The 260,655-nt window shown below is 35.3% G+C and overlaps 1 protein-coding gene and 1 long non-coding RNA gene across 7 annotated transcripts; one reads left to right on the forward strand and one right to left on the reverse strand.

The window, feature by feature from the left end:
* Positions 1-9,335: 9,335 nt before the first annotated feature.
* JAKMIP2 (janus kinase and microtubule interacting protein 2) lies at positions 9,336-224,369 on the forward strand. Of its 6 annotated transcripts, XR_004232163.1 has the most exons (24): positions 9,336-9,633; positions 137,064-137,363; positions 142,974-143,471; positions 155,495-155,704; positions 156,926-157,024; positions 161,606-161,752; positions 163,009-163,149; positions 167,129-167,185; positions 168,091-168,210; positions 170,839-170,967; positions 175,218-175,301; positions 175,994-176,056; positions 187,131-187,229; positions 188,463-188,561; positions 191,953-192,006; positions 193,414-193,479; positions 198,115-198,183; positions 199,082-199,159; positions 202,329-202,532; positions 207,522-207,587; positions 211,661-211,731; positions 219,505-219,606; positions 221,095-221,188; positions 222,148-224,369. XR_004232163.1 is itself a non-coding variant. In XM_031953682.1 (22 exons), the coding sequence occupies exons 2-21, from the start codon at positions 137,235-137,237 to the stop codon at positions 211,709-211,711; spliced, it is 2,463 nt and encodes an 820-aa protein (XP_031809542.1). In that variant the 5' UTR covers positions 9,336-9,633; positions 137,064-137,234; the 3' UTR covers positions 211,712-211,731; positions 215,136-216,398. The 6 variants fall into 6 exon arrangements, 3 of the variants coding, with proteins under 3 accessions (XP_031809542.1, XP_031809543.1, XP_031809541.1); XR_004232166.1 differs by lacking the exon at positions 221,095-221,188; XR_004232165.1 differs by lacking the exon at positions 219,505-219,606.
* Positions 53,469-63,852, reverse strand: LOC116421678. The gene is made up of 3 exons (XR_004232167.1): positions 63,757-63,852; positions 62,861-62,977; positions 53,469-53,715 (listed from the first exon to the last, which is right to left on the reverse strand). It is a non-coding gene; the product is annotated as an uncharacterized LOC116421678 (long non-coding RNA).
* Positions 224,370-260,655: the final 36,286 nt, after the last annotated feature.

Consider the following 260,655-nt stretch of genomic DNA (forward strand, 5'->3'; position numbering starts at 1 on the left):
ATGGTTCAAAACATGGTAAAAAAACAAACATGAAATATGGGATATTAGCAAAAATTTTACAATGAAATCTTTTCACGATGAAATGACTATACTTAGACAGTGATGTAACAAGTCTCTAATGTGCCAGGTAAAGGAGAAGAAATGGCAGTAAAGAAAACAATGCTGAATACAACAAGTGGACTAGAAAAATAAACAGTGGATATTTGGTGAAGGTGACACAATTTCTAAGATATGGAGAAATTTTTCTCAAAATATTTCAAAGAGGAGTGACTATCAAAAATGTACACTCTATGGAATTTGTCTATCAATATATGTATATTAGACAGACCCTATATTGGGGTGAATCTAACAGCAGCACTTTATTAGTTCAGGTTCAATTTTGGGATGAAGTGAAGCATTCATAAGTCATTGAACTAAAGGTTTTCTTTGCCCAAATGCAGCAAGGATATATAATAAGGACATAGTGACACAGCTTCTATAGATACAACCCTCTCATTTCTATATGGGAATTCAGGGTGAATGTAAAAAAAAATCTTGGACACTACTATGTCCCCCCAAAAGGCAATCAAAATTATCAATAATAATCAAGTCATATGCCTCCCTTCTCATTTGTATAAATTTTTTTTTATGAGAATAATATAAACAAGCATCAAGGATACCTTTAGTAGTGGTATGAGAAGGGGACAGGTAGGCTTTTTGCCAAAGATATTTTAAAAGATATTTTTACAGTCACAAAACTAACTGAAAAAATATAGAAATTATACACTACTGTGCTTATATTAGTTAACTATTAAAAATAGTTTTCATTTGTAGAACAAAACACTTTATTAAAGAATTATTTTCAATTATCTTTTCCTTTTGCATATGTTAAAATGAAAGGTCTGCACAAGGACATGCAACAAGAATAAAGTGACACAGTATTTATACACACAGCTCCCTCATCTCCATATGGGAATATAGAGCAGGTATAGTGAATCAAATGATATTCAGATATCCATCAGGTCAGAGGGTCCCTGACTTCACATGAATGGGATTTTAATTCCTCTAGGTGATCAAAAATCAGTGTTAAGATAGATAAGAGCCAATCAGGTGTTGAAGCTTGGTTTGTCACCTTTTAGGGAAAGCTAATTCCTCTTATGGGTAACTGACTTCATCACATTAATTAAGCCTAGAATTGAACATCAGCAGAATGGGTTAGATTGCTTTAGGGAAATTATACAGTTTTTTAATGACCTCAAGCTTTACTTTGGGAAAAAAGGTTCTTTTTAAAAAAAATACAAATGTAAGTAAAGCACTTTGTGCATCTTAAAGCACATTGGAAAGAATAGTAATTTGCAATAGGCAGAGCCAAAATGGTGATGAGTAGATAGGATATTATGTGAGCTCTCCTCAGCTTTCCTCAGAATCAACATTAGATCAAGCCTCTGAATGGATTTTGGAGTGACAGAACTCATCAACACTCAGAATGTAATAATTTTCCAGTTTAAAACATCTTGGAAGTACTTCAGGAAACATCTGTCTCAATTAGGCAAGGGGAACAAGACCCAGCATATGCATGGAGAGACCCAGAATGGGGAGGCACAACTCAGGAAAACTAGTAAGAGGCTCCTAGCCAAAGTACAGCAGCCATGACTATTCTATTCTGGTTCAGAAAGTTAGTGGATCAGCAAACCAGCTGTGAGACATCCAACACATCCAGGGAAGGCAAATTGTGAGCCCTCAAAGCCTAGCATAAGAGGTGGGAGTTGGCCAGGCCCACCCAGTGCAGTGGGAAAGTGTATAGAACCACGAGACCTAGTGTAGTCAATGAGAAGCACCCGTACCCTTCCAAAAGAAGCTTGGGACAAATTTCTCCTGTGCCCTAGAAGCAGAGCTCAACTTTTAAAAATGAACAAAAATGCAAAATGAAATGTGACTATAGAAAGTTACTATGAAAGTATACAAACCCAGAAGAGAACAGCAAATGCAAAATGCCTTCAAGTGAAACCTCAAAGGTATAATCTGATCTCAAGCTCAAAAGGTTCTCTTAGAAAAGTTCAAAAACCATCTTAAAAGAGAAATAAAAGAAAAATGGGGAAAGGAAAAGGAAATGGGAGTTATGCAAAGGTATGAAAATTTGAGGGAAAAAACCAACAGTTTGGAAAAAGAAACACAGAAATTGACTAAAGAAAACAATTCCTTAAAAATAGAATTGTCAAAAATCCTCTAAATCACTATTGATTAGAAAAATGAAAATTGAGACAGCTCTGAAGAGCATTTCATACCTCTCAGCTAAGATGACAGGAAAAATAATGTGTTGCAGAGGATAAGGGAAAACTGCATTGCATTGTTGGTGAAGTTGTGAATTGATCCAATTATTCTGAAGAGCAATGCCCATAGGGCTATCAAACATAATCTTTGATTCAGAAATGTCTTTTCTGGGTCTGTATCCCAAAGAGATCACAAAAAAGGGGAAAAGACCCACATGTGGAAAAATGTTTGTAGCAGCCCTTTTTGTAGTGGCAAGGAACTGGAAATTGAGTGGTATGTGAATGTAATAGAATATTATTGTTCTATAAGAAATGATGAGTGGGCTGATTTTAGAAAAGTCTGCAAAGATTTACTTGAAGTGATGCTAAGTGAAATGAGCAGAACAAAGAAAATATTGCACACAGTAACAAAATTATGTGATGATCATCTGTGATGGATTTGGCTCTTTTCAACAATGAGGTGATTCAAGGCAATTCAGATAACTTTGAGATGGAAAAAACCATCTGAGTCCAGAGAGAGAATTATGGAGAATGAATTGGGTTCAAAGCATAATGTTTTTACCTTTTTTTTTTTTTTTTTGCTTGCTTGTTGTTGTTTTTCTTTATCATGTTTTCCCCACCTTTTGCTTTGCTTTTTCTTGCAGAAATTCAGAAATGTGTTTAGAAGAATTGCACATACTTAACCTTTGTCGGATTGCTTTCTGTCTTAGGAAGGGGGGAGGTAAGAGAAGGAGAGAGAAAAATTTGGAACACAAAGTTTTACAAAGATGAATGCTGAAAACTATCTTTACATGTATTTGGAAAAATAAAATACTATTTTAAAAAGAATAAAAATATTTTTAAAAAGAATAGTAATTCACACTCATATACTATTCTATAAAAGGATTGATATTATATATATGTATATATAAATAAATCTCATTAGATCTTCACAATAACTTGATGAGTTAAGCAGCAGAATCAAATTATCCTGATGAAAGGATAGTGACATTCATTAAGGATATGTGATTCACCTAAGACCACATAACTAAGAAATAGAAAGCTGGATCTTTTTTTTTTTTTTTTCTGAGGCAATTGTTGTTAAGTTAGGGTACCACAGCTAGGTTAAGTGTCTGAGTTCAAATTTGAATTCAGATCCTTCTGACTTCAGGATTAGTGCTGTATCCACTATGGTACCTAGCTGCCCTGAGCTGGATCTTTTTAAAAAAAATATATTTTATTTCCAATTCATGGAACAAAACAAGCATCTCCATAACAAAATACAATAGAAAAAGATGATAGCACATGAAACTGAAAATTTACCATGTACAGCCTGCTATTCCCTTCAAATAAACAACAAAGTTGTCATGTAATTTTTTTTTCCTTTTTTCTTCCCTCTCCCCCATATTGAGATGGCTCCATTAGATATATATATATATATATATGCAAAATTATTCTATATATACTTCTATTTATCAGTTCTTTCTTTTGGTGCAGATAGCATTCTTCTTCATATATCCTTTATAGTTAATTTGGATGTTTATAATAGTCAAAATGACTTAGTCACCCAAAGTCATTCTTAAAACAATATTGCTGTTATTGTATACACAATGTTCTCTTGGTTCTTCTCACTTCATTCTTCATCATTTTGTGCAAGCCTTTCCATGTATTTCTAAGATCGAGCTCATCATTTTTTATAGCAGAGTAGTACTCTATCACAATCATATACCAAAACCTGTTCAACCATTAACAAATTGATGGGGATCCCTACCATTTCTAGCTCTTTACCACTGCAAAGGAAGCTGCTATAAACATTCATTTCATATTCAAAGATATAATTACTATATGTTAATTTCCTTTCAACTTATTTTTATTGCAATTTTCTTTCTCAGCCTTTCTTTTTATCCTATCCTTTTTACCTTATTGTTTCTCTCCACCTTCCCCCTGTCCACTTCACCCATCCTTTCAAGAATCTCTCAGTCTCCTCCCTCCCCCACTATTTTCAGTTCACAGTGGATATTAAACCAGAGTTCTTGGATTTTTAATCCAGTATCTTTGCCACTATATATTAAATTATAAGTATCAACTGCTCTTGTTGGTATTGTTTTGATAGAATAATTCTAAGACAACCTGACAGAATAGAAGAGTGAATTCTTAAGAGACAGGGAAAAGTCACTATGGAAATTCATTAATCAATGAAGGCTTCCTAGGAGAGATTTCATCTGATTTTAATTTCATTTTATAAACATTTATTAAGTACCTATTATGTGCCAAAAACTGTGCTAGGTATTAGGTATACAAAGACAAAAATACCAATACAAAAAAAAAAATTAGTCTTTTGCCTTAAAGATGTTCTATTGGGGGAGAGTAGCATGTATGTAGAAAATTGAATTCAAAGTAGAAACAAAATATTTTCTCTGGTGGAAGATAGTTTCATAGATCTACAATATGATAAGAAATTTATCATCAATAGAACAAGGTTGCAAAGAGCACAATTAAGAGTTATGGGACTCATATGAATGAGTATGAGTGAGCCCAAAATGGTGGCCAACAAAAGGAGCAGAAACCCAGGCAAAAAACTCTGAGAGGAGCCACGGGGCAGAAAAGATAATCAGCCATTCGCAGAAGCAATCATAATGTTGATTTCAAAATGCAAAGAAGAGGTTGAAGGTTTAGGGATGGTAGCTGGAAGGGTAGATTTCAAGTATCCAGATGATTATCTAAGTAGGGTGGGTGTTTCCTGTGCTAGAAGGGTGTTGTAGAAGGTTGATACATTTTTGAAGTACTCACCTTCTAAGGAATGAGAGAATACATTTGGATCTTAAAGTTCACATATGACTTGGATTTTAGAGAAAGAATATAGAAAGTATACTTTTGTCAGAGGTATAATGGACTGAAAACTCAGAAAAAATGTTTACTAAAAAGGATTTTAGAGTCTAACCCCATTTCCCTTTTTGGAGCTAGGGAAATGGAGTCTATTGATAAGATCTGTCCAACGTAATGCAGAAATCATCAGAGATAATGTCCAAACTTTATTTCCCACCTAAGACTCCTTCTATTAAGGAAATGGAGTTCATAGTGTAGGGATGATTTGCCTAAGACATAGGCAAGACCAAACCAGAGAGGTTATGCATTTCCTCCTATTACACAGTTCATTCCTTATAGGGCAAATTCTCAGTTTCCCAAGTATTAGCCTTGTGTCCTTCTCCCTATTCCCCTACCCACTCCCCCTACACTTTAGGTCTTATAGCACCATTGCTTTCTAAAACAGAGGAGAGCATATCTATTAGAATAAACTCCATGAGTGTAGAAACTTTCTCTCTTTTGGATTCGCATCCCTAACACTTTAGCACAGTAGTAGTTACTTTATAAAGGCTTCTTTATTCATTCATTCAACAGCTCTCCCTTGCCCCCCCCCCCAAAAAAAAATGTTAAAAGTCACATGAAGAGTCCCTGTAGGATAAAAATGACAAGTAATCCAGAATAGATAAAATCAAATATCCAATCCTCTTCCCAAGGGAGTCCAGCCTCAGGGGGCTCTGTAGGTCTTTTACATGGGTAGAATATTGAATTTATGTCAGAACTTAAAAGACAAAACTCCAGGGTAACTATTTTGGGAAAGCAAGGAAACCTTTTGGTCTTTAAGGTGTTCCTTGAAACTTTTGATCATTTCTGAATTACTTCTTGGGGGAAAAAATGGGGGGTTCAGATATATAAGGGATTTCCCTTTCACCCCAAATCACAGAATTTGAGAGTTGGAAAAGATATTTGCCTAATGATCTAATCTATACCATACATGAAAGGAATCCTTCCTATGACATACTAGAGAAGTTATGGTCCAACCTCTGTTTGAAGACAACCAAGGAGGAAGAATCCACCATCTCTTAAGACATTTTATAATGTTCTCGATTATAATTCTAGACAATTCTAGATAATTTTATCCTGATATCAAGCCAGGGGTGTGCTGGAGCAAGCTGCTTAGGGTAAGGAGAGCTGATTGTTAAATTGTTAGAATGAGCATTTGTGACTTGGAAAATGGCAAATAGTATAAATCAAGGCTTGATTTAGTATTATCAGTTTTCTAAAATTAAATACTGATGAACCTAAAGTTATAAAAAATCAGGTAAAATTTAAACATGTGTTGTGGGATTTTGAGAGCTGCTTGTTAAATCATTTATCAGCATACCACACCACCAAGTCTAAATTAATCTCGTTGCAACTTCCTTTTATTCCCAGTTCTCCCTGGAGCCAAACAGAATGAAAGCTATCACGAGAAGCCATATGGTGCAATCCATAGAATACTGGGCCTGGAATCAAGAAAGCTCCTCTTCCTGAGTTCAAATCCAGTTCAAATCAGACATTCCTAGTTGTGTGACCTAGACAAGTCATTCAACCCTATTTGCCTCAGTTTCTTCATTTATACAATAAGCTGGAGAAGGAAATGGCAAATCATTTCAAGATCTTTGCCAAGAAAACTCCAAATGGAGTCTCAGAATCAGAAAAAAAACGACTGAAAAAAATCATGAGTGTTCCCAACAGAAACTTTTCCAAGTATCAATTCTTCAACAGCTCTGATCAAATTACTAAGTGTTGAGTTTGTCTACATTTTATACATACTTATATAGAGATATGTTGCTTTCCAAGATAACATGCATGCATATTGATAGCAAGCTTTTTTTTTTAAAATTCCCAGCACTTAGTACAGAGCCTAGTGCATATTAAGCACATAATAAATATTTGTGAATGGATATGTTAATAGATTTGAGATCTTATCAATGGTTGCTCTTTCTCCACTAATAAAGACTTTCACCTCTCTATTTCCTCCCACATTGTGTGATTTTAATTTTTTTTTCTTTTTATAAAGGATCAATTGAATTGTACAATGGATGTCTTTTTCTGATTCCTTTAATATTTTATGAATATCAGTTTAATCACCATCTTTTACCTCATTCTCATTGCATATGTAAGCCTAAATCCTTACCTAGCCATATATATACTTGATGTCTTTCCTACTATCTTTTTAGATAAGCTTCAGTCTTCATATATCCAACAGGCATCATTTCATTTCCTTTTGAAGTCCCTGTGGTTTGTATTTTTCTGAAACCATGATATTCTAAGATTTGCTTCCATATATACTTATTAAGAGAATATTGGATTTAAAAAAAGATAAACTTTTGTGGTAGCCCAGAATTTAGAACTGTTGAAAGCAACTTGCAAGTTATGCAACAAGGTACAAATGCCATCATTTACTCCTACCAGATTCTAGGTCTCTCTATGTGCAGGGCCTCTTCAAAGCATTTATACACTTACTCAATGAACAGTCTGTAACCACATACTCTGGGGGACCAAAACTCTTGCAGACTTTAAAAGTAGAATGTAAACTCCCTGAGAACAGGAAATATTTTATTTTTATCTTTATATAGTATTTGTAAGGCAACCAGGTGGTACAGTGTATAGAATGCCCAATCTGGAGTCAGGAAAACTCATCTTTCTGAGTTCAAATTTGACCTCAGACACTTACTAGTTAGGCAAGTCACTTAACCCTGTTTGCCTTGGTTCTTCATCTGTAAAATGGCAAACCATACCAGTATCTTTGCCAAGAAAATTCTGCAAGGGTCATGAAGAGTTGGACATGACTGAAACAACTGGACAACAACAGAAGTATCTTTAACAAAAAGCAGACTGCTTTGCAGTACTTCATAACTACATAATTGTATTGAGTAAAAAAAATCTATGTAGAGATACCATCCATCTATCTGACTAGAAGGCATGTCCCAGATACTATAGAATTAGAACTTTAAAGCTGGAAAAGACCTGCGACCATCTAGCCCAATCCCTTCATCTTTATAGTTGAGTCCATGGGAAGCAAGTGAGGAGGCTAAAGTCTCTGGCATATCCAAGTCCTTGATTTCTATCAGTCATAGAGGATTGGTGCTAGAAGCAACTTAGAAATCATCAGTTCAAAGGACTGAAACCCAGAAGGAGCCTCAGAGATCAACCAAATCCTATTATTTTATGAGGTTAGGGAAACTGAGGTAGATAAAATGAGGGATTTTGCCAGTCAAAACTGACCAAGGAATTATTGAAAGAGCTGAGACTAGATCCCAAATCTGCAAGACTCCTTATCCACTTTGCTTTTTTTCTTTGCCACACACTGCATCTTAGATTCCAAATGGGAAACTCAGACTCAATTCTTGGCATTTAAAAATGTAGCTTTAAGCATTTTTATTTTTATTTTTGAGGGATATGGATAAGGGATGGGGAACTCCTAGATGATAGAACTCCCTCTACCAAAGTAATTAGTCACCTCTCTTCAGTGCAAAGGCTAAGAAAGTTACCTAGAATCCTGAAAGCTATTTATTGTCTTATGCAGTGTCAAAAGCCAATATTTGAAAGGCATTTTTTGTTAGTTTTTTGAAAATCAGCAGTTTGGGTGTTTTGTTTCTCATTCTTTACTGTGAAAAACATGTGCAGTATGAGTACTACAGACTGATCTTTGAAGACTCATCTAGCACCAAGATCCTGCTGTTTGGTCATGCTTAACTGTTTAAAGCTACATTTTATGTCACTATCAATTGACATTACCTCACTTTGGAATTAAACCTCAAAATCTTGCTGTGCTACTGTGTGACCTTGGATAAGTTATTACCCTTCTCTGAGTCACATTGATAAAATGAGCATAGCAATATCTGCCCTGTCTGCTTCACTCAGGTGAGAATATAGGTAGAGTTTTAGAGATATCAGCCATATAATTCCCATTTTCGTGATGAGTAGACTGAGGCCCAGAGCAATAATTTTCGTTAGATTTCACTGCTGGTAAATGGCAGAACTGAGATTTCAATCCAGTTTCTCTGACTCTTCACTTTAACTGGCTGCCTCTTAGCAGCTAGATTGGATGTCCTGAGGGCCTCCCAGAGGACAGCATGGATTGATCTCCAGCTCAATTTGCCCCCAGCCTCTCTCCTTGGCTCATCTTCCCTGCTCCCTTCTTGTGGCCGTTGTCATGACAACCAGCTGCTGCCGCTGCTGCCTCTTCCTTTCCGCAGCAGGGGTGGAGCTGGCAGGAGGGAGGGGGAGGGATGGAGAGGAGGAGTCCGGAAGAGGCAGGCGCGGTGCCCGCTGCAAGTTCCAGGCGCTCTCTCTCTCTGAGCTCATCCCATCCTCCTCCAAGAGGGAGGAGGCCAGGGCCGCTGATTGTTGCTACTGCTGCTATTACTCTGGCTGGGAGGGTGGTTCCACTTCTCAACATCACCGCCGGGGGAAAGTAGGGTGGGGAGGGGAGGACCTCCTTCGAGCATCCGCTGCTGATGCTGGACTCTGCAGCATCCTCCTCCTCAGTCCCAGGGAAGATGGATTCGCTTGGTACCTCTCCCCCTTTGAAGCAGCTTCTCCTGGTCTGCGCGGGGTAAGTAGCGGCTACTGGAACTGGTATATATTTTTGCTTGGGTGGCTTTCCCATCAATAGTGTAATTCAGGCATGTCAATTTTTTCTGTAGCCTGGGCTGGAACAATACAATGAATGCTCTCCCTGAGGCTGGCAAGAGGGAGAGCCAGGGAGACAGAGGTTGGGGGAGAGACATAGAAGGGGGAGGGAGAATGAAGGTGGAGCAAAGAGAGGAAGAGAAGGAGGAAGAGGGAGATCTTAGAGAAGGGGGGGGGAACAAATAGGGAGACATATAGAGGAGAGATTGAGGCAGACAGAGAAAGGAGGATAGGGAAAGGAAGCAAGGAGGATGAAGGGAGGAGGATGAACCCTCTTGTTTCAAAAATGTGTCCCAATTTTTATCTTAAGGAGCCTGAGACTGTATTTCCTTTTGCCCACCATTTGTTCTAGAGTGGGGTGTGGAGTTAAGAAAACGTACATGAAGAATTGTGTTCTGATCAGGGAGTGCTTCCACTCGATTCTTATCTCTATGGCTGAACCTTCTCAAAATAATATTAAGTGTCTTGAGGTGGTGGTAGTGGTAGTGGTGGTGGTGGTAGGTGCCTTATTGTTTATATCTGCTAGAAATATCTAGCCCCAGATCGTTGAATCACATCTTCTCACCTAAGTGACTTCTCCCCCTTATTCCCTCCTCCCCGCACAGTGATTAGGGAAAGGTTTGGCCTATTTGACCAAGACCTCCAGTCTTTCCTGCAGTGTACACATTGTGTGCATGGCAATGAGCATTTATGCATAAAAACATATTTGTAGATATGCATTTACATGTGTGCAATGTGTCAACCAGGAGTACTGTGAGACTCTAGCTTCTCTCCATGTAATACACACAAATGTGAGCTTTATTACCCAACGTTTACACTGCATTTCTTTCTGCAAAGTGCTACATAATCATTTTTTATTGGTAATAAATATAAACCCATGCTGGAGGTTGGGAGCTAATTTTTTTTTTAAACATGTGCCTCTCTTTTTGTGCATCATATGTGATTTATTCTTATTATTACTCCCCTGTTTCATTGTGACCAATTAGGACAGATGCCTATCATTTGATCTATATCTTGGGAACTAAATTCGACTTCACAGCTTGTCTCTTTTCATGCATGTTTTGGTGGGGGGAAGGGATGATTAGGGCTTGGGTGAGGAATTCTGGAACACTGGATTCACAGGGATGGGAAGCTTGTGTGGTGTTTTCACATCAAGCTTTTCTCCAAAATGAATAGATTACCCAAAGCACTCAACCTAAAATCCTGTACTGGGCCTTGCCTTGTGTGCCAGGCTGTCCCCCTCTGGGCAGCACCATTGTACTATATGGTATAATGAATTTACTTTGTCCAATCCCACCATGCCCTGTTCATTCCTTCAGTTTCCAGGCACCATTTTACAATCAGTTCAGATTAGATATCTCGTGTGTGTGTGTGTGTGTGTGTGTGTGTGTGTGTGTGTGTGTGTCTCCTTACTGGATCTGGGTTTTTTGGATCCAGGTGTCCACAGTAAGCTATCTATTTCCCAATTAGCTTATTTATACAAAGAAACTAAGCAGGAGGCTGAGGGAAGCCTTGCCAACAAATGTGAAGAAACATGACTGAGATGGCAAGCTATTGTAGTTTTTAAATGCATGCTGGGCTCTGCCTGGCCTTTTATTACTATCAAGGGTTTAAGATAGCTCAAGAGACTAAGGAAACCAGGGATGGGTACAACACAGGCCTACATTATTGCCCAGGATAATGGAGCTCACTGAATTAAAGCCAGAAAACCCTTTTAAGTTGTATCGTGTGTTAAATGTAATCCCCATTTTAAGGGCTATGTTTCTCCAACCAGCTCCCACTTTCTTCAGTGCCAATAATCCCAAATACTCTAAAAACAATGTTGTTCTTTGTTATTTAAAAAAATAGCCATCTATATCTTATTTTCTACATCACAATCTTTATTTATACAATTATAATCTATTTAGATTATGTCTGTTATTTTCCCAGACAGTCATTATCTTGGTTAGGACTGTTTTAAAAAATGATATTTGGAGATTTAAAGGAAGAACTAGTTATATAGATACATACATTTATGACTTCATGTCTTCTATAGGCTAAGTTTATTATCCTACAAATCATTGTACCACCAATGTAGTCTAGATAAAAAAAAGCTGGACTTGGAAGTGGGGGAGTGGAGTTTTAATTCTGTTTTATATGCTCTTTATTATAATAATAATAACAATAATAGCTAATATTTATGTCTTCCTGACTGTAGGCCTTATATTGTATCCATTATACCATCCAGCTATTCTTCTATAAGATCAGACAACCTACATGATCTCTCTGGTTCCTTTTAATTAAAAATCCCATGTACCTGGGTAAATCATGCCATTTCTCTGATGCTCAGTTTCTTCATTTTAAAAGTGTGGATCACAAGAATTGTACTACTTGTCCCATAGGATTGCTATAAGGAAAAGACCTTAAAGTGTTATAGGAATAGGCATTAATGTTATTAAGTTGCCCTGTGTTGTAGTGGGCAAGGTGAAGAAAAGGGGACCTTGGCTCCTGTATTATATCAAAATATTTAATTTGGATTTAAATACTTTAGTAATTTAACAGCTGGACATGAGGTGACACAGGGGAAGTTCTGGACCTGGAGTCAGGAAGATGAGTTCAAATATTTAAAATCCAGCCTCAGACACAAGTTATGTGACCCTAGGCAATTCACTTAAGCTTGTTTGCCTGTTTCCTCATCTATAAAATGACCTGGAGAAGAAACTGTCAAACCATTCCATGTCAAGAAAACCCCAAATGGCATCATAAAAAGTTGAATACTATTAAAAAATGACTTAAATATAATTTCCCTGCCAACAGATCTAATGTCTAAGACAAATAGTTACTAAGTATTTGGTATAGTCCTATACATGATGCCATAGTGGGACTGAGGGTAGAAAAGAATCTGTAAGTTTATCAGAAATTTACACACTACTTCCTTGTCTTTTATTTCCTCTGAAATGAGTTTTCTTGGACTACTTATTTTAAAAGGGATATTCTATATTTTGATTAGGCTTCTGTCAACTGATACTAGTATAGATTGCATTTCTCTGGTCAGACCCTGAACAGAGGCCTGGATCTAATTTTTAGTCCTGTAACCAAATAAGATTATTGAGAACTTCAAGAGAGTTCTGAGAACAGTAGGACTGATTAATAGCTTTGACATTCAGAATTCTTGGGAAAGTTAAGAGAACTAAGATTATTTCTATTAAGAAGAGGAACTTAGGAACCTTAAAGTGAATGAAAATTTCATCTAAAGATATTTTTATTTAAGTAAAAGTTGAATTTGATAATAAAATAAATGAATAAATGAACAAACATTTATTAATCACTATGTGCCATGAATGTGCTAAGCACTGTAGATACAAATGAAAAAAATGAGCCATTCCCTAAACAGGAGTGTGAGCTCAGATTGGAGGGAAAATACATAAAAGTCAGTTAAATTGCAAGTTCAATAGAGAAGCCTTCAGTCTGAATTTATGGTAAGATGGCTAGCAAGGATGATAGTGGCAAGAACACTGACTTTGGAGTCATAAAGTATAGGTTTCAATATTGGATCTGGTAATGACTACCTGAGAGGCAGAAAAGTGGCATAGTAGTTAGAGTTTTATATTTGGAGTCAAAGGGTCTGATTTCAAATCTCACTTCAGAAATCATTAAAAGCATACCATGGAAATTCTAAGATCTTCAATTTCATGACATTGAAGACAATAATAACATTTATCCTACCTACCTTACAGCATTGTTGTAAGGGAAGAAGTTTACAAAATTTCTCACTTTTTGTCTCTCTCTTTTTCCCTCTTTCATTCTCTACCCCACTTTCTGTCTCTCTTTTTTGTTCCGTGTGTTTCTATCTTTGTCTCATTCTGTTTCTGTCTCTGCCTCTCTTTTGTTCTCAGTGTCTCTATGTTTCTGTCCCTGTCTATTTGTCTTTCTATCTTCCTCCACATAGATGATATTCCAAAAGTCTTAGTACAGTTGAAAATCTTAATAGTTTACTAGCATAAACATATATGTATGTTGCATATGTATATTTATGTATGTATAATATATGATTTTATTTTTACCTATGCTCCCTTGAATAAGTTACTTAACTCATAGTCTTCATTTTCTTCAACTATAAATGAGGAGGTTGAACTAGAAGGTTTCTGAAGTTCTGTCTAGTTTTGTCTCTCTGTGATCAGTTAATTACCTCTGAGTTCCCTCTTGCCTATGTGACTTTGGGTAAGGAATTGATCTCACTCTTCTCGGATATAAAATAAAAACGTTACATTGGATAATCTCTGATGATTCCATGATCCTCTAAGGAAAAACTGGACAAGAATGTTATAGGAAAAATGAAAGTAAGAGGGAAGGCAAAATTTTCTAATGCTATATTTGATGAAGGGGCAGACCAAGTTACCTAAGTAAGCCCCATTCTTTTTTTTTTTTTTTTTTTTTTTTTTTTTTGACACTTCAAAAACTAGACTTGGGCACATTCCTCCTGCTCTACAATTAATGCCCAATGATTTCAGATTGTAATCCTTGAAGGCAGAAGGATGCACAGGACAATCCCTCAGGAACTCAGAGCCTTTCAAAACAGAGACTAGCCTATTTAAAAATAAGCCCTTTGAAAGAAATACAGGGCAATTTTATATTGGATCTTTTTTAGATATATCACAAGGTGATTCAACACTGCAATGGAATCAGGTCACTAAATCTGGAACTTTTTAAAGAGCAGGTTTACAATCATTTCTCTGGAATGGCTTTAATGAGATACTGCCTGGAGTTGGAGAACTAAACTATTTGACCTTCTGAAGTTTCATTTATTATTGCAATATTTTGAAACTAAGTGACCCTGAGCAGAGCATCTACGTAAAAAGTAGCATCTCCTCCTTTATGGTTATCTGGAGACAATGAAATGTTATTTTAAAAATCTAAAAATAGGTGCTGGGTTCCAAAACAATACTAATTTGTATACTTCTGGAAGCTACATTTTTGGGAAGGATGTTGATAAGGTGAGGTACATCCAGAGGAGGATGATCAGGATAAGAGATGAGATATTAAACTAAGAATTAGTTTCAAGGAACTGGAGATATTTAGACTGGACAAGAGAAAACTTAGGAGTCATTATAATTGTCTTCAACAGCGTGTGAAGTTGTCATGGAGAAGAAATAATGGATTCATAGGAACATTAATTTATGGCTGGAAAGGTTCTTAGAAACTTTCTAGCTCAACCCCTTTATTTTATTGTGAAAACTGAGGCCTGAATAGGTTAAGTGATTCATTTAAGGTCTGTTCATTTAAGGCTAGTTTTCTGCTTGACCCAAGAGGGTAGAATTAAGAGTAATGAGTGGAAGTTTGGAGAAAAAGTTAATTGTTTCTTGAGGTAAAGGGGGGGACTGACTAAACTTTTTAATAATAAATTCAGAGATCTGGGGAGTCCACAAACTTAAGAAAATATAATAAATAATAATAAAAATAATAAATATATTTTATGTAATTAATATACTTTGCCATCCCAATTGCAATGAGATTTTATTTTATGTATTTAAAAACATTATTCTGAAAGAGGTCCATAAACTTTACCAGACTGCCAGATACAACCAGGGTTAATTTAAGCTCCCCTGAGAGTGAATTGGAGTATCTTGAAAAGTAGTCAGTCCCCTCTCATTCTAGGTCAATTTAAGTGGAGGGATGTTTAAATGGACTCCTTTCTCATTCATGTACATGCTGAACTAGAGCAATCCTTGGTTCTTCCAGCTGCAGGATTATTTGAGTCTGCAAGTAGCATCTATTGCAGAAAAGGCAGATTCTACGAAGGCTATATTCAAATTCTTGTCTTGCCTTGCCATTTACCAACCCAGCTATTTTTCACTAATTACTCTCAGATCCAAATTACTTTCTTAGAAATGTCAGGCTCATCAGAAAAGTTAAAATTAAATATTTTGACTGAAGTTAAATCTTCATCAGGATTGGGATGAATTGGGTAAAAATACACTTTATGCTGCATCTTCCACCTGGCATGACCTGCTGCACCTTCACTTTTCAAGGGAATGAGAATACTATAAGGACAATTTATATGCTGGGTTTTGTTTCTCTCTCTTTACTGGGGACACCAGCAGGAGAAAGGTCAGAAGCAAATGAGTTTACTTCATTTCTCAGGGACTTTGAAGACAAGACTGTGCTGTCTGTTTTTATAGCCTGGGCCCAAGGAGCATGTCTCATTGTCTCATTTGTAATAGGAGTCTTCAATGAGAACAGAGAGAAATCAGCTTTTCTGTACCAAGATTGATATTAAAGAGCTACATTCTTATTGCAGGTTAATGGGGAAGGTCAGTTACTTCTCACCCTATTGGCCTGACCTAGCAAGTAGTAGAATGATAGAATCTCAGAAGAGGAAGGAATCTCAGGGCATATAGTCTTTGAACAGAGAACTCCTCTGTAGTTTGCTCAAATAGCCCACTGAGTCTCTGCTTGATGATCTCCACCAATGGGAAAGCCACAACTTTGTGAGGGGTCCCATTCCCTAGGTAGCTCTATTCATCCTACATTTGCCTCTTGACAATCTCCACATATTATTTCTAGTTCTGACCTTTGGGGCCAATGAGAACAAATCTTATTTCTCTTCCATATGACTATCCATCAAAAGCTTGAAAATAGATCATGTTCCCTACTCCCACCCTCAATTTTCTTTTCTCTGGGTTAAGTATTCCCTTTTCTTTCAGGCAGACCACATATGATAATCTTATCTCCAGTCTTCTCATCAGTGCCTGAGGCTTGTCTGTTTCTTAACATTTATTGAAAATATTGGTCTTGCTCTCAAGAGGCTTACAATCTATTTGTGGTAGGAATGGGAGAACAAGACATGAGACACTGAGAGTTAAATATATGAATCATTTGCATTAATTTCATTCTTGAATTGAAATCTTAAGAAGGTCAATATGCAACATACATACAGTTGTATGTGTAGTCAAATGTAATGCTCCTAAATAGAATTATAGCACATAGGAAAAACCTGACAGGACAATTAGTCTGTAATTGATCTATTCATCTGATCATACAATACTAAAACCAGAATACAATCATACTGAATGAGTACCTACTTTTTATCAAACAAAATTAAATTTGAATCATTGAGTACACCTTTTCAATCCTAATGCAATTAACATTTACATCTGGCAGTTTTATCCTTTCCCTTTAAAATTCGTATTAATCTACAGGTAGAACCTCCTTGATTTATAGCAGCTGGGACTCCTTTTTTTTTTTTTTTTTTTAAACAATGGAAATACCAGCTCCTGTTACCCTGACCTCCCATTGCATCTCACAGTGGGGATTCAATTAATCCGTGTGTTTGAGTGACTATAATGAATGAATATTCACACCCAAATCAATGAGATGGTAGTTTGATTCCAAGGCTTTTTAGGCCTATACACTTACAATCACAGATGAATAAAAAGCCCTTCCTTAATTATATCTGTCTTTCCCTTTTTGTGTTGCTATTATTATGAGACAGCATGGTGTAGTGGAAAGAGCCCTAATTTAAGAATCAAAACCAATGGACTCAAATCTAAGCACTGTTATTCATTACTTATATGACCCTGGATGGGTCATTTTCTTTCTTTTTTATTATTAAAGCTTTTTATTTTCAAAACATAAGCATAGATAATTTTCATCATTCACTCTTGCAAAACCTTGTGTTCCAATTATTTTTCCTTCTCTTCTCCTCATCTCCTCTCCTACATGGAAAGTAATCTAATACATGTTAAACATGTGCATTTCTTCTATACATATTTCCATAATTATCATGCTGCACATGAAAAATCAGATCAAAAAGGAAAAAAGTGAGAAGAAAACAAAATGCAAGCAAACTGCAACAAAAAGTGAAAATACTATATTGTGAATCACACTCCCACAATCCTCTCTTTGGGTGCAGATGGCTCTCTTCATAACACCCTTGAAACTGGCCTGAATCATCTCATTGTTGAAAAGAGCCACTGGAAGGGTAATTTTCACCTCAGAGGTGTCCCAAATGGAAAATGAGGGAATTAAATTCAATCATCTTTTCCTAGCAGAACAGATTGAGCATCAGGAGGACCTTAGAGGACATCATATCAAACTCCCTTATTTTATAGATGAGGATACTGAGTCCAAGTGATGTCCTAATGGTCATAAAGACACCAGAAGTGGTGCCTCAATGCCCAAGTAGTAGATGGGAAAATTGAAGCAAGAAGAGCCTATGTAGTCCATAGCCATATGATTAATAATTATGGAAAGTGAAATTCAAATCCAAGTCTTTGTGTTTCTAAATCCAACCACATCCAGCCATTGGCTATATTGCCTATTCAGTACTAATTCTCTTAATGTTCACAGACCTTCAGTTCTCTCAAAAGTGAGATGGGGACAGAGAGAATTGTTTCAGTGCCAGAGGCTGGTGGAGATACTTGATAAGTATATTTTCCTGTCCCTGTCTGTAACTTTGCTTAAAACAACCATTAAGAACCGAGGCTAATATTTTCTTTCTTTCTTTTTTTTTTTTTTTTTTTTGAGAGATGGGAAAATGGCCATTGATAGATTTTTATTTTATATTAGTCATTTCTAAACATATCATTTTCCTCTCCCTCTGATCCCTACTGAACTTTTTATTGTAACAAAGAAAAACAGTTAAGTTAAATTTAATCTAACAACAGAGCAGCATTTTACCCCCATAGTTACCTACCTCTAATAAAAGGAAGGTGGTATTTTTTTAAATCTCTTATCCTGGATCAATGTTAGTCATTAAAATGTTGTTACTAAACCATCAATTTAATGCTCTTTTTCATTTTTATTATTATAGTTGTATATAACACTTCCAAAATGATATTTTCATAGCTGCTCAGTTTAATAAAATATTTTTCAGGCCAGCCAAAATCACTTTGTCCCAACCTAAAGTTTCATTAATTCATAATTTATTTTGAATTCATTATGAATGAATTTTCATAAATTACAGGAAAACTCTTTGAAAATTCAAATTGTAATTCATGACAATCATAACAGATTCAGAAATAACAGGAATATTTGGCCTAGATTACACAGACTCAGGATTTGAACCCAAGTTTCCTGACTCTAAGCCCTATGCTCTTTTAGCTATATCAGGCCAACTCAAGGACCTATGACAAATAGGATCAAAGGAATAGTCCAACCATATCTAATTCAGCTGCTATTGTATTTTTGTTGCTTGTGACTGAGGGAGAAACTGTCATTTACCCCCCACTGAGCCTCAGTTTCCCTATCTACAAAATCACTGGAGTGGACTAAATAATCTTTAAAACCTCTTCCAGGTCTAATAATCTCTGCTGTATTGAGAGAGACAGAAAGAGACAGAGACATACAGAGAGATTCCTTTGGGCTCTAACATACTATATTCTTTCTTCTAAAATTTCTTTCAGTTCTAACATTATATCTTTTATACAAAGTGTCCCAAAAGTCTTTGTGCAGTTTTATGCTATTTAAAGCACTGAAGTTTAAAACTACATTAATACTTTTGAATATCCACTATCCTAAGTCTCCCTCTAACTCTAAATTCTAATATCCTATAATTCTTTCAACATCTACATTGTCAGATGTAGTAGTTGTAAACAAACAATTGGCTCTTTTCATGTTATTTCTGGAACAGAACCAAAGAGCGGGTAGAATACACCAGTCCTTCATATGGCTAGAGTCAAAGAGCATGCTTTCTAGGGAACTACTTTCACAGTAAGTGTAAGGCAGGAGAAATGCGATTCCTGCCCGCCTATCCCGGAACCCAGCAGCTCAGTTGATGTCACAGGATTTATAAAGGTGGCTTGAAACAAAAGGCATTTGTACCCCTTCTGAGAAATGGTCTGTTCTCTTTGGTAATCCAGAGTTCCAAGAGTACTAACTAAGCTTCTAGTATGGCTAATGATAATGACTTGGAGACCTTGGTTGAAGTCCCCTTGCTGACACTTCTTAGCTAAGTAGTTTGATACAAATCACTTTCCAAGCCTCAACTTCCTTCTCTGTAAAATGGGGATAGTGATACGGATACTCCCTTTCTCTCAGTATTGCTGGGAAGATAGTGCTTTGTAACCTACAGAATAACAGCTTCATTGTGTTTTACAACTCACAGATGATTTTCTTCATGACAAACCTGTACATTAGGTAAGAAAAAAAATTATGAAATGGCAAAACTGATATTTAAATTCAATTCTTCCAACTCTAAATTTTGCCATTTACTAGTCGTATGGCCTTAGCCAGGTCTTAACCTTGTCTACTTTTTTCCTTTCTGGAAATATCTTATTTCCATATTTTCCTTTCTGAAAAATTTCCATTTTTTCCTTTCTGGAAATTTCTTATTTCCATATTTTGTTATTTCCTTATTTTCCATAGGAACTTAATATGTAGATTAAAATCGCATTAAGACTTTGGGGACATGCTATAATTTTTTTTCTTACCTAGTGTACTCATGGAACTCTGGATTGCCAAGGAGAACAGGCCATTTCTCAGAAGTGGGTACAAATGCTTATAATGCACTGCTTTCCTTCAAGATCCTTTTCTTGCCTAGTGAAATCCTTTCCACTTTTCAAGATTCAGGTCAAATCTACTTCCTCCATAAATACCTCTTCTTTTCTTATCCCCACTCCCAAATTTCAATTGTGGAATCTTCTTGTCATCTCTCACAAATTAACATCTTTTTATTGTTAAGTGGCCCAGTGGGCAGAGCACTGGACTTGAAATGAGGAAGACTAGAATTCAAATCTGGTCTCAGACACTACCTGTGTGACCCTGGGGAAATTTAAACCTCTATCTGTTGCAATTTCCTTAACTTTAAAATAGAGAGGATAATAATAGTACCTCTATCTCAGAATTCTTCAAAAACTCACATAAGATAATATTTATAAAGTATTTAGCAAAGTAATTGGCACATAGAAGACACTTAATCAATGCATATTTCTTCCTTTCCTTTATGATCACACCCACCCATCCTCTACTCACCTGCCATATTGATAATCCTAAAGCTCAGTTCTGATCATCTCTCTCTCTCTCTCTCTCTCAACACACCCACATACACACACATCCTGTAAATAAATATGAGTAGATCTTTTGTCTCTAGAATAAAAGGTGACCGCCTATGTTGACACTTAAAATTCTTCATAAGTTGGTTTTAATATCTTTCTGGGACAGTTACACATTGCTCCCCCTACTTATTCTTAGCTCTAGGCAAACTGTCCCTACTCTTTTTGTGTACAGTATTTCTCTCCTCTCTGCCTTTGGCCAGGTTGTGCTGCACCCCTACAACATCATTCTATTCTCTTTCATCTCTTAAAACTTCTAACCCCAGAAATGACAGAATCTTGGACCCAAAAGGATCATCAAAGAACATTTAGTCCAATTTACATATGAATGGAAAAGATAAATGTCCATTTTGCGCCTGAACAAAGGTCTCTAGTGATAGGGAATTCATACCTACTGAATGAAGATCACTGAATGCAGTTTAAACACTGGGTATAAAGTGTTAGGAAGTTTTTCCTCACACTGAGATTAAATTTATCTCTTCAAAACGTCTTTCCATTGATTTGAATTATTTCAAACAGAACAAGTCTAATCTCTTTTCTAAACTTTAAATATTTGTGGAAAGCTAGTAGGATCTCCTTAAGTATTGTCTTCTCTAGGATAAACATCTCTATATCTCTCAACTAGGCATTTCCTGGTTTAATTTACAGATTCTTAGACCTTGTCCTACTCTCTCTTTCTGTGTCAGTCTGTCTCTGTCTGTCTCTGCTTCTTTCTCTTTCTCTATCTGTCTATCCGTCTCTGTCTGTTTCCAATTGAGGGAAAGGGAGTAGGATTGAAAAAGTCCTGTCCTATAATCTCATCTGCATAAGAAATTTTCAATGTGGAAGTCCATTCCATCAAAAAAAGATGAGCAAATTGACACTTGGAGTTTGAAAGTTGTTTAGAATATACTGAGATATTCTGTGACTCACCCTTGGTCATACAGATTGTGCATATCAGACTCTTAAGTTTTCCTGATTCCAAGGACAACTCTCTATCCATAATCCTTCTAATTTATCGTTATCTTTCTAAGAGATTGAATATTAAATTTGGCACAATTTTACAAATGAGAATTGAACTTCTGTCAATTCAGAAGACAGAAAGACAATCCCAGGCTTCTATTACTATAGTCTAAGGACTGGGTAGGCAGGGAGGTGGTGCAGTAGATAAAGGGCTAGACCTGGAGTCTCAGATACTTACTAGCTGTGTGACCTTAGGCAAGTGACTTAACCCTGTTTGCCTCAGTTTTTTCCTCTGCAAAATGAGCTGAAGAAGGAAATGGCAAACCACGCCAGTATCTTGAAAAGAAAACCCCAAATGGGGTCATAAAGAGTTGAACATGATGGAAAAATGACTGAACTCCCAAAAGACTTGGTTAACTTTTCTTAGGGGTAGATGAGGGAAGGAGGAGAGGACAGGGTAGTATATCATACTGTCCACTCAGTTTAAACTAATAGTCCACCAGAACCCTCAAATCACATTCAAAGAAACTGCTTTCTAAACATACCTCCCCCCATAGTAGCTCTTATATGTCTCTATCTACCAGATAAATCATTTCCTAATATTCTGCTATGGTTGTTCAGACTTGAAAGAAAGAGCTACCACAGAGTTTCAGTTATGCTATCCTTGGTATATAGGACAAGATTTGAATTGTAAAATATTAGAAATGGAAGGGACCTTAGAATACAAAATATACTATAGACATATAGAACTAGAACCTTAGAATACAGAATACTAAATCAGGAAAAATTAAACGTGAAAAGGATCCAAGACATCTATTCCGAGCTCTGTATTTTACAAATAGATAAACCAAAAGTCAGAGGGGAAACATGATTTGTCCAATGACACACAGTAAATTTATTTCAGAGGTAGAGCTGTAATCCAGGCCAGTAGACCAATCAAATAGTATTATGCTATTTAACATTAAATTGAATTTCACAGTTTGAAGTTTTTTGTTTGTTTTGTTTTTTAGACGTAAACAGGGTTAAGTGATTTGTGCCACTACCCCACTTGGCTGCTCCACATAGCTTGAGTTTGTTTTGTTTTGATTTTTAAAGAGCTTCATTGTTTGTTTGCCTTCTTTTTTAAAATAGAGAAATGATCTCTGAAATCAGTTCCCTATTCTTAAAATAATCACTTAATTAAAGAGTCTTGGAAAATTGATAAGGTAAATGTTCTTCGAATTTTCCCTGTCTGTTGACTTTTTCTCTACTGCCTCCAAATGTGTCTGTTTCCCTCAACCTCAAAAACTTTCACTTATGGGGTAGCTAGGTGGCATAGTGAATAGTGGAGTCAGGAGGACATGAATTCAAATCCAGCCTCAGACATTAGCAGCATGACCTTAGACAAGTTACCTTCACTTAACCCCAATGGCCTCAGAACAACAATAACAGAAAAACAAACAAATCTCTCACTTAATCCATCACTGTTAGCAATTATCTTAAATCTCTCCTCACTTTCACAGCTGTTATTTCTTTTATTTTTTTCTTTTCTTTTATTTATTTATACTTAATAGCCTTTTATTTACAGGTTATATGTATGGGTAACTTTACAGCATTGACAATTGCCAAACTTCTTGTTCCAATTTTCCCCTCTTTCCCCCCACCCCCTCCCCCAGATAGCAGGATTACCAGTAGATGTTAAATATATTAAAATATAAATTAGATACACAATAAGTATACATGACCAAACTGTTATTTTGCTGTACAAAAAGAATCAGATTCTGAAAATTGTACAATTAGCCTGTGAAGGAAATAAAAAATGCAGGTGGGCAAAAATATAGGGATTGGGAATTCAATGTAATGATTTTTAATCATCTCCCAGAGTTCTTTCGCTGGGCATAGCTGGTTTCAGTTCATTACTGCTCCATTGGAAATGATTTGGTTGATCTCATTGCTGAGGATGGCCAAGTCCATCAGAATTGGCCATCATATAGTATTGTTGTTGAAGTATATAATGATCTCTTGGCCCTGCTCGTTTCACTCAGCATCAGTTCATGTAAGTCTCTCCAGGCCTTTCTGAAATCATCCTGTTGGTCATTTCTTACAGAACAATAATATTCCATAATATTCATATATCACAATTTATTCAGCCATTCTCCAATTGATGGGCATCCACTCAATTTACAGTTTCTAGCCACTACAAAGAGGGCTGCCACAAACATTTGTGCACATACAGGTCCCTTTCCCTTCTTTATGATCTCTTTGGGATATAAGCCCATTAGTAACACTGCACAGCTGTTATTTCTTAAGAAGAATTTCAGTTCTTCCATTTCCTTTCTTCTTAACTTTCTGCAGTCTAGCTTTCAACCTCATCATTCACCTGAAATTTCTCCTTCCAAAGTTATCAGTGATCTCTTAATTACCAAATCCAAAGATTTTTTTTCTACCCTCATCCTTCCTGACCTCTCTACAGCCTTTGACAGTCTATTCCAAGATTTCAATTCTGTTCTGTTTGGTTCAGCTCTACAGTATCTTCTCCTTGAACATTTTGCTCTCATTAGTTCATCATATTGTTTTTCCAGGATCTACTCAGATCTTCCTATCATTCCTTCTCATTTTCCTAGCTGAATCTTCATCTAGGTAATGTCTTCTAACCATGGATGCCTCCCTCCCTCCCAGGGCTCTGTCGTTAATTCTTTTCTCTTTTCCCTGTTTACTGTTTCTTTTTATGGTAGCCTTATTTCCCATGGATTTAATTATTATCTCTATACTGATTATCTTTAATTCAGGCCTAATGTCTCTCCTAATCTCTAGGCTCACATCTCTGCCTATTGGCCATCACAAACTCAATGGCCTATATATATCATTAAATAAACTGAACTCATTATCTTTTACCCAGATCCTCCCTTCTTCCAAATTCCTATGTTATTGTCATGGACCAAGCTATCTTCCCAGTCATCATGGGCCATCTCCATACTATCTCTGACCTCTATATTCAATCTGAATAATTCTATCTTTGCATTATTTTTCAAAAACATTCCCATTTTCTCCTGTAACACTAATACCAGCCTACTGCAGGCCTTTATCATCTTATACTTAACTATTACTTTAGCTTTCTGGTTGTTCTTCTTACCTCAAGTTTCTCCCCACTACAATTCACTAACCCCTCAAATTAATCTTCCTAAAGCAAAGCTCTGACTGTATAACTCCTTTCTTAAATGCTAATGTATCCTATTACCTTTAGGATTTATTAAATATAAAATCCTTTGACTCTTAAAGCTTTTCATAATCTGGTCACTACCTATCTTTTCTGTCTTTTTTTATCTTCCCTACCAATCTTCCTTAATGCTTGTGCATTTCTTTTGTTGTTTATCTACAATTTTACTTGTCTGTTATTTAATTTTGTATACAGTCATGTGCATGTTGTCTTCCCTCTTAGAATGTGAGCTTCTTGACTATTTTGGGAAGAGAGAAGGGGGAATGTATTTTTTTTTTTTTTTTTTTTTGTATCCTTAGCAGATAGCACAATACTTTGCACATAGTAATGGAGAAACAACTCCATTGGACTTAGGAAGGATGAAGCTGTCTTTAATTACACAACTGCAGAAGTAGTTATTCTAGAGAATAGAAACACTTACCATCAATAGATCTGTCTTTTTTTATACCTGAAACACAAACATCTCCCCTGATTCCCTATTGGCTGAGTACTATAAAAGTTTCCACTTACTTGGATAGTTTAACTTCCTTACATGAATCTCCATCCTTAATTACATTGTTATTTCTTCCCCCCCCTCAACAAAGTTTCTTATTCTAAATTCCCACCTTTGATTACATTTCCCCTCATTTTCAAGTCTGAATCCCCTACCCCTGATTACATTTTCCTTTTATTAAGTTTTGTTTCCTTGTTCTTTGTCCTAGCCTCCATTTCTTAGATTTCAATTTTATTTTAAGTTTCATAACTATTTGGAAAGAAAACCCTCATCTAATTCTTACCTTAATTTTTTTTTTTTTTAAAAATGCTTGTTGGCTTGACAACTAACTTGAGGCTAAATTTAAAAAATTTTTAGCTTACTAAACCATCAAAAGCTAGAACATCCACAATGAAATAACAATGTAATTATTTTTTTCTATGAGAATATACACATAGGGAATGATTCTGAGGAAAGCACTATACCTTGAGTCAGGAGACCTAAGCTGAAATACTAGCTCCCACAATAACTGTGTGACTTTGTTATGAATTATTGCCCCTCCCTAATTCACAGTTTCATCATCTGTAGAATCTGAATAATAATCCTTACACTATAGCTACTTCCCAGTCTGCTATGAGGAAAACATTTTTTAAACCTAATGTACTATGAGGAGCTGTTTTACTATTTATAGTTGTTGGACTCAATTTGACCCATGCAGAGGAGATCCCAGAGATCTTCAGTCTTCTCTAAACTTTGGAGGAAAGAGAGGAAGGGAGTAGGAGTCCTTCTTTGAATAGTAATATTCTGGTACTGGCAGAGATGTATTTTCTCATCAACACTCCTTTAATAAGCACCTACTATGTACAAGCCTTTGTGTTAGTAATTAAGAATACAAAGACAAGTTTGATACAGAGCATGGAGTCCTCAAGAAATGGTGACCCCTTTGTTGAGCTTTGAGGGAAGTTAAGTATTTAGAAAGTCCAAGGTTGGAGTCAAGTATTCCAATCACTGGGGATGGTGTACTAAAAATCCCTCATAGATCTATAAGGAAGACAAAATTTGGAAGGACCGACCTGATTTGGATCTCAGGTGCTTATTACATACTCATTTGACTCTTGGCAACTTTCTTCCCCTCTCCTGGACTGTTTTCTCATCTATAAAATGAAGAAGTTGGATTAATTAATCTAAGGTTTTGTCCTTCTTGATCCTATGATTTTGTGATCTCTGGATGATTGGTGAATGCAGCTTTGCATAGTGGAAAGAGCAAGAGGTTTCAATCAGAAAAAGTTTGCTTTAAATTTCAACCCTGCTACTTACTCTATAACTAATCTCACTGGTTCTGAACTTCCTCACCCATTTGGGCTCAATTTGTAATCTCTCTCTCTCTCTCTCTCTCTCTCTCTCTCTCTCTCTCTCTCTCTCTCTCTGGCTGAGGCAATTGGGGTTAAGCGACTTGCCCATGAGCTAGGAAGTGTTGTGTTTGAGGCTAGATTTGAACTGGGGTCCTGCTGACTTCAGGGCTGGTGCTCTATCCACTGTGCCACTTAACTGCCCCCATTTCTAAAATTTCTTTAGATATAATGGACTAAAATTCTTTATTTTATAGGTGATGAAACTGAAAGCAAGGAACATTATTTCCTCGATTAAGATTTTACAATATTAAAGTTGTTTCAGAAATAGGACTACTTCTGTAGCTTCATAGGATTATAAAGAGTAGAAAGAGACCCTGGAGTTCCTTGTACCTGACTCATTTATTTTATAGATAAAGAAACAATGAAATATGAACACCTTGATCAAAGTAATAATTGGCAGACGTGATTTGAAGTCAGATCCTCTGTCTCCCACCCAGTGCTCTTTTCACTGCACCACCAACTTTTAATGATGTCAGATTTAAATTTTATTTAAAGAACTAAATAGTTTTGATAGCATTATCTTACTCTCAAATATTGATCTCTTTCTATAGCAACAATCATAGGAAGGCAAAATCCATCACTCCATAATTCACTCTGTACTATCACTTAGAACAGACGATGTTATACTAGTGTATGCTCACCATCAGTGCTCTCAGTGGCTAAGTAATGTGCTTAGCTCACTCTTGGTGAATAGCTGATGAGGAAGATTGCAGAGTGTTTTTACTTTTTAGGAGACAGTTTCTCAACAAGCAGATAGATGGTTTGCCCCGTGAGCTGATATGGAACTCTTCCCAGACACGATGCTGATTCATCATCTCTAGTTTTTAAGAGAAATGAAAACTTCAGCAGGTAACATTTTTGTCTTAGCATTAAACTGGTAACAAATGGAGCCTTTTTATCCTAATAATCAATGAAATCCACCCCCAGGGTCTTTCACAATACCTCTTTGTATTATGTAGGTAACCCTGGGTTCTCCAAAACAATGGAAATGGGACAAAAACTTTGACAGGGCATACCAAGTTTGATCTGACAAAACTTGAAGGAAAGTCTATACTTAGTCTAGAACTAGGTGGTACAGTAGATAAGAGTGCCAAGTCTGAAGTCAGAGTTCAAATTCGACCTCAGACACTTACTAGTTATTTGACTCTAGGAAAGTCACTTAATCCTGTTTGAAGCAGTTTCATCATCTGTAAAATGATCTGGAGAAGAAAATGGAGAGCCACTACAGGATTTTTGCCAAGAAAACTCCAAATGGGGTCACAAAGATATGGACATGACTGAAAAATGACTAACGACATTTCATTGTCTGGTGCTAGCCTCCTGATAAAAAGACCCTTTCTGAACTTTTCTAAGTTTGTCAATAGAAACACAGTCCTTTGTGGGACTAATATCTGAGGTCTTTCCAAACTGTTAGAAACGTGCCAGAACCCATGCTTTGCTGACTTCACAATCATATCAATGAGGTTTACAAGGAGTTTCTTCTGAGGCTTCACTAGTTAGTCAGGAAAAAAAAATTAGAACAAATTACTTTTTTTTGGCCAAATTTACCCCATGGGGGGGAAAGAACCATGGTCAAACTTGATTTATTCTGAAACATTTCTAGCTATTTGTCCTTACAATGTGTGCTCTATAAAGGTGATCATCATAGACCAACCTGCCAAGATGGCCTTCCAACCCAAAGTGGAACTTCTTCTATTAGCTAGATGTAGAGGGGCATGAATTTGGGTATGACTGATCAGAATGTGGTATATGGATGCAGTGGAATAAGATTTACTATAAGAAATGAATACTATGCAGAATCTAGAGAAATTTGGGTAGTCTTATATAAACTGACATAGGACAAAAGCAGACAGAACTAAAAGAACACAGTTGATCAGAATAATGCAATGGAAACCATGCAGAAAAATTTCTGAACCCTCCTTAATGAAGTGAATAGTTGTGACTTTGAAAGCCTGATGATAAAGCATGTCTCCAATCTCTGTTTCTCTTTGTGTGTGTCTTTGTCTGTCTGTCTGCCTCTCTCTCTCCCTTTCCTTTTTTTTTTAATCTTGCCCTCTATTATGCTCCCATTTCCCCTTCCCCCTTCCTTTCTTCTTCTCTCCTCTCTTCTACTTTCTTCCTCTCTCCTCTCTCCTCCTCTCCTTTCCTCTCTTCTTCTCACCTCACTGTTCCTCACCTTACTTCTCCTTTTCCCTTCTCCTCTTCTCATCTTTCCTCTCCTCTGTTTTCTCTTTCTCTCATTTTTTTGCATTACAAATACTTTCAGATTACACCTACTTTGTGATCCAGAAAGGTAGTTGACATACAGAATTAGAATAATTCTCAGGCCTGCCTGGCTAATGTGAAGATTCATTTTTTTCCCTCCTAACTGTAACTTTTGGTTAAAGGGAAGATTATAATTGGGAGAAAGGAGAAAATTGGAAAGTGACAGTCAAATAAAAAAGGACATCCCTCAAAAAATTTCATATTAAATGGAATGTAACACTTACTTGTAGCAGGATCTGCATTTTGTATTCATCAAATTAGGCAATGTAGTAAAGCAAAATGAACATTAGTCCTGTAGTCAGAAGACCTGACATTTAAATCCCCACTCTGAAACTTACTAGTCAGGTAAGCTTGGGAAAATAACTTTACTTTTCTAAGTTTGTTTCCTCATCTGTAAAATGGGAATTTTAATACCTACCTCTACACTTAACCTGTTTAAATACCCATATGTTACTAAGACAAAAAAGAATTATCAGTCAATGAAGGGAAAGTATTTGGTAAGGTGCTAAAGAAATGTGAGAAGGAATCCTCTGCTTTCAATATAGTAATCTTTCTATTACATGCTAGATAGACACATCTGCCTGAAAAACCTTTTTCTTTCTAAGTAGGCTCTTACTACTTCTCACTAATGGGCTTAAATTCTGAAACCAAAATATTGATGAGAAAGGTTTTAAAACTTCACTCAGAGTCATCTTCCCTCACAAATATCTCTCTTCCCACTATATGCATTGATGAGAAAAATGCATATTTTATTTGCACCATTAAATAAAATTAACCAAATTGGCCCATCTATTCTCTGGACTAAGTTCAGATCAATGAGGCACACATCTATGGGGACAAAATCTACCTTAGCTATGGTGTGATTGGTCCCTCCAGCATAGCAAGGCTGTGATCCAGGAAGGACCTTAGGTTTAATTCCCTATTTTACTGACTTCAATGTGCATCTAAAGATAGACAGTATAATTAAGGGAAATGGAGAAGCAAAACATCATTTTACTTAGTGATATTATTTTATGAATCACCGTGGTTAGACTTCATCATCTAGTTGTTAAAGTGCTAGTGATATAATTCTCTAAGCAGGAGACAGCTACCACATTTGGCCTCCAGGTCTATGGTCAGAGCTTTTCTAGCTTGGCAGAAGCTGTCAAATCTTGAGCCTCATTGGTGTGATCTTCAAGAACCCTACTTATTTCCATGCTCCACTGAGTCCTAGGAGTAAGATTATTTTTATTGCTGAACATTAATTGAATGTCTAGACCTTTGCTAGGGGATAGAAATAAACCTATTAAGACAGGAGGAAAGTCTATAATACAATCATAATTATATAACTAATTATGTGGAAAGTAAGCAGAACATTGCCAGGGAGTCACAGCAAATTCCAGTTATTATTATGGTACCCACAATCTATGTTTTCTCTCTATATATCTTATTTACCTCATTTATAAAAGGAAGGTTGGGAGGGGGTGGTGTCAATAGACAGTCAGCTACTTATTATCTGTGTGACCTTGGGCAGTTAGCCTCTCTGAGTATTAGTTTCCCTCATCAGTAAAGCAGGGGAAATAATAGTACTTGCTTCACAAGGCTATTATGAGTATCAGATGAGTTATTATATGTAAAGAACTTTTCAAATCTTAAAAATCTTTATAACTATGGGCTATAATTATGATCATTGGATGATTTATAATATCCTTTCCAACTCTAAAATTCATGGAATCATAAAATGGGCTGCAAGAGGCCTTGAACTGATGATCCAGTCCAATTCCCTCGTCATACAGAAGAGGGAACTGTGAGACCCAGAGAGATGAAGTGACTTGTAACACTAGTAGTGAGTAGCTGAGAAAGGATATGTATGAACTTAGGGCTCTTAAACTTAGTCCTTTTCTCTTATACCATATGCTTGGGATTTATGATTTGTAGTGATTTGATGGGCAGAAGCAAAGACACTAAGGACTTATACCTACCCCACCCCTCCCCCAGACACACACATCTTAGACAATTAGGCTCACAGATTGATTAAGTGTATCGTATTGACAATGTTCATCTGTCATGTTTCTTATCACAGTATGATCTCAGGTTCTTTAAATATTTATCACCAAACTTTTCCCCATATAGAATTTTTCTTCATATTATTTAAACAAAAAACATTTGTGTGAAAAGGAAAATGTATTTTTAAAGGTACTGTAAATAAAGGATTTTTTTCCCCTCTCTTTCTTCCCCAACAGATTCAGACTGCTCTTGTAGGGTAATTTCATTGTTGGTAAATCCCCAATTGCAAATTTGGCTAAAGCTCTGAGATTTTGATGCTAAACTTGATGCTTCCATGGCCCTGATAGTTTCCATGACATTAAATGTATCTAAGACGATTTTTATTCATATTTTAAATGTATAGTCAATGGCAACCATCTTGGTGCAGACCTGGCCATTGGCAGCGGTTGAAAGGGTGGAAAGAAAGTAGGGAAGAGCTGGGAAAGGATGTCTTTTGAATTTTTTGTTGTTGTTGTCATCATCTACCTGTGAATCTTTAAAAGACTTGTCTTCAAAATAGCATAATTTATAGCCACCATAATTCTGAGAAATGATTTTGATTCCATAAATATTAAATGCCTCTTATGGAAAAGCAAGAAGCTATTACTAACTTGAGTTTTCTGTAACAATAAATAGCTATATTGAAAATAGAAAGAGCCTCTTGAATACAGAAACACATTGTTCAACTTGCAATCTCAACTCCCATTGAGAATGAGAAAGTAAGCAAGAAGGGTGTCCAAGTAGGCAAATATGGCTAAAAAATTCCAATGCCCTAAAGTTTATGTCCTTGAATTGTAGACAATTCCTGCAGGTTCTCCTCATAGTCTATTTCATTACTTTACACAAAATTTTACCTTTCTGTTGGCCTTGTTTCCCAGCCCTTAGCAGAAAGAAAAGTTAGTGAATAAATTATAAGTTAGAGTCTAGAAGTTATCATATAATATCATATCATAATAAAAGAGAGTATAGTGTAAAAATTAATAAATTATAAGAGTGAGAAAGAAGTTGAAAGACCAGCATCCTCCTAGGAACCCAGGACTAAAACCAGATATTATCCTTGGCTCCTTACTCTCTCATATCCTCTTATCTAATCTGTTGTCAAGTCTTGTCAGTTCTATTCCTTGTAACATCTCTCTTATACACCCTCTTTTCTACTCTGACATTGCCATCATCATCCTTGGCCCCTTCCATCCAGATTACTACAACAGCCTGCTCATTGGTCTCTACCCCAAATTTCTCCCCATTCCATTTCATCTTCCATTTGGCTGTCAAATTGATCTTCATAAAGCAAAGATATGACTGTATCACCCTTCATTTAATAAATTCTAATGGCCTATTAACTCCTGAATCAAATATAAAATCCTCTCTTTGACTTTATAAGCCCTTCATAACTTTATACCTTCTTGGTCTTGTCATATTTTAACCTCCCTTCCCTACCTATCCTCCACAACACCCTTCATCCCACCTTATACTCTGAAATCCAATACCTCTGGCTTTATTCCTGTTTCTTCCAGAAGACAATTTGTCTCCTGACAATTCATTTTTACTGGTTGCCATTCATGCTTCCAATACTTACTATCCTCACCTCAAACTTCTAACTCCCTTGAAAGAAGTCTTAAAGACTCACCTAAAATCCTACCTTCAGAAAATTCTTTCCCAGTGTCCCTTAATACTAATTATGATTTCTATTTTTTTGATTGTTTCCATTTTGTCCTGTATATATCTTATTTATATATAGTTGTTTCGGTGTGTTTTCCTGATTAGACTGAGTTCATTAAAAGTAGGGGCTGTGTGTGTGTGTGTATGTGTGTGTGTGTCATTCTTAGTAACTCCAGCTCTTAGTACAGTGCTTGGCACATTATAGAAATGTAAATATTTGGTCACTCAGTTTGTTGACTGTCTACTATAGGCAGCCTTAGAAAGTGGATAGTCTGACATTAAGGAAAGAGAGAAAAGGAACAAAACTATTGAAAACAAATAAGTATTCAACCAGTACTCTTGCCCAGGTGAAAGTGATCTCTTTCACCTCTGATTTCTTATGTTATCTAGCCTAGTTCTTTCCTTTTTGTTTATTTTAGTCTCCACTACGTCATAGTTAATTGTGTAGATGTTGTCATCCCATACTCTCATTACCTTTTAAGTCCCCTTGAGAGTGGGATCTATGATGTGCTTACCATTATATCCTTATAATTTGGCATATAGATGGTGTTTAATAAATATTTGTCAATGATGTCTTTCTTTTAAAAAAAGATTTTAAAAGTTTATTTATTATTTTTGGCTTTTATTTTAAAAATAAATGCAGTTTTCAACATTCACCTTTGCAAAATCTTTTCTTCCAAATTTTTTCTCCCTACTTTCCCTCACCCCCTTCATATGGCAGGTAATTCTTTTTTTTTTTTTTTTTAAATTTAATAGCCTTTTATTTACAGGATATATACATGGGTAACTTTACAGGATTAACAATTGCCAAACCTCTTGTTCCAATTTTTCACCTCTTACCCCTCCCACCCCCTCCCCTAGATGGCAGGATGACCAGTAGATGTTAAATATATTAAAATATAACTTAGATACACAATAAGTATACATGACCAAAACATTATTTTGCTGTACAAAAAGAATCAGACTCTGAATTATTGTACAATTAGCTTGTGAAGGAAATCAAAAATGCATGTGTGCATAAATATAGGGATTGGGAATTCAATGTAATGGTTTTTAGTCATCTCCCAGAGTTCTTTTTCTGGGCATAGCTAGTTCAGTTCATTACTGCTCCATTAGAAATGATTTGGTTGATCTCGTTGCTGAGGATGGCCTGATCCATCAGAACTGGTCATCATCTAGTATTGTTGTTGAAGTATATAATGATCTCCTGGTCCTGCTCATTTCACTCAGCATTAGTTCGTGTAAGTCTCTCCAGGCCTTTCTGGCAGGTAATTCAATATATGTTAAATATGTGCAATTCTTCTATACATATTTCTATAATTATCAGGCAGCACAAGAAATATCAAATCAAAAAGGAAAAAAAATGAGAAAGAAAACAAAAAGCAAGCAACCAACAACAAAGAGATGAAAATGTCATGTTATAATCCACATTCAGTCCCCATAGTCTTCTTTCTGGATGCAGATGGCTCTTTCCATCACAAATCTAATGGAATTGGACTTGAATCACCTCATTGTTGAAAAGAGCCATATCCATAAGAATCAATCATCACATAATCTTGTTGTTGCTGTGTACAATGTTCTCTTGGTTCTACTCACTTCACTTAGTATCAGTTCATGTAAGTCTTTCCAGGCCCTTCTGAAATTATGCAGCTGATCATTTCTCATAGAACAGTAATATTCAATAACATTCATATACCATAACTTATTCAGGTATTCCCCAACTGATGGGCATCCATTCAGTTTCCAGTTCTTTGACACTACAAAAAGGGCAACTACAAACATTTTTGTACATGTGGGTACCTTTCCCTTTTTATGATCTCTTTGGAACACAGGTCCAGTACAGACATTGCTGGATCAAAGGGTATACACAGTTTGAGTGCCCTTTGGGATGTAAGTATATATAAATTTTTACATCTCATTAATTTCCAGATATATCATTCCTTTCCTCCATACCTGCCCCTTCCCCCCCCCCCCCCAAGACTTCCCATGAAATAAAGCCTAGGACACCTTCAATGAATGGAGACACACATACACATGTACTCTGCAATAAGAGACTCTAAAGCAATATCAAACATCCACCCCCCCCCCCCCCCCCCCCCCCCCCAAGACTTCCCATGAAATAAAGCCTAGGACACCTTCAATGAATGGAGACACACATACACATGTACTCTGCAATAAGAGACTCTAAAGCAATATCAAACAGCCATTCCTACCTCAGTTTTCTAGGTTGGGAGCCACCTTCTTGACCCTTTTCCTTTCAATCAACTCTCCCTCCTCAGATTTCTCCTAGTACTTTGCCTTTGCTGTTTGAATGATGAATCTAGACCTGGAAGCAAACTGAAAAAGGATCTATTCCAACATTTTCTTTTCCAAATGAGAAAGATGAAGTCTGGGGTTGTTTCTTGTTTAAGGCTGCATAGAAAAAGCAAGCATTAGATTGAAGATTTAAACTTGGATCCTCTTATTCCCCAACAGTGCTTCTTCCACTTTACCACTGACGTTCTAGCTTTTATTCTTCTTGTTTATATATACTTACATATATATATTTATTTCTTCTATTAGATTAGATGTTTCTTGAAGGAAGAGAGTAATTCTTCATCTTTTTTGTAGCATCACTTTGAATCTTACTCTTATTTCACTCATGTCAGAAAGCCAGTTCATCCAAGTTGCCATATACTTGACTGGAATGCCTCAAAGAATGAGGAGGAAGAAAATGAACACACACACATATAATATGTATATATGTGTATATATATAATAATGTATATATATATGTAAATATATACATATACATAAACATACACACATGCATATATAAGAAATATAAAATATAATATATGCATAATGTGTATTTATAGATGTGTATTTCACTATGTTAAAGTTTTGTGATTTCATTGATGGGGAACCTTTTCCATGTATACAGATTTCAACCTATCTATAATTTAGGAGTGTTATTTTAGAGTCACTGGAGGCCCAGAGAGGTTAAAAGATCTGTTTATAGTTGTCACTCTGACCAAGTATCAGAATCTACATCTCAACTCCAAGATTTCTCACTTCAGGTGCCACGTTCTATCCATAATACCACCCTGCCTTTTCAACACCTTATACAAGGAAGATGCTTAATCAGTGTTTGCTAAGTAGAGTTGAAGAGCCCACCAAAAGTATCAATGAATCATGGCATTTACAAATCTTCATAAAAAGAAATTCTGTGATTCAATGGAAAGAATATTATGTTTGAATTCAGAAGATCTGGATTCAAATCCTGATCTGTTACTGAATGTGAATTTGGGGAAGTGACTTTGCTCAAAGAAGGAACAAGGGAATAAAAATTTATTATCTATTTTGTGCCAGGCACTGTGCCTTATAAGCACTTTACAAAGATAACCAACATTCAGCATCCTTGCACATAGTAGACAATTTTAATTGAAATATAAGAACAATTAACAACTTGATGTTTCCAGTTGTTGCCAATGTTAAGTATTTAATTATGTCATTTGAACTAATAATGATAATTCAAACTTACATATAGGGAAAGGCAACATAATAATATTATATTATTATAATAGAAAGAGCTAGAAATTGGCATTAGTTAGACTAAGTTTAACTTCAATTCTGCTGCTTCCTTAAAGTCTCTCAGCCTCACTTTTCTCCCTACAAAATGAAGGGATTCAATCTTAACCTCTGGCTCTAAATTTTAACCTGAATACCTTAAAGTTTCTTCTCCATATCAGTGGAGAAGACATGCCTGGCATGCCAACAATGCTCTTCTGGGTACAAAATCAGTTGAACTCATTCCTAACATCACAATTAGTTCTTTGACCAGGATTAAGTCATTGTCTACTAATGAATAATCATACTAATTTCCACAGCAATATTTCAATCATTTTTTGCATTACAGAAACAAGGACCTACCCTCAATCAATAATTTCCCCTACTAACCAAGTTGTAGGGTCTTTTTAAAGGGAATCTAATAATACATTTTTGTTAATTATAATATAATTACAAAGAGTATGCTTTTCAATAGCTCTGTTAATGACTTTCCCATTCCTAGACCTCAGAAGCTACCTTTGAATAGCACCAATCTGAAGGTCAGCCCTGCATTGGGTCCCCAGTAGGATATGTAGCAACATTGTAACTCACATCTCTGTTGAGAGTCTTACAAATTACTTCCCTCACAATAACCTTGATGAAGAAATCACAAATACAATTATTCTCATTTTACAAATGAGGAAACCATAGCTAAGAAAGGTGAGGGGACTTATTAGCATCACACACTGATATGAACCTAAAATGTTGGTAAGAACCCGGGAAGACTCCTGACTCCAGGTTTAGTGTTCTGAAGAGTCAGATAGTACAGTGGTTAGAGTGCAGAATTTGGAATTAAGAAGATTTGCGTTTGAATCTTGCTTGAGACATGGGCAAGTCACAAACTTCTATATGCCTCAGTTAAAAGGCAGCAACATAGCAAAGTAGTTAGAGTGCTGGGTTTGAAGTCAGGAAAACTTCATCTTCCTGAGTTCAAATCTGGCCTTAGATACTTATTATGTGATCCTAAGCAAGAAGCTTAATCCAATTTGCCTCAGTTTTCTCATTTGTGAGGTTGTTGTTTATCCTTCATCCTTGAAGAGGACCATGACATCAAGGAGGTGATGCCATGACATGCAAAGGAATTGGATTTAAGTGAGAGAGGGCTGTGCAAGGTCACCTGCCTCACTTTCCCTTCTAGAGCCCTCTAGGTCCAGATGTGAATCAGGACTACTGAAGATGGCCCTGAATGCAATGAGAGACCTTGGCTTTTAAAGCTAAGGTCTTCAACAGGTTTCAGTATGAAGGAGGTCACACCCATTCAATGAATAAATCGAGGCAGCAATTGAGGCAAAGATTCTCCTCTTTCATTTAGTTCCCCCCCCAAAAAAAAAAACATTTAAAGAAATAAGTAAATTAATCTGGGAGGGAAAGACCCTCAAGGTTTTTGCCCAAAACAGAAATAATTGCTATTTATATTCCATCTGAGTCAACTAAGATCCAAACAACAACTAAATAGGGATTGGTGTAGAACCTATTGGTGGCCAATGAGAATCAGATTTGTCTTTGATTTAAGTCCTGGAACATAAGAAAGAAATCTAGCCAGTAAAGATAGTGCAAAGATAGTGCAAGATAGTGCAAAGATGCAAAAGAAAGAAAAAAATATTTTAAGACCATCTGTGGACAAAGGGAGGAAAGGGAAAGAGGGAAAGAGAGAAGGAAGAAGGGAAGAAGGGAAAAAGAATGAAAAGGCAAATCACATTAGGATCTTTGTCAAGAAAACTCCAATAGATCATGAAGAGGTAGACATTACTGAAATGACTAATAGCAATAAACTCCTCAGTTTCCTCATCTGTAAAATGGGGATAACAATAGCACCAACCTCACATTGTTGTGAGGATAAAATGAGTTAACATCTATAAAGTGCTTTTCCAGTAATGCTATTATTACTACGATGATGATATTCAGTGACATCTTTTCTCTTATGGATCCTTGTGAGGGGCTGAATCAGATGATCTCTAGAGCCTTATCTAACTCTCTGATCATTAGATTTTGTTTTGGTTTATTTTGTTTTGTTTTTAAAGTAGAACACAAGCCAAATTGAAGTTAGGGACAAAGACAAGGACTGTGCCTATGACTTTACTGGCATAGGGAATTTGATCCATACAGGTCAGCATCTCTATAATTTATAGTCTTAGAGCAGAGAGGCAAAACATTTGGACCTGTGACCTTACCACATTCCCTACAAGAACCAGATTAAAATGTAACTGAGAAATATTTTATAATACCAAATAAAAATACAAAAAAATAGATAATGATTTTTACATTATCAGCCTGTAGGGATGCTTATGATGGTTTAGTGGGTCTCATTTTTATTTGAGTGTGAGACCATGGGAGAATTACCTAGGGCACTAAGAAGTTAAATGACTTGCCCAGATAGGGTCACACAGAAAAGGTTTATTTAAACCCACATTTTCTTTGCTCAAGGATCAACTTTCTCTCAATGACTCTATCTACTCCCTCTTTAGTATCTTATACGATATGAGAAAGAAATACATATGTTTATGAAAATTTTTAACTTGAACCATAACATTTTAAATAGTCCCAATAAAAAAGCCACTATCTGAAAACCTCAAATTATGTAGCAACAACATATTGTTGAGAGTCTACTGGGAAGAGAAGGATCATGATATATATCAAATAGCATCAAAAATCTTCAAGTTACAATGAGATTTGAAGTTGGAGACAGAATTCTGTATTCACACAAATTGAACTCATTCATGCTTAAGGTAAAAGAACCTTAATTTTAATTTAGTAAGCTTCCATCTGTAAGGAAACAAAACTAAGGCATTATGACATAAATCTTGATGGGGCATCAAAAGATCTAGGTTTAAATCCCTTTTCCTTCCTTCCTTCCTTCCTTCCTTCCTTCCTTCCTTCCTTCCTTCCTTCCTTCCTTCCTTCCTTCCTTCCTTCCTTCCTTCCTTCCTTCCTTCCTTCCCTCCTTTTCTGCCATTTATACACTCATTTTAATACTTTATTCTCATACTATTATTCTTCAGTGATTCTTCAATAATTCAAATTCTCCACCTATCCAGGTTGTAGACCTTTATGGATTTCCTAATTTCTAAATTTTTTTATGTCATCTTCTGGTCTTTGCACAAAATCTGAAATTTCCACAAAACTACCCAAAATCTTCCATTTAATTTCTTATACCAATGGGCAATATATTGAAACCATGAAGGGGAAAGGACTTTCACATCAATAAAAACCTTTACTTTAAAACTATTGAAACTATCCCCAAGATTTGATTCGCTTAAGTGACTTTGGACTTGATTGGTGTCCCAAAGCTATTTGAGTCACCATGTTTTGCATGGGCAAGTCATCTATTTCTGTATCCATCAAGTGGAAATCCTAAAACAAACTATGAGCTTAAAATAGTTCAGAAATGTTGGAAACCTTGCAAGATAGTTGTGAAGATGGAGTTTTATAAGTGTTGTTATTATTATAACCACTATCATCATTATTGAGCAATACTGAATAAACAGTGGGAAAGATATCCAAATATACTGATTACAGTTTTTATTATGAGACTTTCTCATTTTTTGTTTCTATTTGAGGAGGATGAGAGGGGGAAGTTGCCTGGAAAATGAGAAGAAGCTTAAATCTGAAGGAAAAAAAAATGGCATTGAGCATTTAATGAGAATATTGATTCATGGGAATCTGCTATCACTTCTGTTGGGTTTTTCTCTCCTCCAGCTATAGATCACCACTATTATAATTTCTTTATTGATCAATTCTAGATTTTTTTTCCTAGACTTCAGTAATACCTAACAAGATGCCAATAATAGAGATATCTGAGGTAATCCCAGCTTTTTCCTTCATCCCTTGGCCACGTACGTAGCAAATATTGTAAAAAGCGCTTTCGCTCTGTATGTCTCTGTCTCTCTCTGTCAATGTCTCTCTGTCTCTCTGACTCTTGTATTTATATATATATACATATATATATTTTTCCCTCTCTGTCTCTATCTGTGTGTCTCTCTTCCTTCAAATAACCTTAGTCCCTCTGTTTTCTATACAAAACATCTCCCACACACTTTGGATGATTTCCTTATGCTAACATGCTGTAATAGTGTCACCCTAAATCTTTCCCTTACATTGGTCCCCCTAGTTCTTGAAGGCTGGGTCAAAGAGCTCCTCTGAAGCTGTAAAGACTTTGAGTACAGGTCCTCAAGCAACTGTGACTTACCTAAGGACTAGTTCTTAAGGTTTACAGAGACATATCACCAGGGACTTGTTATTAGATTAAATTTTTTTAACATCAGTGAAATAAGCAGGATAGAAACCTGGCAAGAGTGTCAGAAGTGAGAACCTAGGTTTGAACCTTAGATCTGGTACTTACTACCCTGAATAAACCAGAATGGCTTAATGGAGCATCTGTAGAACTGAAGAGAAAGGAAGCTGTTATTTCAGATTCTACTAAGAGACCATGGGCAAATCATTTAACCACTCTGGGCTCTATCTATCTATCTCTCAGTCTGTCTGTCTGTCTATGTCTGTCCATTTGTTTATCAAAAATCTATTTATCTGTCCATCTGTCTGTCCATCTGTCAGTTTGTCCATCTGTCTATGTATCTATATGTCTATCTGTCTATATATCTATCTGTCATATCCATACATCCATGCGTGTGTGTTCATGTTGTTAGTAAGTTGTTTTTCAGTCATATCTGATTCTTAGTGACCCGATTTGGAATTTTCTTGGCAAAGATACTAAAGTGGTTTGTCATTTCTATTTACAGCTATTTTTACATTTTAGGAAACTGAGGCAAGCAGGGTTAACTTATTTACTCAAGGTCACACAGCTAGTAAGTGTCTGAGGCCATATTTGAACTCAGGTCTTCCTGACTTCAGGTCTCAAACTTTTTTTATTGTGCCAACATGTATATAAATATATAATTAAACATATTTTATATACATATATGTGTCCATATACAAATATATATTTATATATACACACATGTATATTTGTAGTATTTTCCTTATAGACACTCAGTGTTAATCTGTGGCAATTAAAGTAGACAACTTTCTCTGAACATACATATTACCCTGGCCATGGTTGGAGGAGGGGAGACGAAGATAGATATACCTAATTATTGAGATAAAAAGACTCACCTGGAGTGGGGGGCATGATTATGTTGTTTATTTTGATCAAATCGCTGAGTAATTATCTAATCACCACATTCTTAGGCAAGTATACCAATATAATTAGGTGCAGTCCTCAGAGTTGGGCAGTGATAAGAGAAAGCCAGGGCAATTCTTCTTCTTGGTCTTTGGACTTAAGGGCAGCTTAGTATTAAAGAACTTACATTTTGACCATCTTTATTACAAACTTAATACTGTGCATATTATTTTCTCTTCTGCACTTCTCCAGCAAAAGTAGTCTTTCCTTTGCTTCCTAGCACAAATATTCCATTTCCCACACCTCCAGGCTTTGCCATATATTTCCCAAGAGTAGAAGACTTTTCCTATTCCCTCTGACTGTTGGAACTCCCTGCTCCCTTCAAGTCACAGCTGAAATACCACCTCCATTCAAGAGACCTTGTCTGATTAACCAAACTATTAGTGCCCTATCTTTAAATTATTTTTTGTTCTGTATAGTTCTTATATTTACTTACATGAAAATATGTTATACCTTTCCAAACCCCTATTAGAAAACAACATTTCTTGAGGGTGGGAACTGTTTCACTTTGATATTTCTATGCCTGGGACAGCTAGATGTCACAGTAGATAGAGCACTGGCCCTGGAATCAGGAGGACTTGAGTTTAAATTCAGCCTCAGACACTTAACACCTCCTAGCTGTATGACTCTGGACAAATCACTTAATGCCAAATGCCTCATACCTACACACATACACATACACACACAAAGAAAGAAAATGGTATTTCTATTCCTAATACTTATTAAACACATAGTGTTTAATGCATATATATTTATGTCTCTACATAATACATATACACATATTTATGTGTAAATACTAACAAATATATTTGCATATACCTGTATATATATATATATATATATATATATATATATATATATATATATATGAACTGGATGACTGATTAATCACAGAACAAACCTCAAATGAAGCTGAGCTCAAAACTTTCCTAAATAAGAAAAGAAGAATGATTGGATCCCATTTCTGAAGGTCTTATTCTAAATGGAAGTATTGCCTCAGTGGACCTATCATCTCACTGTGGGTGCTCCTTGAGGTAGAATTTAAAACTAGATTTTCTTGTCTTCAAGCTCATTATTCTTCTTGATATAATACTCTTTGTAGCTGATGAGGCTACAGTGGCTTAAAGCTAGCAAGCAAACATTTTTCTTCCTCTGACACTTATGAGTCCAATTTTTGATGTGTCAGGGCTTTGAGCAAAGATTTAAAATCCCAATCCCATTTACTAATACCTGAATCTTCATTAAACTGATCATGGGATGGGTTAGCATAAAGTGGATTAATTATGGTTGTTTTACCTAAATAGAGTCTATGAGAAATTGCCTTTCAATAGAGAAAGTCAAACAACAAAATTTCGGTGACCCATGAGATGCTTTGTGCATTCATTTTAATGTTCACTTGATCCTGCTTTCATTGAAAGATGAGTTAATCAATGCTGGTACTTGGAGCATGCAACAATTGTAGCATTTGCTGATTATAATAAATCATATAATTCTCAAATATCACATCAATTGTCTTTCTGTCACATACAAAAAATTACATAGAATAAAATGAACAGTAGGGATGGATTAAGTTTTGAGTGCCAGAATGAAATAATTCTAGCACAGCAGGCCATTATCATACTTGGAAAAGAAATATTAGCTAAAATCAAAGGATTTCAGAACTATAAGGGACTTCAGAGGTCATCTAAGTCCAATCTGCACCTGAGCAAGAATATCCTCTGCAGTGACAGGTAGATATCAGGACTTTGCTCAAAAACCTACTGTAATAGGGAACTTATTACATCACAAAAAAGTTCATTTTCTATTTGGACAACTCTGATTGTCTGAAACTTGTTTTTTCTTATATCAAGCTGAAAAAATGCCTACAGTTTTCCTCACAGGTCTTGGTTCCTCTTCTGGGAGCAAAAGAAATTAGCCTAATTCTTTTGAATGATAGCTATTAAAATACTCAAAGGTTTACTTACATATAGTATATTTCTTATCCAATGGGCAAGAACTATATGATCTTTAACACAATTTGGGATTTGTGAAAATACTACTTTATATGACTGAATAAATCATTTCCCTTATCAGAGCTCAATTTCATCTTTTATAAATGGAAAGAGTTAGATTACGTGATCTCCAATATCTTTCAGTTCTAACATTTTATGACACAATGATGCTATAATTTTCAACCAAAATGTCATGCCACAGTGAAGAATTAAGGTATTATCCCAATCTTTGCCAATATATTTATTATTTCTCTAAGTCTCTTCTTTTCAAGTAGCATCTGTTTTGTGTATAGTATTGTATAATCTGGCTCTTTCGTAGCAAAAACATCCTTAGTGAATTGAATGTTTTCATAGTTAATAGATGAGGCAACTTTTATTCTCCCTTTTACTCCCCTTTGAATCTTCCACTATTCTCTCCTTTGATTAGGGATATTCAGTAATTAAGTTCCTTATTTATTTAATATATATTTTCCATTTACTTGTCTGTGTGTGTGTGTGTGTGTGTGTATGTGTGTATGTGTGTGTGTGTGCAGTTTCCCATAATAGAAGGCATAAAATGTAAGCTTCCTGAGAGTAGGGCCTATTAAATTGTAGTCTTTGTATCTCACTTAGGTCCTCACTTAGCACTTGTCCTTAACAAATATTTATTGATTGATTGATTTATAAAATAGAGTATATAATGCCTCTCTTTTCAGTAACTCAAACAAAAAAAAATAAATGATATAATGAGGTAAAAATGTTCATAATTAGGTGCATCTGTAATTTGTAATTTTATTATTGGTGGATATTCCCTTTAGAAATGCAGATAATAACACCACCCCACTTTGATAGATGGGTTTTAATGAATTGCTGTGGTCAAATAATTTGCTACCTAGAGGCTGGCTGTTTTGATAATGAGCTTTTTGGAATTAAGCTAAAGTGGTCTTTGAATTCCAAGTACACAGTTCATCACCAGGCCATTCCTTAGTCTAACAGATCCTGCCAGATATTAGACTCGATTGGCATAGGTTTCAAAAAGAAACTAGGATCACTAATATGTCACTATGTGACCTCAGCAGTATTTTTAAATATAGGATAATATTTTATAAAAATTATAAATATGGATTGTAAAGGGCTGAAACTCTGAGCAGATGCACTTGGACAACCGAGCACTTAAGGCTAATTACTTGTTGGACAATACTCTATTAGCATATTCTTGGAAAATGGCTCACCCCACTATTCTGTGCTGGCTCGATCTGTTGGTGTATACAGAGAATTGTAGGAGAGATTAGAGGGTGGAGCAAGACAAGTCAGAGTTACTTTTTGGGGGGAGAAGAAGAGAAAGAAGGTGTGGAGACTGCTGTGTCCATTCCTTTCAATTATACCCCTAAGACCAAGAGTAAAGACCAAGGACTTTTGCTTATCCTAACTCATCTTTTGCTTATCCTGACTCCGGCTGATTCTAAGGCATCCAGGGTGCTAACTCGGCCTTCACAATGGATGTTGATTCCTGCTCTCACTAAGGATTCTATATCTATAAAATAGTAGGTGACCTGGCACAGTGTAAGACATTCACTTAAATTTGACCAATTGGTCTGAAAGAGTTAATGTATTGTCAGACACTTGACTAACCAGCAGGAAAATACTTTGCTACTGAGAAAAATGTGCCTTCTATATTTAAATATAATTGTGAAGTTCTGTATATATGTAATCATTGTCTATTTTTGACTTTGTAGTTGAACTTTTAAAATCACATTCAATCTCAGTAATATTTTTTACAAGCCTTATCCTAATTCATCCAAGTATTCAAAAATATTAAGTGTCTACTTTGTAGTCACCTTGCTAGATAATGAAGATATAACAATCAAACCAAATAGTTTGCTCAAAGAATTTGTATTTTATTGGGGAGAAAAATAAATATATAATGTATTATCTTGTTGGGGAGGGCGGAATCTAGATGCAGAGAATAGAGCACTGGTGCTTGGAGTTAGGAAAACTCATCTTGATGAGTTCAAATCTGGCCTCAGATATTTACTAGCTGTGACCCTGAAAAATCATGTAATCTTATTTGCCTCAGTTTCCTTATCTGTAAAATGAGCTGGAGAAGGAAATGAAAAACTACTCCAGTGTCTTTGCCAAGAAAATCCCAAATGGAGTCATGGACAGTTGAATAAAACTGAACAATTACCACCAAAAAACTCATTGCAAGGAGGGTACTAGCATTGAAGGTAGGGAGGGGGAGGGAATCAAGATAGGCTTCCTGGAAGATGTGACTAATGTTTCATCTTTACAAAATTAATGTGCAATGGAACCATCCTTATTTTACACAGCTTCCAAGCATCAAATCCATCAAGGAAAATTTAATTTTTCTTAAAGCATTTCATTATCTGAAAGGAAGGAATAGAACTCTTGATGACTGTAATGGCAGTCATTGGAATAGTAATTTGAGTTTTTATCATTGATTACATTGAAAGGATCACAAAAATTCATCAGACTTCCCAGACAATAGGGTTTGAGGTTTTACTCTGGACTCCAGTCAGATGGTCAAAATGGCCATAAGGTTCCAAGAAAGGAAAAGAGGTATGAGTGCTGCTGCTGAGTATATATTTTGAAAATTGTTTATCTCAGAGATCTGGTGTAAAAGACTTCCAGACTTGGACCCTAGAGGCACTGGGTCAAATTCTAGTTCTGTTGCTTAATGGTCATATAATTTTAGGCAAATTTCTTGACCACTCTAGGATTTAATTTGCTCCTTTCTAAAATGGAACTGATAATTAATGTCAATCTTATAAGGTTCTGAAAATCAAATAAGGTGATGCATTTGAAGCATTTTGTAATAACAAATAAAAAACTTGCAAAACATATTACCATTTTAGAAAAGGAACTTCATGTAGATAGAATTAGTTTTAAGAGCTCACTCTGAAACATATTGGCTGTTTGACCATAGACATTCCCCTCACCACTTAAGGTGAGGACCATACCCCTCACCACCTTTCTCATATTTATTCTACATATCCAATCTTTTGGTGAGTTTTTGTCATTTCTACCTTTATAACTTCTCTTCTATGTGTTCCCTTCTCTCCACTCACTCAACCACCACTTGACTCAGACCTTCATCTTTGCCTAGACTATTGCAATAGTCTTCTGTTTGATTTATATACCTCAAGTATTTTCCAATTCTAGGCCCATTCTCTATTCAGTTGCCAATGTGATATTTGTAAAGTGCAGGCCTGACCTTGTCACTCTCTGACTAAATAAATTCTCGCCTTCCTATTTCTTCCAGCTTCGAATACAAAATCTTGCTTTCTTTTTTTTTTAATCTCTTCATAATCTAGACCTTTTTGACCTTTCTAGTCTTCTTATTCTTTATTCCCCTCTTTGAAACTTTATCTGCCCTAAAGGAATTGTGTCCATTCAGGAGAAGGAACAGAGTACCACAGCATCATAGACATAGATCTGAAAGATCCACTTCTACTTTTCAGAATTTTTAGTTTCCTTCAAAGTTCAGTTTAGATGGCTTTTCCTGATTTCCTCCCTACTTTCCAACAGTTTTTGTCCAATTAACTTTTGTTCATTCTGGTTTCTTTTTTTTTAGTTCATTAACAGGCTGGTCTGGCAAAGGAGTAAAGTTGCTGAATTTATTCAGTAACATTGATCTTCTTGCTGATGCTTAAACATGACTTTCCATCATTGTATTCCATGCCTTTTCATTATCTGTCCCTCATATCTCTTCTTTTCCCACCTTCCTTACCTCTGCCTTCTGGTTTCCCTACTTTCTTTCAGGATTCAGATCAAATTTCACTTCCTTCAAGAGACCTTTCTTCACCTTCCATCCCCATCACCAGCACTTTTCTTTTGAAGTTACTTTCCATTTGTATTATTTAATCTTATATGTATGGACAATTTGGGGGATGTATATTGTCTTCCTGTTAGAATATATGACTCAAGAATTTTTTTTTACTTTCCTTTATATTCCTACCACTTAGTACAGTGACTGGCATATAATAAAAGCATAATAGATGCTTTTTGAATGGCTGACCTAATCAGTCACAAATATTTTACAAATCCCTGTTATAGAAAGGATGGTGATCTGTGTCACTGATGAACCTGATCCTTAATAATTGAAATAACAACAAACAGCACATCGCTGACCTCCTTGAGCTTTATTTCAACCCTGAGAATCCATGATTTCATTTTTCAATTTAACTCCACTATTGAGTTTATATATTGAGTGATTTAAGATAAAGAAAAGTCCTATATGTATCTTAAGTTATGTTTTTGAAAGGCACAACCCCAAGATCCATTAGGGTTTTTATATTCATAGTATAAACAGTTAGCCTTAGCTATACTTAAAAATTCACTGAAGGATGAGGTGAAAAGAACATTGTCTAATTGTAGGAAGAATCTAACTAGGAGACGAGGCAGAAATTCTGATCTAATTCCCTTAAGAGGTTGGGAAAAGTATAAGACCCCCAAAATAAAGTCACTATGAAGGTAGGGTCCTGGCAAAGAAGTTTAGGTGTGGCTGTGCCATAGTCATACTACAAGGTAAGGAGCAGAGTTGGTCTAGTTCAAGTTGCCCTATGCTATTTAGGGTATTGATCACTGCAATTTTCCATGAAGGTAACCTAAAATGGCTACCCTATCAAAGAAGACTTTTATATTTTCCCTTCTTAAAGGACTGAGCATTACAGTACTAAAGTTCTTAGTTGGTTCTCCTCCTTCAATTAGTCAACATGTTAATTTACCAGATACTATCGTAGGTACTGAGGATTCAAAGAAAAAAAAATATTCCATGAAAAAAAAACAAATATTTCTTCATCTCAAATTTCTTTCCTCTCAAATTCATGTCACACAACATGATTACATAAAACATTAAGTCTGATTGTGTTATTCTTCTACTTAAAAAGCAACAGAAATTCTCTATCATCTGTGGTATCAAATACACACTCCTCTTTTTGGCATTTAAAGGCCTTTATAACCTGGTTCCAAGCTACCCTTTCAACCTGTTTATTCTTCTTACGTTCTACACTCCAGACATTTTAGCCTTACTTATCATTCTCAAACTTGACATTCTACTTCCTATGTCTATGACTTATAAAAACCTATCCCCTATAATTGCAATGCATTCCCTTTTCAGCTGTCTTGACCATAATTTTATTTCCTTCAAATCCCAGCTAAGGCACTATCTCCTACATGAATCATTTCCTTTCAGGACTAGTGCCTCTTCCTCCACTGCCTCAGAGTAACTTGGATTTACTTTGAACATATTATGTACATAATTATTATTATTTGTGAACATGATAGTTCCCTTGATAGAATGTAAACTACTTGAGAACAAGAAATTTTTTTTTTTTGCCTTCATGTCTCCAGTATATGGAGTGATTAATAAATGTTTGTTGATTGATTGAGTCCTCTGCTAGGAATATAAGCCTTTCTTCTGAAGACTTGTAGGTACAATTAATTAAGAACAACTTGACTTCCTTCAATGCTCTTTAACTTAATCATTAACCATCCAAAGGAAAAACTGGTCTCAATCCCCTTGAAAATCTCAAATTTAATATGCTAGAGCATCTTTATCTCCTTTTGCCTTCAAAAACAAATGAGATTTGTATCGAGTCATTTCCAAGGTCTCAGAAATCTCAGAAATACCTTTTATTCATTTCCTAAATGTATAAAACAGTTTCCATTCTGTAGCTTATGGGAAGTCATCATCAGAACATATACCAATTGAGTAATAAAAAGCCTAGCTTTGCTAATTATCTACAACATTTTCTTACGCCTTTCTCAAAGCTGCACTGGGTTTAGAACCTCCCATACCAGTACTAGCTATGCCCAATGTTGTAGCTTTTCTCCTTAACTTCTATAAATTGCCCTTGAGACAATCCTTGCTTGGATAGAATGACTGTTATTTTCAGAGATTTGACTTATAATGAAACATTGATTTGCTTTCCATCTGTCTTGAACTAAACATAAACATGAGCCCACCTTTATGTGAGATCCCTCCCTAATTATAATCAGAACTCCTTGAGAGCAATGCCTATCTTGCTTTCTATTTATATCTCCAGCACTTAATATAGTGCTTTACTTATAATAAGTGCTTAATAAATGTTTCCATTCCATCCCATTCATATCTTCCATTTCTAGCCTTTCTAAGTAAGAATCAAAAAAATTATATAATAGAACCAAAAAATCTTAGCCTGTGACATAGATATTTGATTGGAATGGAAAGAGCAATAAACTTGGACTCAGGGGAAACTTGGGTAATTCTAATTCTGACCTGTGGTAGTTATATGTTGGGCAAATCAATTAACCTCTCTGAACTTCAAGTTCTTCATGGGTAAAATGTGATTATTAAGAATCATGGTACCTATTTCACAGGGGTGTTGTGACTATCAAACAAAATAATGCTATCCTTATATCAGTGTGTAAAGGTCAGTTATTTTTATTTTGGTTATTGTTCTAATTGCTACCTCTCGTGCAGGAAGCCATTTTACAATATCTTTGGCAGGTAGGTATCTGGATTCTACGTAGACACTTTCTGTGTTTGTTTGACTCCATTACTTGCTATGCAATAGTATAGGCATGTCATTTTACTCTACTCAGTTTTCTACAGACAACGCAACTGCCTCTTAGTCAGGGGAGGGAGCAGTCAGAGAACATCACCTGCCCCTCAGTTTCCTTGTATTATCACCATCATCATCCACTCAACATGAAAGGATCCACTCTGCTGGTCTGAGTGGATCCCCAGTAGCCACTAGAAGGTGACTCCCGTATCACAATAGGATAATAATATTAATTACAACCTACATTGTATGACTGTTAGCAGTTAATCAGGCAGAATTTATAAGGCACTTCCTATGTACCCAGTACTTTCTTCCAAACTCCAGAAATATAAAAAAGGCAGAAACAGGGTCCCTGCCTCTGGGAGATCATAGTCCAATGAGCAAAGATAAAACAAAAATCATTATGTCTACAAGGTATGTTTCTTGCTAAAGAAGAAAAGTTTTTGTAAATCTAGAGAGCTATAGGAAATGAATGTTATTTCAGTCCATATCTAAATAGCAAAATACAGCTGGAATCATATGTCTATTGGAAAGATAGAGCAATGATTAGAGAGCCTTTCCCAGAGATGGAGGGGAGAATGAGTGGGATTCTATCATGCTAATTATAGAAATAATTTCATTTAACATTTTCATTCTATTCTCTACACCATTCGTCTTGAGTACACTCATTAATTTTCTAGTGACACTAGGCTGGGAGACAAAACCAATATAGAAATGGGTTGACAAGGAAGTATCTGTACAAAAAAGAAAAATTTAAGACATTCATTGGAGAATTGGTGCCTGTCAGGGCACTTCAACGAAGCACAATTCTCCTCCATAAATTCTGTTTCTGAGCTTTATAAATGTGGCAGATAGCTACTGTATTAGATTCTAAAAGTAACAAAGTATTTTAACTCAGTTTAATATTATGTGTGTGTGTGTGGGGGGGGGTCTATTCAATTACTTAAGTTACTTTTCAGATAACTTAAGTGGTGACAATTTTCATTCTTGTGGCAATTAGAGAATCAATGTGATTTAGGATCTGTTCTGAATACTGGAAAGAACAGTTGAATTTAAAGTCATAAGACCTGAGTCTGATTTTTGGGATCAATCATTTAATTTTTCTGTGCTTTGGTTTCTTACTTTAGAAACTAATGGAAATTGTATTAGGGGAGAGGAATTGGTCCTGTGATGGCATTGATGCAGGGAACTCTTAGATGATAAATTCTACCAATGCAAGCTTTTCAAAGCAATGTATAGCTTAGAGAATTGTTGAGAGAACTGATTCATCATTTTGTCTCAGAGCAGGGACTTGACCCTAGGTCTTCCAAGCTCCCAGGCTGACTCTCTATCCATTATGTCATGTTGTCTTTCAATTCTGACATTCTATGGGACAGATGTTCAAGCTATGGAAAATAGCTGGGTTGTTCCAAGAATAGAAAGGCCTGGGCTCAGTCATTAGCTTTTATAAATAATTATGGAGAAATACCTTTTTGTGAAATATACAGCATAATAAACCTTAATGGATGTAGTATTTAGTTTAAATAATTATGAATAGCTTGAGCAATAGAAGTGAGGGAACACAACTTGAGTCATACCTACAGGTAGCTGCTACTCTGCCTATATATCTACCCAGACTGGTTCGAAGTATGATGATGATGATAATAATAATGATACTCTTGTTTCCAGAGCTGATGAAACTGGGAATGTGGATCATTTCAATTTAATTCAACAATTCAAAAGCATTTATTGAGAAGTATGCTAGGCATTAGGAATACAAAGGCCAAAAAAATTCCTGATCCTAAGTAGTTTTAGATTCTATTAGGATGATGTCAAGCACTTGCACATACATAAACAAGTAAATACAAGGTAATTTAAGGAGGGAAAGGACTTTAACAGAATGAAAGAGGGATCAAGGAAGGCTTCATGAAAGATATGGTTCCTAAACTGAGTCTTTGCTAAAGAAAGGGACTTAAATTCTAAATGAGTGAGAATCTTGGAGTGTCCGGAAATGGAAAGTACTTTAGAATCTAATCCAGTCCTTTATTTAACAGAAGTATTTTGCCCAGGTTTGCACAACTAATAAGTAGTAGAGTTGATCTTTGAGTATAGACCTTCAAAATGTCCTAATCCATCTATACTATGAAATTTTCATTAAATGATATATTTGAAGAACATTTTCTCATGAATATATGCTTAGGAAAAGTAATTGACAAAAATATTTGATGGTTCTCTTGGCAGATGAGCTCTATGTTCCCCTTTACATACTACTGTTTTTTCTTATTTCTCATTTTTTTCATATCCATGAGTAAAATAAGTAGGTTTTTTCTTAGGAGAATAATGTAGGGCTACTCTTAGAATTGAACAGCTTCTATGCAACAGGCAAGGAAATCCCCCATACCTTTGCTGCTAAGGCCATGCTTTTGAGAGAAGCAGTAAAAGCATGCTTCTTTCTTTTAGATAAAATGGAAAAAAATACAGTTCTTCTATTCCTCCCACCCATACATACTCCAAATATATTATGGTAGTGCCTGTTTTGGCAATAATGTTTTATGAAGAGACCTTCAAGATATCTAATCCAGCAAGCACAGATCAGGAAACTGACCCACAAGAGTTGTAATTGACCCAAATTCACAAGTTAGCAAGCGAATAGAACTAGAATCATCATAAGGGTTACTATGATAGAATAGAAAAAGCACTGGCTCTTATACCAGAGGCTCTTGATTTAGATTTCACCTCTGATATCATTTATATGATCTTGGGCAAATTAGTCAGCCTGACTAGACTTAGTTACCTTATCTGTAAAATCATCCTATATTTTTATTTATTCCTTCTTCCCTTGTTACTTACCCTGTAGAATGGTAATTAGTAAACTGGCTCTATATTGTATCTTAAAGCACAAAAGAAATGTGAGTTATTTCAGACCATTTTGTAGCATTATATACATAGTAAGCACCCCCAAAAAGTTATTAATTTACACCTTTTAAAAAATGTTTATCAGTGACTATCTAAGAACCCAAATATATCCATGATGATCAAGAGATGATTTGGCTTTATGTGATGATCAACTATGAGGAACTTGGCTCTTTTCAACAATGAAATGATTCAGGCCAATTCCAATAGACTTGTGATGGAGAGAGCCTTCTGCAACCAGAGAGAGATCTATCAGGTCAGAATGTGGATCACAGCATAGTATTTTCATATTTTAGCTGTTGTTTGCTTACTTGTTTTTTTTTTCTTTTTCATTTTCTTCCTTTTGATCTGATTTTTCTTGTGCAGCATGATAAATGTGGAATTATGTTTAGAAGAACTGCACATATTTAGCCTATATTGGATCACTTGCTGTCTAGGGGAGGAGAGTAGGAAAGAGGAAGGGAAAAATTTTGGAACACAAGATTTTGCAATGGTGAATGTTGAAAATTATCTTTGCATGTATTTTGAAGAATAAAAAGCTATTATGATATAAAAAAGAAATTATTTGTCTTTTCATTTCCCTACCATTGTCTCCAGTTGTCTTTCTATCTATCTGTCTCTCTTTCCCTCAAGAGATCTCAGTGTCTCCAGTCCTCTTCCTATCTCTATGTTTCCCCAATATTTTTCAGTTCAGAGAATTATGGGAGAATATTAAACTTGGCATTATAGGTCCTGTGTTATAAAAGCTTCTGGCTGCCCCTGGGAATCAAGCCAATTGGCTCTTTTCATTCTGATTCCATTTGTCTTTTTCTCTGCAAAAAAAAAAAAATAATAATGAGACATTTTAATAATAACATACCTAGAGCCACAGCACAAAAACTAGAATACTGATTCAAATGCTAATTCAAATTCAGAACTGGAATACTGATTCAAATGCTAATTCTGCCACTTTTTAATGTCTTATAATCTTGGTTAAATCTTTAACTGCTTACTTAGTTTCCTCATCTGTAAAATGAAGGAGAGGCTTCAACTTCATGATCTTTAATGTCACCTCAAGATGTAAACCATTGATCTCTTCTGATTCTGATAAAGGAATATGTCTTCCAGTGACTATTTCTGAAACATCAGCATCCACCCTTTAGAAAAACTTTACCAATTAATTGACTAATACTTTCAATTTTCCAGATGCAATTGAATGAGTGCTCATTGGGCCATCTAACAGGGGATCTTAAAGAGAATCAAATGAGAGCCTTTTGGCTTGAAAACAACAGAAGTCTTTTTGTGGATTTCACATAAACCTGTGTATGTTGGCTTGAAACATACATGGAGAAACAGAAGTATAAGGTTGCACCAGCCTCAAGGAAATTTGACTAGTATTGCTAAGTAGTTTGAGGACTATGCTATTTTTTTCTGAGGGGGAAAGAGACATATTTAAAGAGCCAGGAAAAAGAACTGAATATATCAAGAGTGGTAGATCTCACACAAAGAATTTATAGAAAGATAGAGAATTATTGCAGTAAAAGAAAGAGAATGGATTGAGTAAGGTTTGGGGAGGCATATTCAGGTGGATAAGATGATCACTCATTAAATTATTAAAACCAAAGAAAGGAAGATACAGTAATAGATGCCTCTGCTTCCGTCCTTTCCCACCCTATTCTACAAGTAATTTTATAAGAGAAGGTCAGTCAACTGGAATTTGTTAAGTTGTTATTAAGTGTCAAGGCACTGTGCTAAGTATTATGGATACAAAAAAGAAAACTAAAGAAAACAAAACAAAAGTCTTTACTCTCAAGGAGTTTGTGGTTTAATGAAAAATGACAAGATGTAGCAACTATATCCACATGATATATATATCTAAATGTATCCCATTTGCTGTATACATTTGTTGTAATCTCAGAGAGAAGGAATTAAAATTAAGGAGATCTGGGAAAAACTTGCATAACAGTGAGTTTTGGAAGAAATCAGGAGGCAGAGATAAGGAAAAAGAACATTCCAGGCACAAGGGACATATAGTGAACATATTCACAGTTGGAAAATGGAATCTGATATTAGAGGAACAGCCAACTGGCCAGTGTAACAAGTCAGAGATTAGCACTTAAAGAGGGAGTAAGGTTATTAGAAAACTGAACTGGAAAGATAGAAGGGAGCCAGGCTATGAAGGATTTTAAGTCAAACAAAGAAATTTATTCCTGATCTTCGAGGAAATAATCATTGAAGTTTGTTGAATGGTGGGGGAGAAGTACAGCATGATAAAGTCAGATCTTCATTTTAGCAAGAGATCAGTTTGATAGGTGAGTAAATAATGGTTTAGAATGAAGAGAAATCTGAGACAAGTTTGTATAAACAGGTCCCCCTAAGTGTCACTCCCTGAAAGCTCTGTTCTGTAAAGCATCAAAAGTGTATTTATTTGATACTTAGAATCTCAGAATTAGAACCATGACATTGGAAGGGATCTCAAATGATGTTTAGTACAACCTTCTATCTCTAAGACAAACCCTTCTTTTCCATTTTACAGATAAGGTTGGAAAAATTAGTGCATTAGATAGAGTACTGAACTTGAAATCACTTTACAAATTCTAATCTAGCCTCAGACACTTACTAGTTGTCTGATCCTAGACAAGTCACTAATACCTGTTTGCCTCAGTTTCCTCATCCATGAAATAATCTGGAGAAGGAAATGGTAAGCCACTCTAGTATCTTCTCCAAGGAAACCCAAAATGGGGTCATGAAGAATCAGATAAAATTGAAAAATGACTGAACAACAAAACTAGCGAGGCCCACAAAAGTAAAGACATTTACTTACCTAATATCATTTAGCTTGTTAATAATAGAGAATAAGATTAAGATGTAGACACACACAATATGACATCTCCTGTGTCCTCAAAGAATGTTCTCAATTTCCTTTAAATTTCTTAAATAGGAAAATTTTAATTTCCTTAAAGTTTAAGTGGACATCTATGGGAATATCCTCCCAGAGATTAATGAGCCATTGAAGCAAACATCAATCGCTTTCACTAAAGTTCTCTTCCATTCCCTCATTATGGCATGGAGGCTACCCTAGAGTCTAGGTTCTTATTCGTTGTGGCAGCTCAAAACAAGCTTTGGAAAATCCTCTATAGCAGAATTTTGAATTGTACATGGGGATAATCTGTGCATCTGCTATGGAATGCCAACCTAAAAGAGTATGAAAAGGTTCTCACCAAAGTATTCGTTATTATGTGATGGTATTTTTGGAGGGAAGCACTGCAAAATAATGTCCATTCACTAGAATGCAGAGTGATTGCCATCTTCCTGGGTGGAAGGAGGACTTCCCTCAGCAATGAAATTGGAGTTCTTTCTCAGGGGTTCTAAACTGAGATCTGGATATAGAATTAGGAGTGATCTATACTAGGGCTTTTTAAACTTTTCAACTCATGACCTGTTTTTGCCTGAGAAATTTTTTATTCTGAATATATAGGTATATAAAAACATATATATATATACATATCAAATACAAATAATAAGTCATAAAGAAATTTACTTTAAAACAGTTCTTTGGTATACATCTAATTTCACCATTTATTAAAGATGAAATCAAATTTACATACTAATAATATAGACGTGCTTATTTATTTTTACATTAAAAAACTAAATCTTGGCAGAATATTTGATATCTTTTACTGTTGCAAAAATTTTCACAACCCCCACATTCAATTATGTGACCTCATGTGGGATCATGGTCCACACAGTTTAAGAAGTTTGATCTAATCCAACCTTTTCAAATTTACAGATGAGAAGATTGACTTCCACAGAGAAAGTAAAAAACAGTTTATTAAAAGCTTACTATTGTGTTAATTGCTATGCATATGAAAAAGATTAAAAAAAAACCAAAAAACAACAATCCCTAAATTAAAGGAGCTATCTTCTCCACAGATGTGAATTGACTTGGCCAAAGTCACACAGGCATTAAATTCCAGAGGCAGAATTTGAACTCTGGTCTTCTGAATTCCTTGCCATTGTATTATGCTTTGATATGTTAAAGTTATATCACTTGGGGGGGGGGGGAATGGGAGGAATGGTACAACTGTTACAAAATCAAAAGAATGTGTGCCATAAAATATTCTTTATTTCCTGCTTACTAGACAACTGGGGTTGTTGGTTTTGAAAGCTGTCATTTTGCTGGTGTTTTGTTTTTAAATGAAATCTCATTTCCACTTGGCACTTTCCATTTGACTGTCAGGAACACTGCGGTTTCCCTGGTTGTTAATGTTTAGATGAATTAGTGAAACAAATGGAGCCTGCTCAGCATTTCTGCTTACCTACTGTAAATATAGTATTGACCTATAATGCTGTTGATTCTAAATTCAGGGATTCTACTAGGGTAACAAATTCTTCAAGCACAATGCAAGGAGCTAAGCTCTTCCTGAAGTCAGAGCCCTACTTTGGGTATTCCTAAAGGAAAAAATTTTGTTTACTGTCTTAGTACTTTAAAATGCTATTGCTCCTCTAAACAATGAGCCCAGAGAAAAACATTATGATGGAAAAAATAATAGGTTTGGGAACTGAGTTTGAATTCTAACTTTGCTTCTTATTGAATAACATCAGGTAAGACAAACTCTGAGCCCTAATTTCCTCATTTTTTAAAAGATGACAGTATTGGTTGATATTATCTCTGTTGATCAAACTGAGAATCCCAAGTCTGTGAAAAGCCAAGATGAAAGATCCTTCTTTGTCATTGAATATCTGTTTTTATTTTTGATAGTCATTATCTGTCTATGAATGCCACAAAATCAATTAAAGTGGCAGTATGTATAATGGATATAGTGCAGACTTGGCATCAGGAAAATGTAGGATAAAATCATGCCTTAAAAATTTACTAGCTTTGTGACTCTGGGCAAGTCATTTACCAGTTTTCTTACGTGTAAAATGAGGAGATTAGAAAAGAAACAAGTGTTTATTAAGTTCCTATAACATGTCAGACATTCTTTTAAACACTTTATAAGTATCTCATGAAATCTTCCCAACAACCCTTTGGAAGAAGATGAGGTTATTAGTCTCATTTTCAGATGAGGTAGTTGAGGCAAACAGATTAAGTGACTTGCTAGGGTCAGAGAGTGTCCAATAAGGGAATGTCCAATAGAGTATGTTTTTGACAGATTATTTGTAAAGCAAATATTGGGGGGGAGGGTGTAGATTCTTTTTAGGAGAATCATTTTAAGTGTTTCTGTGAGGAGGATGGTCTTTAGAGGATGTCTGGGAGGAATACTCTGGCAAAATGCAGAAATTTGTTTGAAAAGCAAATCCTTATCCTTTTTGTTATTGGCTTTAAAATTCTGAATATTTTTTTCTCTCATTTCTCTATTATTTTTTGGTAAGGCAATTGGCGGGGGGGGGGGTGTCACATAGCTAGTAAGTGTTATATGACTGAGGTTGGCTTTAAACTCAGGTCCTCCTGATTTTAGGGCCAGTGCCCTAAACACTGTGCCATCCAACTGTTCCAATCTCATCTCTTTAAAAGCAATACATGCCTATCATTCATGTGAGGCTTAAATAGCCAGCTTTTGCTGTTTGTATTGCTGTATATATTTTCTGTGTGTATTGTATAAAGGTTCTGTCTCCACAGCCCAAAGCAAAGTAGAAAGATGAGCGATGATATAATGAATTTAAGATTTATACATTCTTAATTATCCCATACCTTCTTTAAATTCCTCCTTTGATGACTCATAGTGGTGTGGAGATGATTCTGGCAATGCCCGTGGAGCACAAATTCTGGTAATTTTTACCCATTTGGAAATTCACTTTGTCAGAAAAAGGTTTGGGAATTTAAGTGTACTATAAACTCAGCAGAGTAACATGTGAGCTAAAAAGGTTCACATAAACTTAGATTGCATTAAGAAAGACATTGTATCGAATATTAGAGAAGTAATAGTTCCACTGTACCAGATCTTTCTTTTTCATATCAGAACTGTAATATTATGTTCCATTCTAGAAGTTTCCTTTTAGAAAGGATTAAGGCTAGAAAGCCAGTTCATATCAATGTAGGAGAAGTAATTGTTAAATTTTTAGTGTACAGATTCATAAATCAGCAAATACAAGAGCAGTGTTCATAATCCAATAGAATCAGATCTCTGGGGTGGGCATATATTGACTTATAAAATTACAAATTAACATTATTAATATTCTTTTGTATTTTTATTTATTTTGTTGAACATTTCCCAATTATATTTTAATTTGGTTCCCAGAAGTTTGTTACTTCTGTACTACAAAGTATGGCTTACTTTACTGTTTCGTTAATTGTCTAAACTTAAGTAAGTGATGAAGAAAATGTTCTTGAGCCAGATTAAGTTTAAAAGTGTATGTAGGAATAGAGATGCAAATAATAACTATTTACCAGCACTTTTAAAGTGGAAAGGATGATGAGGGGCCTAGAATTGTTGCCATTTCAAAATCAGCAGAAGGGATTAGGGATTTTTCAACTTGGAGCTGAGAAAACTGAAACGTGGACAATAATCATCATAAAATGGAAGAAGGAATTGACAAGGTCTGCTGGATCTCAGAGGCCAGAAAAGTAAGAGCAATAAACTGACGTTACAGAGAGGCAAATTTAAGATTACCATGAGGAGGAAAACAAATTTCCTTATAATTTGAACTGTTTCAAAGTGGAACAAACACCAAGAAAGCCCATGGACTTCCCCCACATTGAAGATCTGCAAGCAAAGACTGCCTGACCATTTACCAGGCAAAGTTGCTGAGGAGATTTTGTTTCTGTTCGGTTTGATGCAGGTGGTCTCTAAGCTCTCTTCCAGTTCTAAGGTTCCACAAGGAAGTATGAGCCTGGCAACAGATTACATGGTTCTTTTGCTTAAACTGTTGTTTGTCCTTTGTTCTCAAAGAGGACCATGCTATCAGGGAGATGATGCCATGAAATGTAAGTGAATTTCAGTGAAGAAAAGATGTGCAAGATTATCTACCTCTTTCCCCTCCAGGAGCTTTCCACTGACCATCTGGGTCTCGTGGTCAGATATAGATTAGGACTACAAGAGATCTTGACCTGTTTAAACTAAAGTTCTCAACAGGTCTCAGTTTAATGGAAGCCTCATCCATTCTGTGATTAAGGCTAGGGAGAAATTGAGGCAAAGAATCTCCTCTTTCACCTATTAAAATTTTCCAATCAATCAATCAATAAATCTAGGACGGACCACTTTACAAATGAAACAACTGAGGCCGACTGAGATTAAATGACTTCCCTAGGGTCATTCAGCTAGTAAATAAGCTTGGAAAGACTTATCAACAGAGGAGTGATTTATTTTATAGCCATGGAAATTCATGTAGTTCATTCACTGAAGTTTGGAGGGACTATACACTTCATAGTTGGAGAAGGCATTCCTTACAATGCAATGATGGATCCTTTAAGTGTGGAAATAATTATGCCAAGGAGCTGGAAAGAGAATTTTCCAGTAATGTTCAATATATTGAATCTGTTGCCTCTCTGACCTTTAACCATGAATTTCCACAGTTGAATTTCTGCATAAGACCCATTTCTATACAACCTCTTGACTTTAAGAAGATGCCATATGAAACTATTTCCTTAACATTGAGCATCAGCATAGATATCAATAGGTAAACTGAGTATCTAAGTTATTCAAGAAAGATCCTACCTTTAATGACAATATGATTATAATTAGAGAAAGAATACATTTCTTGGATAGAATCTAGCATTGGCTATGACTGAATCATGTATATTGTTTGTGTCAATATAGCCAAAGCAAAAAGTCACTGAATATCTGTCATTAATTATATTCTTAGTAAAATATATACCTTAAAATTATGAATTTATACTAGCATTAAGTGCCTGTAAGAGTTTGGGAGTGAGAAAATAATTGGGACTCAGGAGAAACATCTCCAACCTTTAAGAGTCTCAAATCTCAAAATGTATGAGCACCACCTGAATTCAGAGCAATTAAAAATCCCAGAGCTGCTTATTAGTCTGTGTTTCTTCTCTGTTTTTCCTCAGCCTATGAGAACACTGTGCTCAATTCAAAAAAATTTTTTTTGTATTATTCTTGATTTATATTTCTAAAGGGTCAGTCAAGATAAAATCTGAGATCTCATTAAAAATGTAAAAGCAATTATTTATTTTGTTTCATTTTATTATTAGCTGTTTTGATAGACAGTATGGCAAAATGGAAAGAGCACTGAATTTGTATTCCTGAATACAAATTCTCAGTTGAAATTCCAGATTTGCTGCTTATGTGACCTTATGTTATGACCAAGTCATTTTATCTCTGAGTCTTAGTTTCCTCATCTGTAAAATAAAGGGTTTGGACCAGATGACCTCTGAGGTTCTTTCCAACATCTAAATCCATGATTATGTGATATGATAATCACATGATTTAGAGGGGAAAGGGATTGAAAATGATAATTCAGTTTATCTCAATGAACCTGAATCTCAGAGAAGTTATTTCCCAGGATCATACAGAGAATTAGTGAGGGGCAGAGTCAGGATTCCAATTTTCTTGTTTTTGGATTCCAAATACATATTCTTTCTCCTATATCAGAGCAGGTGTGTGTGTGTGTGTGTGTGTATGTGTGTGTGTGTGTGTGTGTGTGTGTGTGTGTGATATGTGTATATATATATATATATACACACATACATACACACATATATATTTGCTAATTTTTCTGTTTCTTTAATTATTATCTTTCTTTTTTGTTGTTGTTCTGACCTATAATTCCATCAGTGTAGACAGCACACGAGGAGGAAATTCTTTCTACTAAGATAGGCTGGCAACTGTTTGAAACTTAAAGCAGACTTGAAAAGTTAAGTGACTTGTCCTGAGTCACACAGCCATTTTATTATATGTCAGAAACAGGCATTGAATTTGGGTCTTCTGATTTGGGGGCCTGTTCTCTATCCATTAGTCTCATTATTCCTCAGAGTTTACATATTTTTTCTTCTTAGATCGTCAAAAATATATGAGTCAACTATGATTAATTTTCATGTGAAAAACTGAGACCTAGTTCAGTAAAGGATTTTTTTCCCATGGTGAAACAATTCAAACCATGTCTTCTATCTAAATCAAAGGTTTCAACTATAACGCTGCTTCTCTATATGCTCCTGAAATAGAAAATGTTTTTGTTTTCACCAGTCAATTGAGTGCCCCTTGAGGGTTTAATTATATATCAAGGAAGGAAGAATTCCCTACTTTGAAATATCTGCAAAATTTTACATCATAAATCTCATTCTATTTCTACATGTTTGTCTCTGTCTCTGTATGGCCCCTCTTCTTTCTCTCCTTCTCTAAATGAATTTGAAAGCTTTTGCATAAATAAGAAGTCCTTGTTAAACTCCAGTAACAGTAATAATGAATTTGATGTCTGAATTTGCACTTAGATCCTTAAAATGACTGAATAAATCATTCCCATACCTATGTAGTATGTCAATTAAAGGATGAATTAATGTCCAAGTACTCACCTGACTCCTTAACCTTCAAAGGCAGTACTAAGTAATTGAACTGTTCTACAATTTACTGCCGCAAAAACCCGAGTCTGCTGGGGAGCTAATATTCATTTTAAAAAAGGCAGAAGAATCACTTACCTGAATTGTCTCAGTGTTCAAATTAGAATGAACTGCTTATTGAACTTATATAGAGCTCTGCTTCACTGTAACCAGCTTCCCTGAAAAAGGGGCCTTCTCTCTGAAATATTGGTGCCATTATATTACACATGAAGAGCTGTCCATCTAATCCAGCAGAATTTCTCAAGGATATACTATATCCTTTATCAGCACATGCTGACTGCTGGAAAGATGATAACTAAAATGAAACTGTCTTTGCCCTCAAAGAGCTTACATTCTGGGGGGGCGGGGGGAAGAGAATACCATTCACATATATGTCAATAAAAATACAAATAAAATAAATACAACGTAGTTTGCAATATGGGGCAAGGAACTAACAACTGGAGAGAATTGAGAAATACCTTAGAAGGCACTGATTGAACTGAGCCTTGAAGTGAGCTAGACATTCCAAGAGATAGCACTGAGGAGAGAGAACATTCCAGAAGGAGACATGGAAGCAGGAGATGGACTGCTGCTGCCTATAGAGAACAATGAATAGGTTAGTTTGACTGAAATTCAAACTGTGTCAAGATGAGTAAAGTGAAATAAGTCTGGAAAGACAGGTTGGAATTAAAATAGGAAGGAAGAGTTTTCATTGCCAAATAAAGGAATTTTTCTTTTGTTGTAGAGGCAATTGGAAGTTAATGAAGCTTTTTGAGTGAGGTAGTAACATGATCAGACATGTACTTTAGGGATTTTAATTTGGCAGCTGTGCAAAAGGTAGATGGGGGGAAGAAGAGAGTTAATTTAGGAAGATCACTTAGAAGCAACATGGTGCAGTGGCAAGAGTACTAACTACGGCATTAGAGAACAAGGGTTCCAATTATGCCTTTGATCTTTTGTACATGTGTGTTCTCCTGCAAGCCATATAACCTTCCTTGGGCCTCAACTTCCTTATTTGCAAAATGAAGGCATTGCATTAGATGATCTTTGAGGTTTCTTTCAGCTCTAGGCCTACCATCTTAAGATAATTTGCCTTGAGGAACTAGCATGGTCCTTATACAAAATACTTATTTAGTCAGTGTTATTGGATCAAGTTGAATTATCCAAAGTGAGTTTAGACAAAGGAAGTTGATTTTTCATTACATCAAAAATCTGTTTCTACAAAAAGAAACATAAAGATATTTAATTTTCTTAAATAAAATGATGTTATTTTCCTCCTAAAATAATCCCAACAGATTAAAGTGTCTTAAATAATGTCAAATCCCATATATACATAGAGTGCCAAATACTAGTTAAAGCTTTTCAACATTCTTACCTTTGATCTGTTCTCATGCCCTGTGCTGAGGTTCTTTGTCATGGGTCAAAGGTTAGTTGGTACTCTTGAAATCCTTCTTCACACCATCTTTTACTAAAAATAAGACATGGAAAAAATTTCCTTTCTCTGTTATAAATTCTCCAGTGTCCTGATAATTTTACAACTGGGCATCCCTCTTTGGGAGATGCCAGTCAAGGCAGAGAAAGAATATTGATCAAATCCTTAATTAAGGATCATTGTGGTCAGAGCTGGTTAATAGAACAGAGCATTATGTGCCAGACATTTGAGATATGGTTTCTTCAAATTAGGCCAAGCCAATCAGGCAGGCCTAGAGAGGCAGATGTTCTTAGATATGGAATCTCACAAGAAAGTATTTAAGAAGGATCTTTTTCTCTCCATCTTTCCATGGTGTTCCATCAATATCCCTGAGTCAATGACAGCTATGATTGTATTAAAAGTCAATGACATACTGCATGTAGATACTTAAAAAAAACTATATTCTGCCTAAGGGAATCTCTTTGAGTATCTCAGAAGCTGGGAGCTTCCCCTTTTCTACATGTGCTCTCTAAATTTGTATCCTTTTTTTTTTTTTTTAAACAGACTTTTGGAGGCATTGTTTTGTCCCATTTGTTCTAACCTTTGTAAATGCCCCTTTCTAAAGCTACTGAAGGTTGGCTGACTAAATTCATAATTGACTCATAGTTATTACAGGAAACATGCCAGTAGTAGTTCTTGAATTATAGCATGAGATATACAGCCCTCAGCTCTCACAGATAACACGAGAGCCTCATGGGAACATAGTAGTGATGAGGTCCTGGGTAAATAAATGGGGTTGGCAGAGAAAGCCTGAAGTACTGATAAGATTACTTCCTGAGGAAAATGGGGAATGGCACTGTTGAGGATCAGCTCAATTTACAATTCCACCTCCTGTGGAGGTCTTGGGTAACCCCACCTTACTATATCCAATTAGAAAGTCAAGTTATGTTGTTAAACCCTTGGGGTTAAATTTCCCATATACATCTATAAATGGCCTATGCCACCTTTGCTGAATTCCCTTCATAGTGTTTTTCTTCCCATCTTCTCCCTCATGTCTCATGGTGTCTTTCTCCTTCTTTTTGCTAACTCTTTTAGGGGGCTAAACTCCTCTGTAGATTTAGCCAGCCAGTCAATGGCATGATCTTATTTCATGATGTATTGCCTTTCTCCTGGTTAGTTGTGAGTTCCACTTGTGAGAACTTGTCTTTTCCATTGTTAGCTGTTCCTTACTAACTATATGTTCTCTCAAATCTATTTCATTTTTACCATCCCTGGGTGTCTGTTTTACTTCTTCATTTTCTCTGTAACCTCTTCTCATAAATAAAAAAAATACCTTTAAGCCAAAGAGAAAGTCCATTTGTTACATCACTGAACACCCAATATTTGGTGCCAATTTCTCTCTTCAGTCTCATAATTTGGTGTCAGACTTCCATTTCTTCAGTAGTCATTTGCTAACCAAATAGTTTCAGTGGGAGTTAAGTTAGTCACTTCATGGATTTCTTTGACAAAGAGACCTAACTCAGTTTCAATTGATCAATGATGGACAGAAGCAGCTACACCCAAAGAAAGAACACTGGGAAATGAATGTAAATTGTCTGCATTTTTGTTTTTCTTCCCGGGTTATTTCTACCTTCTGAATCTAACTCTCCCTGTGCAACAAGAGAACTGTTCGGTTCTGCACATATATATTGTATCTAGGATATACTGTGACATATTCAACATATATAGGACTGCTTGCCATCTCAGAGAAGGGTGGAGGGAGAGAGGGGGAAAATCGGAACAGAAGTGAGTGCAAGGGTAATGTTGTAAAAAATTACACTGGCATGGTTTCTATCAATAAAAAGTTATTATAATAAAAATATATATAAAAAAGTTAGTCACTTCAGAGCATGTGCTTCAGTAGTATAGTATAATATCAGTCAGAACATATGGGGTTCAAATCCCGCTTTGGACAATAGTGGCTATGTAACCCTATAAAAGTCACTAAATCTCAGTGCTTCCCACTCCCCCAAAAAGAAAAAAACCTCTCTAAGACTCTCTAAGTGAATGAGATGTAAAATGGTTGTGGATCTGCCCTGGACAAGAAAATTTCCTTATTGGGAATTCCATATTCCATAAATCAATGAACTCACAGTTCTAGCCTCTTTTCCCTCCTCCCTCTCCCCAAAAATATTGCAGAAAAAACACAGAATTTGGAGTAGGAACCTATATGATTCTGGATAAATTATCTACCCCTTTTGAACTCAAATATTCTTTCTAAAATGTAGGGAGTCAGTAAGGATCCTTCTAGTTCTAAATCCTGTAATTTTTTGTGATAGTAATCACCAAAGCTAAACCAAAGCTAGAGAAATGTAGATGTCAAGAATCTTCCCCCAGGTGGAAGACCAGGAAAAAGAAGGGAAACAGGTTGAAATGCAAAGCACTAATCCTCTTTTTAGTTATTGTGAGGACTATATTGAGCCAATCATCTTTCCTTCAGGCATGACACTATAATGAGCTGCTAATCAACAAAACCATTTAGTGTGTCTAAAATATAAACTGTCCTGAGAATAATTGAGAGGCAATGTGGTGCCATAGGAAGATTGGATTTAGATTCAGAAAACTTCAATTTTGTCCTTTATTACCTGTACATCAGGGATATCTCTTTCACTCTCGATATTTCTTTACCTCTCCTCTTTCCCCCTAGCTCTCCCCCTCCCCCCATTTCCTCAGCAAATGATACAGGTGGCCTTTAAGATCCTCAGATCCTAGTTCACAAGCAAAAATTGAACTTTGTGCGTAACCATTTGGTGTTGCAAATAAGAACCCCTCCCAAACACTAATCCTAGACAATACAATCCTGAGCCAATTCTCTCCTCCCTCTCTCTCTCCCTCTCTGTCTCAGTCTCCCTCCCTCCCTCTCAACTTCCTCCCTCCTTCTGTCTCAATTTCCTCCCTCCCTCCCTCCCTTCCACCTCCCATTTCTTTCTCTGTCTCTCTATCTTGTCTCTGTCTCTCTGTCTGTCTGTGTCTCTCTGTCTCTGTCTATCTGTCTGTCTGTCTCTCTCTCTACCCCCCCCCTCCCTCTCTCACACACACACACACCAAGAAGAAATAGGTCATGCAGAGAGAATATAATATACCTAGGATCATATTTATCTTGCAATTACTTTGTGACATGAAGTTTAAATACCACAAACTTCTCCCAAGCATTCCAAGACTGCTGTAATAATGTTTTATATGCATAACACAGAGACCCTAATTGAAATTCTGACGAGTTTGTTGCTATGTGAGGTTTGAATTCTTGCTACCTCTCTTGAATACTAAGTGCTTAGAACAACACTGCAATACTGGCGTGTATGCAAATCAACAGGTTCTATCAGTTTTCTGCACTGATACAACAACAATTCATTTTTAAAATGCTTCCCAGCACCAGATGGTTTGCTATAAAATAGTTATGAAATCCAGGTGACCTAATTTTTTTTTTGCCTGAAAATAGTTGGATTTTTGCTTAAGGGAAAAGTTAATGATAGAAGGGGAACATTTACACACATGTCATCATTTTAACACGGGGACACAACTGATCCTGAAATGTGCCCCCCATCTTGAGAGAGCAGAACCAACACAAAGCTGTGGAAATACCAGGAGACTAGGAGCCATGAGAGTTAGTTGTGAATCTCAGCTCTAGCATATAATAGCTGTGTAATCCTGGGCAAGTTGTTATCCTGCCAATCTCAGTGCTATGTAAATGATGCTATTATTAATTTTCCTTCTTTTTTTCTTGTTAAAATATTTAATTTTGTTAACATTTTCTGTGTATACATTTTTTAAATTTTCAAATATTCATTTCAAATCCTATGGAACAAATTATCTCATAACCAAAGGGGAAAAATGTTTTTCTAAGACAACAAAAAAAAGCAGTTCAGCAAAACATAACATATTAATATATCAACCACCATATGAGGGATATCTCACATCTTTTAACTCTTATATCTCACCTTTAAGTATGATCATTATAATGATACAGCATTTTTTGTTCTTTCATATCTTCATTTTTTCCCTGCCTTTCTACAATTCTTATATTTTAGTACTCTCCTTATACTCTCAGACAGGACTTCTTAAACTTTTTCTGCTCATGACCCCTTTTTGCCCAAGAATTTTTTTACATCATCCCAGGTATTTAAAAACAGATATTTAAATAGGTATTTAAAATAGATATATACATAAAACATTTATTGGTAATAAATCATAATTTTATGACTCTATATTCTGTTATTAGAACCCATATGGGGTCGCAACCCACAGTTTAAGAAGCTGGATTCTAAAGCAGTTAGATGGCTAACAGTAGATAGAATGATGGGCCTAGAGAGGAAGATCTGAGTTCAAATGTGGCCTTCTACACGTTATAGCTGTTACCCTGAGCAAGTCACTTAACCCAATTTGCTTTAGTTTCCTTATTTGTAAAATGAACCAGAGAAAGAAATGGCAAAGAGTTCAGTGTCATTTGCCAAAAAACATTATGTTCTCTATTAGCATTTGATCCACAGGATCACAGAATATCAGATATGACAGAACAACCACTAATAGATTCTAAAATCCAGTAACATTAGTCTTTCTGTTCTTTCAGGAAAATTAAATCACCTCTCAAATCACCTTGAGGTTCTGCCACTTAAGACATATGTGACCATGGGCAAATCATTTGGCCTATCTGCACTTTAGTTTTCTCCTTTGTGAAACCAAACAATCTCCAGTTCCCTTCCAATTATAAACTTATAATTATCCTTCAATCAAATAGTTTAATGTGATTGAATATTGAGGTGTAATGGATTTTTTTTGGGGGGTAGGCAGGAGAAAGTTCTTTCCTTGGACTATCACCACAACTACGTTAAGACCGTATGTGCCATATTCTTCTCCTAGAATGAACAAGGATCATTGTTTTAATCTTTTGCCAATTTACCATTAATAATTAAATCATAGAATGTCAGAGCACAAAAATATAAAATATTAGAATTTGATGGCACTTTAGAATATAGTGTGTGTGTATGTATATGTGTGTTTATGTAATGGTAGCCATAGCTAGAATCTAATGGGAAGGAAAGAAAAAAAAGGGGAGAGGGAATTTACATGATAACTTTACTTAAAAGGAATAGCAAATGATACATAATGTATTTGAAGTTTTATGTATAATCATCTTTTTTTTTTGATTATACTATGTTAAGGAAATGCTTGTTTTATTCCATAAATTAAAAATTTTTTAAATGAAAATTAAAAAATAAAGAAGATAGAATGCAAAAGCTGGAAGGGCCATTTAAGCATAAAACATGACAGCAAAATAATGTTGTGGTCATGTATACTTATTGTGTATCTAAGTTATATTTTAATATATTTAACATCTACTGGTCATCCTGCCATTTAGGGGAGGGGGTGGGGGGGGGGTAAGAGGTGAAAAATTGGAACAAGAGGTTTGGCAATTGTTAATGCTGTAAAGTTACCCATGTATATATCCTGTAAATTAAAGGCTATTAAATAAAAAAAAAAAAAAAAAAAAAAAAAGCATAAAACATGGATGGTTAGAGCTAGAGAGAGATACAGAAATAGCCTTTTCATGTCATGACCTTCAACCCCACACTACAGATAAGAAAATAGAGGCCAGCAAAGCAAAATAATTATTTTCTATCTAAAAAATATGTAGTATGTACTTCTCAATGAAAAACCGATGATTCTTTATTTGAAATGGGAGGTTTCTACCTCTAGAGACTAAACTTTCCCTCACAAGTAAGTTTGCAAGTGCTCTGAAATTTTAATTTGAAAGAAGCTCCAGAGGCCATTTAGGCCTACTCTTTTTATAGGTCAAGAAATTTCATTTTAAGTCCAAGGGGCAAAACAAATTCTGCCCAAGGTCATCCCCAAATCCCTTGACTCCAGAATTAGGGCTTTTTCCACTGTACTATAACAAAATAGATCTTATCTATTCTTTGAAGAATATATTTATTCTAAAATAATTGAAGATTTAAATTATAAATAATTTCACATTTTATTAAAATTTAATTTTACTAAGATGTTAGATGCTTTACTTCTACAATATTCTCCTAGTATAGCATTTATTTCTAGAGCACCAACATATGTAGATCTTTTAAAATTTCTTTTGGGTTTCAACTCAAAATGAAAACTGATTTAAGGTGTCTGAGAGAATAGGAGAAGAGTAGATGGAGAGAGAGGAGGAAAAGAAGAAAAAAACTACTAGGGATAATTCCTGACTACTAATTTCAAATTTTGTGAAAAATCAGAGGATATTATTGAAGCCATCTCAGAGAGACAGAAAGACACCTGGATATACATACAAAATATTTATGAATAATGACAACTGTGGGCCATAAATCAGAAGACCAAACTTAACATCAATCATATACTTTATAGTTTCCTCTTCATTTACTGGCTAATGGAATCAGATAATATCACCCAGTCTTTGAGATTAACACTCTCCCTAAATTGTCCTTTTAGCTAGTGACTATTCCACTGGTACTGAACATATCTTTAAAAAACATCTTCAGTCAAAGCACTTCAAGTTCTGGAGATTCTTATTTATTAGTTTTGATTTACCCAAGAATTTAAAAAGGCCTTATCAGTGGTCGAAAAACTTTGGGACAAATAATTGGCATTGCTAGGTTAATGTAACAATACTGAATGTGAAGTTATGAAGTGTTTGCTCAAATCTTGCCTCTTAACTTTATTGTCCATTTGGTCTCTGGCAAATTCTGGATATCATTTTTTTTCTGCTATAAAATGAGGTAAGTAAATGAGATGATCTCTCAGATCTTTTCTTACTTTAAATCCTATAATCCTGGGAATCAATGAGACCTTGATTTAAGGTCTGCTGTTGACACATGCTACTATGTGATCTTTAGCAAGTCAGTTAACCTCTCATTGCCCCAAGAAACTCTTGAAGACTATACACTGCAGAGAAGTTGCTGGTCTATATCAGTGTAGTGAATACAGTGGAATTCATTTCACCAATGAGATTAAGGTCCAGTTTTCCTCTTTCCCAGGCCCCATCACCAAAGCATTAGGTATTATACCGGGTATTGTATGCAAATACAAAAATGACAAGAGTCACTGCTCTCAAGGACCTTACATTTTATTGATAGAAAACAACATATACAAAGATGCTACATTTAAAATAATCAGAACCATGAAAATAATCCAGTTTAGCAGCATATCATTTGCTGGACAAGGAATAGTTAACTGAAGTGATAACAAGTAGGAGCTAAAAATACATTAATTATTCCTGCATAGGGTGAATGTGGATGATGGCATCTGTTTTTAACAAAATTCGTGTCTTTGATATAAACACACATGGATCATTTGGCAGATTTGACCTACTTCCCTACTCTTCCCAAAGCATACCCTTTTAGCAAGGTCTCTATTTTCAGGGCCTTCTTTCCCCTTAAGACAAAAACCTTGTGGGTTCTGAAGAATTAGCAAAAAGGGAAGCAGTTTAATATGAAGCTTGGTTTCTGGGGAGCATTTATTGAGATTTTTCACACCCTATATATCATTTCATACCCCTTGGCTAATGTAGAATTCCTTATTTAATTTTGTCATAAAGATTAAGAAGGAAAAAAACAAAAGACTTGGCTGTGGTTATACTTTATTAAACTTGATTCAATCTAATTTTTCCCCAACTAGAAGAAGGTCGAATTGGAGATTATTGTGCCTGAGTAGCATTAATTGGTATCATATGGTATATGACCTATCTTTTTCTCTTCTATTCAAATGACATCATCTTTGCTTGGGCTTTCTATTGATTTTTGAAAGGCCATCTGTCTTTTCATAGTGATCAATAAGAACTGGGCTAGTGCCCTCAACCATTTTGTTATTGAAGTTGGCAATACCAGATACATCTCCCAAAAGGGAAAGGATAGGGTTGTGTCACTATATCTAGACAGCTGGCCAACTGTACATAGCTGAGTCATTCAAAACAGTTATTTGGTTAAACCAGTGGCTCTGATCATTGTATGTGGGGCTGTACCAATTCCAGAACCCCATGCATTGAAGAATAAAATTGAATATTAGCTAGATCAGAGCTTTTTAAATTTTTTCCATTCATTACTCCTTTTTGCCCTAAATTTTTTTACATTACACCAAATATATAGATACATAAAATAAATATGTAAATAAAACATTTACTGATGATATGTCATAATTTTAAGACCCCCACATTCAGTTATACAGTCTACAGTTTAAAAAACTTTGATCTACATTATGGCATATGGTTAAAAATGGAAAAGACTTTGATATAGTCCCTAAATACATGTAAATTTTATAGGCACTGAAGATGAGCAGTAAGCTAGGCTCAGAACTGATTATAAGAAGAGGTAGGCCATGCCGTATAGATTTTAGGCAGCATAGTATAGATTTTATACTATGGCAGCATTTCAATTCTTTCAGTGATTAGAAGGTGCCCCAAATTGCAAACCCATTCTGTTTTATTATAATCGTCTCCCAGTAATGCTATATGACTCTTAATCATATGTCCCCATGTGACTCAAAGATAATGGAATGGAAGGACATTGGAAAGGGCAAGTCTTTTGAGAGGCAGTGTGTGTAGCATGTTGGATTGAGTCAGGAAGATCTGGGTGGGAATCTAACCTCAAATACTCTTTAGCTATGTAATCCCTAGTAAGCCATATAACTTCTTGTAAACCTCAGCTTCCTCTTCTGTAAAATGGGAATAATAATATCTGTAGTACTCATCTCATTGGCCTATTGGGAGGATCAAATAATCCAATATATTATGTAAATGACTATTATTATCCTGTCTGTTATAACACACTGAATAGAGAACGGCCCTCAAATTCAAAAAGACCGGAGTTTAAGGCCTTCCTCTAATACATAACTTACTAGACAATTCTGGGTAAGCCTTTCAGTGATTTCCAAGTAACTCTAAGACTATTAAATTGCATAAAAGTGATTGATTTGCATTGTTAGAAGGTGCTTCCTACATCAATGAATCATTGATCGAAACTTCCCCATCCCTTAATAAAGATGGTGGTGGTGGTGATAATGACAGTGGGTGTAAGTAGATCTATAAAATATTATAATGGGGGCAGCTAGATGGCATAGTGGATAGAGCACCTGGAGTTGTGAGGACCTGAGTTCAAATCTGGTCTTAGACACTTAATGTTTACTAGCTGTGTGACCCTGGGCAGGTCACTTAACCCCAATTGCCTCACCAAAAAAAAAAAATTAAATTCAAAAAATTTAACCCAATATCATGAGTGAATTGTATATAAGCAAAAGTTTGCATGATAACATTGAGAACCATTAGATTGACCAAGCACATCATAAGTGAGGGGTTGTCCAAGTATTGCACTGATATTTATATGCTACTAAAATAACTAGAGGAAGGTAATGAAGGTATTAGATGGATTATTTTGGGGAAAGACTTGACTGAGAAATGCACAGGACAAGATGTTAGAGGAGGTCACTGTTTCTACCAACAAATGGAGGATATTCTCTCTTTGAACTGGTCTGATTCCATTTTTCCCATACTATCTTGTATTATCTTTATTTGTACTTGAATATACTTTTATGCATACATCCTGTCTCTTCTTATAGAAGATAAGCTCGTTGGGGTTGATTTATTGATTGATTGATGTATAATGTACTATTGAGACAGGACTATGAAATCCTTGAGAAGCTTACATATCCAGCAATAGTAATTCCATTCAATTCAACAAATGTATTGAATTTCTGCTCTGTGTAGGGATCCTATACAGTCTAATTGGAGAAGGGGAGACATAAGTCATGAATGCAAATGAATATAATACAAGATAGAATGCAAAAAATCCATCAAAAACATTTTATAGATTATTAGAGAACCGGAAATGTACAATAGCCTACCCTAGATTACACAGCTAATAAATAGCAGTGCTGAGGTTTGAACGCAGTTGCTCTCATTCTCATTCCAATACTTATTCAATATCACCAGGTTAACTCTCATTTTTTATCTGTCCTTACTTCTCAAAGAAGACCAGTGACATCGCAGGGTGATATACTGACTTGTTTATGAATAATAAGAACAATTTATTACAATGGCCATGACTCTCTGTAAATATTTGTTTAATTAAGTTCTCATCACTAAATTATATTCCAGTACTTATAACAAGAACCCAAAATTTTCTCAATGTGAGCATTTTCTTGATGTTGATTATAATTCCTCCAGGCTTTAATAGACAGTTTAATAACATACTAAGACAAAAAGAATAAAAAAGTCCTCTTCAGGTGCCAGCCCACTTTCTTATGACAGGCATTAGCTAAGGCAATCCTCAAACCAAAAAGAGTACGTCACCAATCCTGGTTTTGAAGTCCTTGCAACTTGGAAAGACCTGCCAGAGTTTTAATTCTGCCAGTATTTAATGAAATTCAATACAATAAGCATTTACTAACTGCCTACTATGTGCTACACACTGTGCTAAGCACTAAGTATAAAAAGACAAAAACAAAACATCTTCTGACACACTTCTATATTAGAGACATAATCTATGGCATCATAGATGGAGAGTTAGACAGTACCTTAGAGATTACTGAGGTGAGCTCCTTCTTTATACGGGTGAGGGGGAAAAAAGGCCCAAGAAGCTAAACAACTTGTCTGGGTTCACATAGCTAATAAGGGTCTGAGAAAGTATTTCAACTCAGGCTTTCCTGACTCAAATCCAACACTAGCCATTGTACCAGTGGTGTCAAATTCAAATAAAAATGGACCGGCTTCACTTGACTTTTTTACAAGTCCATACAAATTAACATTATTTATGTTGGAAAATATTTATTACACATAATGTTTATGTGTATATGTACATGTGTGTATTTTGTATATGTATGTATTTTAATATTTTATATATGTATATATGTACTTTTATATTTTATATATGTATAGATATATATCTTTCCCAATCACATTTCAATCAGATTCAGGGAGTTTTGCCATTGCAAGTTTGCCATCTCTGCATTATACCACCTAACTGTGTTTAACTACAGATAAGTTAACTACAAAGTCAGTCAGAGTAGGAAGGGTTGACACTAACATTTGGGGCCTCTAGAAAGGCCTGCTCCAGGATCCTGGACTTAAACTGGGCTTTGAAAGAAGCTCAGGATAGCAAAAAAGGATATGAAGAGGGAGATCATTTCAGACTTGGTGAATCATCCTGCACCAAGGCAGGATAAAGAATAACAAGCAGGCTAGTTTTTCTGGAATATAAAATGCATGATGGGGAAGAGTATAAAATTAATCTGAAAGGACAGACTAAATGGTGAATGACTTTAAATGGTAAACTATCAGAAATCTAGGTCTGGACATCAAGAAGGGACTTTATTTAGATCATCATTCAAGTATTATATTAAAGTATGCCAATCATTAGTTTTTAAAACCATAGATATATGAATACAATAATGCAGTCTCTTGGAAGTAAGGGATTATTTTACTTTCATCTTGAAAATCCCAGTGTCTTGCATCTATTATGTGTTTAATAAATATGTCTTGAATAAAATTAAATTGAATTGAATAAAACTTCTGGAAGTCCAATCAATGTGAAAACACTCTCTATTTACTCTTTTCAAGAATTAGTCTTACTTTGTCCTCAGATTCAAGATGATCATCTACTGGAAGTTGTACTAAGTTTAACACTCACACTTCATGCAGTCAGCTCCTCTAGAAAATATATTGCTCACACCATGTTCTCTCTATTGTCTGGTAGTCTTAGTTTTCATTTGTGTGTACGTCTATGAATATTTATCTATGTATATGTAGTAGATATATGCATAAATATATATAGAAAGCTATCATGCAAAATAGGATGATATATACATACACACAAATGAATATATATTCATATATATATGAATATATGTATGCATATATATAATAAAATAGTATGATATATCTACATACATATCTACGTCTGTGTGTATGTATATATACTTAGTAAATATATATACCATATACAAGTGTTTGCATGTATATATGTATATGTATGCATATGTATAAATTCTATATATAATAAATACACATGTATATGTAATACATATATACATACAGTATTTGCATATGCAGGTACAGAATATGCAAACACAAATGTGTAGTGTGTACATACATGTACATGCAAACATATGTGTATAGTAATACGTTTACATGTATGTTTATATAATATATGTATATATGTAAAACAATAATTTACATTATAGTTTTCTAAACTTATATTTCAATTTTCTATTAGACTGTGTGCTTCATGAAGGCAGGGATTAAATATTATCTAAATTTGTATTTCCCCTTGAGTTGAGATCTATATGAAGTATATACTTAATAACTTTATTGTTTTTGTTATTTATTTCATGTTCTTTATCTTTTTCTATGGGGTAGTGAGATAAGTAGTCATTCTATTATTATTCTTTTATAGTTTATGTTATAAGAACTATTGCATAGATGGATAAAAATCATACTTTTTATAGCTGAAGAAAATTATTAAGATGTAAGATGATGTTTCATAGGCTCACTGAAAACATCTGTAGAACAACTCCAGTAGCAAACAGCACAATAGTTAAAATGTGTGTCTTGCCCACTTATTTTCATCTCTATTAGGTTTCTGTATTATAAAAGTTTTTTGTTTCTTTAACTTAGTGATCATTTGTATTTGTTATAATATTTAGTATAGACACATGTTGAAAAATTATTATTAAAGTTTTATGCATCATTGTTACATTTGAGTGGGTGTGGACCACAATAAGGTTTGTGAAAATGGTCTCATCCCAATACTGGTTATGAGGATTTATCATCTATCAGTACATTAAAGATAGTAAGTTTATGGTGTTTAATTCTAGCCACTAGGTTGCTAAATAGTGAATAGGTGATATATTTCATAGCCTACAATAATATGTTCCTTTTTATTATTTCCTTGCTTGATTTTCATTGATCATTAGTTCAGGATTCATTAAAGCCAATCCTTCCTCAATTTCAGGAGAACACTTATTTAGTCCTCAATTGCTATCTTAAATCCCTCCATTTCCACAAACAAATTCCCATAGTTCACCTATTCATTCAGTGTTTTTTGGCTCATTAGTTTTGGTTAAGTTATTGGCCCTGAAGGTTACTTTTTTTTTAGTTATATTTGACACATTGCCATGTACTCATTGAGGGTTTTCATATTACTTGGAAAAATAATGTTTGTTCCAAAAGCATTTCTATTTTTTTTACCCACTTATAATATGCCATAAAATTATAGCAATTCTTATTCCTTTGGAAGGTAGCAAGATGGGCCCTGTGTTTCATTCATAGATTTTTATTAGATAGTTTCCAAATATGTTATGATCTTCTTAAGTTTCCTATAGTGGACATTAAAACTAGTATTGAATAATTGTCAATTACTTTAAATGTATTCTTCCATTTATTTTTGATTTCAGGATTCCTTTAAATCTCTGAAGGTATTTAATCACAGACTTTTCTTTGATATCTTTATGATCAATATATCTTTTCTGGAGGAGACCAAAATATTCGTAGATATTGCCTTCATCCATTAGTTCAATATGACCTTTAGATTCAAGCTCAAAATTTTCAGTCCCTATTTTTATTTGATGTATTTTTAAAAAAAACTTTGTTGAATCTAAACAACATTTATATATCATTGGAGAAAAATTCCATGAGATGAAGGAGTTATTTAATATGTTTTTCAGTGTATTCATGTAGTGGAGCACATGTAGGGTACAGGTACAACACATACCCTAAGAAATCCACGTACACTAAGAAAATAATGTTTTAATTTAATTCTTCTTTAATTTGGAAGTCACATTTAATTCTCTTTAGGAGAAACAATAATTAATTTAAGGTTAGACAGAAATATATGGACTTTAATGATTTTCCTAAAAATGCCAGATTTTATAATAATTATACTTTATTTTTAAAGTGATGTATTTTAAATAGAGGAATGGTTTTCCATGGGGTCATCAAATACTCTAATGCTTTCTCTATACTTGGGTCTATTTTATATGTTGACAATACATGAATAAGTCATGAGATTGAAATTGAGTCAAGGCTTTGCAGTAATTTAAAATAGGTCATATAAATGTAGTAGCAGTTTGAAGTAGCTTGTTTAATAGTCACTGATTTGATATTAGGTTGCTACATACACTCTTGGGATTTTTTTTTTTTTGCTTCTTAGTCAATATATTATTTTCTTATAAGTGTTTATAGATTTTTTTAAATTAGTGAAACAAGCTGTGAATACTTTAGATAAAGTTCACAAGCATATATTTGGCCTATATTTGGAGATTAATGTTTGTAATTAATATGTAAACATGTTTTAAATGATTGTACATGTATAACCTATGTCTGATTGCATGCTGTCTTGAGAAGGAGGGGAGGTGAAGGAGGGAGGGAGTAAAAATTTGGAACACAAAATCTTACAAAAATGAAGGTTGAAAATTACATTTACATGTAATTGGAAAAATAAAATACTATTGAGAAAAAAAACTGGAAAAAAAAGATAATAAATATTTGATGTCTTTTGTTAAGAAAGGCAAAATCATACTTGTATCTGAGGGGAATTTGGTAAAGTCCTTTGCCAATACTTCATGAGCCATGGTGGAGCATTTGAGCTGATCATCATGGATCTTATTGGGCCCCAATGTTTCATGGCTTGGCAGGGAAGCTAGTTTCAGACACCTCTCTTGTTATCATTCTGTTATTCATGATATTAACAGTAGCCAAGTTTGCTGTTCCTCCTTCAATCCAATTTTCACTTTCTTTGACAGATTTCTAATCATAAATATGACTAAAGGTTTTCCGTATCCTTCTTTGTGGTTTCTCTCTTGCCATTGATTTCTTTATCTTTCAAAGCTGTGTAGTAAAGATATGTATTGATGTGGATTTGATTTTGTTTTTTGAACTGTTACTTTTTTTTAATGACCTTTACCGTTTTGCTTACCCATTTATTTCTTAAGAAAAACCAAGATCAGTGACTTGAATCTCAGAGTTCAACACTAATCCAATTCTTTCAATTTACAGATCGGGGAAGTAAAACCCAGAGAGAGAAGGTATAACTTGTATAAGGTCACACAAACTAGTAAACAGCAAGACCAGTATTTAAATATAGGTTCTCTGACTCCATATCAAGTATTCCTTCTTTTCTAAATTGAATTATCAACTATAATATCAATTCCTTAAGGACAGAGACCTAACCCAAGACAACTCTCTCCCAGGCTCAAAATCCAGAATCTCTCTATATGTTTTTACTTCATTTTCATTTTATCCCAGCTTTCTCCTACTGTCCACACTCTAGATGTATTGTTCTCCTTCTTAAGCTTCAATACTATTGGCTATTCCTTTTGCAATCTCCCCATTTTCTATTTTGGGAAACTTCTTGGGCAGGGCCCTGACTTTCCCAGTTAACATCAAGAAGTTGTTACATTAAGGCAATGCTCTTTTAAAGGAGGAAATAGTCAAGAAATTTTATGGTCCTAAACATAGCTTCTCAAAGATCACCTGCACCTCATACAACTGATTAATTACATCTATTCTCTTCTCTCATACTTGTAGTGGAGATCCTGCTGATTGAAATTCAGTTGCTCTGCCATGTGGATATGACTAACAATTTTTTTCACTCGAAATAAAAATTGAATGCCACACTAATGGGTGATTTATTAACACATATAAAGTCTTTTCCCAGAAGTATTTGAAGTGCAGTCATATGGAGGAGAACTTAAGCATGTTTTGCTAGCCCAAAATGGCAGCAGTAGGAAAAATGAATGACTTAAACTAAGTCACATCATACTTGCAAGGTCATGGTTTGGGGGACTTTAGAAGCTACTTAGGGCAACTACCCTCCCTTTTATTTTACAAATGGTGAAGCCCAGAGAGCTAATCAATTTCTGGTAGAATAAGGATTTGAACCCAGGTGCTCTGATTCTAAAGCCATCCTCCTTTGGTCATTTCCTTCGAAAAATGTCCAAAAATAAAAGTTTAGCTCAGAAGGTGGTGAAGTCCCCTTCATCAGAGACCTTCGAAGCAGAAATTAAATGACTATTTCTCAGAGACATTGCAGGTAGGATTTGGAGCAGATGACCTCTGGGCTCCTTTCCAACTCTGATATTTTGTAATGCTAAGAATAGAATAAGCCATGTACACAGACATGACCTTCTGATAAGGTTACAGAGAAAGTAAAGCAGAGAAAACAATTTCACTGCTGATTTCTGAAATCAAGAGGTTCTCTCTAATATATCTTACTCACATCCCACCTGGCCTTCATCAAGGGCCTCATCATCATCTTTGCTTCATTTTTCTCTTTTTTTGAAATGGGTACATATTTATATAGCTACTAAAGTAATGTTTCTACACAAACATGTACATGTCATTGTTGTATGTGTTATTCATTCAATGAATTATGTCTGATTCTTCATGATCCCATTTGAGATTATCTTGAAGAAATTGGAAATCCAGAAGGTAGAGGTGAGGAGGAAGAAAATTATAGATATGAAAGACAGCATGCAAAAAGTCATGGAGCTCGGCAATGGAATAATGTGTGAAAGTGACAATGAGAAAGTTAACATTAATAGATTATAGAGGGCAGGGAAGGGAATAAACATATGAAAATTGTATCAATAGAAAGGGATCAATTTGTGCTGGACCAAATAGAAAATTTATATTTGATCCTAGTAGTAATGGTGGGTCATTGGAGTTAATTGAGTTTGGGAGTGGGGGATGGGAGATGGAGAATGCCATGTTCAGATTACAAGTTCAAAGGACCATCGATAGAGAACTAAAAAGACCTTAAAGGTCATCCATTCAATATCCCTATTTTACAGATGAGTAAACAGAGACATAGAGAAGTTAAAATACTTGCCCAATGTCGTATAGCTTAGTTTCTGAAGCATTCTTCTGACTATAATCTATTATCTATATACATCTCTCTTCCTTACTACACGAGTCCTTTTGCCCTTCCCCTTAAAATAAAAACTATTCATTGGAATAGATTTTCATTTTTGCCTTCATATCCCCCAGTTCCTAGCAAAGTACTCAGGATATATTGGTGCTCAATAAATGTGCATTGATTGGGTCAACTGAGGCTTGTCTCCAGAGTACCAAATTTAAAGAATGATAGATTCATAAAGTATCAACAATACTTGTATTCCTTCAGTGGAGTGAAAACAAGATATATTAGCATCTAGTAAGTAAGAAAAATTAGTTTAAGCAGGAAACTACCAGATGATGAGCTAGGATGAGCTACTACCTGGCCACATCTTATCCCTGAAGCAGCTATTGTCTAAAATTATCTTATCTTCCATATCCAAAAAGAACCAGCCTATTGTCCTTCTGCTCTTTCAACTGAATATAAGCTTTGTACCAGTTGCATTGGGCTCAGTCCATAGTACTTGCTCCAGGATTCTAAAATTACTAATTCTCCAACTGCTGTGATGAAAAATGACACAAAATCCCAGTTATTCTATAGGAAGTTGCCAGCTTTCCAATCTGCCTTTTGTCCTTTCTCTCAAATCTATTCTTACCCCCTTTCTCCACCACATACTAATATCTCCAAATTCCATTCTCTCAAGGAGGAATACATAAATTCTGCTGGTTGTATGTACAAACTCAGATTTTGAAGACACCTCAGACTCTGGCTGCATCAAAGGTGTGCCTCCTGCACTTTCTGCTTCAGAAGTGCCTTGGAAGAAACCCATGTCTGAACCAAAGTGATACCCTTCTTTGGTATTGCAAGGGTTCTCAGAAAGAACAACACATCCTCTAAAGCCTTAGAGGAATAACTCTTTGCTCTGATTGTATAAATAAAGGTGGATGATGGAACCATATAGTAGAACATCCAATGCCTGTGTTTGAGAAAAACCTCACCCTAGTGCATGTATAGTTTCAGATGGGCAAAAACATTCAACAAAATATTGAAAGCTGCCAAAGTACAGTAAAGTGGTAGCATTGACGCTCTCTCCATTCTAGAAATCCTGTTGTTTACTCATTTCAGTCATGTTTAATTCTCCATAATCCTATTTGAGGTTTTCTTGACAGAAATGCAGGAATGGTTTGCCATTTCTTTCCTTAGTTGATTTTACACTTGAAAAAACTGAGGAAAACAGAGTTAAGTACCTTGCTCAGGGTCCCACAACTAAGAAGTGTCTGAGGCCAGATTTGAACTCGGAAAGATGATCCAAACCTGGCACTCTACTGTGCCACCTAGTTGCCTACCTGGTTTATCAACCTACCACTGAATGTTTTAATTATATCACTCTTGCACCTGGGACACTTTGAAGAAGTGCTAGAATAGCATTTTCTAGGTTTGTTTAGATAGTCATTATAGAACTAAGTAGAGTCAATTTTAGCTGTAACTTTTACCAGTAGGATTCAGGCATTTAGATAGGCATTGACTGCTTCTATCCAATTGTTACATAATCTCATAGTTAATATAGACACTAAAAGTTGGAAAAATCTTTTAAAATCTTCTTTAAAAATCATCTAGTCTGTCATGATGAAAAATGCTATCCACATCCAGAGGAAAAATCAAATGAAAATCAAAGAATACTATTTTTACTTCTTTTTGTTTTTGTTTTTTAACTTTTCTTTCTCTTGGATTTTCTCTTTTGGTCTGATTCTTCTTTCACACCATGATTATTTGGAAATATGCTTAAAATAAGGGAGGGAGAAAGATTTGGAACTCAAAATCTTACCAAAATATGAATGTTGAAAACTATCTTTTTATATAACTGGAAAAATAAAATTTTATTTTTAAAATCACCTAGTTTAATTTTTCCTGATCAGGAACCTCTGATCTATCTTTGCTTCAAGACCTCTAATTCTGGCAAACCTATCACTGTGTAAGCAGCTTATACCATTTTAAAAAGAGTTTTTGGACAAACTTGGACAGTACACATATTTGGATTAGCATTTGAATGTCTGTAGTTTTTTTAGAACTCAGGAATTCTGAAAGCCATCTAGTCTAACAACTTTTGTTTTTCAGAAGAGGAAATTCTACCAAAGAAAACAATAGGATCCAATACTTAGATCTAGATTAGAGATCATTCAGTTAACTGTTTAATTTTACAAATGAGGAAACAGAAGTCCAGTCAAGTGTATTGTCCACAGTTACACAAATAGTAAATAATGAATAGCATTTGAACCCAAGCCCTCTAATTCCCAAACCAGTCTTCTTTATAGCATAACATACTGACTCTCAGGAAACAGACGTGGGATTTCAAGCTGGACTTCTTTGGCTCTCAATTCAATTAATTCCAGCCCAAAGAAAGGGTTATATCTCTTGCTTGTAAAATGCAGAAGAGAACTTTCTCTTACCCTTCTTATGTGCTTTGCTGGAGAAGAAAATTACCGCCAACACAGAATCCCAGAATCTCAGAATTGGAAGGGACCTCAGACACCACCTAATACGACCCATATCCAAATAGAGATTTCTCAATCTTCAGTGTTTGACAAATTGATTTAAAGTTTCCCCATATTAAAAAGGAATAAATAGTACAAGATGATTACCTAAAATCCTATGTTCTATAGACTCTTTTTGGGCTGGATAATTTCAGTTTTAGTCAGCAGCAGCAATGTTCATTTTTGTACTGTAAAACCTATGAATTCAATTCAGTTCAATTTGATCAATTTTTTTAAGTACCTACCAAGTTTATAGTACTGTAAAAGGTGCTTGAGGCCACTCTATGCCCTTAGAAGCTTACATTCTTTTGGAGAAAAATTACATATACCCATATAAGTGGATATAAAAAATGCATGCTGAGTAAAATGTAAAGTCATCATTGTGATGGGTAATATTAGCAACAAAGAGGACTCAAGAAAGACTTGCTGGTGGAGGAAGCACCTAAAGTAGGTTTTGCAGGAAGCTATTAATTCTAGAAGGCAAAAGTGATAATTTAATACATCCTAGGCATAAAGTAGAGTCTCTGCAGATGAGTTATTATGTGTTAAGAGCAGTTAAGGAGGTCGGTTTAGATGGAACATAGAGTACATGAAGGGGATGATGTATGATCTACGTTAAGATAGACTAGAGCCAGATTGTAAAGGAATTTAATGCTGGCAGGAGTTTCTCATTTATTTTAGAAAGCCAGGGAAACATCTTGACCAGGGAAATGATATGGGCAGAACTGTACTTTAGGAATATTAATGTGAAAGATAAATTGGGTGTCAGAGGACCTGGGTTGGAATTCTAGATCTATTACTTGAGTCATAGTGGTGTGGTACAAAGAAGACTTGCTTTCTTTTCTATGCTTTCTCCTCCCTCAATTGATAGTATTTTGTTTTTTCCAAATACATGGAAAGATAGTTTTAAAGATTGATTTTTGTTAAGACTTAGTGTTCCAAATTTTTCTCCCACTTTCCCTCGTATCTTCCCTCCTCAACACAGGAAGCAATCTTATATAAGTTAAACATGTACAATCCTTTTATATGTATTTCCATATTTGTCATGTTTACCAAAAAACTCAGAACAAAAAAGTCATGAGAAACAAACAGACCAAAAGACAAAATTAGTATGCTTTGATCCACATTCATTCTCCATCGTTCCCTCTCTGGAAGTGAAAATACTATTTTCCATTCAAGTTTATTGGAATTGTGTTGAATTACCACATTGCTGAGAAGAGCTAAGTCCATCATAGTTGATCATCACATAATCTTGTCATTATTGTGTACAATGTTTTCTTGCTTCTGCTCAAGGAAGACTGACTTTCAATTCATAGGACCTGAATTCAAAATCTAGCTGACTATTAGTTAACCATGGGACAAGCACCTTTGGGCCTTTGCTTCCTCATCTGTAAAAATTAAAAGAAAAAAGAGATTAGAGGCAGTAGAACAATTAAGTTGTTTAATTATAGTCCATTAAGGATGGAGTATGATAGCTAGTCAGGGAGAAGACGATGAGAGTCTGAGCAAGGGTGGAGACTGTGAGAAGAGGAATAGAGGGAACAGATTTGAGGTTTGTGGAGACTTAATACAAGGGTTGACAACTGATTAGATTGGAGGAGGGTAAGGAAGGGTAGTAAAAAGTTGAGGATGATTCCAAGAATGCAAACTTGGATGAGTGAATGAAATGACAATGGTATTCTAGATAAAAATGGGGAATTTTGGAGGCGGAATAGACTCAACAAACTCCAGGTTTAACAGAAACTGAAACTGCCCTCTTTAGCAATTATCTTAACCCTGGTTTGACAGTTTCCTAGGAATGCAACCCAGCACCCTTTAAAACAAGCTTTACTTCCCTATGCCCTTTCAACTTAAGGAATGTCTCCCATTGACTATTTGTGGATCTTAAATATTTTTCTCAACTGGATTTTTATTAAAGCTTTTTATTTACAAAGCATTTGCATGGGTAATTTTTCCCTTGACCCTTGCATAACCTTTTGTTCCAAGTTTTCCCCTCCTTCCCCGCATCCCCTCTCCTAGTTGGCAGGTAGTCCAATACATGTTAAATATGTTGAAATACATGTTAAATCCAATATATGTATAATTTTATACAGTTATCCTGTTGTACAAGAAAAATTAGATCAAGAAAGAAAAAGAAAAACTGAAAATGAAAACAAAATTCAAACAAATAATAACAGAGAGAGTGAGAATGCTATGTTTTATTCCCCACTTTCTTCCCATGGTTCTCTTTCTGGGTATAGATGGTTCTCTTCATCACTGCACAAGTGGAACTGGTTTTAATCATCTCAATGCTGAAGAGAGCCATGTCCATTAGAATTAATCGCCGTATAGTCCTGTTGTTGCCGTGTATAATGATCTCCTGGTTCTTCTCATTTCACCTAGCATTAGTTCATGTAGGTCTCTCCAAGCCTCTCTGAAATCATCCTGCTGGTCATTTCTTTTTTTTTCTTTTATTTTATTTAATAGCCTTTTATTTACAGGTTATATGTATGGGTAACTTTACAGCATTAACAATTGCCAAACCTCTTGTTCCAATTTTTCACCTCTTACCCTCCACCCCCTCCCCCAGATGGCAGGATGACCAGTAGATGTTAAATATATTAAAATATAAATTAGATACACAATAAGTATACATGACCAAACCGTTATTTTGTTGTACAAAAAGAATCAGACTCTGAAATATTGTACAATTAGCTTGTGAAGGAAATCAAAAATGCAGGTGTGCAAAAATATAGGGATTGGGAATTCAATGTAATGGTTTTTAGTCATCTCCCAGAGTTCTTTCTCTGGGCGTCTGCTAGTCATTTCTTATAAAACAATAGTATTCCATAGCATTCATGTATCATAATTTATTTAGCCATTCTCTGATTGATGGGCATCCACTCAGTTGCCAGTTTCTTGCCACTACAAAGAGGGCTACCACAAACATTTTTGAACAACCTCCTTTAGGATCTCTTTGGGATATAATCCCAGGAGAAACACTGCTGGGTCAAAGGGTATGCATAGTTTGATAACTTTTTGAGCATAGTTCCAAATTGCTTCCAGAATGGTTGGATCCGTTCATAGTTCCACCAACAATGTATGTGTCCCAGTTTTCCACATCCCCTCCAATATTTATCATTATCTTTTCCTGTCATCTCAGCCAATTTGACAGGTGTGTAATGGTATCTCAGAGTTGTCTTAATTTGCATTTCTCTGATCAATAGTGATTTGGAACACCTTTTCATGTGGCTACAAATAGTTTCAATTTCCTCATCTGAAAATTGTCTGTTCATATCCTTTGACCATTTATCAATTGGAGAATGGCTTGAAGTCTTATAAATTTGAGTCAATTCTCTATCTATTTTAGAAATGAGGCCTTTATGATATCCTTTGGATGTAAAAAATGTTTTCTCAGTTTATTGCTTCCCTTCTAATCTTGTCTGCATTAGTTTTGTTTGTGCAAAAACTTTTTAACTTAATATAATCAAAATTATCGATTTTATGACCAATAATGATCCCTAGTTCTTCTTTGGTCACAAATTCCTCCTTCCACAAATCTGAGAGGTAAACTATCCTATGTTCTTCTAGTTTGTTTATAGTATCATTCTTTATGTCTAGATTATGAACCCATTTTGACCTTATCTTGGCATATGATGTTAGATGTGGGTCTATGCCTACTTTCTGCCATGCTAGTTTCCAAATTGCCCAGTAGTTTTTGTCAAATAGTGAATTTTATACCAAAAGGTGGGGCCTTTGGGTTTGTCAAATACTAGATTGTTTTAGTCATTGGCCATTTTGTTCTATGAACCTAACCTATTCCACTGATCAACTTCTCTATTTCTTAGCCAGTACTAAATGGTTTTGATGGCTACTTCTTTATATTATAGTTTTAGATCTGGTACAGCTAGGCCACCTTCATTTGCTTTTCTCTTCATTAATTCCTTTGAAATTCTTGACCTTTTGTTCTTCCAGATGAATTTTGTTACTATTTTTTCTAGGTCATTAAAATAGTTTCTTGGGAGTTTGATTGGTACAACACTAAACAAATAGATTTGTCTAGGGAGTATTGTCATTTTTATTATATTTGCTTGACCTATTCAAAAGCACTTGATATTTTTCCACTTGCTTAGATCTGACTTTATTTGTGTAGAAAGTGTTTTGTAGTTTTGCTTATGAATTTCCTGACTTTTCATTGACAGATAAATTCCCAAATATTTTATATTATCAACAGTTATTGTAAATGGAATTTCTTTTTGTATCTCTTGCTGTTGGATTTTGTTAGTGATGCATAAGAATGCTGATGATTTATGTGGATTTATTTTGTATCCTGCAACTTTGCTAAAGTTGTGGATTATTTCTAATAGCTTCTTAGTTGATTCTCTGGAGTTCTCTAAGTATACCATCATATCATCTGCAAAGAATGATAATTTGGTTTCCTCATTACCTACTCTAATTCCTTTAAACTCTTTTTCTTCACTTATGTCCAAGGCTAACATTTCTAATACAATATTGAATAGCATTGGTGATAATGGGCAACCTTGTTTCACCTCTGATCTTATTGGGAATGGTTCTAGTTTATCCCTATTACATATGATGCTTGCTCTCAACTGATTTTTTAAGCAAATTAACCCATCCTTGCTGCTCATTGAAGTTCAACAATCAGTATTATCCATTAACTTTGGAAAACAATATTATCTTTGCCATTATAGAAGGCAATTGCTTATACCTACTACACAGAATACGCTGTTCAATATCCTTGAAAAGTGACTAGCCAGCCTCCAGATGAAGATTTCCAATGATGAATTCACTATCAAGATACCTCACTTCACTTTTAAAGGAATGTAATTATGTGGGAGCCATAGAATCATAGATTATGTGCTGGAAAGCATATTAGAAAGAAATCTAGTCATATCCCCTTATTTACAGTTGAACAAACAATAGAATCACACTAAGATGGATGTTGAAACTTAGAGGCTACAAATACTTCAAATAGTGATTTTCAAAATTAAAATTTTGTTACATTTACATGTTGACCACACATGCCTCCCTTCATGATCACAGAAATAATAGAGTTTAGCATCTAGTAATCAAGAAATAGAAAGTTACCAGATGGTCCACATGGTTAATATCACCCATCTGTGAGTCACTGTAATAGTGTATTCCCTCTCCAGTTCAACTGAATTTGTCTTAATTACATTATGTACTGTTTTCATATAATTAATTACAAAGTTGATTTAATGGCTTACAGTTGTGCTGCTTGATCCAAGATCCAAAATGACTAGTTATGTCTTTGAAACTGACTTATAAAGAAATTAAGTGATTTTCCCAAAGTCATACAGCTAAAAGTTAGCAGGGCCAGAACTGAAATTCAGCTCCTTTGAATGCATGGCCCTTTCTACTTACACAGGTAGAAAGGAGCAGAAACAAGAATTGAACCCAATTTTTTAATTAAAGCTTTTTATTTTCAAAATATATACATGGATAATTTTTGACATTCTCCCCCACAAAACCCGATGTGCTAATTTTTCCCTTCCTTCCTCTATCCTTTCCCCCAGTCAGCAAGTGATCCAATATATGTTGAACATGTGCAGTTCCTCTATACGTATTTCCACAAATATGCTGCTCCAGAAAAATCTGATCAGAAAGGGAAAAAAAAATGAGAAAGAAAACAAAATGCAAGCAAACAACAAAAAGAGTGAAAATACTACGTCATGGTCCACATTCTGTTCCCATTGTTCTCTTTCTGAGTGCAGATGACTTTCTTCATCACAAAACCATTAGAACTAGTCTGAATCACCTCATTGTTGATAAGAGACATGCCCATTAGAATTGATCATTGTTTAATTTTGCTGTTGCCTTATATACTGATCTCCTGGTTCTGCTCATTTCATTTGTCATCAGTTCATGGAAGTCTCTCTAGGCCTCTCTGAAATCATCCTGCTGATCATTTCTTATAGAACAATAATATTCCATGACTTCATATTGCATGACTTGTTCAGCCATTCTCCAACTGATAGAACCTAATTTCTCTTATTCTAATTCCAGGATTTTTCCCATCATACCATGTTGCCAAGTTTATACTTATATTGAATCCCAAACTTACATTCCTTGGTCCTAATTCTGCCCTCTGAGACCAAGTAAAGCTGAGCAAACCTGACTTTTTGTGTTCAAGATTAAATTATATCTTTGTTCCACTCTCTCTAGACTTCCAGACCAAATTCTAATTCCAAAAGATCTTTTTCCTCTTGTTAGAATCTCCCTACTTTACCCCTGCCCAACATCCTTCCTCCTTCCACCTAATACACACAGTCATCACATTCAGTAGACTATTGGTCAATAATAATGATCTGCTGATAATTAGCATCTTCAAAAACCACAACCTTATATCACACAAAGATGATTAAGACACTTTTGTTGGGGGTGGGAAGAAATTGAAAAAGGGAGAAAAGGGAATCAACATCAGAAGGAAATATAATTACAATGCACATAAAAATTCAGGGATGGGCTTTTTCTCCTACAGCCCTAGAAAATGTTTGTGCATTCTGTCCATGGGTGATTTTTGCAGATTGTCTACTGACTCTTACAACAATTAATCAATACTTCACTACAATCAAGAATCTGTAACTTCATCAGTGTAGGTTGTTTATACACTTAGTAAATTAGAAGGGTTTTTTTTCAGTTGTAAAGTCTGAAAAATTCATCACCACGACAATGACAATCTCTAAATCTAGTTAGAGTGATCCTCTGACAACAGGCATAGAATTTATCATCATGGCCATGCCTTTAATGAACTAATCAGTCAATTAATCAATATTTATTGAGTGCTTATTAAGTCTTCTAATGTGTTGATATGTGCAGTTTTCACTATGGAGGAAACCTGAGATAAAAGGAACCTTGGGGGCATCCAGGAAAACCTATACCAGAATGGGAACGTCCTCTCTAATACTCAGGATAAATAGTCATTCAGTCTCTAATTGAAGACATCCAATGATGTAGAACTCAATATCTCAGAAGGAAAGGCAATGTGGGATAGTAAATGATGAATAGCTTCAAAGTAGAGGTTTGTTGGAGCCAATTCAAATAGGCTCACAAGAGCAATTGTTAAATTTTCAGTGTATCTCAGGAATCAGTGAATGCTACAAACTAGGGATTATATATTATTTTATTGATTGCCTAGACTTAAGAAAGTGATGTTTAAAAAAGTTAATAATCTGGATCAAACAAAATTGTGTCAATTTTTTTTTTTTTTTTAAGAGAGCTAGCTGTTAAACATTTACCAGCTTATTCCAGATTTGGAATCAGAAAGATCTACCCTCAGTTTCATTTGAGATACTTATTAGCTATGTGTCTCTGAACAAGTCATTTAACCTCTTTGTGCTTCACTTCAGTATCCCTATTTGTCAAATAATGGAGTTAAATTAAATGATCACTGATTGCTATTTTAAAAACTACAGTACTGTGTAGGAGACTATTATTCAATACTTCAAAAACTCCATGATTTCATTCATTAAATATTTTATCTCACAGTGAAATATATAACCCCCTCTTATTTTTGGAGACAATTTAATACAGCATACTGCTGTGATAAAAAATAAATCTTACTATGGATTTAATCTTCAAGTGGTTATCAATAGATAGATAATATGTAGACAGATATAGCTCTCTCTTTGTCTTTCTCTCTCTTACACACACACACACACATACACACACACACACACACACACACACACACTCCATTTAGAGTTTCTAGGCTTAAATCTTGTCTTGTCTTAATCCATATTCCTTATTTATTATCTATTTATTTTTATTATAACAAACCAATAGAGACAGATTTGTATAATGGATAGAGAATTGACCTCAAACTGAAGAAGACTAGAGTTCAAGTTTTACTCTGATATATATTGATTTCATGACTGTGGTCAAATTACTTAATCTCTCAATGTTCTAGGTAGCTTTGAAACTCTTCTCTGAAATCTCCAGTGATGATTTCCTCTCAAGCTTTTTTGAGATAAAATTCAAACCCATGAGTCTGTATTAAAGAGTTTCCTCAATCTAGTAGCACCATCCAAGTGGTAGTCCTAGGTACATTGTAATCAAACTGGATACTATGTTTCTCTAATGCCTGATATTTATTCTGACTGTTCTTTTGCTATTCTTATACATGAAATGTCATTCTTTTCTCTATATTGAATTCCTACCTATCTTTTAAAATCTACCTGAGTAGATTTTAAACTTCCTATAAAGTACAGTACAGTAAACTTCCTAATGGACATGGTCAGTAATAGCATTTTCCCCAGGATATGACAGAGTACTTTGCTTTTTTACCTGTCTTTGGGAGAAGGAAAAGAAGGCTAATGGGAAAGAGGTGAAGAGGAAAAAAAAACACATATTTTTCATTGTAGTCTCCTTTGCAAAGAAAAGTCTTATTAATCATTATATGAATAGAAAAAGGACAAAGTAGGAGGTAATCCTGAATCTAGCATGTCAACTGGAAATTATAACAAAGGCATAGTAAAAGACTAAAAGAGCCACAGCAGAAGATGGGCATATTCAACATAGAATTCCACTATGGATGGAAGGGGACTAAAATGTAGGTAAATAGAGATGTAGCCCTTTCTGAGAAGGCTTATGAATCCTAGAATCTCTAATATATATTGGACAAGGAATTAGATGATCTTGAAAACAGGTGGATATCATAAGATCAATTGGAAAAGAAACATAGACATACTTGCCAAGAAAAATCCAAGTTTCAAAGACTGATGAGATCAACAGAGAACAATATTCATAAGGGAAATGGTCCAGCAGAAAGCAGTGTGATGATGGCTTAAGTTTTTTTTCTTTCCTTTTTGTTTTGCGTGTGTGTGTGTGTGTGTGTGGCAATTGGGGTTAAGTGATTTGCTCAGGGTCACACAGCTAGTAAGTGTTTGAAACCAAATTTGAATTCAGGTCCTCCTGATTCCAGGGCCAGTGCTCTATCCACTGCACTATTTAGCTGCCCCTAGTCTCATGATTTCAATAGAAAACATCAGCAGCTTTCCAGTAATAAAGGCAAAAGTTATCCTTTAACATGTATCCTGTTCACCTTGTTCCCTGCATTGTGTCCCTGATTATACATATTCTCCATGTGTTCATTCTTAAATAATCTACTTTCCATCATTAAATGTGTAACTTCCATGAGTGAGCTCAAAATTCTGATGTAACTACTATTTCTTATTTAGTTAAATGTCTTTGTGGTGAATTATATTTTCAGACCAACTGATAAAAATAAACACATTGGTGGAGACTTAGAAACTATAATTGGAAGAGGATTCTTATCTACAAAGTACTTAGAAACTAGAATAACTAACTAATTGGGAGCTCATGGATAAGGAATACCCTCTATATTTCATTTATATTTTATATTTCTTTCAGGATTAGTATAGTGTTCTCTACACAATTTTTAATATATAATGGTTAAATTGAATTTGTCAGATGAGATGATTAATATTAGGTAGTAAAAATGCCATTATACCTGGCATAAATGAAATAGATTCCAAAAATCAGATTCTCTCTCTGTTTTCAGGACATCCCAAATTCATTCCATTCGTTTGCTGACTTGTACTAAGTATTTATTGTTGGCTAAGCACTGGGGAAGATAAAAAAGATATATATATATATATATATATATATATGTCTTTTTTTATCATGTCTTTATAGAAGATATAAACCTTGTCTTCCTAAAGGCCTTACCTTCCTGCCTTCATAATCTAATCAAGAAAAAGAGCTACAGGCTTGCAATACTTCCTAACTATTGCATTTAGAGAGGTTCATACAAAGTACCCTGTGAGCACAAGACAGATGCAGTCAGTGAGTGGTCTGGCAGGCTCCCATGAAGATGGCAGTCCTTTACATTGCTCTACCCATTCTGTTGTTGTTTATTCTGTCACCAGGCTGTTTTCTCACCATCATTCAATCCCATAAATTCTGTGCCCTTCAGAAAGTTAACAATGCCACTTAAGCTGTAACTGTTTTTTCCTGTGGACAAATTAAAGCAGATTGTCTCTAAGTCTGTGCTTCAAACTGAAATTAGACCTTGTGTTTGGGGGAGTTGTAATAATTCTCTGCAAAAAAAAAATTGTTGACCTGCACTGCAGATGGGTGCATATTTTCCACCCAATTCATTAACAGATGAGGAAGCTTGCTTTTCCTTTCCACCACTATTTCTATCTGTGACCCTCTGCTTGCCCAGATTTCCACATTCACAAGCTTAAAGTTATCTTCAACTCTTCTCTCTCCTTCTTTTCACATAGCCTATCAATTAGCCTGTTGATTCCATTTATCACAGCCATTTTCTCCTCTCTGTTCCTACTGACAAAAGTAAATCAGGCCCTTATAACAATATTAAAAATTTGTACAGTTAACACTTTAAGGTTTCCAAAGCAGAACTAGAGATCATTACTGATCACAAAATAGAAAATTTCGATTATACCAAACTGAAAAGTTTTTGTACAAACAAAACTAATGCAGACAAGATCAGAAGGGAAGCAATAAACTGGGAAAATATTTTTACAGTCAAAGGTTCTGATAAAGGCCTCATTTCCAAAATATATAGAGAATTAACTCTAATTTATAAAAAATCAAGCCATTCTCCAATTGAAAAATGGTCAAAGGATATGAACAGACAATTCTCAGATGAAGAAATTGAAACTATTTCTAGTCATATGAAAAGACACTCCAAGTCATTATTAATCAGAGAAATGCAAATTAAGACAACTCTAAGATACCACTACACACCTGTCAGATTGGCTAAGATGACAGGAAAAAATAATGATGAATGTTGGAGGGGATGTGGGAAAACTGGGACACTGATGCATTGTTGGTGGAGTTGTGAACGAATCCAACCATTCTGGAGAGTGGTTTGGAACTATGCTCAAAAAGTTATCAAACTGTGCATACCCTTTGATCCAGCAGTGTTACTACTGGGCTTATATCCCAAAGAGATACTAAAGAAGGGAAAGGGACCTGTATGTGCAGGAATGTTTGTGGCAGCCCTCTTTGTAGTGGCTAAAAACTGGAAACTGAATGGATGCCCATCAGTTGGAGAATGGCTGAATAAACTGTGGTATATGAATATTATGGAATATTATTGTTCTGTAAGAAATGACCAACAGGAATGATTTCAGAAAGGCCTGGAGAGACTTACACGAACTGATGCTGAGTGAAATGAGCAGGACCAGGAGATCATTATATACTTCAACAACAATACTATATGATGACCAGTTCTGATGGACCAGGCCATCCTCAGCAACGAGATCAACCAAATCATTTCTAATGGAGCAGTAATGAACTGAACTAGCTATGCCCAGAAAAAGAACTCTGGGAGATGACTAAAAACCATTACATTGAATTCCCAATCCCTATATTTATGCACACCTGCATTTTTGATTTCCTTCACAAGCTAATTGTACAATATTTCAGAGTCTGATTCTTTTTGTACAGCAAAATAACGTTTTGGTCATGTATACTTATTGTGTATCTAATTTATATTTTAATATATTTAACATCTACTGGTCATCCTGCCATCTAGGGGAGGGGGTGGGGGGGTAAGAGAAAATTGGAACAAGAGGTTTGGCAATTGTTAATGCTGTAAAGTTACCCATGTATATATCCTGTAAATAAAAGGCTATTAAAAAAAAAACCACTTTAAGGTTTCCAAATGTTTTTAAAATATTTCATTTTGGGGAGGATTCTGGGAAGATGACAGAATAGGTTGGTAAATTTCAAACTCTCCCAATTTCCCCCACAAATAGTACAAATTTGCACCTCAGAGAAAACATAGACTTGTGAAAAATCAAGAAGACTTGAGGCGAAACGGGATTCTCCAAAGACAGCGCAAGAAGATCTGCAGAAAGACTTGGGGCTGGGATTGACCCATGTAAAGTGCAATGCCTCCGGGCTAGCTCCATAGAAAGACCAAGTAGGGAGCCTTAGGACTGGAGCCTCAGCAGGAACCATAGAGATGTTCACTTCCTGAATTGCTTGTGAAATCTGGGTCTGAGTACAGGAAGACTGAGGGAACCTTGGTTCCAGGTCCAGCTGTGCAGCAGAACATATCCCTATGTGAGAAGGTACCAGCACATCTATGAGTGCAGAGACAGGGAGGAAGGGATACTACTGACCATGAATGAGCACTAGCTGGAGGTTCTTGATTTGGGATTCCTGGTCAGAGGGGAGAGCTAAAATGAAGCTAGAGACTCCACCCCCATTCCAGGATTAAAAATGCTTACACTAATACTTCTTACTTTAAAAAAAAAATGAACTGACAAAGAATATAGAAACATATGGGAATAGGGAAGTTCCCTGTTCCTCTGGAGTTCCTCTTCAGAGGAGGACATTGAAATAAAAAAAGCTGTTATCCCAAATGTGAAATGGCTCCCTGCCCAGAGAGAATTTATAGAAGAACTCAAAAAAAAAAAGATTTAAAACCAAATGAAAGATGTTGAGGAAAAACTTAAAAAAATAAAAAATAAAAACTATCCAAGAAAAACAAGAAAATTGTGGAAAAAAGTTAACCAACTAGAAAGGGAGATACAGAGTCTCAAAGATGAAAATAACTCTTTGAAAATTAGAATTGGGCAAGGATAAGCCAGTAAAGCTGTGAGAAACCAAAAAAAAAAAAAATAACAAAATGGATTATAAAGAATCAAAAAATAGAACAGAATGTGAAACATAAGAAAAAATGACAGATTTGGAAAACAGATTAAGAAGAGAAAATGTAGGAATAATTGGATTGTCTGAAAGTTGTGATCAAAAAAAGGACCTTCACATTATAATGCAAGAAATAATCAAAGAAAATTGTCCTGGAGTTATAGAACATGAGAGGAAAGTAGAAATAGAAAAAACCAACCCATCACCATCTCAATGAGATAATTTGTGGAAATTACATGGGAATGTTACTGCCAAATTCTGAAACCCCCCAGATCAAAGAGAACATTTTGCAAGAAACAAGGAAAAAAAAACAATTTAAATATGCTAAAGCTACAATTAGAATGGTACAGGACTTATCAGCAACCACAATAAAAGACTGCAGATCCTGAAATCATATCTGCTTATAATCTAAATAACTAGGCCTACAGTCAAAAATATCATATCCAGAAAAATTATCTATGCTATTGAATGAGAAAAATGGTTATTCAATGAATTTGCAGATTTTTAGGACTTTCTATTAAGCAAATCCAAACTTAATAGAAAATTTAACATAGAAGAGCCAATATCAAAGTTCAGTTTCAAGGAACTTGCTTATTTTTTTACATGGGAAATTTATAGCATATGTTTAAGATTGACATCAACAGTGTGACAGCTCAAAAGACAGATTGGGTCAGAGTTAAGGTAAAAATAATTAATTATGTCATACAAATGAGGTGCAGAGAAAACAGATACAGAGGCATTGGTGGGGAGGGGAGGAGAGCTCGTAGTTCTGAAAACCTACTTACAATTGAAAATGGTTTAAATAGGCAATGGGCAATACTACTTATATACTATGAAGGCTATAGCACCTTCCAAAATCTATAAAGAAATAAGGGGGGAGGGATGGGCAGACAAGGAAGCAAAGAGTGAGGGAAGAAGACAAGGGAGAGATCCATGAGTCGAGGAAGGTTAAGTAATAGCAAGGCAAGTTAGGAGCAGAATTAAAGCAAAAGGTTAGCAGGGATAGGAAAGATGTGTGTGTGTGTGTGTGTGTGTGTGTGTGTGTGTGTGTATTTATATATCCTTTTTAAATTAGCCTAGGCTTGCTGGGAGAGGATGAAAGGGGGAAAAAGAATAAAGTAAAAAAAATATGAAGCAGAGAACAAAAGAACAATTTACAAGGAATAAAGAAAAGATGGACACTCATGCATATAATTTCTTCTACATATGTAGAAGAAATTATATGCATATATATACTTTCTTGAACTGGTATTCATTGTTATATATTTTGAATCCTCCCTGATGTTCTACTGGGCACATGACAATGTTCTCTTTTGTTTTATTTCATTTTGTTTTGTATTCCTTTTCTGTTTTTCTTTTTTCTTATTCTGTTTGTTTAGATAAAATAAATTTGGAAAAGAAATTTCATTTTATCCTCACAATCACTCTCAGTTGTGGGTACTATTATTCTCTCTAGGGACCATATATCGCTCCACATTCTTAAAGCAACACTCTTTGCACACAGTAGGTGCAAACTGTTTGTGGTTGTAATTCTAGCTCTTAAAAAATGAGAATCCCAAAATCTCAAAAAAGATGATTCAATATAAAGAACAGTACAGAGGACCTGGATTCAAATTCTGGCTCTTAATGCTTTTGTCCCCTTGGACAAATAAATGACTTTTCTCTGGGTCACAGTTTCCTCATCCATAAAATGAGGACTTTGTATTATCAGGGCTTCTTAAACATTTTCTACTCAGATCCCTTTTTAACCAACAAAGTTTTACATGAACCCAGGGTATATAAATATATAAAATATATATACAAATCAAACATTTACTCATAATAAATCATAATTTTGTGAACCCTGCATTTAATTGACACCCCATAAGGGGTTGCAAACCACAGTTTTAAAATCTGGGTATTAAATAACCTCTAAGATCTTTTCCAGATCCATTATTATTGTCTCAGGCTAGGCCAACCCTAACTTACAAAGGGAATCTTCTCTATGACTTTCTTGACATGGGTTGATCAAACATTTGCCTGAAGACCTCCAGTAAGCCTTTCCAAGGAAGCCCATTCTTTTCTTCCATGCCATTGATCATTCCAAATTTTTTTTCTTTATTTAAAGCCTACAATAATAGATTTTGAGTCTAGAGACCTCAGCTCAAATATCACATCTACCTTTTATTATTTGTACAGACAAATCACTTTATCCTTCAGATTCTCCTATTTCCTCTTCTATGAAATGAAGTTATCAGTCTAGACATAATCTGTGGGTTCCTAAATTGGAGCCAGTGAACTTTTTTTTTTTTTTTACATTTTGGTAACTATATATTAATTTATATATATAATTGGCATTTTATCTTATATATTTTAAAATGTTATTCTAAGAAGGATCCAGAGGCCCAGTCCCATCTAACTCTGTGACCCCATTTGGAATTTTCTTAACAAAGGTAGTGTAGTGGTTTGCCAATTCCTTCTCCAACTCATTTTATAGATGAGGAAACTGACACAAACAAGATTAAGTGATTTGTCCAGGGTCACATATCTATTAAGTGTCTAAGGACTGATTTGAATTCAAGATAAGGAATCAGAAAGACCAGAGTTCAAATACTGCTTTAGACATACTCTAGCTGTGTGACAGTGGGCAAATCACTCTCAGTCACAGTTTCATCTACAAAATGAAAATTAATAAATAGCACCAATTTTATAGGATTCCTGTAAGGATCAAATGAGAACAAATATGGAAAGTATTTTGCAAATGCAACTAATATTTTATTTTCCCCCAATTACACATTAAATATATTTTTTTAACATTTTTTAAAGTTTTGAGTTCCAAAATCTATCCTTCTTTCCTTCCCCTGTTCCCTCCCTGAGATGGTAAGCAATCTTTACAGGTTATACATGTGTGATCATATAAAATATTTCCATATTTATCACTTTGTTCTTTTAAGCACCCTGTAATTGCTAGCTATGTTTATTATTATTATTTCTTACTGTTACCACATTGCCAAAAGGTTCTATAATTTAAAAAAGATTACAAACCTCTGGTAGATAACCTCTAAAGTCACTTTTCATTCTAAATTTCTCAATCTTATTTGTATTTCAGTATGCTTCAAAAGTCCTTTGGTGATCACTTATACTTAACAAGGGTCCAGGGTCTTTTTGGTATAGTTATTTCTTCCACTAATACATATCATGAGTCTCCATTTATCATTAGTATTCTATGGGTAGTCATAGCCACCAAAACTCATCCTGCATTGGTCAGCTCTCTGGAGTTAGATCTTACTACATTTAACTGTTGGTGCTTAGTCAGCACATACATAGTTTCTCATTAAGGTCAGAACTGTAATCTCTTTCAGTATGGTTTGTATGTCTTAGGCTCTTACTCAATAGCCATCTCACCACTGCTGCCTAGAAGAAAATAAGTTCCTTGGAGGGAGAGGCTGTTGTCCCTTTTTTTTTTCTTTGTATCCCTAGCACCTACCATATATTTAAACATATAATAGGTATCTAATAATATTTGTAATTCAATAATTAGCATTGAAGGAATAGTTTATTTGTTATTCAGTTGTTTCAGTCCAGTCCAACTATTTGTGAGGCCATTTGGGGTTTTCTTGACATATTGAAGTCATTTGCCATTTCCTTCTCCAGCTAATTTTAGAGAAGAGGAAACTGAGGCAAACAGGGATAAGTGATTTGTCCAAAGTCACAATCTAATAAATGTCTGAGGTTTGATTTGAATTCAACAAGTCTGAGTTATTTTTATAGACCTGGTACTTTATCTACTGTGCCATCTCCTTATTCTGTACGTACTTTATTAGAAGGATCCCATTAGCAGTTTTCAGCACATTTACATCTCTGAAGAAAAATTTTGCTCCAATTTAATATTGCTAGAAAAACCATAATATATCTTCCAGTTCTTTAGGAAAAGTCATTTCACTTTTGTCCTTTCAACAACAAGGATGATTCTTCTCTTAGGGATAAGAAAGAACTCAGCTAGGAAGAAAAAGTGTTATAGTAGAAAGAGGCTGAGACTTTTGGCTCTTCCGCTTGATACTTTTGTGTTCTTGTAATTGTTTAATCTTTTAAAATACCATTATAAGCTAGAAATTTATTGTTAAGAAGTTAATTTTCTCTTAAAAGAAGACAACATATAAGCTTAAAAGGGGGTGGGAAAAAGAAGCATAATGTGATTGAGGAGTGAGAAGCCTGATTTTGAACAAGATAAGTCAAAAGTTCACCTATTAAGGTAGACAATTGGGTCTAGATCCATAATTACAGGTTAGGGAAAGGTGAAGAGAGTGAGAGAGAGCATAATGATGGCCAGTATAGTATCAGCTTTTAATGGTCTAAATCTCTAAATCTATAATCCTAGCAACCCAAATATTCTAATTTCAAATCCAACCCTCTCTTCACTACATTGCACTATTTTTCCCTGTCCCAATCATCCTCTTTCCCAAATTCCCTTAGTTTTCTTTTATTGTCCAATGCAAAGCATAAAAAAATGGCAATTATAAGAGTAATAACACAGTAAGTCTTTGGAACATTTATGAATTTAGTAAATGAAAAAGGACTTATAGAGACTAATTTATATGCTTGTCAATTCAATTTAGTCTTTGACATGCTCTCTCTCTGTTACTTCCATTTATTTATTTATTTATTTATTTATTTACTATTTCACAAATCTAGCAGTTCTTAGAGAATGTCAAAGAAAGACAACCTAAGAAAATATTGGTCTTCCTTTTACTTTTCAGAGAAAGAAATGGAAGCCCAAATAGGAGAACTGCTTTTCCCACAGAAATAGAAACTCTAAATGATAAAGCTAGGATTTGAACTCACATTTTTTAGCTCCTACCCAGAGCTTTGGACACCATATCACACTGAAATAACATTTGGCAATTTACAAGTAAACTGGTTTAGGCCTGAATGACAGAATTGGATGGGATTATTTTTAGAAGGAAATCAATTTCTCAAAAGATAAGATTCTAGGACTGAGGGATCCTCACCTTAAAGTTTAAACTATACATCCTGAAAATTGAATTTTGTCAGCAGACTAAAGACAATCATGACAAAAATGACAAGCAGCAATTTTAACAAGCATAGGATTTTAATTTTGCTAGACTTAAGTACTCTCCCAAGGTCTTGTCTTGGAGTATAGATGACCTTAAGTCCTGAAAGGTTATACTTATGGAGTACAAGCCCTGGAAGATCCTAACAAGTAGTTAGAGGCTTCATATCTAGACACAGTGACTGATTCTATGTGCCACTTGAGTGGAAAGAGACCTGTCTGTGGGATCAGAGAAGTGGATTCAAATTGTACCTCTGACACTTACCATGTGAGTATTTCTGTTACCTATGTCTCCATTTTCTCACTTGTAAAATTTGGTGACTGGACTTCATATTCTCTAAGGCCACTTCCAGCTATAGATTTGTGATCCTAGAATTTCATCAGCATCAGTTTAATGCATAGAGAGTCATCATTACAATGCTTACTAACCCAGAGGGTGAACTTCTGAGCCATAGCAATTCATGAAATCTTCTAGGAGTTTAAGGAATGACATGGAACAATTGAAGTTTTCTTAGAGGGAATTACCCCTACCTTTGTAGTGATCGATTTTTGAAATACTGAAGAATCAATGGGAATGTTGAGAGGCAAAGTAGCATAATTAGAAAGTCTTTGAATCAGGAGGACCTGACTTTTAATCCCAATTCAGAAATCTAGCAGCTTTGGGACCCTGGAGTCATTTAACCACTATTAATTTCACATCCGTCATCTATAACATGGGGACAATCATAATGTTTCCATATAATGTTGTCCTCATAGGGCCGTTGAGAAAAATAAGTGAAATAATACATGTTTTAAAATGTTTCACAAACCTTAAAGACCTATATAAAGGATAGCTATTATTACATAGTATATGCATAGTGATTTCCATACTTTGTCTTGTTGATCCTCACAATAACCCCGTGAGGTGAGGTAGGCGCTGTTTTTATCCCTATTTTGCCAGTGAGGAAACCGAGAATAATGGAAGTTAAATGATTTGTCCAGGATCACACAGCCAGCACATATTGAGGCAAGTATTGAGCTTAGATGCTTCTTTTTTCCAAATTCAGCACTCCATTGCATTACTTAGATCCCTCATTTTTAAATTTTATCTCAATACTATTTTATTTTCTAAAATATATATAAAGATAGTTTTCAACATTAATTTTGTAAGGTTTTTGTAAGATATTTCAAATTTTTCTCTCCCCTCTCTTATCTCCTTTCTCAAGATAGCAAGCAATATGATATAGATTAAATATATTCAAGCCTTTTTTGTTTTTTTTCTTTTTTAATTTTATTAGAGCTTTTTATTTTATTTTCTTTCAAAAATTCATCATTTTATTTTTTGTTAAAGTTTTTTTTCAAAATATATGCATGGATAATTTTTCAATATTGACCCTTGCATAGCCTTGTGTTCCAAATTTTCCCTTCCTTCTCCCCTTCCCCTTCTCTATGTTATACATGTTAAATCCAATATATGTAAATATAGTTATACAATTATCTGTACAAGTCTTTTAAACATATATTGTATAACTATATTTACATATATTGGATTTAACATATATTTTAACATGTATAACACTTGTCAAATCAGTTCTGATGGTTGAGTTATAGCTCCCAAAATTGCAGTAAAAGTAACATTCATTACCAAGGAGTTCTACTGAGTTGCTATCTTACCTACAACTTCATCCCTAGCAGCCAAGAGGGGTTAACCTGATGTCCATGAACTTGCAGGTTTTTTCTTATTATTATTATTTATTGATAAAACCTGCTTAATAAAACACCTCCGGTCACTTCAAGACACCAATTCAAGGCTGCTGTTAGTGAGACCTCTGCTGGGAGGTGTTGAGTAAAGACGGCAAGTAATGACCAGTAGTTAGTTTCCTATTTCAACTAATTCTTTTTGCACCCTGGATACTAATTTTCTCTATGCTATTGAAGAACTTCAAGTGATGTCAGCCACTTCTAAATTTAGAGCCAGAGCCCCAGTGCCCTACTCTGGTGATAGCTATTGAAAGGAGACATGTCTAAATAGACTCAATCTTGAAGTTTTTTATACTAGTGAAACTGAATTTAAGGAAACAAAATTTGTAGTCTATATTTTTTGATATTCCCAGAAAAGTTTAATTTGAAATGGCTAAATGACAGAAGTGCAAAATGTAGAGCCTTAATAATAGCCCTAATAAAATTATAATGAACCTTAATGGCAACAGCTGTGGGTATTTTTTCGAAGTTGTGAGCCAACAGAAATGCTGTGTGCACAGCAAATTACCAAGACTGAGCATATATAAATAATTTATTCTTGCAATCAGATAAATAAAGTCAATCTGCTAACCCACCTCCACAGATATTATAGCATGGAGATGATCCTAAGTTCTGTAAAGTATTGCCAAGGGAGCGTAATTTCTAGTAGGCTGAAAATGTTTCCAGTGTGGGACCAGCAAAGAACAAATAGTCCAGATAAATAAAACAAATAATCCAGATTCCCACAGAACTGGAAAAATGTATACTATCTAGATTTCAATCCTGATTTACCTGGAATTTGGGGCCTCACTTCACTACTCTAAACCTCAGTATTCACATCTTTGAACAGAAACTTGTGTTACCAAGTCTGGAATTCAAATACCACCTTAGGTATTCCAGTTGTATGACCCTGAGCAAGTCACTTCATGTCTCTCAGGCCTTCAGTTTCCTCAGCTGTAAACTGAGTGAGTTTGTGATTCCTAAACAACCTTTCTAATGCTCAACTTGTGATCTGTGATATAGTCATCCTCTAGGCTCATCATGAGAATTCAAAAGGATAATCTGTGATGATGAGAAGAGAAGAATCCACCTCTTCAGTCAGCTGCTCCCAGAAAATAAGCTTTAAACAACTGCAAACAGAACTCATTTACCATCCCCAGCAGAATACTAGAATATCAAGGGTATCAAGGGGAAAGAGAGGAAGGGAAATAAAAATTTATTGAGGGAACTGGGAATTTAGCCCAGGAAAGAGAAAATTTTGGGAGGATATGATATTTGTCTTCAAGTATTAGAAAGGTTAGCATGATATCCATTCAATTCAACGTTTATTAAATGACAACTCTGTGCCAAGGGGGAATGGCAGCTATTATATAATGGGTAGAGAGCTAAAATCAAGGTTAGGGAGGCTTGATCATGGTGACACAGAGTAGTTGTCTAACTCTAGGCAAATTATACCTTTCGAGGTCCTAGGCAGCTCTCAAAGATGATAAATTGAAGAGCTGTTTTAGTAGAGGCAGTTTCCTCACTGGAATTTTTTCATAGTAATAAAATTGCAAATCTGTGTCTTTTGCAACCTACCTCCAATGTGCAAGTGATTATGTTAGGGGAAAGCCTATGGACTTTTCAGAATGTGTTTAAATACATAGGCAAATCCAAACATATATTTCTGAAGGAAACCAAATATATTGACATGTCATTGTCATCCCATTTAAGGTTTTTGTGGCAAAGATACTGGAGTAGTTTGCATTTCCTTCTCTAGCTCATTTTACAGATGAGGAAACTTAAGTAAACAGGGTTAAGTGAATTACGCAGGATCACAAAATCTGAGGACATATTTGAACTTAGGTTTTCCCGATTCCAAGCCTGACATTTTATCCACTGTGCCATGTAACTGTCCCAATCATATTGATATATACTTATCAAAATTGTGTGCATATGTATAAGGCAAGACTATATCTAAAAAGCTCTGCTCTAATTTATATAAGGATCCAATGTGTATTTTTTAAAAAGTATGACACAGAGTAGAAATGAACGGGGCAACAGAAAGCAAGGAAAAGTGTTATAAGAAATTGAAGGGAAAAGGAATTCCATTTCATTTGAGAAAAAGGGAAAAGAGAAGAGAAGACAGGGAAGTCTGGATGGAGACAATAGAAATATATATATTTTAATATATTTAAAAGAAGGGAAGGATTTCAATAGACCAGAGATAACAGGGAGTCTATTGGAAACAGAACATATGATGAATAAAGATGTTGAGATGGAATATGGCTGACAAGACGGCGGAACAGAAAGCAATACAGTTTAGCTGAAACATAGGGAGGGAAGGGAAATAATAGGAGACAAACCTGGGTATATAATTTGGAACGATATTGTAAAAGACTTTAAATATAAAGGTTAGGAATTTCCACTTTGCTCATTAGGCAATCCACAGTGACTGATAAAGTAGTACTGTAATCATAATAAAGAATTAGGATGATTGCTTGTATTCATGGGTAGAGAATAGCCTAAAGAGAGTGTAGTCTATAAATGTCTATCATAGGAATAGTAAAGAATACAGAATAGTGGGATTGTTTTTGTTATTATCAATGGGCTATTAGGTGTCTGCGCTAAATTTGGCATTAATATGGTAAGCCCTTAGCAATAGAAACCATCAGGTTGTTTATGGAAGGTCAGACCAATGGAGATCCAATAAATAGAGTGGATCCAAGCTTTTGTGTTGATCAGTATATGATTAGGCCTGTGAGAAATAGACTCTATACTTCCAACCTTGTTGAGATAGAAATACCAAAGCTGAAAAGAAAAAAAGGCAAAAAAAAAAAAAGGCAAAAAAAAAAAAAAAAAAAAAAGGATTGCTGAGTTTTAAGTTAAGGGATCCAAGTTAGATTCATATATAAAGGTATTCAAGTATAACAGAACCTCAGAGATATGAAAGAGAAATCTTAGGCATTAGTTTCCTTATGTATAATTCAAGGGAGGGGAGGTTTACCAGCTTGGATTTTCTATGGTTGAAGTATCTTTTAGCACTGACATTCTGTGCTTCTCTGATTTTCTACCAAAAGGATTCCCAGTGTGTGAAGAAGAGGAACAAGATATCAAAGCAGGGATTCATAGTACTGAAAAAAAGTTTTATCTGAATTTACAATTCTACTGAAAGTTTACATGCTGGCTATTAATCGAATATGCTCAAGGGGTCTCTAATGCTTTCTAAGATTGACAGGGTCATAGAACTAAAGCTGGGAGATCTAAAGCTGAGATTTAGTCCAATCCCCTCATTTTATAGATGAGAAAACTGGAACCCAGAAGTATACTGTCCATATTCTGAATAGTAGGACCCAATGATCTTTCCCTTGTGCCATGTTCCCAACTATTTAGAATTTTACCTAATCTGGAAGGATGAATTAATTCACTTAAAATATGATTTACCAATGAATCTCTAACTCTTTTTCCTCTCCATCTTCCTTTTCCTCTCCCTGTCCCTGCCCCTCCTTCTCCCTCTCCCTTCTCATCTTCCCCCCCTTTTCTCCCCCTCCCTTTTTTGTGAATAGACTACTAGACTTGAAGTAAAAAAGATCCAAGTTCAAATTCTGCCTTAGACATTTAGTTGCAAAGTGACTCTAGCCAAGACACTTAATTTTACTCAGTCTCAATTACCTTATCTATGTAATGGTGATAATAAGAGGGACTTTGACGTTGGGAAGTTATTGTGAAAATCAAATAAGAACCTACATAAATCACTCCACAAATCTTAAAGGACCATATAAATGATAATAATGATGATGAGGAGGAGGAGAAAGAAGTGCTGCAGACTCTAAACTTTGCAAAGGAGTTTTCTAAACTGGCTATCTCTCAACCCCAATTAACTTCCCCCAGCTTATCCTAACATTTTTATAGTAGATACAAATTAAATATTTGTTAAAATTAATTCAGTACTTGATACCTTGCACAGTTTTCTGAACACAACAGGCCTTTAGTCAATGTTAATTGAATGTGGGATCTAGAGATAAGAGTCTTATGTTTGGAATTAATAGACTAGGCATTAATTCTTAATATCTAATTATGACCTTAGGAGAGTCATATATAACTTCAGTTTCCTCATCTCTAAAAAGAGGGAGTTGAACTAGACAACCTTAAAGTCCCTTCTAACTCTAAATTCCCCCACTAAATAGATTTTGGTGCTTAATATGCTCATATAGTATCCTATACATCATAGACATTTTAAAAGTATTGTTTAATTGAATTGAATAAAACATACACACCATGTGTGACAATAACCCACTTTTCACCTGTAGCCCCAGACTCCAGTGAGTTCCCACCATTCTTATTTCATTTTATTGCCTATCTCTTGTGATGCTTTTGGACTTAGTAGTTTGTATTCTTGTGGGAGGGGTTGGGAGGACTCTTTTCCTAGACCCTATTGTGCTGAGTTGCATGCTGAGAAAAAAAATGTTAAGCTCCCTGAAAAACAGGATTTATAGTGGAAATACCCTAGAGCTTAGACTCAAGAGCTCTGGGAACATCACTGCTATTAAAGATGGAGCTACAGTCTTTCATTAAAGCAGAGGCTGCAAGCACTCCAAAGGAGAAATGGATTTCCTAAATCTTTACATACTGAACTCTTATAAAGAGAACTTGCTTTTAAGATTTCTGAGTCCTCGAAGCTGAGGAAGAATGGAAATAGAAAGAAGAGTTAGGCTCCTTTCTGTGATTCCACAGGCTCTCTGAAATGTCTGTCACTGACTACTTTATTGTGGAGAATTAGTCAGTGAAGCTGGCCTTGGGCTCCAATATGGATTCTGGACCCATTATCTGAGCTTCCTTACTTGTAGTTGTTTGATGACTTAAAAAAAACTTTTATTGGAATGCCTATCTTGACAGAAAAGTGTTACAAGAATTCTTACAAGCATGGAAGATGGCAGATGTGTCCATAATTAAAGTCAGGCCTCTTCGCTCTCCTAGTTATGGGCTTGGGCTGATTGTGGTTCATCAGGAAACTCATTTACAATACCTATTAGAATCATTGATATATGGAATATTAGAACTAAAGCATAGAATATCAGAAGGGGAGGCAGGGCAATATAGGGAGAACATTGACTTTAGATCTGAAGTCTCTTTTAATATTACCCATGTGATCTTCTTCTCTGACTTCTCCTCTTTCTTTTTTTCTTTTTTGTAAAATGAAAAGGTTGGGCTAGATGGTTTCTAAGGTCTCTCTATCTTCAAACCCACAAGAATATAATATTTGGAAGGGATCCTGGACCATAGAATATTGAACATCAGGGTTGAATAATCCCTAAAAAACATAGGTGTACATAGACATGTATGAGCAAGCATAGGACATAGACCATGGATGAAGGAACATTAAAAAATATCAAATAAAATATTAGTAGGCAAAGATCTTAGAACAAAAAATAAAAAATGTCAGTGCTCGAAAGGACCTTAATAATCATATCATTCAATCCCCTACTTTTACATAAATGACAGTTAAGGTCCAGTAAGAAAAAAAAAATTATTTGCCCAAAGTTACAAAACTAGTAAGAGGCAGAGCCAAGTCTGTTTTTTGTCTACTAGTATACTGTTCTTCCTACCCTTTCCCGCCTTTAGATAACTGAGAGTTTGAATGGATACAAACCCAGAAGTATCATAAGGATAGATTTCTGTGTATTTTCCACGGTAGGTAGAATTAATTTGATGGCAGATAGCCTTGTGTGAAAGGGAGGTAAGGGGTAAGCCCTATCAAAATAATCCAGTTCACAACTCTAGTAGATAATCTTTTTTCCCTGAATATTAGGCTTTGGTAGAGTCTACATATTATAAGTCCCCAAAGCTATAATAAATAGGATAGGATCCTTGAGATATTGCCACAGGACTATGACATAAAAGAGATGGATGTCGTTTTCTCTCTACTTCCACAAAGTCACTTTCTCCACAATTTATGATGCACTTGCCCTACCCACCAGGTTAGTTAATTTAGTTAATTTTCCTTCTGTACTGCAGCTTCCCCTCTATGACACAATTACCACCATCTCCACATAATAACATATAACAATAACAAGATTCAGAAGGCAATAGTAGAAAATAACTCAAAATAACTTTAAAAATGAACAAAATTTTGAAGTCAATGTACCGAGCACATCTGAGAAATGTATAGATATAATTACAAAATTCTCCTTAAAGAAATAAGATATTCAATTCTCACAAATGAGTTATTTCAATATAACTTAAATGTTGATATTACCTAAATTAATATATAGATATAATGGTATACCAATCAAACCACCAAGGTTATAATTGAGGTAGATAAAATAAAAATAACTATATTCATATGCAGAATCAAAAGACCTAGAAACTCAAAGGGAATGAGTGAAAAGTAAGTAGAAATGAAAGCTGAATAGCTTTCAGATTTCAAATTATACTAAAAAAAAAGCAGTAATCATCAAAATTGCTTGGTACTGAGTTAAAAAATTAGAAAATATATCAGTAGGATTGATTACATGAGTTAGAATCAGAAGCTCAATAGCCCAATGTTCAGTAAACTTAAAAACATAAGTTATTTGTGGAGAAATTCACTATTTCATAAGAATTGCTAGGAAAAATGAAAAGTAGTTTAGTAAAAATTAGGTTTAGAGCAACATCTCATATCATACATTGAAATAAACTCAAAATGAATGTGAGACCTGAATATTAAAGTTATTGGAAAAAAATAGAAAAGAACCAGATCAGGTTCCTTTCACAGCTATAGCTAGGAAGGAAAAAAAAAACTTAACCAAACAGGATTAAAAATAAATGCAAAAAAAGAGCACAGTTAATTTTAATTGAGAAAAATTGAATGGGTTTTCACAGCATTGACTGTATTCCCATTTAACTTGTCTGTTTTATGAACAAATAATAGAAGGATGTAGACTATAGGAGAAGAAAAGAAAAGCAATCATGCTTTATATGAGTAGTCTAATTGTTTGGGTGATCATAAAGTCCAAATTGGATAACAGAGAGAAATTAATGGAGGATCCTTAAATGCAGAGATTTGACATCTTTCATATAAAGAATGATTTTGTGGGAAAAACCTCTATTGAATTTCTTCTCTGATCCTTTATCTAGGTAGTTAAGTGACAGTGTGTTCTCAATGGCTATGTGGCAATTCACAAGTTTTGGTGAATCCTCCAAGTACAAAAAAAAATTTTGTTGTATAAAAGGAATAGTCTGTATGCTTGCCTTTGAGAATTAAAAAGAGCTTCAATCTGGGTGATGGGGAAGAGGGGCCATGAGATTTACTATTATTGTTATTTGTTATTACCTTAGCAACTTATGAAAATCATCCACTAAGAAATGTTAGTGGGTAAGGGATGATACATTTTTCATTGGTGGAAAAGGCACTTACACTAATGAAATCATAGATCCTTTGAGATTTGAAACATGTGGGAGGAAAAAAGTAAGAGTTAACAGGTGATCAATGTATTATAAATGAAAGCATTATGGGAAAGTCACCATTGTCAATATTTATAATATATGAGTTTGTACAGCTTACTAGGGAATTGAGACTACAGGAAAGCTAGCAGAAAATACTCATTCATGGAAAAAGATAACAATAAGAATGAGTAAAATCAGTCAGGAGAGAGGTTTGAATGTATGTGTGTGTTTGTGTGTGGTTTTAATTCAAAGTTATTTTCAATAGTTTCCAGAAAATGATGTATAAAAATTAAAAGAATATCATTAGAAAGAGGGAAAGGTTAAAAAAAACCAGTACTGGGGAAATAATGGATTATCTAAGTTGTATCAGTGTAAACATTTCTAAAATATTTCTTATTTCTTTGCCTTATAGTATATACATGTTCATGTATGTGTATATGTATGTATGTATGTATATATGCAAATATCAGTTTTATTCATACACATATTTAAGCAGTTATACATTTTATATGTACAGCTATATGAGTATACAGTATTGAGTATATATGAGAAATACAGCATGAGCGTCTTTTAAACAAAAATCCTGTGAGAATTAAAATAATAAAGTATTCATCATGATATGTTAGATAGTGAGATGGCCAATGAATAAGACATAGGTTCAAGTCTCATCTCTGATATGCTCTGGCTGTGTCACTCTGGGCAAGTTACTTAACTCCTCAGCGCTCCAACCAGTGTGAAGCCTGTAAGTTGTAGAATATTTGTTGATCTGAACTAATAGAATCCTGTCATGGGAAGCACCTTATACAGATGAAGAAATAAGAGAACAGTTTAAAAACATCAACCATGACAACTTGCAGTGACTATAAGTAGATAGAAAACAGAAAGAAAAAAATTAGATAATGTAAAATGTACTGCCCTTAAAGAGTTATAGACTTTATTCAGAAAAGACCTCCAAAGTCACATAGAAAAAAACAGTCCTGAACAATAATAATTCCCTCCACATCATACTTTGAGTAATTATCCAGTCTTTACTTGAAGATCTTTACTAAAGGAGAACTCAGTGATGTTGTGAGACAGGTCATTCCATTTTAGTACATTTCTATTTTTTTAAAAAACTTTTTTTTATGAGTGAAAATTTGACTTCTGAAATGTTTTTCTGCTCCAACTCAATCATTCCATTAGTGTCTAATATTTCAAGTCTAATATCTTCCTTCTATAGACTTTCAGATGCTTGACGATAGCACTCCAATAATACTTCTATTCTCTTGGTTATATAATTCCTTTAACTGATCTTCCTAAAAATACTCTATAATTCTCTGATTATTCTGGTCTCCCAACTTTGGACATGTTCCAGTTTGCCTTGTCCTTCCTAAAATATGTTGCCCAGAACTGAATTCACTATTCCAGATGAGGTCTAGTTAGGACAAGGGACAGTGCAACTTCTCCGTCTCCTGTCATAGCCATTAAATCTCTCTTAGGGCTACCTCAGATTGAACTGTCTTTTGCTAATGCTAAAAGAAGAGAGATGCCAAAGGTTCCTCATCTATACACAGTCATGCCAAGGCCATCAGTGAAAGAGTAAAAGGAATACAGGGACAGGAGGAAATATTTATTAAATATTATATGTACCAGACACTGTGGACTTTACAAATATTATCTCATTTGATTCTCAAACTCTGTAAGATTGGTGCTATTATTTTCCCATTTTGAAAAATGAGTGAGAAAAATGAGGTAGACAGGGGTTAACTGACTTGCCCAGAGTCCCTGGGCAAGTAATAACTAGTAAGTGTCTGAAACCAGGTTTGAATTTGGGTCTTCCTAACTCCAGGAGCTCCAGGAGCTGAGCTTAATACTCAGCTGCAAGAAAAACCCAAATGCAGTCACAAAGAATCAGTCATGACTGAAAACTTCACAACTTCCTGACTCCAAGCCCAGCACTCTAGCCACTGTACAGTGTACCACTCTAGCTTCTAAAAGAAAAGAGTCTTCAATGTTTTATATGCATTATTTCCATGTTAGTCATTTTGTATAGGAGGACTCAAAAAAAGAATGAAAGAAAGTGAAAAATAGCATGTTTCAGTTTGTATTCAAACAATATTAATTTCTTTGGAGGCAGGATAGTAAGCTTTAGTTCTTTAGCATTGTCTTGTGTTTTGCTGAAACAATATATATTATTGTGCCATTGTGTCATTTCTTATAGCACAACAATATTTCATCACAATCATATGCCATAACTTGTTAAGCCATTTCTCAACTGATGGAAATCCCTTCTGTTTCCAATTCCTAGCCACCACAAAACGAGTTGCTATAAATATTTTTGTACAAATAGATCCTTTCCCCCTGCCTTTATTTTGATGTCTTTGGTATGTAGCTCTAGCTTTGGTTATTGGACCAAAATGTATGTAACCCTATGAGCAAAGTTCCAAACTGCACTCCAGAGTGGTTGAATCAATTCACAACTTCACCAACAATGCATTACTGTCCCCATTTTCCCATATCCCTTCAACATTTATCATTTTCAGGAGTCTTCAGTTTTTAAAAATCTCTATATCCAGATACTTGTGGATGCAAAGAGAAACAAATTAAATTCATGGAAAGATTATGATAATGTATAGGAACAATATCAGCTCTGTTCTAGGCAAGAATATTGAGAGTTCAGCCATTCAAGTTTTGAAATCAGAAAATCTATTTGTTATACAAAGTCAGGCCAACTGCAAAAGTCAGTATTTGAGGCTAAGAGGAACTAGATTTGAAGGTTTTCTTATGGATTGGACATTTATGATCATGTTACACCTCATTTTTAATTTTATACTAGAAATTAGCAATTCCTTAGTTGTTTGTTGTTGTTGCTGTTTTTAAATATTCCAGAGGTAATACATCATGGAAAACTACTAAGAATCATTCATACTGCCAATATAAATAGCCACATTTTTAAAAAATCATACTTTTATAGACCCTTAGGTACCACTTGGTATGTGGCAGGGTCCCAAATGTGGAAAATAACATGAGCATTAGCTAAAAAATAAGCATTATAGCCTCTTTTTCCACTCTTGGTCCTGACTAATCAAAATAGGTACAATAAATGTGCTATTAAAGAGTTGTCATATTTGGGGGGTCTTGTATGTAAAAATACATGTAAAAACATGTGCAGATGTGATTTGCATTCTGACTCTATAGACAGCCAGTCCCCAAAGTGATTGCAGAGAATTGAGTAATTATTTTTTTTTCAGATCTAGTCTAAATTACTACAGGATACCCTAGTGACTTGAGAGTATACTTCCAACATGCAAAATAATAAAAATAACAATAATTAAAGGCAGTATAGAACAGTGGATAGAGGGCTTGCCCTGCTCAAGTGCCATCTCTGATGCTTTATATGTGACCCTGGGAAAATCACCTTAAGTTTCAAACCTCCAGTGAACTCTGTAAGACTCTAAAGTTGCCAAATAGCTAATGTACATAAGTAGAAGGAGCTCCCTATACAGATGAAATGACACAATCAGAAAATAGCAACAATAGTAATAATAACATCCTTGAGAACTTAATAAAAATAAACTGTACTGAAAGTGGAAAATTATCACAGATAAAATTGATACCCAGAATTTCTCAGATATAACAATGATCCATAAAATTTCAAAATACTCCTTTATATCTATACCAACACTAAAAGCTACTCAAAATGAAAAAGTTTTCAAAAATAGAGACAATAGGAAAAAAGTCAAAACCAAACTATTATCTGTCATCTTCATTGCCCTATCTGTTACTGGAATGTCCCAAAGATCTTTTCAGTGAGCCTACAGAAGAGCTTGCATTCCAATACTTTTATTAAATTGCAAAAAACAAATTTTGTCCAATTATGTACTACTGATGAAGGAACACCAACAGGACAGCAACTTATCCTGGAACCACTGCTATTTAGAGCCTAATGATGAGAAGAACGAGGTGAAAAATAACCATAATAACAAAAACAACAATTCTTATTTCCTTAAGAAACAACTCACATTTCAATGCACTTTAAGATTTATTCAGAATTTTGCTCATTAGTCTCTCCATCCAAGGTAGAGAATTCAAATCAGCTTTTCCTTATTTTATATGTACACTGACTGTCTTCTAGTCCACTTCCTGAGTTCAGGTATGCTACATTTCATTGTCCCCTAGGATTCTTCAGTGTGTTTAAGGGGATTTGAGGTTACTAGACTTTCTGTCAATGACTCCACCCCCACCTATCAAGGTGTACTGATATGTAAGGGAGTCTTCTGCACCACAATTTCATTGAAGTAGCTTATCCAAAGAAATATCTACTTCAAAAGGTATAATCATAAATATATAAATTTACCCCACAACTCATAGAAGGCATAATCCCCCTCCCCCTCCCCCCGTCCCTCACCTTTGCCCTCAGTCTCTGGAGAAGAAAAGAGATTAAGTTCATACCTTAGTTTGGGTCCTGTACAGCATAGTTTTTTAAACTTTGGGTTTATGACCCCATATGGGATTGTGTAACCAAATGTTGGAGTCATGAAATTATGACATTGTCAATAAATATTTGGTACCTATTTTATACCTGAGTTGTATAGACATTTCTTGGATGAAAAAGGGTCATGAGTGGGAAAAGTTTAAAAAGTTCTGCCATAGAGCACAGTACTATTTTCAAGACCAAAACTTCCTTGGGGCTCAGTTTCTAGATACACTGCTTCTCCTTTAGCTGCAACATCCTACCTATAATCCTAGCTTCAAGGTTTCCATAGTTCAAACCCCCATGTCTGGTTGGGATCACTCTCAGCTCCTAAAATTGAGAAAGATGAACAAACTGAACTGAAATACAAATATCCCCGAATCTATTTATCAATCAGGTTAAAATTGAGTGGTTCAGTTCATAATCATGATTCAGATTCAGCATTCTGAGTAAACTTCTAGAAGCAGCAGAAAAAATAGTGACTTCCTCTGTATGGTTAATTTTAAATACTTCACCTATTTCAGTTAAGCAGCCACTCAAAGGAGACTATATCTACTCATCATAGTAGGAAAATGAAATGTAGGGGACTTCTATGTTAATAATGGGTGATGCCCAAAGTATATTTTGTATATAGAAAAGAAAATGACGGTCCTAGAAATAAGGTGATTTGGCTATAGTCACACAAAAATAAATGTCAATTACTCTTGGAAATGGTTTGCTCCCCTCAAGCATAGCATCTGTCACTATTTAGGATTTCTGGGGGAACCAGACTTGTTATTTCTCATGTAAGAAACTATAGGAAGGAAACTCCCTTTACAAAGACAAGTTGATGATTGTCCTGAAACCTTGAGTTAGCTAGAAAACTAGAACATTGAGAAGTCTAAATGTGTTAGAGACAGGATTTGAATATCCATTTTTAGGGCCTAAAGACCTGCTCTCAGTCCCTAAAGTCATACTGTCTTTCATGCTCTCTATTAGGATTGGCTAACATTACAAAACTCAAGTTAAATGATATTTGAAATCAATCCCTATGTGTGCACATGCACCTCATTCTTACTTGACATGAGAAACAACATGAAAGAGTAGAAAGTGGAACTTGGAGTCAGGAAAATCTGGGTTCAGATCCCATCTAAAACACTAGTTGTGTAAGTCATTTAACAATTTTTTCATGCCTCAGTTTTTCTCACCTGTAAAATTAGGAAGTCTACGATCCTGTTCTGGTGCAAAATCTATGTTAACATGATAAATTAGCAAGTACTGTTCCACTGCCAATTACAATTTAATTTATTTAGAATCAAATCCTTATCCTTCTTACTAGCTGATTTCTGCTCAGAGCATTACCATTAGCAGTGATTTATGTTCAAAACTTGTGAGATATCTTCAGATCTTTTTTCTTCCTTCCCTTCCATACAGGTAGTTACCAAGGGAAACTAATACTTTCTTTACAATATTTCTTATATATGCCTCTTCCTTGCAATTCTGACTGATCACTACATTTAGTTAATACTAGGTTAACTATTAGAGTAGTCTCTTGACTGTGCCTTCTGCTTCTCAATCTCTCCCCACCCCTATCCCCACCTCCAATTCTAATGTGTACAACTTCCAGAATAGTTTCTTCCCCAGAATAACTGTTAAAAAGTTTACAGAAAATATAGTTCTTATTCTCACAGAACTTATAGTTTCATAGTCAAAAAGCATTTATTAAGGATCTATTATATACAAAACTCTATGGCAGGTATTAGTATTACAAAGCACTGATATGAAACTTATAATTCTCCTAGAGGAAAATAGATGAGCACACAGATACCTGTAATACAAGGGAAAGTGAGACAAGTTTAAAGGAGAAAGAAAAATGAGGGGGAGAAGAGTGATCCTGATCCTTTTATCCCTTTCTCACTACTAACTAAAAGTCATGTTCTTCCTTATCAACTTTCCCTCAGCACATTTAACCTTTATATCTCTCCAAGAATGAAGCACAGGACTCTGGACACAACAGGCTCTTATTTGTTTATTTATTCACCAACCATTTATTAAGCAGCATGTGTCCAGGTACTGTGCTAGAAGCGGGGGTAACAAAAAAAACCAAAATGTCTTCTGTCCTCAAGGAGCCTATATACTATTATTAAATCTAATTACTAAATATTCATCGTTAACATTTATTCTGAGAGAGTTGTGTCTTTGCCTGGTATTTACTGTTTAGCAGGTACAAGTTGTCATCATTTATATTTAGCTTTTTTGCTCCATGCTGACAATTTGCAATAGTGCCCCTACAGATTACTCATGCTAGTGGCAAGATCAGAAGCAAAAGGAATCATTCCAGTCATTCTCCATCCAATCATCCTGTAATAATAAACTCAGCCCTAACCTCCCTCAGTGCCTGTTCTCTGCCTCACCTTTACAGGGTGCCCTTTAGTATATTTCTCTAATGTTAACAAAGTCCCCTTTATTTTTTTCTTTTTCCCTCCCTTCCTCCCTTCACCTGTCTGTCTGTCTGTCTCTCTCTCTCTGTCTGTCTCTGTCTCTGGGTCTCTGGGTCTGTCTCTGTCTCTCTCTCCCTCTCTCTGTCTCTCTATCTCTGTCTCTGTTTCTCTTTCTCTCCCTCTCTCTCTCCATACATACACATATATACACACTCCTATTTTCTGGTTTTTGCTAAATACATATGTGTGTATACACACATGTATATAAAATATATTTATAAAAATATTATATATAAAATATATCTTTCTCCAGAAGATAATAGGTACCTTCTCCAAGACTATTTTTTTTCTCTCAGAAGAACTGGCATTCTCTGTTCTCCTAATGCCATTCATATCTTCTCTCAGCCATTCTATCTCAGTGACCGCTTTCCACATCTCATCATCTATGGAATTTCAAGTCACTTTCCTTCTTCCCCACTAAGTTCAATATCTGGTTCACAGTTTTCTCTTCTTCTTCAATCTATGCCTCCTTGTTTGCTGCAATTCCTCAGTTTTCTCAACTCTCATAACCTCTGTCTCCAGTTTACTTCATCTTCTCACATTCTCAACATCCTCTCACAGGAGTGCTCCTGCCTTCAAATCTCTTTCCTCTTTCTTGCCTAAACTCAATTATCTTTGCCCTAGGAATAGAAAATCCAAGTTACATCTTTGATCCTATTTTAGCCTCTGAGATTTCATTCTATAGTAAAGATGGCATTTTTACAGTTACACCATATTAAATTTTTCTTAATAATATTTTATTTTTCCAAATATATGTAAAATAGTTTTCAACATTCAATTTTGTAAAAATTTATGTTCCAATTTTTTTTCTACTTTCCTCCCTTTCCTCCTACCTCCTCAAGACAACAATCTTATATAGGTTAAATATGTGCTAAAAGATGGTATTTAGAAACAGAATTACATAATGCCAGTGCTAAAAGGAATGTTATCATATAGAAATGGATGTGGAATATTGAATGAATAAATAAAAAAAGAAACACTTATTGAGTGCTTACTATGTGCAAACTATTGTGCTAAAAACTAGAAATAAGTTGAAACAGCTCCTGCTCTCAAGAATTCATTTGATAAGGGAGGGAAGTAGCATATATAAAAAGTTTCAGCTATAAGTCAAGTGAAAAAGGACTAAGGTCCTGAGAATGCATCCACAAAACAAGTAACAATCCAACTTCTTTGATATCATTTTCACTTATACACCCATATTCATTTCTAGTATTGAACCATTTGACAATGCTAAGATTTTGGTGGAGAAAATTTTCTTTTCTGAGTCTTCAGCAGGTGAGGTGTTTTTGCTGAAAAAGTGGGGCCTGTGGCACCTCTCCATTAATGGTAAGAAGTCAATAACTGGAGATAATGATATCTTGCTGTAACACTGTTCTGGAATCTAAATCTCTCTCCTTGATTTGTCCTTAACAGACAGTGGACAGATATCAATACAGTGATATAGTCAATCAACTCTTTCATCCTTTTAAAAAAAATTTTAGTTATTTAACTTTTAATTTGTGGAATAAAACAAACATTTCCATAACAAAGTGTAATAAAAAGATGACCATGAAACTGGTCTAGTTTCTATTAGGAAAAACTTGCTATTCCTTTTAAATCTATAATTCAAGTATTATGTGATTTTTTTTCTTCCTTCTCTCCACCTTAGAGACAGCTGCCATTAGACACATATGTGCATATGTATGTATGTATGTGTGCAAAATCATTCTATTTATACTTCTATTAATCAATTCTTTCTCTGGATGCTTGATAGTACTTGCTCCCATTAACCTCTGTTTGCTTATGGGGTATTGTTTATGGGGTTTTCTTGGTAAAGATACTGGAATGATTTGCCATTTCTTTCTACAATGCATCACACTTTGTCAGAATTCTCCTTTATGACCTGTCTGTCTTAGGTAACCCTTTCATTGAGCTATGCAAGTTTTTTTAAATCACTTTATAGAATATCATAACTGAAAGGGGCTGTTGGATATAGATGCATCAAAGCTGAGAAGAACCTTTTAAATCTCAAAATTTTTTGAGGGACTCCCCTATGATAGTAGTTGCATTCAGGCTGCATATTTTATTGATGTTAATTTAAAAAAAACAAAACAGAAATATGTTTGTTGAGTAGATGAATTTTCATACTCCTAAAAGTATTCCTCTCCCCACAGTCCTCCAGTGGTCTAAAGCTCCTTAATTAGAAACTTCTGATGTAATCCATATCTCACTCATTTTACAGAAAGGGAATCTGAGATGCAAAAGAGAACACAGCGTTTCTAAGAACACAAAGGAGAGGCTTGGACTTTGTTACCTGTGTAACCTTGAGTAATCCATTTCCTCTCTCTGGGCTTTAGATTTGTTATCTATAGAATAATGATATTGGGCTAAATGGTCTCTAGGATCACTACCCATTTTAGATGTATAATCCTATGAATCCAGGCCTTTTGAATCTAACTGATATTCTTGGTTGACTACAACAGTGATACATGTGGAAAGCCTATGTGATTTAGGCAGAATCCTGAGGTTCACTTCTGGTTCTGTTGCCTTTTAAGCATGGCATAATTTTTAAATATATATTCTTTTATAATTCTCTCTACATGTAGTAGAGATGAAACTTTTCATAATACACCATCTGGGAAGGACTTTGGAGTCTTTAGCAAGAGACAGGGTGAACATAAAGTATTAAAGCCTTATTATGCTAACTTTGTCATGTGGGAAGTATCATAAATCCCTGACCACATAGTTCCATGCAAAATAAGTTACCAAGTGTTGGAACAAAGAAGAAAGCCCAGAAGCTCTTATAGAAAGAAGCTATAAATTGTGAAGTCTCTGTAAGCAGCTTAAACAAAAATTCTCACTCACATGACCTGCAGCAGAGTGTTTGGGATGCAAAACTAAATCATTATTCACTCCCTTTACTCCTCCCCCTGGCTCCAAGCCATTGCAAAGCTATGTCCCAGGTAGATCCTTGTTATACTGTCTTTGGAAGAAGTCAAAGCTCTAGTCCTCCAAATCTCTCAGAATTCTTTTTTTCCCAGGGTCTTGCTGAAAAAGAGAATTATAAATACCATTATTCATTATATCCAGCTGGTTGGCCAGGTATGATGAATTTTTTGACCATAGCAAATGCTGATCCTTTGTATTGAGATATGGAGAGGTCATCTTCTTTATTGGTAGTTAATGTTTGTTCTCCTTCAGGTATGTCAGGCACTTTGTGACCTCATTTGGAATTTTCCTGGCAATGATATTGGAATGATTTACCTTTTCCTTCTCCAGCTCATTTTACAGATGAGGAAACTGAGGCAAACAGAGATAAGTAACTTGACCAGGGTTACACAACTAATATTTGAACTCCAGAAAGTGTCTTCCTGAGGCTTCTGAACTACTCTGCTATTTAGCCACCTCTAGAGGTAGATAGAATAGCTATATTAATAAAATTCTTTTTGAAGTATTGAAGCAATAATAGAAACTATCAAGGATATCAATAATTAATTATCTACTCAAGTCTTTTTTCTGGTTTCATTGTAAAATAGTCCTTTTTAAGTCCATTACAGTAGATCACATATTGTGATGTTTGACCATCATGGAAAAGTTTTGAGGACACTCTTAACAATGAGGAATTTGTAAGCCCCAGACTAACCTTTCATACAGCAGAAAGCCTAATCATTGGAGGATTGAACACTAGAGGATAGATTATTTCATGAGTGTCTGTGGCCAGAAAAAATCTTTTTGAAACTGCTCTCCACAGTGTTGGAGGGAGACCTCCCACTGATAAAATTATAAAACTTTAAAGTATTAGAGAATAAGTATTAATAATTCACAACAGCCCATTTCTATAGTGTTCTTGCTATTTCTTTTTCTCACAGACTCTTAACATTCCTGATCTCATTTGGACTGTATTAAGAATTCATAATTGGTACTTTCAGATCACTTACAAGTTACATAAGACAGTTAACTCTTGGTCACATCACAAATGCCTCCAGGGTCTTGTCTTCTCTAATATGTTCAAGGGTGCCTTACTTTATATAAGCCTGGGACATGAAAATCTAGAGTTGCAGAAGGAATGAATTAAGGGGTAATTGTTTGCTTTAGAAAAGCTTATCTTGCTTTAAGACTGACCCCTTCAATAAATTGTAATTGGTTTAAATTACCAAAAAAAATAATTTATACAAAGGACTGAAGGTTTGGATTTTGATCTAAGCTTTTGGAATGGAATATGTATTTATTAAGCATATACTATGTACCAGGCACTGTGCTTAGCACATTATAAGTGCTAATTTGACTTAATTTCCATGACCACTTTGGGAAATAGGTGCTATTCTTATCCCCATTTTATAGTTGAGGAAATACAGGATTGTGTCTTGTGCTGAGGCACAGAATATAGTGTCTGAGGCAGGATAGAAGCTCAGGTTTTTCTGATTTCAAGCCAGCACTCTATCTACTTTGCCATGTAACTGCCTCTTGCCTATAACAAGTCACTTCTATTTTCTGAACTTAAATTTCTTAATCTTTATTTGATGTTGCTCCAAACTAATCTGGTAGTTTCCTAGTTTAACTAATTGTGTTTGCTAACTTGGAGCTAAATTCTGCTGTTTTCTATGTTGCTGAAGGACTAAGTATGACACCCTGAGGCAAAGCCTTATTTTCCTTACCATAATTTTGTCTCTGAGAAGGAATGAAAATGAGGTAAATGTAGCGTGATGGAAATAACACTGAATTTGGAATTAGAAACCTTAGTTTAAGCCCCAGTTTCGCCACTGATCTTGGATGTAAGTTTAGGTAAGTCATTTCATTTCTTTGGGCCTCAGTTTCCTCATCTGTGAAGTGAGTAGATTAGACTAGAAAAACTCACAAATTCATTTTGGCTCCAAACTCTATTATCTCATCCACAAAGGGGACCAGGTTCAGTTAAAGTGCTGATTTCAGTAACACCTGGAAACACTTATAAGAACTGATGCATAGTGAAGTGAACTAGAACTAGGAGAATATTGTACACAGTAATAGCAATATTGTTCGATAGAAGAACTGTGAATGGTTTAATTATTCTCAGCAATACAATGGTCCAAGACAATCTCAAAGGACTAATAATGAAGCATACTCTCTGCCTCCAGAGAAACAAATGATATTGATTGAATACAGGCTGAAGCATACCATTTTTCACTTTTTAAAATTCAAATCTTCTTATACAGAATGACTAATATGGAAATGTTTTATACAATTGCACATGTATTATTTCTATATCTGGTAGCTTACCATCTCAGAGAGGAGGGAGGAGAGTAAGGAAGGGAAGGATAGAATTTAGAACAATCAATTGACAAATTGACAAAAATGTAAATTAGTTTTAGGCCCATTAAAAATTCCTAGAAGAGCTCAAATAAAGGTTTTGAAAATTAAATAAGAGAGAGGTAAAGGATAAACTGGAAAAAGAAATGACAGTGATTCAAGGCAATCATAAAAAAGAGTCAACAGATTGGTAAAGAAGGCACAAAAAATACTGAAGAAAATAACATCTTAAAAACAGAATAGGCCAAAGGATAAAAGAGGTACAAAAATCCACTGAAGTAAAGAACTCTTTAAAAAGCAGAATTGGCCAAATGGAAAATGAGGTACAAAAGCTCACTGAAGAAAAGAATTCCTTAAAAGTTAGAATTGGACAAATGGAAACTAATGACTCCATAAAGAAAAAATAAAACAAAAGAAGAAAAAGTAGAAGAAAATGTGAAATATCTCATTAGAAAAGCAACTGACAATTTAAGAATAAGAACTTAGAATCATATTTCAAGCAATTATCAAGGAAACTGTTCTGATATCCTAGATTCAGAGAGCAAAATAGATATTAAAAGAATCCACTGATTGCCTCCTGAAAGAGATCCCAAAATAAAAACTTCTAGGCCAAATTCCAAAGCTCACAGATCAAAAAGAAAATATTACAAGCCTACAGAAGGATTGTGGAACCATAGTCAAAATAACACAAGATTTAGTGGCTTCTATATTAAAAAGATCAAAGGCCAGGGAATATGATATTCTGGAGAGCAAAGGAACTAAGATTACAATTAAGAATCATCTACTCAATATAATCTTATATAATGATTATAATCCTTTTTGGGGGGGAGGGGATGGATATTTAATAAAACAGTGGACTTTCAATTCCTGAAAAAAAGACCAGCGTCAAATAGAAAACTTGACTTCTTTTTTCCTTTGCTCAAGCAATTGAGGTTAAATGACTTGCCTAGGGTCATACAGCTAGGAAGTATTACGTGTCTAAGGTCAGATTTGAACTCAGGTCCTTCTGACTTCAGGACTGCTATCCACTGTACCATCTGGTTGCCCCAAAAATTTGACTTACAAATAGAATATTGGAGAGAAGCATAAAAATTAACAGAAAAAACAAATCTTAAAGGATTCAATAAGGTTAAACTATTTATATTCCTATATGGAAAGATAATTCTTAAAATTCCTAAGAACTTTATCATTATTAGTGGTATATAGGAGTACACATAGACAGAGGGCACATATCTGAGTGGACATATGATGGAATGATATCTAAAAATATTAAATTAATGGGTGGAAAAGAAGGAAGATTATGATGAGATGATAATTAAAAAATAACATTAAAGGGTGAGAGAAATACACTAGGAGAAAGAGGAAGGAAGAGGTAAAATGAGGTAAGCTGTTTCACACAAAAGAAACACAAAAGAACTTTTAAAATGGAAGGGAAGATAGGAGGAAAGGAACCTATATGTGCAAAAATATTTCTAGGAGCCCTTTTTGTTGTGTCAAAGATTTAAAAATTGAGAGGATGCCCATCAACTGGGAAATGACTGAACAAGCTGTGGTATAGTATTATGATAGAATTCTGTTGTGCCATAAGAAATGACAAAGGGAATGGTTTAATAAAAAAAATGGCAAAACATATGAACTGATTCAAAATGAAGTGAGCAGAGCCAGCAGTTCATTGTCCATAGTAATAGCAAAATTGTAATGATAATTAACTGCAAAACATTTGGCTATTCTGACCAATACAATGATTCAAGACAATTCCAAAAGACTCATGTTCGAAAATGCTATTCACCTTGAGAAAGAAACTGATGAAAGGAGCCCTATATTGTGCAGTCTGTAAAACTAAGACTTAATTCTGGCTCTTCAAAAAAGCAAATGAGTATATTTGCACCAACTGAACAACCTTTCTGGGAGTTAGTTTCCTATTCGGTAAAATGAGTTGAATGAAATAATCTCTCCAGTTCCCTCAAAAAAAGATAAAAATTGGCCCCACTATATTTTGGGTTGAAGGTGAGTTGTGAACTCTGTTATATTGTTTACATTTTTATGTCTATTCACAAATGGAGTGAATGTGAAAATAATAAAATAAACTGCATTTTCTAGAGTCTCAGACTGGAGTGGATAGAAAGTATGTATTGTCTGGAAAACCGCCTCAGTCTGGGAGAGGCTGTGGGCTCATAGCCATGTAGTAGATGTTTTAATATGTATTGTTTATTGCTCTTATTGATTCTATGCCAAGAGCCAACTGTCTACAGTTAGACATATTTTGTCTGTTCCCTCAAGGAAGCAACTGCATTATGTCAAGGTCATGTGACTAGAACCCAGTGAAATATAGCAAGTTTGGGATGGAAACAGGGTTTTGTAGTAAAATGGGTGCTCCAAGATAATTCTGATTGGACAATGCACATTAATTCATGCTGTCTAGAGAGTGTGTCAATGTAGCCATCCAAAAAATAGATTCAGCTAGAGAATAGAACTACTTCCTGAGGACTTCATAGTTTGGTATTCCTTCAGCATGCCTATTTAGTCAGATGAGATATAACCACCATGGGGAGCACAGAGTTAGCCTAGCTTTAGAACGAACATATTAAATAGGATCAGAGTAGTGATCAGCAATGCCACATGGTGGTTAAACATAAAAGTCATCACTATTTTTATTTTAGCATCACTGTCTACTCTGCTTAATAATTACTTACCTTGGGTCTTTGATCAACTTTATTTTTTATTTATTGCTTCAATTTATTTTGACACAATAGACCTTTCTCAACAAAACTTCTAAGAAATCTTACTAAATACAAGCCCTGAAATTTAGTCAGTTTTATAGAGGAGTATATAAAGTGGAAAGGAAGGTCGCTTGCTTTCAAATCCCCTCCCCACCTCATGTCAGAAATTACATGGTTAGTGTTATTTCTTTATATTCAACTCTGCTCTTTTCCTGTTAATTCTTTTAAAATTCAGATACTTCAGGGTTGAGTGAAATCTACCTGTTTGTCACCTCTTTTCATGCATTACTCTCCACAACCAGTTTCCTTTCTGCCTATCCATTCTGTTCCTAACCTGTTATCAGAGCAGACTGTCTCTTATTCCTGGAATGGACACTCTCATCTTCATCTTTTATGTCTCTCCTTTTTTTAAAAGCCACACTTAGATGTCAACCACTCCATTAAGCATTTCTTAATATTACTCCTCTTCTCAGATGAAATTCAACTCTTTCCTCAGATTTCCTTAAACTTTGCCTAGATCTCTCTGTCTTTCTGTGTGTCTCTGTCTCTGTCTCTCTCTTTCTGCCTTTGTCTCTGTTTCTGTTGTTCTCTGTTACTATCTGTTTCTCTCTGTCTCTTCTGCCTCTCTCTATCTCTTTGCTTGCTCTCTCTGTGTGTTTCTCTGTCTCTGTCATTGTCTCCGTCTTTGTCTCTATTTCTCTGTCTCTCTCTGTCTCTTCTGCCTCTCTCTATCTCTTTGTCTCACTCTCTGTGTGTGTTTCTCTGTTTCTGTAGTTGTCTCTGTCTCTGTCTCTATTTCTCTGTCTCTCTCTGTCTCTTTTGCCTCTCTCTCTCTCTCTCTCTTTCTCTCTCTGTCTGTTGTTGTCTTTGTCTCGATTTCTCTGTCTCTGTTTCTTCTGCCTCTCTCTGTCTCTCGTGTTTCTCTGTGTTGTTGTCTCTGTCTCTGTCTCTGTTTCTTCTGCCTCTCTGTCTCACTCTTTCTGTATCGTTCTCTGTCTCTGTTTTTCTATTTCTCTCTGTCTCTTCTGCCTCTTTCTGTCTCTCTGTCTCATCTCCTATGTGTCTTTCTGTCTCTGTCTCTATATCTGTATATATATATATATATATATATATATATATATATATATGTGTGTGTGTGTGTGTGTGTGTGTGTGTGTATATATATATATATATATTTATGTGTGTATATATATATATATATATATATATACACATACACACATATATATCTCAGTCCCTGGTGTGGTGCTTACTCATTACTCATGTACTCTATATTCATTTAACAAACATTTATTAAGAACTTAATGCTTGCAGAGATTTATGGTAATATAGCTAGCACACACACACAAGGGGAGAGAAAAACAGAGAGTCAGAGAGAGATAGAAACAGAGACAGATTGAGATTTAAGTTTATAAAGACATATGTTATCTCATTTGATCCTAACACCATTTCTCTGAGATAAGTATTGTAATTATCTCCAATTTGATGAAACTGAGACTGAGATAGATTAAATGACTTGCCCAGAAAGGATTTGAACTCAGATCTTCCTAACTCCAAGTCTAATTAGTGGCTTTGCTTGGCATTAGAGAAACAAAGTTCAACTAAAATAGTCTCTGAAATTTTAGAACTCATAGGGGAATAATAAATATAGATAATTATAACTAATGGGGCCACTACGTGTCTCAGCAGATAGAACACATGGCCTGGAGTTAGATAGACTTATCTTCCTGAGTTCAAATCCAACCTCAGATACTTACTAGCTTTTTGACCTTGGACAAGTCACTGTCCTCTGTTTGCCTCCGTTTCTTCATCTGTAAAATGAGCTTGAAAATGATATAGCAAATACCACCAGTAGCTTTGCCAATGAAACCCCAAATGGGGGTCATGAAGAGTCAGATATGACTGACAGCATTTGGACAGCAATAATTACAACTGACAGTATAAACATAAAAATATTAGATCCAAAACAGACTATTTTGTGGGCCCAGTGAGGGATATTGTTTCTAATTAGAGGGATTAGGAAGGTTTCTTTGAGACAAAATAAGAGATGTAATAAGATGGAAAAAATGATGACTAGTAATTCAACAAACTAAAGAACATTCCAAGCCTGAACTGAAGGGGATACCTGCCATGTTAGGGGATTAGAGAATACACTAGGCAATTTCAGAGAAATAATATCAGATAAAACTGGAGGTGTGAAGTAGCATCAGATTGTGAAGGCCTCAAATGCTTAGTAAAGAGATTTGAATTGTATCCAAGAGCCACTGAAAAGTTTAAAATCATAGGATCTATAAAATGGAAAGGAGCTCAAAGATTGACTTTTCCAAAGCATATTAGACCCACAATGACTTCATTGACAAATGGTCATTCAACTTATATTTGAAAGTTTCTAGCAGAAAAAGCCCACCTGCTCTAAAGTGACTCTGTCAAGTTTGGAGCAGCCCTAAACTGTTAGAAGTATTTCCTAAAGTTGAGCTAAAAATTACCTGCCTGAAACTTTGACCAGTTATTGTTATTTCTGTCCTTAAAGTCAAGCAGACCAAATCCAATGCCATTGCCATATAACAGTCTGTCTAGTACTCTTAGATTCTCTAAACAAAGGGACTGAGGAGGGCTCTTTTTTTCCCCTTGAGTGAGAGTAGAGCCCTATACATAAATTGTTATCATGTGACTTCTGAAAAGAGATATTAAGAAAAAAAAAGATTGGCATCTGGGGGTGCTAAAGGACTATTAGACTTTAATTAAATTGAAAGGTAGCTGCTAAGCTTCTAATACCTAATTTTACATGAGTTCATTAGTTCATTTTCCATTAAGAAGAGAAATCTGGTTGCCTGAAATGGAAAGGACAGCTTTTTCAGAGGAAGAAGGAAAAGTATGAGGGAAGAAAAGGAGGATAAGAACCATACAAAAAAACAATCATTCTCATAAATGTATGCTTTAAGATTTGAAAAGTACTTTGTTTTTGGCTCGTTTGAAACAATAAATTTGGGAGACAGGTATTATAGATTTATTATCCATATTTTATACATGCAGAACTAAAATATGAATAAATAAACCAACTCACTCCTAGTCACATAGCTATTAAGTGATGAAACTGAGGTTTTAGGTTTCTTTATTATAAGCTCTTATTTTCCCCTATACACATGATTGTGATTTTAGGGCACAGAATGGAAAACTGGAAAAATATTTCTTGTTTATGTTTTTACATTGTGAAAGTCCAACAAAGCTAAATAAGGTCTCTATCCCCTATTATATCCAATCTGTTATTTGCTCCCTTACAAAGAATTCTTTGGGTAATGTTTAAGCATTTCAACTGCCCTGTCATGATACATTCAATCATCATCCTTTATGTTCTTAGGCAGAAACACACCAAACTTTGGAGTTCTTGAAAACAAATATGTAAATCTTTCCTGGGCTGTTGCTTCCTTCTAAAAGCTAAACTAGGAAGCAGTTAAGGAAGTGTAACATGTTTGGGAAGAGGGGCTACTGCATCACCCCACTACCCTCTGTGGAGTTTTAAGACCATGAAGTCACTCCAAGTTAATAGAAGCTAGTCTCTAAAGACAGGGACAAAAGAGGGTTCAGTTTTTCCCTTTGCATGAAAAAGAGGATATATCCAGAAATATTGTTGTGTCAGGGAGTTCTGGTTCATAGTTGGTTTGAAAAAATTGAAAGAGATTCTTCTATAGTCACAAAAGATTTTATTAATGTAAAAATGAATGAATCAGACTGAATGAGTATGGTAATTAATAAAACTTTGGGAGAGTTATATATACTGAAATTTTGAACTTTAGTCAGGAGACTAATAGCCTATGTGCAAGAGGCAAGGTTGGTGAAATACAAAAGAGATAAGGAAGGAGTCAAAGTATAGTATCTTCCAGGTGGGTACAGAGCCAGGATACAGTTTACAAAAGACAAATAAGGACCAACAGATAGGACCTGGTTGTATTGCTCTACATTGCTTAACTAAATATGTGAGTAAACCCTGGGCTCTGACTTGTCAATATTGTAAAATCATTAGGCATCAAAAATTATTTAAAAGAACAAAATAATGGATCAAGTTTTGACAGAAAAGGAATTGGTGAAAGAAGAATGGAAGAAGATATGTTTTCTAAGTAGAGGAAATGGCAGCACAAGGAAGGGAAATGGAGGTGGGAAATAGGTCGTGTCAAGCCAAGAGATGCCAGAAGAATTCTCCACAGAAGTGTACTATCCTCCTGTACCATCTCTCCACAAAGTGTGAATCCTTGTTTTGGATCCTAATTGCCTCCCTGACTTGGCCTTTGTTTTGACAATGACTCAAATTCACAACTTAAAAGTTGAAGACTTAGCAGTGAGGATCACTGGCTTTGCAATTCAAGAATAAGGTTTTATATACTTGAGCTTCCCTACCAAAATGAAAAGTTTTTGTACAAACAAAACTAATGCAGACAAGATTAGAAGGGAAGCAATAAACTGGGAAAATATTTTTACAGTCAAAGGTTCTGATAAAGGCCTCATTTCCAAAATATATAGAGAATTAACTCTAATTTATAAAAAATCAAGCCATTCTCCAATTGAAAAATGGTCAAAGGATATGAACAGACAATTCTCAGATGAAGAAATTGAAACTATTTCTAGTCATATGAAAAGATGCTCCAAGTCATTATTAATCAGAGAAATGCAAATTAAGACAACTCTAAGATACCACTACACACCTGTCAGATTGGCTAAGATGACAGGAAAAAATAATGATGATTGTTGGAGGGGGTGTGGGAAAACTGGGACATTGATGCATTGTTGGTGGAGTTGTGAACGGGTCCAACCATTTTGGAGAGTAGTTTGGAACTATGCTCAAAAAGTTATCAAACTGTGCATACCCTTTGATCCAGCAGTGTTACTACTGGGATTATATCCCAAAGAGATTATAAAGAAGGGAAAGGGACCTGTATGTGCACGAATGTTTGTGGCAGCCCTTTTTGTAGTGGCTAAAAACTGGAAACTGAATGGATGTCCATCAGTTGGAGAATGGCTGAATAAATTGTGGTATATGAATATTATGGAATATTACTGTTCTGCCTTGGTCTTGAGTCCATAAAAGGAAAGGGAGAAAGGTAGGTTGTAGGAGAGTTACCAAAGAGGAGAGTTATTGAATAGATTATGGACTTGGAAAACAAGGTGAACATCCATGTGTCCCTTACAAGTTCATATACAGTGAGAAATAGAGCCAGACAGAAATTCAAAAGAAAATAAGAAGACTTGAAAAGAGTAGGAGTCAAGGGATTCATAGCTTGAATTAGAAAGTGAGATCAAATGGACTCAGGTTCAATGAGAAGAGATAGATTAAAAGCTGGGGAAAGAGCAATAGAAAAAGGTATTCAGATCCTTATAAAGAGAGGAGAGGAAAAAAGGAATTTTGAGCCTAGATCAAAGGAGATAGAAGAGGAGCTAGAGATGCCCATGTTCCCTTTGACCTTGAGAAAAGCTCATAGTCTGGACTATCTGTATGTAAGATTGTCACAGCAAGGAACTGTGTGAATCAAGGAGCAACCCAGATACTGCATAAATATGCCAAACTCAACATGCCTAAAATAGAATTTATTATTTACCCCAAATCCTCCCCTTTTCCAAACTCACCACCATCCTCCCAGTCACCAGTGCCTGAAACTTTGATGTCATTCTTGATTCCTTGCTTTCACTCCCCCAATATTAAAAAAAGTTTCCAAACAATATTCATAATATCTCCCTCTTCATTCATAAAGCCACCCTAGTAGAGAGCCTCATTATCTCTCACCTAGGCCTTTGAAATAGACTTCAAATAGTTTTCACTATCTTAAGTATTTCCCTACTCTAACACACCCATAATTTATCAGTTAAAGTGATTTTCCTAAAAAAAAAAATCTATCATCTTCCTACCAAAATAAACTACTGGCATCCAGTCAACACTAAAAACAAATAAACTCCTCTATTTGGCACTTAAGGTTTTTCATACTTTGGTCTTTTTGCAACTTTTCAATATTCTTATATGTTACTTCTCTTCACAAATGCTAAAACCCAACTACATTGGATCTTCAAATACAACACTTCATTCATCTTCTCCACCTTTGGAATGGTGGACACTCATGCCTAGAACACCCTGCTCCTTGCTTTCCACTTCTTTGTTTCTTTCAGAGGCCTTCCTTTCTTCCATTTACTTTGCATATAGCTGGTTATTTACATTTCATCTTTCACATTAGCATGTAACCTCCTTGAGTTCAGCGACTGGTTTGGAATTTTTTTCTTTTTTTCCTGCTTTTTTCTTTTTTGCCTTTTCTTGTATTCCCTGTGCTTAGCACAGTGCCTGACACAGAACAAATGCTTGTTCACTGATTTACTAACCCACTCTCCATTTTCTATTGAATGAAATAAAATCCATTCTATATTCAATGTGTTTTTACCTTAAGTGCTTTCAGGGTAGCTGAGAGCCTTTTGGAGAAGAAGCAAAATAAACTAGATGCTAGTATGCTCTGTTTTGTTTTGTTTTATTTTTTCTAATTGTAGGCATGTTTTGATTTGCCTTTTTTAATGTGTGTGTATGAGTGAGATAGAAAGTGTGTGAGAGATAGAAAGGGGAGGGAGGAAGGGAAGGAGTGAGGAAGAGAGAGAGAAAGAGAGAGAGAGAGAGAGAAACCTTGGATACTGATATTCTTCATGTTTCTCTGAGAGTAGGCATAAGCCAGGGTAATTTTGTGCAGCCCCCCCCCCAATTGTACCCAAATCATGCCAAAGGCTGCAATCCAATTGGCACATGTATTTGGGCAGCTGCAAGAAGAGCAGATTATATGGAATGTCAGTTTCATATATGGAAATAATGGGAACTATTTGATCAAATTTTGCTTACTTGTCATACCTCTACCTGGTTAAATGAGCTTAGCCAAGAACAAGAAGAATGCTCAAACTATTAATAGTATTTAATTTTAAAGTGTGAGCTTAACAATGAATTACATATGTATTGTTTGAGGATCAGCCTAAATAAGTACAGAGATGATGATCACCATGGTAACCATAGGGTGATGATTTTTTCCGCTGCAGTAACTCACTAAAAATATTTAAATGTAGGTGTGCTAAAGGGAGTGTTGGGGGGGTTGCAATCTGAAGCATTGGAGAGGGCACCCACACTGATCAAATTCTGGCTCCTTGGGCAACTAAAATATAATATCCTCAGTCATATTATATTAAATAGCATTCATACAAAAATATGATAAAAGTAGAAGAAGCTCTCACCTTACAATGTAAAAACACTCATATCTAAAGATAAAGGAATAAAGGAAATGGCCTGCTTTGCCAAAGGTTCTTAACGTGGCTCTGTGAATTTATTCTTTTTAACAGTTTGATAATTGTATTTTAATATGGTTTATTTCCTTGGAAACCCTATAAATTTTATCTTACACATTTAAGCCTTAACCCAATTTCTACAAGGGCCTATGAAACAAAAAGGATTATGAATCTCTACTCTAAGATTTGAGTCAAGCCTATGATATTATGATTTGGCAGCTTTTATAATCTGGACAATTCTGTGATCAAGCACAGTTTATCTTGAGATTGAGGCATACTGTGGGAAGGGAATGGAATTAGAGCAAGGAATCACTGCAACCCATTGCTGCCATGTACAGGTTGCACTAGCAGTGTCCTTCCTCCAGCCCCATCAAAGCACAAGCATCCTTGAAATATTTATGAAGATCTAGCAATTTGCTGGCCCCTTTGAGCAATCTTAGGATTCCTTGAAGTTTAATGAGAGTTTAAGGGAATTGTGGGGATAATAGATGTTTTATAGATATAGATAGTTTTAGAAGGGGACCTATTCCTGGGAGCTACCAAAAGTTCTATGCTCTTTATCTTATTTTGCTGAGAAATGGTGATTCCTCAGAGTTTGCTGGTTGTAAGCTGAATTCTATTTTCCCCTTGATTTAAATTTTAATCTGTAGTTTATGGTGGACTTGTCTTACCTCTTCTAGTAGATTGTAAATTATATGAGAGGCATGTAAATCACATATCTGTGTTCATATCTATCTTTCAAAATGCCTGGAACATAGTAGATGTTGTGATTAATATTTATTAAGTGAAAGGGCAAAAAAAAAGAATGAATGAATGGTATTGTTCCATATACAAATCCTTTGTTTTCCTTCAAAAAAGCTCCTAAGCTTTTCTCCTTATATCCTCAGCATCTAGCACATAGTCAGAATTTAATAGATGCTAGTTAAATGAAAATAATAACCCCTCAAATGAAGAAATTGAAGCTTAGAGAGATTGTGATTTTTACTACAGTTATAGTATTTATTTATGAACTACAGTTCATAAATAGATATCAGAGCCAGAACCCAAACTCAGGTCCCCTGAGGAAAAGTGTCTTTTTTCCACACAGCAAACTTTTCCTATCCAATAAACATTTATTAAGTTCTCCTACAGTGTGCCAGCTACTGTGCTAAGTGCTAGAAATACAGTTAATAAAAAGAGATATCTCTTTATTATAATCTTATAATCTCTATATATAATCTAATGGAGGGAAGAAACAACATGCAAAAGGAGGCAAGGCAAGTGGGGGCAAGGCTAAGGGATACCCAGTGTATCAGCATCTTGTTCAATGGAGTTGAGATCAGGAAGAGCAGCAGAACCAAAGTGGAATTAGGTAAGAGTCTAGTTTCTGCTTGGTACACTGTCCTCCAAACCTTTGATCAGAGGGGAAAAGTGTATAAAGAAGGTTGTATCAGTCAAGATTTGAGTTATCAGCCTGGTGGTGATTCCAGAGGTGGCGTCTTATTTAGTGGAGTTATAAACTGGCCAAGTGAGTCCTTCAACTGTTATACAATGCTGCCATAAATTCAACTTAAGAAAGATAGCGAACACATAAAACACGGTCTAGAAAATAGAGCCATTATCTCCTTTGTTTTTATAAAAACCCTAGGAAAAATGTTTTACTAGTCTCATTTTACAAGTGAGGAAATAGAATCAGTGAGATTGTTGATTTGCCCTATGATAGTACAGCTGGTGTCTGAGGACAGATTTAAATCCAGTTCTCTCCTGACTCTAAAGGTACTATTCTTTTCCCTGTATCACTAGTGTCTTAATAAATAAGTATTCAACAAGCAACTACTGTGTATTGAATACTATGCCAGACTTTGAGTTTAGTTCAGCCTTCAATGTCTCTACAATGTGCAGAGTCCAGTGTTCAGCTTTGAGATCTAAATTCAATTCACTCAAATATTTGTAAAGTTGGTATTATGTACAAAGTATGGTGCTTATTTTGAGTAAGATCCAAAATTTAGATGAGATAGGGACCCTGACCTTAAGAAGCTTTTCCCCCCAATGTCCATATTTTTAAAAATTCATCATAAAATATGTATAATGGAATAAAAGTCCAAGTTGAAAATGTAGCTGATATAAAGATAGAACTAGTTCAAATATATGTATATGAGCCCTCAACAGACTGCTTCAAAGAAATGACAGGACCAGCTGAGTTGTTAAAAACAAGTGTCAAAAATGTAGAAAGAAAAAACTTCCATAAATGTCATAATAAATTTACAGAAATATTACAAAATATAATAAACTATTTCAAGCATAATCATTTCAAGTTGCTCTTGCTGTTTCTTATTTTCATTTTTGTTTTTTTTAATTTTATATTGAATTGAAATAGAATGAAAAGTTTGGAAATAAGTTCTTGTTATAAGTTGCAAGGTTGTGGCAACTGACATGGAGGGGCCAGCTTTTGCTTTTTTTTTAAATAAGTGAAAAAAAAAGAGTACAATTTAGGTATTTGCCTTTTTATAGAAAACCATGGCAATTGGTTTTGCAAGCCTAACCTTTTGTTTTCTTTTTGTATGATATCTAAACAATTAAAATATCCAAATTGAAATCAATTCCCTCCTCTCTCATTTTCAATTGCCCCAAATCCCAGTTTCAGGGAATAGAAATTTTGCAAGGAGATTCTCTTTTCAAAAAATATTAGCGAATTTCAGAATATTAAAGAAAATGTTCATCATCACTTGGAGACGAATTCTAAATAATTTAGGTGAATACTTTTCTAAACTTTCTGCAAGATAGTTCCTACCTACCATCCACCCTAGATCTTTTTTTTTGGCAATTAAATCAGAGTTAAATAACATGTTACAAAGACAATAACAAATGACGTCCTCCTTACTTCAGAGTCAGTGCTCTATCCATTGTGCCACCTGACTGTCCCTTTGTTTGTTTGTTTTTTGTTTGTTTTTCACACTAAAACTTTTAAAAATTTTTTGCATTTTTCTTTTCTTCAGAGCTATGGAAGTTCCCCTTTTTATGTCCTTCCATCCCCAAGTTCTCTATACAAAAGTAGTTCCAATCTATCCAGCATGGAGCTAGAAGACAGGCAATAGTGACTACAACCAACAGTGGCCCTGATGAGTGCATATAAGGTGCAAAAAAGCATTAAATGTTTGAACCTGGGAGTGATTGTAGCTGTCAGTTCTATAGCTATTTGAAGTTGACAAAGCACTTTCCCAGATTATCCCTGCAAAGAGTTCAGAGTGGTATAGTAGAAACTGTGCTGGATTTGAAAACAGAAAGATGTGAATTCAAATCCTTCCTCTGTCCCTTACTGCCTGTCTTAGCTTGTGCAGGTCCTTTACCTTTTTGAATCTCAGTTCCTCATCCATAAAATGACTAGTAGGACTAAGTATTTGACATTTAAAGGCTCTTCTACCTCTAATTCTATGATCCCATAACTAGTTTTCTGCAGTAAAACTTTCTGTATTGTCTAAATGAAGATATATAAGTTCAGAAAGATTGACTTAATCAAACAACTTAATCAAATGTCACAGTTGTTAGAATCAGAATTTTTTTTTATTTAATAGGTTTTTATTTACAGGTTATATGTATGGGTAACTTTACAGCATTGACAATTGCCAAACTTCTTGTTCCAATTTTCCCCTCTTTCCCCCCACTCCCTCCCCCAGATGGCAGGATGACCAGTAGATGTAAAATATATTAAAATATAAATTAGATACACAATAAGTATACATGACCAAACCGTTATTTTGCTGTACAAAAAAGAATCAAACTCTGAAATATTGTACAATTAGCCTGTGAAGGAAATCCAAAATGCAGGTGGGCAAAAATATAGGGATTGGGAATTCAATGTAATGGTTTTTAGTCATCTCCCAGAGTTCTTTCTCTGGGCATAGCTGGTTCAGTTCATTACTGCTCCATTGGAAATGATTTGGTTGATCTCATTGCTGAGGATGGCCAGGTCCATCAGAACTGGTCATCATATAGTATTGTTGTTGAAGGATATAATGATCTCTTGGCCCTGCTCGTTTCACTCACCCTCAGTAGAATCGGAATTTGAAGTCAGGTCTTCTTACTTCAATTTCAGTGCACTTTCCACTATATCCTGGTGCCCATTGTGAAAGTCAAATAATCTTTTTTTTATATTTTGAATAAGTTGAATTTGCAACTACCAAATCTACTTTCTACTCACTAGTTTATCTCTTCTGTAAGTTTGGATTTTCCTTTTGTTTTTCCTTAAGATAAGATGATTTTGTGTTGAATTACTTCATGGGTGATATGCAGCAGGGATGTGCTGGTAAATGTTTAACAGAATACTGGAAACACACATCCCCTTAAAAAGGATGCAGGATATACTTTTTAAGTTTAATTTGAACCATTAGTATTTTCTCCACCACTTTCTTAAGTCTAGACAACCAACAAAGGTACAAATTAAGTTAAGTGGTACAGTGCATAGAGCAGTGAGCTTGAAATCAGAAAGACTCATTTTCACGAGTTCAAATCTGGCCTGAGAAACTTCTTATCCATGTTACTCTGAGCAGGTTACATAACCCTGTTTGCCTCAGTTCCTCATCTTTAAAATGATCTGGAGAAGAAAATGGCAAATTGCTCTAGTATCTTTATCAAAAAGTTACCAAATGGGGTTGTGAAGAATCAGGACACAACTGAAATAATTCAACAATAATTTTTAGTGTTTGCCGATTCCCAAGATTTCAATGCTTACACTGAAAACTTAACAACAGATTCTGTTGGAACTGATCCTACTTGTATACAACTCAGTTATTTTTCAAATGAAGTAAATAAGCCTCTTCTCTCATCTTCTCTTTTCTAGGGCATCCAGAGCAACTAATGAGGACACCTTACCAAGGAATGCTACACTGTAGGTGCTGAGAAGACTGGGACTAGAGGGGGGGAGGGGGGCAATAAATAAATGAATGAATGAAATGGCAGCACCTATTTGAAAGGCATTCAAACCCTCATAGACTCAATTCCACAAAGAACAATGTCCAAGAAAGGACGGAGTAAGGGCGAGAAGCCTGAGGCGCTGATTGTGGCTCTTCAGGCGGCCAATGAAGACCTCAGGACCAAGCTCACTGACATTCAAATAGAACTGCACCAGGAGAAGTCTAAGGTGAGTGGGAAAGGAGAATAAGATGGTCATCTGGAGGCCATTGGCCTTATTCCAGGCAGCACTAGGGGCTTTAACTCACAGTGATGTCAGATTGTCCCTGCCCCTTCTTAAAGGGTCATGGTATCAGACATGACCATAGGCCTTTCCCAGGTGGAGCATCATGGCACGTTGGGGAGAGAAGGGAATCGTGAACCAGGACACTTGGGTTTATTCCCTGACTCTGCCACTTAGTAATTATGGCATCGTGAGAAGAAAGCTGACCTTAACTAGCCAAATGCCTATGTCAACTCTAGGCTTTTTAGGCCTTGGTTTACACATAATCAGATTCTGTCTGTCTCTATTCCTCTGTCCTTCTCTGTGTCTCTCTTTGTATCTTTGTATGTATGTGAATCTTCTCTCTCTCTCTGTCAATATCTGTCTTTCTTTCTCTCTGTGTTTCCATCTGTCTCTCTCCAATTTGTTTCTGTCTCTCTGTCTCTCTTTGAGTCTCTGTATGTGTATGAATTTTCTCTCAATCTTTCTCTTTTTTTCTTTTCTCTTTGTCTCTCTGTCTCTTTATATGTCTCTATATATGTTTCTCTCTCTCTCTCTCTCTCTCTCTCTCTCTCTCTCTCTCTCTCTCTCTAATTTTCTGTCACTCTCTCCATCTGTTTCCCTTTGTCTCTCTGTCTTTTGCTGTTTCTCTTTGTCTCTTTCTCTGTCTCTGTCTCTGTATCTGTGTGTATGTCTTTTTCAATCTCAGTCTCTCTCTGTCCTCTTTCTCTCTCTTTTTCTTTTTCTTTGTTTCTTTCCTTTTTATGTCTCTGTTTTTCTGTCTTTCTCTCTATTGATCTCTGTTTCTCTATTTCTCTGTCTTTGTCTTTCTGTCTCTCTATGTGTCTCTGTCTCTTGTCTCTGTCTTCTCTCTCTCTATATATATATATTATCTATGTATATAATATGAAAATTACATATATGTATGTATATATAGATAAACATCTTGTCTTACTGTAATTATACTGCATCCATTTCCAACCTTTCTTTTATAGGCAAGGAACCAGAAACGAAGTGATTTATCTATTATCACAATATTTGTCATTTTGGTAAAGGTCCCATGCCTTTTGTCATTAAGTCTTTCCATGACACCATGCACCCTTCATAGGATAAACTGGATGCTCTCTCAGATTCAATTCTGCTTGAAAAATTTATATATAACAACTCTTTCTCCTCTTCCTCTCTTCCTATTTCTCTTTCTATCTACAGTTAAATAGTACTCAGGAAATGAATTTATATTTGACCTCAAATACTTACTTAACTGTGTCACCTTAGGCAAGTCACAATTATTTTTTGCCTCAGTTTCCTCATATGCTAAATGGAGACAATATTAACACCTTCTCACAGTTATCAGTATAAAATAAGATGATAATTGTACAATGTATTGTATATCTCAAAGTGCTATATAAATGCTAGCTACTTATAAATGATATTACTACTATCTACATGTATATAGTTCTTTTATTATTATTAAAGCTTTTTATTGACAGAACATATGCATGGGTAATTTTTCAACATTAACCCTTGCAAACACTTCTGTTCCAACTTTTCCCTTCCTTCCTTCCATCCCCTCCCCTAGATGGCAGGTAGTCTCATACATGTTAAACATGTTAAAGTATATTTTAATGCAATATTTATGTACATATTTATACAGTTCTCTTGTTGCACAAGAAAAATCAGATTTAGAAAGAAGGTAAAAATAACCTGGGAAGAAAAACAAAAATGCAAGCAAACAACAACAGAAAGAGTGTAAATGCTATGTTGTCATCCACACTCATTTCCCAGTGTTCTTTTACTGGGTGTAGCTGGTTCTGTTCATCACTGATCAACTGGAACTGAATTGGATCCTCTCATTGCCAAAGATAACTACTTCCATCAGAATTGATCCTCATATAGTATTGTTATTGAAGTGTACTATGATCTCCTGGTTCTGCTCATTTCACTTAGCATCAGTTCATGTAAGTCTCTCCAAACCTCTTTGTATTCATCCTACTGTTCATTTCTTATAGAACAATATGTATATAGTTCTTTAAGATTTACACTGTGTCTTTCATAACAACGTGATGCAGACAGCATAAGTTTTATTATTTCTATTTTCTAATTGAGGAAGCCTCAGATTAGCCATTTAACCTCTCTAGGACTCAATTTTTCCATCTAAAAATGAGAACATTGAAAAAGATTATTTCTAAAGTCCCTTCCAGATATAAGTCCTTGGATTCTATATTGGGGAGTTAAAATAAATTGCCCAAAGTCTCACACAGAAAAATATAGGAATTGAACCCATGTATACACATTGTAAATTTACTGAGTCTTTTACTATATTAAGAAGAACCTGTTGAAGGAAGGAAGGAAGGAAGGAAGGAAAGAAGGAAGGAAGGAAGGAAGGGATAGAAGGAGGGAGGGAGGAAGAGAGGGAGGAAGGGAGGAAAAAATTGTTTTTTTATTGTAAAAAAAAAACTTCTTAAAATATACACAAAAACCCCAAAAAACCATGTAGCTAAATCTATTGACTTTTGTTGTTGTTGCTGAGGCAGTTGGGGTTACCTAGGGTCACACAACTAGTAACTATAAGTGTGTGAGACTGGATTTGAACTCAGGTCCTCCTGACTTCAGGGCCAGTTCTCTATCCACTGACCCATCTAGCTGCCCCAATATATTTATATTTTTAAAAATAAAACAATATAAAGCTATTGCATAGCAAAAAGAACTAGAAATGTGGGGTTCAGAATTGAGGTTTGTGATAAGATTGGTTTAAGTCCCCTCTGAGGCCCTTTCTATTATAGAGATTTTATGATACTATGGACCCTGGCACTAATTATGTGACTTTTTCTGAGCCTCCATTTTACCATCTGAAAAATGATAAAAAATGGAATGGATGACATCTAAATTCTGTCCTGTTCTAGACTCCAGTATTTATACACCAATAATTTTTTACTTGTTTATGGGTGAGGGAGCAGAATCTAGATCTGGAAAAGACTTTAAAAATCATGTTGTTGAATCCCATCCTTTTACAGCCAAGAAAATAGAGAACTCAATTATCTTGCTCATATTCACAGAGGGAATAATTGGCAGTTCTGGAATTCAAAATCTGTTTCTAAGTCTACTCTTCTCACTCCACAACAGTGTGCTAAATGGGGGTATTCCTATCCTTTCCTTATCTCTAAAAGATGAGACATCAATTGCTACCCAGTTTTTAGCAAACTTGCTCCAAAAGAGATTGGAAAAATTGAATATCAAATAGCAAAGCTTGTCACATCTTGAATAGGATAAGTACTCCAGAGGACATCCAAATGTCCATCATCATATTTTGTTTTGTTTTTTAATCCATGCTTTTTCTAAAGAAGCCCTTATCTCTGATCCTTACCATGGTGGGAATGCTGAAATTTATCCTGACTTTCCACCTCCTTTTCCAAACTCCCACCCTTATAGATCAATAACAGTATTCTCCCTCTTATCTCACATAGTACTTAATTTTCCTTTCTTTAATGTGTTTATCACTGTATAGAACTTTGTCATCATCTGTGTTATATTTTATCTTAGTAGATTTAACTCATTGTTCTAGTTTGTTGAGATCTTTTTGGTTTTTTATGATCCACTATGCTTATAATATCTTCCTGTCCCATGTAATCTGTGAAAAGGAGAAGCCTGAAGTTCTACCTTCATTGGTATCATTGATAAAAGTCTTACAGTTTAGTGGTCCTTTTTCCATTCATTCTCTGTATTATACTATTTCCACCTCCCTACTTCATAACTCAGGTTAAAATTTTCTTCTGCTTTTCCATATCATTTGTCTTTGGTTTTCCTTTTAAAGCACTTTATCCATTCTTTAAAGTAACTCTTCCTAATAACCTGAAAAATTACAGGGCCATGCCTCTAGGTTCACAATGATTCATAAGTGACTGGTATTAGGGTCTAGTCATTCAACAAGTTCCAAACCTGTCTATCTTTACTCTCACCTATTGCATCTCTCTACTGTGTCAATCACCACAGCAAGCATATCTTTGCTGATCAAACATCTTACTGAAAGCCAGGCATATTAGATCTATAGCATTCCATTCAACTACCGAGCTATTAGCCTTGTTGAAAAACAAATTATTTTAGTCTGTCATGGCCTGTACTTGATGAATCTCTGTTGTATTTTAGTGGGCATTTCCTTTTTTAAAATATACACAAGTCATCTCATATGTTCTACCATTTTGCCAGGAATAAGAATCAGCCTAATTGGCTTTTAATGAAAATTGAGGCAAATGATAACCATCAGTCCTGTGATGCCATTTGTTTTCAAAGAGCTTTCAAAAATAAATGAGAGTCTCAGAACAACACATCCACAAATTCTTCTGGCATTTTGGGACATAGTTTTTTTGGTGATGGTGAGTTGAACTCATTGAGAACAGATAAAGCACTGTCTTAGAATCCTTTCCAATTATTTGGACTTTCAACTCTCTGTTAATTATCTTTTTCTATTCTTCTCAATCCACAGACATTATATTTTGGTTTAAAAAATAGCAGTCACAAAATAAAAGTTGAATAATACTGCTCCCTCTCAGTCAGTTCTTATAATTTCCCTATCTACCCCAAGCTGTGATTAAATTAGTTCTTTGATCTACCTTTTGTCTCTAGCACAGTTCTTTAAAAAATGTTTTGTGTTATCCTTAGTACTTATTGCCAAATGTACTGAAGTGGAAATCAGTCTAGCTTAAAATGAATGAAAAGGATAGAAAAGGAAAAAAGGAAAGAAGGAAGGAAGGAAGGAAGGGAGGGAGGAAGGGAGGGAGGGAGGAAGGAAGGAAGGAAGGGAGGAAGGAAGGAAGGAAGGAAGGAAGGAAGGAAGGAAGGAAGGAAGGAAAGAAGATATTTATTAAGCGTTTAGTTTGTGCTAAGAATTGTGCTAAACCCTGTGGATGCAAACAGAAAAAGCATGACAGTCCTTTCTGTCAAGTTGTTCATACTTTAACTAGACTAGTCAATATATATAAAAGAAAGTCTAGTTATATGATGAACATAAGGGCCTAGACATCCTAAAAGTTTTCCAGCTACTTGTGGGAGTCCTAAAGTCACATTAGTAAGTCAGATGATAGGGCATAGATGCAAGGTAATTGGTAGGATCTACCCCCTGAAGAATAATAGGGGGCAGAAGTGGGAGAATTGGTAAGTCTAATGGACTGCTGTTTTTGTGTAAGGAATTGGTGATACCTATCTTATCCTAACCATGTAAGTAGTCAAATAGCCCTTATAAGTTCTAGGTGACCTGGCACTGGGGAGAAGGACAAGGGATGAGGAAGTCAAGGGGGAGGGAAAGATTTCTAATTTCCCAGTCCTCTTAAATGAATTCTTAGTCTGAGGCCTGAGGGAGTGAAGCAAGAAGTCACTGGGGGAAGAAGATGGAAGAAGTCCAGCCTCAGACACTAAGAGCCTCAGTTTCCTTATCTCTAAAATGAGGATCATAATAGAGCCAGTCTCATGGTTTGCTGTGAAAATCAGATAAGATAAAGTTTATGAAAAAAAAATCTTGCACACCTTAAAAGTGTTCTATGAATGTATCGTCTCTTATTTTTTTTATTTCTTTTTGTGCTCTAGGTGGCAAAACTTGAAAGAGAAAAAACCCAAGAAACCAAACGAATCCGTGAACTGGAGCAGCGCAAACATACAGTCTTGGTCACAGAACTTAAGGCCAAACTCCATGAGGAAAAAATGAAGGAACTGCAGGCTGTCCGAGAGAACCTGATCAAGCAGCATGAGCAGGAAATGGCACGGACGGTCAAAGTACGTGATGGGGAGATCCAGAGGCTTAAGTCAGCCCTGTTTGCCCTCCGGGATGGCAGTAGTGACAAAGTAAGGACAGCATTGACCATTGAGGCCCGTGAGGAGGCCCGGAAACTCTTTGACTCAGAACGCCTCAAGCTTCTCCAGGAGATCACTGACCTTAAGTCAGCCAAAAAGCAGGTGGATGAGGCACTGAATAATATGATCCAGGCTGACAAAATCAAGGCTGGGGACCTGCGGAGTGAGCACCAGTCCCACCAGGAAGCCATCTCCAAGATCAAATGGGAATGTGAACGTGACATCCGGCGGCTGGTGAGTAGAACTGTGTGGAAGGAAATGATGGAATCCCATTACTCCTGCGAGTGCTTGTTCTGTGATATCATGGCCATTGGAAAATGTGTCCTTCTTATCATTGCTTTTATCACCTGATGAATTGATAGCCTTCCCTGAAAACACACAGGAATGGCATGAAATATATTGCTCCTCACCACCACCCTCTTATCCCCCATACACACCAGAATTGGATGCATGGAATTAAAGTCCTTTGATTTCACTTTTTTATCCTGGAAATTATGCTCTCTCAATGCTTAATTATACTAAGAGCTTACATTTCTATGATGCTTAAAGCTTTACAAAGGATAAAAATACCTGAGGACTTAAAGGCTTATAGTTATACTAAACAGAAATTGTAGCCATAATGTAAGAAAAAAATTAAAGACTGAGAGGCAAAAGATTTGCATTCAAATCTTGTTATTCAGTCATTTAAGTCATGCCCAAGTTTTTGTGCCCCTTGTCTGGGATTTACTTTTTTACTTAATATTTTCCTCAATTACTGTCCAAACAAAAAAATTTACATTTGTTTTTAAGATTTTTGAGTTCTAGGTCCTCTTCCTTATACCCACCCACAATTAAGAAACCACTTGTAAAATTATGTAAAAACATTTCCTTAAATGTCAGGTTGTGAAAGAAAACATAGATCTATCACTCTAATGAAAATAAAAACCCTCAAGAAAAATTAAATTAAAAAGAAAGAGAGAATGCTTCAATCTGTATTCAGACAGTTAGTTCCTTGTCTGGGTAAGGATAGAATTTTTCATCTTAAGTCCTTCAGAGTAGTCATAGCTGATTGTATTAGTGAGAATAGCAAAGGCATTTACAGCTGGTCATCCCTCAACATTGCTATTACTTTGTATACAGTACATTCCACTTTGCTTGAGTTCATGAAGGACTTTCCCGAATTGTTTGTTTGTTTTTTTTAGAGCATCCTGCTCATCATTTCCCATAGAGCAATAATATTCAATCATAAATATATGCCATAGTTTGAGCCATTTGGTGGGCATACCCTCAATTTTCTTTCTTTTTTTTTTTTTTTTTTTTTTTGCCCTGAGAAGAAAGCTGCTATGAATATTATTTGTATTATAGATCATTTTCCTCCCTTTTAAAAAAAATCTCTTTGGGTATTCATGCCTAGCATGATATTGTTAGGTAAAAAGATATACAAGAATTTATAGCCCAATGGGGACATATCTGGGGACATATCTTTTATTTATTAGAGAAACTTGCTTCAAAAAAAATTTTATAACTACTATTGCTAACTGTATTCCCCCCTCATTTATTCTCTCTCTCCTTTTACTCTGTCCCTCCTCAATATGCCCTCTCTTTTGTCATCCTCCCCCCTTTCCCATATCTCATTCCCTTCCTATTTTTCTACAGGGTAAAAGATTTCTGTATCCCTATTGAGTATGTATGTTACTTACTCTTTGTGCCAATTCTGATGAGAATTCACTAATCGTCTCCTCTTCCTTTCCCCTCCACTGTAAAAGCTTTTTCTTGCCATAGGCCATTTATGCTGACCTTTTAAGTTGCTTATGACTGGAAAATGTTCTACTCCATCTTTGTGGGGGTTTTGATGCTCTAAAATTTGTTTAGAGCCATTATTTAAAGGAATTTAGAGCGGTTTGAGGGAAAAGTTGGGCAAGTTACTGCCTTTACTCCACCATCTGGGCTCCACCTCCTGTCTGGGACTTTTCTTAACAAAGAGTGGTCTGCCATTTCCTGTCCAGTTCATTTTTACAAATTGGTGAGGCAAAGAGGGTTAAATGACTTGATCAAGTAAGTATTCAAGACTGGATTTTGACTCATGAAAATGAGTCTTCCTGACTCCAGATATGGTGCTCTATCCACTCTGCCACTTAATTGCCTATAAATTTAATATAATTCATTAATTTCATATTGGTCAACTCCCTTTCATTCAGGGTTTCAGTTTCCTATTCAATTAAAATGAGGTAGATAGCATATGGCAGAACTAGCTCCACAGTCAGATTTTAGTTCAGGGCTTATCTTTCAAAATTATTACTTCCGTGGTTTTCACAAATCATTTACCCTCCACAGGTCTCAGTTTCCTCATCTATAAAATGAGGGAGTTGAACTAGATGGCCCTTTTCTAGAACTATGACACCTACAGTCCTATGAATTCATGATCTTATAACTTTACCAACACATTATTATAAAGTGTTTAAGATTTATGATTTGTTGTCATCTACTCTGTGAGATATCTAGTGCAGAAATTATTATCCCCATTTTGAATATAAGGAAATCAAGATTTAGAAAAGTGAATTTAACTTTTTCAGTTACTCTGCTACTAAGTGGCTAAGCTAAAACTCCAACACAAGGTCTTCTGACTATCTAGCTCTATTTCCAATCTGCTATGATGCTTCTCATCAACTATTTTATATAAATATTTATAAATTGATTTCTTTTGTCCAAGATGTCTCTAAGTGGTTGTCTAAATAGAGCTATCCAAGAACACTGAACTTGGACTCAGAAGACATTAACTTGAATCCCAGACTTGACATTTATTAGAGTAAGTCACTACTTTTCTCTGGGCCTCAGTTTTCTGATCTGCAAAATACGGATAGTATCCATTTGTTATTACTAGTTACAGGATGCTGATATTTTTGTTACTAGCTCAAAAGGCTGCTGCAACAGCATGAAGTTTTATGTGTTTCTTTAAAATGCTGTAGAAATGGTAGCTATGAAAATAGCGTCTCTTCCCAAATCATTTTGTCTTTGTGAGTTTTTAGAGTTGTATTAAGGGTCATTGCTGTGACTTTCAAAATGCCACTGGAAGTGTCCCAAGTAGTTTTTCCTGGTCAGCTGTCCAGGAACTCACACTTAAAAGCAAAATACAAAAATACATGAACTCAAATCATTTAAAAATAGAAATTGCTTTCCCCAAAGAACATTTCTAAGATGGGGGCCATATTGAAAGCAAAAGAATCCATCTGGTAGTGTATTTTCTAGGTTTAGCTATATTCCTAAAGAGATGCTCTCTCTTGCTAATTTAATTCACCAAGAAAGACATATGTGGTTTGCTTACCCTTATTTGACAGTAGAGGCAATGTATACACCCTCTGGTGACCTTAATTTAACAGCTTTTTATTTACAGGTTATATGTATGGGTAACTTTACAGCATTGACAATTGCCAAACCTCTTGTTACAATTTTTCCCCTCTTTCCCCCCACTCCCTCCCCCAGATGGCAGGATGACCAGTAGATGTTAAATATATTAAAATATAAATTAGATACACAATAAGTATACATGACCAAACCGTTATTTTGCTGTACAAAAAAGAATCAAACTCTGAAATATTGTACAATTAGCCTGTGAAGGAAATCCAAAATGCAGGTGGGCAAAGATATAGGGATTGGGAATTCAATGTAATGGTTTTTAGTCATCTTCCAGAGTTCTTTCACTGGGCATAGCTAGTTCAGTTCATTACTGCTCCGTTGGAAATGATTTGGTTGACCTCGTTGCTGAGGATGGCCAGGTCCATCAGAACTGGTCATCATATAGTATTGTTGTTGAAGTATATAATGATCTCTTGGCGCTGCTCATTTCACTCAGCATCAGTTCGTGTAAGTCTCTCCAGGCCTTTCTGAAATCATCCTGTTTGACCAACGGTTTTAAAAGAAGCTCTTTTAGATTGCAGTACTAGAATGGGGTTGTGAAACCCCAAATTGAAGTAAAATCAAAATTTCCCTAAGTCATTCTCATGTACTTTATGGTCTTCCCAACATTTCCAAAGAAACCATTAGAAATCCTATTCCATAAATGACATTATAGATTTTAAATGAGGAATTTCCAAGATTTATAATCAAGACAGTAATTAGTTGTTCTATTAGATTTAAATTTTAAATCTCTAAAGTCACTATTATGAATTTCCTCTCCTAATGTCATCCGGAGTGCCTTACCATGGCATTGAGATGATGCTGGCATCTCCATTGTGTCAGAATGTTCACTGTGGCAGGCCCTAATAAGGCTGGAATGTTTGCCAGGATAGGTTCAGTGACAGACCACAAGTCTTTCATCTGAAGATTAGACCAGCTAACAGAGAAGCTACTTTCCAGAAATGGGGACCCAATGGTTTTGGAGTTTTTTTGGTAATAATATTGGTAATATTATTTTGGTAATAATATTGGTAATAATATTTGGTAATAATATATGACCAAGGTCATATATTAAATTAATAGGAAGTTAGGTGGCACAGTGGTTAGAGCACCAGGCCTAAAGTCAAGAAGACTAATTTTCATGAAATGAAATCCATTCTCAGACCCTTACTAGCTGTGTGATCCTCAGCATGTCATTTAGTTCCTTGTCTGTAAAATGAGCTAGAGAAGAAATAGCAAACTACTCCTTAATGAGAAAATCCCATATGGGCATTGTCCTCTGTCATGGAACTGGGATCTATATTTTTTTGAGGGATCATAAGGGCAACTGAAACTGTAGCTCTAATAAGTCATTAAATAAATATAATTACCATGGAGCCAATCAGCATTTTTTTGGTGACCCAAACATGTCTGACCCTATTGTGTTTTGATATGAATCACAATTATTGAAATATTTTTAATTTTGTTGTGTATTTCTTAGTGTAGTGGGAAGAATAGTGGATTTGGAGTTAGAAGCCTTGGTCTGAACCTTAGCTCCGCTACTTTTGTACTAATGTTAACTGGGGCAATTCCATTCCCTCTCTGGTTACAATTTCTTCATAAGAAAAAAAAAACAGGGAGTTTTATCAAATGATATGATTTTTTTTCTAACTATTCCATTCATGTTTCCATTAGATACAATTGCTAACATTCCCAGAGCCTCAAAGGCATGTGGATAACTTGGACTTGGCCCTTGGCCTTGACATTAGCTGATAGAAAGGAATCTAAGACCACGAATTCTGAAAGTGTCAGAAAAGTGGAAAAAGGAAGAAAGCAATGTTCCATAGATTACTATTTAGACCTTTTCTCAAGGTCAAATCCACAAGTGGATTCTGTCATTGATTTTCTACTTAAAGCATTTCTTTTTGCTGACTTCCTTCCACTAGCTTATGACACAATAGGATGAATATTCTAGCTTCCTTTTATAATGGAAATTGTTTCCTCATCCGAACTTTTTTTTAAATCAAAAGCAAAGGGATTTTTTTTTCATGATCCCTATAGACAAGCCCAGGCCTATAGAAGTCAGTTTGTATCTGTCTGCCTCTCTCTTCATTCTATGGTTCACAAACCCACATATGGGATGTTGCCCACTTTTCTCCTCTCTCACATGTGATTTCACATTTAGAGCACAAAAAGATCTTAGAAGCCATTTAATCCAATCCCTAAAATTATTTTTACATTTGTGTAAATGATAGATAAATCTCAAAATATTAATCCTCCTTTCCCTCTGGTATTTGAATATCAAGAAAGAAAATTAAGTCAGTCTAAGGTATTAAGACCCTAAGAATGGAATTTTCAGGCACCAGCCAGTGGGCAGGGTTTAGTCTTGAGGAGTCAGGAACCTTCCTAGCACTTCTGATAAAATACTGAGGAGTTAGTTTCTCATTCTACCAGAGTAATACATGTCAGAAAACATGGTATAATAGAAAATGAACTGACTTTGGTAGCAGAAGAACAGGGTTCTAATCCTGGCTCTGCCATTTATTAGTTCTGTGATCATGATGTCACCCCACTGGAGTCTCTGCATTTCTTGGTATTTAGAATAGGGGATCATAATACCTGCCCTACCTAGGGCTATGTGAGGATCAATTGAAATAATGGACCGTTGGGGCAGCTAAATGGCACAGTGGATAGAGCACTGAAGTCAGGAGGACCTGAGTTCAAATCTGACTTCAGACACAATATTTTCTAGCTGTGTGACCCTGGGCAAGTCACTTAACCCCAATTGCCTAAGAAAGAAAGAAAAGAAATAATGGATCTTATTTTTAAAGTTCTACAGAATTTTAAAGCTATGATAGAGTACAGAGAATGTTAGGTGTGAAATCATATAAAACTTAAGTGCATTGTAGAATGGAAAGAATGCAGCCTTTGCAGCCACAGGACCTAGATTTGAATCCTACCTTTGATATTCACTGTCTTTTTGACATTGAGTAAGTCAATGAATTTCTCTAAGCATCATTTTCCTTATCTATAAAATGAAAGGGTTGGATTAGACTTCTGAGGACCCTTTCAGTTTTAGACCCTGGACATGTCTTATGGGCCTCATTTGTATGATGAAGGAGTTGGATGAAAATTGTTAACATCATAATCATCATATCATAATCTAGGTGATTCAGTTGATAGAATACTAGAGTTCTAGTCAGTCTTGCCCCACTGGTCTTCAAGCATGAGACCACCTCCCAAACATATACATTTCATTTCAATAAAATAAATATTTTAAACTTACTACTTGTGTGATACTGGACAAATTACTTAACATTTTTACCTCGCCTAGGTTTCTTTATCTGTTAAATGAAAACAATGGAATCAATAAACCTTATTTTCTCTTCCAGTTCTAAGTCTATGATCTTACAATAACATCATGCACTAGGCCTTGAATTTGGCTCTGAAGGAAATACAAACATGAAAAATGATACAAATCCTGACTTTATGGAGCTTATCACCTAATAGTGGATATATGAATTATTCACAAACAAATATAATTCATTAGAATGTGATCATAGGAAAGGAGAGAGCCAACAAAATAGTCTGAGAAAAACAGAAAAGAAAGAAAACACTTTTGTCTGGGAAACATCATAGAAAACTTCATGGAGAGTATCAACTCCCATTCCCAAAAGAATGCAGTCTTTTGAAGAGCAGAGATTCTTTTAAAGTATGATATATATTCATATATATATATATATATATAATACATTGAATTATGTATTGTATATACACACAACATATATGTTTATATGTATATATACACACATATACATGTATATATGTATGTGTATATATTTCTACTACTTAGCATTTTGTTTTATTAGGCACTTGAAAAAATGTGTTTACTTGAATAAGTTGAATGGAGGAAGAAGAACTGAGGTTAAACCTTTGAGGAAGAGAAGGAGTTCAATAGGCAGACTATGGAAAGAGTATCTTCCTGTTGTTGCTGTCATTGTTCAGTCTTGTCCAACTCTTCATGACCCCATTTAGAGTTTTGTTGGCAAAGATACTGGAATGTTTACCATTTCCTTTTCCAGATCATTTTACAGATGAGGAAACTGAGGTAAACAGAGTTAAGTGACAGGAGCAAAATGATACAACCATAAAGTGTCTGACCCTGAATTTGAACTCAGGATGGTGAGCCTTCCTGATTCCAGAACCATTACTCTAACCATGTAACACCTGCCTGCTCAGGTATTTTCTAGGTCTCTGCAAATGCATGGAAGCAGTAGAAATTGGAATGAGAGTATAATTAGTTGGAATGGAGAATCTGTGAATGGGAGAGTGTGTAATGCCAGTCAGGCTAAGAAATTAGAGTTTAATGATGTCCTTTCCAGTTTTATTCTATGATCAAATAGAAGAGTTTAGTCTTATGCCTGACCATAACATAACCCTGTAAAATTTGCAAAATGCTTTATATAATCTATCTCATTTAATCTGCACATCTATGTGAGATTAATAGTGCATGTATATATCTCTTATTGTAGATGATAGATAGAGTAGGATAGTGGACAGTGGCCTGGCCTCTGAGTCAGGAAGACCCATTCCAAAGGGCAAGAGGAACTATAGAAGGTTTTTAGCAGGAGAGTGATAATTGTCAGAGTTGTGCATCAGGAACATTCTTTTGTCAGCTCTCTGAAAGATGGATTGAAGGAGAAGAGGAAAAAGTCAAAAAGGTGGGTCAATAGGCTATTTTTAATAGTCCCCACCAGAGGTAATAAGGACTTTAAAAATGAAGTAGCAGCAGTTAAGGGACAGATAAAAGTAACTTGGACTCAGACGTAGAAATTAATATACAAAGGGCATAATGATATCACTGTGGTTCATCTCTAGAAAATAATGGAAGACATTGAATTTTATTTTATGACAACAGCAGTGTGATATAAAAAGAAGAACCCTGGATCTAATTCCAAATAATCATGGTTTGGTGTGACACCTTTGCTATTATACTTGTGAACTGGAGCAAGTTATGTTAATCCCTCTGGGATTCAGTTTCCTCACAGTTCTCGAAGCATCTTAAGATATAGGGGACCTCTCACACAAAAATAACCTTCGGATACCCTAGTCTATTATAATAGGAAAACCAAAAAGTTGTAATTAGAGCATTTGGGCTTAAATATTGCCTTGGTCACTTATTACCTGTGTTCTCTTGAATAAACTCTTTCCATTAGCTATTAATCAGTGAATTTCTCTGTAAAATGAGACCCCTGGCCTAGGATTCCTACCTTTTCTAAATCTGTGATCCTAAACTGCTGCCATATATCAGTGAACAACCCTGTTGTCTTGGATTCACTCTACTCCTTTTCACACTAACTCTACTCTGCCACAAAGTCTGTGGGACTAATGCTAAGGTTGTTGCTAAGTTTTGGCTCTTCTGGGACATGGGTAAGGAAAATGGACCTGTGTTTTGTTTTGTTTTGTTTTGGTGAGGTCATGTGAGGTCACCTGGGCATAAGAATGTGACTCTATAGGACCAGGAGATCATTTTATACTTCAACAACAATACTATTATGATGATCAATTCTGATGGACATGGCCATCTTCAACAATGAGATGAACCAAATAAGTTCCATTTTATCAATAATGAAGAGAACCAGCTACATCCAGTGAAAGAACTCTGGGAAATGAGTGTGAACCACTACATAGCATTTCCAATCCCTCTGTTTTTGTTTGCTTGCATTTTTTATTTACTTCACAGGTTAATTGCACATTATTTCAAAGTCTGATTCTTCTTGTGCAGCAAAATAACTGTATGGATATGTACACATATATTGTATTTAACATTTAGTTTAACATATTTAACATGTATGGGTCTACCTGCCATTTCGTGGAGGGGGTGGGAGGAAGGAGGAGAAAAGTTGGAACAGAAGTTTTTGCAAGAGTCAATGCTGAAAAATTACTCATGCATATATCTTGTAAATAAAAAGCTATAATATTTTTTAAAAAATCAAAAAAAAAGAATGTGACTCCAATCAATCTATACTTTCTTTAGTTCTAATAACAGAGGCCAACATTTCTACAGTGCTTTAAACTTTATATTGCATTTTTCTTTTTCTTTTTTAAAAGCTTTTTATTTTCAAAATATATGCATGGATAATTTTTCAGCATTGACCCTTGCAAAACCTTCTGTTCCAACTTTTCCCCTCCTTCCCCTCACCCCCTCCCTAGATGGCAAGTAATCCAATATATGTTAACATGTTAAAATATATATTAATTCCAACATATGCATACATAATTATACATTTATCTTGCTGCACAAGAAAAATCAGATCAAAAATGAAAAAGTTAGAAAGAAAATAAAATGCAATCAAACAACAACAAAAAGAGTGAGAATACTATGTTGTGATCCACACTCAGTTCCCTCAGTCCTTTCTCTGGGTGTAGATGGCTATCTTCATCACAAGATCATTGGAACTAGCCTCAATCATCTCATTGTTGGAAGAGTCACATCCATCAGAATTGATCATCATATAATCTTGTTATTACATTGGGTTTTTCTTTTGACAGTACCAGGATATTGTGAATATAAAGATTTTTTTTTTAATCTGAATCTGTGATTTCATCATGGAAAGAAATTCCCAGTGAGGAAATGCTTTCTATCAATGGAGATTGGGAGTGGCCAAGGACAGAGAAGCAAGTAGCTTTCCTAGTCATAAAGTTAACATGTTTTAGAAGTTGAGTTTAAATCCAAATCTTTCTTGAAGCAGGCTCTCTAAACACAATATTGATGCTACATAATGTATAATACTGATATTCAAATAATTATTGCTATCTGTTTGACCAGTGAAAAAAAATGAGGTTCAAAGAGATAAGATGATCTGGCCACAGATACATAGGAAAGAAGAGAAACCAATACTTATTAAGCATCTGTTATAGAGCAGACACTGTGATCAGCACTTTACAAAAATTACCTCATTTCACACTCATAACAACCCCAGGAGGAAATGCTATTATTATGATCATTTTATAGTTTGAGGACATTGAGATAAATAGTAGTTAAATAACTTGTCCAAGGGGCAGCTAGATGTCTCAGGGGTTAGAGAATCAACCCTGAAGCCAAGAAGACCTAAATTGAAATCCAGCCTCAGACACATAACCCTTCACAAGTCCTAGCAGTGTGATCCTAGGCAAATCATTTAACCCTGTTTGGCTCAGTTTCCTCATCTGTAAAAGAGTTGGAGAAGGAAATGGCAAACCTCTTCACTATCTTTGCCAAGAAAACTATAAAAGAAGCCATAAAGAATTGAATATAAGTGTAATGACTGAACAACAACAAAATAACATACCAGTAAAATCACAGGATCACTTTTTAAAAAAAAGAAAAAAAATTAAGTGAGCAAATAGGCATACAGGTCAAGAGACTTACTCAATAACCAAAAACTGGCAGGACTGGAATTCCAGCCCATATCCAAGGGTCTTTCTATTTGTACCACAATTTTCCCCTAATGTCCTGGTTTTATTACAGCTGAGTATGCCATTCTTCTCTCCATAATACACACATTTATATAAGCAAACATTACTTTCAACACATATTCAGATATCTGTATGAGCTTCCTTATTGTTCCTGTTTTTGAGTCCTTCTCCTACACCTAAAATGGACAGTTCCTTCCTTCCTGAAATAGAATGTGTAGTTAGTGTCAGAAGACCTACTTTTCTCACTATATTTTTATGGTACTCAGTAACTCACTTTGCCTTTCCCTGACCTTCATTTACTTAAGAAATGAGATAATCTTTGTTTTTTTTTAATATAATGATAGCTTTTTATTTTTCAAAATACATGCAAAGATAATTTTCAACATTCATCCTTTATAAAATCTTGTGTTTCAAATTTTTCTCTCTCCCTATCCACCTCCCCCATCCTCTAGATAGCAAGTAATACAATGTAGGTTTAATATGTGCTATTATTCCAAATGTATCTCCACATTTATCATACTGCACAAGAAAAATCTGATCAAAAAAGGAAAAAAAATGAGAAAGAAAGAAAAAAAGCAAGCAAACAGCACCCCCACACAAAGGTGTATCCACATTCAATCCCCACAGTCCTCTTTTTGGGTGCAGATGTCTCTCCATCACAAGTTTATTAGAATTGGCCTGAATTATCTCATGGTTGAAAAGAACCAAGTCCATCATAGTTGATCATCACATAATCTTCTTGTACCTGTTTACAATGTTCTCTTGGTATGAAATAATATTTGTGAAACACAGCACAGAATCTGCTACATAGTAGGTGCTTAATAAATGCTTGTTCCCTTCCCTCATTATACAGACAACTTGTGTAACAGAAAGAATTCTGAATTTAGAATCATTAGATATGGGCTCAAGTCCCAACTTTGTCACTTCCATTGTGAGTTTGGGACAACTCCTAATTGGTTTTGCAAGCAATGGGTACATTTTCTCTGGGACAGTTTAACTATAAAACTACAGTTTTAATGATAAAATTCAGCATGTAGACCTATTGATATACAATAACATATTATTAAGTTCTCTAATTCTTTCACATGAATGACGAATGTCATTCGTTAAATTCTCCACATTAGTCAATAGCAAAAGGACTATAATCAAGAAAAACAGGTTAATTTCCCATCGATGATGCCCTTGTAATTTCATCACATTGGAGGGAAACATAATGCGGTGGAAATGTTTGGATCTAGAAGCACATGATTGAAACCAAGTCCTTAGTTTGTCTCTTATTTTCTGTGACTCTGATATTTACTATCTGTATGATCTTAAGCACGTTTCCTTGTTTCTCAGTGCCTTAATTTACCTTTTATAAAATAAGAAGGTTACAATAGAGTATCCCCAAGCACTCTTCTAGTCATCTTGTGACTCTGTGACTTTAACTTGTTTCTTCTTTCATTCAGATGGATGAAATCAAGGCCAAGGATAGGATCATCTTTTCCCTGGAAAAAGAGCTGGAGACGCAGACAGGCTACGTCCAGAAGCTCCAGCTGCAAAAGGAGGCTTTGGATGAGCAGCTCTTCCTGGTGAAGGAAGCTGAGTGCAACATGAGCAGCCCCAAACGAGAAATTCCAGGAAGAGCTGGAGATGGCTCTGACCACTGCGGTAGCCCTGTAAGTCTGGGCCCAGTGACATGGACTGTGGTGCCATTTTCTATTTGTTCTATCTGACTTTACAATTGGTCTGTTAGGCTTTCCCCTGCCCCACCCCCTTCAGTTCACCTTAAAGAAAATCAATCCTACTTCCCCCTACCAAAACCACTAGCATCCAGATAATGGGGGTTTCAAAACTCCAAACAACAGTCTGGTTGGCATCCCATTAGTATGCCCCAAGAGACTCACAAATTTCTCTTCCTATCTCCTATAGCTGTGGTTTTAGCCCTAGCACACCTGCCTGGCTTCCAACATGTGGTCAGAATCAGAAGTTGGAGGAAAAAGACTTTGCCTCCAGCCAAGACTGGTAATTTTCCCCTGTGGGAGCAGTCAGAATGGTGATTGGTCAAAAAGACTCATAATCTACAGGGGTCAACATTTATCATCCATTGTTGATTCCAAAAAGAGCCATTAGTGGATTGAAACCTTTGGAATGGCTGCCTAAAAGCTTCTAGTCCAATTTAACTACCCACTAAATTTCCTCAATGTCTATCATTAGTAGAGAAATCAGTTTTAGGACTGCCATGATGGAAATGAGTATATATTTATGTTTTATTTTTATATGAGATCTGCCAACTCATCTTACAAATTATTTAATACCTGGAATACATTGAATAACTTAAATGAAAGTTTTTAAAAATTTTGTTATTTTTATATCTCAACTTGAGTTCCACTCTAAGGCCTCACAGTAGTGTGGAAGTAACCTTGGGTTCTCAAGGTTATGGCAATGGAGCACAAATTCAGGCAGATTTTAACCAAGATGAAAAAGTTCCTAGGAGTCTGCATGTCTAACATTTGAGGACCAGCCTAGTTAAGCTGAAGGAGTTTCATCAGCAAGTTAACCATAGGGTAAGGAATTTGGGGGTCACAACCACTCCCAAAGACTATCAAGCTGGAGAGAGGTTGTAATCTATACCAATGGGAGAAGTGCCTTTTATTTAAATTGTCCTACTAGCTCCACCTTTCCTAAGAGACATAGTAGGAAGTTTCTTCTCTCAAATACCAACTCTGGCCTTGATTGAATGGGAGAATGGTAGGGGAGATGGAGGAAAGATCTTTCCTTTTTCTTCCCTGATCAAGAAAATGTGTTGTTATCACTCTTTCAAGCTGGGTAGAAAAATTACCAAAGATTTTATTTTCCTGAGAACTGATGAAAAGTACTTTATTTCATTCTGTTTACAGGACTTACGAAGAAACCAGAAGAGAATTGCTGAGTTGAATGCTACCATAAGGAAGCTAGAAGATAGAAATACATTACTTGGAGATGAAAGAAATGAGTTGGTGTGTATTCAGCCACTTTTGTTTCTTTTGGGGGCCTCAGATGGCTTAGGTTAGCTTGAATAATGAAAGAATAAATCATAATTACTTACCTCATTTCAAAGAGTCAGTGTCTGAAATAGTCATCTAGGCATGGAAGCTAGGTAAATTGAGCATTAGGTCTGGAGGCAGCAAAAATTTAATTCAAATCTAGTCTCAGATACTTCCTAACTGTGGGATCCAATCCTGGGCAAGTCACTTAATCCTGTTTATCTCAGTTTCCTCATCTGTAAGATGAGCTAGAGAATAAATGACAAATCACTCCAATATATGTGCCAAGAAAACCCCAAATGGGATCATCAAGAGTCACACGTAATTGAAACGACTAAATAATAACAACAAAATGGAGATAATAATAGAATCTATCTTGTAGGACTGTTCTGAGGATTAAATGCGCTATTTGTAAAGTTGTTAGCATAGTGCCTAGTGCATACTAAGAGTTAAGATAAATGTTTTGTTCCTTTCCATTAAGGGGAAAAGGGTGGGGGGGGGGGGAGAACATATTTGCTAATACATTTCTATTTTCCTTCCCTTTTACTTCTTTCCTCCGGTATAGCCTTATCATGTTAGGAATAAGACCCTAGACTCTCAAAAACTGTGCCTATGGAAAACAAGCTCTGAGTTCTACCACCAGGAGGTTAGGTGATACAGTTGGACAATAGATTTGGAGTCAGAAAGAACTGACCCCTCATCCTGCCCCAAATGATTACTAGCTGTGTGATCCTAAACAATCCCTTCTCAGTCTCTATTTTTTAATCTGTAAAATTGGGATAATGATAGATAACATTTATTTCACAGGATTGTTGTGACAAAAATATTTAATATGCATAGCATTTGTAAACAGCAAAGTTTACATATTTTATTTAAAATAAATGATAGCTCTTATTATTATTTCTATCAAGTTAGAAAGATCTTCAGCTTGACAGATTATGTGCCTGCGTTCTAGGAACCATGCAACTAGGGTTAGAAGTTGGTGACAGCAAGGTGTCTCAGTGAGTAGAATACTAGCTCTGGAATCAAGAGGACTTGAGTTCAAAGATACCGAACTGTGTAAGCCTAAGCAAGTCACTTACTCCTGATTGCCTCAAAAAAGTCTCACTACCAAATAAAGAACTTTTTAGTCCTAGTAGCTTATTAAACTATCTGAGGAAGCTAAATGACACAAAGTTTGAAGCACTAAACTTTGAATCAGAAAGAATCAAGTTCAAATACTGCCTCCAAAATTCATTAGCTCAGTGACCCTAGAGAGATCATCACCTGGAAAAGTCAACCAAAGCTTATTCATTTGAAAAGTGAGGAGTATACACATTGATTTCTAAGATCCTTTCTAACTATAAATCTATTATCTTCTGATGAACTTAGATGTGGAATTTTTGTGATATACATGACGAGAGGGAATATCTATGCTGATAAAAGTCCCTGTGTGTCAAGTATTGCTTTAAATATCTGGTATCTCTGTTTGCAGTGCTCTGTGACCTCAATCAAATTTATTCATGCTAATCAAATTATATGTTTGTCATTTGGGAAGAAAATGCATTCATAAATTGGGTGCACTCTACAGTGTAAATTAATAGGGAATAAAGTTACTGAATTGCAATATTGGAAAGGGCCTTAGAATCCATCCAGTCTATCTCTGTCTGAACATGAATCCCATTCTGCCTTTGTCTCAAACTTGTGATGAGGAAGATCTTATCCTCCTGAAGTGACCCATTCATTTTTGGACAACTTTAATTATAAGCGATATTCTCCTCTCTCTTATATCAAGTTAAAATCATTTTTCCTACTTCTGCTCTCACTCTGGGGCTAAGAAAAATAAATTTAATCTCTTTTCTATTTAAAAGTTCTTTAAATACTTATTAATAGCTCTCATATCATCCTAAATATTTTCTACAATAACATTCCCAATTTCTTCCATAGATCCTTATATAGCATGGTCTTTAGCTCTCTCACTTTCTTGGGTCCCCTCCTCTATATATGTTTCAGCTTTTCCTTTCTAATGTGAGGCAGAGAGACCTGAAAAGGATTTTCCAATGTGTTCTTACTAAATCAGAGTACAGTGGGAACTCCACCCACCTCTTGCCTTCTGGATATTGTGCCTGTCTTAAGGCAGTCAGGAATAGTATCTGCCAAATCAGCTGCTATGTCAGAATTAATTCTCATTGAACTCTAAGTTCCCCAAAGCATCTTTTCTCATGAACTTTTCTCTAGCTATGTGGGCCCATTTGTACTTGCAAAGTTGATTACTTTTTAAAAATCCAAATGTAGGACTTATACTGATAATTGTTAAATATCATCACAAAGAATTCATCCCATTGAAATAGTCTTGATGCTTGATCCTTTTATTCACTAAGGTGTGTACTCCCTCCTGGTTTTACACATTTGATAAGCATGCCAGCTGCACCAAGATGGATAAAAATGTTAAATATCATAAAAGCAAGGACAGGTCCCTGGAGGCTCTCTTACTCCACATATCCAATCCAAGTTCTATACATTTTACCTCCTCGACATCTCTAGTGTTGGTGCTTTTCTCTCTTCTCACGTTAAAATTCTAGTTCAGACTCTAATCAGTGCTTGTCTGAATTGCTGCAATACTATTCTGCCTCCTGCCCCATACCTCTTTTTCCTCTGATCCATCTTCCACATGGCTGCCAGAGATTTTCCTACTTAGAAGTCTGATTATTTCATTCATTCCTCACTAAATTTCTAAGGCTTCTTATTGTCTCTGGGATAAAGTATCAACTCCTCTTTTTTGGAATTTGAAACCCTTGACACTTATCTTCTTTCTTTTCTGACCTTGCTCTACATCATTACATTTCCTGTACTCTAAAGATCCAACCAAACTATCCATTTTGATTTTCTTCAGATATAACATCCCAACTTCTTCTCCTATATTATCTTTGCACAACTATATCCCCCATGCCTTGAATTTATTTTGTCCTCATTTCCATTTCCCATTACCCCTAGTTTCCTTCAAAACTTAACAAAGGTTTAAGCTCTTGATTCTCAAAATCTTCCCTGATTCTCTCATAAGCTAATGTGCCATTCCCATCATTTCTTTTTACCTTGTACTTATATATATATTTTTGAATATGCTTATATACCAAGGTTATATGTAGTTTAACTACATTTCCTTGTAGGTCACTCCTCAGGTCACCATTTGACTCATTGTTATACTTAATTTTTATTATCCTGAGATCAAAAGCAATCTAAGGGTATGTTTGAATGGTTTAATATTAATTGATAAAATTGTTATTTCTTTCTTACAATTAATCAAATGGCTACTTTTAGCCTACTAATTATTTTTATTAATAAACTATAGAAAATTTTTTTTCTAAATAGTATTCGTATTTATTAACAAATAAAATGAACAAAAAACAGATGTCAAAGCCATTATCAATTTTTTTTTTAAAGAATTGAGAGTATTTAGCCTAGAGAAAGAAAACTAGTGATAGTCATAATTGCTTATCTTTGAGTATTTTCAGGATCTTTGAGTACTTTCAGGATCATCATGTCAAAGAGGAATCAGATTTGTTCTGCTTAATCCTGGAGGGCAGGACCAAGAGCATTGGTTTTAAGCTGAACATAATTGGATTTATGAACAATAGAAGGAAAGGTATTCTAACTATTCAAAACTCACTATATGAGATGGTAAGCAAAACAGTCAAAGTCTTGAAAAATAAAATAAATGAACTTGCAAGGATGTTGGGTTAGAAAAGATTCCTGTTTAGGAATGAATTAAACCAAATTACCAATGAAGTTCCTTACAATGATGAATTTGTGTGTGTGTGTTTGTGTGTGTGAGAGAGAGAGAGAGAGAGAGAGAAACAGACAGAGACAGAGAGAGACAGAGAGAAAGAAAAAAGAAGCAGACTGAGTCTATCTCAGAGACTGAGACAAAAACAAAAACAAATGGAAAAAAGAGATACTAAAGCAGAGGGAGAGAAAAAGAGAAAGACAGAGACAGAGAAACAAACAGAGAGGGAGAGACAGAGACAAAGAGAAATACAAAGACTGAGACAAAGAGAGATTGAGATGGAGATAAACAGAGAGACAAAGACAGATGGAGGAGACAGAATCAGAGAGACAGAAGCAGAGACGGGCAGAGACAGAGGCAGAAGAAACAATCAGAAAGATAGAAGAAGAGAAATAGAGAAAAAGAAAGTATGTGTGTGTGTTTGTGTGTGCTCACATGCGCTCACGTGTATATTATACATGTGAATTTGTATGCATAGATAGATGAAAAATGGGGAGAAGCCAGAATGGATTTTCCATTTATCAGGAAATGAGATTTGATTTATTCTTTGAAGAATCCACAGGACTTAAATGGAGGGAAGAAAAGAGAAAGGACTTGTTAGATAGATAGGAGAAATATCATCCTCAAAGATCTGCATATGAGAGTAAACATATCATGTTTTAAGAACAATTAACCTAGATAAGACCAGTAATTGTTTGTCTGTTCTTTTGTTTGTTTTATTTTTGTTTTTTGTTTTTACTTTTCAGTTGGGGGTAGAGTTAAGAGAAACCTCTTTGCTTATTTCTTTTCAGTTAAAACGTGTACGAGAAACTGAAAAACAGTGTAAGCCTCTCCTGGAAAGGAACAAGTGCCTCACCAAGAGAAATGATGAGCTGATGCTGTCTCTTCAGCGAATGGAAGAAAAGCTAAAAGCTGTCACCAAGGAGAATTCTGAAATGGTTTGTATCACCAGAAGTGTGGAAAAGCACTAGAACAGTATAATACAAGGGAAGCGATACTAAGTTTCTGGAAAACAAGGCTCTACTGCTTATAATGCTTGTGTTACTCCCTTTCCCTGAGCTTTGGTTTCCACATCTGTAAGATGGGAATAACAATTACTGCACAACCTACCTCACAGAGGTGTTGGGAAGAAGGAAAAGTGATTTATAAGAATCAGAGTGCTCATCATTCATAGTCATGTTAGTCATAGTTACTATATTAAATAGTAATAATGTTATTCCACAGAGTAGGCTCATTGGTCAAAGCAGAAAAATGAGCTCATTTTCTTCAAGTCTGATTTCTTCTACAGCTAAGAACCAAAAAGATTGCTGCAAATAATAAATCACTTGAAATTGTCACACACATTTGAACTTGCACTTTTAGAATTTATAATTATGTAAAATATGGTACTTGACTCCAGTCCAGTGAAAATATGCGGTATATATTTAAATGATGTGACCATTCAGGGGATTCATTGTACACACTAAACAGAACCTGGCTGTAATATAAGCTAGCACTAGAGATTATTCACTTGGCTATCATAGCCTTTTTTAAATGTTTAAAGATATAAGAATGTTTACAGGAAACTCAGAGTATCTCCCTGTGAGTCTTGAGCCAGTAGAGCTTCCCGAACAAGGCTTTAGTCAAGCCCTTTATTAAGCTGTGCACAGCTTTCTAGGAATTATGCTACCATGCAGTTGAGAGACATAATAGCCCTTTGGGTACCATGCTATCATAATATCAAGATACAACATGAAGACCATCACATAAAATTCAGTAGAACCCAGAATGAATACATAGTCTTCACAGGCCAACAAAGATTATAGCTATACAAATAACTATAAATGTACTGTTTTGCATTTTCTATAGCAGATGAAATATAGTAAGGAGGGTCTGTTAGGATTGATCTTCAAACCTAAGAGAATCTATCTTCTCCATGAATTTTCTTTTCAAAAGTCTCTTATTTCAGGAAGGATGAGATGCTCCTCTCTCCAAGATAGGGGATTATAGATATGAAATATGTTGCATAGTATTAGGTCACATTAGTTTGTAAGTTGGTTTTGCTTAAATGTTTTCCTTATTAGAATGGAAGGTTTGTTGGGCAGGTGGGAGAGGTATCTAAGAGAAAATAACTTTGGTGTAAAAAGAAAAGGCAAAAATTTCAAATATATATTTCTCTTTTTCAACCTTATTTATGTTGTAATTTTTAACTTAGAGGGATAAAATGACATCACATCCTCCTTTGAAGAAGTTAAAGTCTCTGAATGACCTTGACCAAGCTAACGAAGAACAGGAGACAGAATTTTTAAAACTTCAAGTCATTGAGCAGCAAAATATTATTGATGAATTAACTAGGGTAAGTTATAATCACACCTTATATATTTATTATTGATTAGTAGGTATATAAAGATCAACATTGTTGATAAGGCCAACTCAGGGACCACCTTTTATAGTTTGTTCCTCTTCCCTCAAACTACTTGATCAGTATTTTGTTGTCAATAATCTCTGTCCATATTTTTTTTTCCAGTAGAAAATAAATTCTCTGAGGGCAGAAACTATTTCATTTTTAAGTTTGTATCAAGAGCATCTTGACCTCAATAAATTCTTATTTAATAGGAAATGTCCCCAAGATAGATCCAGTGCCCTGGCACAAAGACCAGGGATCACACATTAGCTTGTTAAGCTTCAAAATGCCATACAGTGAGTAATCAGTGTGCTTCTACCGTTAGGCACAAGCTTGTCAAGGACTTTCCTCAAGCCACCAGACTCATTCTATCACTCAAACAAAAAGTACTTACTAAATACCTGTTTTAAGATAACTTGTGTAATACTAAGAACACTGGATTTGGGAATGGAGAGACCAGGATTGAGATCTTGTTTCTGATATTTCGAACTGCACTGTTAAAACTATAGACAAGTCACTGAACCTAATTGTGCCTCAGCCCCTCTTTTATCAGTCAGATATCAAAAAGATTTGTACTGTCTAATTATTATTGTAAGGAATTATTGTAAGGAAAATTTTAGGGCACTATGCAAATGAAAATTGTTATCCTGTCATGAGCAAGAAAAGCATAAAGGTTTAAAAGAACCTTAGAGATTTATCTAGTCTGGTACCTGATTGTATAGTTGTTAGAACAGAAAACTAGAGAATCTAAAAAGCTTGTCTAAAGTTACTTGGGAAAATAAAAGAAAGAGTTCCTACACTCATAATATTCTTAGAGTAATTTCATAAGGTCTTAGTGTAACCTAGAGCATACTCAAAGAATTCAATTTCAAAAATAAATTAACTCATACCATGCCTTATATTTTCAAAGTACTATCATGGGGATTAGGTTAGGCAGTTATGATCCTCTCCATTTTAAAATGAAGAAACTAAAGTTCAGGGAGCATAATTTAGTCATTAACTCTGTGTGATCATTGGCCTTGATGTCAGAAGGTCTTTGTGTTATGTATCTCTTAGGGACAGCTTTGGTTGGGGCATCATTAATGCAGACTGCTTGTTGTCCCCAGGGGAAGTCATGTACCTTATAATTAGTAACAGACATAACAGAATGAAGATCTGATAAGTCCCAATTCCACTGGATTTCCTATTATACCATCCATTTCGGATACTGGATATCCTGAGATGTGGAGCTATTTCCTTTCTGCCTTTTTAAATTCAGCACCCAACCAAGTTGTTTAGACAAATATTTGTTGAATGAAAAAGAATTGATCATTTGCAATGGTGGGTTTACTTTAAAAACAGGTAAATTCTTGAAATCTAGAGAACCCCTTTGTAGTATAGGAGAGTTCAGATGAACCAGAATCACATAGAGAAAGCTTTTAACACAACTTTACTTCTTCTTATAAGGGGAGGAAGAAAACAGAAACCAATGGAGAAAGTTTTGATATGTGGCCTCCATTGTCTCTAATGTACAAACAGCACAGTAGGGCTGTCTACTTCTACACTGTCTACTACTACTACTACTACACATTCAAATATGTACTACATGATGGGATCAACAATCTAATAGAAAGCCCAAAGACCATAAGGTGCCAAACTTATATGGAGTTTGAGATAAATAATCTATTTATCAGATACTACTCAATCATCCATAAGGGAATATAATAGGATAGTTGGGACCAATAAAATGAGATAATTTTCCAAATTTCCAAAGGATTAAAGTATTGAGAGCAGAGAAATTAATTTTAACTCTTTCACAGAGCAAGAGAAGTGCTCTATAAGGGAAGTGGTAGTGGTGCTGTATAATACATAGTCTCTAGGTAAAACATACATCCTAAGAAGAAAGGGGACACACATTCTTGATGGTAGAGTGGTTTGGGACATATAAGCCAAGTTGTTATATAATAAATCAAATCTTGTGAGATTCCCTCCCACCTCACCCTAGGGTGACTGGAAAAACCCAATATACATCCCAAGGGTGGCTTGGCACAGAGCAGGTAACCCAAGAGGACCTGTAGAATCTTAAGTCTTCTTAGATTCAGTGGGAGAATTTGTACAAATTCCACCTTCTGAAACTAAAGCTCAGTGAGGTTCAGTGACTTTTCCATATCTATGAGGTCATCTTTAGGCTCAGTTTCAGGAAAAGAAGGATCCAAGATGTCTTCAGAGAGACTGCCATATCTACTTGGTCAATCTGCTCAGAACTTGTTTCAGCATTTGCTGATTTTGGTCTTCCCTGCAAATTTCTTAACATTCCAAGGATCACTCAGGAGGTTTTAGATAATTTAAGTGATACATATACCCTTTTTCACATTCTGTATCTCTATGGGCTAGTCTGTGCCCTGTAATATTCTTCTCTAAAATATAATATTTTCTTGTTGGGGTTTCCTTGGAGTCTCTGGAGGCAGCCTTAGTTTCAGTTCAGTAATCACCCTAAATGCAGCCAATATTAAAGTCTAAATCCTTTATTGTCTCCTTCAAAGTCTTGTCTCCTTTCCTGCAGCCCAGTTAGCTTTCTTAGAGGCCTTCTGTGGTCTTGGTTCCAAGAACTTGAGCTCTGGCTTCTGAATCTCCCCAATTGAATCCTGGTTGAGGCTCCTAGGTTATCTATCTCTTAAAGATGTGTGAATCTTGTAGAACTATAGTAAGTACTAAGTACATGTACTGAACTAGAGAACTGTTAAGTACCATGCTAAATTAAATAAGTATTGTCTCTATCAATTCCATTGACTTGGCACCTTGTTTCAAGTTCTGGCCCATAACAGTCCCCAAACTAGATTCAAGGAGATGTGGAAGGGAATGCTGAATCCAGGGTATGTGAGTGCATATAATAGCAAAAATGCTAATATAAATCGACCTGTCATTAATCATTCTGCAGTGAAATACTCTTGAAATTCTCCATACACAATTACCTTTGAAATGCAAAATTCAAATAAGGTAAAGTGGCATGTTCTAACCTACCCACATTTTTTGTCCCTCAGAACTAAGAGGTACATAGAATGAGACTGTTGGGATTTAGAGCAAGGAGATTGAATGAAGAACAAAATGGAGAGAAGAGGAAAGAAATAATTTCAAGAACAAGGGTTCTTAGAGAAGCCTTCACCTTCTCTTTCTCACTACTATCATAATAAATTTACAGAATTTCACAAGTGATATTACATAAAACAGCTGGAATAAACTTTAGAAGAAGGGGGAAAAAAACATGGAATGTTAGCCATGGGAGAGTCCTTAGAACATATGGAATGTCAAAGATAGATGAGACTTTAGAACATAATATATTAATTGTCTGAGCTGCAAATGACCCAAACACACAGAATATCAGGCTAGGTAGAGACTCTGTGGTAGCCAGGTGGCCCAATGGTTAGAAGATTGGGCTTAAAGGCAATAGGACCTGAGTTCAAATTTGACCACAGACACTTGCTAGCTATGTGACCCTTGGCAAATCACTTAACCATTTTGCCTCATTTGTAAAATGAGTTGGAAAAGAAAATAGCAAACCACTCCAGTATCTTTTCCAAGAGAATTCCAAATTCACTCACAAAGAGTTAGATATAACTGAAATGATTCAAGAACAACAAAGAGACTTTGGGGGTCATTTAAGTTCAATTCAATCATTTCACAAATAAAGCAATTGAAATGGATGTAAGCCCAGAACAACTGTTTCTTGCAAAAAATATATCCCTACTGCCAGAATATTATTTTCTGTGGCTTGAAATGTATGAAAATTTATCAAGGTAGGAGAATGTTCTAAGATGACTGCAAAGAATATTGGGGACTATCGTAAAGAAAGGCTTTTAATTTACTAAAGGAACAATAAAGCTTTCTTCATAATACAGCAATATGACAACTTGTACCAAATGGGTCTGACAAACTCCTTAATCTTATTTTTCAGGACCGGGAAAAGCTTATCCGTCGCAGAAAACATAAGAGAAGTTCCAAACCAATTAAGGTAAAAATGAAAAGTAGGTTTATTATGCATTTGGCACATGCTGCTGTGGAACTGGGCTTGCTAGGGAATTGTCTTGCAACGATATGATAAGCCAAATGTAGAACTAGACTGTAGCACTGCCTTAGGGAGAAAAGAAGAGGTAAGCTCTCCTCTTCACATTTCTCAGAAATGTTGAACAAAAGTATGCTTTCATTAATGCATTTGCTTTAATTGATATTCATTCTATTTTTTTGAAAGGCATTTTGAGACTGAGGTATTATTAGCCATTTATAGGCCTTGCATAAATCACTTCCCCTTCCTTTGCCTTAGTTTCCCCCTTTTGTAAAAACAAATGGGACAAAGTAGAAGGTTTTAAAGATGCTTCTAGCTCTATTTTTTGATTCTGATTTTTTTTATTAAAAGCTTCCATAATAGAAATAGATGCTTTTGGGGGATCTATTAGTATCCTATAACAATTTTCAAAAATTATGTGACTGCTTTTAAGTCTCCAAAATTCAGAGATTCCAAAGGTCCAGAGATCCCTCCCTTTCCATTGATCATCTGGAATCTCAGAGGCTTTTAACTGGCATCATTAGAGCATGAAACACTTAATCTTTGAACCTTATTGAGCTGTCCACTGTGAGCCCACCAGTGATTCTATAAGGTAAACAATCCAGTCAATAGTTCTCTTAGGGAGATGAACTGTGTTCCAATTCTGTTCTCCTATCTCTATTCCACTAAGAGATTTCTGGACAGTGGCAATGACTTTTTCATACTTGCTGTGTTCATTTATTCATATCAGGTTTAGGTATTCGAGAAAATAGTAATTGTTGTTGTTGCTATTATCATTATTATCATTATCTCCATAATCAAACTGAATTTCCCCAAATCATGTAGGCAATTTTCTGTTTTGTTTTCTCCTTTAGAGGCCTATTTTGGACCCATTTATTGGATATGATGAGGACTCCATGGATTCAGAAACATCATCCATGGCCTCCTTTAGGACAGACAGAACACCAGCCACTCCAGATGATGACCTGGATGAGGTAAGCTTTTTCTCTGTCATTTTAAAGAAATTGTCTTCTTTAATTTCCCTTTCAAGCCTGCTCCCCAAAATTACACTTATTATCTATTATTATTTCTTTGCAATACTTTACAGTATTCACTAACGTACTTGTGAGTACACAACAGTTGATTTTCTAACCTTTTACTAACTCCATAAAAAGTCCTTTCTTAGAGTTGAGCCAAAGTTTTACCTCTTTGACTTCAACTCAGTCATCCAAAAACTTTGCTTCCATGAGAAGACAGTTATCTTCTCTACACCTCATTCAAAAAAAAAAAGATAATAATAATATATCTATCGATCATTGATTAATTATATCTTTAATATAATTGATTATAATTACTTAGCTTAATATCTAAACATTATATGTTATCATTGTTTTTGATTAATATTATGTTTAACTACCATTCATCGAATAACACCATTTTGGAAATAAACACGCATCCGATGTTCATTCTCAGTTGATGTCAGGTCCAGCTCTGAGAGGAGGCAAATGAAGGTCAGGCTAGTGGGGATCTCTTTGAGAATAGATATTGTCCATTAGTAGCATGTAGAGGGGAGGAAGGAAATGGCAGAGGAATATTAAGAAGAAAATGAATAGAGATCCTGCTTTTTTTTTCAAAGTGGATCTTCACACAATGGCATTTTTTCTGTTATGCTATTTCTATTATTTCTGTTATATTTTTATGTTATTATGAACTGTCCTTCACTAAATATTTCTCTGATGTTCATTCTGGTGTACAAGTGATATTAGTTTCTGAAAAACAGATCATAAGTGCTAAGAGGTGCTACTAATCTGAAAAGTCCATGAATCCAAACTTTCCAATGAACTTAATGCTTGTTGTCTAAGGATCACCCTAGCTAACTTTGAAGTACATCATTACCAGAGGGTTGATCTCTAGATGACCATTTCTTTAGCCAAATCAGATCATGAAGATTATATGCTAAACTACATTGTCTTATATTTGTAAAGTATTCTCTTTATCCACACAGATAGTAACAATATGATTGTTTAAAAGATTTGCTGTATCTATTGTCAATTCTAGCAGGCTACAACTATTCTATGCATGAAAATCTCTACCATGTTATCAGTGTGGGCACTCCCTCTACCAGTGTAAATTGTAATCCTAATCAGAAGTGACTGTGGCCAAGAAAAATGCTAATCATTTAATTGCTGGTTTTAAGAAATCCTTTTTGGATTAAATTGAATTGAACTGAATTGAATTGCATTGAACCTGAGATTTCCTAGGCTAATTTTCTGGGGACAGATCATATTTTAAAACTTTCCAGTTTTGTTTAATTGACCATACCAATAAAATCAGAGCTCTAATTATTTTCTTTAATGTGAATTAAGGAAAACAAATTATTTCTGAAGTTCCCAGGTTCAGTCCTACCTCTGGCACATATTGGTCATATGACCCTGAAAAAGTCACTTATCTCTTGGTGTTCTGGAACCATAAATCACAGAGAAAATTTCAGTCCTCTCTTACAATCATTTCCTGACATAAAAAATTCCTCCAATTCTCTTAGATTTATTCTGTCAGTTTCTTTTGCTGATTAGTTGACAAATTGGTGAGACCATAGCTTTTAGTACCATTTTAAAAAATCTATCACAAGTATTTATGAAGTATTTACTATACACTGGACATTATACTAGGCAGAGGAAATATGTCAGGTAGTATAAGTGAAATGCTGAAATTAGTGGTTTTACCCACATTGTTAATAATGATCTTAAAGGAAATGAAGATGATAAGTCCTGACTTTTGATGTGGAGGATAAGGACTAGATCTGTATTATTGTTTATGTAAGAAATTTTATGGTTTTTCAGTCATGACCAAGTCTTCATGAACCCACTTAGGATTTTCTTGGCAAAGATACTGGAGTGGTTTTCTATTTCCTTGTTCAGCTTTTACAGATGAGGAAACTGAGGCAAACAGGGTTAAGTAATTTGCCCAAGGTCATACAGCTAGTAAGTGTCTGAGGCTGAATTTGAATACTGGTATTTCTGGCTCTAGGCCTGGTACTCTATCCATTCCACCACCTAGAGTGAAGAAACTCCATCTACCAACATAGAATGGCACCTTTTTTGTAACTCACAGCCTTAAAGACTTTTCTGAAGCACCAAGAGGTTAAGTGATTTCAGTGTCCCATAGTCAGTATGAGTTAGACATGGGACTTGAACTCAGATCTTCCTTGATTTCAAATTTAATTCTGCATCTACTACTACAATGCCTTTTAATTTATATATGAGCAAGCCTACTTTTTAGAATTGCTAAAGTATGATGTAATAAAATTATAACCAATATAACAAGAAATTATATGTAGCTATATATGTAATTATTTTTATGTAGTTGTAACAAAAAAATAACAAATGATCAAATGTTTCTTTTCTTAAAAAAGAAAAATTTCCAAAAGGCCAAAGTTTACCATTACATAAAATCTAGTCAAGACATTCATTGTCCGTGTATACAAGATTCTGTGTGGAATTAAATCTTTTTTTTTTTTTTTAAACTGCTGCAGTGTCCCCTTTCAACATCCCTCTCAGTCCACAATTGATCGAATTGTATACTGCATCTGTCATTAATCCTTTGGTTTCTTTGTTCATCTAAAGAGTTTGGCAGCTGAAGAATCTGAGCTGCGGTTTCGCCAGTTAACGAAAGAATACCAGGCTCTCCAGAGAGCGTATGCCCTTCTGCAGGAGCAGACAGGAGGGATCATAGATGCTGAAAGAGAAGCCAAGGTTAGTGTCATTTGGAGAGAGGGCTTTGAGCTAGCGCAGTCCAGGAGTAGCCTAGAATCACCATGAGAGGAAACAGAAGCAAGAGGCCTTCCTCATATACTGTGCTTCTCTGAGGGGTGTATGAGTGTGAATGAGTGTATGTTATGTGTCTGAGAGAGAGAGAACAAGATAGAGAGACAGAGAGAGGAGTGTATCATAAGAGGCTTTATTCTTTTCAAGAAACATTTCAATGCTTGCTTTAATAGAAAATGTATATTCTCATAATTATACAAAGCTGAATTTGTGAGTCTGCCTTTCCTCATTAAAAGCCTTTAGCCAGTCAAAGGTAAAGGTTTCATCAGTTCCTATCCTTGGATAACTATCAGTTACTTTACAAATAAGAGAGGAGCCCACAGATATTTTGTAACCATAATGGTTTAAACAATATCATTTTTTAAAAAATCATGTGTTTTCTGTTGTATTAATACACATGTTTTAGTAGTTGTATTTGGCTAGAGTATATATATAGTAGTTTTATCAGTGTTCTAAGTGTATATTTTAAGTCTTCATAGAAAGTCAGAATTGAAAGCAACTTTAGAGATGGAAAATCAATTCCAGTCCTTAACACTCTCCACAATATTCCCATCAAGTGATCATCATTCTACAAAGGTGAGAGAAGGTAAGGGCAGGAAACAAGCATTTAAGTGCCTACTATGTACCAGGGATCTATGCTAAATGTTTTGCAAATATCTGTTATCCTTACAACAACCTTGTAAGGCAGGAGCTATTGTTATTGTTGTTTCCATTTTAAATTTAAGGAAACTGAGGCAGACAAGTAAAATAGCTTACCCAGGGTCACATAGCTAGAGTCTGAAAGACATATAGTAATGGAGAGCTTACTACTTAAAAGGCAACCCATTTTACATTTGGTCAACTCAGATTATTAGTCTTTCTCCCTGTATTGAGTCAAAACCTACCTTTTGGAACTTTTCATGTTGTTCTAAGTTCTGCTTTTTGGGGATAGGCAAAACAATTCTGCTATCTTATCTGTACGATAGCCCTATAGATAGATTTAATTAAAGATATTAATCTTTCTGCCAATCTTCCTCTTCTTGTCTAATGCACTCCTGATTTGTTCAAGTGATCTTTGGGTAGTCTAATTTCTATGCCCTCTCTATATTGTTCACTCTACTTTGGATATACTCCAGTTTACCAGCGTGCTTAAAACATAGTACCTAGAAAGAAACACAAAAACTCAGGAGTAATCTGATCAGGTCAGAGAAAATTAGAACAAACATGCTCCATACTGTGAACATTATTATTGTAGCCTATGACCTTATAAGCTTTGGAACCAAGCATTGTACATTGTCAACTCATTTTAAGCTTGTGGTTCCTTAAAATCTCCATTTTAAGGAGATTTTAAGGAACCACAAAATCTCCAGATTTTTTTACACAAAGTATTATTTAACCACTACCCCCCACTATGCCAAAAATATATTTTTTAAAATTCAAATTGAGGATTTCATATTTTTTCCTATTCCTTTGAACACAACACTATAAAAGTAGGCTAAAGGAATTTACAATCTATTTTTAAATGTATATCTGTATGTCTGTTGTATGGATAGCTATAAAAAAGGTAACATGAGTCAATTGTTATTAAGTATATGCTTTTAGTTACTTTTCCAATGGTGGTTATGTGTTTGCATTTATTAATAAACGCTCTCATCTGGTTTCCATTGTCAAGCAATCAATTAATAAACACTTAATAAGCACCTACTACGTGCCAGGCACTGTTTTAAGCATTAGGGATACAAAAAGACAGTCCCTACCCTTACGTAACTTACAATCTAATGGAAGAAACAATGCAAAAAAAAATTACACAAAGCAATCTATATACAGGATAAGTAGGAAATAATTAAAAGAAAGAAAAAATTAAGAGTTAAAAAAGACTTCTTGTAGAAGGCACAGTGTTTAGTTCAGACTTAAAGGAAGCCAGGGAAGTCAATAATCAGAACAGAATTGGTAAAGAGTTAAAAACTTACTGAGCTATAACATAATGTAATGAAACAAGGTTATTTAACCCACTTGAGTCTCAGATCCATTCATTTGCTTCAAAAATTCAGCTCAATGCTATAGAACATACTAAGAAGCATAAGATTCTCAAGGAGTTTAGACTCTAAAGAGATAATATCAAGATATGAAAAAAATAATACCAAATTGCAAATTAATGATACAAGTTGTAAATGCAATAGGAATCTTCTTCCAAGTCTGAGCTTCCAAATTGACAAAATAAAAATAAAATAATATTTAGGATCCCTCCCACTTCCATGATTACATATGAAAAAAAATACATGATTTAAGACAATGGTTTCAAACTCAACAGATGCAGGCTGCATAGTATTGTTCAGTCATTTCAGTTGTAACCCTTTTCTTCATAACCCTATTTCGGATTTTCTTCCAAAGATATTGGAGTGGTTTGCCATTTCCTCCTCCAGCTTATTTTACAGGTGAGGAAACTGAGGCAAACAGAGAAATTACCTGCCCAGGGTCACACAGCTAGTAAGTTTGAGACCAGACTTAAACTCAGGTCAAAAAAGCTTTCCTGATTTACAGACTGGGTGCTCTTGTGCATTATGACGCCACCTAGCGACCCTCAGCTGTTGATTTGGTGTTAGTTTAGTTTTGGGAGACATAACATAACATAGGCTTTATTGTGTTTTTATAAATTTTGTTAAATATTACTTAATTACATTTTACGATTGGTGTGGCCACATTTGTGAATTTTTCTTGCTGCATTTGACTTCTCTGATATAAAAGAATAAGTACAGGAAAATTCACTCAATGGGCCTGATTTTGTTAGTAAAATAGTGATATGGATCTTCAGTAATGGTAAACCTTATGTGTTGTATATTGACTTAGAAAACCACAAGTTAACATTATCTTTATTGTAGTGTGTTTTTATTTATGTTAGATATTTTCCAATTACATTTTAATGTAGTTTAATTGTTCTTGGAATGGTCAAGTTAAAAATCTCTTGTAGTAGATCTCTAAGGTTTTATATATACTTCAAAATCCACTTAATAATTTGCCATTATGTAGTCGGTAAAAGCCCTTTGCCCATAATGAGCCTGTAAAGTAGGTAGTAAAAATAGTATCTCCTCCACTTTGCAGATAAGAAAATTGAGAAATAGAAAGCTAAAGTGATTTGCTCTTAATCATTTACAAAATTAATTGGTGTCAGAGGCAAGATTTGAATCCAGATGTCCTAACACTACATTGTCTGTTTTTCTACTACCACAAGTGCCTCTCAAGTACATGAATTCAGAGGAAAGTTTGTTCTGAATGGACAAAGGAATACTTCATGGAGAACATTTTGAAGGATATGAGAGATTCATATAAGTAAAGAGAAGAGACAAGGGCATAGTGGGTGTAGGGAACAGTATGAGCAAAAAACACAGAGGAAAGAATGTACACTAACTGCTCAAACAATGAACAAATTGATCTGGTTGGAGTAAAGAATTTGTGCTGGTGAGTGAGTAGTAGAGATACTGCAGAAAATCAGCAGAACACAGATTTGGATCTCTGAGGTCATTTAGTTCAGAGAAATGTGCCAGGCACTGTTCTAACCCTGAGGGATTAAATAAACAAAATAAATAAATAATAAATAAAAAGTATGGCCTCACCCTTCAAGTATGGTAGAGGCAACATAAGTAACAATGAAAAAGTGGTGGATGGAGTTTGGAGCTACAATGCCATGTGTGGGGAAGTTGGATTCTAGTGTGCAGAAAGAGAAATAAAGTGTAAAAAGACAAGAAATGTGGGAAGCCTTAAGTTGTGAATGATTTCAAATGCTAAACAGAGGGTTTTATATTTGATCCTGGAATAATAGGGTAACATGATTAATAGTTAGGAAAAGTGCTTTGGCAGCTGGGTAGAAGGTGGATTGGAGTAGATTCATATAGTTTGAAGTTCAGAAGAATAATAAGAAAGAAATCAAAAAGACTACTGAAGATATTAAGTACCCAGCTAAGGACTTCCAGCTTCCTCCTGTGGGCATCAGAGAGAAGCTGAAAATTTTTGAGCATGTGACATGGTCAAAGTGGTAGTTTTACAAAGATTATTCTTTTTTTTCAAAAGCAAATTGAATTGCGGCTGTTTGTGGTTTAGTCTGGTTTAGTTGAGTTTTAAAGCCAAGGAAGGTTTAGGATCAAAGGAACATGTGACTGGCTATTCATTTTGTTTATTAAGTTCTGGAATTTTGATTCCATTAGGCCCAGGAGCAGTTACAAGCAGAAGTGCTCAGGTATAAAGCCAAAATTGAAGACCTGGAGGCAACTTTGGCTCAGAAGGGACAGGTAGGTAATCAGCTAATTGAACTTTTCCCCCTTCAATCTCAAACTATTCCATCTAATTTTATTCTTGTCAAATCACTGATTTATGCATGATTTTCCACACCCAAAGTCTGTTTGGCTGAACCCAATGCCCTTTCTTACACTGTATTGAATTGCTCAGTTCCCCATGAACAGTCAGTGGTTTGGATCCCCAAAGTGGATGAGGCCATACAAGAGTAATGATGACCAAAATCCTGACAGACATACTAGCCTTGGAGTGACCTGCTGAGAAGCTAAACCTAGGACCCTCACTGTGCTCCTTATGAACCTGCTGCATCTATAGCTTTGCATTGCAATGTTTTCCATTCCCATGTCCTTAGCCTGTACACATCTGTCCTGATGGAATGAACCCTTTTCACCTCTTTCCTCTGTGATCATCTCTGAGTCCCCCAAAGGCTGGTCCTGGATTCTGTAGACTGATTTTAAAAAGCTCTAGTGGGGACTTTAGAAAGTCTCTATTAAGCAGAGCCCCAATTTCTACATTATGTGTCTGGATGGAGGTGGGGGATGTCAGCCATTCTTTAGTTTTGGCAAGCAAAGGATCCAGTTGAGAAAAGACAGCTGGTTAAGGGGCTGGCTCACAAAGGGGTTTGGCTTCAGTGATCTTCAGGGCTGCTCTTTGAAATGCTGACTGCACACTATTCTTTGTCAAACAGGATTCACACTGGGTAGAAGATAAACAACTTTTCATTAAGAGAAACCAGGAGCTTTTAGAAAAGGTATGTGGGGTGCACCTTCCTAGAGGGGGCAGACAAGGAAGTGATGAGGGATCCAGGAGCAGCAGAGGGTATTCTCAGGAGTGGCACATGGGGCCTTGGGGAAGTGGGAGGCTGTACCAGTGCTAGTCTACTGGCTACTTACCCATCCTCATCCCCTTCATCATCATGACCATTAATTAATTATTGTTGTGTGCATGGCTCTCTGCTGGGCATGGTGCAAATTATTTTAGAAGAGATGTGATCCCCAAAACTCATGGACTTTGATAGCTCTGTGTGTGTGTTTTTGTAGAGACAGAAAAAGACAAAGAGAGATAGAAATAGAGACAGACAGACAGATAGACAGAGTATCAGAGAGACAGAGAGAGAAAAAGGAAGGAAACAAGGAAAAATGGAAGGAAAGAAGGAAGAAAAAGAAAGGAAGGAAGGAAGGAAGGAAGGAAGGAAGGAAGGATGAAAGAATGAAAGAAAGAAAGAAAAAGAATTTTTTCTGTAGATTGTTCAGTGTCTCATGAATACAAGTCAGGCTATTCTACAATCGTTTGTATTCAAAGTTGATTCTGCTAATAGTAATGACCATTGTGAGTATGTTTGTGCAAAAAAAAAAAAAAAAGATAACTGATTACATGGCAATGGGAAAACTGGGTTCTAATTATCAGCCACTATTAGCCAAGTCTTTCTCTGTTAATAATCACAAACAGGACATCTTGCTAGGGTTTAATATGGGAGAGTGGAAAGAATAATTGTGCATAGAGTCATTAGGTTTGGTTCTACTATTTGTAATCAAATCACCATGCCACTCTGGTTCCCAGATTTCTTATCTGTGCAATAGAATGGGCTAGATTAATCGACTACTAAGGACTCCTTCATCTCTAAAAATGTTATGATACTATGAAGTATCAATTCAATTCAAGAAATTTGTTTTCCAAATCTATCATATGTTATTCTAGGAGTTTGAGGAAAGATGAAATAAAGCCAGGATGTAGTTCCTGCCCTCTTGGAGCTCAGAGTCTAATAGGATGTACATAAAAGAAATATCTGTCTTTTTAACTGTAACTGTGATTTAATCAATATAAAGAGCTCCTCCTGAAAAATGTCCTATCAATGTGGACCTGCACTCACTTTGAAATTTGAAATTTTAGAAAGATGCCTCCAGCAGTGAGAAATTAAATGATTTACAGCCTAAAGTATGTCAGAAATCCTATTTAACTTCAGGTATTACTTATTCCAAAGGCCAGATTGCTATATACCATGCCATACGTCTATATAATATGAAATAAAACATTTGTGATTCTTATGTTCCTATAAACTCATGATCTTTACTTATGTCCTTATGACATGAGATAAAACAAAAATTTTGATGAAGTCTGAGGGAAAAAGAAAGGAGAGGATTGTTCCAATTCAATAAAATCATATTCATGCATATATTTTGGCCCTAGATATTTAATTCAAGTGGTATTTATTAAGTCTCACCATATTCAAGGAATTGTACAAGGAACTAGGGAAATGAAGCAGGGGGGGGGTAAAGACAGTTCTTCTGTCATAGAACTTATATATATTCCTATGAACTTATGATCTTTACTTATGACCTTATGACATGAGATAAAACAAAAAAATTTATGAAGTCTGAGGGAAAAAGAAAGGAGAGGATTAATCCAATTCAATAAAGATTTTTCAACAGTTTACTGACTAAAGAACACTGTGCTAAGTGCTAAAACTCCTGCCCTATTTGGGCTTACAGTCCCAGAAGAGGAAATCACATATATAAAGTTAAGTCTAACACAAAGTAAACCATAGCAAGAGTAAAACAAAAAACTTTGTGAGGTCCAAGAGAGAAGTGTGGTTACCAAGCAGTATTAGGAAACACATCATAAAAGTGTAACACTTAAATTAAGAATGTATAAAAATTCAGTTGTTAAAGAGGAGGATTGGGGTATTTCAGGCATAGGAAATAATATAAAACAAAAACACTTAATAAAAATTGCAGAGTGTGTTCAGGGGACTGACAGTAAGTCTAATTGAGATAGACCATCAAATAGATGTAGAAAAGTTAGGAAGGCTTTTCATTGTAGGGGACCTTAAATGCCAGGCAAAAGAGTTTAAACTTTACTTAATAGGTACTAAAGAGGCAATGAAAATTTCAGAAAGGATGACCTGACCAAATCAATGCATGTGGAAGATCAGTCTTATCACAGTAGCATGAAAGGTGACTCTTGGTGTTAGGGAAGCAGGGGTGTAGAGAAGGTGGGTGTAGGATGAACTATTATGTCAGGAGACTTCTGCAATAATCTCAAGAAGTTGGCAATTAGCATTTGTACTAGAATGATGGCTGTGGAAACTGAGAGGGACAAATATAGAGATACTACAGAGGTAGAACTCATGATTTCTCATCCAAGAGATTACCAACCCAATATATTCAGGAAACCAAATCAGGCAAATAAAAAAGCTGGGCCTAAAGCCAGGAAATAATTAAAGCCAATATTCAATTATAGGCATGTAGATGATCTATTGGGGCATATTAACCAGAGTAGATTTTTAATCAAAGATTGCTTTCCCTTGCCATTTACTTTCAACAACAAGCAGTTATACTTTGTAAGTATAAATTAATTTTAATACCATAGTACTCCATTGATGTTTTTATCTCATTTATATGGATTACTCCTTTTAATAATGCAGATTGCAACCCATCCATGATTGCCTCTCTTGTATGTTTCTTGTTCATATCCTCCCATAAATTTTTCTTGGAGAGAATCTACACAACATATTAGGGGTTTTGTCTTGACATTATAAGGATACCAGTGGAATATATGGACTTCTATTTTAATAATTATTGACTGCTCAAGAGAGATAGAGACTGAGAGAAAAAAACAGAAAGAGACAGAGACAGAAAAATAGAGATTAAGATAGATACAGAGATACAGAGACAGACAGAGAGACAGAGACTTAGACTGAGAGAGACAGAGAGAGTTCCAGCAGGTATCTAAGTAATTGGTATCTTCCATCACTATATATCTTCAAAGTTCTGGAGTATTTTTTGAACTCTTAATTTATTTCTTCTTTCTGTCCAAGTGCTTTGTAATATATCTTCATAACTCTATAACTTCCATTTCTGCCTTCACTGATCTTTACTAAAATGCTCTCCATCATACTTCCTCCCCTCTGGTTCCTGGATCATGTCATATGATTATATTTTCTTATTATACAATGTTATTCCATTTTTCCCTACTCCTCTTTTATTTACCCTGCACTTTTGAATGATAGATGCTTTTCCAAGATAATATTTCAGTCATGAACCTATCCAAATCTCAGCGTTGAACCTATCAAGTCATTTTTGCTTGTTGCAGGCAAAATAGTTCCCTTTCCTTATGATCATGTTTTGAATATTTATATAGAGGTACCAAAGTACATTTTTCCTAGATTCTTTCTTAGATTTTATCTTCTGTGAACTTCTAAGGAACTCTACTGCTATTCTTCATTCATTATGGCTGTGGTTTCTAACTTAATGGATAGGTAGGCATTTTCCTGCCTTCTCCTTTCATTTCATCTCAAACCCACTGAATAACTCTGCTAGAGATGAGAAAAACATAAATATAGGAGGTATTTGTCTTAGGTGTCATCCACTTATTAATCCCTTATTTTACAGATGAGGAAACAAACATCCAGAGAAGTTGAGTTAACCTAACATCGCACAGATAATAAATAGCAGAGCCAGGATTTGAATTCAATCTACTTAGCAAACCAACAGTTGTTTCTACTACAATACATTCCCCTACATTATATATATATTTGCAAGGTGATTCCAGTTATGGGTAGGAGTCAAATCTATGAATGAGGACATGGTACTCTTAACAGCCACAGATCAGCTACAGAACCTGAACTAGGCAGGTAGCGTAGTAGATAGGACAGTGAATCTGGAGTCAGAAAGACCCGAGTTCAAATTTAGCCTCAGACATTTACTAGCATTGTGATTACCAGGTCATTAAGATTCTGACTATTTCAGTTTCCTCAACTGTAAAATGGGAATTATAATAGTACCTACTTGAAAGCATTGATGTGAAGATTATGTGAGACAATATTTGTAAAGCACTTAGTTCAGTGCTTGACATTAGTAAGAGCCTAATGAATGCTATTTCAATACTAAATTTATTTTGTTAGCCTCTTGCCTATGAAATAAAGCTTCCTTCTAATTAATTTTCAAGAATAATCAGGCCACAAAATCATATTCATGCATATATTTTGACCCTAGATATTTAATTCAAGTGGTATTTATTAAGTCCCATCATATTCAAGAGACTGTATAGGAAGCTAGGGAAATGAAGGGGAAAAAAGACAGTTCTTACCTTCAAGGAACTTATATTCTAATGAAGGCATTACCAAATACATAGTATACACAAATTAATTTCAAGGGGGCAGTAAAATACCATATTTGGGGGTTGAAGGAAGGCCTTATATAAAAGATAGAACATAAAAAGATCCTGGAATTAAATGAGGGATTCCAAAGAACAGAAGTGAAGAGGGAAAGATTTTTAGGTAGAAAGTTGAGAAAGGAGATATAATCTATGAGAAGCCTCTGAGGCAGGAATTTGTGTACCAGGAAAAGCAAATAGGCCACTTTGGTGGGAATTAAAGAGTACATGGTGGAAAATCATATGAAATAAGTCTGAGGACACTGGCCACAATCAGATTTTGCCCAGAAGACCACATAACCATGGATTTAGAGTTGAAAGCAAATGGTCATTTTGCCCAATCCATTCCTTTTGAAACTGAGGAAACTGGGCCTTGAAGAGGTTAAATCTCAAAGTGACAAAGGTTATAACTAGCAGAACTAGAATTTGAATAGTGATTCTCCCCACTCTATAAGAGCTGTTTCTCATGTATCATACTGTAAAGGACCCTAAATGTCAAGCAAAGGCCTTCATATTTTATATAAATAAAAATGCAAACCACTGTCACTTCTTTTTTTATTATATTTTATTTATTCTTTTTTAAATATTACCTAATTCCCCCTATATCCTTCCATCTCCCTTTCCCCAGAGAACCATTCTTTATGCTGGAAAAAAAATTTAGATAGAAAAATAAAGAGAAGAAAAATTCAGCAAACCTGTTAAATTTATCCAAAAAAAAAAATCTAACTTTATATGCAATATTCCATATGAATAGAACTCCTGCTCATCCAAAAAGAGCAAAGGGTGGGAGACACTATTGCTTTTGAGAAGGGGAATAGCATGGCCAGACATTATTTTAACAGCTGAGGAGAAAATAGATTAGGGTGGAGTGGGTGACAATTGGAAGTCAGAGTATATTGAAGTACTCTAGTAATAGTTTATGAGGGTCTGAATTGGGTCAATGGTCTTATAAAGAGAGAGAGGAGACCAAAGCGAAGCAATAGATGTTGTGAATGTAGCATAAGTAAGCTCATTATTACAAAAGATTGGATGTGAGTGGTAAGAGAAAATAGTCAAAGATTACACCAAAAGCATGAATTTGGGTGACTCAAAAGATGGCTGCAATCGGGAGTGTTTTGGTAAATATTTAACAAGTGGCTCTCTAGAAGAAGAAAAAGTATATCTGCATAACACACTTTTAAGTTTAATCTACATCATTAATATTTTCTCTATCACTTTCTTACATTTAGACAATCAATAAAACAATAAATCAAGCTGTGATTTATAGCTTTTTGATGATTCTCCCATGAAAATTGGGAGGATATTAAGAAAAAGCTACTGTTTTTTACAGGCTTTGGTGAGGAATTAATTGTAATAAGACATGGACAGAAGGGATTTAAGGTCAGGGGATGATGTAAATTTAAACTGGTTAAACTTAGGGTCAAGATTTTAGAAAGAAGATAGTGAAACCAGAGCTAGAGTGGTAGATTGGAAGATCAAGGAGGGAGAGGAGTGAATGGAGATCATGATAAGAATTAAGAACAAGGTTAGGAGGAGTGAAGCATGAGAAGCGATGGAAAAATGGAAGATGGTGATCTAAGAGAGGAATATTAGCGTTCTAGACTGTGGAGTTTGTGCCTCCATCCCTATTGATAATGAGATCAACCCTGTGTGACTGAAATGGATTTAAGGTAAAGTTGATAGGACTTGAAGAAGTTGGTGATTTTTGAGGTCAGGATATTCAAGGGGATATAAACACACACACACACACACACACACACACACACACACACACACACAAAATGTCCCCAAGTATTAGTTCATAGCATGGAGTGGAGAAGATAGAGTGAAAATGGAGAAAAAAGTAATCTAACTTAAAATGGTCTTTCTAGCTGTGAAACTGGAGAATTATCCCCTTTCTCAGTAAGCAATGGAAGCTCCAACTATAGCTGTCTTGGTGATAGTGAAGGGCAGAGAAGTTGATTTTCTGGTTTAACTCAAGATTTACTTACCACATAATGCCTTTTATTGATTGTGCTACCCCTACTGCTATCTCCCTACCCAAAACCATTCCCTATTTTCCAAACTATCTTGGACTATTTCGTTATATCTATGTTGCTTCATTTTATTTTTTTCTGTATATAATTATATGTGTATTTGTCTCTTCCTAAAATGCATTGTAAATAGGAATTTCTTAACATTCTTTGTGCCTGTGTCTCCAGTCTTACACACTGTGTCTAGAACACAGGAAGTTTAATAAATATTTGTTGATTGGTTGATTGATAGAAAATAATACTTTGAATCTGAATTAGGTAATGGGATGATGGGGTGATGGGGTGAATTTCAATAGATGATAGATGATGGATGCATGTTGGTAACGAGAAATAATTGGAAGTGACAGAGAGAAATAAAAAGCAATTCTCCACTTAAAGAGTAGGAGGTGAGGAAAGCTCAATCAGTATGGGGAAGAGTTGACAGCTCTATAATGTCTTCTAGAGGGAGCCAAATTTCTGTGAGTGCAGGTAAATGAAAGGAGATGAAAATAAAGTAGTCCAATATAAAGGACAATTTTTTTAAACAAAGCAACAGCTTTCAGAGGGTACATTGGAAGATGAAGATCTTAGAAGGGATAGTGTCTTTGGGGGAATAGGACTGAAAGGGATAGGAACGAAAGGGTTAGAGAAAGATAAAAATTGAACAGAGTTTGTCTTGGTAGCCTGCAATCCTGAATCATGGAGATTGGGAATGAAATTTGTTAGCCATAAAACAGTTTATTTCCTTACCCTTCCCAAAAAAGAAGGCAGCTCTCTCTGTGGCTCTAGCTTAGTAGTAATAGAAGTAGAGGAGATATTGATTTTCTGACCCTCTCTAGTGGCTATGGTTGTGGTCTTGGTCTTGGTCCAGGCACAGCCTTGAAGATTATAGAAGACTGAGACTTTGTTGATTTCTTCAAATGCTGCCATCAATATTTACCCATATCATCTCACTTCCCACTTCTACTTCCAGCATCCCTAAGTATCTATGTTCTGTAATGGATTTTTTTTTTTTTGGCCAGAAAACCTTTTGCTACTTACTTCTCATTGAATTTTTGCACGCAGATTTATCTTGGGAAGATTAGAGAGACAGAGTATATCTAGTTATTTTAAGGCCCAATAGTCAATTCCTATTAGACCTTCACTCTTATCTTTTTTAGACTTTCTCTCTTTAAAAAAAATATTGAATATTTTGTTTTTACATCACTTTCATTTCGGAGCCTACTGCTTCCTCCTCCTCTAATCAAAGAACCATAGTTATAATAAAGAAAAAAATGTTTAATCAGTTCAGCAAAACTTAGCAATGTATCAATTGAATCAAACTAGATATGCAGTGTTCCACATCCATAGTCTCCCACCTCTGTAAAGAAGAATGTAAGTTTGGGGCAGCTAGGTAGTGCAGTGGATAGAGCATCAACCCTAAATTCAGAAGAACCTGAGTTCAAATCTAGTCTCAGACACTTAATACTTCCTAGCTGTGTGACCCTAGGCAAGTCACTTAACCCCAATTGCCTCAGTGCCAAAAAAAAAAAAAAAAAATAGAAAGGGAAGAAGAATGTAATTCCATTTCTCCATCTCCCCGTCAAGGCCAAGTTTAGACCTGCTGCCTTCACAAAGTCACAGAATCTTAGAACTGAGAGAGACCTTACAAGCCAAAAAGCCCAAGCTTTATCTGGGTAGCAGCTGACCTCTTCCATGTTTGTAATAAGGAGCTGTCCAGCTTTACTTCAAGAAGTTCCAATATCAAGGAACTCTGTCTTTTAAAGCAAAGCAATTTGCACCTGATTAATTGCTGCCTTGCATTAAACTGAAATCTATCTATATGTGATTTTTCCTTTTGCTCCCAATTCTTCCCTCTGGGGCCAAACTGAATAAGTATAATATCTACATGGAAGCCCTCCAGATATTTCAAGACAATGAGCATGAGCTTCTTCAGTATTCTCATCTCCAAGCTAAATATTCCAACTCCTTCAACTAATCTTCAGATTGATGTGGTTTTTCCATTCTTTGGAATGGAATTTTCTATTTCATCCTTAGAATCTTCCTCTGGATTTTTCTGTAGCTTGTTGGTGACATTACTAAAGGTGTAAACAGGTTTCCTTTGGACTTCATTTTTGTAAGGCAAAAATTTTCACTTACTTTGGACTCCAGAGGAAGAGGTTAATTACAGAAACCCAAGAAAAAGGGGAACTCTACTTAATGATAGAGCACAAGGGAACATAAGGGTAAGATTTATTTTATGACAAGATTCCTTATTTTTTTTGAAATATGAATTATACAGACCTACCCTACAGAGCCAATGGTGCAGAAAGCCAGAACATCAATCACCATGAACAAAATCATCTATTCATTCTATCTCTGTATGTCTCTCCCCTCTCACTTTCTATAAACATGTGAATATATTTGTCTTTCTCTGCCTTTGTTTCTCTCTGTTTCTCCCTCTCATTTACTTGTTCTCTCTGTTTCTCTCTTTTTCTTCTCTTTTCTATCTTCTCTCTTTTCTCTCACTCTATAAATACATACATATATACACATCTATAACTCTCTTTCTTCTGTCTGTTTTTCTCTCTCCTTTTCTCCCTCTTTCATCTTCTGTTCTCTCTCTAGTCTCTATCTCCTCTATTCTCTGTCTCCTCTCTTTTCTTTTTTCCTCTTCTCTTTTTCTTTTTCCTTCTCATTTTACTTTCTTTCTTCCCTACCTCCTTCCCTCCCTCTCTCTCTCTCTGATACTTTGTTTCTGCAGATATATTTTCCTTAATACTTTATTATTCCAAGCAGAAGGTGTATATAATTACGTAGAGTAGATATAAATCTTTCACAAACAACTTGTGGTTGGATCGCTTTGGAGGATCTTTGCCTAATAAAGTTCAGTGCAGTGTTTCCAGATGTGCCTTTGCCTTTGTGCCTGCTCCTGTGTCTGGCATGTACCTCCTGTCCCTGTGCTTCTAAAGTTCATTCCAACAAATGGTGAGGATAGCCTGTGTTTCTTACTGTTTCTCACATACAGAATTCCATCACCCATCTCTAGGCCTTTGCAATGGCTGTGCCCCCTGCTTGGAATGCAATCCCTCCTCATCTGTGCTTCTTAGATTGTTTTTCAAATTTCATTTCAAGTGCCATTTGCTATATGAGACCTTGACTAAGCCCCTCCAGTGTTGTCCCTTTACAAATATTTGTATTTCTTTGTGTGTGTCTTTATAGTTATATCATTATATTTTTAATTAACAGAAAGCTATTTTCTACTTTTCCTACTTCATTGGGAGAAAAAAAACGCGAATACTTGTAACAAATATGCATAGTCAAGTAAAACAAATTCTCTTATTGACTGTAGCCAAAAAAGATATATCTCATTCTGCATCCTAAGTCCTTCATCTCTCTATCACAAGGTGTTGACAGTGCTTCATCTTTGGTGCATTGGAATTCTGGAAGAGTATTTTATATATATCTTAGATATATTAATATATGTGTATGTTATGTCCATCAGTAAAATAATCCGCTCCTTGAGAGCAGTTTATCTCATTTCTTATATCTGTATTCTCATAGCCTAGTACAGTGCCAAGAACATGATAAATAATAAATAACTACTGATTGATTTATTCTTGTTTCTTCCATAATTATCTACAGAATAAACACAGAATTAACAAATATAACAACTTTTAAATGCTTTGTGTTCTTAGCTACCATGCAATCCAATCTATTCCAACAAAATAATATACAGAATTACATAGTGTAGTTATCAAAGGTCCAAGGACTTCTAGGGGACTCTCAGACCCTTACACAGAGTAGTCAAAATCAAAACTATTTTCATAATAATTTTAATATATTTTCTGTAAATGTATTTCATGAAAATATTTCCTATAAATATAGCAAATATTTAGAGATATAACCCATATTAATAAAAAAGCTCCTAGAAGGAGGGGTCATCATTCATTTTAAGAGAGCAAAAAGGTCCTGAGATCAAAAATTTGAGAAATGCTGGCATAGTAAATGAAAGATCTGTCCTTGGGATAGGAAGACCTCAATTCAAGTTCTATTCCTTAGACTTCTTGATTATGTGATCATTATTAGCAAGTCACTTAATCTCTTGATGCTCCAGTCAACTCTTTCAAAATTGCAAGTTACAGGTGAGTAAAATAATGTAGGGACTTTCTACACCAAGAATTCCTCCCAACAACGATATCACAATCTAGATTCCCTGCCTTATGTTGCCCCCCAAAATGTATAAGGCATAGTTCTGGGTACTGAAGATACACAACAAAATGAAAACAAAACTTATGCTTTTACTCAGTTTACTTTCAATTGGGAGTTTTCCTTTCTAGTTACCAGTTTGCTTGTTTTTTGTTTGTTTCTGTTTTTGGAAGGGGAAGGAATACCTGCTATAAAAATGCAAACTTTGCAAAAATAGGGGCCATGGGTAGCCTTGTAATCAAGGGCTTTGAGTTCAAATCCTAATTCTACCCCTTTCTTTGTAGCTAAGGACAAATCATGCATCCTTTCTGTGCCTGTTTCCATATGTGAAAACAGAAGTAGTTGTCCTTATATATTACCTTCCAGAAGACTTGGGAATTAACTTTTATAAATCAGAAGGCACAATAAAATGGCTACTTGCTATGACAATACTCTTTAAATGGTCCTCTAACTCAGCTTTTACTCCATTAGATAGAAAAACAGGAGACAGAAAACAACCGATTACAACAGGAACTGCAAGATGCCAGAGACCAGAATGAGCTGCTGGAGTTCCGAAACCTGGAGCTGGAAGTAAGAATGGGAACCAACAATGTGGCAGAACTACTAAACATAACTCAAGCACTTGACCTGAACTTCAATACCATCCATTCCACATCTTTCCAATTAAGCTTAAGACATGGGCAGCTTGATGTGGTGGCTATGGCACTGGATTTGGAGTCAGGAAGACATGGGCTAAATCCTGTTTCAGATATTTATCAACTCTGTTATGTCTAAACTTTTCTCAGCCTCGATTTCCTTATCTGTAAAATGAGGTGGTTGTACTTAACGGACTCTAAATTCCCTTCCAACTCTGAATCTATGATCTAGCCATGGGAGGAGTGGGGGAGAAGGAACTTCATTAGATATAGAGAATACAACTATTCCCAAAAGTTCTATATTTAGGAACATTCTCTGCTATCAAAAAATCATACACATAATAGAAGGAAAGAAATCCCAGAAACTTCTGTTTATGGAAGGGATTGCTGGGAAATATGTTATCACATATCAGAAAGTATCTTGGTTAACCTGATCAAAATTCAGTAATCTGTAATAAAATAGACAAATTTGACCTTTTCATGGGGTGTTTGCCTTAGGCTTTAATAGGACATATTCTAGAATGTGAAGGCTAAGAAATATCCTTCCCCATCCTCAGCCTTGCTTGTCTATGATGGGCCAGTAATAGCTCACTAAGGTCATTTCCCGTTAGCTGGGGGATTTCGTTAATGCTTAATTAGCTTACACTAAAGAAACTCTTAAGTGGTAGGCTCTTTCCTGTATAAAGCCTACATGGCTGACTCAGAAAGTCAGACCATTTAATATGCTAGAGCAGATCTATCAACTGAATCCCCCTCACTATAAAGTTCTACTCCCAGGGACAACAGCTTACTGCCTGGGATGCTGGAAGTTCCTAAATATTTATACACGTTAAATTGGAGCCCTCACTCCACTCTGCTCTCTGCATTTCCAGGATGTGGCTTGTTAAAAAACTTGCAGGAATGAACTTTTGTAAATATGCTCACACTCTCTCACTTAATAGGTTAGCTATTTCCTTTCTAATAAAATTAAATTCAAGTCCTTTTTCATTAGACTTTCTCATAAGGAACATATCAATAAGTTAAGGTCCACAGACTACACAGATGATTAAGTGTATAACCAGTTGATGCTTGCCATTTGATTAATTCCAATGGATTCTCCTCCTCCTCCTCCTCCTTTCCCCCTTTTCTTTTTTCTCTTCCTTTTTCTCCTCATCCTATATGTTTCAAGGAAAGAGAAAGAAGATCACCTCCATTTAACCTACAGATTCACCCATTCTCCGATGGTGTAAGCGCACTACAAATATATTGCATGAAAGAAGGTGTCAAGGTATGTCCCTGAAGATCCTTCTGCTTTCCCAGAATTGAACGAGGGACTAGATCAGAGACTTGGGATTTGGGGAAATAATGATAGGCACCAAAGCATTGGCTTTAGAATCAGGAGATCTGGGTTAAAATTTTGGCTGCTCTGTGTAATCTTAGACAAATAATTTCTTCAGACCTCAGATTCTTCATCTGTAAAAATGGAAGGGATGAAGTTGAACAAAAAAACCTCTAAGTTCTTTTCTTGCTCCATATCTGTGGTAATTCTATTGCTTTTAAATTGCTGCCTGACACTTTAGCCGTGACGATCCAAGCAGATGAAAATGCCTCCATCTAGTGGCAAATGAATAAATTAGTAAATTTGATTCAATTCAACAGCCTCTACAAATGGCCCGTGTTCCAGGCATTGTACTAGGTGATGAGAATTTTTTTTTTTTTTTTTCTGGATCAGATCTACAATTTCATTCATGATAGAAGAAAACTCCCTCTATTAATGTTATATTTAATTCATAGTCTTAGAGAGGTACAAAGTACAAAGATACCAATTAAAATGTAAACTCATGCCCTAAGTGGAAACCGTATAGGTAAGATAGGGACATGAAATATCCAAAAAAGGAAGTCTAGGATTTTAAAGCCACGTCTTCACACTTACACATTGTTTGACTATGGACAAGTCACTTAAACTCTCCAAGCTTCAGTTCCCTCTTTTGCCTAATGAGGAAAATCATGTCTATAATATGATGAGGATTAGAAACAAAATGCTTTGAAACTATGCTGCATGCTTATATTATATATGCTTAAAGCACCTATAAATGTCAATTATTGTCATTATTGCCATTATCAGTATAGGCCAGGAGGGGAGGGAAGTAACCCAAGGAGAAATGACCAATTTTGAATTGAATGTCAAAACAACCTGCTGTTTCCTCTTTGTAGAAATTTTTTTTCTCGGTAAACCACAAAACCCATAATCCACTGAAAGCAATGTTTATTCAGCGACCCAGGTGGCTCTTGAACTAAACTAATAAGAATTCTTTGATTTGAGATAGCCAGCATTTTCAGGAAATTAACCCACTTCTATGTAAACATCAGAATTAAAATGCATTCCAACAGCAAATAAAAAAGTGCAGTCACTCAGGCTATCATCCATGCCAAAAGACTAAAGAAATAAAATGGCAGCATGAAAAAGGAAATAAATCACCCAGGCCTTGAGTCAGAAAAGCAACCAAGATTCAAATCCTTATTCAGACACATAGTGAGTGCTATGAAAGAAATTCTGGATTTGTAATGAATACATGAAAAATAATTTATTAAATGTTTACTAGGTGCAACATATTGATTTAGAGGCAGAGGACCTGGCTTCAACTCCTGGTTCTCCCTCCTTATTTTCATGTGATGTTAGACAAGTTATTTCTCTGGGTCTGAGTTTCCTCATCTTTAAAATGAGGGCACTGGACTTAATAATCTTTAAGTTTCAATAAATAGATAATTAGATATAGATATATGTATATATATGTGTGTTATAAACTTGGCCTCAGGTACTTAGTAGCTATGTGACCTTAGGAAGTCACTTAACCTTGTTTTCCTCAGTTTCCTCACTTGTTAAATGAACTAAAGAAAAAATAACAAGACATTCCATTATCTCTGCCACTAACTCCCTCCCTTCAAAAAAAAAAAAAAAAAAAAACCACGGGAGAGGATCAAGAAAAATCAGAAATAACTGAAATGATTGAACAAGAAAATCTCTAAGATGCCTTCTAGATTTAAATTTAAGGTCCTATGATTTCCATTTGTGTGATCTCAGACAATATAAGAGAGACCATGATTTGGCGGATAGAAAACTGGTCTTGAAGTCAGAAAAACTTTTGCTCAAGTCCTCCCTCTGACACATATTGACTGTATGATACTGGACAAGTCAGCTAACCTCTCAGTGGTCTCAAAGGGTTGTCCAGAAAAGTTTGGGGATCTCTGAAACTCTTTCAGAGGATCTACAGATTCAAATTTAGATTTTATTTCTAATATGGTAAATATCTATAATTATAATCCACCTAAACAAAACCTCTTTGGACAAATCCTCAATAATTTTAATAGTATAAAGGGATTCTGAGAACAAAGTTTGAGAGTCATATGTCTAGACAAGAAGAGTTAGACACATTGCCCAGAGTATCAACTCCACCCCCAAATACTGCCAAATCTGATTAAAATGAATTGGAAAAAATTAATGAAATAAAACATAGATGATGGTAATATGTAGTTTTTTGAGTCAATATGTGACTAAAAAAGAAACTTGTTATGGTGCAGAGGCCATGATTTTTACTTGAATTTAGCACCACTCCTGTGTCTAGAAACAGAGACAAAGAGAAAATGACAAATGGCACTGGCAAAGGGAATTTCCTTAACTGGAAGTTCCTTATATCAACAAAATCACAGGCCCAGTATTTGTCTCTTGTTCCTGTTCTGCAATCTTGGACGAGTCATTTAACCCATCTAAATCCCATCTTCCTCCTTGGTACAATGTGAATAACAGTACTACCTCACAGAGTTATCATTAGGATCAAATAATAATGAATATAGAGGGAAGCTAAATAGCACAGTAGATGGAATTCCTAGCCTGAAGCCAGGAAGATTCATATTCTTGAGTTCAGATGCCCTCTCAATACACTATCTATGGAACTCTGGTTACTTAATCCTCTTTGCTTCAATTTATTCATCTCTAAAATGAAATGGAGAAGAAAATGAAAAATCACTCCAGTATCTTTACCAAGAAAACCCCAAATGAGGTAATGAAGAGTCTGAAATGACTGAACAAAAAAGGTGCTTTCTGAGTTAATTTGTTTTTGAAAATGTGAGCAATGAGGAAACGGATAATAATGAGTTCATCCATGAATTTCTGATCATCCTCCATGTTAAGATTTTTTTAATTCATCTCTGACAAAGAAGCAGCCCTTTTTTTTTTTGTGCTAAGATTGATCCTTTTATTTCTACCCTTAGTACCATCCTCTTTGTTCTCAATTAAGACCTTCTCCAATGGCTAATCATATCATACAGGTGAGCTACAGATCTCAAAGGTTATACTGTGAAACACAAGCTTTAGCAGGTCCCATCTAATTGCAAAGTTGGGATATGATCTTAAAGATGGAGAGTGTACTTCTTACCCAAGGAGAAATATAAACACAGACTAATCACGAGGTTGACTACAAGGTGAAAAATGTTTTAACCATAGTAACTCCCAGAGTTTGTCCTCTGGGTTGCACTTTGCCTCTGTGTATGGAGGAAATTATTGAGGAAATCACAGTTCCACTTAAAATGATGCAAAATGCACTTAGAAAAGACTCCAAGGATGTATGGTCCTTTTTAAAATCCACAATAATATGTGTTGGGTTTATTTCTTGTCATTGCAGGATGTGAGCATCCCAGATCTCATTAAACAGCTTGACATTCTGGGTGACAATGGGGTAAGTGCAAACAATTCATCGTTAAATTCAGTAAGTATCCAATTTATAGGCTAACAGGCAAGAAATCCTTACCAAGAGAACATGGACAAAGGGATATTGGGTCACCTACACAAAGGTTTGACTCCCTGAAGAGACTACTCTTTAGCAAATCCTAGAATTGAGACTGGGAGAGGAATGAAGGTACTCGGGAAAAGGCAATGGTGGTATCAGGGGCTCTGGATAAAGAGGTCTTCCTCTGCAGGTTCCATGTTTGATTGGGGCCACATTTGCAGTGATTAAAGGTAATTACCATCTGACAGTTGCTTTGGGGCACCCTGTGTGAAATTAATTGGCTGTAGTCCCTGCAAATGACACTAAGTGGTAGGGTTGATGGCAACCCCAGGGGAAAAAATGAACCAGTAGCTTGTAAACCTTTTTCTTTCTGAAAACCCCTCCTGGGCAAGGTTGAAAGGAATTAGGGGGGGGGGGGGCGAGCCATTCTTTGGGGGGGATTGAATGGTTTGTTGATGAATAATGCCCTTTGGTCCCCAGAACTGAAGGACCAGCATTAATTCTCCTTGAAAAATTGTCAAAAGGGAAAGCAGATTCAATTAAAATGATATCAGTCTGTTATCAAGACAATCTGTTTGTTCTTTGTTTCACTTTACATTCTGTTTTTTCCCATAACATTCTGTTTTAACTATTAATAAAGTCAGTTTATGGAATATTATTTAGCCAGGGCAAGATTCCAAAGATAGAAAGATAATTACTTTTAAAGACACTTTGGAAATGTTTTGTGTTGTGTCTTGGTAAAGGATCAGTACGAGCTGGAGGCTTGTGTATAAATAGGTTACATGCAAACAGCAGTGTTTTGGAGGTCAATGTGAACAGACATCATCATTACTCAGAATTTTATATTCCATTGTGAATTTTACTTTGCCATTCATTAGCAAGAAGAAATCATAAAATATACAAACTAGAATTTAATGGGACAAAATGAAACCCCACAACAAGAGATTGTTATTTACCAAATGTTAAGACTAAAACTTAAAATGTTTATGTTGACGTTAGCTGACACTGACATAATAGAAAAGAGATTTGGACTTGGAATCACAAGGCTGAATTTAAATCTCAGCCGTGCCTCTGGTTATCTGCCTGTTTAACTTTGGGTAATTCACTTCTCTCCCATGCCTTGGTTCCCTCATGTATAAAATGAGAGGATTGCCTTTCAGCTCTGAATCATATGATTTTTCCACCTTTAAGACTATGAGTGAGACTGCAGTATCATGCTCGTTCCCATATGCACTTTGATCTTTTTTGGGTGGATTTCCAGATAACATTGTTGTTGTTAATTACATAGCAGTAGCCGATAATGTATTGCTAGATCATTTTCACTTTCTAAACAGTCTTGCTTTTGTTTGTTTTCAGAATTTACGGAATGAAGAACAAGTGGCCATTATTCAGGCCAGCACTGTACTTTCCCTTGCAGAAAAGGTAAAAATGCATGTCAATTTTTTCTAATATTTTCAGTGTCTCATCTTGTAAAATGAACACTCTTTCCTGTCTATGTAAGAGCTAATGACAAGTCCCTTTCCATGCTTGTGCCCTGAGGCCTGTTCTTAAATGCTTTTTTTTTTTTTTTTAATATATCAATGAATAAAGAGTGTAAGAAGAGAACCAAATGGAATAAGCATTTGTGAAGCATCTATTATATGCAAGCCACTATGCAAAGAGTCTTATAAATATGACTTGATTTAATCCTGAGATCAAAAAGGGGAGAAACGTCACAAAAAAAAAAAAAAGTGAATAATGCCTGAATTTTTCTAAACTATAATACTTCAAATATAGAAAATCTGGCAGATTCGATGCCTAATTAGGTGAAGCTATTACCCCCCCAAAAAAAAATCCCTAAGGATTGTGAGGGTTCATCCAAAAAAAAATGAGTCAGGGAACCAGGTTCAGTAGTAGAATGGGGAGTAGGGTGGGGACTGGACTTTAAAATATATACTTATGCCATTCAATATTTATTTTATTTTAAAGTAGTTTGTTTATGTATTATTTATATTATTATATAATATATTTAATACATCCACTCTAACAGTATTAATGACACTGACATGCAGATTGCCAGGAATATTTAATGACAGGATAAACAAAAGCTGCCCCTAACTCATTATGTGACATTGAGCAAGTCATTTTCTGTTTTAAAGCCTCAGATTCCTCAACTAAGTGAAAGCTAGATGACCTTTCCACCTCTAAAATTATAGGTTCTGTAGATCCAAACATGCTTCCATCCTTTAGGTGTCCAAGATTAGTAACTAACAAGAAAAGATAATAAGAACCTTTCTAGGGAACAAGAATTTTTATGTATTTGTACATGCCAAACACTATTCTAAATACTTTATAATTATTATCTCATTTTGATCCTCACAACCATCCTGGGAAATAGATGTTATTATTGTCTCCATTGTACAAATCAGGAAACTGAGGCAGACAGGGTGAAGTTACTTGCCCAGAATCACATAGGTGCTAAGTGTCTGAGCTCAAATTCGAACACAGGGCTTCCAAACTCTAGACCCAGACTTCTCTCTATTTTGCATGTGAATATAAAGTTAGGAAACAGGCATTCTTGAATTACATTCAGTGGACCTCAAGGTTGATATACTATCAAAAGATATAGACAGTGTAGACATGAACCCATGAATAGAGAAACATTCAAGAGTCAAGAGACATTTTCCAGAGTTGTAAATATATATAAAAGACATGGTTACAATTATCCTAGAGATAAAAGACCCATCTTAATAGTGTATCAGTTCAATTCAGTTTAACAAACATTTATTAAACACCCACCCTACACAATGCAGAAGGAAATGGCAAATCATTTGGGTATCTTTGTCAAAAAAAAAACCTTGAACAAAAACCTCACTCAGTGTATAGAGTTCCAGGCCTGGAATCTGCAAGAGCTGACCTCAGACATTCATTCATTCATTCATTTAATTTATCTATCTATCTATTTATTTAGATTTTGTTTTTGGACTAGGTGAGAGAGGAGATTCTTTGCTTCTACTGCATAGCCTTACTGTGAATGGGTGCAGCCTCAGTCAGTCTGAGACCTGTTGAAGACCTTAACTTAAAAAGGCCAAGGTCTCCCATTTCATCCACGCCCATCTCTAGTAGTTCTGTTCCGTACCTGGTCACTGGACCCAGAGGCTCTGGGGAAAGTGAGGCAGGTAACCTTGCACAGCCCTCCCTCACTTAAATCCAATTCACTTGCAAGCTGTGCCATCACTTCCCTGATGTCATGGGTTCTCTTCAAGAACCAAGGACAAACAACTAGCTAAATGAGCCTGAACAAGTCATCTAACTCTGCTTCCATTTCCTTATTTGTAAAATGAGCTGGAGAAGTAGATGGCAAACCATTCCAGTGATCTTCCAAGAAAACCTCAAATGGAGTCATGAAGAGTAGGGCAAGACTGAGCAACAATAACCATGCAAAGTAGTAACATTGTTGCTAGGATTAAAAAGATAAAAAAAAAATAACACAAATCTCTGTTCTCAAAAAACTTACGCCCTATGTGGAGGATTTGACATTTGTGATGGGAGCCAAAGAGGATAGAAATGAATTTGCTGCATGCAAAATTTCACTTAAATGTGAGAATGAAGATACTGGAAAGGGATAGCTATCCAGATAGAGGAACAAGTACAGGATAAATGTGTTCAAGATCACTTTATCTAAAACAGAAGGGAATATAATGACTTCTCTCTCAGTCCCGCATCCTGCATGAGCAAAATATCATTTATCTAAAAGTCAGAATAACTGGTAAGGAGTGAGTAGGGGCTGGTGGGGCAGAGACAGAGGCCCCATCTGGTTCTCTGATGGGGAACAAGGCTGTGGGGCTTAAATGGTATACAGTAACGAGTGTGAGAACATGTAGTATGTCACAAAACTATGTGACATCATCAATTCTATGATGCTCATTCTTCTGGGCTTTCCTAGGACGGAGACAAACTTTGGTGAGGAATTTCTCTAAAAAACAAAGATATGATGGGAAACAACACAAATTAATACTTACAGATAAATGATAAGTGAGATAAATTCATTTTCATTACAGTTTTATCCCATTTATAGCTTGATAATATAAAAATACATTGAACAAAGAGTCAGGATATCTTGGTTCTAGACCCAGCTGTGATGCTAATTAATTGTATGACACTGAGTAAGTCATTTGACTTTGCTTGTCTCAGTTTATTCCCCTGCAAAATGGAGACATTAGATGATTTCTAAATTCTGTTCTAGCTTTAAAATGTTTTATAATTTAATAAACTCACTATGAATCACTTTTTTAATTACAAGGAGTGTATAGAGCAAAGTTTTTTAAACTGTAGGTCATACAGGATTGCATAACTGAATGTGGAGATTGTAAAATTATGATTTATTAGTAAATGTTTGATTTGTATACTTATTTTATATATCTATTTTATACACCTATATACATGGAGTTATGTAAAAGTTTCTTGGGTGAAAAGGAATCATGAGTGGGAAAAGTTTAAGAAGTCCTGGTATAGAGCGCTAGGCTTGGTCTCAGGAAGATTCAATTTCATGAGTTCAAATCTGGCCCCAAACACTAGCTGTGTGACTCTGGGCAAGTTAATTAACGGTGCTTGCCCCAGTTTCCTCAGCTGTAAAATTGAGCTGAAGAAGAAAAAGGTAAATCACTCTAATAGCTTTGCCAAAAAAAACCCAAAATGGAGTCACAAAGAGTCAGACATTATTGAAATGATTCAACAATGACAAGAACAAAAATTATTTCATCCTCAATTGATGGCAATCACAACTCCTCTTAGTAAACCATTCCTGTGAATTGTTATGGGTGAAAAAGCCTGTCTGTGTGCTCAACTAGATTTTTCCTCAGATAAAGAATCCATTACTAGGCCTATACCTGAATCTTTTAGAGACTGATAGGACCTTTCAGAGCTTTTTTTCCTCTATAATTCTTACCTTTAAGAATTTAGTCACCTTTGTTATATGAAACATTAGAGGGAACTTTAGTAAATGAAATTAGGGATGCCAAAGATGATTTTTTTATTTGTTTTATTTAGGTATTTTACCTAAATGATAAAAAAATAAGTGTTTTTATACCTTTTGTACATTTTGTACCTTTCTCATATAAGTCAAATAAATCATAAGTTAAGGAAGCGTCATCTTTCAACTCAGAATAGTGACTGAAAAAAAAACCATGCTAAAATCAAACATTTACTGATAATAAAAAGTAGAAAGTATTCAAGATGTTTCATTTGGAAATGAGAAAGCTCAGCTGGAACATGGTACTATCACTCTCTTCAAATATTTGAAGGTTTTTTTTTTTTTTTTTTTTTTTTTTTTTTTTTTTTACAAATAATTTATTTAACTAGACCCCAGAGACAGAAACCTCAAAGAAAATGAGAAGGGGAAGAAAGATGGGCAATAGAAAGAGAGTCCAGAGAGGCAAATTATAATTGAGTATAAGAAAAAACTCACTATCAGAGTTACCCTGAAGTAGCATAGACTACTTGGGCATCTTCAAGTGAAAACTAGATGGCCAGAATGTTCAGAGAGGAGTCCTATTCAGGTATATATTGTATACCTGAAATCCTACTCATCTCTCAGAGAATGAGCAATTATGTGGATGCATTTTCCTTATGTGTGTCTATCATTTCCTTATATATCTTAGATATGAGAACTTCACCAAAGACATTTGCTGCAAAGATTTATTCCAATTAACTGCTTCTCTTCTGCTTTTTATATGTGCAAAGCTTTTCTATTCCAATTGATCCATTTTTATCTTTCTTCAGCTCTATCCCTTAAGTGTTCTGCCTCTAATTACAGTAATTAAATCTATATTTTTTTGTCTTCTGCTTCATTTTTTTTTATATTATAATCTTTTGTTCTTAATTCATGTATCTATTTAGAGCTCATTGCATTATATAATGTAAGGTTTTAATACCATTATCAAAAATGGTCTGTACTCCCTGAATTGGTTCAGAGACAGACAGACAAGGGAGGGATATGGAAAAGGAATAAGTGTATTGCTTAGGAAACAAATCAGATGGTTCTGTGAGTCATAGATCTTTAACCTATTTGCCTTATAGTGGATCCAACAGATCGAAGGGGCAGAGGCTGCATTACATCAGAAGATGATGGAACTGGAAAGTGACATGGTAAGTACAAAGGTGTTTTTCATACAGCTCATTCTACAATAAAAAAGATGACCAAATCTTGGTCCTGCTTGGCCGTTGGCCAGTTTCATCTGATCTTTGAACATGTGTTGAACATTTTTCATTATATGTATTGGGAAGGGGGAGGGTTATATATCTGCCTTAGAATCAAATACTCAGTGGTCTATAACTATCCTAAGTAACATCCTTTCAGGTAACATGACCTAAGTTCATATTTCACTTTATCACTCATAAGCTTTTAATCTCTTTAAGACATTTTTTTCATCTGTAAAGTGAGAGGTTTGAATTAGAAGAGTGATTCTCAGTATGACCCAAAGACCCTAAGGATCTCCAAAACATTTTAAGGGGGCCCACAAAATTGAAACTAGTTTATAACAATATTAAGACATTTTAATTTCTAACATGGTGAATACCCATAGGATTAACCCACACAAACAAAAAATTCTTTGGAGGGTCCTCAATCATTTTTAAGAGTATAATGGGATTTTGATACTAATAATTTTAAGAACCACTAGACTACAGATTGCTAAAGTTCCTTCTATTTTTAACATTCTGTGCTCTAAATTCCCTTCCAGTTCTGATGTTCCATGTTTCTATTATTCTAAGTCTCCTCTCATTGATCTTCACAATCCCTTTATGACAACCCTTAGCTATTATAGACATGTTCATAGCCTTAGGTAAGAGTTTAAGATGACCTCCTATTTATGGATTTAGAAAAGGAACTTGTATTGATCATCTATGTAATACTTTGGGACATTCTGTGCATTTTGGGGGTGTGCTGGGTTCTCTATTGTTATGTCTGGAAATATTCCCCATCTCTCCAATGACTCTATGTGTAACTTGATGTTTGCCAACTTATCGAAATGGACTTTCATTATAGGAACAATTCTGCAAGATCAAAGGTTACCTGGAAGAAGAACTAGATTATAGGAAGCAAGCACTTGACCAAGCTTATATGGTGAGTATAAATCACCTAGGCAAATGTCATGGTTTTCTACTTACATAAAATAGAGTAGAAATTCAATTCCTTTGCTATAGCATGTAGATGAGCATATCCATTCTACATAACAGTGAATCCCAATCCTACTTTTGCAATACCAGTATTGGTCTAGGAAGAGAACTTGATCTAGAGAGGAACATCTGAGTTCAAATCTTGGCTTTGTAATTTTTATTGTTTATTATTATATAGTATTTATTTATATTTATGTATTATAATAGTTATTATTATTAAATTGTATTATAATTATTATAATCATTAATCTGTATGACATATGACCTTGAGCAAATTCCTAAAACCAAGGGGATCAAATATGAGTCCAGTATACGACCTCAGTGCAAAAGAATAAAAGCAAAATGTCACTGGGAAATACTTAAATTAAAATATAATAAAACATGGATAATGTTAATATGTAGTTTTCTAAGTCAATACATGGCCAGCCCACAGGGATACTTATGTATGTTTTAGTGGTCCTCATTTCAATTTGAATTTGACATTACCTGCCTTAAAATCATTGTAACTTGGTCCAATGTGATTAGATAACTTCTAAGGTGCTTTGCGAATCTAAATCCCTTTTTCTAAAATTATACTTTATGGTATCATAAAGCTCTTAGAATGTTATTTTTCAAATCAAAATTGTAATCTGACTTCCTTTAAAAATATTTCATACACTACTTTTAACATAGAATTATGGAACAGGACTGAAGGGAACAGTTTAATAAGGTGAAAAGATATTTCTGTAGAAACACTATGATAATAGAAAAAAGTGGGAGGCATGAGAAAATATCCCTATCTCTGATACTTCCTTCCTCCATAACTATGGCCATGGCATCTACCTTCCTCAGCCTTACACTGATCATCTGTAAAAATGAGGGGAAGAGGAGGAACTAAATGGCCTCTGAAGTCCCTTGCAGTGCTAACAGCTGTGATCGTATGGCCTGGGTTCAAATCACAACTTTGCCAATTACTATGTGAGTTTAGTAAGTCATTCTACTTCTCTGGATATATCTTCTCATCTGTGAAATAGGGGCTGAATAGGATGGCCTCTAGGGATTCTTCTAGCCTTTTACAATTTGTGATTCAGTGGGACAAATAGTGAAATCAAATGATAGCTTTTCAAGACTCTCAAGAGTTTGGGATTCTATTAGAAAACAATTATGAGTAGATGTCAGTGTCAGAGAATAGACCATTTCCACAATATTAATAATCATAAATTTAAAATGGAGAAAATTTTTTCTTACTCTTCCTCTCTTCCTCAAATTGATACCTAATTCCAAATGTTAAGTTCTGCATTTTTACTTTGTACTCCTTTGGCACCATGATAACTCAGAAGGAAGAAGGCCAGCCTAAAATAGATCTTTCCATTGGCTACTAGTTTTTATTAATTGCCTCCCTGATAGATTAGATAATTCCTAGGGACAAAATTATGTTCTCTGCACTTAACAGGTGAAACATTTTCTTTGAAGGTTTATTACTTCACTGGTATGCAAATGGTCTTTGCCAAATACTTGATCTTTGCCAAAAGGCTTTTTAGCCTCTTATAGAGAGAATTTTCTAGAAGTATCACAGATCCAACAAAAAGCATTATTAAATAATTATGTGCCAGGTATTGTGGATGACAGAGATAAAAAGACAAAATTAAATAGTCCATTCCCTTTTGGACCTTATATTCCAAAGGGGGTTGGGGAAGAAAATAAATATTACATGTAAGTATATACAAAATAAATGCAGGTTACTTTTTGTGGGGAAGGCACTAGGATAAGGTAGGTTCTCCAGTAGGACAAATGAGATTTAAACTGAACTTTGAAGTCTACTTGGGTATTCTAAGAAGAGAAGAAAAGGGAGATGCTATAGCTCAAAAACATTCAATCACAAGTGATCAATCTTCTGGTGATGAAGTCCTCTCATATTTAGTTAGACTAATGCTCTGAAAAAGATGATGTATCGTCAATTGCTAGGTCTTTACTTTCCACAGTGGTAGGAACAACCAGAGTTTGTATTCACTAGCACTGCTTTTGAAAGTCCCAAGTCACCCCTGCCATGTCTCCATGATTCGCTGTCGGACCTTATGAAGTTCAATACTTGTGAAAGGAATAGCTTTGGTACAGCAGATAAAGTTCTGGGCTTAGAGTCAGGAAGACCTGAGTTCAATCCAACTTTAGATGCTTACTATCTGGATATCCCTGAACAAGTCACTTAACCTTATTTGTCTCAATTTCCTCATCTATAAAATGAGTTGGAGAAGGAAATGACAAACCACTCCATGAAGAGTCAGACATGACTGAAATGACTGAACAACAATAATATGTGTGAGATATTAATATATTAACACGCACTGCTAATATGTTTAGATGTATGTAACATGAATAAAGTATAAATGATGAATAATGATTTGCTTGTATGAGAGGCAGGTTGAATGGCACATGGCTGAAGAAAATATTAAGGGATCAGGGGACAGAACTGATTTTTTAAAAGTAGATGATTTTTTTCCTTTTCCTTCCTATATCTGCTCTTTCTATCCCCAAGTTAAAAGGGGAACCCCTGAAATTTTTGATATTCCTTGACAAGGACAGTTGAGTATGTTTAGTGAAGTCATGTACATCAAGAATAAAGCCTACAGTCCTTGGATTTGGGGCAGCGGGGATTTCAGAAACCAAGCCAAAACTCTTAATTTTACAGACAAGGAAATTGGGGTTCAGAAAAGTAAAGTGGATCTCCCAAGCCAAACAGCTAATATATGACAGAGCTGGGATTCATGCCCAAGTCCTGTGCCCCAAACATAGCACTCTCTTTGAGATACCATATTATGTTACCCTCACTATAAAGATTCAGATCTGCTAGTCAATCAGAAAATAAACAAGTATTAAGTGCCTACTTTGTGTCACTCACTGGATATATGAATACAAAGAAAGTACAAAATTACATTTTAATTTAAGGTCAAAGCCCAGATCTATAGGAACTCCTCACCTCTCTCCTTCTGAAGCCTAGGAATGCTTCATCCTTCCTCCCAGGATTGAATTTCACAAATATCAAGCTCATATCAGTTGTCTCAGAGATAGACATCAGAGACTCCAGAATATGCTGTTTAAAGGCCTCGAAATTTAACAATCTTTTCTCCTTGTGTTACCAGAGAATCCAGGAGTTGGAAGCCACTTTATATAATGCTTTGCAGCAAGAAACTGTGATCAAATTTGGTGAATTATTAAGTGAGAAGCAACAAGAAGAATTAAGAACAGCAGTAGAAAAATTACGGAGGCAGATGCTGAGAAAGAGCAGAGAATACGATTGTCAGATCCTTCAGGAGAGAATGGAACTGCTACAACAAGCCCACCAGGTAAGGGAGACAAGAACTAGGATCCTAAGTCTAAGAGATCCACAGTGCTGGAGAATGGAAGGGTGACTGCAACAAGATTACCTAGTATTTATCTAGCATTTTTAATTTTTGCAAAGCTCTTTCAAAATAGTATTTTCTCATTTGAACCACACAACAATGGTGGGAGGAAAGGGTTGTTATTACCCTAATTTTACAGATAAGGAAATTGCAGTAGGCATTAACTGACTGACCCAAGGTCACACACCTAGTAAGTTATCCTCACAATAACTCCAGGAGGAAAGTGTTAGTATTATTTCCATTTTACAGATGAAGAAATTGAGGTAGACAGGGATAAGGTGACTTGCCCAGCAATACACAGAGCTAGGAAATGTCTGAGGCTGAATTTTGACTTAGATGTCCATTATTCCAGGTCCAATGCTCTATCTACTACATCATCTAGTTGTAGAAGCACATAGAGAACTCTGGAATAACCACCACAAATGGTTCATAGATAGAATTAGAAAGACCTGAGTTCGAAGCTGAACTTTGATACCTACTAGCTGTGTGACCTTGGGCAAGTTACTTAACTCTGTTTGTCTCAAGTTCTTCTAAAATAATAGCAACCTACTTTGAAGGATTTTTATGATGATCAAATGAGATAATATTTGTAAAACGCTTAGAATAATGACTACTATATAATACTCTATATAAATTCTAGTCATTATTATTGTTATTATATTTCAATAAGAAAATTAGTACATTTAAAAAATTTTTGGAATACATTCTGTTTAGATACCCTTTTAAAAATTCCATTTAGGTTTCATGTTGAAGCAAAAGAAGCCTTAATCCATCTCTTAAACAGTTGTCTTTCAAACATTTGAAGAAAGTGATTATACCAACTCCAACAATCTTCTCTCCTCTCTTTAAACATTTCATTTCTTTCCTCCATGGTTGATGTAGTGGTTAGAGAGCTATCTTCAAAGCCAGAAAAATCTTGATTCAAATACTGTCCTAATAATGTAATAGCGCTATAATCTTGGACAAATTACTTAAAGCTCTTAGTATTCTCGGCAATGGAGCTTCTAAGTTGCAGAGAAGATGCTAAGTTGTTTTAGTAGAAAGAGTGTTCATCTAGAAGTTTCCTATACCGATGAAATCACAAGTCTGTGTCCCAGTCCCAATAATAAAAAGGTTGGTGAAGGACTTAACCCTATATGGGAGTTAGGGCAGGCTATAGGGGGAGGGGGAAAGGGAGGGAAAATCCCTAGAGAAGAAAAGGCTTAAGGAAGGTAAAAGAACTGTCCTTTTATTATCTGAAGAGATATCAAGTGGAAGATAGATTAGATTTTGTTTTGTTGATTCCTGAGCTAGGAGGTATGAGTAGAAGTTATGGAGAGGAAGATTTCAGTATCATATAAGAAAAACTTTTCAACTTTTAGAGTTGTCTTCAGATGGAATAGTGACCTTAGCAAGTTTCCTATCACTGGCAATCTTTCAAGAGGAAGCTAGGTGACCAACTTGCCTTGTCACTTAGCTAGATGACTAAACCAATGACTTTTGTATGATTGCATCTGTTACATAGAAAATTCCTGTTCAGATAATGTTTCAACTAGATTATCTTTGAATCCACCAATTCAGAGATAATATGGTTCAATGAGACTAAACATCCTAGGCTGCTCTTCATTTAAACATTTTCTTTGCCAGTTAAGCTCCAAATACAGTGAACAATTATAAACTTACCTTTAAAATTCACTGTCTTCTTTTTCCAACCATACTAAGTTTGGAGATTTCCAAAGGGCAGGGGGGAGTGTTCTCTTTCTCCTCCTATAAAGTTCATTCACCCATAAACCCAATTTGAATCTCTGAGAATATCTCTGGGATCAGAAAAAAGGGGAAACAGAGATAAACATAGAAAGAAAGAAAACCAGAGCTAGAACTTTCTCTTATCTGTGGCCAGGAAGAGAAATAATTTGAGATATCTGTGAAACAAGATAGGAAATTGAATCAATGAATACTTCAAAGTTAAATTTTCTGGCATGGATATTCCTTCCCTTCCAGTCTCTACCATTTAATGAACAGTCTTTGAGAATTGTTATTGCCATAGAATGTATCACCCAATGACCAATCTGCCAACTATCTTCAGTTCAAATATCATGGTTCATCACTGGGTCTATCTAACTGGGGTAAAATATGCTAGAATTACATTCATCTGCTATGGCTTTGGAGAACCTAGGGGTCAGTTCCATAGTGAGATATAGGAGTGTTACTTTAATGGGGAAGACCAAGGAAAAAACAACTAAAAATTTCATGAATTCCCAAGAAAAATATGTTATTAACAAAGTATTAATCATTATAATTATTCACTCTTCTGGGATTATGGGTAATGACAAAGTAGTAGACACTAAGCAGATGCTAAGAGATACTCAATTATCATCAGTCAGGAGGTCAGGAATCCAAATATTTAAAGGTTAGATTATCCATTAATATTAAATAATCACAGAAATGTGAATCATTATTAATAGGAAGGTTGGCTTGACCCTCATAGGTTAGTGACTATTCCTTAGATGTATAAGGATGATCTTCCATGAGTTAGAATTTATAAAATCTTTTTGTTTTGTATATCTCTCACATGCTTTACAGATGTATTTTTTTCTAAATAAGTAGAAGATAAAATTATATGGGATATTATATACTTTGTGAGATGAGAGCTTACCTGTTTGTATGTACATACCACATGTTTCCATTTGACTTCATGAGGCAAAGATTTCATTTCCCCCAGTGACCAATAAAATGCTCTGCCCATAGTGAAATATAGATGAATAGATAGATAGATGTGCATAATATATATATATATATGTATATATATATATATATATATATATATATATATATGCATTCTCTCTCACACACAGTCTTTCCCACCCTCCCCACGCAACTCAAACTGTAATTTAGTTCTAGTCTAGGTCACTTATCCCTAGACTTTTGTTTAAGCCTCCTAACTAGTTTTAATGCTCCCGATCTCTACCCTTTGCAGTTCATCCTTCATGAAGTTACCAAAAAACCTTCCTAAAGCATAGATCTAACGATGCTGCTCTCCTGCTCAAAGACTTTCGGGGGTTCCCTGTTGATTCTAGAATTAAATATAATCTCCTCTGGAAACTGGAAATGGTACAATCCCACTTTTCAAGGTTGTTGCATGAAAAACATTTTGTAAACATGATAATGCCATTATGACAGTAACAATAGACACTTTCTTGGAGAGACTGAAAGGGGGAAGTAGTAGGAGAGAATGCTTCAATTTCATCTCACCCTTGATAGCTTCCCTCAATGACTAGGTATCGCAGGATTTTTTCACATCCCCTTACATCAGGGGAGGAAGAATACACTGGCTAGAATGGAATTCTCAAATGGATAACATTTTAGCTACTCAGAATCCAGGGGGAAGCCTTTCCTCATTAGTAAAAAAAAAAAAAAATCCAAATTACACGTATGGATATATAGGTAGTTTTATGTGTATATCTGAGGATATGTATATATACACACACACACACACATATACATATATATATATATATATATATGTACATGTAAGTAATGTAATGTAACTACAGGAGCTCTTAACTGTTCTTGTATCATTGCTCCCTTTGGCAGTCTGTGAAAGTCTATGGATCTCTTCTGAGAATAAGATTCTTAAATACAGAAAATTAAATACATAGGATTACCAAGAAAGTCAATTCTATTGAAATCGTTAACAAAATATTTTAAAAGATAAATTCATAATCCCAAGGCAAAGAATTCTTGTTAGAATAGATGTTTTTCTTATTCATGAACACCACAGATATTAAAAACTAAGATTATCCATTCACACAGCTTCACTTATTACCTGTAGACTTACTCTGAAATATATTCCCAATCCTAGGATTACAAAGCTTTGACTTTAGTACTTAATGTAGAAAATCACAAAATGGCAAGGAAGAAAGGTCTTGTCTGTATTCTCCAAGGATCTTGAGGCTAGAAGGGATGCAATATGTCCCATATCTGACCAAGAATTTCTTGTACATTTGAGAGACACTGGCATAAGGAGAAGAATGCTGAAGTTGGTGGGTAAGGACCTGTTTTCAAATACTGCTGTTTGTGTTTCTTTTCTGATGTGTGAGTGACTATGAAGTCATTTAATTTCCCTCAGACTCATATTCCAAATAGGTAAAAAATGAAAGGGCTAGACTTGATGTCTTCCCAGGTCCCTTCTAGCTTAGAATCTTATAATCTCATGATCTCATCTATGTGTGAATAGAATATCTTAAGGAATGGAAAATTTACTACGTATATGAGGCAACTCAGTCCAATTATTGATAATTAATAATTACTGTAATTTTTTCCCATCAAGTAAGTGCCTTCCAGGTAGACAAACCATAATTGTTAATAATTGCTACCTGTTAGTAGTGTGATTTTATAATAACTTTATGACTAACTGAACATGCCCAATAGCAGTTATCAGCTAGTAAACACACTGGAGTACAAGCCAGAAAAAGGATTGTTTGAAAGAACTGTGAATGTTTCACTGGGAAAAAAAGATGAAGATGAAGTGGGAGAGGAGGGGGAGGAACATGATTATTCTCAATTATTTTAAGTATGGTTCCATAGAAAATGGACTATGTTTGTTTTGCTGGTCTGAGAAGGCAGAATCAGGAGCAAAATAGGTAAGGATTGCAGAGACAGATTTACACTGAATGTAAAGAAGAGCTCCCTGATCTTTGGAGTTGTCCAAAAGAGCTATGCTATGCCTCCAGAGGTCATGAGCTATCCCATCACTTCAAGTGTTCAAGCAGAGGATGGATGATTTTTTCAAGAATGTTGTGAAAAGATCCCAAGATTCAGCTCCAGATTGGATGACATGTCCTTTGAACCACGTTCCCATTCCATAATTCTACGTGTGAAGGAAATGAACTGTTTTAATAAGTGGGCTGTTAAATCCTTCATTGGAGCTAAGATTGTTGTCTTTGATTTCAGAGAATCCGAGACTTAGAAGACAAAACTGATATCCAGAAAAGACAAATAAAGGATTTAGAAGAAAAGGTATGTTGACTTCTGTAACAGCTCTAGTTCTGATTTATTTAAACAATCAAAACATATATTCCCTATCCCATCTTATTTCTCATTTCTCCTGACTTTGGAGGTTATTCTGTGGCCTTTGAATAGTCGGGTTTTTTTTTTTTAATCTTGATTTTTCTGTGTCTACCCATACTTTTCATCATCTGTTTCCTTACTCAGTTCTTCCCTTTTCCTATGCTTTCCCACTCTTTAAAATCCATTTAATTTTTAATTTTTGTATGTATGTATGTGTATACACATATTTTGCTTTTCAGAATCCCATGATTTTGGTCTCTATTTTTGGTCAGTTCCTCCCTTTCTCCTATCCCACTCCTGTTGCTTATAATAAAAACATTCTTTCCCCCCTTGAATCCATGAGTTAGATGATTCAAGAAGCAAGTTTATTATTTCACATTAAGACAGAGTCAATTAATCAATTAATGCAGTGAGCTCAGAGGTAGTGAACTGTGTGCTTTCCTAGTGGCCTGAAAGAATGAATCCATCTTGCCAAGCACCAAACAGCCCACAGAAATACTTTGACACCAGGGACTTAGCTCATCCAAAATTGATACTGCATTTGTGTAGTGCAGGGCAAGAATGGGGGAGACAAGATTATGAAGAGGGTAAGGCTGTTCACTAGATTGGAAACAACATGTGCTGACTGAAATTTAGATTTATGTTTTAATACTGGTTTTTCCACTGACTAAGGGATCTCAGGCAAGCCTTGATTCCCTAGTTGCTCAAAGTCTACAAAATGAGAATAAAAGTAAGATCTTCCCTCTCACTATAATTGAATGAGCAAAAGTATATGAAAATACATTGAAAAGTAAAAGTCACTTTACAAATGGTATAAAAGTAAACATATGGTATCCCCCTATAAAATACAAAGTCTACTAGGACAAGGATTGCTTTGTTTTTGTCCTTCTATCCTTAGTTTTAAGCCCAGTCCCTGGAATAGAAAAGGTATTAATAAATTTTTATTGATTGTATGATTGACCCCAATATTTGCTTCCTATATGAATGGGAAGTCTCAGCCCCATTTGCCCTAATCTCTAATGAGACTAATACTTGTGTTCCCTTTCTTACAAAAGGAGAAAGCATTTTGTCAACTTCAAAGTGCTATAGAAATGTAAGTTATTGTTATTACACTTAATAATAGTAAAGATTGTTAGTATATCAAACTCAGAAACATATATTTCTAAGTATGTCATTTGTATAAAATATTTAGCTTGATTTGCTAACATTTTCCAAAATGTTCAAAATTCAACTCTGCAAAATTATATGGTGCAATGGTATTGGCAATGCACACAAACGTTCTTTTTTTTGCATGTGAAAGGCAGATCCTGCTGAAGATTTTTATAGAATAGATAGAGTGAAAGGTGGAAATATTCCCATTCTCTTCCCTTTGCATGATTGGAGCAGGGCCATATCACATCTTTTCTGCCTGTACATGTTCAAACTTAAAATATCTGGAAGCCATGGGCAATGTGGTGGCTAGAGAGAAAGCCCACAGCTGAGTCATTTTCTCTCACCTCATCACATTCCTTTGCTCCATAAAAGTCTATCTCTCTATACTCAAAAAGCAACATATTAAATGGGTTTTCCCATAACCATAAAATAGCCACCTGAGAAAATCATGGAGGAAGGAACCCCAACAAAAGAGCTCACTGCTCTATTCCATAGCACCTTCTACCCACAGAGCCCATGTTTCTCCATAGCTAAAATACAATAGTAATGGCACTGTAAGCAGGAAATAATTACAAAATATTATGGATAGTATACTTAGTTACCCTGGGGGCTTGTAACACATTTTGTGTGTTTTGTTGAAAGGGGTTCATAGAACAAAAAGTTGGGAACTACTGCCCTACTATATAGAACTTCCTCAGATTAGAAGAAAAAATTACTGAGTAATGTCCAAAAAACAAGGTGATTGGTGGTATATAGGAAACAGTATTAATATGGGTACCAACAATTGTTTCTCAGTTCTGCCTCTTCCTTTTTCTCCCTAGCTCCATATTAAGCCATTTTATTCAAAAATAAAATGACAGAGTATAGCTTTTTAAGAAGGTCAGATAGATAAAAAGATATTTCTGCTCCTTGACAAGGACCATTGACATGACCATTGTGAACCTCAGACAACTTAATTTATCTCTAAAGGCCAATTTCCCTACCTAGGCCTTCTACCATAACTAACTAGCTGATTTTCCTTTTCACTTAATTAATTGATTGAACACCGAATCATAGGTTCATTGATCTCGAGTTCAAAGGGGCCTGAAAATCTATCTAGTTGATCTACTTCATTCAGTACATGGAAACTGAGGTCCATAAAGATTAAGTGATTATTTGTCAAGGTAAACTTACATTTTTTAAGCACTTGCTATGTTGCAGGAAGTATACCAAGTGTTTGAGATAAAAATACAAAAGCAAAAAACAGTCCCAGCCTCTTAAGGAGCTCTTCAGTCCAGCCAGAGAAAATGGTATAGATGGGGAGTAAAAGGGAGGGAGGGAGGGAGAAAAAGAAAGAAAGACGGGGTGGTAGAAAGGGAAGGAAGAAGAGGGAGAGGGGAGGGGAAAAGGAAAAGGAAGAGGGAAAGAGAGAAGGATACAGAGAGAGAGAGACAGAGAGAGACAGAGACAGAGACAGACAGAGACAGAGATAAAGAGACAAAGAGATAGAGAGACAGAGAGAGATCTCCATATACAATGAATAGGATTATATGAGATAATTTTGATATAATTTCTAAGAACCCAGTTCTTGGTCCTACTCTAAAAATAAGAAATAATACCCACCTCCTGATATTGAAAGGAACTATGCAGAATGAGCCATATACTTTTAAGAACAGGGCATACTTGACTTATTTGGCCTATGTATCCATGCTTGCTACAGGTGTTTTTCCCCCAGTAATTAGAGTAGAGAATAGTAGAAGTACGGAAAAGTTTCCCTTACAACAAATAACAAAAAGAGAGGGAAAGGGAGTGGAGGAGAGACAGACAGACAGACAGAGACAGACAAAGAGAGAGACATACATAGAGAGAAGGAATCACAGACTAATAGGACAGCTTTGAAATACAGAAGAATGTATTATATACTTTTCTTTTTGACACTGGATTTTCCTATTTCTCCCAGGCTATATGTGCCATTGAACCTTCTGCTAAATGGCATGGGAGCTTTGATCTACTTGTTTCTAACTTGGGCCAGTTTGCTCCTTCCTTAAGGTAGCCTGGTGGCTCCCTATTCCCAGGAGATTCACCATACTGGTGCCAGACTTAGTGCAAATACCCTTTAGGTTTAACCCACTATAGCTCAGAATTTCCATACACAAGTAATCCACCTGCCTTTATCATCCCTGAAGAAGAAAATAAAGGGGAGTGCCACCATGCTCTACATAGTATATACTTTAAAAGAAAAGCAAGCTCTATATAAAAGAGATTCAATTTCGCATGCTTTTCTGTTCTACAAATTATATAGAAATATCAATCTTATAATTATATAGAAATGTTCCTCTTACTTGGTGTGCAATTTAGAATTTAGAAAGAAAAATGGAAATTTTAATTTAAAATTTAAAAAAAGTTATAAAAGAAAATAGAAATAAACACCAATCAATGACAAAGTGAAAAGAGAACTGGCCTGGCAGATTAGGAAAATCTGGGTTTTGCTATTTGCTATACTCCTGGCTTTGCTATTTATTAAGCCCAGTGACTTTCTACAAATTATTTTCTCTCTGGGCTTCTCAGTTTTCTAACCTGTCAAATGAACAGGATGTTTAATAAGAGCAAATGATTTTTGAAGTTCTGACACTTCTTATATTCTGTGTTCTATTTGAATAGACTTGGAGTTTGGAATTGGCTGGAATTGACTTCCAATTTTCAAAATTCCATGTTGTTCATATCCCTGCTTGAGGTAGCAGATGACAGTACAGTTGTACTCTCAGGTTGAAAGGGAAGATATCTCCTTAAGCAAAGGTGATGACTGCATAGTAAATGAGTCTTGACAGATGTAGCATTTTGTAAAAGGCGACAAAAAGTGGGATTTACATAATCTTCTTTTTCTTCTACAGTTTCTGTTCCTATTCTTGTTCTTCTCTCTTGCCTTTATTCTTTGGCCTTGATGTCAAGGTGCCTCTTAAAGGTAAGATGTTATTTAGTTCTCAAAATATGGTTCTAAGGGGATATTGGTTAAGAACTTTACCTCTATTTGAATGCTATGAAGTTGGCACTCAATTTCACACTTATTAATCAATAAGAAGAAAGTGACAAAAAATGGTTGCCAACATACAGTGGATGCAATCAAGTGATTCATGAGCCCCTTCATGAGGCTTCACACTAAAATATCTTTAATGGCACTGTACACAGGAAATAATTGCAAAATATTATGGATAGTATACTTGGTTACCCTGGGGACTTGTAACACATTTTGTGGGTTTTTTGAAAGAGGTTCACAAAGCAAAAAGTTGGGAACCATTGCCCTACTCCCTCAGACTGGAAGAAAAAGCCACTGAGTAATGTCCAAAAAATAAGGTAATGGGGTAGTATATAGGAAACAGTATTAATATGGGTACCAACAGATGTTTTAGTTCTGCCTCTTCCTTTTTCTGCCTAGCTCCACATCAAGCATTTTATTCAAAAATAAAATAACACAGTATAGGTTTTTTAAAAGGTCAGATAGATAAAAAGGTATTTCTGCTCCTTGACAAGGATTCATGACCATTATGAACCTCAGACAACTTAATTGATCTCTAATGGCTAATTTCCCTATTCAAGCCTCTTACTATAACTAACTAGCTGGTTTTGCTTTTCAGATAAGAAGATCTGATAGGATCTCAGTTCCTTCAAATTCCACTATTCTGGGAATAGATTTTATAACTCTTTTCTTATTCTTTTGCCCTTGGTACCACTTTCCAAATTAGGAATATAGAGAAGTAGAACTGGGGCATAATTTCACATTGACATCTCTTCTGAGAATAATTAGTCACATCAATACACTGTCATCTTGATGAGGTCAAAGTAGTAATTCCTAGTTTGAAATAAACATGTGACAAATTCATAATGGACATTCTTTGCCAAAAAGGACATTTAATTAGAAGTTACAGACAAAATAAAGAGGTAAAATAGGAACCAGGAATGATAAATAATAGATTTGGTAGAGTAATAGGATTACCAAGGAAAGGAATTCGGAAAAATTCATTAAAGAAATATGCTATAAGGCTTGAATATGCCATTGACTGGCAGGTTAAATCCATGGAGGATTTTGCAGACTAACCAGAATTAGCTATACTAAGGAGAAAAACACCATTAAAGGTAAGACACTAGGAGGGAGGGAGAGAGAAAGAGAGTATTTCATAGCCAGCTTAGTCCTTTTCAGGACTTAGCAAAGAACTTCATCATGAACACATCTTTTTATAGTATAAATATAACTTTGGGGATTTCTCAAGACAGGAGGGAAAGTACCAGGAAAGAATTTGGTAGCTCTGAGGGTTGGATCAAGGAGGAGCTGGTTGGAATGCACCTGACACACAAGGTCCCAGACTTGTCCAAAGATATGCTAATCGATATCAATGTTCAAAGATGCCCAGTGGTTGGAAGAATGGACAATGGAGGCTAATAAAGAGTTCTATCCTTACAACACTTTATACAAACAGGATAGTATTGATAAGATTTAGATTTAGGGAACTAAAATGAGATTAGGGTTTCTGGTGGTTAGGGAGTTAAATGATAAGGTCTAGTGGCAGGTTCAGGGTTCAGGGAATCAAATGGAGAGGTCTGGCTTCCCTTAAACCCCTTGGGATTTGGCACAAGGGTAGGGAGTTCTGGGGACTTCCTTCTGGCCGCACAGAGGTTCTCTGTAAAGGAATTTACAGACCCAAAAACTTAGGTTGATAAAAGAGGTTTATTATGGGGATTAGAAGTAAGGTTAGAAATCCTAATGGAGGCGCATAAAGTCTGGTTGGGGAAATAGGTGAGGATAAAGAGAGAGTGGCATTGGAAAGAATATTCTAGTGGGCAGAGCTCTTGGCATCCCAAGCATGGCATAGCTGGCATGTTTGGAACTTCTGCCAACAGAGGGTTTTAGTTTGGCTCTTTTATATTGAATGTCTTAGTGGGGCCTGGGACAGCGAGCAAGTCAGACTTGGGGGGGGAAGGGGGCTGGGCAGCCCAAGCAAGTCAGAATGGGGGCTGGGACAAGTCTGGATTTCCTATTGGAATTCAAAGGGATGCTTTTTGACCAGGATTTATAATTGAATCAAAGGGTCTGGCATCCTGGAAAGACAATCTGTCTGGGGAGGATATGCCTCAGCCAGGAGGGGCTGGGAATCTGAAAGGAATCACAGATCAATAGGAAATACAGTTTGTTAAAGGGACCACAACCTACTTCAGTATGGGACTTGGTTATACCTGGAAATAGCCACATAGGCTTCTTCCTGATATGGGAAGAGAACAAGCTCAAAATGAACATCAGTCTTCTATGATTGACTATCTTGGATAGAGAAAATAAGAATCACTGCAATTTTAGTAAGAGTTTAACATCCCATGTTTATCAATAAATTCTTCAATACTTCAAAAAATTATTGACATAAAAACTGGTTAATAGGTATTGCTGCCAATTATGCTTATCAACATGGAGACATTTTTAATAATCAGTTTATTAGCTCAGCAATATATCCATGATATTGATATGTTCAAGAGTCATGGTGATGAGGTGCAAGAATTTGAAGTAAGAGATCCCCTAACAACAATGGGATCCCCTTAGTTGATGGCAGGCTTCAATGAATACAGGCACAAGGTTTGTGGCAGAGAATGGGATTTATTTACACCAAGAATACAGCTTGCTAAGAAGACAGCCTTCCTGGTGGGCAAGGTCCTGTAAGCAATAAGAGAAGGAAATATCTTCAGTAGTGGGCAAGATCCTGTTAGGACTTCTGTAAAGACTCAAGGTTCAGAGTTGCCTTTTATTAGCCATCTGAGGGGGGCTTCAATTCAATTCAAAATTGAATGAGATTACTTAACTGGGAGTTTGAGCCACTCAATGTTGAGTATGCTTCAAGCTGAGATTTCCAATTGAAAAGAGATTACTTATTTTGGGAAGGATGTGGCCCTTCCCAGAGAAGAATTTGAGACTTCGAATCACCCTTCCCCCACAGATTAAAAGGGACATAGTTTTAAGGACCCCCCAAAGATTAAAGGGATCACGATTTACATCAGTGGTTCATAGTTAGTTTGAAAGAATTCAAAGAGATTCTCTTGTACTCACAAAAAACTTTATTACAAAAAAAAGTGAAACAGACAAGCTTCTGAGAGAATCTGGTAATTATAAAAAGTTGGGAAAGCTTCATATACTGAAACAACTTTGGCTGCTCTACAAAATGGTGTCAGACAGAGATTTTTCTGAATCTGATACTGCTTAATATCTTTGGCTATGACTTAGTGGAAGAGAGAAATCATGCCCACTTTCCCCCCCTCTAACGCATGGATGATGTCATTCCTGCCTGGAAATGGAAGTGACTGTCCTGAGGGCATTCTGGGATGTTTTTTTAGGTTGGATGCAGAAGAAATGCAGAACAGAACTGGGAAATATGCCAGGAAAATAATTTTTCCAGGTGATCAAGTGATTCTATTCACTCTTTCCAAGGAACATTCTCATCTACATTTACTACTTTCCTTTTGAAGTCTTCACTAACATCCTCCAAAAACAAAATAAAAGAGACCCTAAGCCTTGGAAGTTTTCAACAGTTCCAGAATAGCAACTGGGGCAAAGGTGTTCATCTTGATAAATAAGTCTAAAATAAAAATGACATACAAAAAGGAAAGAAGCCATCAGAAATGGTATCAACCATAGGAATAAAGTTCACTGGAGATGAAGACTAGAAAGGGCATTTAGGAAGGAAAAGGGCATTAATATAATGTACTAATTAATATAATGTACTAATATAGTACAACATTTAAAAAACACTACTTACTACCTGTGTGACCTTGAGCAAACCAATTACTTTTGTTTCTACTTAACTATTTGCTGATAATAAATTTGTTCCATTTGCTACAATGGAACAGAAATGGCAAACCTGGTGAATGAGCTTGTCTCTCAATTTTTAAAGCTCCTCCACTTTTTAAAGTTCTTCCCTGATGACTTATTATAGTATAGAGACCATAGATTTCTGAAGATTACTCCTAAAAAGTCCCAAGTTATGACAGTTTTCACTGTTATTTTGACTTGGATTATGAGCTCATTGTCTCTCCATCTCTTAAATTAAATGAAAATTAGATATTAAACCAATCTCAACCATTGAGGATCAATCATTTAGTAAGTGCCTGATAGGAAACTAGATGGCTGTAGCCATCTAGTAGTACACTCTAATCTAACCAGAGTAGTTTATCACAGAATGGGAAGCAGAACAAAATTATGAGGGGGGTAGTGATGTTGGAGTAACTGCTGAAAACCTTGTCACCTATTGGGAGAGTATCTGCATCAGTGGACCTAGTAGTGAAATCACAGACCTTTGAAGCACAGAAGTATAAATTTTACACATACATGTGTAAACACACAAACACACACATGCACAACTGTGATTTCATGAGTACAGTGATGAATGAAATAAATTCATGTGTGTGTATGTATACATATGTGTAAACACACAAACACAACTGATTTCATGAGAACAGTGATCAATGAAGAAACTCTTATCAATATGAGGTTTGGCTCCCCTGCAACCCCTTGGGATTTGGCACAAGAGTAGAGAATTTTGGGGACTCCCTTCTGGCAGCACACAGGTTCTCTGTAAAGGAATTTATAGACCTGAAAACCTAGATTGATAAAAGAGGTTTATTATGGGGGTTGGAAGTAAGGTTAAAGTCTGGTTAGGGAATAGGGGAGGATAAAGAAAGGATGGCACTGGAAAAGAATATAATTCCAGCGGGCAGATCTATGGAAAATGGCGTTTTGCACTAAGAATGCAGTTCTCAGTGGACAGAAAGTCCTGGCAGCTGAGTGAGCTGCCGAGGTCCATCTGCAAAGACTTTAGCTCATGGACACTTATTATATTGGGTATCTTAGTGGGGGTTGGGAAGCCTGAGCTGGGTGGCCCAAGCAAGTCAGAATGGAGGCTGGGACAACCGGAGCAGATCAGAACCTGTGGGGACTGGGGACTGAGACCAAGTTGGCTCAGATCCAGTGGGGGTTGAGACAAACCAGGATCTCCTATTGGAATTCAAAGGGATGCTTTTGACCAGGATTTGTGAATCAAAAGCCCTGGCTTTCTGGACTGAAATGCCTCAGCCAGCAGGGGCTGGGAATCTGAAAGGAATGACAGATCAATCTGAAAGGAATCACAAATCAATAGGAAATACAGTTTCTTAAAGGGATCACAACCCGCTTCAAATACAGATTGATATCTTTCTGCTTTGTAATATATAATCTTGGTTGTTGTCCTTTGTCCTCAAAAAGGACCAAAATGGCATCACCATGTTAGAGACGAATTACAGTGTGTCACACTGTGGCTGATCAGACCAATATGAGCTCAGAATGCTCCACCACAGGTTGGACACAAATAGTCCCTTTGAACCTTTGAGGCAACTTCTCTACCTTTGCAAATCTTGTTTCTTTGGAGATAAATTCTGCTTTGCTCATAGAGCATAGCACCTTCTCTGATGAGGGTACATCATATTAGGCAATCCTGTACCAGTGTGTCTCCCATATCATAGATCAACTCTAAAGTTAATGACCTTGAAAGTGGACTTACATCCCTTTTTCTGACCACCTTGTGAGTGCTTGCCCTATGTGAATTCTCCATAAAAATCTTTTTTGGCAAGCATACATTTGGCATTCAAACAATGTGGTCATCCATCAGAGTTGTGCTCTCTGCATTAGAGTTTGAATTTAGTTCGAGGAAGGACCTCAGTGTCTGGTATATCTTCCTAAGACAATTCAAATGGAAGTGATTCAGTTTCCTGGCATGACATTGGTATGTTGTCCAGGTTTTATAGATATACAACAATGAGGTCAGCACAATACATACACACAACATACACACACACATTTATATGTACTGAGATGAATGAGAAATTTCTGGGTACCCAGAATTTCTGGGTAATTAAACTAAATGATAATAAACCTATGATTAGTGGTTTCTCTGAAGAACCAAAGTTACCTAATAGAGACCCTGAGTGTCTTAAATATTTTTTTTTGAAAGGAAATGCCTCTGGTAGGAGAAATCAATACCTATTGAATAATTAATGAGCCAGTGAGCATGTTAATGAGGAGGTAGACTAAAAGTCTTCAGCTCCTGATCATGAGACTCAGCAGCCTCCAACAATCTGGACAAAGGACTCCATCTATACCCAGACCACACTCCCAGGTTGTCTCCTCCTTGAGCTGGGCTAACTTAACTCTAATGGAGAGGTACAAGAACATGGGCTTAATGATTTGGAGCTGGAATTCATTTAGATTGGATTCTGTTCACATTTCAAATGGAAGTAAGGTCTCCTAATTGGGTGGGGTCTTGCCCAAGATAAAGGAGCATGTTCCCAGATGATTTGGACAATCTCATCAGCTTTGTCCTTAAAAGATTGGCTGACAACTATAGGGGTTGGGCACTGAATAAGGAAATAAAGGAAAAAGCCTTAATCCTAATTTAACTATTGGTTACTAATATAATACAAAAATAATTTCTCTCAGTGTTGTGTGTATAATATGTTTCTACACAAAATACACATATGATAAATTATTAGAACAGAACTATGATTTCATTAGTATAAGGAACAATGAAGAAACTCTACCAGTGAGTGTTTCATGTATTCTGTAATATAATCTTAAAGACACATGAAGTTAAGAAACCTGTATAGTCAGTACAGGTTGGAGACAGCACCTGAACTCAGTCTTCCCCTGATACTAAAGGACCTATTGTTCCTTTATCTGTTCTGCAGGGTGAAAAGAGCAAGTTTTAAATAAGAGATCATAAATTTTAGTACTTTCCGCATCCTGCTCTTCATTCAGTATTTGTGCATACACCACTTCCATGACTTTGCAAAGATTCAAAAGCTATTGCTTTTTTTTTCTAAATCTATCTTCCCATTTCCAGCCCTCTGATCATGAACTTCCTACACTTTAAGATCATGACCTTCCTCTGCTCAAAACTCTTCAGGGGTTTCTTATTAACTAAATAATAAAATATAAACATAATTTCATTCTAGCCTGTCTTTACAGCCCTGTTTCTCTTTACTTTCTTGCTTTCAACATATTAAGCTATTTATTAGAGTTTTCTATTTTTTTTTCTGAGGTAATTGGGCTTAAGTCATTTGCCCAGGATTATAGCTGGAAAGTTTTAAATGTATGAGACTAGATTTGAACTTAGGTCCTCCTGACTCCAGAGCTAGTATTCTTATCCACTGAGTCACCTAGCTGCCCTTTTTGTTAATTTTCTTAGAGCATATTGCCCCTATTCATTCTACCTTGTCACATGCTGATTTGCACAAATAACTAATCTTCCCACACACCATTATATCATAAACTCCTTGGGGACAGTGGCCATGCTATTTCTCATCCCCAGGGCCAAGTACCACTCAAAATAATATGTCTTCTAGACAGCGGTAGCTTTAGTTAATGTTTGTTGAACCAGCATGAATTAAACAAATTTCGAAATTCCAAACTTACTTTATTAAACTCTAACACCACCCCAAAACCAAAGAGGATCCTTGTATTCTCTTTCCATACTTTTCCCTTTATATAGTCTGCCCCTAACTCCCCAGTTATAAATGGAGAAGCAAACTTTCATTACTAGAATTCATTATAACTCCTTAATATCTAGGCTCTAGGATTCTTAATCCTACTATCAAAACTATTCAATTACTGTGCAAGTAACTTGGTTTTAGTTAAGTAATATCTAGAACACTTCCTTATTGATATTTAATACAGTAGAAAACAGATACCAAGTAGCTATGTTACCTGGTCACAAGGAAAGTCGATGATGGAATTTCTACATCAGCAAAATTGATCCAGTCCTGGAAAGTGACAGAGGTAAGAATGCCCACAGCTAGTACACATGCAGCTCAGAATGGCTCCAAATCAGAGCATAAAGGCCAAAGGGCTACATGGGCAAGAATTGTCCATCATAACAGGCTTGTTTAAAGAGAGAGAGAGAGGAGTGGGGAAACATTTATAAAGTGCCTCAGTCAAACTGAGACCCATTAAAAACCTTAATTTAAAAAGGCCAAGGTCTTGCATTTTATCCAGGGCTATCTCCAATCATCCTGATCTAGTTCTGGCCACTGGACCTAGATGGCTCCATGACTTCCCTAATGTTACATAGATAATAAATGGCAGAGCCAGAGTTTGAAGTATAGTTGATTATGTACAAGTTCAGTTTTCTTTATTTCAGCACATTCTTAATAGGCAGTATGGTATGATGGAAAGGGAGCTTGAGATAACTTGAAAGAATTTTAAAATTTTATTTCTACCATTTTTTTCTTCTGTGACCTAAGTAAAAGTTGTCTCCCTGAGGCTCAGTTTCCTTATTTGTAAAATGAAAAGGTTGGACTAGATCAGGGATTCCTAAACTCGTGGCTCTTTTTTGCCTATGAAATTTTTACATGATCCTAGGTATATAAGTACATTAAATAGGTATACAAAGCAAACATTTACTGATGATAAATCTTAATTTCACAGCCCCCATATTCACTTATGAGACTTCATATGGGGTCACAACCCACAATTTAAGAATCTGGGGACTAGATGACTTCTAAGAAGCTGTAGATCTGGGATTTCATGATCAAGAGTAAATGTACATTTTACACTTTTTTTTGACCTTGTACAGCCCTTCCTCACTTAAATCCAATTCACTCATATGTCATGGCCTCATTTCCCTAATGTCATGGTCCTCTTGGAGGATGAAAGACAATAGCCCTTTGCTAAATGCTTTTAAAACAATCCAGAGAGATAAATGCTATTATTACCCTCATCTTTTTTGTTACTTTGTTTAATCATTTTCAGTCATGCTCAACACTTTGTGATTCCTTCAGGGTTTTTTTTTTGGTAAAGGTACTTAAGAGGTTTGCCATTTTCTTCTCCAGTTCATATTACAGATCAGAAAACTGAGGCAAACAGGGTTAAGTGACTTGTCCCAGGTCACATGTCTAATAAGTTCCTGAGGCTAGATTTGAACTCAGAAGCTGCATTTTCGGGGGTACCTAGTTAATACAGCAGATAGAGCACCAGCCCTGTACTCAGGAGGAGCTGAATACAAATCCAGCTCAGTCACTTAACATTTATTAGCTTTGTGACTCTGGGCAAGTCACATAACCCCAATTACCTCTCAAAAAAAGATGCATCTTCCTGGCTCCAGGCCTGGGTATTCTATCCATTGCAGTACTTAGCAGCCCTTATCCCCATTTTATAATTGAGGAAAATGAAGCAAATAGAATTTATTTGCCCAGTTTTTTCCTAGTTTTTCCATTTCCTAGTTAAGTATCTGATAGGACATTTGAACTCAAGTTTTTCTGACTCCAGGCCCAGAACAGCATCCACTGGGCCCTCTTAAGTGGGGAGAATGATCTTTGTTTGAGTTGAAGAAAGGGAAGAAAAGAGTTATTAAAGGATAGAGGTAAGATTCTCAAATAAATGCCTGAAAATTCATTTTGTGGAAGCTTTAGGATATAACCTTCACTTAAATACTTACTTAGAGGCCTCTTTGTTGCATAGAGGGGACACTGTGTTCTCAGAGGGAGATAATGATAAGCTATATGATAAACTCTGGCAATTACTCTAAGCTAAAAAGACCCACTTCAAGGACAAGTCCTCTGATACTTATATCTGTGTCAAGAAATGCATAGAGAGTCTTCAAATGTATAAGTCCAGAATCAGGAAGACCTAAGTGCAAATGCTGCCTCAGACACTTACTAGTTGTGGGACCTTAACTTTTCTGTGCTTCATTTTATTCATCTATATATCTGGAGTACCCAACTGGTACCTCTTAACCAGATCTGAGTCTACGATCCTAATTTGGAAAGGCTCATCACCAGGTTGGCTACACCATGTAACTTTATATGTTACTATGCTAGAAGACTTTGTCCTAAATTTTAATGCACAGTATGCAGGGGTGAAGGGAGCACTCATACCAATGACTGCAGAGCCTTCCAGTAAATAAAGAGGTTCAACTAGAGCCAGGCTTCTTAACCTTTTTCTGCTTTGGGGGGACTCTTGGGTGGTCTAATGAATCTATGAACTCCTTTTTAGAATAATATTTTAAATTGCATAGCATTAAAAAAGAAACAAACTTAAGTTAAATGACTCTATCAAAACATTTTTTTGAAAAGCAATGTCATGGGCCAAAGAAGAAGAAAGGATCCTTAAATTATATTTCTGTCTTTGAGGTCCTTTCCAGCTCTAAATCTACAATCCTATTATGTATTGAAATTTAAAGCCTTCATCTGGGCATTAGAGATTATGTCTCAAGGAAATCAAAGTAGTAAAGTTTCTCTTTGGATAAAAAACAATTAATCACTTGGAGAGACTTTTGGCTGAAATAACTTTTCAGTGTTTTTCCCCCTTTTTATTTTACAGAGTTACAGACAACATGGATGAGACCTTAGACAAGCTAATGCTTCCAAACATGTGAAGATAAAAAAAATTGTTTACACCAATGGGGTATTAAAACAAAAAACAAAACAAAAAAACAAAAAAAACAAGAACTACCCAGTAGCCAAGACTACTACCCATGTATTTTAAAGCCATTATTCAAGATTTCTTACTTGACAGTTCCTACATGATCCTGTCAAAAATCTACAATATATGCTGCATTTAATGACAACTGTAGATGTTGAACTAGAAGAAAAGAACTATGAACATATATTGTTTAAAGAGAAATATCAAGGAACCATTTTCAGCAGGTCAAGCAAAGATGTGTCTTGGGCATGGAACCAAAGTTACAATGGAACAATATTCCCCTGCTGTGCAGGGAGGTCATTTTAATGTAACAACAATACCCCACAAAAAAACCAGTTCTTCTAATTAAAAAAAACACACACACAACATTTTAAAAAGGGGAGGGAGGGAGGAAGGGAGGTAATAAGCACGATGAATACCCTACAAACTATAAGGAGCTATTTACAATAAAATATTAAATTTGAAAAGTCTGGTTTCTTACTATAGGGATTCGTTTTTCTTCCCCCCCCCAATATTTTTTTGGTTATTATTTTAAACTCAGGAACAGTAACAGCTGCAATGTGAACAGAAGAAGAAACTTAATCTTTCTTTTCCTTCAACATCAAGAGACAGATCCTGTACTCTGAATAAGAGACAACTGGGAAGCAGATTGTGGCAACAGCAGCCAAATCCACCACCAAGCTAAAGATCCCCAACATCACCAATGAAGGGACATTTGCTGCAGCATGGGGATTCTTGACAATACTTGCCTCATTGCCCCTCCTGGAAAAACAGACTAAATATCTGGCCTCTGATTTAAAGATTAAAGAAGATCAGACCCTGAATCCTTACTCTTCCAGCATGGTTAAAAAAATCATAATCGGAATATAACTATGTAATATGATCGTGGGAGCACTGGCTTCAAGGTCAGAAATCATCTCTGTGTATCTGAAACCCAAACTATGGCTGTTAGGATACTTGTTTAAACTAATTTTCCAAGAAGAAATTTACATTATTTCAGTGAAAACAAAGAAATGGAACCTTTGGAATGAGGGGATGCTATGCCCAGAGAAGTTTATTACAAGGATGAAACAAAGCTATTTGAAAAGATAACCAATACCCCCTTTAAAAGCCTCACTGGTGCAGCTATGAGATGTTGCTCCCTTGCTGCTTGGAGTGATGACACTTCACCCAGATATGCCATCTTGTCAAGGTGGCTCCACCTTGGAGAATGCGTGGAAAATGTGTTCTCAAAGACATTTTAAGTAGCTCAATATCCTAGAGACAAACAAATGACCAATATGTTCTTCCAGGTCATATAGTTCTGGGCTCTGGGTTTTGGTATTTTTTAAAAATCACAAGAATGCTTTTGAAAGGCTAATTTTATAGTTCATTTACTGTATATAACAAAACAACCTCAACTTTTCAAATCATCCAGTTTTTATTTAAGGGGTTAAAATCATCATCTATAGAGATGGCATATATTTGGGCCAAGATCTCTATAGAATGTTCTGCAAAATGCTCTTTTCTCCTAGTACTGCATGGGACAAGTGTCTAACTCCTCGGCTTTAATTCAGGTCAATGTAGAGGCAGAAAAGACGGAAAGGGCATATGTTATGTGAGTGGTAAGAGCTCATGCCTGAGAATTTGGAGTTTATTTTTAATTTAGTATTGTTGTTTTCTCAGCTCAATCACCTTCTCAGGCTCCCTTGGCCCATCACTTAACCTCTCTGTGCCTCAGTTTCCTCATGTGCAAAATGGGGATAATAATTGTGCTTGTTCATCAAGTCCTTTGCAGTCCTGGGACGAAAAAGGGTGCTTTTTAAAAGTACCATGTGCTATATAATTGTTCTAAATGCAATATAATTTGATTTAGGGTTGAGAGAAAGGCGTCTTTTTTTAGTCAGAGCATCAGTTGAATGTCGGCCAAAGTACTGTAGTACTTCCATGAGACTGACTAGGGGTGTCACTAGCAATAAATTATGGGAGACCCAATGTCAGAATCCTTATCAACCCATCACATATATGCCATGCATGTTTTTGGACAAGATAGAAAAGCTTTTCACTGTAATAAATTTCCTCATTTCCTAGTCTTCCTTCACCATGTGTGTATATTTCATAAAGCTAACAGAAAAAAAAAACTATCTCGTATAAGACAAAGTAAAAACAAACAAACAAAAAAGCCTTGCTTTGTGTAAGATGGGAACCGGACCTAGAAAGTCAAGTAATGTGTGCTACCTGATACAAAGAGAAGAAAGGCTCATCCCTGTCCATCTCCTCAGTTTCCTTCTCCTCAAAGGAATGGTTTCCACAGCTAGGGTTGAGATGGCTTCTTGAAGCTTGAAAGGCCATTGCAGTATAGCTGATGTGGGATTGGAGGAGGGGATTAGAGAAGGCCACTTTTTGTTGAATAAATCCTATGCCCTACCAATACCTCATTCCATTTGTATATGATAGAAGAGGATATTATCCTAATTCTCCTCTATACCTTAGCCTTTTCCCTTTCACTGATCCATGCAGGACCTTACAGAATCCAATAGGAATTCAAGTTCCACCAATATTAGTGTAGTGCAAAGAGTACTGGATTTGAAATCAAGGCATCTGGATTCAAATCCCAGCACTACTATTCATTACCTAAGTGGCCTTGAATAAGTCACTCTATTTCTCTGTAAAGCTTCAAATTTCCTAGTTTATAAGATGAGGTTTGGGGAAGGCTGATATGTGAAGTCCCACTCAACTCAGAATCCTATGATTCTTCATACATCTACCAACATAAACTTTCAAGGAATGAGTCAAAGTTTTGACCTTCCCAGGAGAGACAGACTACAGTAAAAGGGGGGAAAATATGTGTTTTGCCTTATACAGTTGTCCTAACTTTTACATTATTGGTAATGTGATTTTTGATTATATATATAACAGATGGGAAAATTGAATCTTGAACTGGCATCTTTAAAATATTAAATGAATCAGAGGAAATTCTCCAATGCAGAGGATGTATGTTATAGAAGATTTATGGAAAGACATTGAGGAACATTGCACTAAGGATCAGTGTTATGAATAGGTTCCAATTTTTGATCTTGGAGAGAATGCCCACATGACCAAGTCATGGCTCTCTTAAAGAAAAGGCCATTTGGATTAGACCCTCAATCCACTGAATTTATGAGAGACCATGAACAAGAATTGCACAAAATGGGCAACTATGGATGAGTCGCCATTGGCATCCATGGTGGAAATATCCATATTGATGATATCATCGATCCACTAAAATATTAGAATGTCTGGTGACACTCAGGTAACCCATCTATTTTCCCTTACTCTTCCTACATTAATCCACCTTATTCTTGTGTAGAAATCATTATAGCAATATGCCTCAACCTTCACACATACACACACACACACACACAGGATTTCTCTCTATAAATTTTGTCCTGCCCAAATCAGACCTGCCCATAGAAAGTTACCTACAAGCCTTCTAGGGATTACTTGGAGACTTTCAGAAGAAGGGACCCTTTCCCTAACATAGGGAATTTCTCAGGGCATTGGTCTGGAAAGTGTGTCCTCTTTATAGAAGTTTGCTTGGAAGGCTAGAAATAAAATTTACAATTCTATATATGACCCAAAGATTTGGTTAAGCTTAATTAAATCCAGCTTGTTTTCATATTTCACATTTCCCTCCCTCTTTCCTTCCCTCTCTCTCACCTTCCTTCCCTCCCCTCTCTCTCCCTCCTTCTCTCTCTCTCTCTCTCTCTCTCTCTCTCTCTCTCTCTCTGTCTCTCTCTGTGTCTCTCTCTGTGTCTCTGTCTCTCTCTGTCCCTGTCTCTCTTTATTTCCCTTTTTCACTCACTCTCGTTCTCTGTGTGTGTCTTTCTCTGTTTCTGTGTATCTTTTTTCTGTTTTTGTGTGTATGTCTGTCTCTCTCTTTCTTTCTTTCCCCTCCCCCACTCTCCCCTTCATTACTCATAGCTCATGTGGCCAAATGAGTCTTTGAATTATATGTGTTTCTGCCACAATGTGAAGAGAAAGTATCAATTACATTATGCTAGTTAGGTGTCATTCTATTTTTTAAAGTTCAGATTGCAATTTCATCAGTGTAGAGAACTCTAGGTGATATAGTTCAGCAACTTTTCTGTGACTTCATAGACTGAGAGAGTTGCTTGGAGTGTTGGCACTTTAAATGACTTATAAATAACTTTAAATAAGATTACATAGCTGATATATATCATAAGCAAGATTTGAACCTAAATCTTTCTGACTCTGGGGCCTAACTCTCTCCCTTGTTATATAACTTATGTCCATTTTTAAATCATCCCATCTCTATTTTTAAATCTCTTATTATTTTGAAGTATGTGCCCCTGAGTTCACAGTCATCATTTTAATCACTCTTCAACATTCATTCCATTCTCTTTTCTTAGTGAGCAAATCATCCTTTCTTAAGAAAGAATGAGAAAAAGGAAGAAAGAAAGAAAGAAAGAAAGCTCTGGGGTAATTTGGTAAATGAAGCATTGCACATGCACATAAATGAAGCCCCCAAATCAGCATATTTTAAAGTTAGTGAAGAGGAAAACCTTTTAAAGTAATTGCACTTTACTTCACTACTGAAAAGCATTGCTCATATTACATCAATTGTCTATAAAAACCATTTGAACATGATACCCAGATCTTTCTATTCATAGTTATTTTTAGAGCTTGCAGAAAGAATTTCTAAGTCTTCTTTAACCAGTGCCATATGACTAAAGCCATTGGCAGCAGCATGTTTTGGGATTTTTAAAAGAGACTAGTTTTGTTTTATTTAAAATTCTATCTTCATCCATGCCTTCTTATCCAGATGGTATTAGAAGCATAGTTCTCTCAGTTTCATGTGTCAGAGATCAAATAAAAAAGTATATAAACCTAACACATGGGTATTAGTAAGGACTGTATTTTTGTTTAGTTCTCTTTCAATGGGGAAAGTACATAAATAACTGTTTAATGATTTGCCAATGAATCTGCTGATACAATATTTATTTCTTTTCAGCTAGTTTAGAAGAATCTCCAGATAATTTGTATCCTTGTTCTTATGCCCACCATTGTCTCTTTCAAGTTGTCAAATCTAGCCTTCTGTGTATGTTTCCAGTGTTTCTTTTCCTTTCAGGTTGGATATTAGTATGTTCATGGAAATGATAAAGAGCATATTTAGCATTCTCATATTCCTTTTTAAATTATTTGATTTATCATTTGAATTTGCACCCTCCAAATGTATGAAAATGTATAGTATTTGTTCTTTTATATTTTTCAAATATTATTCAAATATTCCCACCTACTCTGATTTTTAAAAATCACATATCATTCCAATTGCAAAAGAGAAGAACTGGGGTACAGAAACAAGGGAAATCTGTCTCAGGTAGACTTTGTATGATCTACTATTCATCCCTTTGTTCATTCAACAATTTTTATTGAAAATCTACCATGGACTTTTCTAGTACTATTCTATATTTATAATTGCCAAATTCATTCTGTGATTTCTGGTAGCTTATATTTTCATCTATGATTATAAGTAAACTGACTTCAACACATTGGGTAGATCTTTTATAGATGATATAAAAATAATCATGGACAAGAGTTCTATAAAATGAGGGAGGGAGTCATATGCTCTGTATCTCTGGGGTAGGAAAAGTAGGGGAAGGTTTGTGTATACATCCTTATAAGATCGCCAATCTATTGAAATAATAATTTTTTTTTTACAGATTTGGGGTCACCCTTCTAGGCAAAGAACAACATAAATACTACTAATATCTCGATTTAGTCTGATATTAGTTGATTCTTCCTGACTGGAACCTTGTAAACATTAATAAAACCATATTCTTCATTGTTAGCCTTAACGTCTAAGGATAAGACAGGATAGAAGGACCTTGGTGGGAAAAAAAGTTGTTTTTTTTTTAATCACTTGTCTGACATAATTTCACCCCATGATAAAGATATCATTTTGGGTACCATCCTTAAATCCATTTTCTGTTGGCTTTAGAGTTAACATTTAATTATGTTATTCACTAGTACCTTTAATGAGACAACATGGGAAAGGTTGACAAAAATAACTTTATCTAAAACTTAGCCTAATATAGAAAGTTAGAAAATCCTGATGTGACCCCAAAGTGTATAAAGTTGTGAACATGCATTTGCATGTGGTCATCTTCATTCAAGGAATCTATGCTGGCAATGCAAAAAATAACTACCATACTCTAAAGACTAATCTCTAGCCCCTAACAATAATAAACTTTTACTCAGCTATGATACTGCACAAATGTGCCTCTAAATCATTGGTCCTTACTAACTGTATTAACTTTCTGCCATTAGCCAGAACAAAGGAAATTCCCTTTTTACATCCATTCTGTATATAATTCAACCAGGTGTAAATAGTAGGATGATGTTAGCACCTACAAAGGTGTACTTCAGTCCTATAGTCAAGGACTTAGGGAAAGAATTCTTCTGATGCTGCTAGATAACCTACAATTTGATTTTTGCATCTAACCTTTTCTTCTTGAGGTAAGTATCCTGTCTTTCTCCCCTTTCTCTTCTTCTGATATCTAACTGGTATTCCCCAAGGGTGACAGAGATAGTACCCAGCTAATTATGTCCCTAACTATATCCATCAGCCAGAGAACCTTGCTGGTGTCTTGTATGTTTGAGGAAAAGAAAAGATTAATATCACAGTTTTCAGAAGGAAAATTAGATGGACTGACACAAGTCAGTGTGCCAGTGTTTTCTCCCACAGACTTCTAAATCCTCAAAATGTAGGGAGAGCTTAGGCATGTTTCTACATCCCATACATAACAGGGTATTTCTGGCATGTTTCCATTGCTTTGAAACCATGGTTTTGCAGGTGCCTATTACATTGAAGTAGCCTGTTGGCTTGACCTCTCAGAGCTTCCATTCAATTAGCTGCCTCAAGAGGAGGCTAGAGGAATCAACTGGATTCTTTCTTATCCTTTTCATTAGCATGCCTCCATGGTCCCATCCTGTGTCTCCTAATGGAAGAGAAATGTAAATTGCTCTCATCAACAGAATGACTCTTTTAAAACACACTGGAGATGTATATGTACTGTATGTATTAACATGTAGAAGGAACTTCCTTATTGTAAAGTTTTATGAATGGTTATTTTTTAATTTGTGTATTTACTATAGGACTCAATGAACTCTGGTGTTTTAGTTTCTATAAAAATAAAACTGCTGCATTTTTTTTAAATCTCAGTTTACCTTTCTTGACTGTCTATAATTAGATTCTAATCTGTTCAAGGCTGACTATGTCAGGCAGATGCCTAATCAGAGCTATCATGAATCAAACTTTTGGTTTTTGTCTGTAGCCAGACTCTTTAATACTTCTGAGGTGCTTCTTTTCATCCAGTTTCTTGAACTCCCCCATCTAATTCCTGCTCCTCTCCCTAAAGTCACTGGACTTGAATTTCCCCCCCACCACTCTACCTTGTTTTATCCCAGAAATAAAGAACTAAAAATCTTTTAATCTTTACTAAGCGCTACTATGGAAGATGTTAAAAAACAAAAAGGGCAGTAATGCCTTTAAAGACCTTATGGTTTCATTGGGAAGCTAACTTCCATCTAAGAAACAATAGCAACAAACATTATAAGACAATGTGTTCATAGGATAACATTTCAAATAGCAAGACTGCTACATTGGGATGAAAGGAGCTAACATTCAATAATGCTTTATGAATCTTTTTGCCAAAAATCTCCAAAAATGTGTCTTGAATACATCAAAAATAAATACAATAGCTCCTATCAAATTTCATAACTAGGAGAGGAAATATATGCCCTTAGACTAGGATGTTGTTAAGAGTCAACAAATTCTCCTTTCCCAATTCACAGGAATCAGTAATGCTGTGCTGTCTAGTGATGTTAGTGTGTCTAGAAAAAAATGAAAGAGTAATAAAAGTGAATGCAATAGAAAAATAAGTCGCTTTTGAATAATTTAAATCATTTATTTAAATTTTAAATTATTTTAAAAAATAAACAAATAAAAATGAACTATTAACTAATTTGATTTTTTAAAAGGAAATTCAAATTTTCACAATAAAGAAAATGAAAAAATAGAACTTACAAAAATTAATGGAAAATAAAAGAAATTATTAGAAACTACATTGCTTAGTTATTTGCCCATAAAACTGATCATTTAAATGAAAGGAATGATTATTCATAAAATTTAATTATGCAGATTAACAGAGCAAGAAATAGATAATTTTATAATAGCTTTTCATAAAAAATCAAATGAAGGTGGACTAGCTGTATCTGATCTAAAACTATATCATAAAGCAGCAGTCACCAAAACCATTTGGTATTGGCTAAGAAATAGATTACTTGATCAGTGGAACAGGTTAGGTTCACAAGACAGAATAGTCAACTATAGCAATCTATAAACTGCTGGGATAACTGGAAATTAGTATGGCAGAAATTAGGCATGGACCCACACTTAACACCATATACCAAAATAAGATCAAAATGGGTCCATGATTTAGGCATAAAGAACGAGATTATAAATAAATTAGAGAAACATAGGATAGTTTATCTCTCAGATCTGTGGAAGAGGAAGAAATTTGTGACCAAAGATGAACTAGATACCATTATTAATCATAAAATAGAAAATTTTGATTACATCAAATTTAAAAGCTTTTGTACAAACAAAACTAATGCAAACAAGATTAGAAAGGAAGCAACAAACTAGGAAAACATCTTCACAGTTAAAGGTTCTGATAAAGGCCTCATTTCCAAAATATATAGAGAATTAATTCTAATTTATAAGAAACCAAGCCATTCTCCAATTGATAAATGGTCGAAGGATATGAATAGACAATTTTCAGATGATGAAATTGAAACTATTACCACTCATATGAAAGAGTGTTCCAAATCACTATTAATCAGAGAAAGGCAAATTAAGACAACTCTGAGATACCACTACACACCTGTCAGATTGGCTAAGATGACAGAAAAAAAAAATGACGAATGTTGGAGGGGATGTGGGAAAACTGGGACACTGATGCATTGTTGGTGGAGTTGTGAACGAATCCAACCATTCTGGAGCGCAATCTGGAATTATACCCAAAAAGTTATCAAATTGTGCATACCCTTTGACCCAGCAGCGCTACTACTGGGCTTATACCCCAAGGAGATACTAAAGAAGGGAAAAGGACCTGTATGTGCCAAAATGTTTGTGGCAGCCCTGTTTGTAGTGGCTAGAAACTGGAAAATGAATGGATTCCCATCAAGTGGAGAATGGTTGGGTACATTGTGGTATATGAATGTTATGGAATATTATTGTTCTGTAAGAAATGACCAGCAGGATGAATACAGAGAGGCTTGGAGAGACTTACATGAACTGATGCTAAGTGAAATGAGCAGAACCAGGAGATCATTATATATTTCAACAAGGATACTGTATGAAGATATATTCTGATGGAAGTGGATTTCTTTGACAAAGAGAGCTAATTCAGTTTCAATTGATCAATGATGGATAGAAGCAGCTACACCCAAAGAAAGAACACTGGGAAATGAATGTAAACTGTTTGCATTTTTGTTTTTCTTCCTGGGTTATTTTTACCTTCTGAATCCAATTCTCCCTGTGCAATAAGAGAACTGTTCGGTTCTGTACACATATATTGTATCTAGGATATACTGCGACATATTCAACATATATAGGACTGCTTGCCATCTAAGGGAGGGGGCGGAAGGAGAGGGGAAAAATCGGAACAGAAGTGAGTGCAAGGGATAATGTTGTAAAAAAGAAATTACCCTGGCATGGGTTCTCTCAATATAATAGCTTTTCATTTTTCCAAATACATGCAAAGATACTTCTCAACATTCACCTTTGCAAAATTTTATGTTCCAAATTTTTCTCCCTTCTATTCTCTCTCCTTCCTCCCCTAGAGAGCAAGCAATACAAGTTAAACATATGTAGTTCCTATAAACATATTTCCATATTCATTATGTTGCACAAGGAAAATCAGATCAAAGGGGGAAAAACATAAGAGAAAAAAAAAAAACCCAAGTAAACAAAGAACACCAAGAAAAAAAAGGTGAAAATACTATGTTTTGAAACACATTCAGTCTCCATAGTGCCCTTTTTGTATACAGATGGTTCTTTCCATCACTAGCCTATTGGAATTGCCTGGAATCACAATTATCTCATTGCTAAAAAGAGGCAAATCCATCACAGTTGATCATTACATAATCTTGTACTAAGTACAATGGTCTCTTGGTTCTACTTACTTCTCTTAGCATGAAGTTCATGGAAGTCTTTGCAGACTTTTATGAAATCAGCTTGTGCATTATTTCTAATAGAACATAGTATTCTATTACATTCATATACCATAACTTATTCAGTCATTTCCTATTGATGAACACCCACTCAATTTCCAGTTCCTTGCTACTACAAAAAAGACTGCTACAAACATTTGGCACAACAATCCTTTTCCCTCTTTTATGTCTTTGGAATACAGATCCAGTAGAGACCCTTCTGGATCTAAGAGTATACAGAGTTTGGTAGCTTTGGGGCATAGTTACAAATTGTTCTCCAGAATCGTTGGATCAGCTCACAACTCCACCACCAATGTATTATTGTCCCAGTTTTCCCACATTCCCTTCCACATTCACCATTATTTTTTCCTGTCATCTTGGCCAATCTGAGAGGTGTGAAGTGGGACCACAGAGTTGTCTTAATTTTCAAGGAAAAAGATAATTTCAATAACCTAATCTAGGGAGGAAAATTGAAGAACCCATAAATGATCTCCTAAAGAAAAAAAAGAAGCAAATGGATTTACAAGTCAATTCCACCAAATACTTAAAGAATAATCAATTCAAATATTACATAAAATGTTTACTAACATAGAAAAAGAAAGGGTGCTACCAAATTCCCCCTTTTTTTTTTGATACAGATATGGTCTTGAAATCTAAATCAGCAAAAGACAAAGCAGAAAAAATACTCTAGACCAAAACTTAAATGAATATCAATGCAAAAATACCTGAATAAAATGTTAATGAAAAGGTTACAAAAATATTATACATTATGCCTAGACTGAACTTATGCCAAATATATAGGATTATTTGAATATTAAAAATATAAATAAAATGCACTATTGGCAAATTTTTCTAGCCATTGGAAAGCAATTCAGAAAAACACCTCAAAAGTCAATCATCTATACTATAGAGCTTAGGAATAAATGGAGTTTTCCTTAAAGTGATCAGTTGCATCTATCTAAAAATATCAGCAAGCATCATATGTAATAAGGATAAACTAGAAGCATTCCTAATAACATCAGGAGTGAAACAAGGTTGCCCACTATCACCATTACTATTCATTATTGTATTAGAAATGTTAGCTTTAGGAATTAGAGAAGAAAAAGAAATGAAAGGATTTAGAATAGGTAATGAGGAAACCATTATCACTCTTTGCAGACAAGATGATATACTTAGAGAATCTTAGAGAATCAACTAAAAACTACTATAAACAATTAACTTTATCAGTGTTGCAGGATACAAAATAAATCCACATAAATCATCAACATTTCTACATTACCTACAAAGTTAAGTACCAAGAGATAAAAAGAAAAATTCCATTTAAAATAACTATAGATAATAAAAAATATTTGGGAGTCTATCTGCCAAGACAAAGCCAGGAACTATAACAACACAACTACAAAACATTTTCCACACAAATAAAGTTAGATTTAAACAATTGGAAAAATATCAAATACTTATGGACAGGCTGAGCTAATATAATAAAAATGATAATTCTACCTAAATTAATCTACTTATTTATTCAGTGCCATACCAATCAAACTGCCAAGAAATTACTTTACAGAGATAGAAAAAAAATAACAAAATTTTTTTGGAAGAACAAAAGTTCAAGAATTTTAAGGGATTTAGAGGAAAAAAAATGCAAATGAAGGTGGCTTAGCTGCTCCAGACCTAAAGTATATTATAAAGCAGCAGTCATCAAAACCATTTGTTATTGACTAAGAAATAGAGTAGTTAATCAGTGGAATAGGTTAGGCTCACAAAACACAACAGTCAATGACTTTAGTAATTTAGTGTTTAATAAATTCAAAGACTCCAGCTTCTGGGATAAGAACTTACTATTTGACAAAAATTGCAGGGAAAATTGGAAAACAGTATGACAGAACCTAGGCCTTGACCAACACCTAACACCCTATATCTTCAAAAGAAGGTTGAAATGGATTCATGATTTAGACATAAAGAGTGAGATTATAAACAAATTAGAAAAACAAAGGATAGTCTACCTCGGATCTGTGGAGAAGGAAGGAATATGTGGTCAAAGGAGAACAAGAGTGCATTATGGAATGCAAAATGGATAATTTTGTTTATATTAAGTTAAAAAAATTGTACAAACAAAACCAATGCAGACAAGATTAGAAGGGAAGCAGTAAACTGGGGAAACAGTTTTATATCCAAAGGTTCTGATAAAGGCCTCATTTCTAAAATATGTAGAAAATTGACTCAAATTTATATTAGTTCAAGCCATTCTCAAATTGATAAATGGTCAAAGAATATGAATAGACAATTTTGAGAAAAAAATTTAAAATTATTTCTAGTCATATGAAAAAATTGCTTTAAAACATTATTGATTAGAGAAATGCAAATTAAGACAACACTAAGGTATCACTACTAAGAGTCAGTTATAGTTTAGGGATCATAGTTCAGTTTGGATCAGTTAGTATACAGACTTAATGGGCCCAGGTTTGGATGACCTTATCCTAGTATTTCTCTAATTCTTTCAGCTCTTTAGGCCAAAGAAAATCAGAAGTCCAAGTTCTATCACTATCCTCCTCACAAGATACATACAGAGTATGCTAGGTAACTTTAGAGAGGAAGAAGTGCTAGCAACTTGGGGAAACAGAATGGCTGAAGAAATTGTAGTATGTGAAAATATGAATGAATGAAATGAGTAAACAAGCATTTTTATATACTTTCTATGTGACAAGCACTGTGCTAAGTGCTGGGGATGCATAAAATAAATAGTATGTGCTTTTAGTTTAAATAGATGAAGACAAAGCATTTCATCTGCAAGTCAGAGGAAAAGGTTCTTAGAGTACATCAACAAAGCATATGCTAATATATTACTTTTAATGCCATTTCCACCGATAAAGTAATAATGGTTTCTGATATCATTTGGTAGAAACAAAAACTGGTGGTAAGGACATTTTTTTTCCAGTCTTTATCGCACATGATTGCTCAGGAGTAAAAGAGCTATAGCATTTGTAGAAGCTAGGGGTTGCTTCCAGGGGTGACAGCTTTAGGAACTGGGCTGGAAACAGGATCAAAAGTTTAGGGAACGCTGCAACTCTGTCTGAGATATTTATTGTGGGTGACGGTGAGGAAGGTAGGACTCTTCTCCAAAGTAATGACTCATCTCAATGATAGCTCTAGGGCCTTGATTTCAGCGTTTTGAACTGTCTTGATCAAAGTCAAAGGGAAAGAAAGGGTTGAAACCATGGAAAAGGTTTGCCTTCCCTGGAACATGTTGCTTCCTGTCTCAGGGGATCTTGCAGCTACAACTATGCAAGCATTCACTTCTAAGTTCCTTTTTTGACTCTCCCCATCATGTCACAGTAGTCTCCTCATCCTGGAAATTCACTCCACCCCTGCTGCCCTTTCCTCTGATGAGTCCATTTTTCATAGAATGAAAATAGATGAGTTCATTTTTCATATTAAGTGCCCACTCTATCATGTCTTAATTCTCCTGCTTCTCCAAAATTTCTCTACCATGCTTGACTACACATGCCCTACATAAGTAATTTCCTTTATCCTTCTTTCAACCTTTCAGCTCATTATGTCTTCTCCATTAGAGAGTAAGCTCCTTGAGGGTGGAAAGTAATCACTGGTTTTATATTTAGTATAGTGGTTGGCACTGTAGTAAGTACTTAATAAATAATAATATAAGTATTATAAATAAATAAAATTATAAAATAATGAATTTTCTTTTATCCACCCATTCATAGAGATGATAATTGAACTCATGGGAAATGATGAGATTGTTGAAAGAAAAGAAGTCAAATGAGGAAAAAATGAGGCTTCATTTCAAAACATGCAGGTACACCCATGTATAAGAGAAAATTTTAATGTGGTCTAGCAAAGGAACTCAAGAAAGAATAATCAGAGAGGAAAGGGCTCAGGAGAAGTAATGTCAGAAGAAAAAAGAACTGGGAAGGGAAGACTGTTTAGGGGGACAGAGCAATCAATATATCCGAAAAGAAGCAAAACAAGATCAGAGTAGAAGAAACATCATTGTATTTCACAATTAAGAGATCATTAGCAAGTTGGGGTTTAGCTGCCAACCCCAGTGCTTTCCCTAATGGATTGAGCTGCCTCTCTACAATTCTTAAACAGGGAAGGCATCATGGAAAAGCAGCATTTTAACTGAATTTTTTTTAATACTTGACATATATAGGAAATATTTTTAGAACTCTACTAGTAAAGTTATGAGTTCATTGAACTGTTGTTAAAAAATTTGAAATCATCAACATCTTCATAATGATGATAATAGGTAACAATAATATGGTGGTTACTATGTGCCAGGCACTATGCTAAATGCTTTACAATTATTATCTCATTTGATACTCAAAACAGCTCAGAAAGTAGGTACTAGGAAGTAGAGCCAAGCAGAGTAAAGGCAGGGACTCACCCAAGCTCTTCCCCAAATCTCTCCAAATATTTTAAAATAATGACTCTTTACTTATATGAACTGATGCTTAGTGAAATGAGCAGGACCAGAAGATCATTATATACTTCAACAACAATACTATATAATGATTAATTCTGATGGACCTGGCCATCTCCAGCAATGAGATGAACCAGATCAGTTCCATTTGTTCAATAATAAATAAAACCAATTACACCCAGTGAATCTGGGAAATGAGTGTGAACCACTACATAGCATTTCCAATCCTTCTGTTTTTGTCTGTTTGCATTTTTTATTTCTTTCTCATGTTAATTTTACATTATTTCAAAGTCTAATTCTTCTTGTGCAGCAAAATAACTGCATGGATATGTATACATATATTGTATTTAACATTTACTTTAACATATTTAACATGAATTAGTCTACAAGCCATCTGGGGGAGGGAGTGGGGGAACAGAGGAGAAAAGTTGGAAAGAAGGTTTTGCAAAGGTCAATGCTGAAAAATTATCCATGCATATGTCTTGTAAATAAAAAGGTATAATAATTAAAAAATAATAATGATTCAAATTTTAAAGCATCAGAACTCACAAAAATAAGGAGTGAAACTATTTTCCAACCTAGGACAACTTGGAAGGCCATCAGAAAAAATGTGTATACCAGGATGAAAGTGGAGCACAGTGGGCCTGACCAGCACAGCCCCAACTACAGCAAACCAGAAATAGTCGTCAAGCAACTGAATCACTGGCAGCAGTGTCAGTTTTCAGACTTCTCAGACTACAGATGCCAAAGATAACTTAGAAAATTAGTAGGAAAAGTTTGTTGCACCTGAGTGAATATGGAGCACAGTATAGGCCATACCAGCACAGCCCTGGGAAGTGGAATCCTCTGTAGGCACTGAATCATCAGCATCTTCTGGAGATGCTGACCCAGTGATGGCAAGGAGTCAGATGACCAATCAGGAGATTACAGGAGTCTCTTTACTACCACTGAGGCAGAATTCTATTGTTTTATCCACACGGTGCTGGGTAACAGTCCCAGGGGGAGAAGGAACACTAACACATCAGAGCTTGTAGCCACAGTGTATTCCTTTTCACAGTTAGAGGTCAGAAAAGAGTGGTATGGGTCTCTTATAGACCAGAGCACAGACCACAAGAGGAGTAAACATATCTCTCCTTAGATCAGACCACCTTGGAAAAACTGAACATTTACAGGCCCTTAGAAGTATCTGAAAACAGTTGCACAAAAACCCTGAAGCTTGGAACAATGTATCCTCCACTCTGGAAGCAGAGCCCTACTTTAACAAAGAGAAGTAGTAAATTAATAAATTGAGAAAATGAGCAAACAACAAAAAAAGTTTCTGACCATAGAAAGTTTCTCTGGTGACAAGGAAGACCAAAATACACACTCAGAAGATAACAAAATCAAAGCTCCTACATCTGAAACCTCCAAGAAAAATTTGAAATTATCTCAGGCCATGGAAGAGCTTTAAAAGGATTTTGAAAATCAAGTAAGAGCAGAAGAGGGAAAATTGGGAAGAGAAATGAGAGTGATACAAGAAAATCATGGAAAACAAATCAACAGCTTGATAAAGGAGAGACCCCCCCCTAAAAAAATAAAAAAAATAACAACCTTAAAGATTAGGCCAAATGGTAAAGGAAATAAAAAAAAAAAGAGGATAAGAATGCCTTAAAGAGCAGATTTGGCTAAATTGGGGAGGGGGCGGAGAGCAATCCACTTTTGAGGAAAACAATTCCTTTAAAAATAGAATTGGACAAATGGAAAAAGAGGAACAAAAATTCACTGAAGATAATAATTCCTTAAAAATTAGAATTGAACAAATAGAAGTTAATGAATTTCTGATAAAGATAGGTATTTATATAATCTCCGTTCTATAAATGAAGAAAATAAGGCAAACAGGGTCAAGTGAATTGTCCAGAATCATATAATTAGTAAGAATCTGAGGCTGGTCTTGAATTTAGACCTTCCTGACTCCAAGTTCACTGTCCTATCTAGCTACCTCAGATATTCAAGGAAAGTTACTAAATTTCACTCTTTGATCTAGAGATACCATTACAGAGACTTGATCCCAGAAAGTTATCAATGGCACAAAAATACTTTTATTTACAAAAGTGGTCATAGCATACAATAAAACTGAAAGTAAAATATTTGCCCAACAACTGAGAATGGCTAAACAAATTATGGTATATAGATATATGATGGAACATTATTTAAATATAAAGAGAAAATTCAAAGATTTGAGAAGACATACATGAGTGAAGAAAACATAGTTAAAAGAATAAAATGTCCAGTGACTATAAGAACAGAGCACTAACACAATCTTTGTCAAATACAACAACCAATGTTAGTAACATATACCAAAATTAGAGGTTGTAACTACCCTGTTACCAATCATAATTTTTTTTAGTAAATGACATCTATAGGCAAAATTGTGTAATATTTCTTATCTTTAGGGTACAAATAAATCATATGAATTTAAAATTTTAAAAATAAAAAGTAAATTTTGAGGCAAACTTCCCTGCTGCAATAATAGAATGGTGAAGTCCCTCTCACTTTACAATTGTGCTATGGCATTCTGCATTCTACATTGCGACCACTAGATGACAGCATTGTCCAATCATAAGATTGAAAAGTATGTTTTACAAAATTTATTCTAGAAGGGACCCTAGAAATCATCTAATCCAGAAATTCTTAACTTGGGTCCAAAAACTTGTTTCATAAACACTATACACACACACACACACACACACACACACATATACACACACAAATATGTATATGTATATATATACATGTGCAGATACATATATACATATACATATATATGTAGAGATAAATATGTATCCTAAATATACTATCATATGTGTGTGTATGTAACACAATACAATCCTAATGTAATCCAATTTTTTACATTTTAAAGCTTTTGCTAAGAAGTTATCTATAAGTTTCACTAAGCTATGAGGGGTTTGTTACACATTAAAAAATTAAGGCCTTGATTCTAATTCAACTTCTTCATTCTTCTTCTTCTTCTTTTTTTTTTTTTTTTTGAACATAGCATGTGTTGATTTACATTTAATCTCCACAGTTACTTTTCTGGATGCAGATGGTTTCCGTCCAAAATTATTGCTTTGGATCATTGAACCACTGAGAAGAATCGTAGTTGATCATCACATATTCTTGCTGTTATTGTGTACAATATATTCTGTTTGTTTTGCTCAGCATCAGTTCATATAAATCTTTGCATGTCTTTCTAAAATAAGTTTGTCTATCATTTTTTGTAAAACAATAATATTCCATTACTTTCATATACCACAACTTATTCAGCCATTCCTCAATTGATGAGCATTTACTCATTTTTCAATCTTTGTTACCACAAAAAAGAGTTGCTACAAACAGTTTTGCCATGTGGATCCTTTTCCCTCCTTTATGATGTCCTTAGGATACTGTGCCAGTAATGGTACTTGTGGTTTAAAGAGTATGCACAGTTTTATAATCATTTGGGCATAGTTAGAGATTGCTCTCCAGAATGGTTGGATCATTTCACAACTCCACCAACAATGCATTAGTGTCTCAGTTTTCCCACATCCTCTCCAACATTTATCATTATCTTTTCCTATTGGCCAATCTACAAAGTATGAAGTGGTACCTCAGAGTTATTTTCATTTGCATTTCTCTGATCAATATTTATTTAGAGCATTTTTAAAATTTAAAGATGGCTTTAATTTTGTCATCTGAAAACTGTTCATATCTTTCAACCATTTGTCAACTGGGGAATGACTTATATTTTTATAAATTTAAAAAGTTCTTTATTGTTTTAGAAATGAGACTTTTATCAAAAGCATTGACTGGCTGTAAAGATTTTTTTCCCCAGCTTTGTAATTCCCTTTTAATCTTGTTTCTGCAAAACTTTTAAAAAATTTAATGTAATCAAAGTTGTCCGTTTTGCCTTTCATAATGTTTTCTAGTTTTAATTTGGTTATAAAGTTCCTCCTTACTGTAAAGATCTGATGGGTAAATTATCCCTTGCTCTCCTAATTTGTTTATGGTATCATTCTTTATATCCAAATCATGTACCAATTTTGACCTATTTTAGTATGGAATGTGAGATGTAGGTCTATGTTGGGTTTCTGACATATTATTTTCCAGTTTCAATTTTTGTCAAATAGTGTCCAGAATATGAGCAAAAATACAAAACACTTTCCACACAAATAAAGTCAGATCTAAGCAATTGGAAAAATATCAAGTGCTCTTGGATAGGTTGAGAGAATATAATAAAATTTGTAATAGTTCAAGCCATTCTCAAATTGATAAATGGTCAAAGGAAACGAACAGACAATTTTCAGATGAAGAAATTGAAACCATTTGTAGTCATATGAAAAGGTGCTCCAAATCACTATTGATCGGAGAAATGCAAATTAAGACAACTCTGAGATACCATTACATACCTGTCAGGTTGGCTAAGATGAGAGTAAAAGATAATGACAAATGCTGGAGAGGATTCTGATACATTGTTGGCAGAATTGTGAACAGATCCAACAACTCTGGAGAGCAATTTGGAACTATGTTCAAAAAGTTATCAAACTGTGCATACCTTTTGACCCAGCAATGTTTTTACTGGGCTTATATCCCACAGATCTTAAAGGAGGGAAAGGGACCCACATGTTTGTGGCAGTCCTTTTTGTAGTGGCAAGAAACTGGAAACTGAATGGATGTCCATCAATTGGAGAATGGCTGAATAAATTATGGTATATGAATGTTATGGAATATTATTTCTCTGTAAGAAATGACCAGGAAGATGGTTTCAGAGAGGCCTGGAGAGACTTATGTGAACTGATGCTAAGTGAAACAAACAGAACCAGGAGATCATTATACATGGCAACAACAAGACTATGTGATGGTCAATTATGATAGAAGTGGCTCTCTTCAACAATGAGATGATTCAAACCAGTGCCACTTGTTCAATGATGAAGAGAGTCATCTATACCCAGAGAGAAGACTGTAGGAACTGAGTGTGGACCACAACATAGCATTATCCCTCTCTCTCTCTTGTTATTTGCTTGCATTTTGTTTTCTTTTTCAGTTTTTCCTTCCTTCTTGATCTGATTTTTTCTTGTGCAGCAAGATAACTGTATAAATATGTATACATATATTGGATTTAACATATATTTTTAACATATTTAACATGTATTGGACTACCTGCCAGCTAGGGAAGGGAGTGAGAAGAAGGATGGGAAAATTTGGAACAAAAGATTTTGCAAGAGTTGAAAAATTACCCATGCATATGTTTTGTAAATAAAATGCTTTAATAAAAAAAAAAAGTGCCCAGAAGCTTGAGTTTCTGGATTTATCAAATACTACATTACTATAGGCCTTGATTATTGTGTCCTGTGTACCTAACCTATTTCAATGATCCACCACTCTAGCCAGTACCAAATGATTTTGATGAGTGCTGCTTTATAATATAGTTTTAGTTTGGTATGGCTAGCCACCATCCTTTGTAATTTTTTTCATTAATTTCCTTGGTATTCCTGACCTTTTGTTCTTCTAGATGAATTTTGTTATTATTTTGCCTAATTCTACAAAATAATGTTTTGGCAGTTCCTATGAACAACTGATGTTTTTCCAATTGTTTTGATATGACTGTATTTGTGTGAGAAGTGTTTTGTAATTGTGTTCATATAGTTCTTGGGATTGTCTTGGCAGGTAAAATTCCAAGTATTTTTATTTTGTCTCCAGTAATTTTAAATGGAATTTCTCTTTCTATCTCTTTTGGATGGGCTTTGTCAGTAATAAATAGAAATGCTGATGATTTGTGTGAGTTTATTTTATATCCTGAAACTTTACTAAAACTGTTAATTATTTCCAGTAGGTTTTTGAAAGATTTTCTAGAGTTCTCTATATCATCATATCATCCGCAAAGAGTGATAGTTTTATTTCCTTATTTCCTATTCTAATTCCTTTAATTTCTTTTTCTTTTTTATTGCTAAAGCCAACATTTCCAGTACAATGTTGAATAATAGTGGTGATAATGGGCATCTTTGTTTCACCCCTGTTCTTACTGGGAATGAGTCCAGCTTCTCTCCATTACTAATAATGCTTGCTGTTGGTTTTAGATAGATATTGCTTATTATTTTAAGGAAAGCTCCTTTTATCCCTATGCTCTCTAGTGGTTTTTTAATAGAAATGGGTACTGTATTTTATCAAAAACTTTTTCTGCATCTATTGAAATTATCATATTATTTCTGTTGGTTTTGTTATTTATATGGTCGATTATGGTAATAGTTTTCCTGATATTGAACCAGCCCTGCATTCCTAGTATAAATCCCACTTGGTCATAGTGTATTATCCTGCTGATAAGTTGCTGTATTTTGCAAACATTTTATTTAAAATTTTTGCATCAATATTCATTAGGGAAGAGATAGCTAGGTGGTGTAGTAGATAGAGCACCAGCCCTGAAGTCAGGAGGATCTGAGTTCAAATCTGGCCTCAGACACTATAAACATGGGCAAGTCACTCAACTCCAATTGCCTCAGAAAAAATAAATAAAAAAATATTCATTAGGGAGATTGGTCTGTAATTTTCATGGCATATTCTTTAAAGAACTGACTTTAAAATCACTTCCAGATAGCAGGTATAGATAGACAGGATCATAGGCTAAAACTTAATAGAACAGCTCCTCCGATCTACTTAGGTCAACCTCCTCTAAGTCCCTATCATAACTGTATAAAGTGCCATTCCTTTCATATGTAAACAATTTGGTTCCTGAAAAGGGATATAAAAAGAACATTTGGGTAAGGAAAAGTGAAAAAAAATTAATTTAAAAATATAGCATTTCAGATAAGGACTAGATAGAGAACTGCTTGTAAGATGAATGTAGCTATTTTAAAATAAAGAAATAACTAAAGTCATGTTAGCTGCAGGTCACTGTGAGCAATAGATCATTTGCATTTGTTTTTATAGTTATGAAGATTGTGATAGAGAATCTGTCAATCAAATAACTGTTTAGAGACTATAAAAAGAATATAGGGTCTGATGGGGTCATATTGGCAAAAAGATGGAATTGTTGAATATCACAACTTGAGTTAGAGATTAGTCAAAAACTATAAGGAAGAACTGACATGAGCCATTAAAAGTCGGAGAACTTAACAGAAGAAATTTGAAGAGCAGAAAGGTAAAGGAAGCTGAGATCAAAAGAAGAATGGAACAAAAGGCTACAAGAAAATCTGCTTTCAGAAAACAGAATGCAAAAGGTGACAAGACATGAACTGACAGAAAAGCTTAACAACTTTTTTTCCTGGAAATATGCTGTTTGGAAGATGAGCATTGAGGGATGTTTGAGTGTTTGGAAAAGAGCTGAATCTTGCTGATGTAGATGATTCAAACCAGTTCCACTTTTACAGTGATGAAGAGAGCCTTCTATACCCAGAGAGAGAACCACGGGAATAGAGGAACACAACAAGCATTCTCACTCTCTCTGTTATTATTTGCTTGCATTTTGCTTTCTTTCTGTTTTTCTTTTTCTTCCTTCTTGATCGGATTTTTTTGGTGCAACAAGATAACTGTATAAATATGTACACATATATTGGATCTAACATGTATTTCAACATATTTAACATGTATTGGACTACCTGTTAGTAGTCCAGCTAGAGGAGGGGGTAGGGGGAAGGAGGGGAAAATTTGGAACACAAGGTTATGCAAGGGTCAATGTTGGAAAAATTACATGCATATGCTTTGTAAATAAAAAGTTTTAATAATAATAATAATAATAATAATGAAAAGAATTAATAGTATAAAGTATTTCTGGATCACATAAGCAACAAGGTAGACATTTTCTCCAATCTTCATGACCTCTCCATCATCTTCAAAATAGGAATTACACATAAGTGATAAAGTTCAGATCTTTCCATGGTGTACTACACAAGAACCCAAAATAAATAAAAGGTCAATGAACTAACAACAGAGAAGGCTAATAATCCTTAATCTTCAATGTGCTCTCATAGCACCTTTTCATTCACTTAGCATCATACTCCACCAGCATAACTGTATAAGCCAACCTAATGACTTACAGAAAAACCTAACTATATATCCCCACCCTAGAGCCAAGGAAATTCAAACTTGTTTAGGTTGGGACAACAGTGCACGAAAACTTAATCTACAACAGACCTCAACCAGAGAACTGGGAAAGAGGAGGAACGGGAGAAGAATATATGTGTATAGCTGTGTGGCATCCATTAAGCCTAAGAAAAAAAGTATCCAGCATCCAGCTGGGATAAATTCTGTACTCTCAGAGGAATCACGTAAAGTGTAAACTAAGGCTGGTAAGCCATAAACTGCCTAGCATGGGAAGAGACTGAAATGGTGCCGAGTTCCAGTCCCAAAGGAAAATGACTTCAAAGGAGGAGTCAGAAAGCATACAGTAAGCAAAAATAAGATAACAAAAGGACAAAATTCTAAAGATCCTAAAGAGAAAATTCAATTCAGGACCTAGAGCTTAAACAGCTAAAATGACTGGAAAAATAGTAATAACAGAATAAAATATTGCCATCATATTTAGAGAGAGAAAATAGGAAAGAATTGAATAATTATTTAAAACAAGATAGCAGATAGGTGGGACAGTGGATAAAATGCCAGGTCTAGAGTCAGGACAACTCCTTTTTTCTGAGTTCAAATTTAACCTCATTTGCTTACTAGGTATGTAACCCTGGGAAAATCATTTAACCCTATTTGCTTCAGTTTCCTCATATGTAAAATGACCTAGAGAAAAAATGGAAAACCATTCCAGTATCTTTGCCAAGAAAACCACAAACACAGTAACAAAGAATGTAACACAACTGAAATAACTGAAAAACAACAACATAAAAGGAATATATAAAAAGGACTAATAAACAAAATTCCAAAACAAAGGAAAGGAATATCAAATAGGAGAAAGAAAGATATAAAGGTGAGAGAAAGAAATTTAGTAGGAGCTAGCTAATCCTAAATCTGATAGCAATAGGGTTTCCATAAGAAAAAAAAAATTAAAATAACTGGAGACATAGTACTATTTACAAAGGAAGTGATGGGAGGAGGAATCCTAAACTGTAAAAATAAAGAAACCTAACTATTAGCAATAAATGGAGGCAAATATAAATCTAATTCTTATAATTTTAAATGTGAATTGATTAAACAATTCAATAAAATGATGTAGTAACAGATGGATTTAGAAAATGAAACTCCACAATCTGTTACTTACAAGAAACACATTAAAAAAAAAATCAAAGATACATAAACAAGTCCAGGGACTGGGAACAAAATTTACCACGCATCAGGTGAATCCAAAAAAGCAGCCGTTGCAATCACATTATCAGCAGAGCCAAAATACACATTTAAAACATAAAAATGGATAAACAAGGAAACCACATTATGCTGAAAGGAACCACAGATAGCAAAATGATATCAATATTAAACTCCAATGCTCCAAGTACTTCAGCATAAAAGAAACATTAGCTAAACTACAAGAAGATTTACACAGTAATACAATAATTGCAAGAGATTTCAAAGTTCCTCTCTTAATTTTGTATATGACTAAGAGAAAAATAAACAAAAGGGAAAATATAGAACTGAACAAATCAATGTAGAAAACATTTTAATATGAGCATAGGACTTCTCATCCTGGAGTATTTGCTGAATGGGATCAGGAAAGGGCTAGCTACAATTCCACCAATAATTAAACTAGCTTGAATTTATTTATTTCCTAGTACCAGTGCTCATATCCCTGACTGAGGATTTATTTCAAGTGCCAGGAAGTGAATTAAATGCAAAGATTCTAAACATAGTAACAAATGCTTACTCAACTGAAATGAGCTTAGATTCAATGTCTCAGAGGAGAAACACTCCCTGCTCTCATGGGGATACAATATAACCATAGATCACAAAATCTTAGAAAACTAGAAGGGAATTTAGAAGTCACACATACAACTATTTTCCTTCATGGAGAAAGAAACTGAGATAGAGATAGATTGATGATAATAGATAGATAGATAGATGGATGGATAGATAAATCAGTTCAATGTCTTGCCCAAGGTCACATAGGTACTAAATGTCAGAGAAGGTGACTTGAATCCAGAATCCTTGACTCCAAATTCAATTAACTTTCCACATTTCCATATAAAATAATGTATGAGTTAGATGGTGACTTGTTCCCTGACTTACTGAAAATTATTATTGGTCTGCTTTCCAAGGATTAATCAGGGATTAGTGAGGTATACCTGACTCAGAAAACTCCTTGGAAGTTAATCACATCTGAGAGATCTGGGAAGCAGGTATGAGGAAGAATGGGGCAATGAAGAGCCAAAAATTACAGGAGAAATGAAGTCAGGGTAGCAAGATCTGAAATAAACATAATAGATAATAGACATGCAAAATAGACAAAATAGAACACAATAGTGTTTTTCAGACACAATAAATATTTATTAAAATGAATTCACATCTCAAAGCTTTCACATGGTAAATTCATATTAAGTGCCTATTGAAATGAATTGAATTAGAATTAAATTAAATTTAGAGTTCAAAGCTTGGTCCAGTGCTCTGTACACTACTGTGATATTTAATAAATGTTCACCAAATTGAACTGCGTTTTAAAGCTATTTTTTTGAGAGGAAATAAAATTAAGATAGTGTCTCAGGTTTTTTGGAAAGCCAGATCAGAGCCTAAGGGACTATTTTTTTGGTCCTGAAATTAAGAATTTGAAAGGAAAATATTGTTAACTTGAGTGTATCCATTTCTTGCTGCCAGGGACCACAACACTTAAAAAAAGGAAAAAAGCTAATTTCATGTCAGTAAGCTAAATACTTAGAGAAGGATATAATCAACTTCTAAAAAGCATTAACTCTTCAAAAGTTGTTATCTCCTATATCTTGCCATCCCCAAGTATCTTCCTCACTGAGGTATGGGAAAGAGTGCTTTTCATTGTAGCATAATGAAAATGGAATTATTCTTGGAGCAAAAAAAAAAAAAAAAAAAAAACAGCAAGAAAACTCTGCCATGTAGTTGTTAAGCAAGTGACTGGATCTCATTTTTTACTCATATGCTGAATAGGGATGATCATACTTACCTCAATGAACCCATGAATTATAAATTTGAAAGCTTTGGGAAAATGTGAACATTCTCCAGAAAGTCTTTTCAAGGGCTTCTCTGCACCTAACTCCAAATGGAAGGGAAATCTGTATGTGCAGCCTCTGATGTTATAGAATGTGCCTATTGGTCAGATATACAACTCATCCTCACACTTCTAACTACCTCTCTGTCACTGATACTGCATTGGATCCAGGTGAAATTCAGAGTCTCATTCCTCTTTTTCCCAACACCCAAATCATATCTTTCCCCACCCATGATGGTCTATCACATGGAATACTGAGAGAGTTCCTATTCACCGGACTAAATTGTATCTTCAAGTCATTAAGTTTCTTTAAGGAAAACTAGAGAGAATTTTCCAAATTATTGAGGGCTACTTCCTTTAGCCTGTTGGGTAATGCAATAGAATCTTAGGAATGGATTTGGGGAGAGGAACCAAGCTTCTTCCTAGCTCTGTTCTAGAATGGAAGAAAACTTTCGAATGCCTAAGAATTATTCTAGATACTTCTGTAAGATTCATGTGAATTATATTAAAAATATGCTATGTAACATATAGTGATATATATCATACATTTATATACTGCAGATCTCACATTTTTATGGCCTTACCACTCATTATCTCCTAGACTTCTTGCATTAGCAACTAACCATAAACTTGTTCATTTTCCCTTCTTCTCATCTCACAATCTGATGTCATTTCTGATTATCTCCTCTTTTACTATAATCTGAAGAAGAGATGCTCTTAATTCTCACCATGGCCACCCCTTACCTGGACCGTTGATCCCACTCTCTACAATATTTTGCAGATTGATCCTACTTTTAATTTTCTTTCTTATTTCCTCAATCTTTCCCTATCTATGAGTTGTCTTTTCACTTATCTAAAAACTTGACTGAATCTCCTCTGTCCTAAAAAAAAAAAAAAAAAAAAAAAAAAGGAAAAGCTCATTAGATTTGATTACCCCTGTTAGCTATTACCCTATATCTTTTTCTTTTCTCAATCAAATTCTACCTCCTCTCTCTTCTTTTCTAAACCCTCTGCAATCTGGCTTACAGTTTTATCATTTAACTGAAACTGATTTTTACAAAGTTACCAAAGACATTTTCATTTTTAAATTAATGGCTCTTTCTCAGTTCTCATTCTTACTGACCCAACTGCAGCACTTGACACTATTGGTTACCTTCTTCTCCTAAATACTCTCTCCCCTCTTTCTTTTTCTAACATTATTCTCCTATGGTTTACTTTCAGTTTGCCTGATGATTTCTTCTTGGCTTCCACTGTAGGATCAACATTTTTCTAACTATGAAATATGCCCAAACCTTTGTTCTGGGGCCACCTTCTCTTTTTTTTTTCCTCTGAATTCTTTCACTGGGTGATCATATCAGCTCCAATGGATCCAATGATCATTTCTACACCAGCAAAACCCTTTCATTATCTTTGCCAAGAAAACCCCAAATAGGTTCACAAAGAATCCAACTCAGCTGAAATGATTAAACAACAACAACAAATACATACATATGTACATATAAAGTCATTGCCCAACAAGCAATTTGAGTTAGCCATTTTCCCAGAAAAACAATAATAGTTTTTCATCATATTCATATACCAGAACTTAACTACTCCTCAATATCATCAATATTATTAATATTCATCAATATCATCAAAGATCATCCTCTTAGCTTCCAGTTTTCTGCCACTGGAAAAAAAGGCTGCTATAGATATTATATTGTTGTGATTTGTTTTGACATAACAAACACCAATTACTCCTGCTTTATGAGAGTTCTCTTGTATTAAAATAACATGATTAAATAAAACTAATAACAAAGTAACCCTCATCCGGAAGTACTTGCAACATTTCACAACTGTAGCACCCCCACTTCTCTATTTTTAAAAACAAAGACAATTTCTTGTAACAAATATTTGTTAGAGTCAAGCAAAACTAATTCCCCTGATGGCCCTTTTGTAAAAATATGTCTCCTTAATTACCCCAAATACATGATATGTTTCATCATTGATTGTTTAAAGTCAAGAATGGTCATTGTATTTCTGACCTTAGTACTTAATAGCTTTTGAAGTTGTTCATTTTTTCAGTATTATATAAATTGATCTCCTGGATCTGCTCATTTCATTCTTCAATTTCATTCACTATCAGTTTATAAAACTATTCACTATATTGTTCATTTTTATAACATTTATGTTATAAGTTGATCTATTTCTGTTAATTTCACTCTGAATCAGTTCATATAAGTTTTTCCATATCTTTTTGAAATCATTTATTTCCTCATTTCTTACAGCATAATAGCATGCCCAACCATTCACATATCACAGTTTATTCAGCCATTCTTCAGTTGTTTAACATCCTCTTAATTTAAATTTTCTTTTTCTTTTTTGCCGATGCAAGAAAATGCTGCTAGACAAGATTAGAAGGGAAGCAATAAATTGAGAAAATATTTTTACATTTAAGGGTTATCAGAACTACCATTTCTAAAATATATAGAAAACTGACTCAAACTTATAATAATTCAAGCCATTCTTCAGTTGATAAATGGTCAAAAGATATGAATAGACAATTTTTAAATGAAGAAATTAAGACCATTTCTAATCATAAAAAGGTGCTCTAAGTCACTATTGATCAGAGAAATGCAACTTAAGAAAATTCTGAGATACCACCACACATCTCTCAGATTATCTAAAATGACGAAAAGATAATGATGAATGTTGGAGGGGATGTGGGAAAACTGGGACACTGATGCAGTGGATCCAACTATTCTGGAGAGCAACTTGAAACTATGCTCAAAAAGTTATCAAATTGTGCATATCCTTTGATCTAGCAGTGCTTCTACTGGGCTTATATCCCAAAAAGATCTTAAAGGAGAGAAAGGAACCCACATGTGCAAGAATGTTTGTGGCAGCCCTTTTTGCAGTGACAAGAAACTGGAAAATGAATGGATGCTCATCAGTTGGAAAATGGCTAAATAAGTTATGGCATATAAATGTTATGGAATATTATTGTTCTATAAGAAATAACCAACAGGATGATTTCCAAGAGGCTTGGAGAGATTTACATGAACTGATGTTAAGTGATATGAGCAGAACCAGGACATCATTGTACATGGCAACAACAAAATTTTAGGACAATCAATTCTGATGAACGTGATTCTTTCCAACAATGAGATGATTGATACCAATGATTTGTGATGAAGAGAGCCATCTACACCCAGAGAGGATTGTAGGAACTGAATGTGGATTACAACATAACATTCTCACTCTTTTTATTGTTGTTCACTTACATTTCATTTTCTTATTCATTTTCTTTCCTTTTTGACCTGATTTTTCTTGTGCAGTAAGAGAATTGTGTAAATATGTTTACACATAAAAAATTTTTAAAAATTTAAAAAAGGAAATTGTGTAAATATGTTTACACATAAAAAATTTTTTAAAATTTAAAAAAGAACTGCTATAAATATTTTTATATATAATGTTTTTTTCTCTTCTTTGATTTCTTTTGGGTATAGGCCTTGTAAGTGGAGCTAATGGGCATGCATAATTTAGTAACTTTTTCTATCTAATTTCAAACTATTTTCTAGTGTAGTACTCATTTACATATATACCAACCGTGCATCAATGAGCCTGTTTTCCCCCAGGCCCTCCACAATGTATCATTTTCCTTTTCTCTCACTTTTTCCACATTTATGGGTATGATATAGGATTTCAGGATTGATTTAATTTGCATTTCTTTGATTAGTAGTGATTTAGAGCAATCTTTCTTTTGTCTGTAAAGAGCCTAAGTCATAGGCATCTCAAACACAACATATCTTAAAAAAAAATTCATTATCTTTCTTCTTATGAACACACCTCTTCCAAACTTCCCTGTTTCTAATAAGGGCAACACCATCCTTCTAAACACCTCAGTTGGCAACCTTGGTATCCTACTCTATCCCTCATTCTTACTCACCCTATACATTTGATCACGTCTTCTTTCTTTCTTTCTTTCTTTCTTTCTTTCTTTCTTTCTTTCTTTCTTTCTTTCTTTCTTTCTTTCTTCTTCTTCTTCTTCTTCTTCTTCTTCTTCTTCTTCTTCTCCTTCTCCTTCTCCTTCTCCTTCTCCTTCTCCTTCTCCTTCTCCTTCTCCTTCTCCTTCTCCTTCTCCTTCTCCTTCTCCTCCTCCTCCTCCTCCTCCTCCTTCTTTCTTCTTCTTTCTTGTTTCTTCTTTTTTGTTTCTTCTTCTTCTTTTCACCTTTTCTGTTGTTTGCTTGTATTTTATTTTCTTCTCATTTTTTCCCTTTTTGATCTGTTTTTTCCATGTGCAGCATGATAACTGTGGAAATATGTATAGAATTGTGCATGTTTAACGTATTGGATTACTCGCTACCTAGAGGAGGGAGTAGAGAAAAAGAAAGAGAAAAAAAATTTTGAAACACAACGTTTTGCAAGGCTGAAGAAAACTATCTATACATATGTTTTGAAATTTTAAAAAAGCTTTTAAAAATTAAAATAAAAGAATCAATTGGCAATAAAAAGAATAGGTCTGACTTTGTCAAACAAAAACAAACAAAAAACCTCAGCAGTCTTGTTTTACCTCTAGAATTACATACAAATTCTCCTGCTTAACTTTTAAAGCTCTTCAACCTAGCTTCATCCTACCATTCTAGCATTTGTATACATTGCCCCTCCAGAACTCTATGGGAGAGGCATATTGGCTTTTTTGCTGATCTCATATATGAAAGTCTATCTTCATATCTTTGCACTGGTTTTCTCTCATGCCTCTTTACTTTTGTCTCTTGGGAAACCCGATTTCCTTCAAGATTCAGCTCAAATATCAACTTCCATGTAAAGACTTTTCTGGTCTCACCAGCTTCTAGTGCTTACCTCTACCCCCAAAATTCCTTTCCTACCATCTTAGTGGTAAATTAAATTGCTGTCTGGGAGCTAAAGATAAATACATATGGAAGTTACAGAAGCCCACAGAAAGATTTTGTTATATAAGAGGGCTAAAAGGAGAACCCCAGGAGAGGAAAAAGGAAGCAATGAATAATATATGCTGGGAACTAAAGAGAACTATAGAGTGACATAGAAGAAAGACACCTGGAAGATGGCTAAAAAGGACTATTGGTTGTTTTTTCAGTCATTTCAGTTGTTCTGACACTTTGTGACTCAATTTGGGATTTTCTTGGCAGAGATACTGGAGTGGTTTGTCATTTCCTTTTCTTGCTCATTTTTTACAGATGAGGAAACTGAGGCAAACAGGGTTAAATAAGTTGCTTGAGATAACCCAACTGATAAGTATCTGGGATCAGATTTGAACTCAGGAAGATGAGTCTTCCTGGCCCAACATTCGTATCCACTGAGCCACCTCACTGTCCCATGAAGAGGACTATCACCAACTAATGGGAAACTTCAGGCAAAGTAGTAATGCCTAGACAGCCAGAGAAACACAGGGGACACAGACAAGGAGTAACAATAGGCATATATAACTGGGGCTATACAATAAGATACATGTATTGAGGAACTATACTAAAGGCAGAGCTAGCTCCTGAGACCCCTCCCCCCCTTCTAAGATTATAAGGACTTCTGAGGAAGGCTTGCTCTTAAGTAAATGTATTGATCATTGCTTCCCCACTTTGCCTCTTCCTATGAATGTCCTCAAAGCCATTTAATCCATCATGGTCTTCCTGAATCAATCCCTTAACGTAGTGCCCAATATGCTCTGAATTTTTTTCTTTTAAAATTTGTACTACAATCTGTATTACATTTTGTACTATAATTTGTACTACAATTCTGTCATTCTGCTAACATCTAGCCTTATAAAAATATAACCAATAGTCAGAGATATCTTATCCTTCATATCTTCAGAATGAGCCAGGGTAAATTTCATATTTTTACATCTTTTCCCTCTCCCCCAGTATCCAAGCAGTATCTTTCTATCTTTTCCACCAGCATCAATATGATCAGAGCTCTAAAAGATCAATAGAAACTCTTCTTCACTCTTCATTATACCTTCTCTCTTAAGGCCTGTAGGATTATTGACTATGATAGCCAAATATTCCTAATTAATCCATTGATCAACAAGCGCTCCTTTACTTCCATGAATAAAAAAGAATTTGTTGCAATCCTGATGGTTTAAGCACATTTCATCTCTCTTACTTCCATGCTCCCTATCCTGTCTCCTTTCTCCCTGTCCCAATTATTCTCCCTCCAATTCTAATGATACTGAGTCTTCTGATCCTTCAATTCAAGATATAGTGTAAAAAGCACTGGAGGCCCTGTTCCAACACTATCTATATGATTTCAGTCAAATCCATCACCCTCTCTGGGTTTCAATTTCCTCCTTTATATAACGAGAAAGTTAGATAAAATGATCTCTAAGTTCGCTTGCAGTTCTAATATCAGGTGAAGTAGCCAGTGTACCATATTATCTACCATTACAAAAATCTGGGTTTCTGACAATTCTGTGAAACCCATTTATAAATAAGGAATGGCAGAAAATGTTTCCCTTCTTAGCAGATGTAAATTTAAACTGGCTGTAACAGCTGCAATCTAAGAAAAGTCTGCTGAATTTCAAGAGGTAGAGAAACATTTCCTTGGGCAGCTCATTCTAAGGAAAGTCCCCTGGGAGCAGAAAGGAAGCCTACCCATGAGAACAGGATGATTGCAAGGATGATAATCAGAGAAAAATCAAATAACTCATAATAATAATAATAGCCCACATGTTTATAGTTATTTCATGTTAGCTAATTCTCAAAGTTACATACATCAATAGAGGGAATTTCCTAGTCCAAAACAGCATGCATTGATAAAAGTTAGACAAGGAGTTTTTGACTTGGGGACCATAAGCCTGGTTTTAAAAAAATTTTTTCATAACTGTGCTTCAATATAATTCAATTTCTTCATAATCCTATATATTTTATCTTAGACATGTAAGAACATTATTCAGAATAGGGAGTCATAGGCTCACCTAGATTGTCAAAGGGGTCCAATACATAAATGCTTATGGACCCTGATCCAGATCAAACAAAAATTTCATTCCTACTTCATTAGATAGCTAATGCAAATATTACTCCCATTTTCTGATCTGCATTAGTAGAGAAAGTTTCTTCATAAAGAAGTTGCTTGTATCAGTTAACTCTATCTCTACACTTTCATATATAAGGGAATAAGAACTCAGAAAAATTCAATGACTTTTCCTTTGTCACAAAACTGATCAGTGGCAGATCAAAACCTAGAAATCTGACCCAGAGTTATGCCTAGGTATACTGACACACCATGTAAACAGCATGAAAAAGACTAACTTTTTCATATAAAGTCAGATGAGAGGTCATATTGACTTATCCATGGACACTTAACTAACATATGCCAGATCTGAGATAAATCCAGCTCTTCCTGACTCTGAGGCCAAAATAAAAATGCCTATGTTTTCATAAAGATATATAAAAATAACTATATAACAATTTATGATTGTTATTTTTTTATTTGCAACTATTGAAAGATATAGGGTGCTTCTAGGGAAGATCCAAGTCTCTCAGGGATTTTTCTCCCAGCCTATCCTGTAAAACTATCAGTTATCCCTCCCCACACCCAGGAAAAGGTCGAAGAACACAAAAGACCATTTATCTCTCCCACCTTCACCTCTTTTGGAGTATCTGCTCAGAGAGACTATTTGGCATTTATGACTTCAAGGTTCAAACTTCACAAGTTTCCTAGAATGTGCTTCCTGAATACAGCCGTTAGAGGCAGGCTGATCAGCTCCTTAGAAACCACCTCAAACTATTGATCAGAGAAATGCTAACAAGACAACTCTGAGATACCACTACACATCTGTCAGATTGGCTAAGATGACAGGAAAAGATAATGATGAATGTTTAAGGGGATGTGGGAAAACTGGGACACTGATACATTGTTGGTGGAACTATGAACATATCCAACAATTCTGTAGAGCAATTTAGAATTATGCTCAAAAAATTATCAAACTGTACATATCCTTTGACCTAGCAGTGTTTCTACTGGGATTATATCCCAAAGAGATCTTAAAGAAGGGAAAGGGACACACATGTGCAAAAATGTTTGTGGCAGCCCTCTTTGTAGTGGCAAGAAGCTGGAAACTGAGTGGATGTCCATCAGTTGGAGAATGGCTGAATAAGTTATGGTATATGAATGTTATGGATTATCATTATTCTGTAAGAAAATGACCAGGAAGTTGATTTCAGAGAGGCCTGGAGAGACTTATGTGAACTGATGCTAAGTGAAATGATCAGAACCAGGAGATCATTGTACAACTAGAAGACTATAAGATGATCAATTCTGATGGACATGGGTCTCTTCATGGACCACAACATAGCATTTTCATACTTTCTGTTGATGTTTCCTTGTATTTTTGTTTTCTTCTCAGATTTTTTTTTCTTTCTAGATCTGATTTTTTTTTGTGAAGCAAGATAACTGTATAAATATGTACACATACATTGGATTTAACATATATTTAACATATTTTACATGTATTGGATTACCTGCCATCTAGGGGAGGGGGTGGGGGGAAGGAGGGAAAAATTTAGAACAGAAAGTTTTGCAAGGGTCAATGTTGAAAAATTACCTATGTATATGATTTGTAAATAAAAAGCTTTAATTAAAAAAACATAAAAAAGAAACCACCTCAAATCTGTGTGTGCATTTCATGGTCATACGACTTAGAATATGAAGACAAGCTAGGGCATATAATATTAGAGCTGAAAGAAACTTTAGAACATTTATACAACATAGAAAAAAATGTTATCTCTGGAAAGGATGTTAAAAATTATTGAAACCAATCCTCTCATTTTCAGATGAGGTAACTAAGTCCCAAGGAAGGGAGTTGATTTGTCTAATTACTACATACAAGAACCAGGCTGGGCACTAAAGTCCATAGACACCAAATACAGTCCACTGTCCTATAGTGACAGGTGTCTATTTGAAATCAGTTGTCCAGGAGACTAAGAACAGTTCAATCCAGACAAGGACCATTGGTCCAGTAAGGCAGGAAAGAGAAGTAAGATGCTATTGTTCTTTGGCAGACTTCTCCCCAGCCCTGAATTCCTGGCTTCACATCAGGCTCCAGCATTCCCACTGTGTTGGTGGCACTGAGAAAAAGAAGAAAACATGGAGGAGTGAATAAAGCCCTGGTCCTGGCCCTGCTACTCACTCATTTACTATCTGATGCTGGACCAGTCTCCTCTCTGGGTGAGATTTTCCACATCTGTAAAATGTGTATGCAGGTATATATGTGCATGTGTGTGTATCATCATTGACTAAATGAATAAATAGGTGATCTCTAATGTCCTTTTCAGTTCTCAATCTATGAATCTATAGATATTTCTAAATTTTCTTCCAGCTCCAAAATAAAAAATTTAAAATTAAAAAAATCTACAGTTGTATGTGAATTTTGTGATTCTTAATGGGTTTGAACCAGACAATCCCTTGAGATCAAGTGTTCTATTTTTCTTTTTCTTTTTTTTTAAATAACTTTTTATTGACAGAATCCATGCCAGGGTAATTTTTTACAACATTGTCCCTTGCACTCACTTCTGTTTTGATTTTTCCCCTCCCTCCCTCCATCCCCTCCCCCAGATGGCAAGCAGTCCTATACATGTTAAATAGGTTACAGTAGATCTTAGATACAATATATGTGTGCAGAACCGAACAGTTCTCTTGTTGCTCAGGGAGAATTGGATTTAGAAAGTATAAATAACCCAGGAAGAAAAACAAAAATGCAAGCAGTTTACATTCATTTCCTAATGTTCTTTCTTTGGGTGTAGCTGCTTCTGTCCATCCTTGATCAATTGAAACTGAGTTAGTAGATCAAGTCTTCTTAATGTAAATATATTTAATTATATAATATAATTTATAATATATTAATATAATTAATAAATTATTTAATTATATATAATTTAATTTAATATATAATTAAATATATTTAATTTTATATATGTTATATATATTTATATATAAATATATATTATATATATTAAATATATTAATATAATTATATAATTAAATATATAAATATATTTAATATATATTTATAATATATTTATATATTTAATTATATATATAATTTAATTTAATTATATTTATATAAAGGAAATGCTAATTATGGTTAGAAATTCATGAAAATAGATGTATTTTCTCCTATTTAAATAGTTTGTAGCACTCCTGATAACTTTATAGGCTACTTATCTATATTTGCTTTGATGGGAGCTAATGGTAGTGTCACAACAGTGTATATATGACAGAGGAAGCAATGATTTCCATCACACTTCCTGTAAGTTCAGTAGCTGCCATGAAGTTCATATTGGCATCTTGGGTTAAAGTTTAGAGGTCTTCCAGGGAGGATAGAATTTCCCAGGCTCTGTTCTACAAAACCCTGATGTTGAGCATAAAGTGAGGAAATGATCCCAACACTTTTGTTTGGTTAAGCTTCTGTGAGAAAATGTGATGCCAGTGATAAATAAAATATGAAATATTTACATATTTCTCTAAGTATCCCTCTAAAATATGGAATAGTACATTATCAAAAATTACAAATAATGGTGTATATATATATATATATACACATGATATTTAAAATGCATTTAAAAGCCATTTAATGGTGCATTAAAGTTTGCAAAATATGTCCCTCACAACAATCCCTTGTAGTAGGTACTATTATTATCCCCATTTTACAAATAAGGGAAATCCAAGATGCATAGAGAGTTTGTGATTTGCCCAATTATGTGGCAAGTGTCCAAAGCAGGCTCCAAACCTGAGTTTAGCAATCTAGCCACCAAACCACATTTTTCTTCTCTATGAAAATAGAGCACTTGCCTATTCCTCTTTTAACCCTTTATATCAGAGATATTTTATACTCTTTCTCACCACAATTCATCTCTAAGTCCTTCCAGATCATGATTTTGGGGATCTATCAATCTACCAGTTCCAAATGTGTTAGGTCAAATTAGTAGACAAAAGTATGAGATAAGCAAGTTTTAGGCTTAAACTGAGCAATCTCAGATAAAGCATTTGTTTTTTTGGGAAATATTTTAGAGAATAGCTAGTCCCAAGAGTCCTATCCTTTATTTTAGACATGTACCCTTTTGGCATATCTGTGAAACCCATAAATTTCTTTCCAGAATAATATTTTTTTAATAGTTGAAGGAAGGAAGTACTAAATTCCAGATAGAAATTAGTGGAAATGAAGATGTAATTTTTTTTTTCCATCTGAATTCACAGGCTTCCTAAAACCTATCCATGAGCCTCTTAGAGGTCTCTGGAATCAGGTTAATCTAGCCTGATTTAACCTAAATCCCTTATTTTGTTGATAGAGAAACTGAGATATGAAAAGCAGGTACAATTTACTCAAGATCCTATTGATGCCTTATTAGCAGAGCCTCTTGATCTGTAGTATGCGACTGTAGGTACCCTCAAAATCACATTTCATTCCATTGTCTTGAAAGACAGGCTTTTTATTAAACTAGGAATCTATTCACTGGAGCTATGAGGGATTTCCCCCATAAACAGCAGAGTTCCTGATAAGAGGAGAAAGATGGATAATTGCTTCTTCTTATAATAAACATAGGATGCTCAACCCAAAGCTGGAAAAAAAACCTCAAAAGCCATGTAGCCCATCCCCTTCATTTTTACAAATGAGGAAATTGAGGTCCAGGGAAATAAAAGTACTTGACCAAAGAAACATATGTGGGCATCATGATTGGCATTTGAACCAAGAACCTCTAAATGCAGAGTTGGTGCTCTTTCCCCAATATCATGCCATCTTCCTCTCACAATTGTAATCCTACTGCCTAAATCCTGAATCTACAGGGAGAAGCAGGGTTTGGAAGGACTTAAGCATAAGTCTTCATCTCAAAGGGACTCTTCAGATGAAAAATCTCTTACTTGATGCCATCTTTTAGTGACCATTTAAGTTCCTAGGGACCAAAGAGACTCTGCAATAACAAAAACAGTGCCAGTACTTAACTCATTTTGCTGAAGATGTGGAATAGTTACTATTTGAAAGACTATTTACTTCTAGGAAATGATCTCAATATACATATGCCATTAAAGAATGTGTGTAGTCACATGTGCTTAATTATAATACCACTAATTTACTGGTGTTCACTAAATTCTTTCTCTGATATCCCCAATAACTGGAAAGCTCTATCTCCTAATCTTTTCCTAATTCTTAGTCTTTTTGTCTTTCTTCAAAACTCAGCCCAAGTGAAATGAGCTTAGAAGCAGGATAACACAAGGTATAGTGATGATCGATTGTAAAGACATCATTACTTTGATAAATATAGTGATCAAAGATTATTACAAAGGACCCCCAGAGAGAAAGAGAATTGATGAACTTTTATTACTTTCATTTTTTTCTTGCTTTTTTCTTAACAACATGGTTAAAATGGAAATATGTTTTGTATGACTTGATATGTATACTTGATATCATATTGTTTGCCTTCTCAATGTGGGGGGAAGGGTTAGAAAGTTAGAATTTGGAACTCAAAATGTTTTAAAAGAATGTTAAAAGTAAATAAATGAATCATCAAATAAATAAAGAAATATAAATAAATATTTTTTAAAAACCTCAACTCAAAATCTGCAGGTAACCTTTTCCTGTGTT

The sequence above is a fragment of the Sarcophilus harrisii genome, chromosome 2, assembly GCF_902635505.1.
Source record: "Sarcophilus harrisii chromosome 2, mSarHar1.11, whole genome shotgun sequence".
In the NCBI taxonomy this organism is placed as follows: domain Eukaryota; kingdom Metazoa; phylum Chordata; class Mammalia; order Dasyuromorphia; family Dasyuridae; genus Sarcophilus; species Sarcophilus harrisii.

Excerpts from the sequence above, each read along its gene's own strand:
- JAKMIP2 (XM_031953682.1), top strand. The coding sequence starts at position 137,235 with ATGTCCAAGAAAGGACGGAGTAAGGGCGAGAAGCCTGAGGCGCTGATT. Across the intron at positions 168,211-170,838 it reads CAGATGATGACCTGGATGAG|AGTTTGGCAGCTGAAGAATC; the intron begins GTAAGCTTTTTC and ends GTTCATCTAAAG. Across the intron at positions 202,533-207,521 it reads TGCTACAACAAGCCCACCAG|AGAATCCGAGACTTAGAAGA; the intron begins GTAAGGGAGACA and ends CTTTGATTTCAG.